Raw genomic sequence first — 288,358 nt, forward strand, 5'->3', positions numbered from 1 at the left:
ACAATAGATAACTCACCTACTTCCAGAGGCATCTCACCCATATCCATTTACAGGAACTAAAATATCTTGATCCAAGCTAATGACAACAACCTACATACTTTGACCCCATATTCGCAGTAATGTCCACCGCACGTGCGACTGTCCATCCCCAACACTTGCTCGACCTCAAGTTACTATGCAGGATTATAAGCACGTGAGACCCACTAATCATCCTACCTCCAGACCCTCCCCCATAACCCACCCCACCTCAACAAACCCATCTACAGAGCTGGCCTCCACCATCTCTCCCGAAGACATAACATCCCCTCCCTCTCACTCTATAGACCACCAATCAAGCCTTATATAGAAACCAGACCTGTTGCCAACAACAACTCCAACCAGAAACCCTCCAACCCCATTGCCAACACTAAATCAAACCAAACCTCCTTCACTCCCTCTCACCACCACCACATGCGCAATACAGGACCAGAGGTGCCAAATTAGGTTTTCCCAAATGGCCTGTAGCCTCACTTGACTCGACGAAGGAAAAAATACTACAATGCCCTCAAAATACCCAATCCAATCCTAACCTTATTAAGGAAGCAACTAGTGACAACTCGACCCTCCCTCTCTCTGACTTATACTCTGCTTGTTCCAGAATACCATGCACACGATGGATCACATCTCAACACCCCCTCTCTCCCCTCTCGGAACCCTATGTCCACAATTGACTTATACGAAAGACTTACTCACTTGGAAAATTATCTCAATAACATAATGCAGGGCCTTAAGATTCTCAAAACTCCTCTGGATCTGGCCCAAAGTCCACATCTCCCCCCCATCTATATTCAGTCACCCCATAAGAAAGGCCAGTATCCAGCATCGATGTAAGCTCACAGTCCCGCTCAATAACCAAGCTCGCAGGCCTAGAAATCTAGCCGTGAGATGTCATTGAGTGATTTCACAAACTTAGCCAAACCTTTCAACCTGATGATAGCCCAAGACAACCTCACCTCAAAGATCCAAGTAATAATTGGAATCGGGAGAGACCTCAACTCCTCAAGAATATTTAGACCACCAACACACTACATTACTGTGAGAAGTTCGCCTGGTATATGCTGTCCACTAATTAAAGTGGGCACCTTGCACCAGTCCAAACAACCCTTATGGTGATTTAAGAGGTCAAAGATAACCTTACAAATCTATCCAAGCTGTAGCAGTGGATAGAAGCCTTCAGGCTTAGTCTTAAAGGAATGTTAAGTAGCTTGTTTTACAAGAATGCAACCTTATAGTATTGGTTAAATGAAAGGAGAACCACACAGTAGTTATAAAAATATGTATTTATTAATATAAGTATCTGTAGTATGACACAGTATCTTCTGCAGGAAGATACTCACAAAGCACATAATACTGTAACACAGAAACAATAGTAAATAGCACTAATACACAGTGGACTCCAGGGAGAGATCAGACCATAAACTAAAACAGTGGCATAAGAACCACGACTCGAGTCAAGATAGTGTCTAGATGTTGTAGAATCGCTGGGACACCAAGGAACCACACAACGTGAGTAAGTAGGGACCTACGGAGGAAGGGTGCAGTGTGGGAACACGACCGTGTGCTCCGTACAATTCTATGGGGAAGTCGCGGTTGAAGTTTTAAAGTTTAAGGACCCTTCAGAGTGGACTTCGATGAAACCCTGTGGAAGTTAGGAGGTTGGAGAGCCACCCCACCCGGGGATACTGTAGTACCAGAGTTACCTATCCCAGGGGAACCGGATGCATAGGTCTGAAGTGGCGTTGTAACCCGCCGTCGATCTCTATGGAGGACTTCAAGGAAGAGCCACTGCTGTAAGGAAGAAAATTGTCAGTTGGAATCCAAAGGTGGATTCTAGTTGAAGAGTACCTGAAAGCAGAAGGGACTGAGTCTGGGTCACTCAGGAGTGACCAGGGGCTCGGTAGACGAAAGCCCACCGTTATCGGGTGCGTCAGGTGTGTTGAGGGGGGTTCTTGACTCTGCAGCAACGTGGACTAGGGGACGTCGAGGACGACTAGGAGCTGGATACGAGCTGTCCCACAAAGGATGTAGAGTGCTGAGGTGTTGGTGTCCGGCGGGAGCACCACGAAGCCTTGACAATGGCAACGCACACAAAAGGTCAAGGAAGGTTACGGTTCGGACCAGCAAGGTTCAGGAGACTCACCAAAGCAAGGGGAGTCAGGGCAGGCCTGGAGCAACCAGGAGAGCCCAAGAAAAGCAAAGTTGACCCTCAAGAGGACTCACAGGCAGGCACAAGAGTCACAAGAGGACCTACAACGATTCCACCAAACAGCAGCCCACGGAGCACTCGGTAAAAGGAGGCCAGAGTTCTTGGTAGGAAATGGTGCCAGAGTTTGGAGCCCAGTGCACTTGCTTGGGAAGCGCCAACAAGCATATGCAACTGCAAATGAACGTGGTGCACAGGTTTACGGGTATTGCAGCCCCCACAAGAGATTCTGTCCTCAAACTTGATAAGAGGGCAGCTCGGACCTCGAGGGATGTAGGAACCCCCCTCCTGTGTTGCTGGAGCCTTAGGAGTCCGTAGGAGCTGAGGAGCAGCAGACCGGTCAGTCATGATGTGGTGCCTGAGAATGCAGGGGAGTGGCTCCTTCACTCCAAGGGAGATATCTTCAGTTGTCCTTGATGCTCCACAGGTCCTGCACGGAGCCTGTATGGTGCACGGGCACAGACGATGCTTCAGACTGAGAGGGAGACAAAGTCGGGTCCAAACAAAGTCCAGCGAAGTGCAGAGTGTCCAGACGGTCGAAGGTCAGTAGTTTCTTGTTCAGAATATTGTCCATGTCGAATCTAGGGTCCTACAGCCAGGTAAACCCTTTTGTACCCACAGGAGAGGGTTGGACAGATTCAGGGGATCCTCCCAGGGGTGGGTCTGGACAGTGGGGAGGTTACTCCCATGTCCTTTGCCCAGTTTCGTGCCAGAGCGTTGGCTCCCAGGACTGGTTTAAACTGGACTATGCACAGGGACATCAAAAGTGCCTCTCATGCAGACTTTCGGTCGTTGGCAAGCGCACCCACCCAGCCCTAATACACTAAATCCTGTCTGGGAGGTGGTCACACCTCCCTGTGACAGGATGCCTATTGTTCTATCTTCCTCTGCTCGTGCTTGGCTCAGCAGCAGGAGGTCAGAAATATGTCTCTGGTCGGCAGCAACCATTTTGTCCTGCCCGGGACTAGAAGGCTGGTACTGGGAACACCAGGGACCCAACAAAGCTCGCTTCTGAGGGGTGGAATCATACCTCCCACACCAGTTACCGTTGTGGAGGTATGATTCCACAATGTCTGACACCAAACACGATAGGGTTACTTTCAGCCGTTTTAGAGTTGGTCATCACACGGTCGCATAATTCCACTCTATATGTCGTAAATGGCTGCTGCACTAACCCGGGAGAATGGGCTCCGTAGGCTGTAGGGGTGTCCGGCTCATGCAGTGGCACCCTCTCACTTAGAACCAAGCACCCTGCCTTCAGGATTGTTAAGGCCAGCTATAGGTGTGACTTATAGGTTTTAAGTGTTGTGCCCCTTAGATATATTAAACCTATATCTTATGTAAGTGGTGCATGCACCATCTTACACAGGCTGCAATGGCAGGACTGTAGTTCCATTTTGCATGGCCTCTTGTGGGTGGCATAATACATGCTTCAGCCCATGGGAGGCCTCTGGGGTACCTATGCCCTGGGTACCACATACTAGGGACTGACAAGGGTACCCCAGTATCCAATCTGGAGTGTACCTAAGTACATAACATATCAGTTTAGGGAGAAAGCAGATAGACTGGGGTTCTGATAAGCAGGATCCCAGTCAGACTAGTCAAAAACAGTGTCACATTTAGTAAAAAGTGGAGGTAACCATAAGAAGCAGATCCTACTTTCCTACAAACACTTTCTCCCTGCCCACGCTAAAAAAACTCAACACCACCAGTAATTTCAACTGCATGCTCGTAAACTGCAGATCAGCTACCAAACATGCAAAAGATTTAGCTGAAGCTATCCTGAACCACAGCATTGACATTGCATTCATCACTGAAACATGACTAAATGACTCCTCGTACCCAATCCCTGACCTTTTATCATCAAGAAAGATAGGGAGGACCGCCTCCGGTGGCTTAGCTATTATTCACAAGAATGGTATACACATGACCGAAACAGATACCTTTTCCTAACCTACATTAGAATACTTCAGATTGAACACAAGGATGAAGACCACCATAACAATGAAATGCCACCTACTCTATCATCCACCAGGAAATGCGCTCCCGTTCTGCGAAAACACCTAACAGAACAAAAAATATTCCTGACTCTCCAATGACAATACATAGTCCTAGGTGACTTCAGTCTTCATTGGAATGACGAGAAAAGCAGAATAATCAAATCCCTTCATGAACTCCTACTCAGCAAAGATCTTACCAACAATGGAAAGGCCAAACACATAGCACAGGTGCAACCCTTGACGCCATCATAGCCCATAACAAAGCAGTAAGCATTAACAGCATCCTTCCAATTAACTGGTCCAATCACAACATAATTCTGTTCCAACTTATTGACATGAAATTCCCCTTATTCGCTCTCAGAAAACTAGCCAATGGGCTTGCAACTTAAGTCAGATTCCTCTGACTGATCTGGAAGATAGTATGATTGCCCTACTTACCCCTCTCCCCCCAACAGACAACCTTACAACAGAGGAACTCACAGTACACTAAAACACAACAACTTCAGCCATCCTTAACCAGTTAGCTCCTTGGAAGCTAAAATAAAAAAACGAAATGCTCCCACGAGATCTTGGTTCAACAAAGACCTGAACTCTGAAAGAAGACAACTCAGAGCTGCTGAAAGACTCTGGAGAACATAACCCACCTGCAACATCTAAGAACGGAACACAGAAATTACAAAAACCACATAATAAAAGAAAAAATCTGCTTTCTTCCGCAGACCCCTAGACTAAGTAAATAAAAAATTGCCCCAAAGAACTGTTCAGCATCATGAAACAAGAAACCTCGAAACCAGCAGGAAATAATCCGCATGCCACTAAAGAATGTTGGGACAATTTCTCAAAATTCTTCAATGACAAACTCATGAAGATTGAACTCTCTCTAGATCACCACACTAGGCCATCCACAGCAATCTCTCCCATCACCAAGGTGGGAATCCACACACCAGTGATCTTCTCGAACTTACAAGGAGCTGCCCCTTTACGTGAGCCCTCATACTGCACTATTATCCCAGAACCCCTCACTCCCTGCACGAGCTTGAAGACATTCTCTCTTCAGTATCTACAAAGAACCCCTCAGCATCTACTCAAACAAGCCAACATCCCATACCACCTCTACACAGACAACACTCAGCTCTACACATCCTCTACACATCCTCCATCCAAAACTGGTTATCACACACCCATCTGAAACTCAATGACGACAAGACAGAAATCATTCTCCTATCCAACAACGGTCAGTCCACCCAGGTCCAAGAATGGCTAAACACTATTGACGCTTTTAATTGGAAGTGGCTAGGTATCACCCTGGACCTGAGCCTAAGCATGAACCCACACATAAATAGTACTGCTAAGAATGCATTCTATAATCTAAAACTCCTACACAAAACCAAATCAAGCCCTTCCTCCCTCCGAATGATCTAAAAATTGCTACCCAAGCAATGAGTCTCTCAAGAATAAACTATGTAAACGCCACCCTCACTGTCACCGCAAAGTCATACTTGGCTTCATTAAGAGCCAATCTAAATTCAGCAGCTTAGATGATTACTGGAGGCAAGAGACACAAACACCTCTCCCCTCCCTTAATAATCCTGCCTGGTCGAAGCCCGTTGCTGCTTCAAAAATGCCTGCCTCACCCACAAAGCCCTCCACACAGGTAAACCAGCCTAACCGGCATCCAAACTCACCTAGGCAGCCCAATTAAGAAATTTAAGAAGCTCCAACACTACTTCTCACCCCACCCAAAAATCATAAGCAAAAAGCAGAGCACTTTCCTTTTTGGACAGTGCTCCTAAAATCTCGAACTCCCTCCCAGTACATATCCAAACAAACCCCTCCTTCATGAGCTTCAAAAGACAATTAAATGATCTTCTCATCAATTGGAACCTTAATCATGAGGGCTTTAACACCTAGCTCTCAACAAGAATCTCTTCCTGTGTAGCATTTGTATTGTTTCTCTCTAGGAAATGCTCTGATCCAACTCTCTACAAGTGTGCCTTGTTTTTTTTTCTTTTTTCTTTTTACTCTATGTTTGCTAATATTGCCATAACCATGTCTGTAAAGTGCTCTGATACCCCATGGGTCAAGCCAGCGCTATATAAAACTCTTTATATCAAAACTAAATAAATAAAATAAAATTGCACAGCAGAAGAAAGTACTGGTGGAGGAAAGAGGTGGGCATGCCAGTAAAGTAACGGAGAGCCGTGCCAAGGGTCTGGCTTAGCTCTAGGAGACTCTACACCAGTGGTCTTCAAGCATTTTAATGTCGCACCTGTTCCCCGGTGAAAAATAAATCATCTGGGACCCCCTTAGAATGTTCCCCAAGTATTCGTTTAAATTAGCACTGTTTAAATATGACTTGACTTATTTAAACATTGCAGTTAACCTATATATTACCTTTTTAAAACTATAATCAAATACCTGATTGCCAAACATACAATTCTGATCAGGCAGGCCTTAGAAGTGTGTAAAAGTAAAACACAGTGTGTTTATTAGAAATGGGTGTGGGGGTTTTGAATAATATTTGGAGTCCCTCCCATTTTGATACATACAGTCAGCTAGGATATAAATGACAAAAGATTAGTGATGACCCATTACAGAGAGATTTACTGCCACTCATTTTTTTAGCTTAAAAGAAAGCACTGTTATCAGCATAATGCTTTTTCTGGCCAGAGCCTGATGCCCCTCTGGGATCACTTGATCCCCTCCCCATGGGGGCCCAGCATCCAATTTGAAGACCCCTGCCCTACACAAATCAAGTCTTGACTAATATAATCAGGTTAGGAAGCTTGCTCTGTATATACTATACAAAAATGAGGTATAGTGTGCACAGAGTCCAGTGGAACCCCAAAGGTAGGCTGAAGTAAAAGTAGATAGCACCTTACTCTCTATTTGTGGTAGTGTGGGCGAGCAGTAAGGCTTTATCAGAGGGTAGTGTTAAGCATTTGTTGTACACACTCAGGCAGCAAATGATGTCACACACTCAAAGACTGAACTCAGACCAATTTGTTTGTATCAAAAATATTATTAAGTTATTTTATTTCTAGAACCAAATCAAGTCTGGTGCAGGTAAGTGGTTTTATACTTTGCAGTAAACAGTACAGTTGAATGCAGTAGTATATACTTGGTTTTGGTCACAGATAAATCACTTGTAATGCAATACTTTAATAAACTGTACATAGGCTTTGTAATTACTTTAGCAGTATTGGTTATATTGCTTTGCAGAATACTTTTCTTACACAGTGTAGTATACCTGGATACTACACTGGGACATTTCCTGAATAAAAGTAAGTAAATGCGATTTTGAACACAATTGTATAGGTTTTCATAGATTTTCCAACTCCACACTTAGAATCTTTTTCACAAGAAAACATATAATGCTATCCTATGGGAGGAAATAGAGTTATCAGTTAACAGGTAAGTACTTTGTTGTGGGAGTTGGTTTTCTGGGGTAAGACTCAGGGGTCCCCCAGGGACAAGGATGCACTCTCAAAGCACCCTCAGCGGCACTAGGGTGGCCGGGTGCAGAGTGCTGAGGCCCAATGTTATCCAATAGGGGTCCTTCGGTTGGTGGCTACTCACGAGCAGGCTACAAGGTTGTGGGAGCAAAGCTGCTGGTGTTAGGCTCAGGGCAAACGGGGATCCGGTTTAGCACCCAAAGTACACCCGCAACAGTGCACGGGCGGCTGGGTGCGGGGTGCTGGTTTGGCGCCGGGAGCCCTGTTGTTTGCAGTGGGGATTCTCTGGTTTCAACAAAGACTGCAGGCTAGGGATGAAAATCTTCTGGAGGTGACCACTGATTGAATAGGTAAGTTGGGATGCCTGGGGGTGCGGGGACACTGTCAGTTGGGCCACCCAAGGCTGTGGGACTTCAGGTACAGGGGTGTCTTTAGGTGTCAGGTTTTCTTACCAGCTCCGGTCATGGTCGTGGGGTCCTCCAGAAAGAGACTGCAGGCGTCGTCAGGATTGTCAAGGCAGGTCAGAGATTACTAGATCTCAGGTCAGGATTGCCTGGGAGACCTCCTTGTGGTGTTGGGCTACTCGAACTCGGGCTGTGGGCGTCAGGTGCAGACTCACGGTTTTTGCTTTTGCCAGAGTCTGTGGGTAAGCAAATCCGGTGCTCACGGGAGACAAAGTCTTTGGGGTGGAAGGCAGAGCAGGTCCTCCGGGTTCTTGAGGCTGCTGGCTGCAGGACACACCTGGATTTTGCTGGAGCAGGTTCGAGGTGGGAACAGGGCGGTAGGGCTGGGGCAAGTCAGTGGGTGTCCTCCTCTTTTTAGTTTAAGCATGGCTCTTTGGTCCTTCTTCTCCTCGTCTTGGTTGGTTCTTGTCGGAGGAGGCAAGGTTCAGGGTTGTCCCTAAATAATAGATTTAGGGGCGTTTACAGGTAGGTAAAGTTTGGGACCAATGGGTCCATTCCTTGGGGTGGGTACACCCCTTATTATGCCACCCTCCAGTGGGAGGGGGGCATATGCCTCACTCTCACTGGCTGGGTCATCCCATCTGCAAGATGGTGGGGACTGAGAGTTGTGCTTCACCTCGCCTCCCCCACCTGAGGGGTGAGGTTGGCAAAGGTGGGCACACCTCCCTTCCTCACGTGTTTTTCCCACTGACTCTCCCGCCCAAAGAGGGGGTCAGAACCGGTGGGGGCCAGTTACTAGAAGCAGCAACAGGCCTGGGAAAGCTCACAAAGGCGGCAAGCCTTTGAAGCTTCCCCTTCATGGACCCTGCCCAACCTGGGGGAGGAGGCTAGGCATCTCGTCCTAGGATATGCATTGTTTCAGACCCCCGAGAGCAGCAGGCTCTCGACCCAGGGGTCCTGAAACATGTCTGGTGGGGGCAGCTGGCCAGCAGCCACACAGCTTGGACACTCGTGTTAGGTCATTTTTCAGGGGGCATCTCTAAGATGCCCTCTGAATGCATTTTTAATTAAATCCCACACTGGCATTAGTGTGGGTTTAATGTGCTGAGAAGTTTGATACCAAACTTCCCAGTTTTCAGTGAAGCCATTGTGGTGCTGTGTAGTTCGTAATGACAAACTCCCAGCACCATATACTCTTAATGGCAGTAATGCACTTACAATGTCTAAGAGTTGCCTTTGACACTGTAGGGGTACAGGGCTCATGCACCTGTACCCTTACCACTGGTATAGTGCACCCAGCTAGAGGGGTGGCTGACCTATGTCAGGGCAGTGGGTTGTAGGCATGGCACACAGGGATGTGTTCAATGTCGACTCTTCACTTTGTTCTGCACCAAAACACGCATCTTGCAAAGGCAGTGTGTGGTGTGAAGGTACGGGCCTTCTAAGGGTGGCACAATAAGTGCTGCAGCCCTTAGAGGCCTTCCCTGTCCACAGCGCCCTTGGTACCTGTGGTACCATTTACAAGGGACTGACCTGTGGCTAAAGAGTGCCAATTGGGTTTTGTTCTTTTTAAAAAAAAATATTTTTATTAGTTTCATTCGTAGTCATGCATACATTGGTAATCAATATTTCTGCAAGCACTTAATACCTCAATACAATAACAGGGGGAAGAAAGTCACTTTTACATAATATCTTCTGCTCGAGCTCTGCTTTGCCTCATTTCAAGTTCCAACGTTGGGGAGATACAGATATTACCACGATATACATTCCATTTGCCCCATTTCTTGTCCCACTTCTTTGAGCATCCCCGAGTTATAAATACTTCCTTTTCTGCTATCATACATTTATCAACTTCCTTTAACCATGCCTGCGTAGTCGGAGAACTTGCAGCCCCCCACCCCTTAGCTATTTCTCTTTTAACAAGGGTGTATCCAAGTGTGGCTAATTGTTGTTGCACCTTTATAAGATCGGTTGCCGCCCATATATTAAGTAGGCCCAACCCTGGTGTAAGAGTCAGTGCTTTACCCAGGGGCGTTTGGATATGAGTTGTGGCCCCCTCCCATATTCGTAGGAGCTGCGGGCATTCCATATCGTATGATAAAAGATAGCCGTTTCGCTGCAGCCCCTGAGACAGAGTGCATCAGCCCTGGCCCCTATCTTTGCCAATGTCACTCCCGTTAAATTTGATCTATGGAGAATCCTGAATTGTATTAGCCGGAAGCGCAGGGTGATGGCCGCCTCTTTAGGGGACATCAGGGCAGCCTGCCAATTCTCATTTTCGATTTGTCCCAGGTCTCCCTCCCATTGCTCTTTTAGCTTGTGTAGTGTGTCAGGTAGGTTGTTACATAGTTTTTTATAGGTCAATTACATGGCTTTGGAGTGTAGTGGCCCATCTAGCAGCCGATCTTCCAACGGTGACGACTCTGGTATCTCTGTGAGGTCCGGCAGGGCTGTGGTGAGGGCGTGCCGAATTTGCATGTATCGAAACTGTTCCTGAAGCTCCTTAAAACTGAGGATTGACCCCTTTTTGATCATGTCTCCGACCACGGAAATCCCGATGGTGTTCCACTTATCAAAGCCGGGTTGATGGCAGAGAGAACCCAACTTCTGGGCACACCATAATGGGGTTGCTTTTGTGAGGACATTTGACCACCCTAGTCGGGAATTAACCTGATGCCAGATAGTTACTGTATGAGAGAGAGGCCCAAGATATCGCCCTTGCTTCACTTTAGAGTACAGCGCTCCCAGGTAACCAGATCGTCCAGTCTGATATCTGTCTAGCATGTATGCAGGATCATTGGGAGAATGGTAGATCCACTGGTTTTTCACCACTAGTTGCGAGGCCCAGTAGTAGAGTCGAAGGTCTGGGAGGGCTATTCCTCCATCATACCTGCCTTTCGTCAATTTTTTGGTGGCAATGCGGGGGGCCGTTCCATCCCAGAGCAGGGTTCTAACCTCACTCTCCACCGCTGAGAAATACGTATCTGGAACTCGATATGGGCAATTTTGGAGAATATATAAGAAGCGGGGAAGTACCAGCATCTTAAACAAGGCAGCACGACCTACCAGAGACGGGGCAAGGATCTCCAATGTTTAACATCTGTTTTGAGCCGGGTCAGTGGGGGGGCTAAATTACGATCATAAAAGAGGGTAGGGTCAGATGTGGCATATATTCCCAGGTACCAAAAGCCCTCCACTGCCACCTCTATCGTGCAATTTAGTGGGAGATGGGGGACCTGCCTCCTGAGTATAAACAGTATAGATTTACTCCAGTTTATTTGATAACCCGAGTATTTCCCAAAGTTCGTGAAGATGTCCAGGACACCGCGAATTGACTTATATGGGGAGGATAGGTACAGCAAGATATCATCGGCGTAAAGGGATATTCGATCTTCCTTACCCTCCGCCCATTTCAGGCCCCTCACCATCACATCCCGATGGATCCAGGCGGCCAGCGGCTCCAGCATCAAAGAAAATATCATTGGGGACAGAGGACAGCCCTGCCCGGTGCCCCTTCGCAATGTGAATGTTCGTGAGGTATAGTTATTAACCCTCACTTGGCCCTGTATATCTGTGTAAAGTAGTTTAACCCAGCCCAAACATTTCGGGCCAAAATCCCATCTTTGTCAAGACTATGAAAAGGTACGGCCATTCTATGGAGTCAAACGCCATAGAGGCATCTAGAGATAGCACTACAGCGTCTTCTTCCAGGAATTCCCTCCGCGCCAGTACATTGCTAAGGCGGCGGATGTTTAGTGCTGTATTCCTCTCCGGCATAAACCCAGACTGGTCAGGATGTACCAACGATGAGATAACCGGAACTAGCCTGGTGGCGAGAATTTTAGCTAGGATCTTAGCTTCCACGTTAATCAATGAAATCGGCCGGTATGAACCGCACTGATCGCCCGGCTTCCCTGGCTTATGGATTACAACTATAGATGCCACTCGTTGGTCACTAGGCAGCGTCCCTTGCTCGTAGCTTTCATTGTACATGGCGCGCAGATGAGGGGCAACGTGAGGGGCAGTTACTTTTAAGAATTCAATGGGGGTCCCATTGGGCCCCATGGCCTTCCCTGAGTGAATTTGCCTTATGACCTTTTGGATCTCTTCATCTGTCAAGTCACCCTCCAGAGCTTCTTTATCAGTCTCAGAGAGAGTTGATATATTGCTATCAGAAAAGAAGTTGGCGAGAATCCTCCGCAGTATATTTAGTGGAGGGAGAGTAGATCTGCTCTAAGTGATCCACAAAAGCCTCCGCTATTTCCTTGGGATGTGTTATAGTTCTACCATTAGACATAGTCAAACTTGACACCCACCTTTCTCCTTGCTCTCTCTTTTCTAGCCAGCCCAGTGTCTTCCCAGCCCTGTATCCCAGTTCATACAGACGGTGCTGCATACTGAGGTGTTTGGCCAGCATATGTTTTCTTATTTTGATCCTATACTCTTCTTGTTTTATTGCGAGGTGATGCAGCGTGTCTTCTGAGGCATGTATTATGAGGTGTCTTATCTTCCTGTTACCTTTCTTTAAAACCAGTGTGTTATATCCTTAGATCAATGCTTTCATGTCCCACCTGTAGAATCTTACTGTGATGACATGTTATAGAATGTTGTAGATCAAATAGTCACAGTTGACTGGGCTGAGCTGCCTGCTGGCTGCTAATGGTGGGGTCTCGTTATGGACTTGATTGAGTCTGTTGTACCATCTTGAATAAAGCTACCCGAAACTCATCACTTGTACCCGACTCAGTCACTACAAGTTTTTGGCGACGATCTTCAAGTGAACCTGCGTTTGTCACCTCATCAAGCACCGCAAGCAACTCTAAGTACAGACTCTACAGTAACTCAAGCTAAGCATCTACCTTCAACTGGCATCCTTGACCCCACCAGTGACCTCCCATCGGTCGCCCACAGCAGTCTGCCAGTTGTTCCTGTGCTTCTGGGGAAGTGCTGCTTCTTGAGCTGCCCATTCACTTTTGGGTGTCTACTCTCCATCATCACTACGCCTCTGTGCTGCGCTTTCAGTGAGGGTAAGCCTGCCATTCAACTGTGTCTGCGTCCTGTGCTGTGCCTTCATTGAGGGTAAGCGTAATCTTGTGTGTTCACCTGCTACATATCTACGTCTGCACACTGTCTGAGGAAGAAGTGTGCCATTATATGTGTGCGACAGCCAAGGTGTCTCTGCTATCTGGATGTCTGTTCCACTTATCAACGTCTATGCTACCTTGGAAGAAGAGTGCTCATGGGATTGCGTTATCTCATGACAGTTCTTCATTTGGCTACACTATCTCTTCAAACTAAGTAATTGAACTGCCTGTCGTTCCAGGCAGTTCCAGTGAAAGTGTACTTTCCCTATTGGTTAGCTCAGCGGTATCCTGTGTGTCTTTCAACAAGAGGAGGTGCTTCGCTGGAGCATAGCTGTTTACGCATTTTCTTGTGCACTTTAAAAACGGTCCCGTGATAGCAATGTCAGCTGTGGTCATGGTTTTTTTTTTTTAAACTGTGGTGAGACCGATCTCTTGTGGAGTCGTGTTGGTGAGGAGTTCTCTACTGGCCTTCCACGTCACCTTTCCACTTGTGAACTTATGGTGTTTAGTTTCTACGTCTACCAGGGAGTGGGGGCAATTTGTTTTGGTGTTTAGGAGGCCGGTGGCGGTTGGCGCTGCACCACGGCTGTTGGGGTGTTTACATTTGAATACAGCACGAGCCCCTCACTGCGTGCACATTCCGAACACGCGCAATCCTACCTCACTGCCATTGCCTCCCTCCTTCCTTTTGTGAAGTATGGGCACTTTTCTATCGATGTGCTGTGGGAGACGTTTCAACGCATGTTTTTGCTGCGTGCCATCCGGCGCGGCACCTTGATGCGTGCCGCCATTTTTGGATTGGCAGATTTGCGCCGTGCTTTTCCTTCTCGTTACCAATCACGTCTCACTTTGGCAATCACGCATTTGTCTGGCATCGCGTGAAGCATCCTACAATCTGTGCCAACCACGAAGACAGTGTTTTCAAATAAGTTATTTCTAGCTTTTTACTTTTCACCATGATCGCGGTTGCAGGATTATTTTGTATTGCATTCCTGTATCGTTTCACCAGTTTGTGCAATTTCAACTCTTCCTTTGGACGGTGAGTTAAACTCTTCGTTTGGTTTCGACACGCTGACCTGTGGAGCTTTTTTTTCTGCTCCTCCTTGTTACCAGCGATGCTTTTTGTCAAGGAAAATGTCTTCTGACCCAAATTAATTTTCTGACAGCCTCCAAGTGTGTCTTTGTATGACGTTTACTTGGTCCGAACACTTCAAGGATTTATTTTTCGTCTGCCTGTTCCAATCTCGGTGACAGGCACACCTGTGACTATTACGTTATACTTAGCTTATGGTGCAGTTTGCTAGCATTCAAATGTTTACTTGTACATGTTCATTGGCACCATATTCTCTCACACAGTCACATGTACGTTGGCAGCAATGTTTTCTCTGTATACATCTGAGTTTTCATGTTGCCATTCCTCCTCCCACTTCTTCCTATGGTCCTTGTACATAGTGATAACATTTTTCACCGATCTTTGTCGCATGTTCTAACACTGCATTGTGTCACATATGTACGGTGACACGTTAAGCATGCTTACATCTCGTCCCTTATGCTAGGGTGTCTTTTGCCTTCTGAAACTCGGGTGAGTAGTCGCTGACCGGCGTGGATCACTGGTCTGCCTTCAACACTATTGTCCATGGACCCTAGGTATACGCCAAGTTGGAAAACGCTGTCAAGAGTCCATTACACTATTTTGTTTTCCCTCTCACAGAGGATCTATGCAAGGGTTCGCCGTCATGAGTCCTTTATGCATGCTTTATGTTCCCCTACACTGGGTTCGCAGTGGGTCTCAGTCCCATTTGCTCGTTGTACATTTGTACACATTTCACATGTGCATTATTCTGTTTCCCTCTCACAGAGGATCAATGCAAGGGTTACAGTTCTTTTTGCATTCATATGGGTTCCTACCCGTTTCACTTGTGCACAATTATCATATGGGTTCCTATCCATATCTGTTCACTTTGTTCACGTCTCACATGTGCACAATGTTAGTCTGCCTTCCTTCTTGGAGCTATGCGAGGGTTTTAGTCCCTTTCGCATTATCATATGGGTCCCTACTCATATCTGTTTTTATCATATGGGTCCCTACCCATATCTGTTTTTTTTTACATATCTCAACCTTCTTAGTTTTCAAGATGTCAATCATTACAAGGACTATTGTTTCTATGGGTCTTTGTCCCATCTGTTACTTCTATAATCCCTTGTCTTTTTAAGGGTTGCTGTTGGGCTATAGTCCTCTCAATCTTATAATATTATTATATTGAATATTATATCTACATTGCTGTCTTTACAATATATTGTTCATTTTGTATTGATGATAGTGTTCCTTTTGGGTGAGGATTATCCTTATACTTTTTCTCATCTTTCTTGTTTTCTTTTCTCTTTTCTGTTCTATTGGTGATGTTTTCTTATGGTGTCTCGTGTGGATTCTGAGCTTTCCTCCGCTTTTCTGTCGTGTTTTCTTGCCCTGTTGGATTTTCATTCTTCAGCCTCCTTACAATCTTATTCTGGCCAGTGGGTGTGTTTTGGGGCAGTCGTTCGTGCTTCCTCTTCACCTCTTCTCTGATTATGTTTTTCTTGCCTTTGCTTTTGTGTATAGAAGGGAGGATGGTTCTTATATTCTTGTTTTCCTCGCTTCTTTGCTTTTCTCATCCCTTTTGGTTGCTCTCTTCTTTCTTTGGTTCGTGGTTCTTATTTCCTTGCTGTTTCTCCTCTTATTCTTTCTTTTTCTCTTGTTGTTCTTTTGTATATTTGGGAGAAAGGGGGATATGTTATGTCCTGAGTTGTTGTTCTTTTGTATATTTGGGAGAAAGGGTGATATGTTATATCCTTTGTTCAATGCTATTCAGCCCTGCCTGTAGAATCTTACTGTGATGACATGTTATAGAATGTTGTGGATCAAATAGTCACAGTTGACTGGGCTGAGCTGCCTGCTGGCTGCTCCTGTTGGGATCTCGTTATGGTCTTGATTGAGTCTGTTGTACCATCTTGAATAAAGCTACCTGAAACTCATCACTTGTACCTGACTCAATCACTACACAGTTCTTAGCTTAGCTCTTAGGGTGGAGCTCATGTTTGCTGAAACACGAGGAGAAAGAGGTGTATTGTTACAAATGCAGAGACCCTGACAGAACAGGTTAGCTCGGAGACTCTGGGCACTTCAGAACTTAAAACTGAAGCACCCAGGTCCAAGGCAATTAGTAACGCTCCCCCTTGTCACAAGGTGGAGGGTCTTGAGGTACCTTTGGCAGGCTGAGGAGGTCATGCTTACAGGGCTTTGAAATCTTCCACACGGCAACGTTTAGCTCAGGCAGTCAGGCGCCTTGGCATTTAGCGCATGTCTAGGTCCTGGCTGCCTGACCTGAACAAGAAGAATGTCTGCCAGGCTGATCTTTGCTCTTCTTGTCTGGAAAAATGTGTGGGGCATGGCCCCTCTGCCCGTATGGACGGGCTGCTACTGCTTTGAACCTGGTGTGAGAACATGTTGCACATGAGAGAAATCTGTGTCAAGATTGGAGCAGTGCTACACATTCCTATTGCACCACATATGATGTTGCTTCTTTATCAACATCTCTTTTATAAGAGAGTTTGTTTCTCCCTTTTTGTGCTGAGGCTGTAACCACTGAGCAGAGAGCAAGGGACTTCTGGGTAAACCTTTGCCTTTCTGCTCATTGTATAAGGTGCAGTTCCTCACTCACTGTCTGTTCTTCATCTATCCCTGTGGATGTGCTGATCTCTTTGGGCATTCTTGCTTCTAAGAACCATTGAAGCCAACTGAAAGTGATTGTCCTATCACCCACACCAGTTCTGGAGGTCGATACCCGTTCCTACCCTGCAGGTCTAGCTTTGCTTCTCTTGGTTGTTTTTTTGAATTCCTGAAGTATACAAGAAAGTGATAGGTGGAAGGCTTGAATTATTCTCAGCCACTAGTGGAGGCACCTCCCAGTCCACCATTATTTTGCACAACATCCCACCTCAGTTTGGACCCAGCCCTATGCAAATCAGTCTTGACCCTGCTTCAATAGGAATGGTCCAGCCCAAACTGCCAGGCCAGGGCCCCTCTCAACTGGAATACAAGTAAATCACAACCAGTTTCGCCCTGTTTGGGGCTCGTGAGTCGGGTGTAGCTTAGATCTGTCGGCACGGTGAGCACAGGCATACCTATCTAAATGTCATGAGGCAGGGCCTTCATTCTGGCACACATGCCACTTACAGACTTGACAGCCCTGGTTGAATTCATCCCCCAAATCCATGCTCAGATTTTGAGCATCTTCCTCCTTCTTTTGCAGGACCAAATGGGTCACATACGCCCCTTCTTCTGATGTTGTGGTGTACTCGCAACCTCGAAGAGACAAGTAACAATTGATCTGAACCTGCTTGTACACAACCCAGACACTTACGGCCTGATTCACAAATGTACAAGTTCGTGCATTAGGATTGTTTGCTATTCACAAAGGGATTTACAAGTAGTATCTTTAGGAGTGCAGAGTCTTCGTACATAAAAAGGTAGGCTAGTGGCTGAGATTAATTCAATCATTCCATTCATCACTTTTTTGTATACTTTAATATGTCGCTCTAAATGAGATGGGTATGCCCAGACATGGGTCCAATGTTCAATGTGTCACTGGAACCAAGCTGTACCAGACTGATGAGCTCAAAATTAGGGTGAAACCAGTCCTGGGTTGCTCGTGTTGTGGTTCATGAAGGACCTGGCTTGGCAGTTCTGGCTAGACTGTTCCGACTGGATCAGGAACAAGACTGATTTGCATGTAGCGGGGTCGATTCTGAGGTGAAATGATGTACAACATAACAATGGATTGGGATGCGGCCGAGTAATTACCAGTGGCTGAGGTTAATTCATGCATTCCATCCATCACTTTTTTGTATAGTTTAGTGTGCCGCCCTAAGTACGACAGGTATGGCAGATGTGGGTCTAGTGCACACTGTGTCACTGGAACCAAGCTGTACCCGGCCGATGAACCCATAACTAGGGCGAACTCTGTCTTGGGTTGCTTGTGTTCCATTTCAGGGAGGATCCATCACTTGTTGTTTGTATACTTTTCGAAGGTCCTGGAGGGTAACATCAGACAAACAACTGTTGACATGTTTTAATATGATAATGCTGGCTATCCAACAGTTACATTTTAGTACGTTAAGTTACTTGTGCTGGGGGTGGCGGGCTAGCCAACCTTTTTTAATTTGAGGCATGCACAGCATATACTATTTTAAGCACTGTCCTAAAGCATGCCTTGACTCCCAATCACACTACTCCATAGTGAATTAAGAAACATATAGAAAAACTTGGTACCCAATAAGCAATGCAGTACTACCTCAAGATCGTGTGAAATCAGTTGCAAAGATAGTGAATGATTGTAACGAGTGGATATTGTAATGCCCAGATTTAATTGAGTGCAGAGAACCTTTCGGGAGTTGTCCCTCGGTTAAAAAATATATGCTTAAAAAAGTATTATCTTATGGAACAAGGTGCGTGAAGATCTCAGAGTCTGGTCCGACATGCCCCTATCTATATATGGCCGCTCGGCCATTTTCAAGATGGTTGCTCTTCCTCGATTGCTGTATCAGTTGCAAAACCATCCATATCCTATATCCTCGGGTTGGTTCCGTCAGGTGAATGCGACTCTGGGCCAGTTTCTCTGGGGCGGGGGGGGTTGTGAGGGTGGCTCTCCGTACTTGCTTTAAATCCACGTATTGCGGGGGACTCGCTACTTCCGACATTCTCTCGTACTATATGGCCTCCCACCTGCTGGTCCTTAATGAATGGTGGTATGGCGACAGGTTGGATCCGGCGTATATCCTTGAGCGCAGCTTAATGGGAGATCATTCACTGCATACACTCCTTTATTCTGTGCCCTTGTGGCGTTCTTTGCCGAGTGTGACACGACTGGTGTTTCAGGTTTGGAGACAGGCGTTGCGGAGGATGGGCTGGTGGAATCGCCTAACTAGAGAGATGCCGCTTTGGCGAAATGGAGGCCTGCCGCAGTTGGCGACCTTGCCCGGCTTCCAGGACTGTGATGCGATTGGGATCTCCACTTTGGGGATGTCATGAGGGGTCCTGTCCTGAAATCCTGCTAAGATTTGCAGAATGACTTTCAAATGCCGCGCACTCAATTTTTTAAATATCTGCAGTTCCGGCATGCTCTCTCTCCCAGCTTGGCGGGTCTGGAGGAGCTGGACGATTTCAGTCCAATAGAGGCGAAAGATTCATGGGGGACTTGCAGGACCATAAGATATCGAAAATATACCAGTCCCTTGTGACACACTGCTCCACATCTCTGCAGCGTCTCCGTGGGGTATGGGAGGAGGATGTGGGCCCACTTGAGGAGGAGGACTGGACGGAGGCCCTGGCCTCCCCACGTGGGGCGGCCATTGCCATGAGCCTTCGACTCATCCAGTTTAAATACCTCCATAGAGTGTATTTTACTAGAGTTAGACTGTACAGGGCTGGTCTGGTGGCATCCCCGAATTGCCTTCGCTGCTTGCATGAAGAAGGGACGCTGCTACATACTATATGGGATTGTTCTGCACTAACTAGGTTCTGGCGGGGTGTACTGGCATGCCTCTCAGAGGTTCTGGGTTGGGACCTCCCTCGGTCTCCTAAACTAGTGCTCCTGCATGTTATGGACGATATAGGGGGAAATGTCTACAAGCGTCACCTGATGCTCCTGGGCTTTACCCTTGCCAAGCGCGACATTGCGAGGGCTTGGAAGGCGACGGCCGCACCCTCCGTGTCAGTGTGGAAGGCAGGGCTGGATTTCTGCATGGGCCTGGAGGCCCCATTTTTGTGGCACGGGGCTGCCCGCGTAAACATTATAAAATCTGGAAACGGTGGGCAGATTACAGGGGATTGGAATTGGAACCCACTCCAGCGTAGTAATTGTGTGGGTGGTAGTCTTTCTCTCCTTTGTTTTGGGGGGGCATGTAACATATGTGTATTGGGCGAAGTGGTGTCTTACGGACATGTTCCATAGCGAGGGTAGAACTGTAGCTCCAAACATACTTGCTGATTTTGCTGGGTTGGCGGTGCGATGGGGTGGGGGGTGTTCTTTGTTCGTTTGTTTAATGGGGTTTCATTTTATATGCATGTTCCTTATGTATTTCTCTTTTGTTATTTCATGAGAAAACTATCAAAGCCAGGATTTTGTTCATTGATGCTACGGAAGCCTCTGGGTTACAGTGCTCCACTTAATGTGTATTTGACAAAAAAAATAAGTATTATCTGTAACTCGCACTTGAGGTTATTCTATAGTATCACTGTGCTTACTTACTCCCACCTTTTAGAGAAACTGTAGCTGCTTGATCAGTGTGCCTATGGGGGGGGGTCAAGAATGGAGGACCTATTGGTTAATCAATTTGTTTATATTAATAACTGAGGGACAGCAGTGGCAAGCGACACAGTCCACCATGTATGCTGTCAAAGAACCACTGATTGGGGGCGTGGCTTGAATGCCGACGAAGATGGCGGCCAGCTGATGCTGCTCTGGTCCGACTGCGAGGGAACGGATTAAAACAAAAGTGACCGATGGAGGGGCTCCACGGAGGGTTTTGATTGAAGATTTGGCCGACGTAACCTTCACTGTGTCCACAGGTGTCTTCATTGTGCCGCGCTAAGCCCGCATTCGTTTTGAACTTTGTTCCGGATATGCGACACGCTTTGTGAGGAGCCCGCAACCACCATTTTGTGCTTTTCGTAACATTTCACCTCATACAGCGGTCAACACTTCAGAGAAATGCCGCGTTTTTCGAAACGCTTCAGTTTTTTAAAAAAGGGCACCTTTATTTCTTAGCCCTAAAATAAATATTCCTTCTATTCTCCGCTTTTCTGTCCGGCTCACTCAAGGAATGGACAGTAACAGCTATTTTTGAATTAACTTCATATAGCAGCTTCTCTCCCTATTGTGGTATTTAGAAAGGAATGTGTGCTACATGGAATGAAACCTGATGTTTTGCTTCAAGTATTCATTTCAGCTTTTAGAAATTTGCTCTGGCATGTTAGTGAATTTTCTAACTGGTTTGTGACTGCCATCTTGTGGTTCTTTCGAGCATTTATCTACAGCTGCAATTTTTCTTCATATAAATGCCGTTTTCTCATGGAAATATTTTATTTTTCATATCTTGGAAGAGAGTGACTGACATCTTGTGATTCTTTCTAGCACTTACCTGCTGCTGTAATTCCTCTTCCCATGAATGCCATTTTTCAAGGAAATGCCTTATTTTTGAATAATTTGGAGGACAATTTCTCCTTCTCTGCTTATTTCATACCAAATCATCTCTGCATTATTCCTTTCACCTTGTGATCTGCAATAACTGTTTTTCACTTTTGCTGGAAGATATTTTATTATTTAGCTACAAATTTTTATACTGTGTTTCTATTTCTGCTGTGCTCATTCCAGTATATCTGCGCTTTCCATTAGAAATTTTCTACATCTTCCTCTACAAATACTTGCCTGCCTTTTTCTCTCATGTCTATGGGGAGAATCAGAGGGGGACGAGGCAACATTTCACACAGCTTGTCTGCCTCCCGTTCAAAATTTACCATGCTGCCTCTCTCTAACCCCTTTTCTGTCCTGCAAGACAATATGGAAGACCCCACGCAAACAAATATGCCTCATTCTTCCGAAGCTTCGTCTACCATGTCCTCTCCTATACCTTTTTCTGGACCGCCTTCCTCACAAGTCAATATTGAGACTGTGCCTAAAGCAAATGCCTCATCGTCACTATCCTCCATTAAAAGAATCAAAAACGATCCTTCTTCCTCTACAAATACTTGCCTGCCTTTTTCTCTCATGTCTATGGGGAGAACCAGAGGGGGACGAGGCAACATTTCACACAGCTTGTCTGCCTCCCGTTCACAATTTACCATGCTGCCTCTCTCCAACCCCTTTTCTGTCCTGCAAGACAATATGGAAGACCCCACGCAAACAAATATGCCTCATTCTTCCGAAGCTTCGTCTACCATGTCCTCTCCTATACCTTTTTCTGGACCGCCTTCCTCACAAGTCAATATTGAGACTGCGCCTAAAGCAAATGCCTCATCGTCACTATCCTCCATTAAAAGAATCAAAAACGATCCTTCTACACCTACTACCTCTCCTCCACCTCCGTCAATAGAACTGCTTCTGGATGAAATACGTGCTCTCAAGCCGTAAATGGAAGAAACGGATACTCGTCTACAAAGTTTGGAGGATAATTGGTGCTCACTTCAAAATAAGCTTACTTCCGTGGAAGGTCAAATCGAGTCGTTGCAGGTCTCTTCACGTCAAATCTCCCCTAGGAATGCTGAAATATTACAACTTCAGAAGCAGGTTGAAAACCTCGAAAACCGAAGTAGACGTAATAATCTACGTATTTATGGCCTATCCGAAGCGTTGGAGGGACCCAACCCTATAGCTTTCTTCCAATCTTTCATTGCACAATTGCTTGATATTCCAGTTTCTCCCCTTTTGAACATACAAAGAGCTCACAGATTAGGTCGTCCTCCCTATGCTTCTTCATCTCAGCTTAAACCAAGAGGTGTCATACTTTATTTCTTGGAATATACTGACTTGTTGAAAGTTTTGCAGGCCGTCAAAATCAAGCGTCGCATCTCCTGGCAAGGTTCACAACTATATTTCTCACAGGATTACGCTAAAACCACTGCAGATAAAAGGAAAAGCTTTCTTGCGATGCGACCAGCACTACGAGATTAAAATGCCAGATTTGGTTTGATACACCCTTGCCTTTGCAAAGTAACTTATAAAAATAAAACAACCACATATGAAGATCCAGCTTTACTTCAACGTTTTCTTGATAAGAGCAGAGAGAAATCTATGGATTTTGCAGGAACATCTTCATCCTGCTAACTTTTTTTTTTTTTCGATGTCAAGTTGTAGCCATGTATTTTTCTTGTTTTCCTTGTACACGATAATTGAATTAAGTTTCTCCTTTTTTTCATATCTTCCATTTCAGATGTTGTTTTTCCCTCTTGTTTTTACCGACCGTTGTTCTTTATCGTCTAAATTATTTCATGTTTTTCCTGAGCACGTTTCTTATCATTTTGAGGTTATGCTTGTAGTTATGTATTTATTTCGTGTTTTCCCTGTTCATGACAAATGAGCTAATTTTCTCTTTTTCTCTTGTCCTTCCTTTTAGGTGTTATCTCCCTCCGGTTGTTATCCTCCATTGTCTAATATTTTCTAGAATATTTCCTTCCTTGTGGTCTCCTCCGGGGATGTTAAGCTGATTTGTCTTTCCGTCCTGTTGCCTCAACTCCCTCCACCCATGTTTGAGTCTTTGGTAGTTTTGATGTTCTTCTCTTACCTTTTTCCTATATTTTCCCATTCTTTCCTTCCTTTTCTTTCTTCCTTGTTCCCCTTTCCTTCTTTCTTTATCTGGTTCTAGCTCAACATCACTCGGTCCTTCTTTTATATCCTATTTCAATCTTTATCTCACTATCATTCTCTTTCTTTCCTTTATATTCCAACTCAAAAACTGATTACCGTTCTTTTCTCTTTAATTATTATGGTTTGTTTATTGCATTTGTATTTATGCTGTATTATTGTAAATGTTCTTTTTTAGTTGATTCATGACTTTACGTGTTATCTCTTGGAACGTTAAAGGTAAAAGGCAAAGGGTACTCTCCCAATTATCTAATCTTAAATCAGATAGTGTTTTCCTACAAGAATCCCACTTAATAGTTTCAGAAGTTCTTAAGCTTAAGAGGCATTGGGTAGGACATGTTTTTGCTTCCCCATGCACTAGTAAATGAAATGGTACCGTAATTCTTATTCATAAAAAACTTAAAGTTTCTTTTCTCTCTCAAGACGTAGATGATGATGGTTGATGGTTACTTATCCAACTCAAAATGAATGATGTACCTATTACTTTATTTAACATATCCGCATCTACAAAGCCAGACAACACTTTCTGGCCACATATCTTCTCTCTTTTGACATCACAAACACCTTTTATTTCTTCGCCAATGCATCAGCAATTCACCAATCTCATTGATCACAGATCCCTTATTGACTCTTGAAGACTTTGCCATCCACAACTCCGTGAATATACTTTTTTCTCCCCCACTCACCTTTCACAATCACGACTAGATTATCTATTTATCTCAAAAGCACTAACTCAATCTATTTTACATGCAAACCTTGGATCCATTTTGATCTCTGATCACGCTCCTGTAATATTAGACCTAGAATTACTCATTATCACTGCTTCTGAGAAGAGATGGCGTTTTCATACTTCATTATTAGCTGATCAAACTTTCACTTCCTCCTTTGAAGATTTCATTATTGAATTTTTTTAACATAATCTACTTTCTGTGTCATCCTTTTTTATTGTTTGGGACTCTTTTAAAGCTTCTGCCTGGATTGTATTATTTCTTATGTTGCTAAAAAGAAACGTCAAAATTCTCATAAAGCGAATGACATTCTTAAATCCATTAAGTTACTTGAATCCCTTTATACATTAATTAATTCTATAGCTGATCTTAATAATCTAATCAAAGAAAAATTAAAGTATAATAAATTATCCACAGAAATTGCTTCTGCCTATCTTCTTAGAGGTAGTGCGCATTACCATGTTGGTCAAAACAAGGCGGGCAAGCTTCTTGCCTCATACCTCAAAATTAAAAAGGACCGCTCCTATATTGACTATGTATTAAACTCTGCCTCTGCCCCAGCCACTAAACATCCTGGGATTTTAGATCAGTTCAAAAAATATTATACTTCTCTGTATACTCCTGAATCTTCTCCAGATCCCCTAGATATACAAAACTATCTTGCTTCCATACAAAAACAATTTACCACAGATGTTAATTTTTCTTCACTGAAATGAAATGAAAATACCAGTATTTTTAAAGCGCACCGCTATCTCCGAAGTGGTGTCCCGGCGCTGGGGGACCTCGGGAAGATTAAGCAAGCTATTGCCCAGAGTCACATGGTGCTGGGCTAACCTCCCTCCAGCACCGGGGATCGAACCATGAACCCCGTAGTCCGGAGTCAGGCACCCTGGCCGCTGCGCCATACCTCTTCCACTCTGGACCAAGATATCTCCATAAAAGATATTTCTCAAGCCCTAAAACTTCTAAATACAGAAAAAGCACCCTGCCCAGATGGATTCCCTGTGGAATTCTATTCCCATTTTTCTAAAGCTCTTCTTCCCTATCTCCTTTCTTTGTTTTCATATTTTATCTCCTCTAATGCCTTCTCCGGCACTTTTCAAGATGCTCTTACTTGCCTAATTCCTAAAGATGGGAAAGACCCTCAGCTCTGTAAAAATGATAGACCAATATCTTTAGTTAACTCTGATTATAAAATATTCGCTAAAATTCTTCCTCTCCGGTTAGACCCTGTCCTACAATCCATTATTTGCAAAGAACAATCTGGCTTTATTAAAGGACGGAATATCTTGGACAATACCCCGACCTTCTTTAATATATTACATAAAGCTAACAAATATCCCCATTCTCTTGCAGAGAAAGCTTTTGACCAAATGGATTGGTCTTTTTTTTTTCATACATTATCCTAGTTCGGTTTTGGTCCCAAATTCATTTCTTATATTTCTTTATTATACACTTTACCCAAAGCTACCGTTTTTACTAATGGTTCGTTCTCTGACTCCTTATTTTACAAAGAGGTGTTCGCCAAGGCTGTCCCCTTTCCCCTCACCTTTTCATTTTAGCTTTAGAACCATTTCTAGCTAAAATCAAACAAAACTCTGAAATACATGGTTTCAAGCGTGATAAACTCCATATTAAAATGAGTGTTTATGCAGATGACATTCTCTTGTTTTCATCTAAACCACAACTCTCTGTTCCAGCCTTTATGGCAGAAGTCAAGGCTTTCTCTTTACTTTGTGGCTACAAACTAAACCACGATAAATGTGAAATTCTGCCCTTGAATATCTTTTGTTTTAAACAAGATTTTCTATCTACTAATTTTTCATGGAATCCCCAACATATTAAATATTTAGGTCTTATGTTTGCTTCCTCTAGTAAGAAAACGCTTTCCCTAAATATGACCTGTCTCTTCTCTACTCTTTCTACTTTTACGGCTAAATGGAATCCTTTATACTTATCCTGGTGGGGCAGACTTGATACCATTAAAATGATGCTGGCTCCCATTATTTTTTACATGATCTCAGCTATCCCTCTCCATCTTCCTGCATACTGTTTAAAAAAATTAATTCTATCCTATCAGTATTTTTATGGAACAAGAAAAAACCATGCATGTCTTTAATTAAGCTAAAACGCCCTAAATCTCAAGGTGGGGTTAATTTTCCAGATTTTCAGCTTTACCATAATGCCTTCCTTCTTAAGCAACTCTCTAAGTCATTAAAGGATTCTGCTCCTAATCCCCCTCCCTTATGGAAGGACTTAGAACATTCCTTTCTATCCCCTTTTTCCCTTGATGAAACCCTCACTTTTACTCATAAATCTCATGTTATATCTTCACCTATACATAATAATATCCATAAACCTTTTAATTCCTTTATGCTATCACACCTCTCAGCTAAGGACCAATTTCTCAATTCATCTATTTGGCATAATACATTTCTTAAAATTAACAATAAACCCATTTTTTGAAGACTTGGCGAGACAGAGGTTTACTTTGGATCATCAGATATACTCAAACGACTCTTTCCTTACCTTCTCCGATGCACAATCACTGTATCAGTTACCAAAATTCCTCCTCTGTCAAATTTAATCTGTTGATCAAACATTTAACAAATTCTATGTCTCTTCTACCATCTTCACCACACTCTTTATTACCTCAACGTAACATTCTTCCCATTTAATTGGCCAAGCTACTGCATCATCCATTTACAAATTCCTTACTACACCTATTGTACACAGATCTAAGACCCACACGGAGCTCCAATGGGAATCTGATTTCCATTTCTCATGACCTACTATTTTTTTGGGATAAATTATGGTTGAAAATTCGCAAGACCGCAAGATCGGCCAGCACTCCTCAAACACTTTTTTTCATATATAATCATCTTCTGTTTACACCACTATCATTACATAAATTTCAACCCACACCCTCTTCAGATTGCTGGTCTAGTAATTCTTCTCACGCAGATTTATTTCATATGCTTTTTTAATGTCCCTATACTCATCAGTTTTGGTTGAAAGTATGGTCTCAAATTAATACCGTTTTCCATACCTGTTTCCCTTTCTCCCCTGAAGCTGTATTTCTAGGCTCATTATCTGATAATTGGCAAACCCTTTCTCATGACATGGACATTGTGGATTGATTGATTTTGCTTTCCAGCAAATAACAAAAAATTGGAAACAATCTACACAACTTTCATTTCAATCTTGGTGGTACAGTGTATGTTATAACCATCGACTAGATCGTGCCTATGTTTCTTCTTTGTCCTTACTCCTGAAAAGAGAACGCATGTGGTCTCCTGTGACTATTTTCTTAGACGTTTCTGCACGTTTTGATGGCTAGTCACACGGTTGAATACCAGTGTGTGGTTGTGTGTGCATGTATGCATACATGCATGGGTCCATGGGTGTCTGTTTGTATGTTGCTGTGTGCATGGTTGCCTGACTGCTCGTTTTCCTTGTGTGCATGCATGTCTGTTCATGTGTTACCCTCTCAGGACATGTTAATGTATATGTGCCACTCTCATGCAGGGAGTGACACGTACATGCACTATACAAGGTCTAACAATTTCGATTTTGTCACCGATTATTTTCATTTCATTTAGTGCTTTTATATAATTTGTACTTGTTTGTGCGTTTCGAAACCTTGTTCACAATACACTTTAGAGATCAAGAATAATACCTCGATTTAAGAGTTCTTTGTTTGATAGCGACAATAGTGTTTGTTTATATTTAACCACACTTTTCTTATTCCATAGTTTATAGTTGTGATTAACCGTAAAGCATCATGAATGAAACCCGATGGGAGTCTTTATTTTTCACCACTTTGCCCGATCTACGAACATTGTGCGCGGTCAAGATCTTATTGAGTCCAGAAATCGAAAAATCGAGTTTAAGGGACGCTCAGATAAAGTTCTGCAGGTAAAATATTGTTACAAATACATCAGATGTGCTCTCACTACTGATTTGTAGGAGCATCGGTTGGCGAAAACTATACTGCTTCTTAGTTTTCTGTAACCAAAAAGATAACATTTCTGCATGGCTGGTGTACCTCTTCAGACAAATGTTTGTTTTGAGATCTTAGTTCACATTGTGGGTGTCTGAAGCCTGTTTTTACCAGTGTTTTTTAAATATAGAAAAAAACAGATTCAGTTCCGCCAAGGGGGGAGATTTCCTCTCATGCTTTTCACTGATGCATTTATCATTGCACTTCCTTTAAAGTGCTTTCATGTCATTGCATTAGGGACTATTTAAATTCAAAAAGAACTATGAATATTCATACATTACATTTTTTGACTGCAGAAAGCAATCAGTTTTATATTTTATTTTTACACTGCCAGTCTTTTTTAAATATTTTTTGTCAGTACGCAAAAACAAGCAAGACCTTTTGACTATAACAGTGCATGTTGACTATAACTTGCTTTAAACGCTAGAATACCTTGGATTTAATTATGGAAAACACATTTGTTTACATATCCATGTAATTTGTTGTTGGAGGATGATTCCAAAATCGAGAATAATATTTGTTGAATACACATGTAATTTGCAATTCAGTAGATTATTCAATATTTTTCCTCACATTTTCCCTCCATTCATGTTATGTTTCAGCCTTAATCTACTTTATACACCTCATCAGGACAAATAACAGGGAAAGCAAGATGGGATAGCCTTAAGCAGTTCAATTCAATCTCTTTAGACTTCGGTGTGATACGATGGGTTTTCCTTTATATTCTCTTGTAATGTGGCATGTAACCCTAATTATGATTATTAGAGGGTGGAGCTGACTGTTGCCAAGGAAGTTTGCGGTTGGACCTGGCCCTTTTTGCAGGGTCGCCCTGCAGATTGTTTTGTGCACTGTTGCTGAACCTGTTTTTGTTGGCATTAGGACTCTGTGCGCTTTTTCCCTGGTAACATGCGCTAAAGTACTTATGCGCCGCGCTTCTTCAAACATTGGACCTAATTGGCATGTATAATTGACTTGTAAGTCCCTAGTAAATGGTACTACAGGTACCCAGAGCCTGTAAATTAAATGCTACTAGTGGGCTGGCCTGCAGCTCTCTTTGTACATCCCTCTAAATTAGCCTTTTAAAACATGTCTCAGGCCTGTCACTGCAGCCTCTGTTGCAGTTTTGGACTGCCATTTTGATAAAAGAAACATTTTGTTAGGCCTACACCTTCCTTTTTTAATACAAATAAGCCTCTCTAAAGTAGACTCCAAAGGCTCTTAGGGCAGGGTATATTATATTTAAAAATTAGGACATTATTTTTTAAGTCAGGCCTCGAAAAATCATAAAAATGTTAGCAGACCTGCAGGACTAGTGACATAAATAATCTACTCGACCTGACTGTAATTCTCTTGACCTGTAAACTGGTTTCAAATTATGTGATTCTGGGCAAATATTTAAATTCACTGAGCCATCGATTTCTTCATTATCACATATGAGAGCACCTTGAAATATGTGAGTTCAACTCTGCTTTTCACAGACATAGGCAGAAATCAACTGCATAAATGCAGGTCCTGGTGGTCAGATCCTGACAAATGGATGGTGGGGAAAATAAGGTTCACACATTAAATTTGGTGGGTCTTGAAGAACACAAGGAGTTACCAAAAACACTTTGTGGGCTATGGGAGAGCTCAACCCCAAATATGTTTCTTACTGGAAAAGCTCAGCTCGCTTCAACATACCCAGAAGCAACAGCCACAGTAAGGGCCCCTTTTTCAAAAGTGAAAATTTCCCCAAAGTCATGGATTCCAGCAGTCTTTACCGGCCACAGCACTGGAAACGCTCTTCCTCCCAAACAACATTTCCCTCCCTATGCCGCTTTCCTTCATCACACCCTGTAGAGAGAAATATTTCCACTCATTTCCTCTCATGTCAGAGGATAACATGAGATAACTGAGAGCGTAATAATTAGTAGATTTATTACAAAGACCAGGTCCAGGTTCACCCCTTTCAACCCAATTTTCCACTACAGGTCTTAAGACTGATTCGCCTGGGCCAGATGGTCGAGGAAGTTCGGTCTCTCTTGCAAAAGAATGTGATCTAGAATATTCCAAAATATCAAACGACCAAGGGCATCAACTTCTGCTACTTTTTGTCATAAAGATTAGACCAAATCTTGAATATTATTTCACATCTGAGATTAAAAAGCAAATGGGTCAAAAGAGATATTCAGTATTCTGGTTCTTATATTTTCCCACAACTATACCCGGGAATCTTACACTGGCTCTAGATCTGCAAGGTGTAATATTCAATTCCCTTTATAAGAAAATCATCGAAAATTTAAAATAGGAAAGTCTCTTAAGCATTGCAAAGTTCTCCCTTTCCATGATGCATCTTCCACGGGCATTCTCTGAAAGCATACTGGTGTTACTAGCTGTTCTTCTAGGGGAAGCATTTTACCCATATTGGTGTAAATGATCGATTAAGGCCCGCTCAGCACAAAAGAAGAACAGTATTTTCAAGCAACTCAAAACAACTACAAAATGTTTGATCTTCAAATCAGCATGAGCGAGTTGATTCTTAAACCTGAACATACTTAGAGTCATATTTAGAGGCAGCAGTTGATGCAAAAAATGCACAAGTGCTTCCGTTATGAAGACAAATTGACTCCTACCCAATACAAATGTCAACTCTTGAAGGCAAGTCACTTTTCAACATTCAGTCAGGCCTTCTCTCCTCTCTGCTTGTTCATGATCCTAAATAGAAGCAAGTAATGGGGAGTAAAGAATGCAAGTGAATAACACATTCCTTCATTACCCTGCATGGCGGTGCAAGTAGCCCATGCTACGTGGATATCCTTTTCAAAATCACCTGTCGCACAAGTCAACATGACCAGTAAGTTAATGGAAGGCCATGGAGGCCAAATAAAGGAAATACCTCTTGGCTCATTCGAAGCTGAGCTCTTCAGAATGCAGGTGTCACATCAACATGACAAAACTGAGGGCAAATCCTTTCTTTGACTGGTCGCCACATCCTTCAGATGGATAACACTACTGTGTTCATCAACTGAACAAAGCTCCAAATCCATAATTTTTCATGGGAAGCACTGGGGATCGAACTGCGCTCTCTAGCAAGGAACATAAGTTAATCTTCCAGAGCAACAGAACTGGAATGAATACAAACTGACTTGGTAACTCATGGAAGAACGTGTATGCTGTAGAAAGAAGCTCTGCCCAGCATCAGGTTCAGGTCATAGTTGTAGAACACCAAACACTGTAGTGAAATGGCTCCCTAATGGATGTGAGAAGAGCACATTGAAGTAATAATCAGATAGGAAAGGCAATGCAACATTACGCATTCAAGTGCACAGCTTTCCTGTTTTTCCAGAGAGGATGCTTTATTTAGCCCTAAAATACCTGGAAACTTCCCAGGAACTGAAAATAACTGGAACCTTAACAAGCAGCTAGTAAAGAAGAAGGTCCTGTATAAGTAATATAACCGGAGTGTGACTAGCGCCCTGAAACCCGAAGAGAAACGAGATAGGAAGAAAACAACAAAGTAGAGGATCACAAACCCAGGTGCAAACTCGTTGAGGGCCTAGCAGGCTTAACAATCAAACAAAAGTGTTTCCAGACATGAAGTTGTTCCTTATGCATATGCTTGTGTTGCCTGTATCTTGTGACCTAGAAGTGGTACAAGTATACACCTTTTGAATGGAGGAGCAGTGTGCTATCTCTCTCTCGTGTACTGTTCTCTACTCACTCTACGTTCCATCACCGAAAGTGGTGAAGTCGGTGGAATATAGGGCCAGATGTAGGTAATCCACAAATACCGAATTCTTAATACCGAATTTTACCTATTCGGTATTAAGAAATCGGTATTTCTTATGTAGGTAATGAATCAGTAAAAAATACAGATTCCTTAATATTCCTTATTACCGAATCGGTAATACCGATTGGGTAATAAGGAATACCTACCCATTCATTCCTATGGGCTTGGAGGCCCCTAAGGGCATGGATGTGTGCCACATGGCACTTAGAAAAAAATTCAAAAGTGAATTTTTAAAGGAATTCGTTAATTACCACCAACTTGAAGTTGGTGGTAATTTACAAATTCTTAAAGCACATAAGCACTCTTTTATGTGCTTTCTACAATGCATTTACCGAATCGGTAAATACCGATTCGGTAAATACAGATTCGGTAAATACCGAATCATCACCTACATTAGGAATGGCTAAACACTGGTCGGTAACCCTGAAATTTACGGAATCCCTTAGGGCATGTATGTGCGCCACATGTGCACACAGGCACATTTCAGGGGTGCAACAGGGTGTCCTTTGGACACCCTGGCACCCTTGAAATACCTCCCGGTATTACCGATTCGGTAATACCGAATCGCTAATACAGAATGGCTTTAGATTCATTCCTATGGGCCTCCAAGCCCATAGGAATGAATGGGTAGGTATTCCTTATTACCGAATCGGTATTACTGATTCGGTAATAAGGAATATTAAGGAATCGGTATTTTTTACCGATTCATTACCTACATAAGAAATATCGATTTCTTAATACCGAATCAGTAAAATTCGGTATTAAGAATTCGGTATTTGTGGATTACCTACATCTGGCCCATAGTTACTTAACTTTGTGCTAGTTCGTGGCCGTTTAGGCCGAGGTGTACCCAGTAACAGCTCTACCTACCTATGAAAATCAGTAGCTAATTCTGTCTTGTGCCACCTTGTTACAAGCCCTCCATTTACAGTCAGCCTTTTTCAGTTGAAAAGGTTAGACTGAAGGTGAAACCCATATTTTTAACCTAAAGTAGTCTCAGAATTTCACCATTCGCTTCTTTCATTCTGTCTAACTCTTCCAGTGATGAGGAAAATCTGCACTGGCTAGACTCCAGGTGTGCACTGAGCTAGTATATCCTTATATCCGTTGATGTTAGAATAGATGACAATCTTTTTTGTATCTTCTAAGGCATCTTTGTGGAAAACATATTTATTGTTTTTTATGGTGGTGCTGTGTGCCTTCACAAGATGATACAGTGCCACTTGGCGCCTTTGACATGCTGTTGTGGGAATAATTTTTGGATCCAGCCTGGTCCCTAGGAAGAAGGTACATGTAAGGAAATATCAGAAAGAACACTAAAAAGAATAAGTTACCAATTTTGACAAATAATTAAACCTATCTAAAAAAACTTCTAACTAAAAAAGTATGTCATTTTCTATTGAAATGTTTTGTCCCAAAATACCATCCTTTCATTTTGATAAGTAGACAGAAATTGCCTTCAAACCTCAGCTTGTCATTTTCTGAAAATGCACAAATATTACCCCAAAACAAATTTTTCAGCACTGGACCTTTAATATATTGAGATGCGTGAATAATTCCCTGTTGTCAAGATAATCCGCTGTAACTATAAATAGCAGTACACAGTGTTACAATGGCCACAAGGCCTCCACAACAGTGTTTGTTTAGTAGCCCACCCACCTAATTTGAAACAACCTGAACTTCAGTCAATGAAGTGGAAGTGCTAAGCCTTTCTACTCCCTCTAGAGGCCGCCATAACTCAGATATCTACTGCACGCCATGTGTGTGGAAGCCCCTGAGAAGAGCTCTTCTCTAACCTTTCACTGATTTTATTCTGATAGGTTTCTGGCCTGTCCTAGAGCTTAGCCAGTCCCCTTCCAGCTTTAGTATACTGTAAGTTGTTTTGGGGTGGTTTTCCAGGAAATCTCAATTTTTATGGACCAGGAAGACCTTACATCTCTCACAAGCTGTCTTGACTGACAGAGAGAAAGAAATCTGTTTTCAAATCCTGCTCTATCTGCAGGGCCGGAATAGGAATCCAAAGCAGCCCTGGTAAATTCTGTCAGACCAGCCCCCGTACAGTGCATAGTGAGTGCAGCGAGTGAGTCTCATCACTACAAGGAGGGTTTGGGGGGTTTCTTCTCCCAAAACAATGTGAGCAAAATGGAGCATTTACAACACATTTTTCATTATATATTCATTTGTATTTGCTTTTAAAGCAGTAAATGTTGACCTTAGAGTGCACCAGGGTGCAACAATCTTTGTTGGAGCCTTTCAATGATTCCCTCACTATCACCCTCCACCAGTGCCCATCATCTCTCCTTAGCCCCTCTCTCAAATGTATTTCATTAGTTTTTTAGCTGCACTCATACAAGTGTAGGATTTTGGAGCACTTTACATCATACACAAATACAGAGACAATGAATCATACGTGTGGGACTACAAGGTGTAGGATTCATGTCATCCATATTGGTAGGCATTTGCTTGATATGGAGAAGCACAAACCCAGGATTCAGAATTTAACACCTTAGTTAGGGTTGGCTTTACTAATAACAATTTATTTCTACCCAAACAAAACACTTTTTTTGCAACAGTAGGATAATGAAAGACTCGGAAAAACATAAAAAGTACTTTCTGATCTGTACCATGTAGTTTGCATGTAGCTCTTTGATGACATTTTTACATCAATGTGCTAGATTATGATTATGATTTATGAACTGCACAGTAACAAAAGGGTCTCTGTGACAAAAGCAGTTTCCCACTAAGCTATGCACATAAAATACTGTTCTGTGATATGCATGGTACACTTCCTTTGTAAGAGGCATATTAACCCTCCGCACTACCTTAGATGAGGCAAAACTGCCACTAGACAAAACACTGATCTCTCTCCAGCTGGTACATTAATCACCAGAGTTAGCTTGACACGTTTATTGTTGCCTGAAAATTATTCGCATTCTGGCCACATATTTTGATGCCCGCTAGGAGCAGCCGTACTCGCTGGCTTGGGACTACATCACCCAGCTTTCCAAGCTGTCCAGGCCACTTCAGGGCAAAGGAGCGACATAAAAACATCAGAGATGTCCTGCAGCGTGGGAGCCTCGCATTCTGGCCACAAACTTAGTTGCGCGCTCGGAGCAGCCATACTCGCTGGGTGGGAATACATTCCATAACTTTCCAAGCTGTCCAGGCCACTTCAGGGCACATAAGCTCCATGAAATCATAGGACCTGGCCTGGCAGTTTGGGCTGGACTGTTCCCATTGGGTACAGGGTCAAGACTGATTTGCGTATGGCTGGGTTCAAACTGGAATGGCAAGGTGAGCAAAAAAACGATGTCTTTAGGCCCAGATCTCTGTACTGGAGTGAATGTTTGACATTGTTCTGCATTCTGTCCATCAATTGTTCTCTTTGCATGAAAACATAGGAGGCATCCCGCAGCATGGAATGCGCCCGGGCACGAGGTCTGACGAGGCTAGACTGGGACTGCTCTCTTTCTCCCATGTATTTTTTGGTAAGCGACTATAGATACAATGGGGAAATGAAAGGCTGTAGGGGGACCCAGGGGACCCTTCTCTTGTCCAACTACAACCATTGAAAGCATGTTGGAAAGAAATCACGTTAACGGAGCGGAGATTATCCTTGGAATGTGGCCTTAATCAAGGAGCTCAACTGATTCATCTTCCACTGACCGAGGATATAACAACACTATGTGTCTCGATAAAATTACGATCTTTCCCTGCCCTAGTGGAACCAGTGCCTAATGGAGCCGATAGCCGAATAGCTCTCCAAAGTCCCATCAGCATTTTGTCTGACCCGGAGCCAGTAGTTAAAAAGAAAATGTTGTGTATTTCCCCTGTAGAAGTCTCTTGGGTCCCTCACCGGCGTGTGCAGGGCACCACACCTCAGACAGGTACCAGCAGATTTACATTCTTGTTGCCGTACTATCAGGACTACACTCATGGCACGACTGCCGGCATACGGTGATGTATATTTTTATTTTTTATTAGCATTTAAAAAGGTATATAAAGTAAAGACAACCATAACAATGTGGTCACAGTACAACAGCATTCTTAATCAAAGGCCCTCCACACCCTCCGCACATCACTGTATTGAGAACACGCATTTACTTCATTTGAGACTGCAACAGGTATTGGGTCAAGTATTTCCAGTAATCTCGTGGTTTCGACTTGGTAGGCAGTTCTTCTTCATATGTTTTTAGTGTATCCTTACAATACGTTAAATCAGCAATCCAGTCTTTAAGTTCTGGTGCCCTCCTGCCATTTCAGCAGAGCGATACTCTCCGCTTGGCCAAAAGTAGGGAAATCACACAAAATTTGCGTTTTTGAGCTTTCACCCCAGGCAGTAGACCCAACAAACATATACGAGCCGTGCAGCCCACCTCACCACCCACCATATCTCCCAGCGTCTGCGTCACCTGCATCCAGTATTCCATGACCACCCCACAAGACCACGCTAAGTGAATAAAATCCACCCCTTCTTGATTGCAGCGGCCACACCTAGAATCCGAGCGTAGCCCATATCTGTGCAATCTGGCAGTCGTGTAATACGTCTGGTGTAGGTACTTGAAGTGGAGTATGCGTAGATTGCCATTAGGCGTCAGCATACCGGTTAGTGTGCAAGCAACAGCCCAGTCGTCCTCCGTTAATGGAACATCTAGACAGCTATTCCATTTCTCCATGGCTTTATGTGTGTTTGCCGCAATGTCGCTTTGTAGTTTAGCATAGAGCGTGGACACCAAGCTTTTTGCCTTTGGTGTGGTAATTATCCACTGCAGAGCGGACAGTACCGGGGGTTCATCCGGGTATGTTGGGTACAGTTTTTTAATAGCATTCTGTATCCTGTGATAATTAAATTGGAACAGTAATGTCTTATTACTAATGAATGTCAGATTGTCAAGCGTTTTGAAACTACCATCTTCATAGAGGTCCCCCAGAGTGTCTATACCGACCTGTCTCAGCAATCCAACCCCCACCTCTTCGTGGGTGACCGAAATCTCTGGATGCCAGTGGAGCCTAAGCGCCGGGGCGTATAACGGCAGTTTATTTGCTTTTCTGGCCATAAGGTGCCAGGCTTTATTTGTGGCATCGATCGTGTTGATGTCATTCTTATGTAATGGAGGCCTACGATGTGTGATAATGGTATCCAGCGGGATCGGCAGAGCATCCCCTTCCTCAATTGCCGTATGTGTGAGGTATGGGACTTTGTGATACCAAAAATGCGCATATTGCGCTTGCGCACCAAGGTAGTACAGCAAAAAGTCAGGAACTCCGAACCCTCCCTGGGAGTATGGCAATGTTAGTGTCTGCAAGTCAACCCTAGCCGTTTTTCCCGCCCAAATTAGCTGGAGGACCAGCGAGGTGATGCGACGAAAAACCTCCGTGGGAGGCGGGATGGGTATGTTATTGAAAAGGTACAATAGTTTAGGCAATATCACCATTTTTACAATGGCAATACGGTCCGCCAGAGACAGCGGCAGCTGAATCCACCTCCGCACTTTCCCTTCCAAAGCATCGATCGCCCTCCCATAGTTTGTCCTAATGACAATTTCTGGGTCACATATCATCGGCATACAGTGGTATGTGCAGCGGCCTTTGTGGAAATTGCAGAGCTGAGTAATGATGTCCCTGCCTAATTTTGCACGCTAGTGGCTCTAGCGCTAGAGCAAACAGTAGTGGGGACAAAGGGCACCCCTGTCTAGTTCCCCTGCGGATATCAATGGGCTCTGAGATATATTTATTCACCCGTACTCGCGCCATCGGTGCATCATACAGCAATTGTATCCATTGGATAAACATGGGCGGGAAGCCCATCCTCCGTAGCACTGTATTTAAATACGGCCATTCCAGCGAATCAAAGGCCTTGGCCGCGTCTAGGAATACCGCCGCGGCCTTAGTCGTGGGTGTCAGGTAGTGTGACAATGCAAAGAGAGTCCGCGTGTTGTGTGCAGTGGATCGCGAGGGGATGAACCCCGATTGATCAGGCAAGATCAATTTAGACATTAAAGGGTTGAGTCGAGCAGCAAGCAATTTGGCCAGTATCTTATTGTCTACATTTATAAGAGACAAGGGTCTGTACGAGTCACAGAGCTCTGGATCTTTCTGCGGTTTGAGCAAGGCCAGTAGGAGCGCCTCACGTAGAGTCGGAGGCAGGCTCTGCTGTTCGTGGGCATTCCCATACATCTCCACCAGGCGAGGTGCCAGCTGATCCACAACGGCCTTGTAAAATTCACATGTAAACCCATCAGGGCCTGGCGCTTTACCATTTGGCAACGTTTTGATCACTTCCGTGACCTCTTCTACCGTGATAGGCAGAGACAGATATTCCCTATGCGTGTCCGACAGCCACGCTATCGCCACGTCTTCTAGATACTCCATTATTGCGGCCGAGTCCGCCGTCGGTCTGGAGGCATACGTTTCACCATATGCAGTCACAAACTCGCTTAAGATTTCTTGCGCGCCAAATCTTTTTTTCCCCTGTTTAGTGCGTACCACATGAATGGTCTGCGGTGCGTGGCCTTCACATATTTTAGCTTCCAGGTGCCTGCCCGATCTACCCCCCTCTCCATAAGCCCTCGCTATCTGCCTTTTCGTCGTGTATTTAATTTCATCTTCCGCATAGTTTTGGTACTCAGACAGTATTGTTCTGATGTCACCCAATACTTTAGTATCTTGTGTTCTCTCATATTCCCCTTCCAGTAGCCGCAGTTTGTTTTCTCTCACCGTTAGCTGGTGCCGTATGTCTTTTAGGATACCGGCGTTCGTGCTTATACAGACGCCGCGGATCGTCGCTTTAAAAGCATCCCACAGTACGCCGGAATCTTTCATAGTAGGGGCATTGTGGTCAAAATATTCTTGTATCGCCTGCCCAATAGCGTCTACATACAGTGTATCTAAGAGGGCTTTTGCGTTAAATCTCCAACTGAAGGGGGGCGGTATATAGCGTGGGAATTCCAGGGATAGGAGCACTGGGTTGTGATCCGACAGTGTCCGTGGCAAATGTCTAACCTCCCGAGTCCATAAGGCAATGTCGCCAGACACTAACCAGTAGTCAATGCGGGACCAACTACTGTGTGCTGCCGATGCGTGCGTGGCCTCCCTCCCCTCAGGATTCCTACGTCTCCAAATATCAATAAGTCCCCTCTCCACCATTATATCCTTCAAGACATGTAACGCCCGTCTATGAGGCTCGGTGGTCGACCCAGATCTGTCTAGGTCGTCATATAGGGCTATATTGAAATCTCCACCCCAGACCACGTGCGTAGCCTGCAGGTCCCTCAGCTTGCCCCATAGGGAATGGTAGAATTACGGATCGTCCACATTCGGCCCATATGTGCTCGCAATGGCCAGTCGCTGCCCCCGCAGTAGACCGGTAACAATCACAAAGCGCCCCATTTCATCTGCCATCGTAGTTTCTATCTTGAACTGCAGTCCCCTTTTAACCAGTATTAACACCCCTCTGGCATAGGATGAGTACATAGAGTGATGCACCGACTCAGCCCACCTTCGCCCTATGCTAGACCCATGCGCCGGCGCACAGTGCGTCTCCTGTAGTAGTGCAATATCTATGTGTAGCCTATCTAAGTATGCTAATGTCTGTCTGATTTTTTTGGGGTTAATAAGCCCCCGCACATTCCACGTCAGCAATTTGAGGCACCCGGCCCCTACCCTTGCGTCCCCCATTTACCAATAGTGCTAGTGAGGCAGATCCAATACAGGCATTCGGTTAGTGCGTTCCAACGAGGATCTGAGTGTCCATGGACCTCGTTGTTCCCTAGTGCAATTTTTCGGATTTCAGCGATGCGTCTCATGCACTGCGACCAACAAACCAACTTTCCAACTCCTTTCCCCCTCCCCCCACCCACTTCAGCATCCCAACCATGCCAGAGACACACCCCATTACAATAGGTTAACAGAAAATAACTGAGTTCGGGGATCACCCGCATCGGGGGATCGCCCAGAGCACACATCTCCATCCAACTAAATGGATGTGGACGGGATTACATTAGGAGTTGGGACCTAGATGTTACCATGTCCGTACAGGTAGCTTACTGTCGTATGACATATCGCACAATGATCAGGGAACCGAGTGGTGCCAACCGCCCCACAGTAGTTCAAATCCGCTTGTCGGTGGGCAACACCTCAATAACATTCCTGCAGCCAACCCCGTGACCCCACATGTATCAGAGGACCCCCGCCAACGAGCTGCTCATTACCCCCAAAATCTGGTCCAGCATCTCCCATTCCCTCAGGCCTAGTAGAGCCAAATTCAGGTCAGCAGTGCCCGCCAATATTGCAGTCTCGAGTTTGTGGTGCGGTGCCCCCTTAGCAATCATCAACAAAACAACAGGCACCAGGTTCATCCGATCTGTACGCACTTTGACGTGCCAGGGCGCAGCAGAGTGTTCGTAAAGACAACATAGTTCGCACCACTCGTACTCACGGTCCACAGCAGCCCCGAAAAGTCCCAAGGTCAATGCAAGGCAGCAATGCACTCCCCCCGAGGCCCTGGGATCTGGCGTAGGTTCGTCACCTTACCAAGTGCAGTCATCTCGGCAGCCTCGCACAACTTGCTTTGCCGCTCTCAGAAGTCCGCTCTTCGTCTGCCGTCTAGTCTGCATCCGGATTCTGATCCGTTCTCTGTCGCTCTTTACGTTTGAGGCCAATAAGTTTGACGAGATCTTGCGCCGCCTTAGGTGTGTGACATATCGTTGCTCGGCCCTCATGCGTCACTCGGAGCCTGGCTGGGTACAGCATTGCATAATCAATCCCAAAGTCGCGCAACTTTTTCTTAACGGGGTTGAATTCCTTCTGCGCCAGCTGGACCGCAACCGTGAAGTCCGGGTAAAATTCCAGCGTATTACCCTGATGTGTTATCTGCCGCTTTTCTCTCGCCCGCTGTAATATGACATCACGGTCTCTATAGTTAAGGACTCTAGCAACTATAGGACGCGGGGGCGCTCCAGGCTTCGGCCGCTGTGCCAGCGATCGGTGCGCTCGCTCAATCAAGAACATCGGGGAGAGGTGTTCCGCGCCAATGACACTGTGGATCAGCTCCTCCACATACGTTTCCATACGTCCAACGGTGGTGGACTCCGGAACCCCCGTGATCCTTACTTTGTTGCGCCGGGACCGCGCTTCCAAATACTCCGCCTTGTTTTTTAGCACATCCAGCAGCTGCTCAACCTCCGCACATTTTTTGGCCGTGGCCTGGGAGACATCTTCCACCGCTCCAATGCGATTTTCCGCCTCCACCAGTCTCTCCCCATGGCCATCCAGCTTCGCCGCCATATTGTCCACTCCTATCGTGATGGTGTCCAGTTTGCCATTTATGTCCTGCAGGCTCTGCTGAATGGCCTGTAACACCCCCTCCATACCCGTGGGCATCGCCTCTCGAGCGTCGAGGGCAGTATCCGATAGTGGTGCGGTGCCCTTCGCCTGCCGTTTGGTCTCAAAAGGGAGCTTAGATTGAGTCTTATCTGGTTTCCCCATGTCCTGTCTTCCCACGTCGGCCACCAGAAAAAAACGGGTTGTAGGTCTCCCAGTGGAGGTGCCGCAGTCTTCCGCCCGCAGTCGCAATAGGCCCCGGTCAATCCACGCGCTGGTCTCCGATGTGTGTGCAGCTCCAGCGCCCTACGTGGAGTCCACGCTCTGTCAGCTGCCTCTCGTCGCACGTGCCTTGATGTCGAGACAGGCACACAGCGCCCTTCAGACCCGTTCACAAGCCTGGGGGCCACACAGCAGGTGTGTAATATAGCGCATAATAGCCAGCATTCTAGGCAACTTCCAGGCACCCCGCATGCCTCCGGGTCGGCGATCTATCACAGAAGCCAGTTTGATGCAGACACGCTCTTTAGGAGGCAGCGTTGTATGCGCCGGGGATCAGACCTTCACCTCCTTCGGTGTGGCATCGGCCGCCGAAACTAGCAGCCCGCGGTTCACACTCGCGGCAGCCTCGCCCTTCCGCCGTCATGCCAGCCAGCCCTCCGGCCCCCGACAGCACAGGGAGTTAGCGCCCCCGGGCCGGCAGGGTCCCAATTGTCGATCAGGCAGTGCTCACCTTCGCCGCGCTCACGGAAGCAGTGGGTGGCAGGGTCAGTCGAGGCGCCAGTGTCGCCATGTACCGATGTAACGGACCGCATCTGACGCTATCTTCATCCGGAGCGGGAGTTCAAATCGGGCTCCGCCGCCATTTCGCGCCTCTCCACTCGTCCGCGCAGGGCCCTCCGGAAAGCACTTAAAACACCAGTGCCATCCCAGCTTCTGGAGTCCGTGGCATTCTCACGCGTCCCAACTCACCAGGGCGGCCCGCATCGCTGATCTCGTCGGCTCTTCGCCACCGTAGCCCTCAGTCACTCCGGGCAGCGCCATCTTGTGTTCCCAGAGCCGCGACCTGAGCCTGATGTTCAGCAGCTCGTCTCCGCACTCACAGCACCGGTAGTCCTTCCTACACTCCAGCCATATGTGGGCGCTCGTGTCCGATTACCAATGCAGTACTTTTCCACGGTTTTTCAGCCCCTTACATGCTCGTTTTTGCCGTTGTTCGTTCCCGTCTGGCGGAGCTGTCTCACAAGGCAGCCATTCCGCTATGCGCCCTCTAGCGCCCCCATACGGGGATGTATATGGTGGTCCCAGGCCACAGCCTTCCTCCTCCTTCATGGCCCTGGTAGGTTCCCCATCCTCTGTGACTGGGCCGGTGCTGACACCCATGGAAGGACGATTGGTGCCAGCCCCCTAGTTTAGTCTGCAGCATGTCTGGTTAGTTGGCCCGCAGGTTCCATGCATGCCCCCGATGGGCTACTGGAGCCTGCACCAGATTCCATGGTGCTGGACTGCCACACTGCCGTAGTTCTATATTTGGTCGCATAGCATATCAGTATTCTGCTTACAGGGCTCCGACTTAGACATCAGTTAACAAGCCAGTTGCGATCACTCTGCCTGATGCTATAAAAATGGTTTAAGCAACTCGGCCTAGCGCCTGACTGCTTGCCCCTGTTTCAGCTCAGATTAATTTCCGCACCTTATGTGTTTGGTGTGCGGCTCTCACCATGCAATCAAGCCTCCTTGGGCTGATATTTGATGGAATATTGGCCTCGCCTGCAGATGCTCGCTAGTGCGTGGCCATCGTGCTGGTGTGCCCTCTTGTGACCCCAAAGGGGCCTTATAATTTGGTGTTAAAATGAAATAAAAACTTAAGTTTAAACACAAAAAAATATTGCAATTCACAAGTTATTGTTAAATGAGTTAACTGTTCAGACATGGTATGTAGTTATTTTAAAGGGAAGCTATTTCATGTCTTCTGTTTCGTCACAGATATCCAAAGATTTTGAAAGATGACACCTGACCTATTAATATTCGTAGTATCATCAATGTCCTCTCGACATCTAGCTAGGTGAATACCACCTAGATGGGCTTAACCACAGAGATGTAGTAAACTGGAAAAATCCAGGGATCCAGATAAATTAAAAATGTTTAGAGGTATACCCAAAATATTGCTCATTTATTAGGTTGGTACCTCTGACTTGGTTAAAAAAAAGTTATTAATGGGTGCCTGCTGAAATTTGTGTTTCATATATCCATTCTCATTTGCCTACATGTTTCAGCCACATATATGCCCATAAGGATCAACGGCCTTCTTCAGGGTTATGAGATCCCTTATCGGTGTGCACTCACTATCATGCAACACACAAGTGGAAGCGTAATGCTCTCCTACGTGGTACTCAAACAAATGTGTCTTCACCCTATATTGGGCTTAGTTAGACATCCCGGGGCATTGGAAGGGGAGGCAATTCCCTTTAGTCAAACATTCGTCAACGGTTATAGGGGGCTAGAAATTTATAGAGTAATCTGAGGAGCAGTAGCTTGGATGATGTTATTAATGACGTCTTATGTTATCAATGATATTCTTTAGCGTGTCATGTAATATGTGAATGCAAAAAGAACAATTGATGGACAGAATGCTGAACAATGTCATACATTCACCACAGTACAGAGATCTGGCCTGAATCCATCGTTTATTTGCTCCCCATACCATTCCAGTTTAGACCCAGCCATATGCAAATCAGTCTTGACCCTGTTCCTCTTGGTAACAGTCCAGCACGAACTGCCAGGCCAGATTCTCTCTGGACTGGAAACAAGCATCCTAGGACCGGTTTCGGGGTATCACCCCATATCATCCAGGCTAGTTTGACTCCAGTGGCATGGAGAGCACAGGACCTACATCACTCATGACATGTTAAATGGCATCATTGATGACAAAACTGATGACATCTCAAATGCAGTGCATGACGGGATCACATTATAGCTGTTTCACTAAACTAAACCATAACTGGCAAATTTCAGCTGTTTTTTCGCTTTTAAACATCAGTCTTCTCTCATTTCAACACCTAACTGTAACAGTAATCACTCAATCAATCATGTTTCAGATTTTTTAAGTAATTGATGCTTTTATGGGTTATGTGATTTTCATGAGTTAATCAGCCTTGTATTTTTGATTATTGATTTTTTTATCCGATCTGACAATAGAGATTGAACTATAGCGTCTCATTATAGTATAGATAAAAACGTTTGTGTGAGAGTAAAGTATTATTGAGTAAAAATGCTGAGGAATCCAAAACGTTAGTGGAAATAATGTACTTTTTTGAATTTTATGATGATTTCAGTAGTGTAGACAGTGACTCAATGTCAGGGCCCGGAGGCGAGGATTATGCCAACACTTTCTTCATCGAATAAACACAGCGATTCTATAAACGCATAAACTACATCTCCCATTGATTCATGAGGAAATTAGAAAAAAAGTCACAGTAACAACTGTCTAATCATGGCTCAGCGTGACCCTTCTCAGCCTCCATCCACCTGTCCTCATCCTCTTTCTTCTTTGCTTCTTTGCTACAGCTGTATTTAAGTCGGGGACCTCGATCCCCACTCTTGATTTTTTTCCCGTATTGTGTATTACATGCTTTATTGTGACTATATTATATTGTATTTGTTATTCTTTTCCTCGTCTTATAAGGTTGCTGCACTGCAGCCGGGGAAATGCTCAGTTGCTACTTTTGCTGCAGTTCATTGTTATTCCGTGGGCCGTGGGAGCCTGCTCATGCAAGTGCTCTGTCTATCCCTGACGCACGATCAGGCAATGCTATGGGCATTTGACACACAGAAAGGGCTGAGCGCTTCTCGAACAAGAGCGTGTGAGTTTCCAGGGTTCACCTGCAGCCAAGTCAGAATACGTAACCTGGTGGGGGGGGGAGTTCTGTAGTGGCTTTCCGTATGGCTCATTTAAACGACCCCTGGAGGCTGTATTGGGCTTATATTTTCAACTGCAGCACTATAAACGCCCCAGGGGTCTGTATTAACATATTAAGTATATGGCAAGGCTGCATTCATTAAGACAGACACCAATCCAGGCTGGATCAATTGGCCAATAAAAACAAGGCAGTTGTGGCATCCTGGAGATGCTTCCTCCCCAGACAGTGTTGCTTGCAACCCCCAAAATTGCCTGCGTTTCCCCCCAACCCATAACACCTCTCTCTATACCTATGCTTTGCTACGGAGCCACTTACCTCCATTTGTTGAGTACAATGGCACAGTACCTACGTCAAGGAAGAGGAAGTAGCCTACTTCCTGGTGTCAGGTGAGTTTTGTAAGACAGTAGATGCCTCGATTCACAGTGCAGTCTCAGATGCGGTAGCACCTTTGGAGAAGAAATTGCTTGAATACGCACAAAAGTGCTTCCAACCCCTCCCATTGAGGGAAGATCTACCTGGGCCTGCGTAAGCCCTCCCCCGTTGTTAGACCTGGATGCTTTTGCTAGACTGAAGAAGGCCTTCATGGGCCATTCTTTAACCCTGAGCCCGAGTGGATTTCCTAGCTTCTGCCATATGACCTTCTCTTCTTCCCCACCTGCCTCACACGGATCCCCAGCAGGATCGGATGGAGAGTTGGATCAAGAACAGCCTTGGAGGCCGCAGAGTAACCCCTTGGAAACAGAACCTCCTGCGAGCAACCCTGAGGGTGCGGAGTCTAACATGCTGAATCCCGGGGCACTCATGCACCCCACCATCACCCCAGATCAGCGGAGTGGGCTCCGGCCGTGAAGCTCGACACGTATGTGGTGGGGAGGCTGAGTAAACTTTCAGATGAGTAAATCCGTAATCTCCTAAGGGCTGAATGCCCCAGACCTTCCTGGAAGGTAAATTTGCAGCTACACCGGAAATAGATCCTAAAATGGCCACATTCTTGGCTAAATATGTGCGAGAGCCGAAGAAGGGCATTGACCGCTTCTGGCGGTCTTGCCAAGATAAGTTGTTAGACTTGACGGGCCATTGACAACAATTCTTGACATGGCAGAGAATGCTAAAACATCGGGCGCTCTTATATCCCTGAGGTACTCTGTAGATCAACCCTAAGTTAGGGGATCTGGCAACCTCTGAGGCGTCCCATGTGTCATATAAACAAGGATTGAGCATCAAGAAATCAATGAATACTGGTAATAAAGTTTCATTGAAATTGAAAAATTGATATACCTTGGTTATTCAACAAGGATTAAGCTGTGCGTCTGGTTCAGGAGTATGATGTCACGCCTAGCATGTGATGTGGCCTCTGAGGCGGGCCAGGTCCTACACAACTGGCTTTTTGGTGAGCCATTCATCAAGGAGCTCGGGAAGTTTGTCTCCATATTTAATTTGCTTGATAAAGCACAGTCCTCAATCAAATGCATCTTTTCCCCCATGGGTTTTCACTGTGGCCGATTGTGGTAGGGGGCGCTCGGCAGACGGCTAGCAAACACAAGCCCCTGGCAGAGGTTAGTCATCAAGAAGAGGCTAGTGGCAGGACCCTGCCCCCTTTAGGGAATTCTACCCCACAAAGAGATATCAGAGCACAGAGGTTCACGAGGCGGTTCACGTGGAGGAGGCTCCTCCACCAACTACCACGGTGAGTCTGCAGTTGATTTCTCACAAGCGCTTGGGGGCAGGTTGACACATTTCGTACAGTTTGGAGGACTCTTGCTACCGACGCTTTGGTCCTGCAAACAGTACTGGGCTTCCACATAGACATCTACTCCTCTTCCTTCCAGCCGTCCCCGCCTCGTCCAGTTGCCTTCTCAGGCAGGGAGGCGGTCCTTATCCACAGGGAAGTTCAGGAACTCCTGGTCAAATGGGCTATCTCCCTAACCTCCCCCCACATTTCAGGGTTCCCCAGCAAAAATTTTCTTGATAGAGAAACGAGATGGTGGGCAACATCCAGTGATAAATCTACGGGAGTGGTTGGTTTACCGCCACTTCAAGATGGAGGGAATCCATCTTGTCAGAGATCTTCCCTTCCCAACGAGAGACTGGTGCACAGGAATCTGAAGGATGCTTATCTGACGGTTCTGGTGTACCTGCCACATCGTTGGTTCCTACAATTCCAATGGGAGTCTCAGACATTCGAATTCAACTCCTTGCGTTTCGGCCTCTCGTAGGCTCCATGGTGCTTCACCTAGGTGCTGAAGCCGGTGGTCGAATTTCAAAGGGCATCTGTGGTCCGCATGATAGTCTATTTAGACGATATACTCATCATGAACCCATGCCCTCAAGCTCTGAAATTGCTCCTGTGGAGTGCTGTGGATCTCCTTCAATCCTTAGGCTTTATCATCAATCGAAAGAAGTCGGCCCTGATCCCATCACAATCTTTGATCTTCCTGAGGTTCCTGATCAACTCGGTGGACTCCACCTTGAGCCTTCCATCCAGGAAAATGGCCAAAATCCGACATGAGGTGCGCGGAACCCTGGCATGACCCTCAACTTCTCTCTAACAGATCGCCAGGGTATTCTGCCTTCTGTTCTCCTAAATACAGGCCATTTTATCGGGTCCCCTTCACTTCCGGGCCTTGAAATGCCTGAAGGTGTACCACCTGCATCTCAGCCTCACTTACTCCCAGCATGTTCCCCTCTCAGAAGAGGCAAAGGAAGCAAGGAGAAGCCGCAGTGGTGCCTCACACATATAGAGGCCTTGAACGGACAGGCCATTTTCAGTTCCCAACTGGACTTAGTAATAGAATCCAATGCCAGTGGCTCAGGTTTGGGATCAAGTTGTGGGGAATTTACCACTGGAGTCGGGTGGTCTGCGTCCAAGCAGGCCCTGCAAATCAATTGCCTAGAGTTGGTGCCAGGCTCTATCATGGTGAGATGTTGGACGAGGGAACATGCCCAGTGCTGTGTACTTATGAAAATGGACAATGTAGAGGCAGTCGGTTACATCAACCATCTGGGAGGTACACGCGCCAGAGCGCTGGCACATCAGGCGAAGAGTTTCTGGAAATTCTGCCTTGAACATCACGTTTCAGTGGTGGTGGAGCATCTCCCAGGCTCGGACAACCAAGTGGCAGATTGGCAATCTCGTCACCTCAAGGATGCGAGTCTGTGGAAACTGTCTCCACAGATGTTTCAGGCTTTGTTGAGTCATTGGGGTCCTTTCATGGTTGCTCTTTTTGCGTTCCAGCTGGACTATGAACTTCTGTGTTTTTTAATTTGGAGACTGGATCCCGAAACAATAGCGACTGATGCCTTTCTCCAAGACCGGTCCTTGAAGATGGGGTATGCCTTCCCGCCACTTGAGATGCTAATGAGGCTCACAGCGCAGACCCGTCAGCAACAAGGTGAGCTGGTGGTTGTAACTCCGATTTGGATGTCGCATGACTGGTTCCCGTTTCTTCACTGAACTTTCTTGGGATTTTCCAATCCATATACCCCACGAACAGTTTCTCCTCAAGGATCCCTCATTGAATCCCCATCCGCTGTTGGCCAGCAGATCCCTCCAGCTCATGGCGAGGAGAATTACAGGGCACGCTGGCAAATCCCAGGGCTTTCGCGCACTGCCTGTTTCTGGCCTGGGTGGATAATACCGTTAAACACACCGCTCGACCTGATCTTGATGGTTAGGCTGGTGTGAGCAGCGGGATATTCAATGCTTTGGGATGTCGACAAGTTATTGAATCTCTTCCACTCCTGGTATAAATATCTTTCTAGGAAGCAGTTGTCTGTGAAGTTGACTACATTAATGTGCTTGGTCTCTTGCCGCTAAGCGTCGGATGTCCGGGCTCTAGACATTACTGGTCGCCAGCAGCGGTCCGTGGAGGGAGTTCCGTGGGGCGGGGGAGGGGCAGGGTGGGGGGTACTAAACACCGGAACATGGATAATTGGAGGTAAGTAAACAATTAAATAAATAAAACGAATGTCGTAGCGTGTGCTGCACTGCATTTTGTGATGCAGCACGCGCTACGACATTCGTTTTATTTATTTAATTGTTTACTTACCTCCAATTATCCATGTTCCGGTGTTTAGTACCCCCCACCCTGCCCCTCCCCCGCCCCGCCTTTCCGCCCCACGGAACTTCCTCCACGGACCGCCGCTGCTGGTCGCACCTTTACCCATGATGGGGTTTCCTTCCCTGGGTCCTGTAGGACGAAGTGCAACTCCGGAATTATCTCATGACCAGTCTTCCCGGGTTTCCCTAAACTATGTGTTGTTTGCTGTGTCAAACAGTATGAGTCAATAACCGAGGAACTCTGGCCCCATGGGGAAAGACAGCTGCTTATTGCCCTTGTAAACCTCATAGAGCTGTCTTCTCCCCTACCATTGTGCGCTGGACCATGCACGAGGCTTGTATTGACACTTAGGTGTTCAAACTCATTCCACCAGAGGGGCTATGGCATCGAAGGCGTTTGCCCATGGGGTTCATTTGGAGAATATTATGAATGCTGAGGAGTGGTCTTCGGATTCGACCTTTAAACGGTTTTACTTCAAAGCAATCTCCTCCATTGTGAACATGAGGGTAGACAAGCTATAGACTGGCATAATCCTCGCCACCTGGTCCTGACATAGAATGGAAAATTTCCTAGCAATCGTAAAGGAAAGTTTCAATTCTATTCAGGACACGGAGACGAGGATTACCCACCCGTTTACTCTGTTAAATTTCACCCACCTGATGATATCGGAGCTCTCTGTTCAGGGTGTAAGTAACAGTTTTTCATCAGTTTCTTAATAATTGTATGAACTGGTCTGCGTTGAACATGCTTGTTTCGTTGCATTTGCTGTGTTAACTGACATTGCATTACTGGCTGGTTCACCTGAAGTCCTGGTTTAAATGTTGTTTATGGGTTCTTGCAGGATCGGAGTCGTCCAAACAGGAGTAGGAGGTTCCGCAGTCAGCTTTGGTCACAGGAAAAAAGACCGCAAGGAGAGACAGACGGAAGTTGAGCAGGGCCACACTGGGCCATGATTGGACAGTTGTTACTGCAACTTTTTTTTTCATTTCCTCATGAATGATGGAAATGTAGTTTATGTGTTTATGGAACGGCTGATTTTTAATAAATTAATAAAGTGTAGGCATAATCCTCACTGTCATGTCCTTAATAGAACTGAAACTTTCCTTTACGATTGCTAGGACATTTTTCATCCTAAGACAGTTACTTTTGCTTAATGATGTCTCTGTAAAATAGTCCAATTACATCATTGGCACATGCATAATAAATAAATTGTAATTGAAAGGTTACTAGATGTTATGCTGCTAAATAGGGTACCCAAAGATCCCTCACCAAAGGTTGGTTAATTATTAATGGATCTCTTTAGAAGTATACAACACCGGAAAACCTGTTTCCGTGATTCAGTTACTCTTTCATACAATAAAGTTTATTTCCACAGGTACTTGTTATTTCGATATCAGGATGTTGTGACATCACCTGTCCCAGATGAGTTGAACCAAATATTTCTAATAACGTCGGTAAGAACAATTATCTTTTAACACATTCTAAGAGCGATGCATATTTGTGAAGCTGTTCCTTGTGTTGAAGATTACTTTTAGGACATGCTTTCTTTCACTCTCAACTGTTTGTCGCCTTCTGTAAAGGTACAAAAGTGTTCTAAAGTCCATTATGCACTTCACACTTGTTGGACTTGGCCCTTTTTGCATGGTCATCCCTGAACTATTTGCCTCCCTCCTGTATTGTTTCTGATCTTTTTTTGTAGGTTTTAGGACTCTGGGCACTTTGCCACTGCTGATCAGTGTCAAAGTGCAAGTGCTCCGTGTATAAAGTGTTATGGTAATTGGTTGTCCATAATTGGTATGTTTGCCTTACTAGTAAAGTCCCTAGTAAAGTGCACTATGTGTGCCAGGGCTGATAATGCAAATTCTACTAGTAGGCCTGCAGCACTAATTGTGCCACCCACACAAGTAGCCCTAAAGAGAGAACTCAGGCCTGCCACTGCAGTGCCTGTGTGCAGTTTGTTAAACTGCCATGTTGTCCTGACAAGTGCACCCACTTGCCAGACCTTACCCGTCCCTTTTTATGCACATCAGACACCCCATTGGTAGGCCCAAGGTGCCCCTGGGCAGGGTGCAGTGTATGTGAAAGTTTGGACATGTACTGAGGTGTGTACCATGTCCTGACAGTGAAATACTCTCCATTTCGTTTTTCACTGTTACAAGGCCATCGTGCCCATAGGACAGAATGGGGAAGGCTGTGTAATATGTTTCCAGCCTGTCTTCCCATAGGCTTAAGATGGAGAGGGGAAGTTTAGTGTGCCTGAACTCACAATTTAATAACTCATCTTTTTGTGAAGACGGTTTTTGCATTGTGTGTTTAGAAACCACTCTTGTAGAAGTGGCTGTTTTTTTGTGTTCTAACATTTCTGTGTGTCTCTGCCTGGTTGTGGATTGACTGTCTGGATTTGAATGTAATCGGCTCTGGGGAATGGCCTGACCCAGGGGAGGAGGTGAGACAACAACAGACTGACCTACATCTGGATTGTAGGGGGGAGTAGCCCCTGGAGGTGAAGAGGCCTGGGCATTTAGGGGTGTAACTATGAGAGTTGAAACCCCTGAACGTTGGAATGGAACTGATCAAGACTGAAAAGGATTGAAACTATTTTGTGGTCAAGGGGAACTTCTGCCAAGGAAGAAACAGCTGAAGAGACTGAAGGAAAGGACTGATCCCTGCTGTGTGTTCTGGGACTGACCTGCAGTTTGCAGATTTATCCAAGGAGAGGCTAAGGGACTTTGCTGTGTGCTGTGTCCCCCTGCTTGAAAGGACTTTGCTGTGTCCTGAAGTAACTTGTCCCCAAGCGCCTGAGGAGAGCTGCCTCCCTGTTGTGGAAACTCAGGAAGATAAAAGATTCCAAGGGTGTCTCAGTGACGCTGTGTGCGTGTGCTTTTTGCAGCCTGAGACCCTCGTAAGAAGTGCCCTGTGATCGTGGGCACCTGGAGTACAAGTGAGTCTCAGTGACTCTGTTTGCGTTTGCTTCGTACAGCCTGAGACCTTCGTGAGGATTGTCCTGTGAATGTGGGCACCCAGAATCCAAGTGAGTCTCAGCGACGCTGTGTGCGTGTGCTTTGTGCAGCCTGAGACCTTCATCAGGATTGTCCTGTGATCGTGTGCACCCGGAGTCCAAGTGAGTCTCAGCGACGCTGTGTGCGTGTGCTTTGTGAAGCCTGTGACGGTGTGTATCGGAGCAGTCGTGTTCTCTGAGTTGATGGACAGCTGGACCAGAAGTGCTGTGATCGTCATTGCCATCGGCCCGGACCGGCATCCCCAGAGGAGCTGTGAGGATTCACCGCCGCCGGCCTGAGCCTGCCTTTGCCAAGGAGAGACCTCGAACCATCACGTCGGGGGTCCGTGTTCCACTGCCCAAGATCAACTAAGTTGCATCGGAGGCCCAAGCCGCGAGGAGAGGAGCGTGAGAACGTACCCCCCAGGTAACGCTCAGTGAGCGTGCATGTGTCGCGCCTGTGGCGGGGTGCGGGCTACGAGAGAAACGCTCTTGGCCTTTCCCAAGTTCGTATCGCGGCCCGTACTTGCCGAGGAGTGGCAGTACCGGGGCCGGAGTGTGGAGCTGCACTTTGTTTTCCACCATACCCGTGTTGGGGGCATACTTTGGCAGTAGCTGTCCGCGAGTCAGTAAGAGTGACATAGAGACCGTCCAAAGCACCGCGATCGGTGCTGGAGTACATTATTGTTTGCATTAGGAACTGCTTGACTGTTGCATTTCGCATTGCATTATTTTTGCATTAAGAACTGCCTTATAGTTGCATTACGCATTGCATTATTTTTGCATTACGAACTGCCTCATTGTTACATTACGCATTGCATTATTTTTGCACAACGAACTGCCTGATTGTTGCATTGTTGCATTACGAATTGCATCATTTTCGCATTACAAACTGCCTGATTGTTGCATAACGAACTGCATTATTTTTACATTACGACGTGCCTGATTCTTGCATTACAAACTGCATAGCATTGCATTAGGACTGCATTGGATCATCGAGAATTGCTCATTAATACTGCAAGAACCTACAAGGGCTTGCTGGCCTAATAGCCGTCAAGGTGAAAAATTACAAATACGCATATGTTGGATTTTTATTGTGTGGTCTCATCGTATATATTTTTTTATAAACATGTAATTGTTTTTATGAAACTCATGTGGAGTCCATTTGTGGTGTCATCACTGGGTTACTGAGAGCGTGCTTGCAAATACTTTACACATTTGCCTTGGAGATAAGCCTGGCTGCTCGTGCCAAGCTACCAAAGGGGTGAGCAGGGGCTATCTGAGAAGGTGTCCTTCCTTTCCCTGACTTAGAAGAAAGGGTCTCTATTTGGACTAAGGTACCTACCTCAGCCAACTAGAGACCCCCCCAGTTCTAACAACACTGCTTTCTTCTTTTTATGCTTTCTAGTAAGAACTCAAACCTGCACAGTAGTACTCCCTAATGTATATTATTTTCAAATTTCTTTGGCTGCTCAGGAGGATTAAAGGATTTATGAAACGTATTTGCCTAAAATGGACTCTAACAAAACCTGAATCCTCTGTCATAGACATCTTGTGAATATTTAGTCTTTCTGAGCCACTCCTGAGGAAAGGCCTCCAGTCTTCATTATTACTCGGACTCTACATTCAGGGCCTGATTCACAATGGTAAACATACACTTTTGTGTAAGTTTACTACTTTTAGGTAGTCACAAACTACATGCGGAGAACTCTGCGCATGTAAGTATATGGAGTGCGGATTCTTAAAACTCTGCACATAGTTTGTGAATACCTTAAAGTAGTAAATTATTACAAAAGTGTAAATTTAACTTTGTGAATCAAGCCCTCAGCTTTCCTCAAGCCCTGAGACTGATTGTGTCTAGATTTAGACACTGCCCTTGGACGGGGATCTGGTTTCCACATGCTGATTGCTTGCTACTCCACTCACTCAGAGATGCTGGCCTGGGTAAACAGATGAACGTGCACTATTATGATCAATAATCTAAAGCACCTCACTGAAAGCAAGGCAGGCTCAAAAACTAAGGTAATCTCTCTGTACCTGGATATTTATTCTCTTCTCCCTCCCCGCGGGCACTCTACAATATATCACAACTAGGGTTTACATAGATCAGAGGAACTTGGAGTTGTGTTTTTAAGCCACCACGCTTCTTTTTCAGGCAACAGAATGAGCATAAACATTTAACGAACCAAAATGCTGAAAACATGAACGTCAATTTTTTCAATTTTATTTATTATGATTTGGCACTCCGAAGAGGGCCACATAAACAAAATACACAAATACGAATACATATTCCCAAAAAATAAAAATTGCAGCACTCTCTGCTGAGAAAGACAGACTAGGACACAGACCTCCACATTTCATCAATAAATAGCTAAAAAACCTTTAAAAAAGTTAAAAATGTTGAATCAAAACATTTCATTAGGAGGGGTAAATAAAGCCTGCAGAAAAGAGTTCATATCCAGGATACCCAATTGCAAACATGTAGATCTTAACCATTTTAAACGAAGAGGACGCAATACCGGACATATAAACAATACATGATTACGATCCTGTGCAGACATATTACATAAGTTACATAAAGGGGAGGACCCATACCATTTTGCTAAAAGAGTGTTAAGTGGCAATAGATCCTGCCTCAAGAGGAACCAAAATCTCCGAATACCATGAGGTAAATTCCAAATAACATAAGGTTGGACAAACTTCCTTAGGTATGAATTAGTCAGATGCACACCTCCCTTCTTAGCTTCCATGGACTTCCTGTCCAACATAAAACAAAGAGTCCAGGAAGCCTGTTTCAGAAGAGATTTTAGCTGGGAGGGAGAGATAACAAAAATAGAGCTCTCATCTAATTCAAGAAGAGCTACAGCCTTTCTGAAGTTTTTAACAATTTGAGAGTACTCTTTAAAACTTCCCAACAATTCCCCCCTGAGAAGGGATCTCAGAGTCCCCTTTTCACCTCTGGCGAGGCAGGCAACCCATCGTACTAAAGCAACTAGGCCCTGCACCCAACAGCTGCGAAGACCAAACTCAAGTCTGCACGAGGCTACAGTACAAGCAGAATTAAGAGAGGTTATAGACCTTAATAATTTTCCTTCAACCGTCTGTAGAAAACCCCAATGCTTTAAATCGACCACTTCTATTCCATACAAAAGAGTTGATGGAATTTTTGCCCTATAAACCTCAAGAAAACAAGCAAAGTGTCTTCTCCCTGTAGCGGAATAAAGAGCACTCAAACTTTTACCTTGGGACAGGGCTTTACGAGAATTGTTATCGATATGAGGTTTCTCACTCAGGTTTGCAGAAATTATTTTTCCTAAAAAGGTATATGTTTTAACCACCTCCAATTTCTGACCACCGACAGACCAGCCAAAGTTCTCAGATTTGGATTTTTTCCTCCCTGTAATGCACATAATTTTACTTTTTGTGGCATTTATCCTCATGAAGTGGGACTCTGCAAAATGATGTAAAGCCTGCAGACGATTAGCTAAGCCTTTAGGAGTTAAATCTAGGATAAGAATATCGTCTGCATATAAAAGGCAGGAAATAGAAGAGCTCCCCACTACCGGGGCTATGCCAACACAAGATGTAAGCAAAGCTGGAAGCTCAGCAATATACAGGGAGAACAATAGTGGTGCCAGAAGACAACCCTGTTTTAATCCATTAATAGATGGTATGGCCCGTGATAAGCCCCTTTCTCCACCCTGAAGGACTCGACACCAAGTGTCAGTATGTAAGGCTCGGACTAGATCTAATAGAGGTGGGGGCATACCCAAAGTTGCTAACTTTCTCCACAGCAAAAGACGATCTACTTTGTCGAATGCTGTGGAGAAATCAATAAAAGCTGCATACACTCCTCCTCCCTGAACTCTTACATATTTATCCAAAATAACCTGTAGTGCTGTAAGGTTATCCAAAGTGCCATGCTCCTTACGGAAACCGGTTTGTTCGAGGGGTAATATCTGATTCACCTCAACCCACTCAGTAATTAGGGATAGGAGACATTTGGAAAAAACTTTTCCAATAGCATCAAGAAGGGCTATCTGGCGATAGTTCATTGGCTTATCCCTATCGCCTTTCTTGAATAAAGGAACCAAAATGCTCCCTTTCCAGGAAGAAGGCACAGTTTTACTAAGGAAGGACGCTCTAAATAAAGGAAAGAGTATCTTGCTCCATAGAACAGGGTTTAACTTCAATATTGAAATAGGAAGTTCATCAGGGCCCATTGCTCCAGAGGAACGCATATCTATAATAGCTCTTTCAATGGTTTTCTCTGAGGGAACTTCAATGGGAAATTCAACGTCTCCAATGGCGCTAATGGGTCGCTCACTTTCCAGAACTACACCATTCCCGGCATAAAGGTTGGAAATAAAGGAGATCCATGACGATTCAGCAATAGGAATAGGGAGAGGCCTAACTCTGACTCCACAACCTTCACCAATAAGGGAGCAAAAATTGTCTGACTTTGCCATGGGAGACAGCCTCCCGTAGACTTAGGGCGGGGTGCGGGCTACGAGAGAAACGCTCTTGGCCTTTCCCAAGTTCGTATCGCGGCCCGTACTTGCCGAGGAGTGGCAGTACCGGGGCCGGAGTGTGGAGCTGCACTTTGTTTTCCACCATACCCGTGTTGGGGGCATACTTTGGCAGTAGCTGACCGCGAGTCAGTAAGAGTGACATAGAGACCGTCCAAAGCACCGCGATCGGTGCTGGAGTACATTATTGTTTGCATTAGGAACTGCTTGACTGTTGCATTTCGCATTGCATTATTTTTGCATTAAGAACTTCCTGATAGTTGCATTACGCATTGCATTATTTTTGCATTACGAACTGCCTGATTGTTACATTACGCATTGCATTATTTTTGCACAACGAACTGCCTGATTGTTGCATTGTTGCATTACGAATTGCATCATTTTCGCATTACAAACTGCCTGATTGTTGCATAACGAACTGCATTATTTTTACATTACGACGTGCCTGATTCTTGCATTACAAACTGCATAGCATTGCATTAGGACTGCATTGGATCATCGAGAATTGCTCATTAATACTGCAAGAACCTACAAGGGCTTGCTGGCCTAATAGCCGTCAAGGTGAAAAATTACAAATACGCATATGTTGGATTTTTATTGTGTGGTCTCATCGTATATATTTTTTTATAAACATGTAATTGTTTTTATGAAACTCATGTGGAGTCCATTTGTGGTGTCATCACTGGGTTACTGAGAGCGTGCTTGCAAATACTTTACACATTTGCCTTGGAGATAAGCCTGGCTGCTCGTGCCAAGCTACCAAAGGGGTGAGCAGGGGCTATCTGAGAAGGTGTCCTTCCTTTCCCTGACTTAGAAGAAAGGGTCTCTATTTGGACTAAGGTACCTACCTCAGCCAACTAGAGACCCCCCCAGTTCTAACAACACTAACGCTCTTGGCCCTTCCCAAGTTCGTATCGCGGCCCGTACTTGCCGAGGAGTGGCAGTACCGGGGCCGGAGTGTGGAGCTGCACTTTGTTTTCCACCATACCCGTGTTGGGGGCATACTTTGGCAGTAGCTGACCGCGAGTCAGTAAGAGTGACATAGAGACCGTCCAAAGCACCGCGATCGGTGCTGGAGTACATTATTGTTTGCATTAGGAACTGCTTGACTGTTGCATTTCGCATTGCATTATTTTTGCATTAAGAACTGCCTGATAGTTGCATTACGCATTGCATTATTTTTGCATTACGAACTGCCTGATTGTTACATTACGCATTGCATTATTTTTGCACAACGAACTGCCTGATTGTTGCATTGTTGCATTACGAATTGCATCATTTTCGCATTACAAACTGCCTGATTGTTGCATAACGAACTGCATTATTTTTACATTACGACGTGCCTGATTCTTGCATTACAAACTGCATAGCATTGCATTAGGACTGCATTGGATCATCGAGAATTGCTCATTAATACTGCAAGAACCTACAAGGGCTTGCTGGCCTAATAGCCGTCAAGGTGAAAAATTACAAATACGCATATGTTGGATTTTTATTGTGTGGTCTCATCGTATATATTTTTTTATAAACATGTAATTGTTTTTATGAAACTCATGTGGAGTCCATTTGTGGTGTCATCACTGGGTTACTGAGAGCGTGCTTGCAAATACTTTACACATTTGCCTTGGAGATAAGCCTGGCTGCTCGTGCCAAGCTACCAAAGGGGTGAGCAGGGGCTATCTGAGAAGGTGTCCTTCCTTTCCCTGACTTAGAAGAAAGGGTCTCTATTTGGACTAAGGTACCTACCTCAGCCAACTAGAGACCCCCCCAGTTCTAACAACACTGCTTTCTTCTTTTTATGCTTTCTAGTAAGAACTCAAACCTGCACAGTAGTACTCCCTAATGTATATTATTTTCAAATTTCTTTGGCTGCTCAGGAGGATTAAAGGATTTATGAAACGTATTTGCCTAAAATGGACTCTAACAAAACCTGAATCCTCTGTCATAGACATCTTGTGAATATTTAGTCTTTCTGAGCCACTCCTGAGGAAAGGCCTCCAGTCTTCATTATTACTCGGACTCTACATTCAGGGCCTGATTCACAATGGTAAACATACACTTTTGTGTAAGTTTACTACTTTTAGGTAGTCACAAACTACATGCGGAGAACTCTGCGCATGTAAGTATATGGAGTGCGGATTCTTAAAACTCTGCACATAGTTTGTGAATACCTTAAAGTAGTAAATTATTACAAAAGTGTAAATTTAACTTTGTGAATCAAGCCCTCAGCTTTCCTCAAGCCCTGAGACTGATTGTGTCTAGATTTAGACACTGCCCTTGGACGGGGATCTGGTTTCCACATGTTGATTGCTTGCTACTCCACTCACTCAGAGATGCTGGCCTGGGTAAACAGATGAACGTGCACTATTATGATCAATAATCTAAAGCACCTCACTGAAAGCAAGGCAGGCCCAAAAACTAAGGTAATCTCTCTGTACCTGGATATTTATTCTCTTCTCCCTCCCCGCGGGCACTCCAATATATCACAACTAGGGTTTACATAGATCAGAGGAACTTGGAGTTGTGTTTTTAAGCCACCACGCTTCTTTTTCAGGCAACAGAATGAGCATAAACATTTAACGAACCAAAATGCTGAAAACATGAACGTCAATTTTTTCAATTTTATTTATTATGATTTGGCACTCCGAAGAGGGCCACATAAACAAAATACACAAATACGAATACATATTCCCAAAAAATAAAAATTGCAGCACTCTCTGCTGAGAAAGACAGACTAGGACACAGACCTCCACATTTCATCAATAAATAGCTAAAAAACCTTTAAAAAAGTTAAAAATGTTGAATCAAAACATTTCATTAGGAGGGGTAAATAAAGCCTGCAGAAAAGAGTTCATATCCAGGATACCCAATTGCAAACATGTAGATCTTAACCATTTTAAACGAAGAGGACGCAATACCGGACATATAAACAATACATGATTACGATCCTGTGCAGACATATTACATAAGTTACATAAAGGGGAGGACCCATACCATTTTGCTAAAAGAGTGTTAAGTGGCAATAGATCCTGCCTCAAGAGGAACCAAAATCTCCGAATACCATGAGGTAAATTCCAAATAACATAAGGTTGGACAAACTTCCTTAGATATGAATTAGTCAGATGCACACCTCCCTTCTTAGCTTCCATGGACTTCCTGTCCAACATAAAACAAAGAGTCCAGGAAGCCTGTTTCAGAAGAGATTTTAGCTGGGAGGGAGAGATAACAAAAATAGAGCTCTCATCTAATTCAAGAAGAGCTACAGCCTTTCTGAAGTTTTTAACAATTTGAGAGTACTCTTTAAAACTTCCCAACAATTCCCCCCTGAGAAGGGATCTCAGAGTCCCCTTTTCACCTCTGGCGAGGCAGGCAACCCATCGTACTAAAGCAACTAGGCCCTGCACCCAACAGCTGCGAAGACCAAACTCAAGTCTGCACGAGGCTACAGTACAAGCAGAATTAAGAGAGGTTATAGACCTTAATAATTTTCCTTCAACCGTCTGTAGAAAACCCCAATGCTTTAAATCGACCACTTCTATTCCATACAAAAGAGTTGATGGAATTTTTGCCCTATAAACCTCAAGAAAACAAGCAAAGTGTCTTCTCCCTGTAGCGGAATAAAGAGCACTCAAACTTTTACCTTGGGACAGGGCTTTACGAGAATTGTTATCGATATGAGGTTTCTCACTCAGGTTTGCAGAAATTATTTTTCCTAAAAAGGTATATGTTTTAACCACCTCCAATTTCTGACCACCGACAGACCAGCCAAAGTTCTCAGATTTGGATTTTTTCCTCCCTGTAATGCACATAATTTTACTTTTTGTGGCATTTATCCTCATGAAGTGGGACTCTGCAAAATGATGTAAAGCCTGCAGACGATTAGCTAAGCCTTTAGGAGTTAAATCTAGGATAAGAATATCGTCTGCATATAAAAGGCAGGAAATAGAAGAGCTCCCCACTACCGGGGCTATGCCAACACAAGATGTAAGCAAAGCTGGAAGCTCAGCAATATACAGGGAGAACAATAGTGGTGCCAGAAGACAACCCTGTTTTAATCCATTAATAGATGGTATGGCCCGTGATAAGCCCCTTTCTCCACCCTGAAGGACTCGACACCAAGTGTCAGTATGTAAGGCTCGGACTAGATCTAATAGAGGTGGGGGCATACCCAAAGTTGCTAACTTTCTCCACAGCAAAAGACGATCTACTTTGTCGAATGCTGTGGAGAAATCAATAAAAGCTGCATACACTCCTCCTCCCTGAACTCTTACATATTTATCCAAAATAACCTGTAGTGCTGTAAGGTTATCCAAAGTGCCATGCTCCTTACGGAAACTGGTTTGTTCGAGGGGTAATATCTGATTCACCTCAACCCACTCAGTAATTAGGGATAGGAGACATTTGGAAAAAACTTTTCCAATAGCATCAAGAAGGGCTATCTGGCGATAGTTCATTGGCTTATCCCTATCGCCTTTCTTGAATAAAGGAACCAAAATGCTCCCTTTCCAGGAAGAAGGCACAGTTTTACTAAGGAAGGACGCTCTAAATAAAGGAAAGAGTATCTTGCTCCATAGAACAGGGTTTAACTTCAATATTGAAATAGGAAGTTCATCAGGGCCCATTGCTCCAGAGGAACGCATATCTATAATAGCTCTTTCAATGGTTTTCTCTGAGGGAACTTCAATGGGAAATTCAACGTCTCCAATGGCGCTAATGGGTCGCTCACTTTCCAGAACTACACCATTCCCGGCATAAAGGTTGGAAATAAAGGAGATCCATGACGATTCAGCAATAGGAATAGGGAGAGGCCTAACTCTGACTCCACAACCTTCACCAATAAGGGAGCAAAAATTGTCTGACTTTGCCATGGGAGACAGCCTCCTGTAGACTTAGGGCGGGGTGCGGGCTACGAGAGAAACGCTCTTGGCCTTTCCCAAGTTCGTATCGCGGCCCGTACTTGCCGAGGAGTGGCAGTACCGGGGCCGGAGTGTGGAGCTGCACTTTGTTTTCCACCATACCCGTGTTGGGGGCATACTTTGGCAGTAGCTGACCGCGAGTCAGTAAGAGTGACATAGAGACCGTCCAAAGCACCGCGATCGGTGCTGGAGTACATTATTGTTTGCATTAGGAACTGCTTGACTGTTGCATTTCGCATTGCATTATTTTTGCATTAAGAACTTCCTGATAGTTGCATTACGCATTGCATTATTTTTGCATTACGAACTGCCTGATTGTTACATTACGCATTGCATTAGTTTTGCACAACGAACTGCCTGATTGTTGCATTGTTGCATTACGAATTGCATCATTTTCGCATTACAAACTGCCTGATTGTTGCATAACGAACTGCATTATTTTTACATTACGACGTGCCTGATTCTTGCATTACAAACTGCATAGCATTGCATTAGGACTGCATTGGATCATCGAGAATTGCTCATTAATACTGCAAGAACCTACAAGGGCTTGCTGGCCTAATAGCCGTCAAGGTGAAAAATTACAAATACGCATATGTTGGATTTTTATTGTGTGGTCTCATCGTATATATTTTTTTATAAACATGTAATTGTTTTTATGAAACTCATGTGGAGTCCATTTGTGGTGTCATCACTGGGTTACTGAGAGCGTGCTTGCAAATACTTTACACATTTGCCTTGGAGATAAGCCTGGCTGCTCGTGCCAAGCTACCAAAGGGGTGAGCAGGGGCTATCTGAGAAGGTGTCCTTCCTTTCCCTGACTTAGAAGAAAGGGTCTCTATTTGGACTAAGGTACCTACCTCAGCCAACTAGAGACCCCCCCCAGTTCTAACAACACTAACGCTCTTGGCCCTTCCCAAGTTCGTATCGCGGCCCGTACTTGCCGAGGAGTGGCAGTACCGGGGCCGGAGTGTGGAGCTGCACTTTGTTTTCCACCATACCCGTGTTGGGGGCATACTTTGGCAGTAGCTGACCGCGAGTCAGTAAGAGTGACATAGAGACCGTCCAAAGCACCGCGATCGGTGCTGGAGTACATTATTGTTTGCATTAGGAACTGCTTGACTGTTGCATTTCGCATTGCATTATTTTTGCATTAAGAACTGCCTGATAGTTGCATTACGCATTGCATTATTTTTGCATTACGAACTGCCTGATTGTTACATTACGCATTGCATTATTTTTGCACAACGAACTGCCTGATTGTTGCATTGTTGCATTACGAATTGCATCATTTTCGCATTACAAACTGCCTGATTGTTGCATAACGAACTGCATTATTTTTACATTACGACGTGCCTGATTCTTGCATTACAAACTGCATAGCATTGCATCAGGACTGCATTGGATCATCGAGAATTGCTCATTAATACTGCAAGAACCTACAAGGGCTTGCTGGCCTAATAGCCGTCAAGGTGAAAAATTACAAATACGCATATGTTGGATTTTTATTGTGTGGTCTCATCGTATATATTTTTTTATAAACATGTAATTGTTTTTATGAAACTCATGTGGAGTCCATTTGTGGTGTCATCACTGGGTTACTGAGAGCGTGCTTGCAAATACTTTACACATTTGCCTTGGAGATAAGCCTGGCTGCTCGTGCCAAGCTACCAAAGGGGTGAGCAGGGGCTATCTGAGAAGGTGTCCTTCCTTTCCCTGACTTAGAAGAAAGGGTCTCTATTTGGACTAAGGTACCTACCTCAGCCAACTAGAGACCCCCCCAGTTCTAACAACACTGCTTTCTTCTTTTTATGCTTTCTAGTAAGAACTCAAACCTGCACAGTAGTACTCCCTAATGTATATTATTTTCAAATTTCTTTGGCTGCTCAGGAGGATTAAAGGATTTATGAAACGTATTTGCCTAAAATGGACTCTAACAAAACCTGAATCCTCTGTCATAGACATCTTGTGAATATTTAGTCTTTCTGAGCCACTCCTGAGGAAAGGCCTCCAGTCTTCATTATTACTCGGACTCTACATTCAGGGCCTGATTCACAATGGTAAACATACACTTTTGTGTAAGTTTACTACTTTTAGGTAGTCACAAACTACATGCGGAGAACTCTGCGCATGTAAGTATATGGAGTGCGGATTCTTAAAACTCTGCACATAGTTTGTGAATACCTTAAAGTAGTAAATTATTACAAAAGTGTAAATTTAACTTTGTGAATCAAGCCCTCAGCTTTCCTCAAGCCCTGAGACTGATTGTGTCTAGATTTAGACACTGCCCTTGGACGGGGATCTGGTTTCCACATGCTGATTGCTTGCTACTCCACTCACTCAGAGATGCTGGCCTGGGTAAACAGATGAACGTGCACTATTATGATCAATAATCTAAAGCACCTCACTGAAAGCAAGGCAGGCCCAAAAACTAAGGTAATCTCTCTGTACCTGGATATTTATTCTCTTCTCCCTCCCCGCGGGCACTCTACAATATATCACAACTAGGGTTTACATAGATCAGAGGAACTTGGAGTTGTGTTTTTAAGCCACCACGCTTCTTTTTCAGGCAACACAATGAGCATAAACATTTAACGAACCAAAATGCTGAAAACATGAACGTCAATTTTTTCAATTTTATTTATTATGATTTGGCACTCCGAAGAGGGCCACATAAACAAAATACACAAATACGAATACATATTCCCAAAAAATAAAAATTGCAGCACTCTCTGCTGAGAAAGACAGACTAGGACACAGACCTCCACATTTCATCAATAAATAGCTAAAAAACCTTTAAAAAAGTTAAAAATGTTGAATCAAAACATTTCATTAGGAGGGGTAAATAAAGCCTGCAGAAAAGAGTTCATATCCAGGATACCCAATTGCAAACATGTAGATCTTAACCATTTTAAACGAAGAGGACGCAATACCGGACATATAAACAATACATGATTACGATCCTGTGCAGACATATTACATAAGTTACATAAAGGGGAGGACCCATACCATTTTGCTAAAAGAGTGTTAAGTGGCAATAGATCCTGCCTCAAGAGGAACCAAAATCTCCGAATACCATGAGGTAAATTCCAAATAACATAAGGTTGGACAAACTTCCTTAGATATGAATTAGTCAGATGCACACCTCCCTTCTTAGCTTCCATGGACTTCCTGTCCAACATAAAACAAAGAGTCCAGGAAGCCTGTTTCAGAAGAGATTTTAGCTGGGAGGGAGAGATAACAAAAATAGAGCTCTCATCTAATTCAAGAAGAGCTACAGCCTTTCTGAAGTTTTTAACAATTTGAGAGTACTCTTTAAAACTTCCCAACAATTCCCCCCTGAGAAGGGATCTCAGAGTCCCCTTTTCACCTCTGGCGAGGCAGGCAACCCATCGTACTAAAGCAACTAGGCCCTGCACCCAACAGCTGCGAAGACCAAACTCAAGTCTGCACGAGGCTACAGTACAAGCAGAATTAAGAGAGGTTATAGACCTTAATAATTTTCCTTCAACCGTCTGTAGAAAACCCCAATGCTTTAAATCGACCACTTCTATTCCATACAAAAGAGTTGATGGAATTTTTGCCCTATAAACCTCAAGAAAACAAGCAAAGTGTCTTCTCCCTGTAGCGGAATAAAGAGCACTCAAACTTTTACCTTGGGACAGGGCTTTACGAGAATTGTTATCGATATGAGGTTTCTCACTCAGGTTTGCAGAAATTATTTTTCCTAAAAAGGTATATGTTTTAACCACCTCCAATTTCTGACCACCGACAGACCAGCCAAAGTTCTCAGATTTGGATTTTTTCCTCCCTGTAATGCACATAATTTTACTTTTTGTGGCATTTATCCTCATGAAGTGGGACTCTGCAAAATGATGTAAAGCCTGCAGACGATTAGCTAAGCCTTTAGGAGTTAAATCTAGGATAAGAATATCGTCTGCATATAAAAGGCAGGAAATAGAAGAGCTCCCCACTACCGGGGCTATGCCAACACAAGATGTAAGCAAAGCTGGAAGCTCAGCAATATACAGGGAGAACAATAGTGGTGCCAGAAGACAACCCTGTTTTAATCCATTAATAGATGGTATGGCCCGTGATAAGCCCCTTTCTCCACCCTGAAGGACTCGACACCAAGTGTCAGTATGTAAGGCTCGGACTAGATCTAATAGAGGTGGGGGCATACCCAAAGTTGCTAACTTTCTCCACAGCAAAAGACGATCTACTTTGTCGAATGCTGTGGAGAAATCAATAAAAGCTGCATACACTCCTCCTCCCTGAACTCTTACATATTTATCCAAAATAACCTGTAGTGCTGTAAGGTTATCCAAAGTGCCATGCTCCTTACGGAAACCGGTTTGTTCGAGGGGTAATATCTGATTCACCTCAACCCACTCAGTAATTAGGGATAGGAGACATTTGGAAAAAACTTTTCCAATAGCATCAAGAAGGGCTATCTGGCGATAGTTCATTGGCTTATCCCTATCGCCTTTCTTGAATAAAGGAACCAAAATGCTCCCTTTCCAGGAAGAAGGCACAGTTTTACTAAGGAAGGACGCTCTAAATAAAGGAAAGAGTATCTTGCTCCATAGAACAGGGTTTAACTTCAATATTGAAATAGGAAGTTCATCAGGGCCCATTGCTCCAGAGGAACGCATATCTATAATAGCTCTTTCAATGGTTTTCTCTGAGGGAACTTCAATGGGAAATTCAACGTCTCCAATGGCGCTAATGGGTCGCTCACTTTCCAGAACTACACCATTCCCGGCATAAAGGTTGGAAATAAAGGAGATCCATGACGATTCAGCAATAGGAATAGGGAGAGGCCTAACTCTGACTCCACAACCTTCACCAATAAGGGAGCAAAAATTGTCTGACTTTGCCATGGGAGACAGCCTCCCGTAGACTTAGGGCGGGGTGCGGGCTACGAGAGAAACGCTCTTGGCCTTTCCCAAGTTCGTATCGCGGCCCGTACTTGCCGAGGAGTGGCAGTACCGGGGCCGGAGTGTGGAGCTGCACTTTGTTTTCCACCATACCCGTGTTGGGGGCATACTTTGGCAGTAGCTGACCGCGAGTCAGTAAGAGTGACATAGAGACCGTCCAAAGCACCGCGATCGGTGCTGGAGTACATTATTGTTTGCATTAGGAACTGCTTGACTGTTGCATTTCGCATTGCATTATTTTTGCATTAAGAACTTCCTGATAGTTGCATTACGCATTGCATTATTTTTGCATTACGAACTGCCTGATTGTTACATTACGCATTGCATTAGTTTTGCACAACGAACTGCCTGATTGTTGCATTGTTGCATTACGAATTGCATCATTTTCGCATTACAAACTGCCTGATTGTTGCATAACGAACTGCATTATTTTTACATTACGACGTGCCTGATTCTTGCATTAAAAACTGCATAGCATTGCATTAGGACTGCATTGGATCATCGAGAATTGCTCATTAATACTGCAAGAACCTACAAGGGCTTGCTGGCCTAATAGCCGTCAAGGTGAAAAATTACAAATACGCATATGTTGGATTTTTATTGTGTGGTCTCATCGTATATATTTTTTTATAAACATGTAATTGTTTTTATGAAACTCATGTGGAGTCCATTTGTGGTGTCATCACTGGGTTACTGAGAGCGTGCTTGCAAATACTTTACACATTTGCCTTGGAGATAAGCCTGGCTGCTCGTGCCAAGCTACCAAAGGGGTGAGCAGGGGCTATCTGAGAAGGTGTCCTTCCTTTCCCTGACTTAGAAGAAAGGGTCTCTATTTGGACTAAGGTACCTACCTCAGCCAACTAGAGACCCCCCCCAGTTCTAACAACACTAACGCTCTTGGCCCTTCCCAAGTTCGTATCGCGGCCCGTACTTGCCGAGGAGTGGCAGTACCGGGGCCGGAGTGTGGAGCTGCACTTTGTTTTCCACCATACCCGTGTTGGGGGCATACTTTGGCAGTAGCTGACCGCGAGTCAGTAAGAGTGACATAGAGACCGTCCAAAGCACCGCGATCGGTGCTGGAGTACATTATTGTTTGCATTAGGAACTGCTTGACTGTTGCATTTCGCATTGCATTATTTTTGCATTAAGAACTGCCTGATAGTTGCATTACGCATTGCATTATTTTTGCATTACGAACTGCCTGATTGTTACATTACGCATTGCATTATTTTTGCACAACGAACTGCCTGATTGTTGCATTGTTGCATTACGAATTGCATCATTTTCGCATTACAAACTGCCTGATTGTTGCATAACGAACTGCATTATTTTTACATTACGACGTGCCTGATTCTTGCATTACAAACTGCATAGCATTGCATTAGGACTGCATTGGATCATCGAGAATTGCTCATTAATACTGCAAGAACCTACAAGGGCTTGCTGGCCTAATAGCCGTCAAGGTGAAAAATTACAAATACGCATATGTTGGATTTTTATTGTGTGGTCTCATCGTATATATTTTTTTATAAACATGTAATTGTTTTTATGAAACTCATGTGGAGTCCATTTGTGGTGTCATCACTGGGTTACTGAGAGCGTGCTTGCAAATACTTTACACATTTGCCTTGGAGATAAGCCTGGCTGCTCGTGCCAAGCTACCAAAGGGGTGAGCAGGGGCTATCTGAGAAGGTGTCCTTCCTTTCCCTGACTTAGAAGAAAGGGTCTCTATTTGGACTAAGGTACCTACCTCAGCCAACTAGAGACCCCCCCAGTTCTAACAACACTGCTTTCTTCTTTTTATGCTTTCTAGTAAGAACTCAAACCTGCACAGTAGTACTCCCTAATGTATATTATTTTCAAATTTCTTTGGCTGCTCAGGAGGATTAAAGGATTTATGAAACGTATTTGCCTAAAATGGACTCTAACAAAACCTGAATCCTCTGTCATAGACATCTTGTGAATATTTAGTCTTTCTGAGCCACTCCTGAGGAAAGGCCTCCAGTCTTCATTATTACTCGGACTCTACATTCAGGGCCTGATTCACAATGGTAAACATACACTTTTGTGTAAGTTTACTACTTTTAGGTAGTCACAAACTACATGCGGAGAACTCTGCGCATGTAAGTATATGGAGTGCGGATTCTTAAAACTCTGCACATAGTTTGTGAATACCTTAAAGTAGTAAATTATTACAAAAGTGTAAATTTAACTTTGTGAATCAAGCCCTCAGCTTTCCTCAAGCCCTGAGACTGATTGTGTCTAGATTTAGACACTGCCCTTGGACGGGGATCTGGTTTCCACATGCTGATTGCTTGCTACTCCACTCACTCAGAGATGCTGGCCTGGGTAAACAGATGAACGTGCACTATTATGATCAATAATCTAAAGCACCTCACTGAAAGCAAGGCAGGCTCAAAAACTAAGGTAATCTCTCTGTACCTGGATATTTATTCTCTTCTCCCTCCCCGCGGGCACTCTACAATAAATCACAACTAGGGTTTACATAGATCAGAGGAACTTGGAGTTGTGTTTTTAAGCCACCACGCTTCTTTTTCAGGCAACAGAATGAGCATAAACATTTAACGAACCAAAATGCTGAAAACATGAACGTGATAATTTCAAAAGTACAAAAGAGTAATAGCTGCAGTAAATGAGCAAAACTGGGCGAGGCAATGTTAGCAAATTAATTTAAAGAGAGGCAGAAAAAAATGGTTTGGATGGGTAGCAAAGAAAATAGATCCGACTCTTGAGAAGTGCCCCCAGGAGTAAAAGGAGCACATTCAGCTAACTGGACAAACACGTCTATCATCTGGCTTGAAAAGCAAACGTTTTGGGGGAGGGGGAGGCAATAAGCAGATGATAGTTAATAGAAATGAGTTGCAAACTAACAACTGGAAAATAGTGAAATAGAGTTTTGAGGCTTCCATTCGTGGCCAAAGCAGGTAACTCGGTTTTCTGTTTAGTTTCCAAGGGCCAGATGTATCAATCCAATTTGTATTCACAAATGGCCTGATTCGTTTGCAAATGCAGAAAGGCATTTGGTATGTATTAATCTAAAATTGCGATTAGGTAACAAATTACTGATCGTTATTTGGGATTACAAATACATACTGATTCGGTACTTGGAAGGAATGTTTTAGGGCATCCCTTCCAAATACTGAATTTGAATGGTATGTATTAATGTTTTATGTCCTAATTTCGATCGCAAAACATTCATGCTTTACAGACTACAGAAGTGTTGTGGTAATGCATTCGCAAACAGGAAGGGGGCCTTAATGGACCCCTTCCCCTATGTGCATGTACAAAAATGTTTGTTTAAGAGGGGAAGTGGCCCATAAGACCATTGCCTCTACTTAAACGAACAAAAGAAAATAAGGAAACTTTTGTTTTTAAAATGGTCCTGTTTCCTTTAAGGGAAACGGATTGCTTGTAAAAAAAGCCTTCTTGTAGGAAGATGGCTCTTAATATGATATATCAGTGCCGATGATGCAGTTTTGTTATCTCAATCCGCAAATGGACTCCAACTGTTGATCAATAGCTTTTTTACCTATATGGAACAAAAGGACTTATACCTAAAACTGGGAAAAACCTTTGTTATGGTGTGCAGGAGGAGGAAGGTGAAGAAAAAATCCCATCATGTGAGTGGCCACAAATTTGAAGAGGTTCACAACTTCTCTTATCTTGGTGTGCTTTTTTCTAGCTCTAGCCTCTGGGGATCTCGTATAGATTTAGCTAACCTTAGATTTAAATGGAAAATAGAGGCTCTGTTCAGATTTGCTACTAAAATTGGAAATAAACCAATTTGTGAGACGCTGTACCTGTACAGGAGTAAATACATCCCCACTGCTACATATGAGGCAACCCTATGGGGTCTGGCAGGGCACTTGATTCTGAAAAAAACGGGAAAACTCTTTTCTGTGTAGACTTTTGGCAGTCCCTCATTCTGTAGCACCCTATATCACCACATAGAATTGGGTATAACTTTTCCTGATGACACCTTAGACCAATGTGCCTTAGTAGGGTGGCACAACATTTGACGCAAGACTGGTACTAAATTTACAATGGATTTAATTAATGATTGCCTCGCACTATGCCACTATGGCAAGATACCCTGGTTGGCATATGTTAACAGACTACTTAAGAAAATTGATGAGAATGCTTCTTTTGAATGTCTCGTTATTGTCTTACAGTACAGTAAGAGAGAACAAAGAGATGGAAAAACAAACAATATGTCGATATCTGGAAGGGCCATTATTCCAAGATTTGCCTACTTACCTTAGAAAGATAACTGATGTACAGAAGAGATTTTACCTTATTAGATTTCAAATGAACCTTTTACATCAACTTGTTGCATTCCCAAAAAGAGATGTGTGGCTCATAAACTTGCCAAAGTGCCCATGCGATGGGAAAGCTACCCAATCTACAATGCATTTTATCCTCTTCTGTAAGTTTTACTGTGATATCCGAAACGTTTTATACGACCACTTATTTTATCAGAGAGGTTTTTATTTCAGAAGGAAGCCTACACATTTTTGTGTAAACTCGAGTCAGATAACATCTGTCATGCTATCTCAATTTTTATTACTCGTGCTATCATCATAAGAAAGTCACTTACTGCATATGATAGCTTGGCCTATGAAATTGATTAAGTATATCTGTACAAGAATCGTGCTTAAACTCAGTTTTAAACCAGAGATTTATTTCTTTTTTGCATACTTATGCCTTTTATGACATTTTTATTTTTCATATTTTAAAAGAAAGAGAGAAAATGAAATTGATTGTGTGGTTTATTGTAACAATTGGTACCCATCCCATTTTATATCTGGTCTTATATTATGTATGGAAATTATTTCAGGGACCGTTTGAAATTTTATATTTTGTCTAATTTAAACTTATATTCAGTTTTTTCTCTTCTATCTGTCTTTTATGGATTTTAATAGTTCGAATAAAGATTTATTTGATTGGTTGATATATCAAAATGAATGATATATCAAAATGAGATATATTGTGTAAAGAGTCCAGGGATTCTCTCATGAATGGACAAGGGCTTGCTCTAGCAATCCCATGATGCTCTTCTAGAGGGTAGTGTGGTCGAGCAGCCTTAGGCTTATAAGAGGGGAGTGTTAGACATCTGCAAATACACACAATAGTCAATAAATGATGCACACGACTCAATAAGGAGATCCACACCAATTTATAAGAATAACACGTATCTTTATATATATTTAGGCACCAGAATCAATACGATCAGGTAAGTACTTTTTTCAATAGAAATATCTTTGCTTTTAAAAAGTCAACAGTGCATTTTTCAGAAGCTGCAATGTTATCCTATGGGAGGAAAAACAAGTATGGCATTTAGGTACATTACAGCGACTTACAAGACCATTCTCCAGCACTTAGGGTGAGTGGAGGGCAAGGTCCAAGGCAACACCAGTCAGACACCACCAGCGGCACTAGGGCGGCCGGGTGTAGGGTTGCAAAACAGCGTTTGGTGCCCAGTGGAAGTTAATGGGGATCGGTCGTCACAAAAAAAGCTGCTGGCTTGGACTGGGAGGCCAGTCGGGCTGAACCAACAGGGTGGCTCAGGCCTCACGAGGCTTGGGGATGTGGGGACACTATCGGTTCTCTTCTCCATGGGCCAGAGGCATCAGGTTTTCCTTACCGGGAGCAGTTGCGGTAGAGGGGCCTGCGAACAAAGGCAACAGGCATCATCGAGGAGTCCACAGTGGGGAAACCCAAGGTGGTCTTTGAGTCTGGAGGGTCTGAGGACCACGTTGGTACAGTTGGCCCACTTCAGCTCATGCTAGGTGGCTTGGGTGTAGTGGTGCTATCCGCCGTCAGGTTTCTGCAGTCTTGGAGCCTCATAGCTCAGTCTTTGGGGCCTGCAGGATGCAGGGAAACAGATACGCTGTCTCACAGGAGTTCTTGGTTCCTGGGTGAAGTACTGGATGGTGTCCGAGGCTTTGGAGACACAGCAGCTGCAGGACAAGTCGTATTTTGATGCAATAGTTGAAGTCAGCAGGCATGCCAGCAGGGTTGGTGCCAAGTCAGTTGCTGGATCTTCTGTTCTTGCTCATTGCGAGTCTTCACGATTGTCTTCTTCTGTCAGGTCGGCAGAATCTGATTCTCTGGTGCCAGGGGCTTCCATAAATACTGAATTTAGGGGCATCAGGGGAGTGTAGGGTAGTAGCCAATGGGCTACTTACCCTTTGGATCACTACGCCCCCTATGTGACAACTTACTGTGGGAAATGGGCAAAACCCTGTCCCAGAATTCCTAAGTTTGCCATCTTGAAGATGGCCAACTCTGAAAAGTAGTGCCCACTTCAGGTTGCCCACCTGAGGGTGGTGCTAGCCTGAGGGTGGGCACACCTCCCTGACTAGCTAATTTTCCTGCCTGTCCAGGTGCCAAAGAGCTGTGAACAAATTGGGTTGGATTCCTTTCTTGTGAGGAAAGCCAGACTTGCATTTCAAAACCAGTGGCTTCTTTGAAATTCCCCTGCCTTGGAATGCTAATCAGCAGGTCATCCTGTGGGAGGTGGTGTGAACACCCTCTTCCTGAGCAGGCTTTGTTTCTGACTCACTGAGAGCAAAGGCCCTCGCCCTTGGATGTCAGGAACTCGTCTCCGGTCGCAGGTTGGCAAAAACAATACCGTCAATACACCAGAGAGCTGGTAGGTTTTCAGGGGCCACCTCTAAGGTGCCCTCTGGGTGCATGTATTAATAAACCCAGCACTGGCATCAGTGTGAGTTTATTAATACAAGATGTTTGATACCAAGCATCCTTATTTGCACTGAAGCCATAATGTAGCTGGGGAACTCATTTTCACCAGTGTCCAGCACATGTACTCAAAAATGGCTTTCCTGTTCACATGTACTGGCAGCATTGGGATTGACCAGCACAGGGGCGTATATGCTCATGCAGTTATGCCCTCACAGATAGTGTAGTGCACCCAGCCTCAGAACTGTAAGGCCTGAAGTATGGGTGACTTACTTGTAGTCCATACAGTGTCTGTGCCATGTCGTGTTTTCACTTTTGCCTGCACTAAGACAGGCAGCTTACAGAGGCAGTCTGTATGTGTTTGGTGAGGGGTCCTTTAGGGTGGTACAATTCGTGCTGCAGCCGTTAATGACCCTCTTTGGCCTCTTTGCCCTACTTACCAGGAGTACCACTTACTAGGGACTTACAGGGAGTGCCAAAGGTATTGTTAATTGGGTACAATTGTACAGTTTTGGGAAAGAGATCTGGCACTGGGGTCCTGGTTAGCAGGGACTCAGTGCACTTCCAGTCGAAATCATGTAAATTACCAGACAAAAGTGGGGGTGACCATGTCAAAAAGGGGCAGTTTTCTACATTTCTTAATAAAAAAGCAACCACAGACATGGTGGTGCTGGCCACTATCCCTGGGATGACTGACTGGGATTCCTAGTGCATTGCAAAATGCGACCTTCCTCATTAATATTCATGAGATAGGTTGATTTGCAATCCACCAGGAATTGCTATTTTAAAAATAATCAAAGAAACAAAAGAGCTGCCAATGCTGCCCATTATTTGGCACATATTCTCATTGAAAGTGTAATCATTGAAAAATTAAACACTGGTGACTACTTTTTCTGTCAGATTTAATCTTGAATGACTTGAATTGTAAAAAACACGTAACACTACATTGTACCACAAACCAAAAGACTCATCTTAAAGTGATGTACATAATTTTTTTGTATACACAATTGACTTTTTTTGAAAAAGACACGACAAACAAACTTTTTATACAAACCACACATTAAATATGTCAATCATACCCATTCATACCCATCCTATCTGGACAAACCAAAATATTTCATAATAAATTGTAGAGGCCATCAACACTAAATAAGTGTCATTCACAAAGAACTCTGTTTTGATTTGGTTCCGATATGGACTTGTGGTGTCTTGGCAGTGTGTGGACCCAACTGAGGGCGGGAGGTTGAAGATTCTGTTAACTTGAAACGTAGCGTTTGGTCGAGCGACCGGTGTTTTTATTTTCTTGGCATTAACTTTTCACTTCGGTTGCAATGGTTTTCGGCGTGTCGTATTACTCGCTGCCTTTGCCGCTCAGTTGGGTCCACACACTGCCAAGACACCACAAGTCCATATCGGAACCAATTCCGTTTTTTCATTTTGACTGCAGTGGTGCAGTCGCACATTGGTCCTGATGAGGATCTCTTCACGAAAAAGGGATCTGAAACGCGTCGACCTTTAGTCTGAGGCCAATCCTCAAGTTAAATCAAAACAGAGTTCTTTGTGAATGACACTTATTTAGTGTTGATGGCCTCTACAATTTATTATGAAATATTTTGGTTTGTCCAGATAGGATGGGTATGAATGGGTATGATTGACATATTTAATGTGTGGTTTGTATAAAAAGTTTGTTTGTCGTGTCTTTTTCAAAAAAAGTCAATTGTGATTACACTTTCAATGAGAATATGTGCCAAATAATGGGCAGCATTGGCAGCTCTTTTGTTTCTTTGATATTACCAGGCTAAGCCTTGCTGCTACTATAGCCAAGACCCTAGATTGTTTTTTCATTTTAAAAATAATGTCATACATTAGGAATTGTGATTTCCAAATTGTGATTCAGTAAGAATCACAATTTGGAAATCGCAATTCTAATGTTGATGCATTTGGCCGTAAGTTCTTTGATCTGAATGCTGAAGGATTAGACGTTGTATGTGAAGGTTAAACTGTGCTTCTTTTAAGTAAGACTTGAAAGACCAAGAAATAATCCTCAGTTTATGTATGAAATATTTTTGGGGAGTAGGTAATCTGCCAAATGTGCATATTCCCTTGTCTGGACCCAAGGAAAATAAAATAAATAATGGGGAAACTAAGTAAATCAGAATAAAGAGAGCTTTATTGCCATAGTTGTGTTTTCAAATTAAGAGTGCCTACATTCAATAGCAGACTATGTATATATAGTGCAGTAATAATTGGCACCACGTGGCTCAGTGGCAACATCATTCAGCTCCGGAAGTGAGAATTAAGCCACATCTAAGTATCACAAATGCATCCTGATGTCAGTTGCTTACTTTCCGCACCTTCAAACGTAGACCTCTTTTTTCTTCACTTTGTGAAGTGAATTTTCCTTCAAAATGTTTCCCATGTGAAAAGAAAACTGTCACCCTCTAAGACTACAGGGTTTAAGCCTTGATGGGACTTTGGCAAGCAGATGTTTGTGACAGATCCCCATGGGGTGTGTCTCTGGTGTTTGGGTTCAGCATACACCTCCAAGGCCTGCGACAACTGCGTCCAGATGAACCCAAAGGCCATACATGAATGCAAGGTGAAACTGTACATGGCAAAGCACTGCAAAACTCCAGGCAGGTCACACTCCAGGCCAAAGTGACACACCTGTTGCGCTGCGCTGCCAAAGCTGCTCCCACAGCCGCAGTGCTCATCTTTGAGGTCAAAGTCTTCAGGTACGCCGAAGTAAAAAACGTATGAAGTCCATGCAGGACTAAACCCCATCCTGCCACCCTCCGGAAAATTCGATTTTGTCTTTTGTCCTACTGCCCTGAATTCCTGGGTCTGTTGGTGATGTTGCAGCAAGTTGAAGCCTTTTGATGAGACCATGCTGCACCTCTTTGGCACAATGCAGACACCCTTTGGCATGCCTTCGGGTCCCAAGTATCCACAAGGACCCCCAGTCAGGTTACCACCAGTGCCTCTGCCCTCTCCAATCTGTAGCCCTTGAACCTGCTTCCAGTTCCACACTGGCATCGGTGTTGACTTTGGGTTCGGTGTCAAGATCTGCGCCGGTCACAAAGATGTCGACGCCAGCCCTGATGGAGGAAGAACTGCAAACCATTGTGGTCTCTGACTCTGAGTGGAATTAATTTCTACCTCGAGAGAAGCCGTGTCTAAATCCTGATTTGCCATTGTCAATCAAGCAACACTTTATTTCGCATTTAAAATCAAATGCATAAAAAGTACAAACACGAAATAATAAACATTTCAATAAATTAACATCAAAGACATACATTCTTAAAATAATTTCCTTAAAAACCTGATAGCAGCATATTTCATCTAAATAATTCATTTATGTTATTTCACCATGAGGTCTAATTTTCCTGAGTTTGTTATACGTGGATTAAAATTTAGTCATATGTTCGCTAAACTGCTGGTTTTTAAGGCTGCACATAAAAAATGAGGCCATACAGTGTTTCCAGTTCTATCATAGCAGTCAATGCGATGATGTAATTACGCAAGCTAAATTTCTGCAAGAGTGGAATAATACATCGTTTTCTCTCCTTTTCATAAAAACGACAGAAAAATAATATATGTACAATTGATTGTTTTGAACAAAAATCACACAGGCAACGTTCCAATTGAGTCAGAGAGAAGACATTTGCAGAATAGCCCAACATAAGTGTTATATAAGCGAAATCTCGTTAGAATATAACAATGGTGGTTATTACCCACAAAGGAGAGATATGACAATACTGCAAAGACGGTCTGTTAGTGTATGCAATTACTGTGGCTTTATCTTTATTTTTAATCTATCTTTCATGTGCACATTTTTCTAGGAAAGATGTAGTTAGCTTTGCCTTCAAGAAGGTTTCACACTGTGCAGGTTCAGCATACAAGACCCATAACCCCAATGATTCAAGAGTGCTCTTTATATAGTATAAGCATGACATTTTAGATCCATGATCCAATTTCATAATGTCATTTAGGATGCATTGATTTGTTTGTACCACCTTCCGTTTCCATATTGATAACCAGAGCAACAAAGGGGCCAGTTTGATTGTATCCGTAATCTAGGGTAGGCCTAGTTCTTAATGAGTAATCACATTTGTGCAAGCCTTTGGAACGGACAATAACCTCTTGGCAAACCCATCCTCTATTTTTTGGAGGTTGTCAACATTGACTTTGCCCCATATAGCCGCCCGTACTTTGCCATTGAGATGGTTTTTGCCAGATAGATTTTAACAATCTCTGGTATTGGTTTGTTACCCAAATTCGTCGCAAACCTAAAAATTACAGCTATACTTTTGTTCATCTGAGTAGGCCTTGAATTCACTATCATGTTCCAGTTTAAGTTAGTGTCAAAGGCAATGCCCAAATATGAAAAATTGTCTACTATGTCAAACATTTCTATCTTCAATGGCATAAGTTCCTTTCTTTTTATTTTTCCCAACACACATTATTAAGGACTTCGTTCTGTTGACGTGTAGGTCAAGATTTTTCATAAAAGACACATAATTAATAATACAATTTTTTAGGGCTAAAGGTGTTCTTGCCAGAAGAACTGCATAATCTGCGTAGAGCAAAATGGGTAATGGGGTAACACTAACTTTCAGAGTGTCTATTACCTTATCTACGAGGTGGTCATTTAATTTATTAGTAGCACACAGCCCTGTCTTACACCATTTGTCATGCTAAAAGGTCTGGTACATTCACCTTGCATACCATGGCGAACCTTGACAGTATCACATGCATACAACTCTCGGATAAAACAGATTATTGGTGCCTCCACCCCCATTTTCTCCATAATGTGCCACACTTGCTATGGCTGACACAATCAAAAGCGGATGAGAGATGCATAAATGCCGTGTAGAGATTCTCTTGCTTGGCCTGTGAGTACTTTGCTACTAAATGGGCCAAGTTCAGACATTAGTCCACCATCCCTCTGACTTTCCTGAACCCATAATGTACAGCCGCAAGGATCCCCTTCTTAGCTACCCAGTCTTCCATTCTGTTTAGTAATAGACGACCCATTATCTTTGCCGTGCTGTCAATTAGCGCTATCGGACGATAATTTGCAGGATCAGAGCCATCTTCTTTTTTATAGATCGGTACAATAGACTGTTTCCAGGACAGAGGAGGGCCCGTAATGCCAATAGTATTGAACACTGCCATGAGAAAGGAGACACAGAAGTCTCTGTTATTTAAAAATATGTCAACAAGGACCCCATCTGGGCCTGATGCCTTTAGCGACGATGCTTGTGCCAGTGCAAGTTCTACCTCGTCCATAGTAAAGTCTAAAGGCGGGGTAGCTCTTGGGCTGTCCTCTAGTCCATCGCTACAATTTTTATGATGCCTTTGGAAGAAGTGGTTAATCCACGTGTTTTCATCTATAAAAACATCTGTGAAAGGGCCACCTTCCTCCTGTAAGAATGGAAGGTTGACAAACTCCCAGAATGCTTTGGAGTCATTAACATTAGCCGCTATCCTTAATTTCTCCCAAGCTTCAGATCTCAGTTCTTTTTTTTCGCTTTACTATAGATCTTTTATAAATTCCTCTCAGATTTTGTATTTGTAGTTTGTCCCTTGGTTTTGATTTTAGTGCATTATGAAGATTTACAGAGGCTTTTGAGCAGATTTTATCAAACCATCTGTTGTGTTGCTGGCTCGCTACGCTACTCGAACGAGTTAATTGTATCTTAATACCCTCTAAAATCGTTGTAAATGCTTTCACCACTTGAGGTTTATTTATTAAGAGATTTAAACAGGACAGGATCTCGTTAAAATTCGTCTGAATTACTCAAGTGAAAAGGAGGTTTGCATCGATTTTGCTCCGCTTTAGAGAGTAGCCATTTCGTCTGGCTAAAGTGGGCTTCGGGGTTATAGTACTGTTTTTATTTATACAGGGATCTTTTCATGGTAGCATTATGGAGCTATTAGTATGGTCAGTGTGTTCCGTTATCTTGATATCTATTTCCACTGAATTATTCTCATGGCTACTGGATGTTAATACGTAGTCTATCGCCGAGGTGACCTCCCCCCTATAAAAAGTCGGGATTATTTGACCGTTAATATGGGTTCTCTTGTGTCCTGATCTCCAGCTGCCAAACCATTAGTAGGTTATTTAAGGCATTGCCGTAAGCGGTATGCGAAAAATTATCTTTTGATTCCTCATGTTTTATCATATGCTGGCATAGTTTATAATCTTCCTTCATACATTAAGATATATTAAAATCACCTGCCCATATAAAATAAACTGGTTTTGTTTGAAAATAGTCTTGGATATACAGGTCCACAAACCTCCTTTTACGCGCCCTTTAGTAGATGAAAACTATGAAAACATTGATAACCATTTATAAAAATTGGCTCCACTTCCCATGTCTCTTGAAGGCATAGAATTTGATGGCTTGAGACTGTTTTATACCACTCATTATTATCTTTCCTATTCTTGTAACCAGCTATGTTCCAGGAAAGCAGAGTATGATAGATATTGTTTGTTCTTGTCTTTTTTGTTAACTCTTTGCTAGGTGTCAGGTCCTGAGAACTACGGTAGCTATGGTATAGGGTTGGACACTCACAACCGGCCTTTCCTCGATTGCAAGTGAAGTTACCGTTACAGGGTTATACAGGGGTACTTCATACCTTTTACGATCTTCGTCATCATGACCAGTATGAGGTGGTACAACTGAGGATAGTCAGTCACAGGTATTGAGGTCTGTTAAAGGTGCATAATTATTGGAAGTGAGTTTGGTTCAATTCTCCCTGCTTAGTGGGCAATTCCCCCTGTTATACTTCTGTAAAGGGCCTCTAGAAATGAAGGGTCTGTGTATATAAAATGGCTTATAGAAGAATCTCAATGGGACAGCATAAATCTGTGAGCTCCATGTTCCTGCTGTAGGAAGCTGAGCTAGTAATTCTCCTACAACATATATATTATCAAAATTCAATACCACACAATCCCCCTCAATACATTTCTCAGAGGTGCCTACCCAGGATATTCGTCTTGCCATGATTAAATGATCATATATAGATGATGGGAGTCTTGCAGTCTTGGTTAACTAATGCCTGGACAATTGAATAGTTGTTTCTTGTTGTTATATTGTAAGTGATGGAACATTAACCAATACCAACACGTTGGGACATGCAGCTGGTGGTAGATTTAAAAATTCTGAATAAGTGTACCCCTCTTTGTTCGCTTTCCTTGTATTAAGCCTATTGGGCAAGGAGCTATCCTCTACGGGAGACAGCATCCTCTCCCTTAATGTTCCCAGGTAGCCTATTTCCTTCATCTCCACCCCCATCATGCTCCCGGCTCTCGGAGTATTCCCCTGTCTGGAAATGAGTGATCTAGTTGCCTCCACTGGTTTAGTTATCGCCCCTGTATTTAGCTCTCCTGTCGAATGCAAAATGTTGCTATGCGCAAAGCCAATTGATAGAACTGAGATTTCATCTATATTTAAACATGGCCCAGCCCTTGCCACATTATCACCCACCAAAGTTTTTAACATTCTTTCAATTGTGGTTAAGCGTGACAGAATAGGCTGTAACAAGGCTGTTAATTTCTCCCCCATAATGTCCTCAAGTGGATGCTGCATAGTTGAAATCGTTGGAACTGACCCATTTGACTGTTCTATACACTCTGTAATGGTTAGACTTGAAATCGACTTCCTTGTTTCTTTTGCTTTTTTGGGTGTACTAAGTTTTTGGGGCCCTCTTTTACTCTTTGGTTATGGCTTAACCTTTGAAATAACAGGGGGATCTGCACTGTGACATGGTGTTGCTGGTGGAATCAGTGCTAATTGTTCTAAGTGTTCTGCACCAGGACCCCCAGCCCCTGAGGCCCTATTTATCACTGCATCATTCTGACCTTTCACGAGCTCTGTTATCATGTCACCTCTTCCCAGCTACAGTCTTTTTTCAGTCAATGCAATTTGGTTTTCAATAGCTGTTGTGGCTTTCAGTAGAAAATAGTCTAACGTTGCAATAGGGCCCCCTCTTGCATTGATGTAGTTACCTTTTTCTTCCCCATGCCGGCCTCCAGGATTTTCTTAGTCCGGATGTTCGAGGGGAGGGCCCAGCCTCTTCCAGGCAATGACGGGCGTGGACGGGCCCGCTCTTGGCCCGGGCTTTGCCCGGTTGCTTCCCGTGCTGCAGGACGTCCAGAGCCATTTAAAGCGCCTCCGGGCGCAAACAGGAAATTGCGTTGGCAGTGCTCTACTGCAGAGGGTCCTGGGATTTGAATTCCCTGGTAGTTTTAGTCCTGCTCTCCCGCGCTGCGGGGCGCCCAGAGCCCTTTTATGCGCCTACGGGCATAAACAGGAAACCGTGTTGGCGGTGCTCGACCGCAAAGGGTGCCGGGATTTGAAGTCCCCGGTGTCCGGTAGTTTTAGTGCCATTGTCAATACTCAACCCCTCAGACACTATTCCTTTTTCTCGCAGTCATACACAGACAATAAAACTGCTTTTTAGCTTGGACTCCAATTGGAGCCAGCCATATCAGGATGACCATGGAGAGGATGGTGAAAAGTCCCCCCCATATGTGGAAGACAATTGATACAGTCTCCAGGACTGTCACTACCGCATGTATATATATTTTGTATTCTATGTTTATTGTTCTCTTATCTAATGTTCTTATGTTGCTTCCTGTTCCTTTGTACAGTTTCTGTAAAGTGCTCTGTCACCCTAATGGGTCATGTTCGCGCTATATAAAACTCCAAATAAATGAATAAACTACGGAAGGGAGTGCATCTTTTGCCACTGTGTTTTGGAGGGCTGCCGAGGTCCTTAACCTCCACATCTCCACTATGTAGGTGAAAAGAAATGTCCACAAAGAGGGAAAGCACCTCCCAAACCGCTTCTGCCCTTCAATGAGGTCCTCACATACACTCCTTGGGCACTTGATCGAAACCGTGCTATGGCCTGCAGGTCATTCGACAGAGCGCCCATCGCCATAGAGCGGCTCCAGGTGCCCGTGACTTTTTAACTCAGCATCCGACCCCTGAGAGTTTGGTGGTGCAGGTGTCCACCAGCAGAGTCAACCAGAACACCTTTCTGACCTTGGGACATGTTTCATAAGATTTACAGGCTTCTTTGGCCCAAATCATTTATATGGCCAGGATGTTGTCTTGGGCCTGGACACCGCTGACTGTCTAGAAGCATAATGTGGTTTGGTGTTCAAGCACTAAAGATGGATGAGAACCACAGGCTTCTCAAGAGTTGTCCAGGCTTCCCTAATGGACATGCCTTTCGACGATATCCCCTGTTTAGTGAGAAGGCAGACTCAACCCTGGCGCATTTTAATGAGAGTTGAACTACAGCATGCTCCTTGGGTCTTTTGGCACCAGTCTGGCACTCCCCCCAACATTTTCATCCTTTTTGAAGCTATGCCAGGGGCTTGGCATATTAACATTGTCAGGCCCTGCTGCTCCCACAGCAGGCCTCTGCCTCCCAGCCTTTCAAGGCCAGGGCTTCAAGCCCATCAGACAACGACCTGGCCATCAGGGGCAGTCCCCACCCCTCTGGCAACAAACCCTTCAAACCTCTTTAGTGCGCCATTCCTGGCACACATCCCCCCGGTGGGAGGCAGGATCAGCCACTTCCTGTCTGGGTGTCAGAGCATTACATTTGAGAGGTGGCTCCTCCAAATTTTCTAATGGGGTTTTGCCCTGCCATTCTTTTTTTGTCTCACCACAAAAACCTCTGAATTGACCTATATTGCTTTAAATGTGGTCAAAGAGTGGCTCAAAAACTACCACAACCCCAATGTAACTGTCATCCAGCACATTTGATCACAAAGATGTACATTTTTATTTAGTTTTTTTCTTTATACTATTTGCTATTTTTTGAATTATTATTATCATTGTACAGGTTTTTAAAAGAGACAAATATATCATTGCCTCCACATAAATATATATATATACACAAACGTTAAATGTAACCAGCAATTGCAATTCATCCCTAGAATCGTAGGTTTGAGCTTTAAATTGTTTCATATGTCCCTATATACAGACTAGGTAGTCACCCTAGCATTTCTAAATCAGCATATATTAACTAAGAAACACAAATCAATACATGAATAAACAACCCCACAATCACCGTCCAAAAAACACTCTCACCATTCAGGCTTACTCATTCACACTTACTCCCATACTTAAAAAGAGATTCAAACATAGGGGAAATCCAATAACACTCTAGTAGTAACAGACTCAGCAGTTGGGAAAGATGTGAATCACACCCATCAGATGCCTCTGGTTTGTCTGTCTCTAATGGAACTCTCCACATATGTAGTGATGGTCAACGTGCGTTTCGGTGGATCTGCATTTAAACCACCTTCCTCAGGACCAAGAAAGAATAAAAGGAATTTCAAATGTGGTGGCCGGGGGTTATCTTTTACCAGCGAGCGCTATATTCCTATTCACAATGAATCAAGAGTTCATTCAATGATGACACAGTGCCACCTGGGGCAAAGCATCAAATCTCCCATAACATCGAATGTGACATTAGTCGTCATAAGATCCTTTCATCGGGCTCCCCACAAGAATGCTTCTGATGGTGATTATATTGTTGTGATGTCTATCATATGGTATTTAGACATCTGTCATACTGAGTATAGCGCAGTCCCGTATCAAGAAACAAATCTTCCGCCTGGCTACCGCTGGCGATTTCAGCAGTTCAATTGGGTTTTGCCCTGCCATTCTTTTTTTGTCTCACCATACCTACCACCTACATTAGAGCAGCTCTTGGAAACCCATCTGTCCATTTTGTTTAAGGAGGTGCAGGCTGTTTTAGCTAGAGGAGCCATAGAAAGGGTTTTGTCCTCGGAAGTAGGGACTGGATGCTATTTCTGCTTCTTCCTTTTGCCGAAGTAAGGGAGGCCTTCGTCCTATCTTAAATCTTTGCCTTCTCAATGCCTTTGTGCGCAAGGACAACTTCAAAATGCTCACGCTTGCCCAGGTTCTGTTTGCACTGGATTCCAGAAATTAGTTGGTGGCATTTGAACTGAAGGAAGCCTATTTTCACAGGCTCATAGGTGCTACCTGTGGTTTAAGGTGGGCCACAAGCATTTTCAGTTTGACGTGCTCCCTTTCTGCCTCACTTGTACCCCTTGGTTGTTCACAACGGTGATGGTGGTGGTCACTGCTCATTTTCAGAGATTGGGGTTACGAGTTGTTCCTTACAGCGATGACTGGCTGTTGAAGGTGTGCTCTCCACAGTCAGTTGCAGACCATGGCCGCTCCCCTCAGGACAATCCGTAGGTCCCAGCCTGCAAGACAAAACTCATGATGAGAAGGTGTGTCCTGCGCACATCAAAGGACAGAGAGAGAGTGAAGGGGAGAGAGAGGAAGAGAGGGGGAGAGAGAGAGAGAGAAGAGAGGGGGGAGAGAGAGAAGAAAAGAGAGGGAGGGAAAGAGAGAGAGAAGAGAGAGAGAGAGAGAGAGAGAAGAGAGGGGGAGAGAGAGAAGAAGAGAGGGGGAGAGAGAGAAGAAGATAGGGAGAGAGAGAGACAGTGCTGCCCCTGCGCACCCAGGCCACACTGCTCACCTGCTGCCACTGGTGTGTCTCCAACCACGTGCATGTATGTATCGCAGTTCACCTGGTCTCACATCCGAGTCAGAGCCTTTAGCTGAAACATGACTGGCACAGTACACACACCTGCACAAGACAACAGCGCCTGCCCGCCCATGCACACCCAGGCAGAGGCACCCCAACCTCTCCCGCCGACCATCGGAGCATGCCCGCCCATGCACACCCAGGCCTCACTGCTCACCGTCCGCCACCGAGAGGTCCCACCACGTGCCGCTGCAAGCCACAAGCCCAGGCCCGCGGACATGGCACCTTCCACACCATGCAGCCACGCTCCGCAGCTCACCAGGTCTCACGTTTGCTGCTGGGTCTTGATTACTCCATGGCAGAGGACATACCAGTGCACCCGGCACCATCGCAGATTGCACACCCGCTCAGCCCAATGGGTGCCACTAACTCTGGGATCCCGGAAGCGACGCCACGTGGCGGTAGACCTGCACTGCCCGCTGGCTCTGGCCTACACTGCGGTCCAGCAGAGCACACAAAACCTGAGCTGTCCGGACCGCCGGGACGGGGCATCATCGCAGGCTGCACACCCGCTCAGCAGCTTAAGGTGCCACTGACTCAGTGCACCCAAAGTCACCGCCCGTGGCGGGGTGCCTGTGCCGGCCGCAATGCTCCGAGTGCCACTAACCCAGCAAAGCCCCAGTCAGCGCCACGTGGTGGCAGGCCTGTGCCGGCCTCAAGGCCTCGGTGCCACTAACCCTGTGCAAGCCCAGTCAGCGCCACGTGGGGGTAGTCCTGTGTCGTGCGCCAGGACTCAGATGCCACCAACCCTGTGCGCAACAACTCATGGGCCCTTTATGAATGAGAAGCGTGGAGCGGCCGTCATCCAGTAACCACCGGAAGAGGGGAATGTGACGTTGTCGGCCCCTTATGTTGGCGGAGTCACATGGCCAGTGACGCCTGTACCGGATGGGTGTGGTGTGTGTGCAAACCTGCCCTCAGGGAGTGGCTGTGACATGCTGATGACTAGACCAGTGACCTGCACACCACCAGCAAGTACGCCTGCGACGGGTAGCAATGATGGCCCCCCCCTCAGTTCGTCATCGGAGTGGTCTGGCCTGCCGTACGCCGGACCAGCACAGGGCTTGCCACAATGACTCGTGGGCTCGGGGCGTTAACCAGTCCATGTCCGGACAAGGAAGGGACTGATGCGTGTATCCATGTTGTAGTGTTCACGGGATCAGGTACACAAAATGCAATGGTGCACCCTCTGACTCGTATCCCACAGGATGAACATCATTGACGCGAGGGAAGGCAATGTCCCCACATTCATCCACACATCCATACCTGAATGATGTAAGACATGACACAGCAGTGCGTCACTGGATGTTTATTTGCACATCCAGTGCAGTTATGCAGCTGGAGCGTTACAGGGCAATGCCGAGCACACTACACAATATGGGCCCGTGGAGGGCCAGCCAGAGTCCATCCGAGGATGACATGTACTGCGGAAGAGGAAGGGTACAGTCCGCAGTCTGTCCGCCGTGTCATTGGTCGTTGAACAGGATGCAGCAGTCCATGTTTCTGTCCAAGGTGAGTGCATCGGAGTGTATCGGGGGTCAGTGCAAGGTCATCTGGCCATGTGCAGCACCAAACAGACACAGGCCAGGTGGCAGAAATCAATGCTAGTGCTTCCTGATCACAAACCTTTCCACGTCCTCGTCCACGGATGTGTGCCCTGCACCCCCTGTGAGTGTTGCAGTCCCGGCTGCGGCACTGAGTGCCGCTGACACATCAGGGGCCTGGGTGGATACGTCTGCTGCACTGTCAGGCACTGACACACCAGGGGGCGGGGATATGGATGGTGTGGGGGCAGCAGCATTCATCAGCGCCATGCCTTGTGGCGGCAATGCCATGGTGGAGGTCTGCAGGGCATGATGGATCCCAGCTACATTCCGATGATGTGCAGCGGTGGCTGCCATCCTTTCCGCCTCCATACGCACCATGTCCTCCATGAGCCTCTGCATGTGTGCCAGCTCATGGCTGGTATCTCTGGGGCCACTCTGAGGGGACATCTGTTCTACTCTCTGCGTCATAACTCCAGCGATGTCAGTCAGGGCTCGTTGGAGACCATGGGGCGGACATAGTCACACAAGGATGGCGTCCAGTTTGGCAACCATGAGTTCGAACCCCACCCGCACCTGCTCAGCCGCCTCCCTCTGGCCCTCCAGCACACGGCGTTGGAAGGCCATTTGTTGTTTCTGGAGGACTTGGGAGGGTTCTGGGGCTGTGGGTGCTTCCTGCTGGGTGGTTTAAGTGGTGGGTGGGGTCTCCTCGATGTAGCTGGGCTGCCCTGATACTGGAGGTGAGTCGCGGATGAGGTCAATGATGTCTAGGAGGGCTTGTGCGTCGATGCTGGTGTTGTCCTCCTCGTCATCAGTGAAGAGTGGCTGGGTTTGCTCTGCAGGAGGTGTTGACAATGCCCCTGCGATGTGAAGGGGAGATGGTGTATTACAATGTGTCCACATGTATGTAGCCGCATGGTACAGGTTGACATTCTGACAGCATGGCATTGGATATTGTGACAGTCTGTGGGTCTGGGCGATGTGCCAGGGTCATTGTGGGTGTGTACTGTGCCCTGCTTGATTGTGCATGTGTGCCATCGTGGCCATCTCCACCCGCCCCCAGTACCTGGTGGTCACTCACCCTGTTGCGGTTGTGTTGTGTCCTGTCGAGCAGTGTCCGTTCCCCCGACTCCAGCCACAGTATCCACACGGATGACTGTTGACACCAGCTCCTCCATGTCATCCAGCACGAGGTGTGGCGCTGGGCCCCCACCTTCGGTCTGCGTTGCTGCCTACTGGTTGGCGGAGAGTTTCTCCTTGGTCTTCCGCTTGATGTCATTCCATCGCCTCTTGACCTCGTCCATTGTCCGCTTGTGCTCTCTGATGGCATTCACCTTGTCCACGATGTCCCGCCATATTCCAGTTTTGGTGCCCAATGACACATTGGAGGTGACGAAGAGTTGTTGATGGTGTTCCATCACCTCCGTGACTATGATCCTGTTTGCCTGCAGACTGAACTTTGTCTTCCTCGTCTTCTTGTCCTTGCCCTTCCCTGTCCCCGATGTCCCGGGCTGGTCTACTGGGGTGTTTGTGGTGTTGCACTCGTCCTCTGCGCTTGCTCCGGCTGCCTCCATGGTGCTTGGGTGTAGGTCAGTTTGGGTATGGGTGTTTTTTCTACTTTTATGGTGATTTTTTCAGCCTGCCAAGTGTGCGTTGCAGGCCTGGTGCTGCTTATCGCTGATTTCCTCATCGCGCTTTGGCCCATCGCATATTTTTTGGTGCTGTGGTTTGTGGTTTTATCTCCGTGGTGGTGGTTGTATCGCGGACATTGTCCGCGGTGTTGGTGGACTATCGCATAGTACCGCCTTGTTGTGAATTCCACGTTGACACAGGGTTATTTTCCCGCGATGGGCTGCGATATTGAAAGTTGCGTTACGCTACTCTTGCCGTAGATATCACACGTTCTTGTGAATATACCCCTGTGTGTCCGTGCCTTCAGTAGTAGGCTGTGGCTGCAAATCTGTTTTTTTTAGCTTCACACTTGCCACATCTGACTATGTTTGCACATACGTACTTTTGTAAATAGGTTTTCTTATTTCTAAAGAGCCGACTTAGGTGGGTAGCAAAGAAGCACTATACCGATGGCAAGCCTTTGTGGTGGTACAGGGAGGGGAGGCAAGAGGAAGGAGGTAGAACTAGTGGAAGAGGTAAGAAGCCATCATGTTATCATGGCTATTCCCTTAAGTTAATTACAGTTTGTATTTATTGATTACCTTAACTTCAGCTTTTTCTAGATAACAATTGATGATGCTTTCTGAGGGCGAGACATTTTGCATTTGAAAAGAGATCCACTTACCTCTCTTGAAAGGTGGTGTCATCACCTTAGGGGAAGTATTTGTTCAGTGCAGAGACAGATATAAGGGTGTGTGTTAGACCTGGCCCTTTTGACAGGTTTATCCCCAAAGATTTTGCCTCCTATTTTTCTGACCCTGTTTTCGTTGGCTATAGGATTCTGAGAACTTTATCACTGCTGATCAGTTCTAAAGTGCATATGCTCCCTGTATAAATTGTGATATGATTGGTTATGCATGATTGGCATATTTGATTTGGTGGGTAGTCACTAGTAGAGTGCACGGTGTGTGCCAGGGCCTGTAAGTCAAATGCTACTAGTGGGCGTGCAGCACTGGTTGTGCCACCTACATAAGTAGCCCTGTAAATGTGTCTTAAAACTGCCACTGCTGTGTCTGCATGCGCAGCTGTAAACTGCCATGTTACCCTGGCAAGTGCACCGATCTCCCAGGCCCAAACCTTCCCTTTCCTTGCATGTAAGGCACCCCTAAGGTAGGCCTAAGGTACCCCCTGGGCCGTGTGCAGTGTTTGTGAAAGGTATGACATGTACTGGTGTGTGTGACATGTCCTGAGTATTTCGTTTTTCTCTATTGAAAGGCTATCTGTCCCATAGGCTAACATTAAAAGTTGCTTTGTAACATTTTGCAAATATAATTTTTCATAGGGACAAGATAGAAAATTGGAGATTAGGGTCTCTGAACTCAGAATTTATTAACTGACCTTTTGGTAAAGGCTGAATAAACCTGGTCTACATTTAGTGGGAGGAGTATCGCTTGCGCTTGCACCTGAATAGGCTGTGTCTCCTTTTCACAATGCTGTCTCCGCCCCCCCTGTGGTCATGCTGAGCCAGAGAGGACAGAACTGGTTTGGGCTGGGTTCAGAGACCCTTACAGCGAAGGTAACAATAACAAAATGGGGTATAGGTATTGCACCTAACACCCCAGGACTTTAGATTACTTTAGGGAACAAGAGGACCCTGCCAAGAAGAAGAGCGGAAGGACTGTGTGAGGAGCGCTGCCTTTTCTGAGTGAGGGGTGGGTTGGACTGCAGTTGCTGCTTCTGTCTGGTGGAGGGAAATGACTAACTCTTTTTGCCCTGCTGGGGCATCCTTCTTAGGTAGTAAAGCTCCAAGGGCTTATGTATGCATGCCTCTTGTTTTGGAAGACTCAGGGATATAAAAGTCTTCCCTGTGCTTTTACTTTGCTGGAGCTTCTTGTGCTTACTGGAAGTTCCATTGTGCTTTTACTTTTCTAAGAATTACCTGGGGGCTTTATTTGCTGGAAAGCCTCCTTGTGCTGTATTCGCTGGAAAAGCTCCTGTGCGCTTTCCTGAGGGGAAGTTCCATTGTGCTTCCCTTGCTAGTCCAACCTTTTGTTGGTGCTTAGCTTGCTGTTATATCTCTGGGCTGAGCCCACACCCGCTGTGTTCCAAGCCAAGGTCAGGGGAGATCTCCAATTACAGGTGCAGCCACTCGTAAGCAGAACCAGCGCAAAGGAGATCCTAGGGCATTGCTAAGCTTCCAACACGGCAGCTCGGAATCCCCGGAACCGCCAGGCCATGCCCCCGGAAGCTGCAGAGGTCTCGCAGCCCCAGGCGCACCGGATAGACATGCCTCCATCACCCCCAAGCGAAGGGAAGGAGTCTCATGGGGCCGTACTGGGTCCACCACACTGAAAGAGAGCCATGTGAGTGTCTCTGTCCTGTTTGGTGCACCGTTGAGGGGCGTGTTGCTCTTTTATCATCACGGCCGCAGAGGGTGAATGATCCTCTTCAGAGGTCGCAGAACTTTGGGGGGGATTAAGCCCCTGCCAGAGTTCACAGCTGCGCCGCATGACCGTGGGGCATTGGTTTTCCTTACCCGTATTTAATGTGAGGTGTGGGCCGCGGCTCCATGGTCCACGTTGGGGGGCATTGTTTTGACTTAGCCGCCTTCGATGTGAAACACGGGCCGGCGGCTCAATTATCCCCCCTCAGCGCCTGCACACTGGGACGGTGTGCTTGGGGTTTGTAGCACGAAGGTGTTAAACACAACTTGATGCTTCTGGCATTTTCCTCCCCTATCATTAGTACATAGACCATTGTGATTCATGCTATAAACAACAGTGCACTGGAAGTGATGTTATGTTTGCTTAGTTGGCAGTTACATTGTGAACAAAGTGAGGGTGGCCTAATATGTTTTGCCAATACTACAAAGTGATTTCTAATCTATGCATTATTATGGCATTTGCCTTATGGCCAAGTGATTTATGACCTATGTAATCACTATTGCCTAGTTGGCATGGTGATTATTGATTTATGTGACTGTGGTCTAAATATGTTTGATATCTAATAGAAAGGATATTTTTAATTAACCTTGTGTGGAATCTCTTTTTATGGTGTGCCTTGTGAGTCACTGGTGTGTGTGTGTTGTACAAACGCTTTACACACTGTCTCTGGGATAAGCCTGACTGCTTCGCCAAGCTACTAAGGGGGTGAGCAGGGGTTATCTTTAGTGTGTAACTCCCTTACCCTGACTAGAGTGGTGAGTTTTGCCTGTGTTAGGTGCATATCCTAGCCAAGCAGATACCCCATTTCTAACAGTATGATACAAGTACTTTGCAGTTTTCACGTCATTAGTCTTTTCAACGCAGGTAAATACATTAGCAATCTTCACGTCACAGGTAGGTTTTCAGTATTTTACTTGGCATGTATTTACTTTTTTATTTTTTTATTGTTCAAAGGCATCTGTTTTAGCATTATGTATGTGTTAATGTATATATATTTATATAGTATATATTCACTCATAGCACCAAAGGTTGAGTTGACTTTATAGTTAGACATATTAATAAGATCTTAGCTTATGTTAAAAAAAAACTAACACTTCATTGAACAAAGTAAGGGTTAAAGTGACGTTGTAGTTAGGTATTGAAATAACACAAAAACAAATGTCTGAAAACAAAAAAAAAACACTGATATCCACCAGCTCTATTTTACTGAGGTGACTATAACTTGCACCTCGCCATGCACTCCTTATGACCTTACATATAACATCAAAATGTTAAATTACATCATTGATGACATCAGTACTTACATCATGAAATCATTGTGACACTACACCCAAACTCCTGCATGCACCCAAACCCATGCTGCGCACATCGTTTGACCTGGCCCGGCATTCAGTTTGCCGCAGGGCCTAACCAGGAATCATGAGGTACCACTCACAAAAGTCACTTTCATGGTACCACAGGACCATGCAAGCTTCACTTACAGAAACCTGTGCGCTCCCGCTGTACTATGCAGGCCCTGCAGGAGTCCTGCAGCACCACATGGGTGGGCTGCGCTTGGTCCTGTGAGAGTACTACAATACACACAGCACAAAATAATGGTTTTTTCTTTTTGAACCTTGAGGGAGGTCCCTCTTAGACCCTCCCACCCACAAGTGCCAGGGTTCAGGGTATCCCTGCCCTGCCCTCTTACATGTTTTTAAAAAACAACTTCAGGACATGAGGACCGAGGTCCCATGTCTTGTAATGGTGTCCACAGCATTTTGCTTAAAGTTGTGGCCAGCCAATCAGATTGCTCTACTCCCCGGGACCAGTTCTGGTCTAGTGGCACCAAAAAGGTGAATGGGAGAAAATGCTCTCTCGGGCAGTCAAAGATTCTTATTGTTTTCATTTACAGTCTTGGAGGACTACTGCAAGATCTCTTGTCCTGATATCACTATTATCTTAACCACTTCATGACCACCCTGGGCACCTCTTTAAATGCAAATTTCTCAAAACCGGCAGACTGGATTTACACTAAATAATGAAAAGTACTATTTCCGAGTAAAGTTCCAACTTTCTGCCAATTTGATTAACATGGGAAGGAATTCTCCCTGTCCTCCTCATCAGAACTGACAGATTTAAGTTTCTGTAGCCACAATAATAGCCTAATCTCTCTATATGTGAGAGTTTAAGAGGAAAAGGTTAGACATAGTTTGTAGTACTTTACCTTGTGGGCATGATGAAGATAGTAGATACATTCCTACTGTCTTTAGTGTGCAATCTCTCCTTGCTGCTCAGACTTTTTTTTTTTTTTTTAATATTTTATTAATTTTCAACACACCCAAACCCCCGCTTATAGGGCACAGTGTCAGTGGGAGGCATTTCCCTTGGTACATTGCCAAATTATACGTTATTGACCATTTGAGTAGCGTCCTCATCTCAATCCATGCTACAGATAACTACCCATCACCCTCATTTCTTGTTGGTATTAACATCAGTATATACATTCGACTCCATCTCAATAAGTCAAAGCTCTCAAACGTGGTGCCCCCCACATGCTCTTACCCCTCCCTCCCCCTACCCCCTAACCCCATCCACTGGTGTGCTCCAAGTATTTTACCTAGAATAATCAGTCCTCATCCTCGTGCTAGGGTGTGCGGACCTCTGATCGTATTAAGGTCGCGCTCCCATTCTCGTTGGCTCCGTTCCTGCTCCTTCTCCCCTGTAGCCCACCCAAATCTATCTATGCTCTGTGTGCTCCTTCATTGTCCCCAGATGCCTCCAGGGAATCTGTATCCGATTCCGGCTCTGGGAGCTTCAGCTGAGTAACCAATGCTTCCCATGCCCCTGCCGTTTCCATCGCTTTTTCATTATTCGCTCTCCTGGCCTGTTGCAACCGAGCCATACTCTCACTAGCCGCCCAGTTTATGAACTCCGCCCTCCATCTCGCTACTCTAGGGCCCTGCTTCGACTTCCACTGCCTTGTCAGCTCCCGTTTGGCTAATAAGAGCCCCAGGTCAATGAACTTAATCGTGATCTTAGTTTGCGCCGTGTGCGGAAACCAGTGCAGTATGCATGCCCCCATATCGGGCTCTATCTACCTATCCGTCACCCTACCCAAGACCTCAACCACCTCCTCCCAGTACGTTCCAAGCTGCGGGCAGCTCTACAGCATATGTTGTAGGTCCGCCGCCTTCCTGTTGCACCATGGACAGCATGCTGAGTCCACTTGAAAATATTTATTTCTCTTCCAGGGGATCCTCATCAATAGTCATAAGCATTAGAATATTCCCGCCCATGTGCGGGATCCCGGAAACAGTATATTATATGTGCCCCACATATATATATCCATACATATATACCTATATGTATACACAAGCAATTGCAGCCCATAAACCCTAGAGCTGAACCATGCTGTAAGTAATTTCCACTACACATAAGAAAATAGCATTATAAACATGAGAAACAACATTATAAATTGTTTGGAAACTGTTTTAATGCTTAGAAAACAGCAGAAATTCTTAGAAAACACTGAAAGCATAGGAAGCTCCCAGGCTGCATTGCAAATACCCAGTCTAAAAAGACTGAAAAGCTAACTCATAGCTGCATAGCAAAAAACTGACACCGTGCCTTTAAGGCACACCTGACCCCCACCTTCCCATCATGCCTCAGGGGTGGCAGTTAGGTCAGTTGTTCTTTCCGGCTCCTTCTGGAAGGATCCTGGCAACAGAGCTCCACTTTTTTCTGAGTTTGTCAGAAAATATTGTCTATTTTTCAACTGTTTTTTCCCTTACTTCGACGTTTTACATCTAAGTCAGTAAGAGGCTGTCTTTTTTAGGCAGTTTTGGGCATTTTTTCCAACTTAAAATGCCTTCTCTTTTCGATCCTTGCCCTGCTTGTGGCAAGAAGAAGGCCAGGACTGACTCTCATAGGGTCTGTATCCTGTGTCTACCGGAAGATCATGATTCCAAGACATGTACTCACTGCCAGAGCCTGTCCAAAAGAACTTTGAAGGACAGAGAGCGAATTCGCATTTATGGCCTGGCACAACCATCCAGAGGCCGATCTCCGGTGAGGAAGGGCTCCAAGAGGCCTAGAGATTCATCTAGGAGCAAGTCCTCTCGTCCTTCCGCCTCAGCGTCGGGCTCGGCGTGGAGGAAAGATGTTCCGGTAGGTCGTGTTTCCAAGAAGAGACTTTCGACAGCGGGCTCGCCGTCGAGAGCAGGTACGTCGTCGACGTCGAAGTCCAGACCGCCATCGTCAACTCGGCGACGATCGGCGTCGAGATCTAGAGCCTCTCCGCCGTCGTCAACCCGGCGACGTTCGGCGTCGAGAGACACCACCCCTCCGCCGTCGTCAACCCGGCGACGATCGGCGTCGAGGAGCAGGGAACCTCCGCCGTCATCAACCAGGCGACGATCGGCGTCGAGGAGCAGAGAACCTCCGCCGTCGCCAACCCAGCGGCGATCGGCGTCGAGGAGCAGGGAACCTCCGCCGTCGTCATCTCGACGACGATCGGCGTCGAGGAGCATGGACCCTCCGCCGTCGTCAACCAGGCGATGACCGGCGTCGAGGAGTGTCACCCCTCCGCCGTCGAGGGCACGATCCCCTCCGTCGTCGAGGCTCCATCAGCGTTCGACGTCGAGACAGCAGGATCCTCCGCCGTCGTCATCCAAGCGGCGTTCGGCATCGAGGTTGGCATCCGCGTCAACGTCGAGAGTGGCAGCATCTCCGCCGGTGTCCCCGCGGCGTTCGGCGACGATGGAGAGAGGGCCTCCGTCGTCGGCTTCACATCGCCGTTCGACGTCGAGGCGGCATTCTTCGCCCACTGAACATGACTCCCGGCGAGAAAGGAGACGACGCCACGGATCGACGTCAAGACCACGCTCGACGTCGAGACAGGCCTCGGACAGGTCGGTGGTCCTGGTGACAGAGTCGGCGTCGCGCCATTCCTCCTCTCACTCAGGGGCATCTCCACGACCGGCAATTCCACGAGAGCCTGCAGGCCAACCCCGTAGGTCTTCCCCTCAGACTCAAGGGACCATTAATCTGTCGCCCAGGTGGCTGCTGCCAGCACGTCATTGGCAGGACTCAGGGGCTACAAGGAGGCTGCGGGAATACGTCAGTCCAGTGCATGACTCTCCGCTGCAACGGCTGGTGGCGGCTGTGGACAGAGCTAGCCCCCCCAGGCCAACACGTCAGAAGTCTCCAGACGACAGGCGACGCAGATCGCGCTCCCCCAGACGGGAGGGGCGTTCATCTGGATCACGGGCTCGTGATCATCGCCGAAAGCGGAGGACTCCATCATCGTCCTCTTCCTCGTCCAGCAGGTCCTCCATCAGGGACTATTCACCCACGCTATCGGGCAGCCCAGTGTCCAGGGTCTCGCCCATTGACGACATCAACACCTACCAGGAGGTGTTGCAGCGGGGAGCGCAGAAGCTGGGGATTGAGATGTCTGTCCCCCAAGTCACCACGTCGGTGATTTTTGAAACACTTCACCAGAAGTCTGCCTCTCGTCCACTGCTGCCTTTGGTCCCAGGAATCATGGAACCAGTCATGGACACCTTTCTCACCCCGGCGACCGTCAAAGTGGTTCCGGCTCGTATCCTCAAAAAATACAAGCCAGCTACCTCTGACCCCGTCTTTGTGAAGATGGACCCGCCTGCGGACTCCGTCATAGTGGCAGCTGCAAGAAAGGGTCAGACGGCGTCGGCCTCCTCTTCCGTTCCTCCAGATAAGGAGAGCAGAACCCAGGACTCCTAGGGACGCAGGGCCTGCTCTTCCGCGGCGGCATCCCTCAAAATCTCCAGCGCGGCGGCGCTTCTGGGCAGATACGATAGGGCTCTCTGGGACTCGATGGAGCGATTCAAGTCCAAGCTCCCCAAGGAGGACCAAAAGGACTTTGAGGAGATTGTTACTGAAGGGGCTCTGGTGGCTAATCAGTCGATTAGCACAGCGGCGGATGGTGCGCTACTCTCAGCCCACTCTTACACACACGGCGTGTGCGCCAGGAGGTCGTCCTGGTTGCGGCTGACAGGGCTCAAGCCAGACGCACAGCAACGGATTTTAAACCTCCCGTTCTCTGGCACCTCCCTCTTCGGCACTCACACGGATGAGGAGATGGGGCGCATGAAAACTGAGCTAGACACCCTCAAAGCTGTGGGCTTGGAGAAGAAAAAGGAATTCAAGCGCCGTTTTCGACCCACCCAACGCAAGGGGCCTCAACAGAGGGTTCAAACCCCTCAGTGGTCTCAGAGTAAACCCCAAGGAAAATCGCAGTTTCGAGGCGGAAAGTCCGGCAGGGTTAGAGGTGGACACCAGCAACAGTCCTCCACTACCACAAGAGGAGGAAAGTCATGAGCTGTGGCTTCCTCTACGACCGTTGCCCACTCCAGTGGGAGGAAGTGCGTCACAACATCTAGCAGAGTGGGACAGAATCACAAAAGATCGCTGGGTGCTGAATATACTGCGACATGGATATGCGCTACGTTTTCGAGCGCGTCCCAGAGACATCCCGCCAAAAAGGTCCCGTCCTCACCACTTAAAACTACTCCAACAGGAGGTGAGGGCCCTTCTGCAAAAACAGGCCATAGAAAAAGTTCCTCCTTCGCAGGTCGGAAAAGGAGTGTACTCCCGGTACTTCCTTGTGCCCAAAAAAGATCAAGAGCACAAGTTTCCGCCGATTCTGGACCTTCGTCTCCTAAACAAAGTCATCGTCAAGGAGAAGTTCCGTATGTTGGCGCTTCACCAAATATGTCCACATCTGCAAGTCGGAGATTTGATGTGTTCGGTGGACCTCCAAGATGCGTACTTTCACATTGCAATAGCGAAACATCACCGCAGGTACCTGCGGTTTGTGGTTGGAAACAAGCATTATCAGTACAAAGTCCTTCCATTCGGACTCAAGTCGGCTCCGCGAGTCTTCACCAAATGTATGGCAGTGGTGGCGGCCTGCCTACACAAGCAGGGTCTCTTCGTCTACCCGTACCTAGACGACTGGTTGCTGAAGGCTCCATCCCAGCAGCAGGTGAAGAAAGACTTCCAAATCTGTCTGAGACAGTTGCACGCTCTCGGCCTTCACGTCAACATGGCAAAGTCCGTGCAGCAGCCCACTCAGTCCATCCACTACCTTGGCTCCGTTCTGGACACAAGCGTGGGAAGAGCGTATCCTTCGGGGGAGAGACTGTCTTCAATGAAGAGGAAATGCAGGCTTATGCAGCAGATGCAGAGGCTGTCAGCCCGGCAGGTAGCATCTCTGCTGGGATCCATGGCGTCCTGCATTTTTCTCATTCCCAACGCCAGACTGCGAATGAGACCTTTGCAGCAAGCCCTGGAGGACCAATGGGATCAGTCCACAGGCCGTTGGGGAGATCGAATCTCTCTCTCCCAGGTGGCGAAATCCTCCCTAGCATGGTGGACTCGGCAGGACAATCTGTTGGTGGGAGTCCCGTTTCACCACCCACGTCCGGTGCAATCGGTGGTGACAGATGCATCGCTGCAAGGCTGGGGGGCCCACATGGGGTGCCTCCAAATACAAGGTCGGTGGTCTGCAAAAGAACAGGGCTACCACATAAATATGCTAGAGCTTCGGGCAGTCCACCTTGCTCTAAAGGCGTTCCTCCCAGCAATCAAGGCCGACTCAGTCCTGGTGCAGACCGACAACACCACGACCATGTTTTACCTGAACAAACAGGGCGGGACTCGGTCACGCCCCCTCTCCCTGGAGGCGCAGGCGATCTGGCACTGGCTGCTGGCCCGGAACCTCTCGGTAGTGGCAGTGCACCTTCCAGGGGAGTTGAATATCAAGGCAGACGCACTCAGCAGGCACTTCGAAGATCAGCCCGACTGGGTGCTGCACGACAACGTGGTGGCAGACCTGTTCCGTTGTTGGGGTCGTCCAGACATCGATCTGTTTGCAGACGACGAAAATTCAAAATGCCACGCCTTCGCGTCCAGATTCCACCATCCAGGGACCAGGGGGAATGCTCTTTTGATGGATTGGTCCGGGACATTTGCCTACGCCTTTCCGCCCCTGCCTCTGATTCCGAAGGTGGTATCCAAGCTGCTCAGATCCGACATGAAGATGATCCTCATAGCTCCGGACTGGCCGCGCCAGTGGTGGTACCCGGACCTTCTCCATCTCTCTGTGCGACCTCACAGGCGACTGCCTTGCAGGCCGGACCTGCTGTCCAAGATGGGCGGGAGGATTCTGCATCCCAACCTCCCTTCACTGAACTTAACAGCATGGCTCCTGAGGTCCTGCAATACGGACATTTAGGTCTACCACCGGACTGCATGCATATTCTCAAGGAAGCGAAGCGACCCTCCACGAGAGCGTCTTATGCGTTTAAGTGGAAGAGGTTCTTCATTTGGTGTAGGGAGAATCACCTTGATCCTACAAAGGGGCAGGAGGATGTCATCCTTCCGTACCTCCTTCACTTAGCTAGATCAGGCTTGAAATATGCATCCATCAGGGTCCATTTGTCTGCCATTACAGCTTACAGGAGGTCTCCCAGTCAACCTTCCTTTTTCCAGATGCAGGTGGTCAAGGACTTCTTGCAGGGGTTGAAAAAAGTTTACCCCCCTGTTCGAAACCCTTCTCCTCCGTGGGAGTTGAACTTAGTGTTATCCAAGTTGATGGGCCCACCTTTTGAGCCGATCCACAAAGCTTCTTTACAGCATCTGTCGTGGAAGGCCGCTTTTCTGGTGGCCATTACATCGGCACGCAGAGTAAGCGAAATCCAGGCGCTGTGTACTAAAGAGCCGTACACAGTTTTTCACCAGCACAAAGTGGTCTTAAGGGCACATCCATCTTTTCTCCCTAAGGTAGTGTCTGATTTTCATATTAATCAGTCCATTTCTCTGCCATCCTTCTTCCCGAATCCAGCGACCCCGGCTGAGCGGTCGCTCCACTCCTTAGACCTCAAGAGGGTACTTAAATTCTACCTGGCAAGTACCAGGGGCATTAGGAAGACGGATCAGCTGTTTGTCAACTATGGCGCCATGAGAACAGGCTTCCCAGCAGCTAAACGATCCATTTCCAGATGGATTGTTTCCTGCATTACTCTAGCCTACCAGCTGGCGAAAAGGCCCTTACCTTTGGCCCCTAAGGCTCATTCTACTAGGGGGAAAGCGGCCACAGTAGCTTTCTTGCATGACGTTCCAATGGCAGAGATCTGCAAGGCGGCCACTTGGAAATCGGTTCACACCTTTACCAAGCACTACTGCCTCGAATCCGATTCCAGGGCGGATGCCCAAGTAGGCCAAGCTTCCTTGAGGAACCTGTTTGGGTAGCCGGGTCTATCTAAGCATACTGTTCCTTCTCTGTTTTTTTCTTTCCTTTGCCCGCAGGGGGATGAGGTGAGGCTCGCTATTCTATTCTAATGCTTATGACTATTGATGAGGATCCCCTGGAAGAGAAGGATTAGTTACTTACCTGTAATCCTAGTTCTCTTCCAGGGGTATCCTCATCAAAGTCATAAGCAGCCCTCCCGCCTCCCCGGGCAAAGGTGTGATAGTTTTCAGAGGTTATTATTTCTTTGTGCCATGACTTTTCAGTCTCCGCAAAGAACAACTGACCTAACTGCCACCCCTGAGGCATGATGGGAAGGTGGGGGTCAGGTGTGCCTTAAAGGCACGGTGTCAGTTTTTTGCTATGCAGCTTTGAGTTAGCTTTTCAGTCTTTTTAGACTGGGTATTTGTAATGCAGCCTGGGAGCTTCCTATGCTTTCAGTGTTTTCTAAGAATTTCTGCTGTTTTCTAAGCATTAAAACAGTTTCCAAACAATTTATAATGTTGTTTCTCATGTTTATAATGCTATTTTCTTATGTGTAGTGGAAATTACTTACAGCATGGTTCAGCTCTAGGGCTTATGGGCTGCAATTGCTTGTGTATACATTACCTACTGGCGGTCGCCAGTAGGTAGTTATAGTTAGGACCACGTTTCCATAGGAAAACCTCAACATTCTATTTTGAATAACTTTGGCGCCGGTCGACGAATCCTCGCGAATTTCTCAAAATAGGTGGGGCGCTACGCTCCGCTCCTACCCTGAAAGTCTCGGGGGGATCCGTCAAGCGGGGGCTGAGATAAAAGGGGGGTCCCAAAACGCGTTTTTCCCATGCATTTTTCCATAGGACCTTTAGAACGAGCTACAGCCCGAACGGCTGAACAGAATTACTCAAAATTTGGCAGAGAGGTAGTCCCTAGGTCAAGGAAGTGCCTTTTGTAGGTTTGGTGTAAATCTGTTCAGTAGATTCTGAGAAAATAGCCTTTAAATCAATATATATATCTGAGCCCGCTTACGGTACGCTTACCGTACGCTTACGGTAAGCGTACGGTGGCGTGCGCGAGCGCGATTCTGATTGGCTCTTAGATCTTAGTAAACATTCGAATCGGCCGAAACCAGGAAGCGGCGGCCGCCATTTTGTGTATTTCACTCTGAAAAAAAAGAGTGAAAACAAGGAAAGGGGGCAATGAGGAGAGTTACAGACCCCCTAACATTTGTAAGGGGGTCAAAGAAGGACAGAAAAGTACAAAAAAAACATTTATTGATTTTTAAAAAAATCACGGGGTACGCGTACGGTAAGCTTACGGTAAGCGTACGGAAAAAAAAAAAAAACACTATCCACACTTACCCCACCCCCTGTGCTTTTGGTGGCCGAAGTCCACCTAATGTCCAGGGCTTATTAATAGGTAAAAAAAACGATATTTTGGCAACATGAAATTATAAAATCGAAATAAAAAAAACACTATCCACATTGACCCCACCCCCTGTGCTTTTGGTGGCCGAAGGCCACCAAATGTACAGGGCTTATTAAAGTTGATAAAAACCGTGCACGGAACGAACTGCGTTAAGTGGGCGCGCACGCCTCGAATGGCGTAAAGTAACTTAGCATTTAAAAAACCGTACAAATTCACTGAAAAAACCATAGGTTTCACACACGTTATAGTTAGGAATTAGCATTTAAAAAACCTTGCAAATTCACTGAAAAAACCATAGGTTTCACACATGTTATAGTTAGCGGAAATTTTACTGATAAAAAACCAATGAAATTGCCCCGTTATAGTTAGTGCTGGCAACTATAACTCACGCGACCGCAATCTTCTGCTGATGACATATGTGTCTTTATGAAAAAAAAATATTTGTAATATATGTATAGCTAAAAATGTATGGAAGAAGACATGGGCAAATAAGTGTCTAAATACAGTATTAGCATCAGCAGAGGATTGCGGTCGCGTGAGTTATAGTTGCTAGCACTAACTATAACGGGGCAATTTCATTGGTTTTTTATCAGTAAAATTTCCGCTAACTATAACATGTGTGAAACCTATGGTTTTTTCAGTGAATATAGGTATATATGTATGGATATATATATGTGGGGCATATATAATATACTGTTTCCGGGATCCCGCACATGGGCGGGAATATTCTAATGCTTATGACTTTGATGAGGATACCCCTGGAAGAGAACTAGGATTACAGGTAAGTAACTAATCCTTATCTGCTCTGGGGTTAAATATGCCCTATGTATAATGTAAAAATGGATAAGTTGGAACCTGGCGTTCCGCGTACCTTTCCATGCCCTTTCCACTATTTTAGCCCAGGTCGTCTCAGGGATATCCTTCCCCAGATCCGCCTCCCATTTTTCACGCAACTGAGTCAGTGGCTGCAATCCCTCCGTCACCAACCGTCTACCCAGACATGTTACTGCCTTTATCATCCCCGCTGCCATTACCACATATTGACAAGTCAGAGATGTCTGTGGCTCCGAGAGCCCTTCACCCCAGTGTTTCTAAATCGCAGAGACCAGTGCGGCATGCAGCAAAAAGGCACCCCTAGGCAAACCATACCTATCCTGTAATGCTTGAAAAGGCAAGAGGGCCCCCTCCTCATATAGGTCCCAAATCATTTGCAGGACCATCTCCTCCCATTCTGCTAGCGTCGACCAATCTCCGCCATGCGGTAAGGCTGTGCACATGCCCAGGGGAATCTCCGGTGCGTATGGGCAAGTATTCCCGCCCCTACGCTTGCACCTATTCCAACACGCTCTTAATGTTTTCTCCTCAGTCCTCAATGATTCCACTCGCAGTCGCTGACCGAGCACTATAAACGATAACACATGCCTCGGAAGCCAGCGGTCCTCTGAGCCATCCGGTCCCCTAAATTCCCTAGCCACCGCCTGCGTGAGCCACTGCAACTGGGCCGCTAAATAATACACCTCGAAGTCCGGGACTGCCCGCCCTCCTTCCGCTCTAGGCCTCATCATCGTAGCCAGTGCTACTCGCCGCCTGCCACCCCCCCCACAGAAATCCACCTACCATGGCTCTAAGTGTCTTAAACACCCCACCCGGGATCCAAATCGGCAGCGTCCTGAAATAATATAAGAGTCTAGGCAATGCCACCATTTTCAGTAGTGCTACTCTACCCGCCACTGATAGCGGCAAGGTACTCCAAAATGCCATGTTCCCTTTGACCCCTTGCACTGCTCTATACACATTGCCCTCCAATAGATCCGCCTGCTCATGGTAGATGTTAGTCCCCAAGTATTGCAGGCAACAGGGCTCCCACCTTATTCTCTCCAGTCTAGTAGGGGGGTCCATCGCCCGGGCTGCCGGAAACAAGCAAGTCTTCTCCCAATTCACGCACAGCCCCGATACCTCCCCAAATCTCCGCAACAGTTCCATCGCTCCCTTAAGCTCCTCGTCAGGACTGGCCAAAAACATTAGCAAATCATCAGCGTAAAGCGAAATGTAATGCACCTCTCCACGCATCTCCAGCCCAGCATAATGCCTCCCTGTTGTAGCTCGCATCGCCAGTGGTTCAATCGCCAGCGCAAACAGGAGCGGCGACAACGAGCAGCCCTGACGCGTTCCTCTTCCCACAGAGCAGGGCGGTGACACCATCCCCCCCGTTCGTACTCTGGCCGTCGCAGAGTCATACAGTATTCGGGCCCACCTCACAAATGCCTCGCCCAAACCCATCTTGCGCATCACCTGAAAGAGATACGGCCACTCCAGGCTGTCGAACGCCTTTTCTATGTCCACTGATAGAATCAAGGCAGTCGAAGTCGGATCCTGGTATTCCTCCATTATTCGCAACAGTCGTCTCACATTAATAGCCGTGTTGCGTTTAGGTATAAAACCCGATTGATCCCGATGCACCAACCGCGACATATGTGGGAGTAGACGGAATGCCAGGATCCTGCTCAGGATTTTGTAGTCGTCGTCAACATTGAAAGCGGACGGTAAGCCTTCATATCCGTGGCTTCCCTCCCAGGTTTCAAGAGGGGGATGATAATAGCCTCCCTAGTCGTCTCAGGCAGCATCCCTACTTTATGCGCTTCCTTATAAACCACCAGTAAGCGCGGAGCCAGACATTCAACGTACTTGGCATAAAATTCTATGGGGATGCCATCCACCCCAGGCGTCTTGTTACGGGCCATGTGCTTGATCGCGCTCTTGATCTCTCCCACTGTAATCTCACTGTCCAGCTCGTCTCCCTGCTCCTTACTCAAGCTCGGCAGAGCCACCTCCTCGAGATGCTCCCCTATACCATCAGCACCCCTAGTCAGTTGAGTACTGTAGAGCTCAGCGTAATATTCCAAGAACAATCTGTTTATCCCCGTCTGCGTTTTCACCACCTCCCCTGTGGGAGATGTCAATCCCAATATCATCACTCCCCTGGGCACCGGGTTAGCCAACCATGCCAACAACGCGCTCGATTTGTCTCCCTCCGCATGCATCCGTGCTCTATAATTCTTATAGTCATAGGAGCGCAGTTTCTCCACCTGTATCGCCACTGCCTCTCTAGCCTCCAACACCTCAGTCTGCGCCCCGGGCCGCCCTGGTCGGTCTCTCTCCGCTTCCCGCAATCAACGTTCCACTTTCTCCAGGTCGGCCAATAATGTTTGCCTTACTCCCACCACCTTACTAATGCAGATGCCCCTAACCACCACCTTAAACGCATCCCATTCAATTGCCGCCGATGTCGCCGTCCCCTCATTCTTTTCAAAGTATTGTGCAATACCCGCCCCCAGCTCCTCGCTAAAAACCGGGTCCTCCAACGCCTCCGGTCTGAGCCGCCATGTCGGTATAGGTGACCTCTCTCAATTCCATCGTATCCGCACCAATAGCGGGTTATGGTCCGAGATTGTTCTCGCTAAATACTCGCTCCCTATTACCTTGGCGTGAACATCAGGGGTACCTAATATTGCGTCCAATCGCACATGCAGGTCATGGAGGCCAGAATAATAAGAGTAATCCCTCTCCTCCGCATGCTGGGCACGCCAAATGTCGACCAGTCCCCAATTAGCTTGCCATGCTCTCCTCGCCTTGGAGATCTTATGTACTGGGGCACTAGGAAGCGGAGGCTGGGATCTATCCCTATCCACATCTTCTATGGAATTAAAATCTCCCCCCAGTATTACCGCACCAGTTAAATAAGGCGCCAGGCTCCCTGACAATCTCTCAAAAAAAGGAGGGTTGGCCAACATTGGGGGCACACACGCTGCACAGGGCCACTTCTACTCCATTTAGCCTCCCCATCACCGCTACAAACCGTCCCTCTGGGTCAATCAAGTGCTGCGTTGGCTGAAAAGGGATACCCGCTCTGACCCACACCAGGGCGCCCCTGGCAAAGGCCGAGTAAGTTGTGTAAAATAATTGCCCCCTCCACCTCTTCTTCAATGCCGCTCCCTCAGATCGGTTGAGATGCGTTTCCTGTAGGAGCGCCACCTGCACCCCCGTCTCACTAGGTAGGCATGCACTTTGTGGCGCCTGTGCATTGTGTGAAGCCCCCGCACATTCCATGTAATACATTTCAAATCATGTATCGACCCCATTTGTCCAACAATCCCCCCCCTGCACACATCCTCCTTCTAAGAGCACACCGGTGTCCCTAACTTGCCCCAACCGCGGCACAACCCCTCCCCAACTCCCTCTCCCCAGAACAGGCGCTACAACATTAGAACCCATCCAAACTACTGCTCAACTGCTCCCTCAATACCCTTAGGGAGCTACAGCCACACAAACTTACGGGAGGTATGCCCTTAGCTTCCGAGATTCGGACACCTAATAGGCCTCCAACCTGCGCCCAACCCCCGTAATAACGAACCAGCCCACAAAGGAACCTCACATCAACACCTCTTCTTCCCCGAATTTTACACAGCCCCCACATTGCCCCCAGGCCGGAACAAGCAGGTCCCCGCCAACTCAGCCCCCATCCAACCTCCTCCCAATCTTCCCCCATTGATTGATTTACTGCCCTTCCCATGTCCGGCCAGGGCCTACATCACCCATCCACTAGCTCATCCGCCGTCCCGGCTGTCACATGAGGCATTTTCAAGCTTCCGGCATCCAATTGTTCATCGTCCTCTTCCGCGGACCCTCCTTCCGAGTCCGTTTTTGCTGGGGGCGACCCCCCTTCCACTTGAGAGATAGCCGAGACAGCCTGCAATGCGGCCGCTCTCTCCCTGTCCGTCTGAGTCTCTGTCGGCTTCTGAGCCGCTGGTTGACGTCGCCGGTTACGCCTCAGTCTGCGCGGGCGAGGCCCCTCCACTCCTCCCTCCCCTCCACTCCCTGCTTCTCCTATACCCGCTTTATACCTCTCCAGCCAGTCCCAGGTCTCTTCTGGGCTGTCCTGGAAGGACATCTTGCCAGCCACTGTGATCTTCAAACGTGCCGGAAACATCAGAGAGTATTCGATACCCTCATCCCGAAGTGCTATTTTAACTGCCACAAACGACATTCTGCGGCGCTGAACCTCAAGCGTATAATCCGGGAAAAATGTCACCCTACTATTGTCCACTGTATATGGGCCCGCCGACCTTGCCTTATGCAATAGGAGATCCCTGTCCTTGTAATGAAGCAGCCTGGCCACCACTGGCCTTTGCGGCCTCCCGGGTGCCAAGGGCCTGGCAGGCACTCTGTGTGCCCTCTCCAGCGTAAAGAATGACGACAATCCTTCCGGTGCGACAGTCCCTTTTAGCCACTCCTCCAGATATTCCACCATGCTGGAACCTTCCACCCCTTCAGGTAACCCCACCACCCGGATGTTATTCCTCCAAATTTCTCCCTTCGGCATCCTCTGCCTGCCTCTCCAGAGTCCGCAGCCTACTTTGAAAATCTGTCATCGTCGCAGCCATCGACTTTTGAGCTGGTTCCAGGACTCCTATGGCCGTCTCCGCTTGTTGCACCCTGTCGGCAAGTTTGGTGTGGTCTGCTCGGAGCAACCCCAAGCCCTGCGTCACATGCGCAATGTCCAGCTGCAGGGCCTCCCTGGTGTCTGTTATGGCCTTTAGTATTTGATCGACCTGTTGCTGGAGCAACCCCTCCAGATGCTGCTGTTGACCCTCTCGCATCTCCCGAGTGGTGGCGTCCTCTTCCCGTTCCGCGGGCACTCCCGCCTGCTTCCCTCGTGCTTTCCCCATGCTCCCTCAGATCGCTAGCCCCGCAAATCCTCCAGGTGGTCGTCTATGCGTCGCGGCCTCTCGGCGGATCCCCGCTTAGCGGCCCCTCCTTAAGTGGGTTAGCCGTCCTTTCAGCACTCTTCGCGCTCTTCCCCTTCTCTCGTCTCCACCTTTCTAGATGCCGGTGGCCCTGGTTTCCGGATCCAGTTCTACCCCGCCTGGGCCCCTCACCTGGTTCCACAGCCGCTGCCCCCTGTGTCCAGCCGTCTCCTCCCTACCGATCCCCCTCGGGCGGGCACCTCTCCAGCCAGTTCCAGCCACCTGTGGCAGCTCTGTCGTTGTCTCCACCCTAGAGCTTGGGGCTGTCTTCCCAATGCCCACAAGTACCTCCGCCTCTGGGGCCTCCACAGTCCAGCTAATCAATCAGGAGGAACGCGGCCCCTCCCACGTCGCTCACTGACCTCTGGGGGCCCAAGCTATCCCCAGCTGCGCCGGCCTGTTCCCGCCGGTTGCCTTTAGGCCTCCAGTGCCGCCCTCAGGGATAGAAAGATGAGGTGGAGGGGGTGGGCGCCGCCGCTCCCCTCACTCCGCTGCCATCCGTGAGTCTGCACCACCTACCCCCACACTTCGCGGTCTCTGCAGCCACAGCGCTCTCCTCAAGTTCCGCTCACAGCGGCAGCCCCCTCATCAGCTTGAATGCTTCGCAAGTCGCTCCCGCCGCCATCTTGCGTCCCCGCAGCCTCCCCAATCCAGCCAATCAATCCGGAGAAGCGCGGCCCCCTCCGCGTCGCTCGGTATCCTCTGGGGGCCCAAACGCCCCCATCTGCGCCGACTTGATCCCACCGGTTGTCAGCATGCCACCCGTGCCGCTCTCAGGCTAGTAAGATGGGGGGGCGGGGGCCCCGTCACTCCCCTCACTCAGCTGCCAGCAGTGCTCCAGCACAACCTACCCGCACACTGCGCTATCTCCGAAGCCGCACTGCCCTCCGCAGGTTCCACTCACATCGGCAGCTTGACTGCATCGCTAATCGCTTCCACCGCCATTTTGCGGCCTCGCCGCCTCCAATGTCGTTCGTGCCCCAGGCGCTCGGCCATCCGATGTCCCCAGTTTGCCTGGGCAAGGTCATTAGGGCTTCCACTGGGGGATTCTTTCCTCGTCGGTGGCCCCTGCCCGTCCTCTCAGGCTGCGCCGCTGCTGCACCCCGTCAGATCTTTGAGCCCTCACGCCGCCATCTTGGGTCTGCTTCCCCCGGCTCAATCGTCTCTCGGCGGCGCCCCCGTCTACTCCGCTTCCATACCCGCTGTTCCTGGGTGCGAGTGCGTCGGGCCCCGCTCTCCTTCCCCCCGGGGGCTCGGGGGGCTCATTTATTGTTCCCGATCAGGATAAAAGCCGGAGTCGGGCGCGTAGCTCTTCAATCACGTGTCTGTTCCCATCCGCCTTGTGGCCACGCCCCCTTTTCTGCTGCTCTGACATATAGGTGCCAGGGTCAGGGAAATGAAACAGGAAATATAATCTTGGATGATCCAAAAAGAAGTAATAGCTGAAAAAACTGAGAACAGCTCAGTTAGATTCCCTTCACACGACGTGCGGTAGAACATGTGAGGGACTCAGCCTCTCTAGGGAGTGTTCTAGAAGGTGCTTTTCCTGTTTGGCTGAAGTTTGGTTCTTTTTTTTAAAAGGGCATAAATAGGCTATTGAAGTGAGTGTTAATTGCCATCATAGTGTATGATAATGATACATACTGCTTTATTATTGTACCGTGGGACTCCCACTTTGAAGACGGGGAATGATTCAACCATGTGAAACTATGAAAGACACCAATACTGGAGCGTTACAGTTACAGGTAAGTAACTTATTTTCGTAGTGTACAGAGATGGGTGGAGTTCAGGGGAAATAAGGAGTTTTTAATAGTTCATGGTTGGATAGTGTTTAGGGGTGGTAAGGGTTTTTAGGGGTTTTTGTAGGTACTAAGGGGTTTTTAGGGTTCAGGAAAGGGTAGAGTTTAGGTGTGGTAAGATATTTTAAAGATGCAGGGATGAATAATATACAATTAAATTATATGAAATACAATTTGTAGAAGGATATTACTTCAATTTTTATTTATGAAATAAAAAAATTAACCATTTCGCTGCTAGGCCTCCATACCCCCTGTGCTAAGCCTTTTTTTGGCTATTTGGGGTAGTTTGCGCTTAGACCCCTGTAACTTTTTGTCCACATAAGGTATCCACGCCAAATTCGTGTCCTGTTCTTCCAACATCATGGGCATTTTAAAGGTACGCAGGGTTTGTTGATTTCACTGGAGGGGACCCAGAAATTAGCCAAAATACAGCAAAATTTTGGTTTTGTTTGGAAAAATGGGAAAAAGGTGCTGCAGAAGATAGCGTCTATTTTTTACCCTGCAAGTGGTATCAACAAAGGATTTGTGGTGCTGAAATCACCATCTTCCCAGCTTTCAGGAATAGACAGACATTTGTCAGAAAACCCACATTTTTTACACAGTGTTAGCATTTTACTTGATATTGTTTGTGCTTTCAGCCTCCTTCCAGTTAGTGGTAGAAATTGGTATGAAAGCAATAATGGATCATAGAAAGCTCTACATTTCCGAAAAGTAGACAAAATTCTGAATTTATCACGATGTCATTTGTGTAGATCCTTCAAGGTTTTAACAGTTGAAAAAAAAGAAAAAAAAAGAGTTGACAAAAAAAGCCATTTGTGCCAATGTTTTCACCTGTAACTTTTTCTAAAAATGACAGATGTTTGAAAGCAATATACCGTTACATCTGCTGGATGCTTCTGGTTGTGGGGATATACAGGACTTGTAGGTTTACCAAGAACCCGAGGAACCCACTGCCAATAACTGAGCAGCGTCTTGCAATGGTTTTTCCTTTTGTACCTGGTATATAGCAATTCATTTGGTAAAATATAAAGAGTGAAAAATAGGTATCAAGATCACTTATGTATTTAGCGAAATCGGAACGAAATATAGAGTTTAGAAGCAGTAGCTATTTGCACATCTCCGAAATTGTGGGTACCCATACTAACATGTGAATTATAGGACATTTTTCAAAGTGGTTTCTTTTTTACACATTGTCTTTTATTTGGAAGGCACAAATGCGTACGATGTTAATAGTTTATATAACAGTTGCTCTACAATTCTGTGTTCCCCTAAGTCTCCCGATAAAAATGGTACCTCACTTGTATGTGTAGGCCTTGTGCCCGCGACAGGAAACGGGCCAAAACGCAACGTGGACACACCACATTTTTACTGTGAAAACATCTTTTTTTTGCAAAGTGCCTAGCTGTGGATTTTTAACCCTAGCTCAGCCGGCACCTAGGGAAGCATAGCAAACCTATATATTTTTGAAAACTAGACACCTACAGAAATCTAGGATGAGGTGACTTGAGTGGCTCTCACCAGGTCATGTTACCCAGAATCCCTTGCAAACTTCGAACTTTGAAAAAAAAAACACATCTTCCTTACATTTCTGTGATGGAAAGTTCTGGAATCTACGTGGATCCACAAAATTCAACCAACCCCCCAAAACGCAAAATGGACACACCACATTTTTACAGTGAAAACTGACAGTTTTATTTCAAAGTCCCTAGCTGTGGATTTTGAACCCTAGCTCTGCTGGCACCTAGGGAAACCTAGCAAACCTATACATTTTTTAAAACTGGACTCCCAGGGGAATCCAAGAGGGGATGACTTGTGTGAGTCACACCAGGTTCTGTTACTGAGAATCCCTTGCATACCTCAAACTTTGTAAAAAAAAACATTTCCCCATATTTCTGTGATGGAAAGTTCTTGAAACTGCGTGGGTCAAGAAACTTTCACCCACCCAGCATTCTCCAAAGAATCCTGATACACATGGTACCTCGCTTGTGCGGGTAGGCCTAGTGCCCCCGGCAGGAAACAGGCCAAAAAGCAATGTTGAAACACCACATTTTTACATTGAAAACTAACACTTTTTTGCAAAGTGCCTAGCTGTGGATTTTGAATCCTAGCTCAGCCGGCACCTAGGGAAACCTAGCAAACCAATACATTTCTGAAAACTAGACACCCAGGGTAATCCAGGAGGGGGTGACCTGTGTGGCTCTCACCAGGTTCTGTTACCTAGAATCCCTTGCAAACCTCAAACTTTGTTTAAAAAAAACACATTTTTCTCACATTTATGTAATGGAAAGTTATGGAATCTGCGTGGATCCACAAACTTCCACCCACCCCGAATGTTCCAAGTCTCCCGATAAAAATGGTACCTCACTTGTGTGGGTGGGCCAAGTGACTGCAGCAGGGAAGGGCCCAAAACGTATTGTGGAGACATCAAAATTGCCTATGGCAAAACAACCTGGTTTTGCAAAGGAGCTGACATGGGTTTTTGGCCCCGCGCGTGGCGGCCATCTAGGGGAACCTACCAGACTCAGATATCTTTGAAAACTATACACCCAGGGGAGTTCATGGAGGTATGGCTTGTATGGACCCCCTAACGTTTTTCACCCAGAATCCCCTGCAAACCTAAAATTTAGCTGAAAAAATCAAATTGTTCTCAAATTTCTGTGTGGGAAAGTTGTAGGATCACCGGGCTGACACAAATTTCCTACCACCCAGTGTTCCCCCAGGTATCCCAATAAAAATGGTACCTTACTCGTGTGGTTGGGTCAGGTACCCACGAAAGGCAAGTTCCCAAAACGTATTGTGGAGACATCAAAATTACCTATCACAAAACATCCTGGTATTGAAAGGGGAGTGGCACCTGGGTTTTTGGCTCCAGGCTAGGCGGCCATCTAGGGAAACCTACCAAACCCACATTTCTGAAAACTAGACACCCTGGGGAGTCGGCTGAGGTATTGCTTGCGTGGATCCCCCAACGTTTCCTTACCCAGTATCCGCTGCAAACCTCAAATTTAGCTTAAAAAAATCTAATTTTTCTCAAATTTCTGTGTGAGAAAGACAGAAAAGACAAGTAATTCTGCACAACCATCTATTCCTCAATCACACATACATATTGGTTTGATTTGGCACAAGGGTGAGTGATGGTTAAGTATATACAATTTTATTAACAATAGATTTCACAAAAATGAAATGCACTGTTAATAATTGAAAGGACAAGAAACTGAACCATTGACTCACAGCTTGTGAGTTGTAAAACCACAACAAGGTACCAGCCTCTTTACAGGCCATTCATACACCTTTCATATGTGTGACACATACAAAACATTTACACCGCCAGCCGTTGGCCCATCACATTACAACACACAGCAGAGAGCGCCATTCAAGGGACCATCACTTTCACACACCCACATGCCTGACACAGTAACCACACCGGCTGGCGGATTGTGTGGACTGGCATTTGGCTACCAGTGTGTGTAGTGACCACAAGCCAGTCACTTCTCACACATCGTCGGCCAAGCGCCAGTCCACGCACACCGCCTTGGTGCAAAAGAAAATGTGATGTAAAGACCCTCCCAATTTATTGGCCTCGATGTAATGACTCCCAAAGTAAAAACTTATGAAGTAAGGACCTACATTCTATGTAATATCCTGACAGACTACAGTAAAGCATTTCCTTGTTTTGCCTTTTTTTTAAAATCTTTTTTAAATCTTTTGTGAGAATCGCTTAGCATTTTTGTATTTTTAATGCTAGAATTTGAATTATAATTCAGATATTGTTCAATTAAGTAGATTGCATGCTCAATTCTGTGAAATCTTTTTGTGGGTGGTAGATATTTAAGAACTTGTGAACTCCACTGCTTGTGTTACAATGTGATTTAGATATGCGATGGATCAGTGTTGTTTTGTTTTTATTACTTGATGGCTAACTGACCTTAATAAACCGTATAAATTAAAACCAATTATCAAAAGACATGATCAAGTTATCAGGTGAGTGATTAGCATTTGTGTTGGAGAGTGGAATGATGAGAGGTGATGCCTAAGGAATGGTGGTTGAAAGAGGTATTTTGATATTTTCTAATTATTTAGTAACGTGTGCTTAACACTGAACATGTTGCATATAAAACGAAAGATGCAAAAAGAACAATTGATGAACAGAATGCAGAACAATGTCATACATTCACCCCACTACAGAGATCTGGGCCTAAATCCATTGTTTTGTTTTCTCCCCATGCAATTCCAATTTGAACCCAGCCATACGCAAATCTTTCTTGACTCTGCATCCAATGGGAACAGTCCAGCCCGAACTGCCAGTCCAGGTCCTCCCTGGACTGGAAACAAGCATCCTAGGACCAGTTTCGGGGTTTCACCCCTCATTAGCCAGGATACCTTGACTCAAGTGGCATGGAGAGCACGGGACCCACGTCTGGGCATACCCGTCCCACTCGGTGTGACAAATGCAAAAAGAACAGTTGATGAACAGAATGCAGAACAATGTCATACATTCACCTCAGTACAGAGATCTGGGCCTAAATCCATCGCTTTCTTGCCCTAAGTGCGCTGGATATGCCCATACGTGGGTCCCAGGCTCACTGTGACACAGGATTCAAGCTAGCCTGGCTGATGAGAGGTGATGCCCCAAAACTGGTCCCAGGATGCTTGTTTTCTGTCCAGGGAGGGCCTGGCTTGGCAGTTCGGTCTGGACTGTTCCCATGAGGTACAGGGGTGAAGACTGATTTGCATATGGCTGGGTCTAAACTGGGGTTGCATGGTGAGCAAAAGAACAATGGATTTAACCCAGATCTAATGACTGAGGGTGAATGTTAGATTTGCTCTGCATTCCGTCCATCATCTGTGTGCCTTTTGCTTTCTCCTCCTAAGTGCACAGGGTATGCCCAGACGTGGGTCCGAGGCTCACTGTGCCACAGGATTCAAGCTAGCCTGGCTGATGAGAGGTGATGCCCCAAAACTGGTCCCAGGATGCCTGTTTTCGGTCGAGGGAGGGCCTGGCTTAGCAGTTCAGTCTGGACTGTTCCCATGAGGCACAGGGTCAAGACTGATTTGCATATGGCTGAGTCTAAACTAGGGTGGCATGGTGAGCAAAAGAACGATGGATTTAACCCAGTTGGGGGTGAATGTTTGATTTGCTCTGCATTCCGTCCATCTGTGTGTCTTTTGCTAAAAAACGAAAGATGCAGCACCTTGCAAACTGATTCTTTTTGTGTATGGCCAAACCAGGATCAAATTGAATCTAATCTCATCTTGGATTTAATCGCAGCCATAATGTATGTTTTCATTTATCCAGTATTGGGGTATCTTTCATAGATTCACATGCCCGAATCATTCCCCGTCGTCGTAGTGGGAGTCCCACGGTACATAAATAACAAAGTAGTAAGTAGTAAATAGTACCTTTCCAAAGGCTATTATGGTAGCAACCATATACTCTATAGCCTATTAGTCTCCTTTTAGAAAAAGGACCAAACTGAAAACCAAGCCAATCAGCAACCAGCACCCTCTATAACCTTCCCAAGAGAGGCTGAGTCCCTCAGTTTTCTTCAGTTTTTCAGATAAGTCTCTTTTAGATTTCTTTAAGAAGAATGTCTGATAAAAAAGGGTTATTTAGAGCATGTAAATCCTGTGGGAAGAAGAGGGTGCATGTGGACGATGCGCACAAGGATTGTATTTATTGTCTATCCCAGCCATGAGACAAAACAATGTAAGATTTGCGGCACCTTCTCAACCAAGACCTTGAGGGGTAGAGAAGGAAGACTTCTAATATGGCTAAAAAAGAAGCAGTCTGCTTCTTCTGATGTGGATAGCGACACGTCTTCTATGTCACTCAAGAGGCCCAGGTCGCCTGAGGGTCAGCCTGAAGAGAGAAGGAAACATTCTAAAGTCTCTCATGTAGCCAAGGAATCTCTTAAAAAGGAGAAACAGCCCAAGGTCTCCTCAGAGATTAGATCCCCTCAGACTCCAGGAACGTCAAAGAAAGAAACCAGAGTCTTCTAGCCATTCTAAAGGTAAACTGGCCACAAGTCTTCTTTGCCGTCAAGTTCACCGTCGACGCCGGTGTCTACTTCGACGACGACTACTGTGACTCTCTCGTCATCGAAATCGTCGACGGCGTTAACCACATCGACGGCAAGTGTAAAAGGTTCCATACCGTCTATGCTACCTTTATCGTCGACGACTACACCGTCGACGAGAGTGAAGACCTCATCGTCGACGAGCCTGTCAGCGAAGCCTCCGTCTACGAAGACATCGACGATGACACCACCGTCGACGACGAGACAGCCAATGACGAAGCCGTCGACGACGGTACCATCGTCGACAACGACAATACCACCGTCGTCGACTGAAAATGTTCCATTGATGGCAATCCCACCGGCTGTGACAGTACCGTCGACTATCACTGGTTTACCGTCGACGATGAGAATTTCTCCGTCGACGATGACACTAACCTAAAAAAATCCAGTTTATTATGCAGGTTCGTCATCCCCGTTCCAGCAATCTGCGCAAACTCAATTCAGGACACCAAAAATGTCACCGCTACCTCCCAGCCATCTTTTGGATGTCGAGAATTCGGATGAGGACGAAGGCCAGTTTCGAGTGGCACGTAGTCCTTCTGAACTGAACGTTAAATATCAGGAGGAGGATGATGAATATGAGGATGATGAGCAGTATTACCAGCATTATCCAGCCCCTCCTGTTCAGTACCAACAATATAAATATTTTGAGCAGCCTATGCAGCAGCCTGCGCAATTTCCTCCGGCGTTAATTTGAGACCTTCAGAACATGTTGGCAGATTATAAGAGAAGGTTTCCTCCTCATGAGGATGTTGTCGTAGCTCCTCCACCTCCACAGGTAGCTCCTCAAACACCGCTGCCGCCACCTCCTGTCACTCCTGGGATTGCAAAGGAACAAAGAGGGGAGTAGAGAGGTACCACTCAGCGAGTGGTGGAGGTGGATACTTCCTCCCAATCAAGCGTACATAAACATAGGGATCCACCCACAGGAATTGTATGTCAGGGACCTCCAGCTTACACAAAATGTATCCCACAGTCGTGGAGAATACACATCAGTTGTTTAAATACCCCTCACACACCAAAAGGGCCCTTGGTGTCATGCTTCATCATAGGGGTCTTCCCGCCCCTCTACGGGACGGGGCGTGCTATGACCTACGTTTGCGTGGGAGCACTGTTATTACTGAGACAGCTATGTGTGATGCAAGGGTGTGAGAGGAAGGGTCAGGAGTGGATGGAAAGTGAGTTAAAAAATACCTGGCTCTCTGGTCTAAGGAAAATATATTCTGCCGTTTGAGCTGGTATTAGTAAAAAGGTGAGGGGGAGGAGGGTGTATGCCTCAATGAGCTATGCCTCCTAGTGGTGTCGACATGTTTCGAAGCTTCCCCATGCTTCTTCGTCAGGACCGTAAGGATCCCTTCCTGCAACTCACTGTGATGTGTGAAAACGAAGAATAGTGAAAGAAATAATGAAAAACGGAAGTAAATAACCTCCACAAAGTAGTAATGCCTCAATTGGTCTTATATACTCCTATTAACCTAAAAGGAACAAAACATAAGGGGAGGTAAAAAAACATTAATCACGTGGGAAGATGTTCAATCCATCGTGTAAGAACAGTGATCTGAAAAGGAAGTGAAAAATAATTGTCTCTTAACGCTATCCATAACGTTATCACGTGATCTGTGGTGAAGGCACTGTGTGACGAATGGACACAAAACATAAGACATAACATACGGAAAACATAAAGCACACGCTCTATTCAGAATGGAACTATGTTCCTGCAATCCCGCAATAATCAAGGGGTTTAACCATGCCAGTAAAACATATCAAAGACATAACATACTTGCTGTAAAGAGATAAATAACCTCATGAGCTAATCGACCGAGTGGTGGGAGTGCCAAATAGGCTACCTGTATGATGAAAGAAAAGGGAGAGGAAAATGTGGCCCGTTGGTCATACAAATGATACTACCAGGAGTAACACTACCTATACCAGCTGGCTGTGCCGTACTTACGTCTCCATGGATCAATGTCCTGCCAGATAAACCACCCCGGTGGGCTCCGTCGATGGAACTAAGCTGGAGGGGACGGGGTTTAAATACCTACATCAATACTAATAAGCGCGCCAAAAAGGGAGTCGACATTTGCGAGGAGACCCGCAGGCTCTGCGTATGAAGACCCGGAACCGGAAGTAGACCGGTCGGGTCACAGTAGTGGACTTGCGGAACCCAAAGTGAAGGTCCCCACGGGGAAGGGTGTCTGATCCGTATGCCTGCACGTAAAGATAGTAAAAAAAGGGGGAAAGATGTAAAAACATACCCAAAAAAACAATTGTTAGAGCGTCAACTTTAAAAAATATATGTATTTGGGAGGCTAAAGGCAAAGTAACGTCAACTTAGGAGGGTTATTAACCCAAGACCCGATATCTAGGTGATCATGCCGTAACGACAGCGGTAGTGAGCATAATGTGAAATGGCTCAAAAACAGGGAGGCAGGTAATGGCTAGAACGTGCCTCATTGGAAAAGCGGAGGGGCCGCTAAAAAAGGGGGGCTCATCGCATATATAAGCAGGAGTAACCTGGTAAGGTGCTAAATATGCATAAAGGTTAAAAAACCCAGAGGGGACAGACCGACCTCACAATAGTGATGGAGAGGAAGGACTAGCTGAACCCGGTAGGGTGCTAGATATGCATAGTGGTAAGAAAACACCAAGGGAGCGAATAGACATACAGGCCCACCTCCTATGATATGGAAAAGGAAACATGGGCTCAGACCAAAAAACTCATTATTGCTAATTAATCAGTCTATACTCAGAATGTTCACACCTGGAACTGGTTCCATGGTATATCATCATTTAATCCATGAATGTGGGTCCCCAAGCGAAACACCCAATGCTGTTCTTTTTCAAGGAGACCATGTTCGCTGCCCAGTTGTTCAACCACTGTCCACTTTAGATCATCAACACCATGTCCACTGGAGATATAGTGGCTCGACATTTTGGTAGTGCTCCTCCCACATCTGACATTGCTACGATGTTCGCCAATACGTGTCTTGATTGGTCTAGTGGTCATCCCCACATATTCAAGACCACATGGGCAGGTGATTAAGTAGACCACATTTTTGCTATTGCAGTTAGTGAAGCTTCTCTGATCCCACTCATCGCCATTACGGAATTTGATGTGCTTGCTTCTTTTCGTGAGGTGACATGTACTGCAATTGCCACAGGGGTAATGACCCTGTACTGGAGGTAACAAACCTTCACTTCTGGGCCGGGATGTGTTCTTAGGTCTGGTGTGAACAAGCATGTCTCTAAGATTCCGACCCCTCTTGTGTGCGAACATTGGTTTAGTGATGTTCAAGCCACAGCTGTTGAGAAGACGCCAATGTTTATTCACTATCTTCGTGATTTTATTAGAGTGTGTGTTATAAGTGGTAACACAGATAGGCCTCTGATCGATCTGGGTGACCACTTTATCTTCCAAGAGGGCTTCCCTGTTGTTATTCCTTGCTCTCTTGAGGGCTACATCAATGACTTTCTCAGGGTAGTTCCGCTTGATCAGTTTTAGACGTAGTTCGGATGCTTGTTTTTTGAACTCCATTACTTCCGTACAGTTTCTCCGAAGACGGAGGAATTGACCATATGGTAAGTTCACCCTTAGGTGGCGAGGGTGGAAACTGTCGAACAGGAGTAAACAGTTCTTTGCTGTTGCTTTGAAATGAGTAGTGGTTTTTAGTCTCCCCTGTTCCGGGTAGATATTAAGATCCAGGAATACCAAGTTGTGAACCGATACAGTATGCGTAAATTTCAGAAATGTGTTCTGTTGATTAAGCCACAGCATAAATGCCTCAGTTGAGTCTGTGTCACCTTCCCAAATGACCAGGACATCGTCTATATACCTTTTCCAGACTTTGATATGGGGGAGGAAAGGGTTCGTCGTGTGCAAGATCCTGTTTGTTTCCAGATGGTGTACGTAGAGACCTGCTAGACTAGGAGCGAAGGTACTCCCCATGCTGGTACCGTGTCGTTGTTCATATATATCATCAGCATACATGAAGAAGTTGCGAGTGAGTGCCAATGATACACACTCCATCACTAAATTGCGTGGTGTCTGATATTCCCATGGAGCAGAAAACAGTACCTCCTCTATAATGAGCAGTGTCTCGTTATGAGGGAGGCTAGTATAAAGGCTCTCCACATCAAGACCCATCAGCAAATTCTTAGTGGGGTCAAAATCAATGTCCTGCAGCACTTGCAGGACATTCTTGGTATCTCGCAGATAGGTGCAAGAATTTGATTACAATTACACCCCACAACCTTTTTTAGGGGCACGCCAGGGACCACGAAGGGCCCGGAACAGAGGGGGGTACAACGTCCATTGGTCCGCACCAGAGACCGAGACCCCTCGAGTTTCAACCAGGAGCATGACCAACAACATGCCCCCCCAACCGTCAACGAGTCGGAAATAAACCTAGTGGTCAATCTCACTGATTTGGCCCTTACACCGATTCAGAGCAAGGTCCTTGAGAGAGGACTGGGCTTTGTACCCACCAATCGGTTTGACAAATGTAAGATCCTCACTGAAGTCAATGAGTTTATTCGCAAATTGAAGTTGAAGGTGTTTTTTAACGATCTACCCACCGCTGAGACGATGAGTAAGGACACAGGTCTCCGCAATAAATCCACTTTTGTACCCCCCAACTCCACACTACCGGTGGAAATCCTGGCTTTTGAAAAAGCCGTGATGGGTGAAATACAGGGTATCTCGACAGTGAACAACAACATCTTCCAGAACACATCAAGGGAGGAAAAGGAGGCTATACATGAATTATCCATGAACCAGGATATTACTATCAAACCCGCAGACAAGGGAGGAGCCATTGTGTTACAAACTACAGTAAACTATGATATTGAATGTAGGAAACTCCTAGACGACCGCAGAAATTATGGCATCCTACAGGAAGATCCTACTGAGTCGATTAGGATCAGAATTGTCACGATGGTGGAGGAAGCATTAGCTAATGATTGGATCTCTAAGAAGGAGGCTGAATTCCTGGTCAATACCAATCCTAGGATTCCTTACTTCTATACTATACCTAAAATCCACAAGAACCTGTCCTCCCCCCCTGGTAGACCCATTGTCTCTGGCGTGAACTCCATCTTAGAACCACTTTCCAGGTTCGCGGACGCGTTCCTTCGACCCCTGGTTCAAGGCACCAGCACCTATCTGCGAGATACCAAGAATGTCCTGCAAGTGCTGCAGGACATTGATTTTGACCCCACTAAGAATTTGCTGATGGGTCTTGATGTGGAGAGCCTTTATACTAGCCTCCCTCATAACGAGACACTGCTCATTATAGAGGAGGTACTGTTTTCTGCTCCATGGGAATATCAGACACCACGCAATTTAGTGATGGAGTGTGTATCATTGGCACTCACTCGCAACTTCTTCATGTATGCTGATGATATATATGAACAACGACACGGTACCAGCATGGGGAGTACCTTCGCTCCTAGTCTAGCAGGTCTCTACGTACACCATCTGGAAACAAACAGGATCTTGCACACGACGAACCCTTTCCTCCCCCATATCAAAGTCTGGAAAAGGTATATAGACGATGTCCTGGTCATTTGGGAAGGTGACACAGACTCAACTGAGGCATTTATGCTGTGGCTTAATCAACAGAACACATTTCTGAAATTTACGCATACTGTATTGGTTCACAACTTGGTATTCCTGGATCTTAATATCTACCCGGAACAGGGGAGACTAAAAACCACTACTCATTTCAAAGCAACAGCAAAGAACTGTTTACTCCTGTTCGACAGTTTCCACCCTCGCCACCTAAGGGTGAACTTACCATATGGTCAATTCCTCCGTCTTCAGAGAAACTGTACGAAAGTAATGGAGTTCAAAAAACAAGCATCCGAACTACGTCTAAAACTGATCAAGCGGAACTACCCTGAGAAAGTCATTGATGTAGCCCTCAAGAGAGCAAGGAATAACAACAGGGAAGCCCTCTTGGAAGATAAAGTGGTCACCCAGATCGATCAGAGGCCTATCTGTGTTACCACTTATAACACACACTCTAATAAAATCACGAAGATAGTGAATAAACATTGGCGTCTTCTCAACAGCTGTGGCTTGAACATCACTAAACCAATGTTCGCACACAAGAGGGGTCGGAATCTTAGAGACATGCTTGTTCACACCAGACCTAAGAACACATCCCGGCCCAGAAGTGAAGGTTTGTTACCTCCAGTACAGGGTCATTACCCCTGTGGCAATTGCAGTACATGTCACCTCACGAAAAGGAGCAAGCACATCAAATTCCGTAATGGCGATGAGTGGGATCAGAGAAGCTTCACTAACTGCAATAGCAAAAATGTGGTCTACTTAATCACCTGCCCATGTGGTCTTGAATATGTGGGGATGACCACTAGACCAATCAAGACACGTATTGGCGAACATCGTAGCAATGTCAGATGTGGGAGGAGCACTACCAAAATGTCGAGCCACTATATCTCCAGTGGACATGGTGTTGATAATCTAAAGTGGACAGTGGTTGAACAACTGGGCAGCGAACATGGTCTCCTTGAAAAAGAACAGCGTTGGGTGTTTCGCTTGGGGACCCACATTCATGGATTAAATGATGATGTACCATGGAACCAGTTCCAGGTGTGAACATTCTGAGTATAGACTGATTAATTAGCAGTAATGAGTTTTTTGGTCTGAGCCCATGTTTCCTTTTCCATATCATAGGAGGTGGGCCTGTATGTCTATTCGCTCCCTTGGTGTTTTCTTACCACCATGCATATCTAGCACCCTACCGGGTTCAGCTAGTCCTTCCTCTCCATCACTATTGTGAGGTCGGTCTGTCCCCTCTGGGTTTTTTAACCTTTATGCATATTTAGCACCTTACCAGGTTACTCCTGCTTATATTTGCGATGAGCCCCCCTTTTTTAGCGGCCCCTCCGCTTTTCCAATGAGGCACGTCCTAGCCATTACCTGCCTCCCTGTTTTTGAGCCATTTCACATTATGCTCACTACCGCTGTCGTTACGGCATGATCACCTAGATATCGGGTCTTGGGTTAATAACCCTCCTAAGTTGACGTTATTTTGCCTTTAGCCTCCCAAATACATATATTTTTTAAAGTTGACGCTCTAACAATAGTTTTTTTGCGTATGTTTTTACATCTTTCCCCCTTTTTTAATATCTTTAAGTGCAGGCATACGGATCAGACACCCTTCCCCATGGGGACCTTCACTTTGGGTTCCGCAAGTCCATTACTGTGGCCCGACCAGTCTACTTCCGGTTCCGGGTCTTCATACGCAGAGCCTGCGGGTCTCCTCGCAAATGTCGACTCCCTTTTTGGCGCGCTTATTAGTATTGATGTAGGTATTTAAACCCCGTCCCCTCCAGCTCAGTTCCATCGACGGAGCCGACCGGGGTGGTTTATCTGGCAGGACATTGATCCATGGAGACGTAAGTACGGCACAGCCGGCTGGTATAGGTAGTGTTACTCCTGGTAGTATCATTTGTATGACCAACGGGCCACATTTTCCTCTCCCTTTTCTTTCATCATACAGGTAGCCTATTTGGCACTCCCACCACTCGGTCGATTAGCTCATGAGGTTATTTATCTCTTTACAGCAAGTATGTTATGTCTTTGATATGTTTTACTGGCATGGTTAAACCCCTTGATTATTGCGGGAGTGCAGGAACATAGTTCCATTCTGAATAGAGCGTGTGCTTTATGTTTTCCGTATGTTATGTCTTATGTTTTGTGTCCATTCGTCACACAGTGCCTTCACCACAGATCACGTGATAACGTTATGGATAGCGTTAAGAGACAATTATTTTTCACTTCCTTTTCAGATCACTGTTCTTACACGATGGATTGAACATCTTCCCACGTGATTAATGTTTTTTTACCTCCCCTTATGTTTTGTTCCTTTTAGGTTAATAGGAGTATATAAGACCAATTGAGGCATAACTACTTTGTGGAGGTTATTTACTTCCGTTTTTCATTATTTCTTTCACTATTCTTCGTTTTCACACATCACAGTGAGTTGCAGGAAGGGATCCTTACGGTCCTGACGAAGAAGCATGGGGAAGCTTCGAAACCTGTCGACACCACTAGGAGGCATAGCTCATTGAGGCATACACCCTCCTCCCCCTCACCTTTTTACTAATACCAGCTCAAACGGCAGAACAAATTTTCCTTAGACCAGAGAGCCAGGTATTTTTTAACTCACTTTCCATCCACTCCTGACCCTTCCTCTCACACCCTTGCATCACACATAGCTGTCTCAGTAATAACAGTGCTCCCACGCAAACGTAGGTCGTAGCACGCCCCGTCCCGTAGAGGGGCGGGAAGACCCCTATGATGAAGCATGACACCAAGGGCCCTTTTGGTGTGTGAGGGGTATTTAAACAACTGATGTGTATTCTCCACGACTCTGGGATACATTTTGTGTAAGAGGGAGGTCCCTGACATACAATTCCTGTGGGTGGATCCCTATGTTTATGTACTCCTGGGATGGCACCATGTCCCATGACTCCTCTTCCTCCCAGAGAAGACCCTACTACATCTGAGGATGAGCAGGAAGAAGGAGAGATACCAGACCCTCCTCCACCAGCTGATAACTGGGATGACTACATAGCACCAACGCCATTCCCACCGCCTCATCATCCTTCGGACTCACCCCCGGAGGATATCGGAGGATTCCATAATATTATGGACAGAGCCGCTAACAGATTTAATCTTCCAACAATTGTGCATCAATTGGACTGTTTGCTCTATGATTGTAAGGACCAGGTAAGAAAGACTGTCAGATCAATACCCATCATTTATCATATTTGGCAAGAAGGAATCAAGGTCATGAAGGCACCAGCTTCCGTGGTTCCTGTGCTGCCAAGGTTGGATACAAAATATAGAGCCCCGGAGGGCTCTCCCGCATGTCTAACAAGTCATCCCAAACTTGACTCAGTGATCTCTCAGAGACGATCAAAAAATCCATCTACGCCTATCATTTCTCCACCAGATAAGGAGGGTCGATGCCTTGATTCAATTGGAAAAAGATTTTCATCAATGGCGGCAGTCTCAGATAGGGCGACTAACGCTTTGGCCATTTTAGCCCATTATGAAAGGCAAATGTGGCCCGACATAGGTACGATGAAGAATGTCATTCCGGAAGATAGCAAAGAAGAGTTTCTTAAAATACTCACGGAAGGAGAAAGAGCAGCATCATAAATAATTGACATTGCTATGGACACTGCCACAACTGGTTTCCTGTAGTTAGCTGGTGCTGCCGTTTTAAGATGACAAGGGTGGTTAAAAGCAACAAATTTCTGCCCGGAAGTTCATACCGAGATCTTGGATATGGCCTATGATGTTGACAGCCTATTTGGCAGCCATACTGATGAGGCTCTTACCGCCATTAAAAAAATACTGATACTGCTAAGGCGCTTGGAACCCTGCCGTACCGCAAGGTGCCCTTTTGAGGAGCCCGAGGTAGGGGCTTCTCCAATTATAGGGGGACTTACCAGCGTTCCCCGTCCTATCAGACCTACCAGCCGCAATATCGACAGGGATATCAGCAGCAATCCTACCGCCAAGCAAATACAGCTGGTTTCTCCAGGCAAGGCTCCAAACTAAAGCCAGTATCTCAAGGCCGTGACACCGGACACAAGCAGTGATTGCAGCAGGGTACCAGCTGCTTTTCCTTTCCCCCCGAATGGTGCGACAATCTCCGATCATATCGACCAGTGGCGAGACATCACTTCAGACAAGTGGGTCCTGGATCTCATCTCTTATCGCCACACATTGGAATTCATCCAAAAACCTCCCAATACCCCTCCCAGGGGATCGCACCCCCCTCACCTTCACTTACTCAAAAAAGAAGTATGTGTCATGCTTCAGAAAGGGACAATAGAAAAGGTCCCTTTTTCCCAGAGGAGGAAAGGCTTCTACTCCCACTTCTTCCTCATTCGCAAAAAGTCAGGAGAGTGGAGGCCTATCCTAGACCTCAGAAAATTGAACACATTTCTAAAGAGTCAAACATTCAGGATGGTTACGCTTTCAGACATCCTACGACGCCTCAACAGTGGCGATTTCGTGAATTCATTGGATCACGAGGATGCATACTTTCATGTCCCTATTCATCCGAAACACAGGAAATTCCTAAGATTCACAGTGGCTGGTACCCACTATCAATTCCAAGTCCTTCTATTCGGCCTCAAATCAGCCCCACGGACATTCACAAAATTCCTAGCTCCAGTGGCAGCAGCCTTGAGAAGCAATGGTCATCAGGTATTCCCTTACCTCGATGACTGGCTGCTAAAGGCGCCATCTTCTCGCCTAGTGAAAAATGCAACAGACGATTGCCTCACTCTTTTTCACAAACTGGGTCTCTCAGTCAATTATCAGAAATCTTCAATTTTCCCGAACCGGATAACAACATTTCTGGGTGCCAAGCTGGACACCATCCAGAACAGAGCTTTCCTGTCCGAGGAAAGGCAACAAAGGTTACGAGCATTAGCACTGAAACAGTACAGAAAAAAAGTGCGTTACTGTGAGAGTGTACAAATCTCTACTGGGAATGCTCTCTTCCGCAATAGATCTCGTGCCAATGACTCGATTGCACATGAGGCCTCTTCAAGAGGAACTGCAACGTCAATGGATTCAAACCACAGGTTCCTTCGACAACGTAATCAACGTCACTTCTCGGATGAAAGAGGCCCTACGGTGGTGGACTCAGACTTCGCATCTGTCCCATGGCCAGTCTTTTCTTCCAGTCATCCCAGATTACATAGTAACAACAGATGCTTCTATTGAAGGCTGGGGAGGACACTTACAGGACCTGCAAGTGCAAGGGACGTGGTCCTTTGCTCAGCGGCAGAAATCAATTTTCCGATCTCTTCAGGCTTTCCTTCCTCGAATACAAGGGTCGTCGGTGTTGATCCGGACGGACAACACCACAAGCATGTTTTATATCAACAAACAAGGAAGAACAAAATCTCTAACTCTGTCACAGGACGTGCAGCAGCTGTGGAACTGGATGACGATCCACCACATTTCCCTGACAGCAGAACATGTCCCGGGTCTCCGGAATACCTTGGCGGATACCTTGAGCAGAACGAGCAACAGCTGTCACGAATGGGAGCTGAAACAAGCACAGCTGGACAAGATATTTGCAATCTGGAGGAAGCCAGCACTGGACCTATTTGCGACCCAGCTCAACTCCAAATGCCGATTCATCGCAAGCAGATTCCCTTACCCAAACTCACGGGGGAATGCTATTTTGATGCGCTGGTCAGGGATCTATGCATACCCATTTCCCCCCCATTCCTCTGATACCCAGGGTCCTCACGAAGATGAACTGGGAACACTGACGCATTCTGCTGATAGCCCCCAGGTGGCCCAAACAGCACTGGTACACGGAACTCCTCCTTCTGTCGAAATCCCAGCCCATCCGTCTATTGCCGACACCAATGCTGTTGACAAAGAACAAGGACCAAGTGCGTCACCCGGAGCCATCTTCTCTGCAACTGCATGCTTGGCTCCTGAATTCTTTGAATTTAGAAATGTGAACATTGCGCAAGACTGTAAGGAAATTATTGGCAAGTCTAGAGCTGAAAGCACCAATAAGACTTACAGGCTTAAGTGGAAACGTTTCTGTGTATGGTGCAAACAAAAGGAGATAGATCCCTTTCTCTGTGCTCCAGAAGAAGTCCTGCCTTATTTGCTTTCTTTAGCAAAGTCTGGTCTTGCACACTCGTCGGTTAGAGTTCACCTGGCAGCTATATCAAGATACAGATGATCGCCACATACTCCACCTTTATGGTCATCAAGAGTCGTAAAGCAATATATGAAAGGACCGTTAGAGCTTTCCCACCCATCAAAGCTCCACCTCTGAATGGCAGCTTAATATGGTGTTGTCTCAGTTGCTAATACAACCCTTCGAGCCCATTCACAAGGCACAATTGAAGTATTTGACCTGGAAAGTCACCCTTCTTCTGGCACTCACTTCGACAAGAAGGGTTAGTGAAATACAGGCCTTTACCTTATCCCATCCGTTCTTGAGCTTTACTGATCAAATGGTCATTCTGAGGACAAACCCTGAGTTCATCCCTAAAGTTCCTACGCAATTCCTTTTGAATGAGCCAGTCATTCTGAGGACTTTCTTCCCTAAACCTTCCACGCCTGCGGAAAGAGCACTACACACTCTAGACCAAAAGAGATGTCTTATCAAGAACTGTGAGAGCGCACTGCACTAGAGCAATTTCAGCATCAACTGCTCTATTTGCAGGAGTGGCACTTGAAAAAATCTGCAGAGCTGCGACGTGGAAATCGACGCACACGTCTGCGCAGCATTACTGCCTGGAATCATCACAACGTGCTGACACATCGTTGGGACAGGCAGTGTTAAGGAACCTATTTTCTTAAGGTAAGCTTCATTCAGGAGAGGTTTTATTAGTTGATGTCTTCGATGCAGTCTATGTCTCTTGAATGTATCTATGCATAATTGTTTTTTTCTACTTTGCTTGTTAATACTGCAAGTATTCTATGCACTGTTTCATGTTCAAATCTTTGATCATTGGATTGATATTGCATGTAAGATTATTATGGCACTGTGTGTGGTTGGATGGGGTGTGTGTAACTCTATGCATAGATGTGTGAATGGTTGATTGACTAGGTGTATAGGTTTAAGAGTGCATGTGGAAACAGTTGTTTGGGTGACTGAGTGTATTTATTTGTGTGTTGGTGAGCGAATATATGTTTTAGTTGTACATCTTCAACAAAGTAAAAAAATAAAAGGCATTGTATGTGAGAGTTGGTGTATATAAATAAGTATGTGTAAGAGTCAGTGATTGTGAGAGTAACTATATGAATGAGTGTATAATTGTGATGGTGCTTTTTTAACATATTAACGATGAGTTACTATGTGTTTGAATAAATGAGGTGTTGTCGGATAATTGTGTAAGTGAGTAAATTTAAGTACGATACATTTTTTTCATGAGTGAGTAGGATGACTGCATAACCGTCTAAGATGACTGCTGATGTGTCAATGTCTATATATGTGTATAAGTGCATTTGATAGTGTTCTATTAATTAATGACTGCATGTATAGATGATTCTGTTGTTGAATGGGTAGTTGTGTGTGTAGACTTAGGAATCAGTGAGTGGGTATGTAGTAACTGGTATTGGTGTGTCAATGGTTTCAAATATGGTACACTATTTTACAGTCAGTGATGAAAGCTTATACTAGTGTATGATGAGGTGTATCAGATTGTCAAGGGGATGATGTCATCAGTGATGTCATTTGAGATGTCATCAGTGATGTCATCAGTGATGTCACTGACCATGTCATGAATTATGCAATATGTGACATCATCAGCAGTGCATTGCGGGCGCGTGAGTTATAGTTAGCAGAACTAACTATAACGGAGGAATTTCTATGGTTTTGTATGAGTGAAATGGGCAGCTAACTATAACACCCCTGAAACCTATGTTTTTTTCTGTGAATTTCTAAGGTTTTTTAAATGCTAATTTCTAACTATAACGTCTCTGAAACCTATGTTTTTTTTCAGTGAATTTCAAAGGTTTTTTAAATGCTAACTTTTAAGTGTGATAGTAGTTATATAAAAAATTTTGTACGGATTTTCTACAGTTTTTTAACTGTTTATTTATAAATATTTTATTCATTAAATAACATTATATATTTTTCTGAAAATTGCAAAAAAAAAATTTTTTTAATTAAAACTGAAATATTGATTAATTTTCTTGTTTTCATTTTTTATTTTAATATATTTATATTATTTTCTTTAAAAAAAATTCCAATTTTTTTCGGAGTCGCGCACTCAAAGTGTACACATCACGGTGGGTGCACGCATTCTAGCCGCCATTTTAGAACAGTCATGAAGGATCCGCGTATGGTGTGCGACGGCTGCGTGTTTTTCAGTTACATCATATACATTTAATATCACGTGATATGCGCAATTGGTATGCGACCAGTCTGCGACTCCTGCTCCCGCGCATTTGCGACACATGCGCATTACGGGCGAGATGTTTGCGCGGTTGCGGGTCCCGTGTGACATCATATACGTGCTGGGGCGACTCCCGCAAAAAAAATTATGTTCCAAAATGATATGTATGTGTCTTTAACATACATATTAAGGCAAGAGATTATGTAAGATATTCATCAAAATAATATATTTGTACTTATAATAAACTTATATTATTTTTAAATATATTTTCGCGAAGTCGGTGCGTGCATCGTGAGTGCAGAAAACCAGGTCAGCAGAGCTGCTGTAGAGCCAGAGAACCATGTCAGCAGAGCTGCTCTAGAGCCTAAGAACTAGGTCAGCAGAGCTGCTCTAGAGCCAGAGAACCAGGTCAGCAGAGCTGCTGTAGAGCCAGAGAAACCAGGTAAGCAGGGCTGCTTTAGAGGGAGAGAACCAGGTCAGCAGAGCTGCTTTAGAGCCAGAGAACCAGGCCAGCAGAGCTGCTTTAGAGCCAGCGAACCAGGTTAGCAGAGCTGCTTTAGAGCGAGAGAACCAGGTCAGCAGAGCTACTCTAGAGCCAGAGAACCAAATCAGCAGAGCTGCTTTAGAGCCATAGAACCAGGTCAGTAGAGCTGCTCTAGAGCCTAAGAACCAGGTCAACAGAGCTGCTCTAGAGCCAGAGAAACCAGGTCAGTAGAGCTGCTTTAGAGGAGAGAACCAGGTCAGCAGAGCTGCTCTAGAGCCAGAGAACCATGTCAGCAGAACTGCTTCAGAGCCATAGAACTGGGTCAGCGGAGCTGCTTTAGAACCAGAGAACCAGGTCAGCAAAGCTGTTGTAGAGCCTGAGAACTAGATCAGCACAGCTGCTCTGTAGCATAAGAACTAGGTCAGCAGAGCTGCTCTAGAGCCAGAGAACCAGGTCAGCAGACCTGCTGTAGAACCAGAGACACCAGGTCAGCAGAGCTGCTTTAGAGAGAGAGAACCAGGTCAGCAGAGCTGCTTTAGAGCCAGAGAACCAGGTCAGCAGAGCTGCTCTAGCTGACACTGACTGACTGACACTGACTGACTGACACTGACTGACACAGATTGACTGACACTGACTGACACTGACTGACTGACACTGACTGACTGACTGACACTGACTGACACTGATTGACACTGACTGACACTGATTGACTGACACTGACTGACTGACACTGATTGACTGACACTGACTGACACTGATTGACTGACACTGACTGACTGACTGACACTGACTGACACTGACTGACTACTCTCTACTACTCTACTACTGACTCTCTGCTACTCTACTACTCACTCTCTACTACTCACTCGCTACTACTCTCTACTACTCACTCTCTACTACTCACTCTCTACTACTCACGCTCTACTACTCTCTACTACTCAATGTCTAATACTACTCTCTCTACTACTCACTCTCTACTACTCTCTACTATTCACTCTCTACTACTCACTCTCTACTACTCACTCTACTACTTTCTACTACTCTCTACTACTCTACTACTCACTCTCTACTACTCTCTACTACTCACTCGCTACTACTCTCTACTACTCACTCTCTACTACACTCTCTACTACTCTCTCTCTACTACTCTCTACTACTACTCTACTATTCACTCTCTACTACTCAGTCTCTACTACTCACTCTACTACTCTCTGCTGCTCTCTACCACTCACTCTCTACTACTCTACTACTCTCTCACTACTACTCACTCTCTACTACTCTCTCTCTACTACTCTCTACTACTCTCTCTCTACTATTCACTCTCTACTACTCACTCTCTACTACTCGCTCTCTACTACTCACTCTCCACTGCTCACTCTCTACTACTTGCTCTCTACTACTCTCTACTACTCACTCTCTACTACTCACTCTCTACTACTCTCTACTACTCTCTCTGCTAATCACTCTCTACTACTCATTCTCTACTACTCTCTACTACTTGCTCTACTACTCACTCTCTACTATTCTCTACTACTCACTCTACTACTCTCTCCTACTCTCTACCACTCACTCTCTACTACTCTACTACTCACTCTCGACTACTCTCTCTCTACTACTCACTCTCTACTACTCACTCTACTACTCTCTACTACTCACTCTCTACTACTCTCTACTACTCACTCTGTACTACTCACTCTCTACTACTCGCTCTCAACTACTCTCTACTACTCACTCTACTACTCACTCTCTACTACTCTACTACTCTCTCTACTTCTCACTCTCTACTACTCTCTCTCTACTACTCACGCTCTACTACTCTCTACTACTCACTCTCTACTATACACTCTCTACTACTTGCTCTCTGCTACTCGCTCTCTACTACTCTCTAGTACTCACTCTACTACTCACTCTCTACTACTCTTTACTACTCACTCTCTACTACTCCTCTACTCTCTACTACTCACTCTCTACTACTCACTCTCTACTACTCTACTACTCTCTACTACTCTCTCTCTACTACTCACTCTCTACTACTCTCTACTACTCACTCTCTACTACTCTCTCTCTACTACTCTCTACTACTAACTCTCTACTACTCTCTACTACTCACTCTCTACTACTCTCTCTCTACTACTCTCTACTACCCACTCTGCTACTCACTCTCTACTACTCTCTAATACTCTCTCTCTGCTACTCACTCTCTACTACTCACTCTACTACTCTCTACTACTCACTCTATACTACTCTCTACTACTCACTCTACTACTCACTCTCTACTACTCTCTACTACTCACTCTCTAATACTCACTCTCTACTACTCACTCTCTACTACTCACTCTACTACTCTCTACTACTCACTCTCTGATACTTTCTCTACTACTCTCTACTACTCTCTTCTACTCACTCTCTCATCTCTATTACTCGCTCTCTACTCTCTACCTCTCTACCTCTCTCCCTCTCTCTCTACTACTCTCTACCTCTACCTCTCTACCTCTACACCTCTACCTATACACCTCTACCTCTCTACCTCTCTGTACATGCACACATATGCACATATATATATGCATATATATGCATATGCCTTTATTACCTACTGGCAGTCGCCAGTAGGTAGTTATAGTTAGGACCTATTTTCCATAGGAAATCCGCAACAATCTATTTGGAATAATGTTGGCGTCGATTGATGAATCTTCGTGAAAGTTTCCAAACTTTTGGCCAGCTCCGGTCCGCTCCTATCCTGAAAATGTCACAGTGATTCGTCAAGCGGGGGCCGAGAAAAAAGGGGGGTCCCAAAAGACGTTTTCCCCATGCATTTTCCCATAGGACCTGTTGAAGCAGCTACAGCCCGAAGTGCTGAACGGAATTACACCAAATTTGGCAAAGAGGTAGTCCTCAGTTCAGACTCATGCCTTTTGCTTGAATGGTGTAAATCCGTTCAGTAGTTCCTGAGAAAATCAAAAGTAAAATCACATATATATCTGGGCGGAGCCTAACCACACATCTCATCGTGAGATCTGATTGGCTGTCAGCACTTCATCCAAGAAGTGTTGGCAGCCATCTTGGGACCAATATACATGATAGCACCTCATTAAAAAGCATTGCAGTTAATAGAAGGTTTTAAGACTTTAGTTACATTATAAATCATTTGTTGATGGTACCATTCTCATTTTAGGAATTGTGGTGTGTTCTAAGGTGATTTTACCATGTGAAAAAGCCTTCTGCTGTGATATCATGAATCATGTTTGAGAGAAAACTATTTTCTCATGCTTTTCCCACAGAGGTTTGGAAGGTGCTCTATAAGCTAAACTGAGAGCATATGTTCTGTAAATTCACATTATCTTTCTCAGTCATGTGAGAATGAAGTCTGACATTCTCAGTAAAACATGTACATCCAACAAGGGCAGAGACCGTCAGTTGATTCCTTTGTGTTCTACTGCAGCTTCCCAGAGTGTTCTAAAGAACAACTAGAGCGCTAACAGTCCTACTTATGACAAACGTATGGCACACCTGAAGCCATCTTGGTTGGAATAAAGTGGTAACTCTTAAAACATTTAATTTAAAAAGGAACAAAATGAGGGGGTTCATTTTGCCATAGAAAGTATGATTAGTGCTGCAGAAAGAAAATTTTGAGTGACTTCTCAAATCCTCTTCTATTTCATTAAAAAATTCTGACATGCAGACTGAAACATGCACTTTCAATACCATCAGCAGACTTCCCTGGTGAGCAGTAGTTTTACTACAGTGATCTAATGAGCAACTAGAGTGCTAACATTCAGAATGTATGGCAAATGTGTGACACATCTGAATGCCTTCTTGATGGAACCAAAATAAAAAACTGAAAGTATTTCCTACTAAGGAGACTGTAGTAAATGAGGAAATTAGGAAACATCATAACAAATAAGTCTCCCAAAATGGCCACCAGAGACAAAAGAGCCCAAATGTAGCCCAAATATCACCCAGATGTAGCCCAAGTATAGCCCAATGACAGAATGTCCCAGAGTGTTCTAACGAACAACTAGAGCGCTAACAGCCTTACTTATGACAAAAGTATGGCACACCTGAAGCCATATTGATTGGAATAAAGTGGTAACACTTAAAACATTTAATTTACAAAGGAACAAAATGAGGGGGTTCATTTTGCCATAGAAATTATGATTAGTTCTGCAGAAAGAAAGATTAGGGCACATTTTGACTTCTCAAATCCTCTTCTATTTCATAAACAAATTCTGACATGCAGACTGAAACATGCACTTTGAATACCAGCAGCAGACTTCCCTGGTGAGCAGTAGTTTTACTACTGTGATCTAATGAGCAACTAGAGTGCTAACATTCAGAATTTATGGCAAATGTGTGACATATCTGAATACCTTCTTGATGGAATCAAAGTAAAAAACTGAAAGCATTTCCTACTGAGGAGACTGCAGTAAATGAGGAAATTAGGAAACTTCATAACAAATAAATCTCCCAAGATGGCCACCAGAGACAAAAGAGCCCAAATGTAGCTCAAATATCACCCAGATGTAGCCCAAGTATAGTCAAATGACAGAATGTCCCAGAGTGTTCTTAAGAACAACTAGAGCGCTTACTGTCTTACTTATGACAAAAGTATGGCACACCTGAAGCCATCTTGATTGGAATAAACTGGTAACACTTAAAACATTTAATTTAAAAAGGAACACAATGAGGGGGTTCATTTTGCCATAGAAATTATGATTAGTGCTGAAGAAAGAAACATTAGGGCACATTTTGAGTGACTTCTCAAATCCTCTTCTATTTCATTAAAATATTCTGATATGCAGACTGAAACATGTACTTTTAATACCAGCAGCAGACTTCCGTGGTGAGCAGTAGCTTTACTACAGTGATCTAATGAGTAACTAGAGTGCTAACATTCAGAATTTATGGCAAATGTGTGACATATCTGAATACCTTCTTGATGGAATCAAAGTAAAAAACTGAAAGCATTTCCTACTGAGGAGACTGCAGTAAATGAGGAAATTAGGAAACTTCATAACAAATAAATCTCCCAAGATGGCCACCAGAGACAAAAGAGCCCAAATGCAGCACAAATACAACCCAGATGTAGCCCACATGTAGCCCAATGACAGAAGTGTGCAAAACACTTATTTGTTGTGTATTTGCAGTTTTATATAGTGCAGACTTGTCAGGTATTGGAGTGCTTTACATGAGCATTGTTTACATCACACAAGATCAAATTCATTTTGGTTGTAGACATGGAGAGATCAAGTGATTTGACCAGAATCACAGAATGTTGAGCTGAAGCAGAAACTCCAACCTCGTTCCCCAGTTGCAAAGTCTGCAGCTCTGGAAGTAACACCACATCCTCTCCCCTAGGTGCAACATTTAATCAAGTGGTCAACTGGATAAAAAAACATAAAGATTGCAAATAATTTAAAAGTTCTTTGTCGCTATTTGAAAACTCAGAAAATGTGTCCTCATTTTAGTTTTTTAGAGCACTAACCATAATTTTGATGCAAATAAGACCCTCTCATATATGTAATTTCTAAAGGAAATACTCTAGGTATTACAGTTTTGATTACATCAAGATGACGTCAGGCGTTCCACACTTTTGCAATAAATATAGAATGTTAGCAATCTAGTTGTTCATTGGGATACTGTTGAGAGGCAGAGGCCAGGGGCACGGACTCTAAAATTTGAAGGAAGGTAGGAGAGTGCAGAGGCAACAATATGACCACACTGGGCAGGCAGGAAGGGCAGTGGCAGCACAACAGACAATGGAGGGCAGTGGAAAGGGGGGCAGGGGCAACAAACCAACAATACAGGACTGGCAAAAGAGGCTGTGGCAATATAATAGACCATTGTGGGCAGAAGGAAGAGGCAGTGGTAGTACAACCATACATGCCAACAGACCCGTTTCAGCCAGGAAACGTCCAATGTTTTTAAGCTCAAATGGGCTTTATTTGATCTGTCTCCTGTCTACAATCTCCTCTTTTTCAATCTAACTCAAAGGGGAAAATCAATACCCCAGTTTTTTTTCAAAATCTCCCTCTTACCAAGTTCAAAATGTTCGAAAGTATGGTACATTGGATCATGGTAGGCAGGAGGAGTTGGGGTAGGGACATGGACTCGGATAACAGAGGACAGGAGGGACATGGAGAGGTGAACCAAACTGACCCTACAGGGCAGGCATCAGGGTTTGCAGCAGCACGATACACCACACAGCCTATGCGGGACGGGAGTGCAGCACAACAATCCATATAAAGCAATAGGGAGGGGACAGGACCATGCACATGGACAACAGAGAACAGAGGGGAAAGAGGCAATGGTAGCTAGCTGACCATAATGGACAGACAGGAGAGAAAGCTGCAGCATAACAGACCATAAAGGGCAGGAGGGACGGATCAGGGTCATTACAATGGAACAGACAAGCCAGGAGGGAGGGAATAGGGGTCTGCACATGGAAACAGAGGGCTGGGGGCAAGGGGGCAGGGCAGGAGCAGCAAGATGACCATGGAGGTCAGGCAGGATGGGCACTAGAAACAAGACACACCATGGAGAGCAACAATGAGACTATGATGGCATAAACACAGACCATGGAGGGAAGGTGGGAGGGGTCAGGGGCAGCTAGCTGACCACACAGGGAAGGTGGGAGGGGCCATGGCAGCACAGAAGACCATGCATGGCAAGCGGGAGGGTTAGTGGCAGCACAATGGCTGTGATGGGCAAGAAGGAGGGTGCAGGGGCATGCACAAAGGACCATGGAGGATAGAGGGGAGGGTCAGGACCTGGGCACAGACAAGAGAGTTCAGGGGAAGGGGCCTCACAACAGACTGCACGGGGCAGGCAGGAGGAGCAGTTGCAGCACAACAGACCAGGGAGGGCAGAAGGGTGTGGCAGTAAAATGGACCATGGAGGACAGTAGGAAGGGGATAGGGGCATGGCATGTGGACAGGCAGGGTGGAGGTGGCAGGGACAGGTTACATTCATCTGACAATGTTAGGCAGGTGGGAGGGTAGTGGCAGCTTAACAGAACACTCAGAGTAGATAGGAGTGGCAGGTCCATGGAACATGGTGGGCAAAAAGGATGGAGCAGGGGCATGCACAAAGACATCGGAGGGCAGGGGGAAGGAGAATAGGGGCAGCAAGCTAAGCACAGAGGCTAAGCAGGAGGTCAATGATAGGCCATAGAATTGGGCAATGGAGGGCAGGAGGAGTGGACTGGTACATAATGCTAAATGGAGGGCAGTGGCAGCACATCAGACCATGCATGGCAGGAGGGAGGAGGCTAGTCCATGGATTCAGACAACAGAGGATAGGGAGGAGGTGGATGGGGCAGCAAGCTAACTGTTCAGAGAAGGTGGGTATTCGGAACTTTATTGTTTTTAAAATGTGTGTCTGTGCGAACTACTTAAAATATGAACAAGTATGCAGCATAATCTCACTTTTATTCAGGAAGAAGAGGACGTTTGTGACTGTGACTCCGGGCTCACTTGGCAGAAACACCCCCTGACCCTCCACCCCCCATCGCAAAATGTAATGCCCGAGAACAGGGTAGGTGGACGCAGTGTTATATAGAACATAGTCCTGAGAGCACGATTGAAAATGAAAACTAGATATAGTATATGGTATAAACTATGCACCAAAAAGTGTGATATAAGATGAACCGGGGCATGAAATATAATATGCAATACATTGTGCGCAATTACAGATTCATTGGAGAGCGCGAGATAGCACAGGCACTAGCGCGTGCTATGCGATATGCGCCTTGGAGTGTAATATGCACAGGGCAGTGTTGTGTAACCTAACTAGTCTCTAAAGTTGTAATATAAAATATGTGCTGGGGAGTGTAATGTTGCATATGCACTGTGACAAAGATATGGATCCCAGATTGTAATATGTATGGGATAGCGCTGTGCGTTATAACATAGGCATCGAGGAAGGCACGTTAGATGGGGCAATATAACCCGTGCGAAGGCAAGTGTGGCATGACATATTCACGGGGTGGTGTTACAGTGCACATGGGCTAAAGAGTTTCATAGCATACGCACTAGCTGGTGGAATACAACACAGAGGTGTGAGGCACTCGGCGGGCACTGGTGGATGTAACACAGCATTGGGCTCAGCCCGGAGCACGCTGTGACTCTCAAGTGAGGTTCGTCTCCTTTCCAGAGAGTAAAATAAAAAGTATTACACATCCGGCGGTGGATGTGTATTTTATTAACCGTGAGGGGGGTTTCTTGCATAGTTTGCTCGAATTTTTGTCGAATTCCCTTTGAATGGCTTGGTGTGCGTGTATATTAAGTGTGCCCGTCAATAGCTACCCATGTTTGTATAAATAAACGACAAGGGTGTCTACTTGGAGAGTACCCACCGGCGGGGGCGCCGGGATTGGGCACGGTAGGGCGTCAGACACATCAGAGCTTCACTAGTGGTGTAAATACATTCCATGTGGATTCATTCTATGCATAGTCACCTTTTAATGAATATCACGCAAATCGTCATGGTGATAGGTACATACGGTTTGTCCAGCATGTCCTAGGTGTTTCTATAAATATATATTTGTAAAAAATAATAGAAAACAAAGGCCGGCCCCGGGGGATGGGGTCCCCGGGCCATAAGTGGCCTGAGGAGGGGGGCAACGCAGCCCCCTCCTAAAGAATAAAAAAAAAAAAGGCCATGACCCAAGGGTTGGGGTCCCCGTGGTCGATTAAGGCCTTGGGAGGGCCAAATTTATTTTTTTCAACGAAAAAAATTAGGGTGCAGGCCCTGGGGAATGGGGTCCCCAGGGCCAGTAAATTCGAAAAAGAAGGGGGGCCACAGAGCCCTCCTTCTTAAAAAAATAAAATAAATAAAAGACCGGCATCGCGCCGGAGGCCACGCCCTCTCCTTGCAGCACTCTGCAAACGCGCCCCCTGGCCAGTTGTAAGTTGGGGAATTAATTCCCCTTCAATACTGAGAGTCCCTGAGGGCCAACTAGCCCAACAGGTATCTCCAGTATGCGCCAGGGAGCTGCGTTGCAGACAGTGTTCTGAGGCCACACCCCTTTTTACACCTCTATGCAACACAGCTCTGTGGCGCTTACTGGAGGTACCTAGTGGGCTAGTTTGACCCTAGGGACCCTTAGGATTCAAGGGGACTTAATCTCTCAACTTAGAACGGCCACAGGGCACGTTTACACAGTGGTGAAGGGAGGGAACGGGGCCTGAGGTGACGTGTGCAAACACGCCCTGTGGCGCATTTTAAGTTGGGGAAATAATTCCCTTTCAATCCTGAGGGACCCTGGGGGCCAACTAGCCCACCAGGTGCTTCCAGTAAGCGCCACTGCTCTGCATTGCAGAGAGGTGGTGCAGGCCGTGCCCCTTTTTACACCTCTCTGCAATGGCGCTTACTGGACGTACCTAGTGGGCTATTTTGCCCCTAGGGATCCTCAGGATTCAAGGGGACTTAATCTCCCAACTTATTATTATTATTATGTTTCTTATATAGCACCTGAATCGACCCCCGAAGGGGTATCTCCGTGCTTGCCTTGGGAACCCGTCCTGGCTTTTCCCTGTGAGATAGCCCCTACAGGGCATCCCCAAGGTGAAAGCCAGGCATCCCGCCGCGGGGGGCCGTTGTGGAGATTAAGCAAGCTTAATGCCCAGAGTTGCAGAGTGTGAACTAATGATTAGGTCAGGCACCGAAGCGAGAATTATCGAGTCCATGGACATTTTGAGCTCAAGACCCTGCCGCGTCGGGAATTGAACCCTGGTCCCGGGTCTGACCTCTGCTTCAGGGTCTGCCTGCTCTAACCAGTGAACCACACTTCTCCACTTAAAAAACCGCCACAGGGCGTGTTTACACAGTGGGGAAGGGAGGGGACGGGGCCTGAGGTGACGTGTGCAAACTCGCCCTATGGCGCGTTTTAAGTTGGGGAAATAATTCCCCTTCAATCCTGAGGGCCCCTGGGGGCTAACTAGCCCACCAAGTGCTTCCAGTAAGCGCCACTGCGCTGCGTTGCAGAGAGGTGGTCTAGGCCGTGCCCCTTTTTACATCTCTCTGCAACGCAGCTCTGTGGCCCTTACTGGAGATACCTAGTGGTCTAGTTGGACCCTAGGGACCCTCAGGATTCAAGGGGACTTAATCTCCCAACTTAAAACGGCCACAGGGCTTGTTTACACAGTGGGGAAGTGAGGGGACGGGGCCTGAGGTTACGTGTGCAAACACGCCCTGTGGCGCGTTTTAAGAGGTAGTTTTAATCCCCTGCCCTATTATATACTAGGGGCTTACAGAGGAGGTCATGCTGATCACAGGAGGACCCCAACGCATAGTGTTCCCTAGTGTATGTAGGTGTTTTCACTGTATTCTGAGTGTCTTTTAACATAGCACTGGCTCTAGGACTGGTTAGTCAAACTCAGTTACCACCAGTATCCGTCTGAAAAAGTTGAGGGTACAGGATGATTTTGCAACAAGGCTTCTTTCTGCTCTTCTGTTTGTTCTTTCTGCACGTTATCCTTCTTCCTGCACTTTTTTCATCTTTGAGGACTTCTGTTGCTTCTTTCTGCATTTCTTTTTTTTCTTTCTGTGCGTTTTTTCTTCTTTCTTCACATGTCCTATCTCTGTAGGCATAGTTAGAAATTAGCATTTAAAACACCTTTGAAATTCACTGAAAAAACCAAAGGTTTCAGGCACGTTATAGTTAGGAATTAGCATTTAAAAAACCTTAGAAATTCACTGAAAGAACCATAGGTTTCAGGGGCGTTATAGTTAGCTGGACTTTTCACTCGTACAAAACCATTGAAATTCCCCCGTTATAGTTAGTTCAGCTAACTATAACTCGCGCGCCCGCAATGCACTGCTGATTACGTCACATATTACATCACTCATTACATGGTCAGTAACATCACTCTGGGATTTCTGTCATTGGGCTATACTTGGGCTACATCTCGGTGATATTTGTGCTACATTTGGGCTCTTTTGTCTCTGGTGGCCATCTTGGGAGACTTGTTATGAAGTTTCCTAATTTCCTCATTTACAACAGTCTCCTCAGTAGGAAATACTTTCAGGTTTTTTACTTTCATTCCATCAAGAAGGCATTCAGATGTGTCACACATTTGCCATAAATTCGGAATGCTAGCACTCTAGTTGCTTATTAGATCACTGTAGTAAAGCTACTGCTCACCAGGGAAGTCTTCTGCTGGTATTGAAAGTGCATGTTTCAGTCTGCATGTCAGAATTCTTTAATGAAATAGAAGAGGATTTGAGAAGTCACTCAAAATGTGCCCTAATTTTTCTTTCTGCAGCATTAATCATACATTCTATGGCAAAATGAACCCCCTCATTTTGTTCCTTTTTAAATTAAATGTTTTAAGAGTTACCACTTTATTCCAATCAAGATGGCTTCAGGTGTGCCATACGTTTATCATAAGTAGGAGTGTTAGCGCTCTAGTTGTTCTTTGGAACACTCTGGGAAGCTGCAGTAGAACACAAAGGAATCAACTGACAGTCTCTGCCCTTGTTGGATGTACATGTTTTACTGAGAATGTCAGACTTCATTCTCACATGACTAAGAAAGATAATGTGAATTTACCGAAAATATGCTCTCAGTTTAGCTTATAGATTACCTTCCAAGCCTCTGTGGGAAAAGCATGTGAAAATAGTTTTCTCTCAAACATGATTCATGATATCCCAGCAGAAGGCTTTTTCACATGGTAAAATCACCTTAGAACATACCACAATTCCTAAAATGAATATGGTACCATCAACAAATGATTTATAATGTAACTGAAGTCTTAAAACCTTCTTTTAACTGCAATGCTTTTTAATGAGGTGCTATCATGTATATTGGTCCCAAGATGGCTGCCAACACTTCTTGGATGAAGTGCTGACAGTCAATCAGATCTCACGATGAGATGTGTGGCTAGGCTCCGCCCAGATATATATGTGATTTTACTTTTGATTTTCTCAGGAACTACTGAACGGATTTACACCATTTAAGCAAAATGCACGACTTTGAACCAAGGTCTACCTTTCTGCCAAATTTGGTGTAATTCCGTTCAGCAGTTCGGGCTGTAGCTGCGTCAACAGGTCCTATGGGAAATTGCATGGGGAAATGCGTTTTGGGACCCCCGTTTTTTCTCAGCCCCTGCTTGACGAATCACCACAAAACTTTAAGGATAGGAGCAGACCGGAGCTGGCCAAAAGTTTGGAAAATTTCGCGAAGATTCGTCAACCGGGAATAGAATGTTGCGGATTTCCTATGGAAAATAGGTCCTAACTATAACTACCTACTGGCGACCGCCAGTAGGTAATATATATATATATATATATATATATATTCACTGAAAAAACCATAGGTTTCAGGCACGTTATAGTTAGGAATTAGCATTTAAAAAACCTTAGAAATTCACTGAAAAAAACCATAGGTTTCAGGGGCGTTATAGTTAGCTGGACTTTTCACTCGTACAAAACCATTGAAATTCCCCCGTTATAGTTAGTTCAGCTAACTATAACTCGCGCGCCCGCAATGCACTGCTGATGACGTCACATATTACATCACTCATGACATGGTCAGTGACATCACTCATGACATCACTGATGACATCTCAAATGACATCACTGATGACATCATCCAGTGAATGTGTGTTTTTCTGAAAATTACATATGTTTATATATGTATATCTCAAGGTCGATGGAAGAATAAATGGGTATATAAGTGTCTAAATGGATGATTTGTTTTTGAAAAATTGATTGTATAACTGACTGATTAAGTGTATCTTAGTGTATACATGGCTTAGTGAGTAATGTTTAAATATGTAAATATCTGTATCAGTCTCTCACTTTGTGTATAAGTGGCTTCATGGGTTGGTGAGTAGCTACATGAGTGTCTATATAGGTTATTAGTTGGTTTTTTGAGTATCAGTATGAGTGTCTGAGTGTCTGTATGGTTCGGTGGGGGGTATTATGTAGTGGATAGGTGCATGAATGAGTGACTCACTGTTTGTATGTGTTGAAGACAGCATGTGTGCAGGACTGTTTTGGTGGATGAGTGTGTGCATGGGTGTGTTAGTGAGTGTATGACTGTCTCAATAGTGTCTTTATGAGTAACTACATATGTTTTAAACTAGTATATGTGACTATTGGTGTATATAAGTGAGTATATGTGAGAGTGAGAGATTGAAAGAGTTCCTGTATGAATAAGTATGTGTTTCTATAAGTGCTTGTTTAAAAGACTAAGTATGTGTAAGTTTCTGTAGAAGTAAGTGTGGTGGTGTGTGTATAACTGTATATGCAAGGAAATGGATGTTTGATTCTTTATTAGCATGAGCGACTATGTGTGTGAGTAACTCTATGGATGAGTGGCGTTGTGTAACAGGATGTATAGGTGTATGAGTACATATGATGAGGGAGTACATGTATGAGTGACTGTATAGGACTGTTGGTGAATGAGTGGATGTGTATGTGGATCTTAGAATTACTGAATAGGTTGTTGGAACTGATATTGGTATGTCCATTGTTTTGAAAATTTTAGTTTCTATTTTTGAATGTGTGTATCAAAGGTTATATTAGGGGGAGAGGAGGTCTGCCACTCTATCACAAGAATTATGTCATCAGTGATGTCATTTGAGATGTCATCAGTGATGTCATGAGTGATGTAACTGACCTTGTCATGAGTGATGTAATATGTGACGTCATCAGCAGTGCATTGCGGGCGCGCAAGTTATAGTTAGCTGAACTAACTATAACGGGGGAATTTCAATGGTTTTGTACGAGTGAAAAGTCCAGCTAACTATAACGCCCCTGAAACCTATGTTTTTTTCAGTGAATTTCTAAGGTTTTTTAAATGCTAATTCCTAACTATAACGTCCCTGAAACCTATGGTTTTTTCAGTGAATTTCAAAGGTTTTTTAAATGCTAATTTCTAACTATGCCTACAGAGATAGGACATGTGAAGAAAGAAGAAAAAACGCACAGAAAGAAAAAAAAGAAATGCAGAAAGAAGCAACAGAATTCCTCAAAGACGAAGAAAAGTGCAGGAAGAAGGATAACGTGCAGAAAGAACAAACAGAAGAGCAGAAAGAAGCCTTGTTGCAAAATCATCCTGTACCCTCAACTTTTTCAGACGGATACTGGTGGTAACTGAGTCTGACTAACCAGTCCTAGAGCCAGTGCTATGTTAAAAGACACTCAGAATACAGTGAAAACACCTACATACACTAGGGAACACTATGCGTTGGGGTCCCCCTGTGATCAGCATGACCTCCTCTGTAAGCCCCTAGTATATAATGGGGCAGGGGATTAAAAACTACCTCTTAAAACGCACCACAGGGCATGTTTGCACACGTCACCTCAGGCCCCGTCCCCTCACTTCCCCACTGTGTAAACACGCCCTGTGGCCGTTTTAAGTTGGGAGATTAAGTCCCCTAGAATCCTGAGGGTCCCTAGGGTCCAACTAGACCATTAGGTACCTCCAGTAAGCGCCACAGAGCTGCGTTGCAGAGAGATGTAAAAAGGGGCACGGACTAGACCACCGCTCTGCAACGCAGCGCAGTGGCGCTTACTGGAAGCACCTGGTGGGCTAGTTGGCCCCCAGGGTCCCTCAGGATTGAAGGGGAATTATTTCCCCAACTTAAAACACGCCATAGGGCGTGTTTGCACACGTCACCTCAGGCCCCGTCCCCTCCCTTCCCCACTGTGTAAACACGCCCTGTGGCCGTTTTTTAAGTTGGGAGATTAAGTCCCCTTGAATCCTGAGGATCCCTAGGGGCAAAATAGCCCACTAGGTACGTCCAGTAAGCGCCATTGCAGAGAGCTGTAAAAAGGGGCACGGCCTGCACCACCTCTCTGCAACGCAGAGCAGTGGTGGTTACTGGAAGCACCTGGTGGGCTAGTTGGCCCCCAGGGTCCCTCAGAATTGAAAGGGAATTATTTCCCCAATTTAAAACGCGCCACAAAGCGTGTTTGCACACGTCACCTCAGGCCCCGTCCCCTCCCTTCACCACTGTGTAAACGCGCCCTGTGGCCGTTCTGAGTTGAGAGATTAAGTCCCCTTGAATCCTAAGGGTCCCTAGGGACAAACTAGCCCACTAGGTACCTTCAGTAAGCGCCACAGAGCTGCGTTGCATAGAGGTGTAAAAAGGGGCGTGGCCTCAGAACATCTGTCTGCAACGCAGCTCCCTGGCGCATACTGGAGATACCTGTTGGACCAGTTGGCCCTCAGGGACCCTCAGTATTGAAGGGGAATTATTTCCCCAACTTACAACTGGCCAGGGGGCGCGTTTGCAGAGTGCTGCAAGGACGGGGTGTGACCTCCAGCGCGATGCCGGTCTTATATTTATTTTATTTTTTTAAGAAGGAGGGCTCTGTGGCCCCCCTTTTTTTTTTAATTTACTGGCCCTGGGGACCCCACCCCCCAGGGCCTGCACCCTAAGTTTTTTTTGTTGAAAAAAATAAATTTGGCCCTCCCAAGGCCTTAATCGGCCCCGGGGACCCCAACCCCCGGGTCATGGTCTTTTTTAAAAAAATTCTTTAGGAGGGGGCTGCGTTGCTCCCCTCCTCAGGCCACTTATGGCCCCGGGGACCCCATCCCCCGGTGCCAGCCTTTGTTTTGTATTATTTAAAAAAATATATATATTTATAGAAGCACCTAGGACATGCTGGACAAACCGTATGTACCTATCACGATGACGATTTGCGTGATATTCATTAAAAGGCGACTATGCATAGACTGAATCCACATGGAATGTATTTACACCGCTAGTGAACCTCTGACGTGTCTGACGCCCTACCGTGCCTAATCCCGGCGCCCCCGCCGGTGGGTACTCTCCAAGTAGACACCCTTGTCGTTTATTTATACAAACATGGGTAGCTATTGACGGGCACATTTAATATACACGCACACCAAGCCATTCAAAGGGGATTCGACAAAAATTCGACCAAACTATGCAAGAAACCCCCCTCACGGTTAATAAAACACACATCCACCGCCGGATGTGTAATACTTTTTATTTTACTCTCTGGAAAGGAGACAAACCCCACTTGAGAGTCACAGCGTGCTCCTAGCTGAGCCCAATGCTGTGTTACACCCACCAGTGCCCGCCGAGTGCCTCACACCTCTGTGTTGTATTCCACCAGCTAGTGCGTATGCTATGACACTCTCTAGCCCATGTGCACTATAACACCACCCCGTGAATATGTCATGCCACACTTGCCTTCGCACGGGTTATATTGCCCCATCTAACGGGCCTTCCTCGATGCCTATGTTATAACGCACAGCGCTATGCCATACATATTACAATCTGGGATCCATATCTTTGTCACAGTGCATATGCAACGTTACACTCCCCAGCACATATTTTATATTACAACTTTAGAGACTAGTTAGGTTACACAACACTGCCCTGCGCATATTACACTCCAAGGCGCATATCGCATAGCACGAGCTAGTGCCTGTGCTATCTCTCGCTCTCCAATGAATCTGTCATTGCGCACAATGTATTGCATAATAGATTTCACGCCCCGGTTCATCTTATATCACACTTTTTGGTGCATGGTTTATACCATATACTATATCTAGTTTTCATTTTCAATTGTGCTCTTAGGACTATGTTCTATATAACACTGCGTCTACCTACCCTTTTCACGGGCATTACATTTTGCGATAGGGGGTGGAGGGTCAGGGGGTGTTTCTGCCAAGTGAGCCCGGAGTCACAGTCACAAACGTCCTCTTCTTCCTGAATAAAAGTGAGATTATGCTGCATACTTGTTCATATTTTAAGTAGTTCGCACAGACACACATTTTTAAAAACAATAAAGTTCCTAATACCCACCTTCTCTGAACAGTTAGCTTGCTGCCCCATCCACCTCCTCCCTTTCCTCTGTTGTCTGAATCCATGGACTAGCCTCCTCCCTCCTGCCATGCATGGTCTGATGTGCTGCCACTGCCCTCCATTTAGCATGATGTACCAGTTCACTCCTCCTGCCCTCCATTGCCCAATTCTATGGCCCATCATTGACCTCCTGCTTAGCCTCTGTGCTTAGCTTGCTGCCCCTATTCTCCTTCCCCCTGCCCTCCGATGTCTTTGTGCATTCCCCTGCTCCATCCTTTTTGCCCACCATGTTCCATGGACCTGCCACTCCTATCTACTCTGAGTGTTCTGTTGAGCTGCCACTCCCCTCCCACCTGCCTAGCATTGTCAGATGACTGTAACCTGTCCCTGCCACCTCCACCCTGCCTGTCCACATGCCATGCCCCTATCCCCTTCCTCCTGTCCTCCATGGTCCATTTTACTACCACACCCTTCTGCCCTCCCTGCTCTGTTGGGCTGCAACTGCTCATCCTGCCTGCCCCGCGCGGTCTGTTGTGAGGCCCCTTCCCTTCTATCCTCCATGGTCCTTTGTGCATGCCCCTGCACCCTCCTTCTTGCCTATCATAGCCATTGTGCTGCCACTAACCCTCCCGCTTGCCATGCATGGTCTTCTCTGCTGCCACTGCCCCTCCCACCTTCCCTGTGTGGTCAGCTAGCTGCCCCGACCCCCTCCCACCTTCCCTCCATGGTCTGTGTGTATGCCATCATAGTCTCACTATTGCTCTCCATGGTGTGTCTTGTTTCTAGTGCCCATCCTGCCTGACCTCCATGGTCATCTTGCTGCTCCTGCCCTGCCCCCTTGCCCCCAGCCCTCTGTTTCCATGTGCAGACCCCTATTCCCTCCCTCCTGGCTTGTCTGTTCCATTGTAATGCCCCTGATCCGTCCCTCTTGCCCTTTATGGTCTGTTATGCTGCAGCTTTCTCTCCTGTCTGTCCATTATGGTCAGCTAGCTACCATTGCCTCTTTCCCCTCTGTTCTCTGTTGTCCATGTGCATGGTCCTGTCCCCTCCCTATTGCTTTCTATGGATTGTTGTGCTGCACTCCCGTCCCGCATGCGCTGTGTGGTGTATTGTGCTGCTGCAAACCCTGATGGCTGCCTTGTAGGGTCAGTTTGGTGCATCTCTCCATGTCCCGCCTGTCCTCTGTTATCCGAGTCCATGTCCCTACCCCAATTCCTCCTGCCTACCATGATCCAATGTACCATACTTGCGAACATTTTGAACTTGGTAAGAGGGAGATTTTGAAACAAAACTGGGGTATTGATTTTCCCCTTTGAGTTACATTGAAAACGAGGAGATTGTAGACAGGAGACAGATCAAATAAAGCCCATTTGAGCATAAAAACATTGGACGTTTCCTGGCTGAAACGGGTCTGTTGGCATGTATGGTTGTACTACCACTGCCTCTTCCTTCTGCCCACAATGGTCTATTATATTGCCACAGCCTCTCTTGCCAGTCCTGTTTTGTTGGTTTGTTTCCCCTGCCCCCCTTTCCACTGCCCTCCATAGTCTGTTGTGCTGCCACTGCCCTTCCTGCCTGCCCAGTGTGGTCAAATTGTTGCCTCTGCACTCTCCTACCTTCCTTCAATTTTCAGAGTCCGTGCCCCTGGCCTCTGCCTCTCAACAGTATCCCAATGAACAACTAGATTGCTAACATTCTATATTTATTACAAAAGTGTGGAACGCCTGACGTCATCTTGATGTAATCAAAACTGTAATGCCTAGAGTATTTCCTTTAGAAATTACATATATGAGAGGGTCTTATTTGCATCAAAATTATGGTTAGTGCTCTAAAAAACTAAAATGAGGACATATTTTCTGAGTTGTCAAATAGCGACAAAGAACCTTTAAATTATTTGTAATCTTTATGTTTTTTTATCCAGTTGACCACTTGATTAAATGTTGCACCTAGGGGAGAGGATGTGGTGTTACTTCCAGAGCTGCAACTGGGGAACCAGGTTGGAAATTCTGCTTCAGCTCAACATTCTGTGATTCTGGTCAAATCACTTAATCTCCCCATGTCTACAACCAAATGAATTTGATCTTTTGTGATGTAACCAATGCTCATGTAAAGCACTCCAATAACTGACAAGTCTGCACTATATAAAACTGCAAATATACAAAAAATTATTGTTTCACACACTTCTGTCGTTGGGCTACATGTGGGCTACATCTGGGTGATATGTGTGCTGCATTTGGGCACTTTTGTCTCTGGTGGCCATCTTGGGAGATTTATTTGTTATGAAGTTTCCTAATTTCCTCATTTACTGCAGTCTCCTCAGTAGGAAATGCTTTCAGTTTTTAACTTTGATTCCATCAAGAAGGTATTCAGATATGTCACACATTTGCCATAAATTCTGAATGTTAGCACTCTAGTTGCTCATTAGATCACTGTAGTAAAGCTACTGCTCACCACGGAAGTCTGCTGCTGGTAATAAAAGTGCATGTTTCAGTCTGCATATCAGAATTTTTTAATGTAATATAAGAGTATTTGAGAAGTCACTCAAAATGTGCCCTAATTTTTCTTTCTTCAGCACTAATCGTAATTTCTATGGCAAAATGAACCCCCTCATTGTGTTCCTTTTTAAATTAAATGTTTTAAGTGTTACCAGTTTTTTCCAATCAAGATGGCTTCAGGTGTGCCATACTTTTGTCATAGATAAGACAGTAAGCGCTCTAGTTGTTCTTAAGAACACTTGGACATTCTGTCATTGGGCTATACTTGGGCTACATCTGGGTGATATTTGGGCTACATTTGGGCTCTTTTGTATCTGGTGGCCATCTTGGGAGATTTATTTGTTATGAAGTTTCCTAATTTCCTGATTTACTGCAGTCTCCTCAGTGGGAATACTTTCAGTTTTTTATTTTGGTTCCATCAAGAAGGCATTCAGATGTGTCACACATTTGCCATACATTCTGAATGTTAGCACTCAAGTTGCTCATTACATCACTACTGCTCACCAGGGAAGTCTGCTGCTGGTATTCAAAGTGCATGTTTCAGTCTGCATGTCAGAATTTGTTTATGAAATAGAAGAGGATTTGAGAAGCCAAACTGTGCCCTAATTTTTCTTTCTGCAGAACTAATCATAATTTCTATGGCAAAATGAACCCCCTCATTTTGTTCCTTTGTAAATTAAATGTTTTAAGTGTTACCACTTTATTCCAATCAAGATGGCTTCAGGTGTGCCATACTTTTGTCATAAGTAAGACTGTTAGTGCTCTAGTTGTTCGTTAGAACACTCTGGGACATTTTGTCATTGGGCTATACTTGGGCTACATCTGGGTGATATTTGGGCTACATTTGGGCTCTTTTGTCTCTGGTGGCCATCTTGGGAGATTTATTTGTTATGAAGTTTCTTAATTTCCTCATTTACTGCAGTCTCCTCAGTAGGAAATACTTTCAGTTTTTTACTTTGGTTCCATCAAGAAGGCATTCAGATGTGTCACACATTTGCCATAAATTCTGAATGTTAGCACTCTAGTTGCTCATTAGATCACTGTAGTAAAGCTACTGCTCACCAGGGAAGTCTGCTGCTGGTATTCAAAGTGCATGTTTCAGTCTGCATGTCAGAATTTTTTTATGAAATATAAGAGGATTTGAGAAGTCAAAATGTGCCCTCATTTTTCTTTCTGCAGCACTAATCATAATTTCTATGGCAAAATGAACCCCCTTATTTTGTTCCTTTGTAAATTAAATGTTTTAAGTGTTACCACTTTATTCCATTCAAGATGTCTTCAGGTGTGCCATACTTTTGTCATAAGTAAGACTGTTAGCGCTCTAGTTGTTCGTTAGAACACTCTGAGACATTCTGTCATTGGGCTATACTTGGGCTACATTTGGGTGATATTTGGGCTTCATTTGGGCTCTTTTGTCTCTGGTGGCCATTTTGGGAGACTTATTTGTTATGATGTATCCTAATTTCCTCATTTACTGCAGTCTCCTCAGTAGGAAATACTTTCAGTTTTTTACTTTGATTCCATCAAGAAGGCATTCAGATGTGTCACAAATTTGCCATAAATTCAGAATGTTAGCACTCTAGTTGCTTATTAGAGCATTGTAGTAAAGCTACTGCTCACCAGGGAAGTCTGCTGCTGGTATTGAAAGTGCATGTTTCAGTCTGCATGTCAGAATTTTTTAATGAAATAGAAGAGGATTTGAGAAGTCACTCAAAATGTGCCCTAATGTTTCTTTCTGCAGCACTAATCATACTTTCTATGGCAAAATGAACCCCCTCATTTTGTTCCTTTTTAAATTAAATGTTTTAAGAGTTACCACTTTATTCCAACCAAGATGGCTTCAGGTGTGCCATTCGTTTGTCATAAGTAGGACTGTTAGCGCTCTAGTTGTTCTTTAGAACACTCTGGGAAGCTGCAGTAGAACACAAAAGAATCAACTGACAGTCTCTGCCCTTGTTGGATGTACATATTTTACTGAGAATGTCAGACTTAATTCTCTCATGACTGAGAAAGATAATGTGAATTTACAGAACATATGCTCTCAGTTTAGCTTATAGATCACCTTCCAAACCTCTGTGAGTAAAGAATGAGAAAACAGTTTTCTCTCAAACATGATTCATGATATCACAGCAGAAGGCTTTTTCACATGGTAAAATCCCTTAGAACACGCCACAATTCCTAAAATGAGTATGGTACCATCAACAAATGATTTATAATGTAACTAAAGTCTTAAAACCTTCTATTAACTGCAATGCTTTTTAATGAGGTGCTATCATGTATATTGGTCCCAAGATGGCTGCCAACACTTCTTGGATGAAGTGCTGACCGCCAATCAGATCTCACGATGAGATTTGTGGTTAGGCTCCGCCCAGATATATATGTGATTTTACTTTTGATTTTCTCAGGAACTACTGAACGGATTTACACCATTTAAGCAAAAGGCACGAGTCTGAACTGAGGACTACCTCTTTGCCAAATTTGGTGTAATTCTGTTCAGCACTTCGGGCTGTAGCTGCGTCAACAGGTCCCATGGAAAAATGCATGGGCAAAACGCGTTATGGGACCCCCCTTTTTTCTCGGCCCCCGATGAACAAATCACCGTGAAATTTTCAGAATAGGAGCGGACCGGAGCTGGCCAAAAGTTTGGAAAATTTTGCAAAGATTCATCAATCGACGCCGTTATTCCAAATAGAATGTTGCGGATTTCCTATGGAAAATAGGTCCTAACTATAACTACCTACTGGCAACTGCCAGTAGGTAATATATATATATATATATATATATATATATGTATATATGTATATATATACATATATATATATATATATATATATATATAATCTACTGGCGGTCGCCAGTAGATAGTTATAGTTAGGACCGTGTTTCCATAGGAAATCTGAAAATTCTATTTGGAATAACTTTGGCGCCGGTTGACGAATCCTCGCGAATTTTTCTAAACTAATGGGGCGCTACGCTCCGCTCCTACCCTAAAAGTCTCGGGGGGATTCGTCAAGCGGGGGCTGAGAAAAAAGGGGGGTCCCAAAACGCGTTTTCCCCATGCATTTTCCCATAGGACCTTTAGTCCGAGCTACAGCCCGAACGGCTGAACAGAATTATGTGAAATTTGGCAGAGAGGTAGCCCTCAGGTCAGGGATGTGCCTTTTGAAGGTCTCGTGTAAATCTGTTCAGTATTTCCTGAGAAAATAGCATTTAAATCAATATATATATCTGTGGGCGCGCTCCGAGCGCTAACGGTAAGCTTACCGTGCGCGTACGGTGCCGTGCGCGAGCGCGATTCTGATTGGTTGTTAGATCAAAGTAAACATTCGAATCGGTCGAAACCAGGAAGTATCGGCCGCCATTTTCTGTCTCTCGCACTGAAAAACAAAGGTTGATAACATGAAAAGGGGGCAACGAAGAGAGTTGCAGACCCCCTAGCGTTCGTCAGGGGGTTCACGAAGGACCAAAATGTATGAAAAATAAATTTAATAATTTTAAAAAAAAATCGCGGAGTGCGCGTACGGTAAGCTTACCGTACGCGTTCGGTAAAAAAAAATAAAATAAAAAAAAATAATTAACAATCACATTTAATATATAAATCTAAGGACCCCCAAGGGAGAAAAAAACAATTGATATTTTGTAAAAAATGGCGAGGCGTGCACGGTACGAAATGCGCAACGTGGGCGCACGGTGCGCGAAGCGCACCGAGTGCCCACAGCGCGCGCACGGTGCGTGAAGCGCACGGTGCGCGCAAAAATTAAAAATAAATACATAACTTAGCATTTAAAAAACCGTACAAATTCACTGAAAAAACCATAGGTTTCACACACGTTATAGTTAGGAATTAGCATTTAAAAAACCTTGCAAATTCACTTAAAAAACCCATAGGTTTCACACAAGTTATAGTTAGCTGTACATTTCACTCGTAAAAAAACCAATGAAATTCCACGTTATAGTTAGATCAGGTAACTATAACTTGCGCGACCGCAATGCACAATGTGTCATTTCAGATGTCATCATTGATGTCATGAGTGATGTCACTGACCATGTCATAAGTGATGTAATATGTGACGTCATCAGCAGTGCATTGCGGGGGCTAACTATAACGTGGAATTTCATTGGTTTTTTACGAGTGAAATGTACAGCTAACTATAACTTGTGTGAAACCTATGCTTTTTTAAGTGAATATATATATATATATATATCCACAAGAAAGCTGCACCACTGTTGAGGCACCACACACGTTCGTCTTAAAACCTTATTTATTCGGCCCGAAACATGTTTGGTTACCTGTGCTGTGTGAAGGCGAATCTGGTTTCCCTGCAACTTGCCGAATAAATAAGGTTTTAAGACGAACGTGTGTGGTGCCTCAACAGTGGTGCAGCTTTCTTGTGGATATATAGCGGCCTTGCCCAGGTCGCGAGGCACCCCGCCGCGGACAAGCGGCTCCTAATGCGCTGGAAGTTAATAGCGCTTGATGGAACGGCGTTGCCATTTTCGACGAGTATGATAGCAGGGACCCAGCCTCGCCTCGCTCAACGAACTACTATAGTTTTAAAAACATTGAGAATTACAGCGGCATTACAATATGGATATTCAAATACAGCAAACTACAAAGACCAGAATGCCCTAGCAAGGCACGCCCAGTGGGCGGGACTATATTTGAATCGCCGCACAAACGGCGCGAGACTCTGCTGCTGTGGCTCTCTTGTGATACCAGTGAACAAGGGCGGATGAGCCCGAAACATGTTTGGTTACCTGTGCTGTGTGAAGGCGAATCTGGTTTCCCTGCAACTTGCCGAATAAATAAGGTTTTAAGACGAACGTGTGTGGTGCCTCAACAGTGGTGCAGCTTTCTTGTGGATATATAGCGGCCTTGCCCAGGTCGCGAGGCACCCCGCCGCGGACGAGCGGCTCCTAATGCGCTGGAAGTTAATAGCGCTTGATGGAACGGCGTTGCCATTTTCGACGAGTATGATAGCAGGGACCCAGCCTCGCCTCGCTCAACGAACTACTATAGTTTTAAAAACATTGAGAATTACAGCGGCATTACAATATGGATATTCAAATACAGCAAACTACAAAGACCAGAATGCCCTAGCAAGGCACGCCCAGTGGGCGGGACTATATTTGAATTGCCGCACAAACGGCGCAAGACTCTGCTGCTGTGGCTCTCTTGTGATACCAGTGAACAAGGGCGGATGAGCCCGAAACATGTTTGGTTACCTGTGCTGTGTGAAGGCGAATCTGGTTTCCCTGCAACTTGCCGAATAAATAAGGTTTTAAGACGAACGTGTGTGGTGCCTCAACAGTGGTGCAGCTTTCTTGTGGATATATAGCGGCCTTGCCCAGGTCACGAGGCACCCCGCCGCGGACGAGCGGCTCCTAATGCGCTGGAAGTTAATAGCGCTTGATGGAACGGCGTTGCCATTTTCGACGAGTATGATAGCAGGGACCCAGCCTCGCCTCGCTCAACGAACTACTATAGTTTTAAAAACATTGAGAATTACAGCGGCATTACAATATGGATATTCAAATACAGCAAACTACAAAGACCAGAATGCCCTAGCAAGGCACGCCCAGTGGGCGGGACTATATTTGAATCGCCGCACAAATGGCGCAAGACTCTGCTGCTGTGGCTCTCTTGTGATACCAGTGAACAAGGGCGGATGAGCCCGAAACATGTTTGGTTACCTGTGCTGTGTGAAGGCGAATCTGGTTTCCCTGCAACTTGCCGAATAAATAAGGTTTTAAGACGAACGTGTGTGGTGCCTCAACAGTGGTGCAGCTTTCTTGTGGATATATAGCGGCCTTGCCCAGGTCGCGAGGCACCCCGCCGCGGACGAGCGGCTCCTAATGCGCTGGAAGTTAATAGCGCTTGATGGAACGGCGTTGCCATTTTCGACGAGTATGATAGCAGGGACCCAGCCTCGCCTCGCTCAACGAACTACTATAGTTTTAAAAACATTGAGAATTACAGCGGCATTACAATATGGATATTCAAATACAGCAAACTACAAAGCCCAGAATGCCCTAGCAAGGCACGCCCAGTGGGCGGGACTATATTTGAATCGCCGCACAAACGGCGCGAGACTCTGCTGCTGTGGCTCTCTTGTGATACCAGTGAACAAGGGCGGATGAGCCCGAAACATGTTTGGTTACCTGTGCTGTGTGAAGGCGAATCTGGTTTCCCTGCAACTTGCCGAATAAATAAGGTTTTAAGACAAACGTGTGTGGTGCCTCAACAGTGGTGCAGCTTTCTTGTGGATATATAGCGGCCTTGCCCAGGTCGCGAGGCACCCCGCTGCGGACGAGCGGCTCCTAATGCGCTGGAAGTTAATAGCGCTTGATGGAACGGCGTTGCCATTTTCGACGAGTATGATAGCAGGGACCCAGCCTCGCCTCGCTCAACGAACTACTATAGTTTTAAAAACATTGAGAATTACAGCGGCACTACAATATGGATATTCAAATACAGCAAACTACAAAGACCAGAATGCCCTAGCAACGCACGCCCAGTGGGCGGGACTATATTTGAATCGCCGCACAAACGGCGCGAGACTCTGCTGCTGTGGCTCTCTTGTGATACCAGTGAACAAGGGCGGATGAGCCCGAAACATGTTTGGTTACCTGTGCTGTGTGAAGGCGAATCTGGTTTCCCTGCAACTTGCCGAATAAATAAGGTTTTAAGACGAACGTGTGTGGTGCCTCAACAGTGGTGCAGCTTTCTTGTGGATATATATATATATATATATATATATATTCACTGAAAAAACCATAGGTTTCACACACGTTATAGTTAGGAATTAGCATTTAAAAAACCTGCAAATTCACTGAAAAAACCATAGATTTCACACATGTTATAGTTAGCTGGACATTTCACTCGTACAAAACCATTGAAATTCCCCCGTTATAGTTAGTTCAGCTAACTATAACTCGCGCGACCGCAATCCACTGCTGATGACGTCACATATTACATCACTCATGGCATGGTCAGTGACATCACTCATGACATCTCAAATGACATCACTGATGACATTACTGATGACATCATCCTTGTGTAAGAGTGGCAGACCTCCTCTTATCCTAATATAAACTTTGATACACACATTGAAAAATACAAACTAAAGTTTTGAAAACTATAGAGATACCAATACCAGTTAGAACAACCTATTCAGTAATTCCAAAATCTATATACGCATCCACTCATTCATCAACACTTCTATATAGTCACTCATACATGTACTCAGTCATCATATGTACTCATACACCTATACATCCTGTTACACACCTACACTCATACATAGACTTACTCACATACATACTCACACATGCAAATAAACATCCATTTACTTGCATATACAGCTATACACACACCACTACACGTACTTCTACAGAAACGTACACTTACTTACTCTCTTAAACAATCACTTATAGAAACACATACTTATTTATACAGGAACTCTTCCAATCTGTCACTCTCATATATCCTCACTTATATACATCAATACTCACATATACTAGTTTAAAACATATGGACTTACTCATAAAGACACTATTGAGACAGTAATTCACTCTCTTACTCACCCATACACACACTCATCCACCCATACTGTCCTGCTCACATACTGTCTTCAAAACACATACAAACAGTGAGTCACTCATTCATGCATCTATACGCTAAGTAACATCCCCCACTGAACCATACAGACACTTATACTGATACTCTAAAAACGAACTAATAACCCATATACACACTCATGTAGCTACTCACCAACCCATGCAGCCACTTATACACAAAGTGAGACACTGATACAGATATTTAAATATTTAAACATTACTCACTAATACTTGTATTCACTAAGATACTGTTAATAAGTCAGTTATACAATTAATTTTACAAAAAACCCCCATCCATTTAGACACTTATTTACCCATTTATTCTTCCATTAACCTTTAGATATACATATGTAAAAAATATTTATTTTTCAGAAAGACACATATTCACTGGATGATGTCATCAGTGATGTCATTTTAGATGTCATCAGTGATGTCATCAGTGATATCACTGACCATGTCATGAGTGATGTAATATGTGACGTCATCAGCAGTGGATTGCGGTCGCGCGAGTTATAGCTTGCTGAACTAACTATAACGGGGGAATTTCAATGGTTTTGTACGAGTGAAATGTCCAGCTAACTATAACATGTGTGAAACCTATGGTTTTTTCAGTGAATTTGCAAGGTTTTTTAAATGCTAATTCTTAACTATAACGTGTGTGAAACCTATGGTTTTTTCAGTGAATTTGCAAGGTTTTTTAAATGCTAATTCCTAACTATAACGTGTTGAAACCTATGGTTTTTTCAGTGAATTTGCAAGGTTTTTTAAATGCTAATTCCTAACTATAACGTGTGTGAAACCTATGGTTTTTTAAGTGAATTTGCAAGGTTTTTAAATGCTAATTTCTAACTATAACGTGTGTGAAACCTATGGTTTTTTTAGTGAATTTGTAAGGTTTTTTAAATGCTAATTTATCTATGTATTATTATATTTTTTATATATTTATTTTACAATAAACTACCTATGTATATAGTTATAGATTGACTGTATCCTGTAATATGGAATGGCTCAGCTCTTTTTTTTTAATTTGGATAAAGTTGAACAGCATAGTTAATATCTTCTATAAACTTATAAACAGTTTAAAATGTTTTTTTTTCTTTTATGGATTTTTCACGGTGCGCGCACCGGTAATTTTTTTTATTTAAGGAAATGTTTTTTTGGGATTTACGAGGTCCTTTAGGGACCCCCTGAGAAGGTCTAGGGGGTCTGGCAGTGTCTTCCCTGCCTCCTTTTCATGTTTTAGAAATTGGGTTAAAAGTAATTCATTTCTGATCCGTGCGTGCACCGTGCGCGCACGGTGCGCGCATACCTGCGAGCACCGTGCGCGCACGGCAAGTCATGTGATTACGAAACAACACTTTTCATTGGTTCATAGTAGTTTCTGTTCCAGAATCTGAGGAAAATCAAAATTAAAAGACCGCTCCCGGCTCTGTCCCCTCACAAACTTCCCTTTCTCATTGTGCTCTAAAACAATTCTATACAGCATCCATTTTGGACACAGCATCCATTTTAAGAATTCATGTCAGCTTGCCCAGGGTCAGCCAGTTCAAGTATCTCCTCATACTGCAGCTGGTTTTCAGACAGTAACCTTCACGCATTTTTGTGGTTAAGCCGATTCTAAAAAAATGGGCCCACCATCTTCCTCTTTTCTAAGAAAAGGAAGTTTATCTCGTATCTCTTCAAGGCCGGCTGGCCACGGGCCCACTGGGGCCTCGCAGAATGTCACGTAACTCAGTTCTCTCCAAGGTTGTCTGCCATGACTCGCTCACCACATCCTTATCTTTCAGTCACACAAGCCCCCTCTCCCTCTGACAGCATCCACCCGAGTTGCTTTCTTGAAAAATGTGCTGATCTGTGTGTTTTTGCATATACGTCTTGAGCAATGCTAACTTGTAACGTTTTTTTTCCTTTGACGCAACCAGGAGGGCCCCTCCCCATGAGTTGAAAGTGTACTGTGATATGTATAAAAACTGTACTCTGTGAATAAACCCTCAGACCACTCCTGATCCTTGCATGGTGATGGTGTTTGTTCTCCATTAACCCGGGTTACTGAATAAAGGCCAATTTTTTACTCTTTCACCACGGACTCCTCAGTTCATTATTTCATTTATATTGATAATTTATAGAAATTCAGACCTGGTAATTAATTTATTTACCACATTTAATGGCGCCCGAATAGGGACATCCCCCCCTTCCCCACGCGCCGGAGATCTAGGTCCGGTCTTTGTCCCTTCCACACCCTCGACGGACTCTTACGTGCACAAGAGGCGGGGTATTCCTGCTGACTCCCTCGCGGCGAGGAGGAGACAGACTGAGACTGAACATCCACACGAGGCGGTGAGGAAGGCGGAGGGGTGTTCCAGCCCAGAGCCCGACCAGTGAACTTGTCGAGTCCGAGGTTTCCAGAGTCCCGTTATTCCTCATTCCACTGCGCAGCGCTTCAGTCCGATGACCAGGTCTTCAAGTTTCTGCTTCTCGGTGAGTACTACTGGGAATGTATAAATACGGGTTCTGTGATAGAACACGGTAAAGTTGCACTGGCTACCCAGTGTATAAAGATATCAAGTATATTGTTTTTGTGATTCGATATTTACAAGGCTTAGACAAGATATTTTAAAAATGCCTTTATTTTCCAAATTACGAGGATTAAGTACCAAGAAAAAGTTATTAGAACAGGCCGTTCCGGTCCCACCTAGAGACACACCTGGACATTTCATGTATACTAAACATGGTATTGAAGGGGTAATGTTTTTGGACCTGTGGTCAGATTATACAAAACATCTAGAACCCAGACTTAGATGGCCCCCTACAGGTACGTGGGACATGGAGTGTATTATGGCAGTAAAAGAACAGTTGTGGAAAAAGAAAGTAAGGCCTTCACAAGAAAAAGCAATTGAATTGTGGCGCAAGGAAGCGCATAGGAGGGACCAGAAGGAACAGACGAAGGCTGAAAAAGGGAGGAAAATGTCAGAACAGGTTAAAGAAAAGAAATTACAGGAAGAGGGAGAGAGAGTTATTACTGAACAAAGAGAAAGAGAAAAAAATGCACTTATTGAGGGAATTTATCCCGTTCTGCCTACTGAAACAACTGGAGAGGAGATGTCCATCCAAGAGCATATGGCGAAGGTAAAAATAACTCCTTCAGAGGATTTCGTGTCCTCTTACTTAATAGAAAGTCCATCGCCTTACGTGGTGCAACCGCAAGCCCTGCAACGAATATCACCAGCATCGATGGGTGGCCAAGAGGCCACCGCTCCTCCCCTAGACGATGTTAAAGACGGGGCAGAGGATAAAAGTGATATCCCGCCTTTGGAATGCCCTTATGATGAATGCCCCGGGGAGGGTAGAATGGCCATAATATCTCATAGATTGAGACAGGCCCTGGACACGCTCCAGAATCTCCCCAACAGCAAATCCCAATTGGACGCAGTTCACGATTTCGTCCGAACGGGTAAAAATGAACAGGCCTTGTTAACAATGATAACAGGTAGAAAGGTCGCGCCCAAACAGACCATATTACAGTTTACAGTGACCTGTTTCTTAAGGATATTGAACTGCAGTAATCGCGAGGCGCCCAACCATTTGTTGGACCTAAGTAACTCACTTGAACGGTCCAAGTTCACTAAACACGAACAGATAGAAAAATTACTAGTACAATTGATATCGGGAATCCATACCATCCATCAGGATTGGGACAGACAGGAAAACGTCTTGGAAGAGACGAGTGGTGAGGAAGAAGATGGAGGGAAAACTCTTGTCATGGGACTAGCCCGTAGCCATCGCCGTCACGGATTCCCTCCCCTTCCCCCTCATGTCTCAAATGAGTACAAAAATACTAGAACGGATACCATTTCCACTAAGCTGTTCCAGTGCACTGTCCAGTCATTGGAGCACTGGCTCGAGGACGACCCGCCTTTCACCCCACATGAAAAAGAAATAGCCCGATCAGCCACTGATTGGATTGCCCAGCACCAACTTTATGACCCTGATATGGTAGGACAGATCTTCCTCTCCCTCCCCCTGTCTGATCAAAGAATAGCAGGTATGTTCATGTTACAGCATTTGGCAACACTATATGAAAAAACATGTCCCCCACCTAAGAAAATATATCATTTACTGCGTGACTGCGCAGACGGGTTTTGGTCCACAAGGGATGAAGAATTCATTTCTAAAGTTCTGGATCTAAGGCAACGTTATGTACAGTTCGAAACTGAAATGTCCGGTATAGGTACCTATAATAAGGGACAATTTCCCCTGAGAGAGGTACACCCAAGGCTGCGTGATGACGGTGAGTACGAGCGGGTGCATGTATACACCCCTCTTACCAAGTTAGAGATATTAGAAATGAAGAAGATAGTCCCACCACACGAAAAAGACCCTGCAGGATTCCATAAAGAAATAAGGGACATTCTGAGTCTAGGGAATTATACTTTTAAGGATATAAAGATATTACTGAAGGTTCTCCTTCCTGAGGGGATATACGTAAAGTTGATGGAAAAAGATTGGAACTTAGATGGGGGAGCAGTTATAAATTGGACGGCGCTGAGAAATGAGGAACAGGCCCGCAAACCAGGGGATGGGTTGGGAGAATTAATACGTGCATTCCCCGATGCCCTTATGCAAGTATTACCTAAATTGCTAACAACAAAGAAAGAGGATTGGGATGCGATATCAGCGTGTAAACAAAAGTTAGATGAAGAAATAGGAGATTATTTTGTAAGATTACAGAAATGTTTCGCCATTAATAGCGGCCTCTCCTCAGGCAGTGATGGTTACCAACGTCTCTTCGTAGCAAAATTGGTAGAAAATGCCCTTCCCCCAATAAAGAACAGACTTCAGAAAGTTAAGAGTACTTGGCAAGCAAATAATTCCCAACAGATGCTACAAATGCTACAGTATCACCACAATAGAATTAAGGAGGAAGAGGAACAAGATAAAAGGCGCGTGAAGGACACCAAAATGAAAGCCTTGGTAGCCCAGACAACAACTGTATCACATGCGGGGAAAAATAGCAAATCCACTGAAAAAGGGTCATTTAATTATTGCAAAAAACCTGGCCACTTTGTCAGGGAGTGTCCCGTATTAAAACACAATATAGCAACAGGAAAAACACAAGCCCGTATTTATGCCCCACGGAACACTGAGGCCGCAGCTCCTGCGGCGCAGGCCAGACCCCCCCCTACTAACGCCCCCGCACAAACTCAAATGTACCAGCGTAATGATGAAATATACCCCGAATATCCTGAATACTCGTGAAAGGGCCTAGAGAGAGAAAAAGACTTGCCCCTGCTTCCTGTCACGGTGGACCAACGTGGCCCCTATGTACAAGCACACATTCTGGGGCAAGACAGAAAATTCCTCCTTGACACAGGGGCCAGTAGGACAACAATAAACCATGATGAGGTCCCAGGAATACCTCTCTCCGGCTCACATAGTATTTCCTTGGGTTTTTCGGGAAAAACAGTAATAAATAAGGTTTCACAAAATGTTTCCATAGGAGTAGGTCCCCTAACACGTACTACAGATCTAGTGTTAACAAAGACCTGCCCCGAAAATCTATTAGGCATTAAGACACTGAAAGAACTGGGTGCCGTGATATGTTGCTCCCCAGAAGGTGTCAGGTTATACCTGCGAGATTTCAAGGGCCATTTCCTGGAAAAGGAACTGGATGCCAGACTTAAAGTCATTCCGCCAATGTTGTGGGCAACCAGCCCCACAGACGTAGGCTGTATGGACATCACGCCTCACAAAATTACACTAAAGGAAGGTGTGGTTTTGCCACGAATCAGACAGTATAAAATACCACCTCAGGCTGAGCGAGCATTACTGCAAATAATAAATGACTTGATTGAACACAAGGTAGTAATAGAGACAGATTCCAATACTTGCAACTCGCCTGTTCTTCCAGTTCTTAAACGAACAGACCCAACTGCCGAACCTGTATATCGTTTGGTAGTGGACCTGCGAGAATTAAACAAATGTGTTGTGCCACAATACCCTGTGGTACCTGACATAACATCACTTTTGACAGCAATAGACCCCAAAGCTGTTTTTTTCACTGTCATAGATCTGAAAAATGCTTTCTTCAGTATTCCCATTCACGAGGATAGCCAATATCTTTTTGGATTCTCGTTAAATGGGCGGAGCTTCAGATTTACGAGAGCTCCACAGGGCTTTACAGAAAGTCCCAGTATCTATAGTCAAGCCCTGAAGAGGCAGCTGGACAGCATCCAGATGCCTGAAAATACCACGCTCATCCAATATGTTGACGACATCCTGGTTACAGGCCAGTCAGAAACAGAGTGCGAGAAAGCCTCCCTCCAGGTTTTACTGTTTCTTGCAGACAAGGGACACAAAGTATCTCCCTCTAAATTACAGTTCTGTGCACAGCAAGTGGCCTACCTTGGGCACTTGCTGTCCAAGAATGGTAGACAACTTACACAGGAACGAATACAGTCAATTGCCACTATTCCACGTCCAACAACACAGAAAGAAGTACGTGCCTTCATTGGCTTAACATCATATTGTAGGCAGTGGATTCCTCAGTATGCTCATTTGGCCAAACCTTTGATACAACTGACCACTTTGGAGGCCGGTTTATCGGCATCTTTGCCATGGACAACTGATCATACAGAGGCCTTTGATCAACTAAAGCAAGCACTGTGCCAGGCCCCAGTCCTGGCCACTCCAGATTACACCAAATCCTTCACACTGTTTGTAACAGAACGAGGTGGCACAGCACTGTCAGTGCTCACACAGGACCAAGCAGGAAGGAATAGACCCTGTGCCTACTTTTCAAGTACATTAGACCCAGTAGCACAGGCCCTACCTGCCTGCCTGAAATCTGTAGCTGCTACAGCTTTAGCCATCAGACAAAGTGATGCCATTGTCCTAGGACACCCCCTGACAGTACTTGTACCACACGCAATGGAACTCCTACTCAACAGAACACAAACACAGCATCTTACAGTAGCCCGATTAACGGGATATGAGCTGACATTATTCCAGCCACACATAGAGATAAGGAGGTGTAACACATTAAATCCTGCTACCTTGCTACCTAATGCCACAAATGATGAAGATGCACACGACTGTATTAGAATGATAGAGATTGTCACCAAACCCAGACAGGACTTGACTGATGTCCCGCTATCAGATGTTGATGTTACTCTCTTTGTGGATGGGTCATGCATGCGGACTAGTACAGGAGAGTTAACGGCAGCTTATGCCATAACCACTGATAGCAGAGTCATAGAAACAAACAGAATAGACACCCTTTCAGCCCAAGCTGCAGAATTAATAGCGCTCACACAGGCTTGTAGGTGGGCGAAAAATTTGAAAGTAAACATTTACACAGATTCGCAGTATGCCTTTGGGGTCATTTACAGTTTTGGGACTCTATGGAAAGAAAGAGGTTTTCTGACCTCCCATGGAGCCAAGATACAACATGGACCTTTAATACAGGACCTGTTGGATGTCATACACCTGCCAGCGGCAATAGCAATATTGAAATGCAAAGCCCACACCAAAGTTACAGATGATGTTTCCAAAGGAAATGATCTTGCAGATCAAACTGCCAAACACACGGCCCAGACAGCAGCCATTTCCCACACAATTCAACAGAATACAGTTCTGGTAGTAAGAGACCCCTCCAAAGATGTCATAGACATACAGGCCCACGCCACCCCAGAGGAAAAGAAAAAATGGACTGAAGCGGGAGGGACAGAGACTGAACAGGGGTGGGTAACAAGAGACAAAAGAGTGTGGTTCCTACCTGATTCAATGGTGCCCATAATCATAGAAACTACACATAGCCCAGCACACCTCGGTGAGAAAGGAATGTTAGACAGCTTACGACCATTATGGCACAACAAAAACTTGCGAGCTGCTGCAAAACACAAAGTTAGAACGTGTATGATATGTTGTCAGTTCAACCCAGGGAAAGGGGTGTCTGTAGAACAAGGTGGATTTCACCCTCCTGAACATGCTTTTGAGGTCCTACAAATGGATTACATACAAATGGATAGATGTAGGGGACAGAAATACGTGCTAGTGGTTGTATGTGCCTTGACTAGGTGGACAGAAGCCTATGCCGTACCAGACTACACAGCAGAAACAACAGCGAAACAGCTGGTCAGGGAATTTTTCCCCAGGTATGGGTTGCCCCGAATAATTTACTCTGACAATGGACAGCCTTTTTCTTCTAAATTGATGGAACAAGTGTCCCTATTGCTAGGATATACTTGGAAGTTCCATTGTGTCAGGCACACACAAGCAGCAGGTTTAGTTGAAAGACACAATCAGACACTGAAGACAAAAATAGCCAAAGTATGTGCGGAAAAGGGTGTAGATTGGGTCACAGCCATGCCGGTAACCCTTTTCTACATGAGAATGGTAGCACATTCAAGGACCGGTCTATCTCCTTATGATGTAGTCTATGGCAGACCTCCTAACATGTGGGGCACACCTAGACCTAAGTCTATCACGGATACTGACAGTAATATGTTGACAGATTATCTTGCCGCCATGATGTCTGCACTACGCTCTTGTCGTTCACAGGTGGCGGCTGCCTTTCCAGATCACACCAATCCCGAAGAGCATGCGATAAAGCCGGGGGACTGGGTCCTGGTCCGAAATTTTGATAGGACATCGCCTTTGGAGCCCAGGTGGAAGCAGCCCAAATTGGTCCTCCTTACTACGCGGACAGCAGTAAAGGTTGAAGGAAGGAAAGGATGGTTTATGCCAGCCATTGTAAAAAGTACTTTGGGGATCCTGAGAACATTGTTCAAAAGAAAGATAACACAAACTATTCACCCCCTCTTTTGGATCCGACCCCCCAACAAACTTACAGTTCTAAATTACGGTCTGCCAAAGTAGCTCAAGTTTGATCAATTAAGTCCAGATTGGTACAGACTAACTGGTGAAGCGGTCAGACAATGACTACTGCGGTAGGACAGACTGCGTGGGGGCCGACTAAAAAGGCAATAATGAAAAATAAGTACTGCAAAATGTTACGTAGCAGATGTATAATGACTTTGATAGTTTTGTTTTTGATATGTGCTATATTGACATGTGTGGGGTGGATATTACCTGTTGCTTTTCCTTCCAAGACACCATCACCACACCAACAAGGACATGTCAATACAACTACAGAACACACGTACCTCGCTTTACCGCCCCATGAGCAGAGTCACAGGCTGGCCTTACAGAATAATACCTTTAAACAGATGTTACATCATACACATCAGGTCAGCAACACCACAAACTGTTGGGTCTGTGGTCGCCTTCCGGCACACCAGAGTAAAGGCGGAATGCCCCTTTCTCCTTTACCTTTCTCCTATAATGGAACATGTCAGGCCTGGTTTACCCTACTGGGAGACATAAATATTTCCTTAACCTGTCCTGGGGATGGTAAAACGTGCAAAAACGGGTGGCCATGGGGAGATTTGAACAAAGTCTTGAATAAGGCCTGTTACCCCAATGATGACGGCGATCCGCAAACAAGAGGGTCCACATTAGAACAAGAAGAATACCAAAGAGATAAGAGGATTAAGACATACCCATTCCGAATGCTAAACATAAGGTCCAAAGGGAATAATGGCCCTCCCTCTATATTGGTAACACCAACTAAAGGCCATCTGTGTATCAGGCATAATGGGTCCCTAAAATTAGGACACAGTGATTGCTCCACAATACTAGATTTTGAGGATTGGAGTAAGTCCTCTGCCTTAGCCTCCCGACACACTTATTTTGTATGTGGCTCCACGGCCTATTTTCGATTACCACAAGGGTGGGATGGCACGTGTTAAATCGCGTTCCTCCTTCCACCAGTTTTCATAGCCCCACCTTCATACCATAGGGACCTCCAGCTATATCAGCACAAGCGAAGAAAAAGAGCAATTGATACCTCAGGGGTTGATCAGACCGAAACTGCTTGGGAACAATATACTGATTTTAATAGGGGATTCTTCTTTTTCATAGGCCCTGTACAAAATAGTAAATTAATACGTAGGCTTACCAGGACTCTGGAGGCTGTCATCAATCAGACCATATCTGCCCTTGGAAACTTGACTGAGGAGCAGACAGCCATAAGGATGGTAACTTTGCAAAATCGTCTTGTTCTTGACGTCATACTGGCTGACCGGGGTGGAGCATGCAGATTGAAAGGTTCTTCCTGCTGTGTATATATACCTGATAACTCGCCGTCAGTTTATGCAGCAATTTCCAAATTGCACAAAATGGCTTCAGACTTACACCAAGAACCTGGCTCATGGACACTAATGGGATGGTTGTGGGGCATAATGTCAGCATGGGGCTGGAAGGTGCTTTCTGGACTAGGTCTCGTGTTGATGGTGATTTTGTCCTACTGTCTCTGTGTCCAATGTGGCCCCGCTTTATGCGGTCTCTGTGCCACATGCCTGGTGCCTAAGCCAATTAATAGAGCGAGAGAAAATGAGAAAATTATGTTGCAGGCCCATGTGGACGGCCTCATGGCTATGGATGTAATCTGAAAGAAAGGGATAAGTTTAGCTTGGGGACAAGGAGGGAATGAGGAAAATCAAAATTAAAAGACCGCTCCCGGCTCTGTCCCCTCACAAACTTCCCTTTCTCATTGTGCTCTAAAACAATTCTATACAGCATCCATTTTGGACACAGCATCCATTTTAAGAATTCATGTCAGCTTGCCCAGGGTCAGCCAGTTCAAGTATCTCCTCATACTGCAGCTGGTTTTCAGACAGTAACCTTCACGCATTTTTGTGGTTAAGCCGATTCTAAAAAAATGGGCCCACCATCTTCCTCTTTTCTAAGAAAAGCAAATTTATCTCGTATCTCTTCAAGGCCGGCTGGCCACGGGCCCACTGGGGCCTCGCAGAATGTCACGTAACTCAGTTCTCTCCAAGGTTGTCTGCCATGACTCGCTCACCACATCCTTATCTTTCAGTCACACAAGCCCCCTCTCCCTCTGACAGCATCCACCCGAGTTGCTTTCTTGAAAAATGTGCTGATCTGTGTGTTTTTGCATATACGTCTTGAGCAATGCTAACTTGTAACGTTTTTTTTCCTTTGACGCAACCAGGAGGGCCCCTCCCCATGAGTTGAAAGTGTACTGTGATATGTATAAAAACTGTACTCTGTGAATAAACCCTCAGACCACTCCTGATCCTTGCATGGTGATGGTGTTTGTTCTCCATTAACCCGGGTTACTGAATAAAGGCCCATTTTTTACTCTTTCACCACGGACTCCTCAGTTCATTATTTCATTTATATTGATAATTTATAGAAATTCAGACCTGGTAATTAATTTATTTACCACAAATCTTCAAACACCACACCCACTCCCCTCACTATTTCTTCTTATTTCCTGGGACAAGGAGCTGAACAGCTACTCGAGTAAAATCTTGCTTGAAAATGGCAGAACAGCAGTCTACTTCAGGGAGTGAGGAGGAGACCTTTGTGGTACCACCAAGGAAGAGCAAACAAAAACACTCTTTCATCTGGAAATACTTCACCTTTCCAGAGGGCCAAAAGAAGGTCAATGCGCCGAAGGTGACATGCACTATTTGTGGAAGTGTCTTATCCAGAGGAGATCCCAGCAAGAAATACTCCTTTAGTATTTATTCAATGCTGAGACACTTCAAGACAGTGCATCCTGTACCTTATGCTCGAGAAACAACTAGAGCCCTAAGGGACAACCCTCCACCTGCTCAGCTGAGCACATCATCTGCGGCCGCAGATTCTCCGTGCACCAGGCCACTGGACATCCGCCCACTTTTCCAGAAGGTGCACATACATTGTAATGTGTGCAATGCTGTTCTTTGCTACGGTGAGAGCAGTATTAACTTGATTGAAAACAAAATACAGCAGCACACATGCTCCAGCCCATAATTTTTTTCATTTATTGTTTTTGTTCTTGTTGAACAATTTTTCATTACCAGTTTTTTTTGGTGCTCTAAAAAAATAAAAAAAAATACAAAATTGTTAAAAAACTAAAAAAAAATTACAAAACAAAAAAGACCAAAAAAACAGTTCTTTTCAGAACTCACTTCACTTCTCCAAGAAGAGCTATATTCCTAATATACTGTGCTGTAATTTTATTGAATGAATGTGTCGTGTATACATGAATGATTGAAATGACTGAGTGAAGAGGAGGAAAGGACAGACAGAATGAGTGAGAAAAGGAAAGTATGATCAGTCATGAAAGGGAAGTGAAAGACTGACTGCAACAAAAGGACTAAGGGTAGAGGATACTGGTAAGAAGAGTGAATGAGTTAGGGAATGGCAGTGAGTAATGGAGAGTGATGGGGGGAGTGAGAAAAGGGGAGTAAGGGACGGAGATAGGAAAAGGGAGTAACAGATGAAGCGGATGAAGTACAGCAGGGTAAAGGGATTGAAAGTAAGAGAATTGGAGTGATGGTGAGATAAGGGGTATGAGGATTAGAAAAGGGGGCAAGGGAAAGTGAGAGATGGGAAGTGAGGGGATGGAGGGATTTAGGAAACTGGAGTGAGAGAAAGGGAGTCAGGATTTCAATGAGCAAAGGAGAGTGAGGGAGAGTGAAGGAAAGAATGTGAAAAGATGAAGGGGTGTGAGATACAGACAGGAGGAAGTGAAGTAGGAGAATAGGAGTGACTATGAGTAAAGGATAGTGACAGTTAGGGAAGGTGAGGGAAGGAGAATGACGGAAAAGGTTAAAAAATTAACATAGATGGAAAATGAGTGATGGAGAGAGGAGGAGTGGTAGAAACAGAGATGTTAAGGAAATTAAGGGTAAGACAGACAAAGGGAGAGAGACAGAAACAGAGACAGAGAGCAAGGAACTGAGAAGGAGTAAGGCAGTTAGAATGACTGAGACATATGGAGACAGGGAGAGAAACATGGTTGAAAAAATAGTGATGGAGGCAGTAAACCTAGGGGAGTAGTAGAGTAGGAGGGAGGGAGTTACGAAAGAGCAGTAAAGGAAGAAGAGAGAGGGAAGGGGAATGAGAAAAGCAGAGTGAGGAGAAGTGAAGAAAAGGGAGCATGAAAGTGAAGGGGTGAGAAATACAGATATTTTAAACTTACCTGACCAACAAAATAACTTAATTAGAAATAAATGTTTTTTTTTAATTACAAGAAAAATGGATTCAATTTCCTAAATTTTCTTTCTAGATCTGAAAAAAAAGAAAAACTGTAGTAATATTTAACAATACATTTTAGAATACAGTACACATATTTTCATATTTAACAAAGTATTTTTTTGCCCTTTTTTTGCTGTTTTCAGAATATATTGAATTTCACTGAAAATAGTGATATCAATTGTATTCATCACTTAACAGCGGGCAAAAAAATAAACAATCTGAAAGATTGTTTAAAAAAGCCCTGAATCTATCCTCAGTAAAACATACCTTGATAGAAATGTAACATATATATTAAAAATATCTTCTAAGAACAATAACTATTTGCAATAAATAACGTCTGTAAATCTTGTTGCTTAAGCACATACACCAAAATAATATCTGTCAAAGAAGTCCACAATAGAAACATTTACCCTCCCATGAGGCCAAATGGTAATTTTTAAATCCTTTTTAGGTGAAATATCCAATGGTAATCCTACAAAATCGAAATAATGGTTTCTTCAGATGCTGCAATTTTTATCTAAAAGTTTGGTTTTAGAAAGATTAAGTAGGAATTTGGTAATTCTGCAGCCAAACATTGCTTGAAAATCAATTGAGAATCATTACACAGTGTCCAGCCTTTTTCACATTTTAGATAAACTGTGTAATGACCAGAAGTTATAGAAGGTCCATCATGAAAATTATTGCAACTGCAACAAAAGTCTTTCCTGATATTGATAATAGATTTCCTACAAACTTCTTTATTAAAGTGTCCAATTTTGTTCCATCAGCTCTACAACGTTGCATCATTAAAATTATATTCTGTCCATATTTCTTTAAAAAATAACGTTGATAACATTTCTGATTTACATTGAGAACATTCCATGTTGTGATTTGCATCTTTAACTAATTTACTAAAAGTCACTGATTTACTCTCTGGTAATGTTAAATGTATGAACCTTTCAGAATCAACATTAGTGCTGCATGTGTTCATACAGTTTTCACAACAATGTTCCCATTTATAAGAGAGACCAAACATATTTTCTATTTCTACCCCTTCATCTTCCAGTACCATAAGCATATACATTAAGAATTCCTGTGCATCTTGCTGGACATTTTCTGTAAACTGTGTACATCCAGAACATACATCTAAAAGATTTCTAACATCAGAAGCACTTTCTATTTTAGTTTTATCATTACTCAACTTCTCATAAAGGAAACTCAGCAGAGAACAAAATCTTTTTTCATGATTTAGTATTATCTGCTCTTGCAAACTTTCAAGATAAAATACAACATTCAGCACTACATTCGCGTAGCAGTTGACACCAGAGCTATTTTCAAAATGACAACCAACAACCTCTTCAACATTGTCCTTTTTCTTTTTGCTTGCAATCACATCACTCTCCTTTTGTTTTCTCTTCTGTACATCCTCATTACAGATATTCTCAATTCTCCTTTTCCGACAAACAACACGTTTTTCAAACACAGGATACTGACCTAAATGAGGAGCATAGCTTCTTCTTAATCTATTATACTCCTTTACACAATTTGCATCAGCACTAACTTTTGAGTCATCAAAGTCTATCATGAATAAACCAGATATTTTTTTCACTCGTGACAAAGCAACATATGCCATACCTTCTTTAAACACACTAGATCCAATGTTTACAAAAGCACTATCTACAGTTAATCCTTGAGATTTGTGAATAGTTACAGCATATGCTAGAGAAAACGGAAACTGCTTCCTACGTACATATAAGTCTTTCACAAGCAAAAAACGAACTGAACAACGACTAATGTCTTTAACCTCTTCAATGTGATCAAATTTTATTTGTAAAAATTCAATTCCATCTTTTTTCTGGTAATTAACAAAACCCACAACTTTACCCATAGCTCCATTCACTAAACCTTTTTCTAAATTCAAATTACGTCTTAAAATTACTCGACAGTTCATACATACATAAAGATTCTTTTCTAAACCAGCTGTTTTTAATATGTTTTTCTCTAGAGAATCCAATTTAGTTTTCAATTTGCCTGTCAATATAATAGTTATTCCTTCATGCTGTATTTTATCCACGGCTTCCATTTTCATTATCTCTTCATTTTCCAATTTCAAAAGTTCTTCATTGAATATAGAGCATTCATGTAGTGTTGGCATTAAGCAGATTACAGTATTTTTTTCTGCAATTTTCTTGTATATTTTCTCTGGAACTATTTGTTCTGTTGGAAACAAATTACATAGCAATCGACTCTGTAAAGCTTTTCTGCCATGTTCTGTGAGTAGTCCAATTCTGATATCTTTGAGAATACTTGCATAATCATCATCATTTGCTTGCCGCATATTGGTAATGAGTTCTTTGTACTCAAAGTATGACCAAATATTCACATTACCTATACTTCCTAATGACTTTTTCGTGTCTTCATGTGCAAGAGTATTAAATACTGGTTGTCCTTTAACTGGAGTGAGCTGCAGTAGATCCCCAAAAACTATAACATGTTTTCCTCCAAATAACACGTCAAAGTCTGTCTTTAGAATTTGCTGCATTCTTAAATGCACAAAGGCAAGCATTAAGTTTGATACCATGCTTACCTCATCAATAATGAGAACTTTCATTTTCTTCAACACTCTTGAAACTTCAAAACATGCTTCTCCTGTTAGCTTGTGGTATTCTATTTTGTTCTCATGCTCTGCTGGTAACATTAGCAAACGATGTAAGGTAATTCCTTTTATGTTATATGCTGCTAACCCAGTTGGAGCAGTAACAACACAAGACAAAGTTGAATCACTTTTTTTCTGTAGGTAGCTTCTAATTACTTTAATTAAGAAACTTTTTCCAGTTCCAGCTTGTCCACTCACATACATTCTGATTGGTTCAAATGATGTGCATGAGCACTCTTTATTTTCATGTAGTAATCCATGATCAATTTGTTTTGTGACTTCTTCATAAATTTGTTGTTGTTCATCATTCAGTTGTTGTTCCAAATTTGGTAAGTCTATTAAATCTTCCTGAGCTTGATTCATAGCTGTTTCCACTTCAGTCATGGCTATTGCAGCTTCATTTTCTATGATTGGTTGTCCTAGGGGATCTTGACTGAGCGTACCAGAACTTTGAGTGTCTTGAGAACTGTCTCTAGCTACTTCAGCTGCAATTGTAGCTTCTTGTTCAATTTCTTCATTTAACATTTGTACATAATTTGTGAAAGTACTGCATTCTATGCTATCTTTACATGCATTAAAGGAATCTTCATAGCTCTGAAAATCTCCAAGTGATTCATCCTCTGAACGCCATGGTTTAAACAGCTGTAAAAGTGCTAAGTAGTAAAATTCCTTTTTGTCAGTAGTGTCGCAACTCAGCTTCCTGTGATTAATCAAACTTCCTTTTGTTTGTTTCACCAAACATCCTTCCTCACCAATGACTTTATATTTTCCATTGTTGATGTCTTCTGTGGCATTCCGTGTAAAAATGTAGTTCTGCAGCACTTCATAGAGACACATGTTCTCAAGATGATGACTTCTTTTTGGGTAATATGTGTCCAACATATTTGTTTTCAAAATGTCTGTACTTTATGGTTCGTTCTCTGCTAAATATTCAATTTCTCGAATAGATTTCAGTACCCGATTTCGCATTCCTGCAAGGCCTAAACTTACCCAAATTATTCTTCTGGATTTGGAGTACAGACTTGCAGATGATAACCTATCTGAGCATTCGTATGACCCAATTTCTCGATGCAATAACATCTTTAAACTGAAACTGTATAGCTTTTTACTGACAGTCTTCTTGTGAGAAATCTCTTCCCACATTTCTTTCAATTCCGTTTTCTCAGATTTAGTGATGTAAGATGTGACATACCGAGCAACAGCAATAGAATTGTCAGCTACATACTGAATATCCATGTTAGCATTCCACATGGATAAAATGACTGGGTTGTAGTCATTTATATATATTTTGACTCTTCTTTTCTTCTTAGGTTGTAGGTATTTTTCGGAGATTTTCTTGTAATGGTATGTCGCACAGCCAACATAAAGACTGTTTACTTTTGAAAGAACAGGTCGTGGAAATCCAAATCGACATTTTGTGTAGAATTTATCTTTACTCTTGTACTTTCATCGACAGTATTTTCCACACCGATGACTTTGGAAACGTAAAACTTGCTCTTTTAAGTTTTTTTCTTCTGTGCTTTTAGGTATAGCACATGTTGCATATTCTTCAATGAAAGATAAAACTGCATCATCAGAATCTGTTCCAAATTTTGGGGCATCCTTGATCCACAACAGCATATGAATATGAGATGCACCTCTTGCTTGGTACTCTTTTCTCCAAAAGAAATCCACAACTTCTCCAAGAGGGGATTTTTTTTATTGCAGATGAAGGACATCATAGCCTCAAATCTATGATTGAAATATCTGCAAACATTAACAGGATCCAATGAGCACAATTCTCCTGCTGTCTTGTATTAGATGTTTTCAATATTTGAATTTGCCTCTCGAAGAAAATCCAGTAAATCATCACAAGCGTACTCAGCACAGCTTAGGGTAAGGAACCATGTAGGAGTTCCTAAATTCCGTAACATACATTTCAATTCTCCATGGCGTCGGTACCAATATTCATTAGTTCCACGCTGACAAGCCATCAGATTAATCAATTGAGATTCCAAATGATCATCTCGCTGTTGCACTTTGTTCATAAAATCCTTTGCAGACACATTATGTAGATGTACGCCAGTTTTTAAAATGTGATTTACTGCATAAGATAGTGCAGACAAGTCACTTTCAAATAAAAGATGGAACAAATAAGGAATACTTTGACAAAATCTTGGATCCTCTGCATATAATCTTGTAGTCCGATACTCAGAAGCAGTAATCTGTACTGGACGTTCATCCTATCGTCCACCTTTTCCTGTTGGAAACAGCTGGGGAAAACAACGAGCTTCAAAGCTCTCCTCCCATACACTCACGGGAGTTCCTTTTGCTTTTTTCATCTGAAACAGATCAATAGTGTTTCCCATAACTTCTTTAGAATGAAGAGGATGTATGCTGAAATGTTCATAAATTTCTTCTTCTTTTGACTTATCCACTTTCTCAATTTGCCCAGTTGGTATTCCTGTGTCTGCTAGTAAAACTTCTTCATCTTCATCCATATAAATTGATTCATAGTACTTATTATTTCTTTTCAAATATAAATTTGCTCTTTGTACTTTTCATACATCTACTAGCTCCTGCCAAATTTTCTTATTCTTTGTAGGTACACCATTAACCAGAATAACTAATGGTTCCGTTTCCAAACTATCTGCATCAATTGTTTCAATATTTTTTTTCAAATCTAATGGCAAATAGACAACTCTTCCTTTTAAACCTCTTTGTAAATCTGAAGGAGGTAATTTACCTGTTTTGGGCACCATACGAACTATAGTCTGAAACGGATGGACACATTGAATGAGTATAGACTCATACATATTTAAATCACTAAGTTCTGCAGGAATATCAACCAATTCTAAATTATTATGTACAGCTCTAGCTGGCATTTTATTTTCTTCTAACTTGTTATAACAGTATTTACAAATACGCTGATCTTCACCGAAATCAAAACAATTTCCCAGAAACAAATATGTAGCAAAATCCTTCCACTCATAATTATTTTCTTTTTCACTTTTTTTATAGAGATCAACATTCCTTGTTTGAGTTTTATAATGGCTTCTCCGGCAACAAATACAAGTAATATTTGGTCTTTCATTAGAGATGATAGTAAATTTTGTCATTTGATCTTCAACATTTTTACTAACAGTGTGTTCTACATTCTCTTCCACATTTTCTGCAATAACTGTGTCATTTCCTGCACTTTCTTGTTCTGGACCAAAGTAACAAAACTGAATATCATCAGTAACCTTCTCTACATCCGATACAGATCCACACAACAGAGCACTATTCAACTCATTTAACTTTAGTGCTGGACTTTTAGCAAAATACAATCTTCTCACAAACTTTCTCATTTCAGTATGATGTACTGCCAGCATCCTAAAATGGTGAAAAACACTTTGACAAACTTTCCTAGAAAGACAAGCCAGAGAATGTCCTTGCAAACCAGTATTCTTTCTCACTCTGCATGGATCTAGTCTTTGAAGCACCTTAATCTTCTGTTTAACACTTTTTTTTACTATATTCTCTTAAAAAGTCACGTAATTTATCAATAGATTCTTGTCGTACAGTACAAATACTACTACAATTCCAAGTGTACACTGGGGCTTTAGGATGTTTTCCCCATAACCTCATCAGCTAACACTTCTTCCTCATTTCTTGGAACCATTTTCTCCTTTTCCATTACACAACCATCTTTAACTTCATAACTTCGACCACTGGTGTCAACTGCATGCAGCAAACTATTACTTTGAAGATAACTCTCTTCATTAAAAAATGGTTCAGTACTTGAACTATGCTTCCATTCTCCTGAGAACACATTACAAAAGTTATTTTTTTTCATTACTCTTTTCCTTTTGCTTTTTGACTTCATTACATTGACTATTTTATCTAATGTACGGATCCTGTTCAAAATTAAAATGAATAGTTTTCTTTTTAATTCCAAAGCCTTTGCAAAAATTGATTCAATATGTTTCTTTTTCTTATAAAATATTGCTTTCTTCCTATATTTTTTCACATCCTTTAGCAAATTGAACACCACTCTTCTCTGAAACATTTTTTTACGAATGTTTTGAAATTCTGTTTTTCTTTTTAAGTCATTCTTTCTTGCTTCTGATTGTACATTAGCATTTAGTATTTTCTTTCTATTGTCTTGTTGTTTTCTTCTTGAAACACTATTTGCAGTGGATATACTTTGTACATTTTTTCTATGTTTGAGGATATTTTAAAAAAAATCCTTAGTCTGCTTACCAGAAGACCTTTTCTTTTTTCCAACATGAGGTTCTTCAACTAATTTCTGTTGTCCAGTTGTCTTCAAATATAGATGTTTTTGCTGTTCTTTTCTCTTTCTTGATTTTATAGGCATGTTTAATTTATTTCAGTGTTGTTCAGCAATACCTAAAGGAAACTAAAAAAAACATACCTTTATGTAATTTAAATATATTACTATATTTGTTTTGAGCTTTTCAAATCATATGCTAACCATCACCGTTCACGAAAACAAGCTGCCCCTTTCCTACAAGTGCAAGTCTTACAGAACAAGAGCAACACAAATTAAATCTCTGACAACAATTCCTGTGTGCACACAGACTCATGGTGTGATTCTAGGCAGAAAACGATATTTGATTGGCAATTTCAAAGCACATTTACTACTGTGGTAGAGCAAGTGATAATTACTGTAACAGCCTGACACATTTTAAATATAGTTTAGAGAGGCAGAAAAGAGCACATGTCCTAACAGCTACTTGAGACCATGAGCATGTGGAACCTGGGTGAGTGATTAGACTAGAGCAAAGGAAATGAGCCTTGGTGATGTTGAATGTGTTAGCGTTACACACTGCTATCTGAAATACCACACAGTGCTGAATAGTAAGCATGGGAGTGCAGGAGAAACAGCTGCCTGTGTGCTAAGAGTGTGTTTCTGGAGACTGTGTATTGTCAGGTGCAAGAGAGATCTGCATGGACGCTTGCACAACTGCATGAAGACTGCACAGATGTATGTAAGATCACCTGTGGTAAGGGTTAATTGGAGTTTTGAACATGTAGGAACTACCTCACCCATTGCAGGAGTGGAAGGAAAATCTACCCTGTTCTTTTCAAATGTGTTAGCATTTGCCTCTCATCTGTGAGATAGTGATTTGTGCTGAATGCTAACCATCACAGTTCAAGAAAACAAGCTGCCCCTTTAGTACGAGTGCAAGTCTTAGAGAACAAGAGCAACACAAATTAAATCTCTGACAACAATTCCTGTGTGCACACCGACTCATGGTGTGATTCTAGGCAGAAAACTATATTTGATTGGCAATTTCAAAGCACATTTACTACTGTGGTAGAGCAAGTGATAATTACTGTAACAGCCTGACACATTTTCCTTATAGTTTAGAGAGGCAGAAAAGAGCACATGTCCTAACGGCTACTTGAGACCATGAGCATGTGGAACCTGGGTGAGTGATTACACTAGAGCAAAGGAAATGAGCCTTGGTGATGTTGAATGTTTTAGCGTTACACACTGCTATCTGAAATACCACACAGTGCTGAATAGTAAGCATGGGAGTGCAGGAGAAACAGCTGCCTTTGTGCTAAGAGTATGTTTCTGGAGACTGTGTATTGTCAGGTGCAAGAGAGATCTGCATGGACGCTTGCACAACTGCATGAAGACTGCAGAGATGTATGTAAGATCACCTGTGGTAAGGGTTAATTGGAGTTTTGAACATGTAGGAACTACCTCACCCATTGCAGGAGTGGAAGGAAAATCTACCCTGTTCTTTTCAAATGTGTTAACATTTGCCTCTCATCTGTGAGATAGTGATTTGTGCTGAATGCTAACCACCACAGTTCAAGAAAACAAGCTGCCCCTTTCCTACAAGTGCAAGTCTTACAAAACAAGAGCAACACGAGTTAAATCTCTGACAACAATTCCTGTGTGCACACAGACTCATGGTGTGATTCTAGGCAGAAAACGAAATTTGATTGGCAATTTCAAAGCACATTTACTACTGCGGTAGAGCAAGTGATAATTACTGTAACAGCCTGACACATTTTTCTTATAGTTTAGAGAGGCAGAAAAGAGCACATGTCCTAACAGCTACTTGAGACCATGAGCATGTGGAACCTGGGTGAGTGATTAGACTAGAGCAAAGAAAATGAGCCTTGGTGATGTTGAATGTGTTAGCGTTACACACTGCTATCTGAAATACCACACAGTGCTGAATAGTAAGCATGGGAGTGCAGGAGAAGCAGCTGCCTGTGTGCTAAGAATGTGTTTCTGGAGACTCCTCTCACCAGAACCACTAAATGGCAAAATTTCCCTCTCTTTTTTCACATATATACATGTTAACTTTTCAAATGATGCCTACCCCCAACATGACTTCTCTACCATAGCAACAGATCATGGAACACTGGTGTGAGCAGAGAGGTCAGAAGTTCAGCACACAATGTTTCTAATCCAAAGAGCAAGAGTGCTTGACTTTTCAAACCTAACAGCATATCCAAAGTAATCTTCTGTGGGAACACATTTTTCTGAACCAATACAAAACATGCTTTTAAAAATTTAAACATACAGCCTAGTTTTTAGTGTTGAATGGTCTGAAACAGCCAATGAGTTCTTTTTATTAAAAAAAAAAGTATGTAAGCCTCCATTTTACAACTATCTTTCTTTTCATATTGCCATTCTACTGAAAGACACCTTCTGAGTGCATCCAGATCTCCTTGAAAGATGTTCACAGTGTGGATTGTAGGTCATAGCTATGTCTACTGGAGTGAAAAGTATGCAGAAAAAAGAGGTATTGTGAAAGAACTTGCTTTGCCAAATGTAGACATTAAATGGATTGGTCAGAGAGGGTTAAAGTGGCACCAATTAATGCCTTTGGTGAAATCCTTTCTACATCTCCCACAGCCTGACCTTATAATTGTGCACTGTGGTGGAAATGACCTAAGCACTTTAACTGGGGTAGGTCTGGAAATGCTTGTTAAGGACACCTTTGTGCAATTGATGTCACTTTTTCCACAAACTACCTTTGTATATTCTAATATATGCCAAAGGCAAAAGTGGAACTGGTCCAACCAATATTGTCCGCAGTTTGAGAAAGCAAAAAAGCACGTCAATAAGTCTGTTTCTGCTTTCCTCAGAGACTATGGTATGGGTTCTATATACCACAACAACTTGCGTTACAACATGCAAGGCATTTATAGAGGAGACGGTGTTCATTTCACAGATGAAGGGAACAGAGTCTTCCTCTTGAACTTTAGACTCTGCATCGGTACTTACTTGTAGGTACAAAAAAACACTCAATGAACACAACGGGTCTTTTTAGAGCCAACCAACATCTAAACACTTAAACTTGATTTTTGATTCTATTTTTTTTATGAATTTTTTTGCCACCGTGCGCGCACCGTGCGCGCACCGCGCACTATTTACAAATTAATATATTTTTTTTGGGACCTTAGGGGTCTGTCATGGTCCCCCTGAGAAGGCCTAGGGGGTCAGGGACTCTTTACCCTGCCCCCTTTTCACGTTCTCCACTTGTGTTTTTAGCTCTCTTCTGCCTCTAAAACTCAAAATGGCGGCGTTGGGGTGCGCGCACCGTGTGCGCACCCCACGATTTTTTGAAAAAAGATTTTTAAAAAATTTCACCCTTCGGGGTCCTTCAGGGACCCCCTGACAAAGGCTAGGGGGTCAGGAACTCTCTACTCTGCCCCCTTTTCACGTTCTCCACCTTTCTTTTTCACTGTCACACACAAAATGGCGTCCGACACTTCCTGATTTCGACCGATTCGAATGTTGACTGACATCTAACCACCAATCAGAATTACACTCGCGGACATTTGGTGCGCGCCCCGTGCGCGCATATAGATATTTATGTACTTTTAACTGCAATTTTCTCAGGAACTACTGAACAGATTGACACCATATATGCAAAAGGCACATGGAGAGAATGGTGTGTCATGACATTCTCTAACCTAACAACGAACATCAAGAAAGCCATTAATTCTAATTGGCACATCCTCAACACTGGGAACTTGACATTGGATCGCCCGATTTTTGCATTAAAACGTAGTAGCAACTTAAAAGACTTGATGGTCCATACCAGACCTAAGAACTTTAACTGTCAAAATAGACAAACTACTTTGTGGAATATGGAGCCAGTGATGGGACACTTCCCATGTGGATCTTGTTCAGTTTGTCCGTTTACTAGACATGTGACAGAGGTTGATATTCAGTCAGAAAGACCATGAAGACTAAATAAACACACTAATTGTAATTCAAGCGGGGTTATCTATATGATCATATGCCCCTGCTCTTTGATCTATATTGGTATGACCTCAAGGAAAGTGCGTCAAAGGATTATAGAACATCGTAGCACTTTTCGATGTAAAAAAGCCAATACATGCATGACTAAGCATTACTTGGAACAGGGTCATACTGAGAATGATCTACAATGGGTGGTCATTGATAAACCCAACTACGACGTCAATATGGGCCCTTTGGAAACCATATTATTTCGTCGTGAACAACGCTGGGTGTTCCGTACTAAAAGCCATATTAGTGGCCTGAACGAAGATATCCCATGGGGATCTTTGTAATCTTACTTGGGTCCACCAGTCTCTAACATTTCTATGGAGACGATATGTTGACCTGGCAATGATAAGTGTTGATTCTAGCTATACATGAGTTTGCCCCACTTATTTTGTTCATGTTATTACTGTTTCACTTCTAATAGATCGCCTTCACTCTACCAACTAATAAGCAATCGTCATCTCTTTTTACATTTATAGAGAATATATTTATGCTCTACAGAATTCGTTCACACCATCTAAACATTTATTTTGAGTCCGTTTTTGTTTACTTATATTGAGCGCTTTCACGGCACTCGATATACTACATTTCCCAAGTTTCCCGTGACCCGGAAGTGAGAACATGCACTTCCGGGTTGCGCCTCGACATCACGGGGACCTGGGTTACGTGTTAAAAGGAGTCCGACACATTTGGTCTGTCCCTTTGGAGTGTTGCCATGCCAAGATAGGACACCGTGTATCGACAGGTAAATGGGGTGGTGGCTGCTTTTATCTCGTTATACCTCGATTCAGGCTATGAAGTTTCGCTTGCTGGTACTTCAGGCACAGCTTATGACTTGCGGAGCTGGTTTGTTTTGGTGATTTCTACGCGTGTCTCTCTTGGTCTAAGCTAATTTTATACATATGAGACACTCGCGGTTTAGGACCCGTATATGTTGATGATGCCTTACATCTTCGGTCCTTGTATTTTATTTGAAAATAAATCCGTCTTTATTGAGGAGACGGGTTACATTGGCCCCTTATCAGGCAGAAATGACACCATGCTGTCTATCCATATACAACATCTTTAGGATGATTCAGACATGTTGGCACTCTGTTAGGGTGGTCTGACGAGAAATGTGACCTGTCTTTTCTTACGCTGATTCTATTGATTTTATCCTCAGAAAACGGTGATCTGAGGGCACACTCCCCTTAAGGAAGAGGTAAACTAATATTACCCCTTAGGTGAGTGTTGTTTTTCTGTTATTGTTTTGTTCTGTTTAGTGAGATGTGCATTAAAGTGCACATTCCTTCGTTTTCGAATCCACGTGTGAATTGTGATGCTCACGTGTGTGGTGTTTGGTGCAGGAAACATGTAATGGTTTCAATATTAATTATGTTACGTATATATGTTTTTTGTAGACATCGGACCCGACTGAAGCTGGTGCCTTTGTCCAAGAATTACCATATTTAATTAAGTATGGTTTTGTACGTCTATTTTATTGAGCTTATACACAGAGTGACAACATCATAGGTCCTGATGAATGCCGCGAATTTATGTTCAAACTGGCAGAAACATGTTGACCATTGATAAATAGGATATTCTTTCAGTCCTTTATCACATGCTTTTACTTTAGCCCATGGGGACTATTATTAAACTTTTTTTGTCACCCAGGAGCTAATTTTAATGCACCTTTTTGTTTTGTACTGTGCACTCTGTCCCTTACTCTCATTGCCTAAATTGGTAACTCTGTAAAAACACCTCACGCTCCTCTCATTTTTTGTGGAGAGTTGTAGCCCACACTGTCTACCTTACGGTGGCAGTGTGCAAGAGGGGACCCAATGATGAAGCATGTCACCTCTGGGTGAGTGAGGGTACTCGTCTTTATAAATTAAGACTTTTCAATCAATCAATCAATCAATCATGAAATTTGTATAGCGCGCTACTCACCCGGAGGGTCTCAAGGCGCTTGGGGGAGGGGGTCTGCTACTGCTCGAAAAGCCAGGTCTTGAGTTGCTTCCTGAAGGAGAAGTGGTCTTGGTTCTGACGGAGGTGGATGGGGAGGGAGTTCCACGTCTTGGCTGCCAGGTAGGAGAAGGATCTTCCTCCCATGGTGGGTCTTCGGATGTGTGGAACGGCGGCGAGGGCGTGGCTGGTCGATCGTAGCTGGCGGGTGGGAGTGTAGAATGTCAGGCGGTCGTTGAGGTACCTGGGGCCCAGGTCGTGGAGAGCCTTGTGTGCGTGGGTGAGGAGTCGGAACGTGATTCTCTTGTTGACGGGGAGCCAGTGCAGGTCTCTCAGGTGTCCGGAGATGTGGCTGTGGCGGGGGATGTCCAGGATGAGTCGTGCGGAGGCGTTCTGGATGCGTTGGAGTCTTTTCTGTAGTTTGGCTGTGGTTCCAGTGTAGAGGGTGTTTCCATAGTCCAGTCGGCTGGTGACGAGTGCCTGGGTGACCGTCTTCCTGGTTTCGGTGGGAATCCAGCGGAAGATCTTTCGGAGCATGCGTAGGATGTTGAAACATGATGATGAGACGGCGTTGACTTGTCTGGTCATCGAGAGGGAGGAGTCCAGAATGAAGCCCAGGTTGCGTGCGTGGTCCGTTGGTTTGGGTGCGTTGCCCAGGGCCGGGGGCCACCAGGAGTCGTTCCAGGCAGAGGGTGATGATCCAAGGATGAGGACTTCCGTCTTGTCTGAGTTCAGTTTCAGGAGGCTGTTCGTCATCCACTCGGCTACGTCTTTCATCCCTTCATGTAGGTTGGTTCTGGCGGTGGCTGGGTCGTTGGTGAGGGAGAGGATCAGCTGGGTGTCGTCGGCGTAGGAGATGATGTTGAGGTTGTGTTGGCGTGCGATGGCCGCAAGGGGGCTCATGTAGATGTTGAAGAGGGTAGGGCTGAGTGATGATCCTTGTGGAACGCCGCAGATGACTTCGGTAGCCTTGGATCTGAACGGGGGAGGCGGACTCTCTGGGTTCTTCCTGCGAGGAACAAGATGATCCATTCTAGCGCCTTTCCTTGGATTCCGATGTTGCTGAGGCGCTGCATTAGGGTGCGGTGGCAGACAGTGTCGAATGCTGCGGAGAGGTCGAGAAGGATGAGGGCCGCTGTTTCCCCGTTGTCGAGCAGGGCTCGGATGTCGTCAGTGGCTGCGATGAGGGCGGTCTTGGTGCTGTGGTTGGCTCGGAAGCCAGATTGTGAGTGGTCGAGGGATCCGTTCGTCTCGAGGAAGGCGGCAAGCTGTCTGTTGACGGTCTTCTCGATGACTTTGGCGGGAAAAGGGAGGAGCGAGATGGGGCGGTAGTTCTTGAGGTCGGTGGGGTCTGCGGATGGTTTCTTCAGGAGGGCGCTGAGTTCCGCATGCTTCCAGCTCTCCGGGAAGGTGGCGGTGTTGAGGGAGCAGTTGATGACGTCTCGGAGTTGGGGTGCGATGACAGAGTCGGCCTTGTTGAAAAGGTGATGGGGGCATGGGTCAGTAGGTGATCCGGAGTGGATGGTGTTCATCGTGTGGATGGTGTCTTCGGTGCTGACCGGGGTCCAGGCGCGGAGGGTGTTGGTGGGGGGCGTCGGTACGGTGGTTGGGTGCGTGGTCTGCGCGCCGAAGCTGTTGTGTATGTCGGCGATCTTGCTGTGGAAGAATGAGGCGAGTGAGTCGCAGAGTTCTTGCGAGGGGGGGATGTTGTTGGTTCCGGCGCTGGGGTTGGAGAGCTCCTTGAATGCTGTCTTCTTGGTGGTGTGGATCAGCTGGTGGTGTTTGCGGGTGGCGTGCTTGAGGGCAGTCATGTTGTCTGAAGTCGGATCTTTGCGCCAGGCGTTCGCGAGGGCTCGGCAGTTCTTCTTGGAGTTCTTGAGATCGTCGTTGAACCTGGGAGCTTTCTTGGGCCTGCTGGGATGGCTTTTCAGGGGTGCGAGGTTGTCAGCGCAGTTGGTGATCCACTGTGTGAGGTTGTTGGCTGCTTGGTTGGGGTCCGTTGAGCTGGCGGGAGGATTCTGGTTCAGGGAAGTGGTGAGCTGGTCGGTGGTGGTCTTGTTTCAGCTCCTGCGGGGGACCTGTTGTGGGTGGTGGTGGGCCGTGGTCCTTCTGAAGCTGAAGTGGACGCAGCTGTGGTCTGTCCAGTGGAGTCCGGTGGAGTGGCTGAAGGAGATTCTATTTCTTGTCTTCCTGCTAATAGACACAGTAGTGACCTCTCTAGGTCAATAGCATTCTAATCTATGAAAGATACCAATACAGGATAACTGTAGTTACAGGTAAGCAACTTGTTTCTTCACCTCTCATCGCACATAATAAAATGTGCACTATCGAAATGCTCTGTGTTGACATGCTGTTCTCGAAGAACTCTGATGGAAGTTTCCCTTACTGATGTAACAATTCAAGGTTCTTCCTGCCTGCTCTCTGTAGGCTCATTCTTTAATAAGCTTGTCATTGTTTTGTCTGTAACTAGATTTGTATAATCACATACGTTAACATTAGGCTAAAATGGGTCCTATTAATATGCATGCAGGGCATTGTGTAAAAACGGTGCTATGTACTGCTGTGATTAATCCTTTTTTATGTTTTTTTGGATCTTGCAACATTTAATTCATTTTATGATCACTGTGTCATTTCTGATGTATACTTTTCTATATAAGACCTCACAATTGGCGGTGATTCAGTCTAGTTTGCCCCAAGTCTTTGAAAGCCGACCGTAGGACTTAGGAATATTTTTACCCTGAGGCTTGACTTCCTGTCGGACTTTTTGTTGCATGTGATTGAGCCTTATGCTAATTCCCTATATTGCTCTACCATGCATTTTGACAATTATGTGTGCCTTCTGTACCATATGCTAATTATTTATTAAATTTTCATGGTTTCTAACTTTACTGGTCTGAAGACTTCTTGAGTCTAGGGACTTATTTTATGAACTAAGCTGATTTATTTGCTGTCTGTCTAATCTCAGTAGGAACATATTGTCTCATAAATTCTTGAGGACAACACAGTTCCCAATCTTGCGCTGGCACTTTATCGTGGCCTAACTTTACTGATGCTGCTCTTAGCTGACTGATTGAATCTATCTTTGCTGACAACCTTATGTTAAGCCTATATTTTTGTCCTTTGCTAATGATCTTATCTGCCGAAACCATCTTGGACTGTCTGGTTTGCAACCAGATTTACCCCATTTTACTTTTTAACCTATGTCTATGGACTTGTCGTAAGTAGACTTTAATTCTGATGCCTTTTGCTTTAGTTTAGAACTTTTTGAATGCTGTTAAGAAGAAACAAACCATCCTTCTGCCTCTCAATGTCGTTAGGAATCTGTAACTTTGAGAACTATCCTCTTCTGGATTAGAAACTTTGACTAAATATGTGGTTTTATACCATTTGTTGTAAGATTCTTGACTTGAAATGCTCAAAAGAATACTTATATGTATTGATTTTTGATCACTAATACAATAACCAAATTATCTAAATTTGCCTTGCCTGAGTCTGTTATTAAGTCCTGATGTTCTCTCTTTAAACTGAGCTGCCATCGCAGTTTTTGATTTCTATAGCATGGTATTGAGAATGGTGTTTTTGAATCTGACTTCAAATTTATGAATTGGCTGCCAATTAATGGCCATCATTGGGTGGCCAGCGTGGTTTTGTATACCCTAATTCCCACCCCTCACTATCGGTTGAGAAAGATCCTTCAGAGGCCCATCGGCTCTGTGGTACAGTGCAGTGATGCTAGTTGACTAATCGTAAAGGGCCCAGTATGGATAGAGTAGTGAGTGATGTCTGGATACAGAAAAAAAACTCTTCTGCTGGATCAACTGTGTACAGTTTGTTACATAGAGAACACGAAAACATTAAAGTTCATAGAAATATTGCTCTACACAGGCAAAATCATAAAAAAAAAATTTTTCACTTCCATGAGGATGTCAGACTAGTTAGGTGTAACACCATGCTAGACTAAATTTCTCAGATCCCTACATTGGCTACCTATCAGATGAGATCTACTTAAAGACGTCATTCATTGTACATAAATCTGACCATGGTCAGGTCCCTCACTGCCTTATGGAAATTTCTATGGTTTTATTGTGACCTCTGGGCTGATATACATTTTGTGGTGTGTAAGTCCTTTGTTTAACAATCTATCTTTGACTTGTTCTGAGATTCGAGAGTCATCTCGTTGTCAGACAGAAATTGTAAGTGGTCTCACAAATGAGGTCAGCAAGGCTAGCCAACATAAGCTCTTTTGTCCACAACACCCTCTGTTATGGAACTCTTAGTTCTTTTTCCCTGCTACAGGACTGTGACTACCAGACTACAAAACAATATGAGCTCAAAAGACGCCACTGAATAAAGATCTGACCAGAGAGCTCAGTTTGTCCCTTGACATGTGCACTCGCCCACCCTGTCCCTATTGTTCTTTGGATTCTGGTACTAGAATTTTTGCTATTTATTTTTCTTGTTGTAAACACAAGACTATGAATGCCAGATTGCAAAGCAGCGTGGGTTTGAAAGGTACCACTGGCAAAGAACACATTATGGATCTCAGTAGCCTCTGTCCTCCATAAATAGGTCATTTTACCCTTCATTTTAGCAATATCTTTCTCCCCATAGGCTCAGCAGGTCTCTCCATTTTTTTTAGGAGCACAGGTTCTCTTCTCGCAAGCCCAAGAGGTCTTCTCATTTCATCTCCTAGCATTTTCCCTCTATTGGTTTCTCCTTCCAGGCTAAATATTCCCAGAGTGAGTCAGGCGAGACAGCCCAGCTTATACATGTTTAGGGCTGGTGGTGCTAATAACAGGAGCTACCCTAGGTACTGGAACCAAAAATTGCTGGTGGAGGGATTACTTTGTTTGTATCCAGTACAAAAGGAAGGATTGTTAGGCATGCATTATAGCAGACATTCTCTTTCACTGAAAAGTTCTTGAATCAGCTGGCTGGTTTGTAATGAGAAATTTCAGAAAAGTCACTAACCCGGTTGCTATTAATATCTCAGTGCACAATTAAAATAAAAATCTAAAAAAAGAAATTAAGTAAACTGCCCATGTGGCTGGAGCCAAAGTGGCCTCAACTTGAAATAAAATATAGTAGAAGTCACTTTTGCATTCTGTTGAAACGTTTTAATGTTGTTTTTTTTGATTTACAAAAGTGAAAAGAAAAACATTTTAAAGTGTACATTGTAAATTAGGAGTTATGATCTGATGAGAATACCACTGCTAAAAAACATAATTACTTTTACAGGTTACTAATCTTTCTTTCCTGATTTTAGAGAAGATTTAATTAGCTTGTTATTCAGTGCTGACATTAAAAAAATGTAAAAATACTCCTCTGTTGTTCTAGTTCCAGTTCTGCTTTTGCCTAAACATCTGAGTAGTAAAGATTTCTATTTTCTTGTTTGTGTAGATTCCATTTTATAAAGCAGGCAAAATTCAAGCTGATGTGGTGAAGCATGGATCTAAGGTAAGCCTTTGCTCTGTTAAATGTTTTTGCGCAAATCTGTTTCTTTCCTATTGCATTGCAAACATGTTCCCTATGTCTCTAACAAACTACGTTTATATTTCCTGTATGGATAACTTACTCCATTAAAGATTACTTCATATTCTGATCTTAACCAAGCATTGAGCGTTTTCAATGTAGACATTTGAAATTAGGGATACAGCTCTGAGGGCTTTACATTCAAAACATTTTTGACTCGGAAATTCGTATGCAACTGCTAAAATGTTGTATCTGTATGCTCAAAGTTTAAAATCACAAGCATTTCTTATTTTAATGCTACAAACAAAATGTTTATCGCTTTGCATTTTTGCTATGTCAACATTTTCAGAATTTTTATACCAAAATATGAAAAATGACCACTCCTTAAATATGCAGGTTGTGCTTAATAGTGAGTTGTGCTTAATAGTGAGTGTGTAATAACTGACAATGTAGCATCGTATCCAGTCAGTACCCATGATTCCTAATTGTTCTCCCATTGGGTCTGTGCACCCGTTTGCCTACAGGACAGATAGTTTTCTTTTGGGTAAGCAATACAGTATAGTTTTGCATCTATGTATACACCTTCATCATTTCTAACATATGTTCAGGGTTTCTTATAATGTTTAATGTACTTTTAGGTGACAGTACATATGTTCTTCGCCCATGGATTATGACACTCTACCCACATCCTCATTCAGCCAGGCAGTGTAGATATAATATAGCACACCGACAGACCAGGTCCATTACAGAAAGGACATTTGAACTCCTAAAAGGACACTTTAGATACCTACATAAGAGTGGGGGAGCATTGCAGTATGCACCAGGCGTTTCTTCTAAAATCGTTGCATGTTCTTTGTTGCAAAATGTTGAAACATAAAGATGCCTTCCTATACAGATGTTAGGGGACAATAGTGATGATGAAGACATACCTTCCCCTCGTGCACTACATCAAGATGTAGATGTCAACAGAGCAATTAATGAAAGGAATCTTAGTACACAAATCACAGACAACTACTTTTTGAATAACTTTATTTTATTGATTTCAGGCAGTCAAAATTACACTTAATAGAACCCACAAACGCCCTTTTGTATCCCGTCGGATCCCTCACCTTCCTTAAATCCTGATCTACAATCTCAGCGTAACAGAAGCTGATAACGAACGCCAGTTTGAGATGAGTGTCCAACAGCGGTGCCTGAGGTTGTAGTCTCTTCCGGTAGGCGATATGCAGGTCTTCATAAAAACAAGAACCGTCAACTATCCCCCCCTCCCACCACCCATACCCCAACTCCCCCTCCCACCCTCCCCGGAACCGGTGTGTCATGTTAAAAGCCAGTGCGCAGAATGGGAATGGAGATGCACTACCCCCTAAGAGGTTTCTCTTGGCTGCGGCGGGTCGGTGAGTCTAAGTAAGCGGAGGTATTTGGGACACGTGACTTCATTAAGTTCGAGTGTCAGCAGCGATAGTATGGGGCGCCAGATAGTATGGAAGGAGGCTGACGAGTGTGTGGGATTAGCATGTATTCGTTCCATACCAAGGATGTACCACAGTTTAAGTAACCACCCCGTATGTGTTGGGCGAGTCTGTGTGCCCCATAAGGACAAAATGTGTTGAACTGCTGCGCCCATAGCTAGTCCCATCTGTTTCCCACGCTTGGATTTCAATGGAAAGGTAAGTGCATTGGACAGCCCCAGGAGTGTATAAGCAGGAAAGCGGGGTATTTCCGTTTCAAAGTGGGTGTCCATGTCGTTTAGAACTGCCGTCCAGTACCCTGTCACCTCCCTGCAGTCCCAGAGTATGTGTGTTAGTGTGCCTTCCTCGTCGCAGCCCCTCCAGCAGGTTGGGCTATGATCTGGGTCGGCTTTGTGCAATCGGGCCGGAGTCAGGTACCAGTAGATGGCTACCTTGACCGCTGCCTTTTGGCTTGCTGTGTTCCTGGCAGCGTGGTTCTCCCTATAATAAACCTGTTGCCATTCTTTTAGGGAGAGACTTCTGCCAAGTTCTATCTCCCATCGTCGCTGCCCAGCCGAGCGCCCCGTAGGAGCCGGAGGTCGCAACATTTGATAGAGTTCGGAGATTAGTTTGCAGTCCGAGTGTTTGGATAGGAGCCATTTCTCGTAGGCCGTAAGCTTTCTACTGACTAGGGGGCGCGTTTTAGGCTGTAGTAACCAATGACGGAGTTGGAAGTATTGGAACCGCTTGGGGTCCTTAATATCGTGCCAGTGAGGTAGGTCGGTGTACTTGAGGAACCCATTAAGGTCAAATAAATGTCCTGCAGACCTGCAGGTCGAGGCCCGCCATTGCGGGAACGCTCGCACTTCAAGCCCTGGTGGGAATTCGTAGTTATCAAACAGGGGTGTGAGGGGCGAGGGAAAGGAGGTGAGCCCTCGTTTAGTCGCCACAGTGTCCCATACTTGCATTACAGAGCGGGTAATGGGAGATTTGTTTAGGTATGCTGATCTGTCTGAACGTTTCAGGAATAGTATTTTCCAAAGAGATAGACGTGCAATCGCCCTGTCCTGAAAGAGCCATCTCTTTTCTGACTCAGGTCTGCTCCATTCCACGAGATAGCGAAGCTGTGTTGCCGTATAATTGCTCAGTAAGTTGGGAATCCCGAGTCCTCTCTCATTCGGGGGATGGTAGGATAGATCTCTATGAATCCGCGGCCTTTTCCCAGCCCATATAAAGTGTTGTATCTTGTGTTGCAGTTTGGAAATGTAACCCACGGGGGCCCCACTGGTATCGTCTGAAAGATATATAGTATTTTAGGCAAAATGGACATCTTTACCGCTGCGATGCGGCCTAACAGCGACAGGGGGTGTGTCTGCCACCGGCGTAGATCCTGCATGATTTGGGAGGTGAGGTTGGCATAGTTCCGCGTGATTGTATGTTCAGTGGAGGGGGCCAGGATTATCCCCAAGTAGGGGATCTCGGTTTGGGGTCGTAATCCCCCAAACTCTTGAAAAACGCTTGCCGGTGCGGTCTCGTTTAAACCCAGGGAAGAAGCATTGATTTCCCCATTTTGATGTTAAAACCTGAAATGTTTCAGAATTCTTTCAACTCTCATAGAAAAGTCAGGACAGATCGTTGGAGATTATCGAGAGTTGCTAAGATGTCATCCGCATATAAGCTAATAGTGTGTTGTTCCCCGCCAAAGGGGATACTGGAGATTTCCGGGTTGTCTCTTATCCTCTGCACCAGAGGCTCGATGTAGAGCGCAAATAGTAGGGGTGAGAGAGGGCACCCCTGTTTCGTGCCTCGCCTGATGTCAAATGGCCGCGAGCTGATCCCATTCAGGCGTTTAGTCGCTCTGGGTTGGTCATAACAACTTGCTACCCAAGCCCGGAAACGGTCCCCTATACCAAAGTGCGCTAATGTTTTGTCCAGAAACTCCCAATCCACTCTGTCAAAAGCTTTTTCAGCGTCGACTGAGAGTAGTAGGGCGTCTAATCCCATATAGTGGGCTTTGTCTATTAGGTGTAGTATCCTTTTGGTGTTGTCACTGCTTTGCCTATTGGGTATGAAACCCGATTGATCGGGTTCAATAATGCCAGGTAGAAGCGGGCCCAATCTGGCTGCTAGGACGCCCGTAAAGAGCTTCAGGCCCAGGTTAAGTAGGGAGATTGGCCGATATGCAGCGCAATGAGTGGCATCTTTCCAGGGCTTGGGGATGACAACTATGTCTGCCTCCAGCATATCCGCAGGGATGGAGCCCAGGCCCTGAAAGGAGCTGAACAGGTGTGTTAAGATCGGAGCTAGGAGTTGGCAAAAAGTTTTATAAAAACCGGCTGAGAAGCCGTCTGGCCCCAGTGATTTCAGGGGTTTGAGACGGGAAATCGCACTGATTACTTCCTCCACCCTGATAGGCGCATCAAACGCTGTGGCCCCCGATGCATTGATGGCTGTTGTCGCCGCCTGTCTGATATATGCCTCTCCGACACTGTCAATTTGTGGGTCCTTGCTATATAGTCATAAGTAGAAGTCCCGTAGGACAATCTGCTCATCGCTTTCGACCTTCTCACCAGTTGAAGTGTGGAGGGCAGCAATTTTTGAGCGTTGAGTCCGGGCCCGGAGCTTGCTCGCGAGGAGCCTCCCTGTTTTATCCCCGCCTACGTAGTATGAGTGTTTGAGCCGCAGGGCGGCCTATTCCGCTCTGTCTAAGTCAAGACTCGCTAGCTGCGCCCTGGCCGCCTTCAATTGCCGCCACATTCTCGTGGCCCCAGTCCGACTGTGCACTCTCTCCAGCTCTGCCACTTTGGCCGCTAGTGATTCCCGTTTTTCTTTGCGAGTTCTATTGTAGGCCGCGGAGATCGCTATCATTTCCCCCTCACCACCGCTTTAAGAGCTCCCCACACTGCCGTCAAAGGTGTGTCAGCGTTATCGTTAGTTGTTAGATAGTCAGTAATGCGTTTATGTATCTGTTGAGATATGTCAGGCCGTTGTAAGAGGGACTCGCGAAGTCGCCACCTTCCTTTGGGTCTGCGCAGGGGATGTATGTCAAGAGTCACTGTCACAGCATCATGATCGGACAAAGCTGCTGGGATGATATTGGCGGTTTGGACCAAGGCGTTGAGTTCGGATGACCCGATAAAGTGATCCAGTCGGGTATATGTGTGGTGTACATGTGAACAGAAAGAGTATTGTGTGCTCTGAGGATGAGCCGCCCTCCAGAGATCTATCAGCCCCCTGCTCTGCAGCCAGTCTCTCCCTGCCCTCGATATTGCCCCAGTAGAACCATGGCGATGTCCTGACCTGTCTTTTCCCAGATCTATGACTAGGTTAAGATCTCCGCCTATTAAAATCCATCTATCTTGGTGGCAAAGGACTTCTGATAGGGAGTCCTTAAGAAAGGACTCCTGTCCGGAGTTGGGGGCGTAGAGGGATCCTATTATGACGGGGGAGTTCCCACCCACAGCCTGTAAGCCAGCAACCGACCTTTTATCTCTGCTATCTTGTCACCAATTCTTCCTTGAAAGTGCCGTGCCAATAATATAGCCACCCCTCCTTTTTTATCAGCCGTGGAGGAGTAGAATTGATGAGGGAATGTCCAGGATCTCATTCTATGCCAGTCTTTGGACAATAAATGTGTGTCTTGCAAAAGGCATATTGAGGCCCCGGAGTTCTCTAAGTAGTTCAGTATCGCATGTCTCTTAATGGGATTATTCAACCCCTTCACATTAAGGGTTAAAACTTGGGTCGTATGGGTCGGCATAGTTTCTCTATGAATACATGTCAGCTTGGCAACAGGCGATCGTGTCGAGGAGAAGCATTCTTAGCCTCTGCGCCATGCTAGCCCCCCGCCTTGGACTTGGCCGTACCCCATGCTCTCCCCATGTCTGCACACCGGTTCCACTCCCTTCCCTTCCCCAGAAACCCCCAGCCCCCCCTCCATGTCCCCCCCCACCCTAACCCCAACAAAACATTCCCCTTCACCCAACAATGTCCAACGTTCAATGCCTCCAGTTCTGGCTACGGGCATAAAAAAAGAGCAGGGTATTCGTGTAACCCAGGCGACCCGGGCTCCACGCCTGCCGCCCCCCCCAGCCAGCTATAGTGCGGTTGGTGTTGAAGTCCCCATGGTCAGATTAGAGAGGTTCTGGCGTTGATGTGTCACGCAAGACTGCTGCTAGGGCCGAAGCTCTTTCCTGGGTCATGGTGTCGCGGTCTGGTTTCGTGTCAACCGTGGGCGAGCATCTTCTGCCCACTTTTTGCCACTCTCCCCCTGATGATTTTTCCGAGGGTCCAGGGGAAGACTCAGGACTACGCTGTGTAAGGCCCAATAGGTCGCATGTCTCCTGGAGGGAGTGGAGTTGATGCTGTCTGCCATTCCATTTAAAAATCAAACAAAAGGGGTGGCCCCAGGAGTAAGGCACTTCGTTGGTCTTTAGGAAAGTCGTCACTTCTTTGAACACTTTTCGTTTTTGTAAGGTGATGGAGGCTAAGTCCTGGTATAGGGCTATGGAGTGTCCCTGATAGGTGACAGGGTGTTTTAGTTGAGCTTCCCATAGTATGCGCTCCTTCAGGGGAAAATCTGGTAGGAAGGCCAAGATGTCTGGCGGGGGGCCCGTGCTTTCCTTCCAAGACCGACTCTGTGGGCGCGGTCGATGCGGATCTCGAAATCTGGGCCGACGCCCAATATCTCCCTGAAGAGGCCTTGGCGATATCCGGCCACGTCTGCTCCTTCGTCTTTGAGTGGGACCCCTCGTATGCGGATGTTATTGCGTCGGGATCTGTTTTCGAGGTCCTCGCCATGCGCTTGTAGGGCCCCTTGTTGATCCCTAAGACGGAGGACTTCCTGTTGTAGTTGCTCCACTTCTGCAGTTTTAGAGAGTTCACCATTTTCTATGGCCGCTACTCATTCTCCCAACTCGCCCACGTCCCGGCATATTTCTCTCACCTCCCCTGCCACTTCCTGTTTGAGTGTTTGAAAGTCTTCACGGAGAGTATTAAAAAGAGTTTCCAGGAATGCTCGGGTGATGGGTATTTCTCCGTCGTCCTGTCCCATTGGCGGCCTTGAGGTGGGGGGGTGAGGCTTCCCTTGTCACCTGTTGCGGAGCCCTTTACAAGCATGTCCCTCAGAGTACGGTCACATTTTTTCCTCATGTTGGCCATGATGACACCACTCGATGTGTATTCTAGGCTGTCGCTTGTAGGCCTTAGAAGTGATTCAGTGCTCCCACCAGCCGGTGCACTCCTCCCAAAGCCTCTGGTGATATGTGCTGGGTCGGTACCTGGAGCCTGTGTAAGTCACCGCCAAGGTTGGGCGGGCGTGGTGTGGGCGCAGTTAAGTAGATCCACAGGTCAGCTGTGCCGGAAGATCGGGGTAGGGGCCAAGGATGGACCCTGCAGGGACCGCAACGGAAGTTTCGCTTCTGGAAGTGTCACTCGGGGGCTGGCGCTAGCAAGAACTCTGACATGGGCCCCTCTGTTCTGAGCGGGTTGCCAGGCGAACGAATGGAGCAGAGAGGACACGTGGCAGGATGGTCGTTCCCCTCCCGATCAAGTGGGCCCCGCCGAGTGGGCCTACTAAGTCCGCCTGTATGTCTCTGACTACCTCTCGGTGGCTGTGGTGTCACTACAGAGAGCCCGTTGTAGCTGGATCGTGGGGTGAGCGTCGCAGCAGCTCTAAGGCCCAATCGGCACCCCCTGTACTGGAGCAGCGCAGAGAAGAGCCCAGTCAGCACGGGCCCCCCCGCCCTATCAGCGACGTCGCTCCGCGGTGCCAAGGTGATCCCCAATTCTCAATGTGTCGCTTCTAGGCCCGGAGCTGTGTCCCGTGCGGCCTGTATCGGGCTCCTCCTGTCCTGTGGCTCCCCGGAGGACAACTATGCTAGGACAGCAGGAGGCACTGTCCTGGAAAGGCCCTGAGTAGCGCTCTCAAGTCTCCTGCAGGTCGGGCCTGGGACGCGCTGTGCACGGAGTCTATCACATACCCCCCGCTGTTGGCTTCACTTACATGTCGCTGGGGGCCGATGCTCTCCGGTATCAGGCGTGTACCGGGCTTCTCCTGCCCGAAGATGCAGGGTGCGGCAGCTCCCCACTTCTTGCCGGCAAGGGTTACCGGAGCCCCGGTGAAGTTTCGGTGATCGTCGTTAAGGTCTCGCCGTGGATCTTCTGTCATCCACTGAGCCTCCCCCGGCGGTTGCCGTTTATGCCTCTGCTCCACCAAGCACTCGCTTCAAGCGCCTCCAGTCCTGATGTGTGCAGTCGGGGCCCGGCGGAGTCGCGGCTAGGCCTCAAAGCAGCACCCTCTATTTTCGCACCACTGAGCCAGCCACTGGTCCGCTGAGCGCGATCCTCTTGGAAGGTGATCGCTCTCCCTCTCACGTCGCGGGCGACACTCACTTCCCGTTAGTAGAGTGTTGCAGAGGTCTGCAGCCAGGACCGTGTCGCTCACTCGATTCACCAGCCGGGCGAGGGTGACTGTCCCCGTCCTCAATGATTCACCGCCTGGGCGCCATTTTCTCCTGGAAGCGCCGGATCGCCTGCAAGGTCAGTGCTGGGGTGATTCGCGGGTTTAATGGCTCGCCAAACCTCCTCTTCTGGTGTCACTGTGTCCCCACGTGCAGTACTGCTAATTGCAGCGTCGTTTTGGGGACTTTGTGTGGGAGAGAACTAGGGGCGAAGAGCCGCGGCGGGGAGCCTCCGGAGACTACACCTGTTCAGGTCGCCATATGGGCCATCCCCCAGACAACTACTTTTTAAGTAATTTGTTTATTATTGACAGTTTAAGCCTGCCACAAAGTATCATTTTTTAATTCTAAACAATATTTATCTCTGCTTGTTTCACAAGGCATTGAAGAACAAAGTTATGGCTTCCTTTAAAGTAAAATTTTGCAAATGAAAATGTTGCATTAAATAAATCTTGTACAGTTATTTTTTTAGTTGACAGTGTATAAATGAAACCAATAGGTAATACAGCAGTTATAGCTTTACTGCTTTGCACTTTTCCTTTTCAATTCCTTAAATCTGTCACTGGATATTGGTGTATTAATTGCATGTACATCTGGGGTTTGTCTAGAACTGTGTCTTAGAGTACCCTGCTCTTGCACCCACACTCTGCTGTGGCTTGATGCATCTTCACTTTCTTCAAGTACACCTCCCTCAACACTTCTTGCATGAGTTTTTTCCATTTCATTAGGCACATTAATATTGTTTTCTAGGCCTTTAGCAAACTCTCCACTAAAATGTCCTAATTCTGCATGTAAATTCAGTGACCTTCGAGATAGAAGACTTGTAGCGGTAGCAAGGCCAAAGCCTTGCAGTCTGTTAGTTAACTGTTTATGCTGACATTGGCCATCACATCTATCATTAGTGTGGATACGTCCTCTGTTAATGCACTGATTACAGTACATATAGCCTCATGTGACTCAGGAAAGTGTATGAAACTAGATGTTATGGCTTTGTCAATGTCACTTAATTTTGTCCTAAATGAATGCAATTCCCTCAGTTGCTGTTTTTGTAATTGCTGCATAGATTTCTCAATGTTTTGAAATGCTCAAGCAGCTTGTAATTCTGCTCCCAAATTAAGAGACATCTCTGACCTTGGCCTTATATTGCTTTGCGATTTCACAACAATCTACTTCGCATAAAGTGTCTTCTTGGAGAAGTAATATTTCTAATTATCTTTCGTCCTTGGACATATTGGGGATCTTATATGTCCATGGGGTTCATGTGTCATTTCTGATGGTTGTTCTCCTTGTAAATTGCTTCTGAGATGTACAGAAGATGCTTCACCCATCTCTTTATCATCAACATTTTCAACATTGCCATCTTCATTTTCAAAACTCTCTGGTGCAGCAATGTTTTCTAGTGAGAAATAACATATATATTTTTTTGGTGTGGTGAAAATTATATTTTATGGTTTCACATGTGTATAGTAAAACTGTATGAGCTATAATGCATTGTTGTGCTTCCAAAAATACACAGATCCACATATTTTGAGAGTTTTTTTTATTGTTGTACTTTTTAAAGGATTAGACTTAGTAGACAATTGAAAAGGGTTTGTGTATTACCCCAATGTACCCCAATCTAGGCCTAGGTAGCTACAAGACATTTTACTTACATTTGTCCTACCTTGCTCTGAATAACGGTTCTAGCACTGACCTTTTACCCAGTTATGTGTTGAATAAATGTTGTTCGGTTTCCTTGCAACTAGCCTCCTTTATTATATATATGAGGATTCTTAGAAAAGTCCCCTGCACATGACGTACATAAGAGCATAAACATACTTTGTGCAAAAGTCATGGTCATCCTAATCCTAGAGCGAAAGAACTCTTTTGCATGATTGCAGGTATTGATTTAGGCTCATTTACATAATCGTACTCACAACACATCGATTGTGTAAGGAACCCAGATGCTATTTAATGGTATAAAAGAACCATGCCTACCCTAGATAGACAGAAGAGAAGCTTCCATGCTGACACAAGACGCTGAGGTCCCCGCATGTAGAAGCTCCAGCACGCAGCGGTCTGACATCCCTTGCGGCTGTCCAACTCGAGACCAAGACAGGGTCCTACATTCTCTCCCATCAGGTAATGGGGTAGCTCTTTGCTAGGGGATTCTTGGCTTTACACCCACATATACGCTAGGTACACTTAGATAGGGTTTGCATCATAGGAGTATTCCTGATTACTGTCATGTCTATATGCCTACATATATTCACTGTTTTAGCATCATTGTAGAGTTCTACCTTTTATTTACTTTGTTAGTGCTTGTAATCTTATACATCTGTTTCTGTCAAATGATTGTCTCTGCAAACATGTTTTATACTAGAATGACGCTGGTTCAATAAATGCTTATTGAAAAACTACCCCACCGTTTATTCTGTGTATCTCTCTGAGACTAAGTGAGCATGACTGACTTAGCGAAAAGTACTGTTCTGTTTCCACAAAGGACCAAGGGTTGTCATGTTCGATAGTTGGCAGAAACTATACGCTCCTTGGTAAGGGGGCTTATGGTGGCACTGTGAGCTAGCTGGTCTAAAGGCTAACAAATCCTTTGGGGTTGTCTGGAATCAGTCTGGACACCAATCCCTTAGTTTATGTTGTCTAAATGCGCAGATCCTATATAGATTTGTAGGAACTACACAGCAGGTCTATTTGTTACAAATGATTGCTTTAACATTGCATTATGGGACTTGTATCTCATTTTGTGAATATTGGTAATGACTGCTTGAAAAGATAATTTACATCTACATTTACGTTCAAAATATGTGTTTCACAAAATAAATAATAATCTTGAGGCAACAATGGTTCTAATTGGTATCGTTTAGCAACATAATTTTTTATTAAGAACGGCTAAATAGCCTATGAGCTTAGCAGCATATCAAATGATTCACACAATAACACCGTACTTATGAATACAAATATTAACTCTGCAGACAATATACAACAAACACAAGGGTTCAATTACAAAACACTACACAGTGCAATGTGTCCCTAGTGCCAAAGCCAAACAAATACAGCAATCCAAACTTAGACAAAGGCTAATGTGTCAGTAATAAACAACTCAAAAGGTTATCTAGATATTCCATATTACAGTGGGAAGACTTCCTTGTCTCCTTGTCTCCTTGTTACTAGGATGTGTCAATGACCTTTTGACTCTCTAGCTAAACTACTAGGGTCTTATCAGGACTAGGGATTAAGGGGAATTCCTGGAAAAACAAATATGAATAATAGGTAAGTAAGGTGTCTGAAGTGATGCCGCTTACTAGGATATATGTAAGATAGGGCGTTATCTGATAGTCCCTGAAAATCGGGGCTAAAGAGCACCCAGGCATGCAGAGTAGCAACTGTGGGAATGAAAAAGGTAAGTGCTCACTTGGGGCATGGCCCTGTATTGACAAAATGTTAGGATAAGCAGAATTACTGCATGAAGATAACGATAAATCATATCAGGAGCCCAGTGGTTATAATGCTCCTTTTAACTCACTCCTTGGAGTAAACGCCTTTGTACGGACAAGACACAGCCGGCTAGAAGGAAGAGCGCTGTGTGCTGAACCAATCTTAGTACATTTAAACATGGAAAATCACCACTTTCTGATTTCAAACATCTTAAATTTAAGTCTTCACCCTATTTTTATGGTAAGGTTTGTATATTACCACTATTCAGATAATAAGGCCCCTCTTTATACAGAGGAAATATAGCTAAAGTGATAAGTGGACTATCTTTAATTTTAAATACCATCCTTTCTATTACAGACCCAAAGCTAATTTTACTTTGTAAATTAGAAAAAAGCCAAGACAGAACATGTCGGCACAGATTTACCTGCACATATGCTTACAGAATATTTAAAAATGGAGATAATCACATTAGGCCTGACAGTGAGGATTGTTCCTGGTATTTTTAGAGGGGATAAAAAATTCAGAGGTGGTTTTAGCAACATTGCCACAACCTGTTTCCACCACTGGATGGTGCTAAGTATTGAGACAGCACTTGATCACACCAGGGAAGAAATAAAAATCATTGAGGAGTTAGAGGGAGAATTCCACGGGCCTGACACCCTCTTAGAAGCCAAAGCAGCACTTGATAATCCGAATAAAACCATTGCTGAATTTCGTATCATTGAACTAAAAGAGAAAACAGACAAGGTGACAAAAGATATAAAGAATTTTCAAAAGAACAAACCTACCATTACTTAAAAGTCAATTTCTACACAAACAACCCGACTTTCAATAAAGACAGTACCTAGGGAAGATTTAAAAATCAGAGAAACGTCATGTTTCAGATACATTAGTATAGTCAGATGATTCTGACCCTCAGGAGGGCACCAGCTGCAGTGTGAGCCTCGTACAACAGACCTTTTATATAGAGGGCAGCAAAAAGGAAAAGAAACCAGAGGCAAACAATGGCAGACTCTGGGGTACCATTACACCACAAGAAAGTACTACAGATAGGGACCACAGGGTCCTTAAATAATGCTGTGAGTGATAACATTTCCCCGAGGCTAGCCTAAGCCCTCCCAATCACTAAATACCCATTTTAACTTGTCAGAACATCTGCTATCATCAGCAGAAATCTCGCTCCTTATCAAAGGCCTTTCATTTTTACTACAGAAAGGACAGAATTGTTTCTTTACAAACTGAAATGCAAAATTTTTGCAAAGTTCACCTCAAATTCTTTTTTGCCAATAGGGAAGACACCACCTCTACTTCGGTTTCAGAGTTGAGACCACCCTCCTCATTTATTTCCCCATCAAATATAGGGATGCCCCCGGATGTTTTTACATTTGAAAAGTTAATACTTAGATATTTACAGCTGCTCGAAGAGGAGAGAACATTCATATCCTTCAACATAACATTAGCAGAAAGGCGGACACTACAGAACCTGAAAAAAGTCACTACTATTGTTGTGAAGCCCGCTGATACAGGGGGTGGTATAATAATCCAAGCTGTGGATGACTATGTTTGCTCCTAATCTAGCAAATATTTTTGTTGACTCTTTTGAACATCAATATGTCCTGACGGACACAATCCTTTCACACCTGCCATAACATTTTGGAAACGTTGCATTGATGATGTTTTCGTTATTTGAGAAGATTCCACAGTTAAGCTGGAGGAATTTGTAAGGTATCTCAATCACAGTTTAGCCTACAGTTCACATGCCATTGGGATAATGCAAATCTGTTTCTTAGACCATCTAATTAAAAATGAGGAAGGGCACTTAATTTCATCTCTTTACAGGAAACCTACTGGTAGGAACACCCATCCATCTTATGAAAACTTTCACCCATGGTTCCTTAGATACAGTCTCCATTATGGTCAATTTTTGAGACTAAGACAAAATTGTACCCATTAAGCAAACTACTTTAGTGAAGCTTACATACTGAGAGAGAGAGAGATTACTTGAAAGGGGCTACCCATGCACAATTGTACAAGCTGCACTAAAAAGAGGCTGGTTTAGCCATATAGAGGATCTCCTAAAGACCAATGAAAAAAAAGAAAGACCTTGATAGATTGACATGGGTTCCCACTTCCTGTCCTCATTCCTATAAGATTACAGCCTCCATCAGAAGACATTGGCAAATCCTACAGAGCATTGACCCTTCTTGAGATATACCACTATTTTGTTTTAAAAGTAAAAGAGGTAAAAGCATTTGAGGCCAATTAGTTCACTCAGTAGGTCCTATATTAGCTAGGATCAACACCCTGAACAGTTTGTGGGGTTGTCCTACATTGAAAGGGCAATATAAATGTGGGAACTGTGTCGTGTGTCAATATACTTCTAACACAAAAGATGTTGAGCATGACTCTTTTAATGTAGTATTAAAGACTTTTCAAACTATAACTCAACAAATGTGTAATGTAATGTAAAGGGCATTTGTATAGTGCTTTGTTACTCCAAGGAGTGTCTTGGTGCTCTGCACCTGAAGTGTTGACTGGCTAAGAGACCTAACCATTACTCTTGATTAAAAACCCATGTTTTCAGTTTCTTCCAAAACTGGAAGGTGGCTGAAATGATCCGCAACTCCAGGGAGAGTTTGTTCCATGCTGATGGTCCTAAGAATGAGAAGGACCTGCTACCTGTGTGGGCTGCCGGATCCTTGGGAGTTTGGCCAGAAAAAGGTTAGCTGAACGAAGGCACCTAGATGGAGCATAGAAGCAGATCCTTGCTCTGATGTACCCAGTGCCAGTCTGATGGAGGGCCCTATGTACCAGTAGTAGGGTCTTAAAAAGGATCCTCTTCCTAATAGGGAGCCAATGCAATGCCCTTAGATGTGGAGACCAGTGTTCTCAGTGGTAGGCGGACAAGAGTACGAGTTGCTGCATTTTGAACCACCTGAAATTTATTGGTCAGACAGTCCGGAAGGCCATAGTACAGTGCATTACCGTAGTCAAGCCTAGATGTTATTAAGGCCTGTACTACCTGTTTCCGAGCCGAGAAAGAGAGAAAGTGCGGAAACTTTCTTAACACAAGCAGCAGACCAAAGCAGGTCCCCACCACTGCATTAACCTGAGGTAGAAAAGAGAGACCGCCATCAAACTTAATGCCTAGATTCTTAACAGAGGTATCTTGACGTAATGGAGGAGCATCACCTGCCAGCAGTGCTGCCAAGGCTCATGTGACTTCACACCAAAGAAGAGTAGCTCAGTCTTCAGCATTACAATTGAGCTGGTGGTGCATCAGCCATTTAAAATCTGCTGTCAGGCAGGCTCTAATCTTTTCACCAGGGAACACTTCATCCCTGCCCCAGGAAAACAGTATCTGGGTGTCATCCGCATAGGAGATTACTTTTGCTTCAAGAGCCTCAGCTAATAGAGCAAATGGAGTAAGATAAATATTGAATAGAGTAGGGCTCATAGCCGAGCCCTCTGGCACTCCCACTTGCAAATCACACGACCCAGGCACAAAAAGGAGGACACCAGACCTCTTACCTCGTCCCTCTAGAAACAAAGCGAGCCAGCCCCACGCTGAGCCACTAATTCCAATAGCTTGAAGATGTGGGGTACCGTGTCAAAGGTCGCTGAGTGATCTAACATAATCAGCACTACCCTGCCCCGTCATATAAAGTACCCCTGATGTAATCTGCCGCCTCCACTAGCACAGTCTCTGTACTGAAACTGGGGCGGAAGCCAGACTGGCTTGTATGTAAAAAAAAAAGTTTGCCTTCAAGGTACTGGTAAAGATTTTGGTCTACGTGCTTCTCCAGAACTTTTAGAAAGTGCTGGAAGCAGTGAGATAGGAATTTAGTTGGATGGTTTGCCAGGGTCAGTCTGGAGTTTCTTCAGCAGAGGCAAAAGTTTTGCCTGCTTCCAGTTTTGCATTCCATACGTGCCAAGCGTGCACGTGGATGCAGGAAGCCGGTCAGAATCTATTTTATGGAGAGCACCTTACAGATGTGGCCTGCTCTGTCAGTGAACTCTGGGCGCGAGACACCGGAGGTAAGTTTCTCCACCATACAAATGATTAGGTTTTGTCCATAGCATAAGGAGCTGGATTATTGAAATTGTCCTTGTCTTTTTCACACAGAAACCATGGGGACAATTTAACTCCAGATTGCTGACATTTACAGACAGACAAAGGCCGCTGACCCTGTCTGTTGCATCAGTTATGTGCGCACCATTGTTGGCATAAGACGCTTTCATCACTCTCTGAGCGCGTGACGCCGGAGGTCAGTGTTTTTACATCCCTAGCCCAATTGTCACATGGTGGTGGGTGGATATAGCATGATTTTTATCTTATATTTCTTCTTTCATTGTGCACATGTGCCCCGGCTCTCCATTATTGCAATTTACCCGATCATGCAACAGAGATTTTGAGACACAAGGGTTTCCAGGTAGGACCCTGGCTAATATACTTTAATTATTTTGATAATTATAATTTGATTATAACTAACAGGTCCTTATGATTTATGGCAGGTGTAAGTTTTCTCCACCTCCAACATTTGCGAAGTCACGGTTAGCCCGGCGGGCTCCGGATCATTGAATCTAGTAATTGCCTATGCAGGTTAAAAACGGTCAAAAAGTCAAGCTGCTTCATTAGTCTCTTTAGAGGGTGAGCTCGTATTTATGCCTTCAGCTTCTTCTTATCGTTTTGCACACACTGATCTCTAAAAAATACCTATTTTTCTTCATGAACAGGCAATACACAACTGTTCCTTTTTCCTGATGAAGACCCCACTGTGATGTCATTCATACACACACATCTTTAGGGGTTGAAACGTCGACGTTCACAATTAAGCGTTGTTGCCCAACTAGACCCATGCAACTAAGGAGATGAATTATAGGTCTTGCTAGGGCTTCTGTCACCGTTTATACAATGCTATGAAATGGAAAATTGATTTTCATGTAATATGTTTGTTATGTAAAGTTTGTATTGTTGAAACGTGTACAAAAACCACTTCAGTCACTTTCTTCCCTTTTTTTCACCATTGTAGACAATCACTTGTTTGTTGTGTATATTGGATATGTGTCCTGTCATGTAATTTTCTAAAAATACATTATTTTTTCAATATACTAACATTTTTCAAGTCAATTGTCTATTTGTTTGCAATATCAGTGTTATGCTCTTTTGAATCATTAACTGCAGTCCCACCCGTGGGGGGACTAAGAATGAAATGTATTGATGTGGCAGAACCACTGTTCACATAACGTACCTATCCCCAGGTTCTGCATGCTACTGGGTTACCCCATTGAGATTATCAATCATGCTTCCAGGGCCGAGGCACTATTGCTGATGACAGAGAAGAATTGAAAAGTTTATTGACCAAAGGATTAATGATGCCTGCCCCTAATACCAACATGCTAGGGGGGGCAATAATCGGACAGAGAGCTGGACTCCAGGCTGTAGATCGCTGAGAGAGATCCTTCCAAGGAGATGGGATCAAATCTATCAAGAGTCACAGTAGGGGTATGCTTTAAGCTAGGCTGCATATTGCCCCCATAGTCTCTTCCAACTGCATAGAAGGGAGAAGACTCGCTTGGATATTCACAATCTTAGTCTGGAAACAGTGAGCCAGTTGTTCACACCACTCCGCTGTGGGATCAGGATGCCTAACGCATAAAGGTTTTCACAATTTAAGATTTCCCTAGACCTGTTACCAGCACTTGCAATTCTGATTCCCAAGTTTGCTTTTTTTACAATTTTGATCTTTTTGTGATATTTTTTTAAGGCATCCTTATACGTTGCTTTAGCAGTCAGATTATATGATTGCCTTCACTGTCTTTCGAGATACTTACACTCTTTCTTGACCTCTTTGAGGGAGTCTGTGTACCAGCTTGGCACGAGACACGCAACAGTTCAGGCGCTAGCTCAAAGGTAATAGAGCTAATCCAGCTTTCTAGAAGGCTGACATCAGTAACAACATCACCCGAGAGAAAGGGCATTCTCTCCTCCATTGCTCTGATAAAAGCCTCTGACTGAATTTTATGAAAGGCTCTCGACACACAAGACATTGACCCACCCAGTGATTGAGTCCTTCCTACAGATGCCCACCTAAGTTTAATCAAATGGTGGTCGGACCAACTTGCGGAATGGGAGTATCAACTTCCAATGTTACATTAGAGAATATCTGGTCTAACACATGACTAGCTTGGTGCGTGGGATTGAACACAAATTGGGACAGTTCCATAGAAGAGATACTCTAATGTAGAGAGACCACCTCCTCCTCCCCTTTATTATCCATATGGAGATTAAAATCTCCAAAAAGAATAAAATGGGTGTACCTCAAGGCCAGATGAGTCAGAGCATTATACAAGGAGTTAAGAAAAGGGCCTGCCGGGCTTGGGGGTCTATAAACTAAGGCCCCAGACAAGGGTTGATGTGGTGAGAGGGTGAGGCAAAAGCCAAGTGCCTCCGCATCTTCCAGACCCACTATCGGAACTGGTACACAGTCAAAATTGTTTCTATAGGTCATGGCAACACCCATCCTCTACCACTCTAGCAGTCTTATTTTAATATTTTATAGCCCTTTTTAATTGCCGAGATGGTTACTGGGCTAGAAGATTCAGATAGCCAGGCTTCAGTCACAAAAAGCACATACGGCGTTTCCTCGCATAAGAAATCACAGATGTTGTCAACATGTTTTGGCAGGGACCAGGCATTAATAAAGGCAGCAGAAAATCATACTAGTCTCAGCCCTAGGAGACAAGGTATGTTTACTGCAAACGTATGTGAGATTAACATTAAAACCACACTGTGCACAGAAATGATCAGTTGGGGCAATAGGTTCTAGGAACATAGATGAACAATGCCGAATGGGGGCTGGACTAACTAATTGCTCAGGGCTATAGCATAGCCGCAATTTACCTTCTCGGACGTCCTGAGCATAGTGGATGGTGCTGGCTGCTTCATGCATGCTGATGGGTGCAGACAGGCTTGCCTTTGGCAATCTTCGGCACGACAATGGCACGTCCACGCCGCATGCTGCTTTAAGTACATAGAAGCTAATTTGCCATAGTGCATGAGCCTCTAGCCGCATGGATTAGGCAAGACCTTACGATATGGTGGCTGAGATGGACCGGGGACTGGGAGGATCGTATTTCGCTTTACGCGGATGATATTTTATTATATTTAACATCGCCAGCACGATCCATCAATTGTCTCTTAGGTATTTGTACGACCTATGGCAGGGTGTCAGGCTACACCATCAACTGGGAAATATCGCTACTCTATGTCCTACATGGTCCCCCACCGCGGCTACCGAGTGGGTGCACACTTCAAATAGTCATGGACGGATTTAAGTACCTGGGGATATTTGTAACACATGACCATGCACGATTCACTGAAAGAAATCTCACCCAACCCCTGACAAGATTAATAAAAGACATTAAATATTGGCGCACGCTACCTTTGACGCTCCTGGGAAGAGCTGCCCTCTTTAAAATGATGGCACTCCCCAGGTTTCTATACGCGTTACAGAACACACCGTTCCCTGTCCCCTCTACATACTTCACAGCGGTCAATGCAGAGGAGACGGCGTTGCTCTGGGTTGGGAAAACGCCCCGTATAGCGCTGCATAAACTGACTAGAAGCTGGTACGATGGCGGGATCGCTCTTCCCGATATCAATGTGTACTATTGGGCTTCCCAGCTTGTGGCTATCAATCAATGGCTTCATGTCCCCCAGGAGGACCCAGCATACCGGTTAGACTGACACCTTCTAGCCCCATCTGGGATCATGGGTGCCCTATATAATAAAAAGAAACAGTACAATATTACAGGTCCAACGCTACACACGATACACATTTGGTTCGAGGTGCAACGAACACTAGGCTGGGCAGGGGTGGTCACACAAGCGATGCCGTTATGGGATACAAAGCAACTTGGGATGCTGGGCAATACTAAAGTCTTTTGCAGTTGGGACTTAATAGGCATATCAAAAGTTAGGGATCTGTGGCAGAGGGGAGGAGTGGTTACCTTTGCCCATCTACAGGCAACTTATGGCCTAGCCCTGACAGAACTATTTCGATACTTGCAGATCAGACACGTGCTTCAGTCCCTGCTGCCACCAGATACAAGACCCGAAGAATCCTCCCCGTTGGAGGATAGGCTCTTAACGGACCACCTACATAAAAAGGCAATCTCACTGACCTACCGGAAAATAGTCAATAATCGCACGGACCCCAGAGTGACACCGAAGGCCACGTGGGAAAGTGAGTTGGGTGACATAGATGAGGCTGGCGGGAGGCACTCGCGTCCCCCAGAGAGGCTGCCATTCCATCAAGACTTAGGTTAGTACAATTAAAAATATTACACCGCACGTACTACACTAGGACACTCCTGTATAAGATACATCGTGCAGACACACCGCTCTGTCTCGGACACTGTGGGGAGGCGGGCACGTTCTACCATACTATTTGGCTATGTCCCAAGATAGTGTACTACTGGAAGGCGGTGATGCTGACATTCTCCCAGGTCACACATGTTACCATGCTGCCAGACCCGAGATGCTGCCTGCTCAATATCTGGGAGCCGACGGATTTAAATGCGATTGCTCAAGACTGGGTAACTTTAAGCATGACGGTAGCAAAAAGAAACATTGCACAACGCTGGGGATCCAGGGTCAGTCCCACTCTCAATCAATGTTGCAAAAGACATGGACATGGCGATAATGGCGGAAAAGTCAGTGTATATCCATCGAGGGTGTCTGAACAAATGGGGGAAGGTCTGAGGAAGTTGGAACACCTATCGGGGCAATATATGTGATCCTCCCCCACTGGACGAATCAGAATCTGATACTAGTGTATAAACAATAGATGATGAATGGTTCATTAATATCAGTGTTACTAAGAAGCACATGAGCGCAGGGGGATGGAACTGGGAGGTTTGTACTGTGAGACACGAAAGACTGAACATATATATAACATTGGATTTGTGTCTGTATGCCATGCAAAGTACACTGTCATTGGAATATTTTGCAAAATGTTTAATACAAATGTTTTTAAAAAAAAGTACATAGAAGCTAGAGCTCGCACTAACCGAAACGGAGGCTCTAGCTGTCGCTAGCAAGGAAAAATGGCCGGAGTATTACTTAAAGTGCAAAAGTTTATTTAGCTACCCCCTCCTCCCTTAAAGTTAGCCCTTATGCAGTTCATGCAATTGTGCAACAAAGTAAATCAGTTCGATTTTCACAGATTGAAAAAAAACAATAAAATCACCTAAAACAGTTAAGACCTTAAGTGCCCCACCTTTAGTACAGCCGCATCTGCACCATGAGTTGCTTTAAGTACATTTGGCCCCCAGGAATCTATAGCACGCACTAACCAAAATGGCAGCTCTAGCTGTCCAGAAAAAGGAAAAATGTGGTCTGCTGTATCTGGTGCTCTTGTCCCTTAATTTACATTGGACAAACGACCCAACACATCAAAGTTTGGTTTGGACAGAAACGTAGCAGGATCCGCTGTGAGGTTACCACAGTCCCCTTGTTATCACACTATAGAGATCAACAACATATAGCGGATGACAGCAGAGAGCAAGTGCTGGAAGTAGCAAGAATAGCTGCGAGAGGAGGAGACCTATCCCTTGTCCTACAGTGATGTGAAGGTAAAGGGATCAATAAGTGTGAATCCAATGCAAAATGACTAAACTCACTTGAACAATGGGAGGGTGTTGTTTTCCGACTTCATGAATAATGCTTTTCCGTAAGAGCCTTTTGGACCCTGCATTTTGAATTTTATGAATGTCTATAAGAATGTGTTATTGTGAAAATCTTCTAATCTTTGACCTATATTGTTTGGTATATATGAATACTATGAACTTTAATCTGAGGTGCACTGTGATTTTGAACACTATAATCATTTATATGTTTGCTGTGATTATCCTGGCATTCGTTGTGTCTAACACTGCTCCATCTCTAAGTGTGCATGTACCTTATTAACTATCCCCCCCCCGTTTCATGGAACTGTACTTTGCATTGTTTATTAGTTCCTTATTCTATTCACAATAATTGATTTTTATTTTCATTATTCATATTTCATAGATTCGAACAACAGATCGATAATCGCAGATAATTTGAATTAGTCCCTATAAGCCATATATGAGCCTCCATACCATCTGTAGTGTAGGAGGCTTTAAAAGCATTCCACGTCCTATCCTTGTTCTCGTGTCAACCTTCAAAACGCATCCCGATGAGCCCCCTCATGCTTACATTGACACCAATGGTGGTATTTGCCACCCTCCGTGGTTTCGGAGCATTATCTCCTCCCGAGGCCTTGTAAGTACAAGGTTTTCAGTTGCCAATTGGGGTTAGCTTATTTTTGAACTCCTTAGGAAATCATTGAACTGCCTTTATGAGCTTTTCTGATCAGTGACTTGATAAGTCACTGATCCCCCTCAATGATTCAATGATTCCATTTTCTATCCCCAAAGTTCAATAATTACTTATTATGGGTTTACTGAAACATCTCTTCAGGAAGCCACGGATAAGTGAGAAAACAGCTCCAGTATCTTTCTTCAGCTCTGCAACTGTTTTTCCTGCTTGTCTCAGATGCCTCACAATACAATTTTGCTCTTTGGAATCAGTTTCCTTTCTCCTTTCTCTTCACAGTCTTAAATACGACGTTTAGACAGACCCTCGCTCCGGATGTGAGTCAGGGAATATGATAAATGCATGACTGCGGAAAAAGAGGTGTCCAAAGTAAGAGGGTGCCCGAAAAAATGGGATAAAAAGTGGGGCAAGTGGAATGCTCATCAAGGAGATCTATGTGTGTCCCCCACAACAGAACTTGAATTGCAACGTACAGAACGGAGACGTCACACTGCACCCTGATTGCAAGGACTATATTAAATGAATGACTGCTATGTATGACGAAATATGCCAAATATCTCTTTATCATAAACGTGATTTGTTATTGTTCAAATTCAATAAAAATATATATTTTTTAAAGAAATACGACGTTTAGCTCCTCCTAACTCGAAAAACAAGATTTTACTTATTTCCTTTTAGTCACAAAAGTAACTCTTCATAGGCTACTTACTATCACTCCCTTTCGTAGCTTACTTCCTCTATTAATATAATCATTCTCCTTGAGGGCTTACTATATCGAGAACATGGCAGTTCCAGTACATACCATACTGTACTTGGAACAACCCTCCATGAATATCTGGCCATATCATTCATTTTAAAAGTACTTTTTGGGGGATGAGGTCATTTTCGCATGTGCAAAGACAAGAACATAATCATTTTGCTCACGTCAATGGCCTCTTTTAGATTAGCATTTTCATTCCTATATCCATGATGGTGTTGCTGGAATGTGAATTTACCTTGAGAACACAAAAGAAAAAAGGCGTTTGGCAAAACAGGAACAGTTGGTTTAATTAAATGCTGCGGCTGGGAAACAGTCACAGAAACGGGTCTGAGGAGTGTCTTAATATGCATTCGTTCGGAGTGCCATTATATGCAGTCTTTAAAGCATCATAAAACAATTTAGATCTTATTTTAGAAAAAGGAATGTGGGCCTAGTCATGGAGCTGTAAATCAGGCCACCTGATAGTGAATGCTGGTCAGGTGGGTCTCGATCTTACCTGAACATGATGAGGGCCAGTGAGTGAAGTGTCCAGATGTCCGGCATGAGTAGCGTGTGATCACTGCATGTACTGTGTGTGCTGTGTTCTGATTGACTGAGTGTTTCTAACTTCATGTGGCATCTAACTTTATGGTGTTTTGGGAGTGCATGTAACCCTCCGGCCATATGTGCTTTATTGGGGCCAACCTCCTGGGACCATTGTGGTTTTGCTGCCTATCTGTGGGACTTACCAGTGTTTTTCCTGTTCGCGCATTTGTCTGGCTGGTTACGTGCCACCCCACCTGCCATCTGTCAATCAGTAGCCTCAAGCCTAGGTTGCAGTGCCAGCCTGTCCACGTATTTCTTACTCAGGGTTGATGGAGAGTTCATTTCGAGAGATTTCGACAACAGTGATTCGCTGTTTTTGAACACACACGTATCGTTGAATATATTGTAATCAACAATAAAAATGGTATTAGGTACCCGTTTATCTCAGTCAGGTATGCAATGAGTTCAGCAAGGAAACTCTTCAAAACAGACACCGCTCAAATGATGTAACACTTCTATTAATGCAGATAACTGTCTCGGATCCATCAAACTTCCTCTATTTCTGCACATTAATTAAGACTAAAGACCAGATAGTACCTTTCAATCGGTTAGCCTAATTCTCGTCCTTGCATGAATGTTTTGGCCAAATTTAATCCTTTTCTCTTTCCAGGCCATACAACCTTATTCCATGTTTTATGACTTTCAGGACACACAATCTTCCTTTTTTACCAGATCATACCGTCCAGGTCTAGTGCTCACTCAAGCCATGCTCAGATTGTACTCAGCGAAACACCCTTCATTTTGTAAAAATGTGTACCTGTTTTTGCAAACAGGCAATCATACTAAGGGGCATATTTACAAAAAATGTTGTTGTGAAGAGATGCGCCAGAATCAGCAGAGCCATGCTCTAACATTTTTAAAATGCAAGGATGCACCGTGTTCACAAGAATATGGCGCACCTCTGTGTTTCTCCTAGCGCTGGCGCACAAAATCTGCCTAGTGCCAGCCATGTGGCAAGGGTACCTGTACTGCAAGGGCGATTGTTTATATGCAGGAAGCCTGCACATAAACAATCATTCATGGCGATTTGCTCTTTCTTTGTTTGCTGCAGAATGCAGCCCACATGGAAAGAGCAAAAAATGAGGAGAAATTAATGATTTCTCCTCGTATTGCCATTCTATCGCCTGGTAATCCATGGTGCTGTTTTTGGTGCTGCCTCAGCCTTGTAAATGTGGGACAGCTTCAAAAAGCAGTGGGTGTTGCGGTGGAACACCCACAGCAACACCCATTGCACGCCACTTTGCCGCAGAGGACTGCAGTAGAAAGGAGCATATTTACAAAGTGGTGATAAGCCACGTTAAGTGGTTGGCGCCAGCTTATAGATATGGGGAATGGCGCCAAGCTACTGGAGCGTCAAAAAAAGTGACGCTCAGGTGGCGATTGGGGCTTGTAAATATGCCCCTGAGTTCCTTACAGAGTGATCAGAGGACGGTCAAAAACAATACATTTAGCAAAACTCGACACTGTGCATGATTCTATGCTGACATGTCAGCAGCTATATTTAATCTGCTGGTTTCTAAGTATCCTTTGCACATTGGGGCAGTCCTGTTCAAAGCATACATTAAATCTAGACTTCACTGTTCAATTATTCATTACTAAGTACTTGAGAACGCTCTTTCGTCAAGATTATAAATCATTCTGAAAGTAATGCTTTCAGGCTCAATGCATTCATGAATAAGATAATCGTACACACTACATTCATTTGTAACATATTCTGTTACATGAATATATAGACTTTATTATGCACCTTTGTGTCCTCCCACTGAACTGTGTACCTGGAAAAGAGACAAATGTTAGAGGCTTCACCTCAAACCTTGCAAGGCCCCACTGCCAACAATCCTTCGAATTATTTCTCTCAGTATGCAACAATGGAATGTGGGTGTATGTGTTTTTTGTTAAATGTGCTATATTGATGTGATAATCAACTTTGCTAAATAATTATTGAATAATTGTGTACTTTGCAAGTTTCTTTTCCATCATCTGACACAATAAAAACAAGTGCATTGTGCAGATATCACGTGAGAAGAACATACAAGTGTATTGATCAGCTAATTGTACACTAGGTAATTTCAGCTCTATAATAAAATGTGGATAGCCTTTTCACATTTTATAAGACTCATCCCAGTAAAAGGAACAAAAGGCGCAGTGCACTTTCTTGTTACTCCTTTAGCAACATTAAGACTGATGTCCTAGGAAAAGGACATTTTTTCCGCAGTATAGAGAAAGTAAAGCAAGACAGACACTCATGCAGAATGAGGAGTTCAGTGTAGCAAACCAAAGGAAAAAATAAGCTTCTGAAAAAGGAAACATACATCACCAAAGTTATTTGCATGCATGACACCAGTACCCTCTTCACACAGTACACTGATTTTACAGGTTATCGGCTTATGAAGATCTTCTTGTATGCTCTGTATGCCACTGTTCAATATCCATTTTCTGTAGAGGTCCGTCTTGTGGTCATTTGATATGATGTATGGTCAAGTTAGAAGAGGATCCACAGTTAAGACCAGCTGGATCTGTGCCAAGTATGCTTAAAAATTAAAGGCATAATTTTTACAGGTGCTGGTTAGTTTGACATCTCTACTGTGTATTATTCCCTCGTAGTCTTTCACCTGGTGGTATCTACTTCCTACTTTGATGAAGAAGGTGGGCATCCTTTCTGCCAATTTCAAAAATGCCATGTGTTAAGCACCTTCAGATTGACTGCTGGTAGTCAGCCAGTGCAGTCCTTGCACAGACTTCACAAACTGCCCATGACGTACAGTTAGACTCATAATTTCACAAGACTGTGGAATACTGAAACAGTTTCTGTTTCCTCCTACATTTTCACCTTTTTAGCCCACTTTTGGCAACAGAATCCTTAAAAAATGGCAGAATTGGCACTGGGATTCGTTTCAGCATTCTTCAGATTTAGAGTAAAAAAAAATACCCACCCCTACATGTAACTTCACATCTCACAGTACTCACTTTTACGTTTAAAAAACATAATGGGCCAGATTCCGAAGCTTTTTTCAGCGCGTAAACGGCCCGATTCGTGACCTGTAAAAAGCATTTTTCAATGTACAAAGCCCTATTTGCGAATCGGTAAGATATTACCAAATCGCAAATTGGGTTTGCGAGTCGCTATTAGGAAGGGGCGTACCAAGAGCGTCCCTTCCTAATAGCAAGTCGCACTGGTATGTGGGAATGTTTTGTGACTGGGAATACGGACGCAAAGCATTCACAGTTACTACCAACTTCAAGTTGGTGATAGCTCCTTTGCAGACATGAAGAGGTCCCCAAGGGACCCCTTCCCCTTTGTGAATGTGGTTACCAACTTTTTTTAAGAGGAGGCACTGGTCCCACGGACCACTGCCTCCTCTTATAAAATGAAAAGGAATTATGTTATATGTATATTCCCTGGGCATTTTCTGATGTATCACTGTAACCACTTAATGGTCACTTGATTCTTGTAATACTACAAGTACACTGTCTTGTGCTGAACTGTTAATAAAAAGAAGTATGAAAAAAAAAAATGAAAAGGAAACTTTTCATTTTACTTTCCCGGAATGCATTGAAAAAAAATAAAAAATGCTTTATTTAAAAAGCAGTCACAGACATGGTGGTCTGCTGACCCTAGCAGGCCACCATCCCTGTGAGTAGCTAGCCATTTCCAATAGGTTGCTAATTGTGACCTACTTCATGAGTATTCACGAGGTAGGTAATTTGCGACTCACTGGGAATCGCAGAAAGTGTTTACATGCTGTTTTGTGACTTTCTAATTGTGAATCTCAAGAATTTGCAATTACGGAATCACAAAACAGTTTCTTATTACATCTGGCCCATAGGACCAGATGCACAAAGCATTATACTGGTCGCAAACGGCCACCGGTAAACTGCCTTTTGCCTTGTACCAACCCTATTTTGCGAGTTAGTAACCTATTACCGACTCGCAAAGTGGGGTTTGCTAGTCGCTATTAGGAAGGGGCTTGTTATGAGCGTCCCTTCCTAATAGCGAATTGCACTGGTATGTAGGAATGTTTTGCCACCGGGAATAGGGTTACAAAACATTTGCAGTTACCACCAACTTTAAGCAGGTGGTAAACCATTTGCAAACGGGAAGGACCCCTTCGACTCTGTTATTGTATGTAAAAACGTTTTTTAAGCGCAGGCAGTGGTCCCACGGACCACTGCCTGCTCTTAATAAATGAAAAGAAAACTTTTCATCTTTCATTTTGTAATGCATACCGTTTTTCTTTAAGGGAAACGGGCTGCTTTCTAAAAAAAAAGATTGCTTTATTTAAAAGCAATTACAGACATGGTGTCTGCTGGCCTCAGCATCCCTGTGGATTTTGAGATTCCTAATGGGTTGCAAACTGCTACCTTCCTCATTAATATTTGTGAGTTAGGTCATTTTCCGATCCACTGGGAATCCCAGAAAGTGTTCAAGACACTTTCTTACATTCCGGTTTGCAATTTCCTAATTGCGAACCACAAGGATTCGCAATTAGAGAATTGCAAAATGGTTTCTTAGTGCAGCTGGCCCAGAATTTTGTGATAATGTGCAAAATAAATATTTTCATACTAGCAATATTAGTGTTATTACTTTTTACGGGTGCAGTTATAGCTAGTGCACATTGTACAACTGATGCAGTTTTGTTCTACAAGATGGATGTGTAATTCATAGACCAGCCAGTTACAAGGAGTTAGCTTCACTCTACATTAAACAGTACCATTTCTGCCCGCATCCACCAGGTAAAGTGGCACGATGTAGTCTTTCAATGTAGGAATTTTTTTTAAAGCATCTATAACCCACTTTCTTCACCAGCGAATCTTCATTAAAGTCATAGGCAATGAATAGTCTTACCATTCACGTGATGAAAGAGCACTTTTAAAAAAAACAAATCAATATATCATAATTTCTGTGTAAGTTTTTAAGGTGTGTATTTACAGGCTATATTGACCAACTTTTCCAGAAAATAATCCATATTCCTGGAAAGATAGGCACAGCCCCTAAAATACTGATGAAAAAAATATTTAAAAAACCTTTTTAAAGAAAAAATGAAAGTAGATGTAGAGAGATAGGCTACAGCCTCTAAAGGCTTGAAGTATATTTCTCCAATATCCCACCATGCCTTGTCCGTGACTGTTAGCTCCGTTTTTTTCCAGGTCAACTAGCAAAGACCCCAGAACTCTGAGCATGTTCTTTTTGGCTATTTGTCTCAACGAGAATCTTTAAACACCTTCTGATATTTACACTAAACACTATTGATCAACACTGATGTTTTTCTTTGGTTTTAAACTATTTTCTGACAGAAAACGTTGTTACAAAAATGCTTGCACTCTTTGTGAAGTGACCTTCCTGTGGTAAAAAAGACCCCCACTGATCCACATGCCTTTGTATTGTAAGCCTGCCAAAATCACATTAGGATGAGAAGGGTAGGCACTGTCTGACCTTTTCCAGGAGGACTCTGAAGGAGAGGGAAGGAATCAGACTCCAGGGCCAGGAAGTGAGGTGACATCTGGAAACTGTGTCAGAAAGGTCAGAAGGATCAACGAAGTGAGCTTACTCTACCTTACGTGTATGTTATCTACATGAGATATGCTTAATATCCGACCACTCACACAGAGAGAAATGCAGGAAGAGGACTCACCATGTCAAACAATGCCATTCTTAGTTGATGTGGAGGACTATGATATCGAGAACAGTCACAATCGTGGCCAGTATTCCATCGAGAGCTGGTATGCCATTGATATACTACTTGATGTCAAAGAAATTGAGCATATTGATTTCCAAAGACTACTCATTGTTGAAATAATTTAATGTTGAATGACTATTCTGAAGCTAATCATAACCCATTTCATCTTTCATCTTAGTGACTCAAGAAACTAAAGACCTACTATATTCCAGGAACATCTCAGTCAGAGTATTCAAGCACTTATTTGTCTACCAGAGAAATCCCTTCTCCATTGTTGGAAATCTACAATTGACCTTCTTCCAGGCCATCTCACCTGACTTCACCGTTCTAGTCGCCTGCTACTATGCTGGTACCACCAAAGACTGTGGCTGCTGCACCACAGCTGACCATAGTAGAACAGCCCGAATTTATTCTTTTTTATGCTTCAATTTACACATGCATAGGGGAATGCATCTACTGATAAGTGCACTCCTGTTTCTGGATCCAGTCTTACTCCAAGACATACACCCTCTTCACAGAGATATTGTTGTATGTCAGCAAAGCACAATTTCAGTTGAAGACACCACTATCTACATTCTAGGGTTTAGGCACTCTGGAAGCGTTTTTGTACTTTGTATACACATACAAGATTTGTCTGGTGTCAGAAAGTATTCTTCAATACTCACAGAGTGACCACCTCCTTGTGTCTCTCTTATGGGCAATATGAATGTCTCCATGGCATTCTTGCAAGGTGTGCATTGAAGCTCTGTATCTCAGTGTCAGCCCCACCAAATTTGGCATCTGGTATGTTCGAGACACTTCACTATTGAAGTTTCATAAAACCTATGTTAGTTTTGGTTCCAACCCTTAAGTGAGCTACACAATTTTTCTTCACCTCCTATGATCAAAACGGTTGCTTCAACCCTGTAGAAGAATTAAAGCAAGTCACTGTTTTAAGAGCAGATACACTGCTGCATTTTGTGATGGAAGTCTACAGCTCTTTATTCCAGAGTACCACATAACATAGAGAGCAAAAGATTGAACTCAGCACTTAGTATAGTTTACAGCATGTGAGCCGAATTTCTGATTTGCCAAGTGTATGCGTGCTTTTTTGGAGATATAGTTGATCGCTTTAGGATTTCCTGCAACAGTTTATGGGAGACCTGCTCAAAGACTCACGGACAGATTTCTAGGAAATTATAATTGAAGGCATGATGGACTCAAATCATCTCACTCTCAGCAGACTTTGCCAGTGTAGGTTCTCATGGTTTTTGCCATGGTCTTTCCATAAGGAGGTCTTTCAGGCTTCGTCTTACAGGCTTAAAGCCAGACGACCAACAGCACGCACTCAGCCTGCCGGCCCCCAACTTGCATCTTTTTCAGGAAACACCTTGTTCGGCATTCTCTCTGCTGAAGAGATGCAGCGGATGAAGATGGAGATAATGAAGGAGTAGGAGACATGTAGGGTTACGGCCCTAGAAATGGAAGTGTAAAGAAATAAGGTTACAGATACCATGAGAGATGTTGCTTCCAAAAGATGGTTCAAACCCATTGGTGGCCACAGTACCAACCTGAGCAAAATGCAGATACGGCTGATGAAATGACTATTTTGCACACAGTATCCTACTTTTCCATTACAATCAAACTGATCCAAATGTCTCTGACAAAAATGATAAAATATTGGCAGAAGGGACTTGCTTAAAGTAGCAGTAGTGCCAGTTGTTTAGCCTTTATAACCTACAGCCGCTCTGTCCACATTGTCTGTTTTCTTTCACTTTTTCTTTAAAAAAAGGTCGGGTCATTCTTTTATTCATTCCTTGAATATAGCAGTTTGTAAGAAAATAAACTGAAATGGCCAATTTATCCTGCATAAAGGCTTTTCCACAGAAAAGGTTTTACACTTAGATATACATTTTTAAATATACTCCGGCATCCCACACGTGGGCAAGACTATTCAGTGCCTATGACTGCTCTGTAATGAAGAGTAGGGAGACATCCATTACAACGCGGTCTTTACACCACAATACGTTTACAATGTGGTCATTACAACGCAAGTTGTTGCAACGACTTGCGCTGGATGGCCCTCTACACTAAGGGATAGTATGATGTACTATTCCAACATCTTCCCTACTGTTGCACACACTGGAGTTGGAATAGTAAATCATACTATTGCTAAGTCCAGCGCCTTTAGCGCAAGTCATTGTAACGACTTGCGTTGTAGGGACCACGTTGTAAACGTATCGCGGTGTAAAGACCGCGTTATAACATCATACATTCGAAGAGTCTCTTGGAGGAGAGCTAGGACTGCAAGCAAGTAACTTTACTTGTCCCAGGCTTCATACCACTTACCACTACAAAACAGTTTTGCCTAGTGGGCCTATATTTACCAGCTTAAAAGAAGCATGTTACTTATGATTAAACATGGATGCTGAGATTGTATGAAATAACAAATCTTAACTGTTGCAGTTTCAAACAGTATGCCCATTGCGGGGGTCTGCACTGATAGCTGTTTCACCTGATGCTATCTCAGAGGCATATAAATAGCCAGAAAGGTAATGAAACTTAGGAGCATAGCTACAAGAAAATGCTGGTGTGCTGTGTTACGCCAAATTTGGCACCACCGCGCTCTGGCATTTTCAAAACGCAGGAATGTGCCATATTTACAAAAATACACGCATCCCTGTGTTTCCCCTAGTGCAAGCGCTAAAAAAGTTGCCTAGCTCCAGCACAGGCACCCTGCTGCCATGTTGCAAGCGTGCTTGCGCTGCTGGGGTGATTGTTTATGTGCAGGAAGAGGCACCTTCCTGCACATAAACAATCAATAATTGTAATTTGCTCTTTCTATGTGTGCTGCAGAATGCAGCACACATAATAAGAGCAAAAATCAAGGAAAAAACAAGGAAAAGTTAATAATTTCTCCTCATATAGCAATTCTAAGACCAGGTTTTTGGCACTGCCCCAGCCTTGTAAATCTGGGGCAGCGTAAAAAAGCAATGGGTTTTGCGGTGGAATTCCCTCACCAACACCCATTGCCCACCCTATGCCGTAGTTACTGCGGCGGAAAGGGGCATATATATAAGGTAATATTATGTCACGTTAAGTGGCTTACCGCCACCTTGTAAATATGGGGAATGGCGCAAAAAAGTGAAGCTCCGGTGGCAAATAGGGCTTGTAAATATGCCCCTTAGTATCATTTGCTCTTTAATTGCCATCATACAGCCAACTATGATGCAACTGACTAACACCAGTGTTAGAAGTATATAGAATAAGATGCATACAATTATAGCTCGTATTTTTTGTTATGGGAGTGAAAACATTTGCTTGCAAGGGCCAATGACTGAATGTTTGTGGAGCGGTTGGACTTTCATAAAGAAAAGTACTCACCTATTGTTGATAATTGCCTTGTACCACAGCATGAATGTCTCATTAATTTAGCACTTATTCATTCTAGATTTTGCTGTACATGTTGTCTTCTAATGTATAATTTATTTGCTATTGGCATGATGTACAATAAAACCAATTAGAAGCAAACGCATGATTGGGAACATTAGAGCATGGTATTTGAATTAGTCTTCGCATTGTTTTTGTGTTTTATTAGATGGAGCCTCCTTTGAGAGTAACCCCAGCCTTGTTGCAGACCTGCCTCTCATACACACTTACAGCTCGGCTTGCCCCTACTTGGAACAAAGCTGGCCATCTTCTGATCCAAGGTAATGTTTATAGATGGGTCTGGATTTGAAAATTTCAAGTAAAATGAAGTTGCAAACTTTGATGGATCTATTAAATGAGATGGATTCTGTTTATTTCTCTTAACAGAATATCTTTAACGCTAACTAACATTTGATTGATAAAAGCATATTTTGGTGAATGTGGTGCTGAAAGCAGGTGGTAGAGGTGTTCTTACAATACCCTTTGTTTATTGAGAAGCTGTAATTACTAGTGTTCCTTTACTGTGAATACATGTTTTTAACCTACATGACCAATTATTCAGTTTAGGATGTGGCATTGCTGTAGAAATGGCAAAAGATTGTCCCTTTCTATCTTGTCGTGGATAGCACTGGGCTAATCCCATGCTGAAAAACTTTGAGAGAAAAACAGACATTTGAAGTGAGCAAATTCAGAGTGTTGCTAGTGTTATAGGGTGCTCTATACAGGAGCTGCTGTCCACCTAAACTTGGGAACTACCCAGAGTTCTCTCCTCTTTTTTTGCAAAATTCATGCAGCACTCCATGCGTAAAAGGGTATTGTTTTGACTTATACTGGGTGCTCCCTTGTGTCTGGATAAAGCTAAACCTCTCTGAAGAGCTATAATGATAACAAAACAGGTGTCAGGGGTTGCTTTAATTAATTTCAGGTTGGCTCATATACTATTTTACCAACCCAAAGCTGTAATACTGTGCCTAAAGTGGTAAAGGGATTTTATCATTTTACAGCTTGGTGTGGGTGGCACTGTGGTAGCCCTGTGCTTAAAGACTTTGCAGTAGAAATGGCAAAAGACTTTGTCCTTTTCTATTACGGCGTGGATGGCACTGTGCTAATCCTATACTTGAAAACTTTGATACAAAAGCAGACGTTTGAAGTGAGCAAATTCAAAGTGTCACTGGTGTTGCATGGTGCTCTATACATGAGCTGCTCTCCATTAAAACTTCGGACCTACCCAAAGTTCTCTGCTCCTTATACATATATATATATATATATATATATAATATATATTACCTACTGGCGGTCGCCAGTAGGTAGTTATAGTTAGGACCACGTTTCCATAGGAAATCCGCAACATTCTATTTTGAATAACTTTGGCGCCGGTCGACGAATCCTCGCGAATTTTTCAAAATAGGTGGGGCGCTACGCTCCGCTCCTACCCTGAAAGTCTCGGGGGGATTCGTCAAGCGGGGGCTGAGATAAAAGGGGGGTCCCAAAACGCATTTTTCTCATGCATTTTTCCATAGGACCTTTAGACAGGGCTACAGCCCGAACGGCTGAACAGAATTTTATGAAATTTGGCAGAGAGGTAGTCCCCAGGTCAAGGAAGTGCCTTTTGTAGGTTTGGTGTAAATCTGTTCAGTAGATTCTGAGAAAATAGCCTTTAAATCAATATATATATCTGAGCCAGCTTACGGTGCGCTTACGGTACGCTTACCGTACGCGTACGGTGGCGTGCGCGAGCGCGATTCTGATTGGCTCTTAGATCTTAGTAAACATTCGAATCGGTCGAAACCAGGAAGCGGCGGCCGCCATTTTCTCTCTCGCACTGAGAGTGTTTTTTCAAATATAAAGCACAAGAACATGTAAAGGGGCTGTTTAGACAGCTCCCACACACATAGCCATGTTGAGGGAGGCCCCAAAGATCCCCCAAGTGCAAAAACGGAATTTTTATTTTTTCGCTAATTTCGCAGATTACGCTTACCGTACGCGTACGGTAAAAAATTATTTTAAAAAATCAAATATCCACAATCTCCCCACCCCGTGTGCAATTGGTGGCCGACGTCCACCAATTGTGCATGGCTTATTACAGCTGAGATAAACTATAATATTTTAAAAAAAAATAATAAAAAAAAAAATTATCCACACTCTCTCCACCCCGTGTGCAAATGGTTCCCGAAGGGCACCATTTGTGCATGGCTTATAAAAATTACGAAAAATTAAAATATTACCTTTCAAAACGAAGTGCATCATATGTCCTCCATGTGCGCACGGTGCGCGAAGCGCATCGTGCGTACATGGCCCATCTAGCGTAACGTGGGCACACGGTGCGCGTAGCGCACCGCGTGCCCACCGTGCGTGCACGGCACTAACTGCGTAAAGTGGTGCGTGCTTACTGTGCGCCCACGGTGCGCGAAGCGCACCGTGCGCGCACGGAACGAACTGCGTTAAGTGGGCGCGCACGCCACGAATGGCGTAAAGTAACTTAGCATTTAAAAAACCGTACAAATTCACTGAAAAAACCATAGGTTTCACACACGTTATAGTTAGGAATTAGCATTTAAAAAACCTTGCTAATTCACTGAAAAAACCATAGGTTTCACACATGTTATAGTTAGCTGGACATTTTACTGATAAAAAACCAATGAAATTCCCCCGTTATAGTTACTGTAGGCAACTATAACTCACGCGACCGTAATCCTCTGCTGATGACATATGTGTCTTTATGAAAAAAAAAGATTTGTAATATATGTATAGCTAAAATTTAATGGAAGAAGACATGGGCAAATAAGTGTCTAAATACAGTATTAGCATCAGCAGAGGATTACGGTCGCGTGAGTTATAGTTGCCTACAGTAACTATAACGGGGGAATTTCATTGGTTTTTTATCAGTAAAATGTCCAGCTAACTATAACATGTGTGAAACCTATGGTTTTTTCAGTGAATATATATATATATATATATATATATATATATCATAGGTTTCAGGGGCGTTATAGTTAGCTGGACATTTCCCTCCTACAAAACCCTAGAAATTCCCCCGTTATAGTTAGTTCAACTAACTATAACTTGCGCCCCCGCAATGTACTGCTGATGATGTCACATATTACATCACTCATGACATGGTCAGTGACATCACTGATGACATCACTGATGACATCTGAAATGACATCACTGATGATGATGTATCAAAGGTTATAGTAGGGTGTGAGGAGGTGCATCAGATTATCACGTGGATGATCTCATCAGTGATGTCACTGACTATGTCATGAATGATGTAATATGTGACGTCATCAGGAGTTCATTGCGGGGTCGTGAGTTATAGTTAGCTCAACTAACTATAACGGCCGAATTTCTCTGGTATTGTACGAGTGAAATATCCAACTAACTATAATGTCCCTGAAACCTGTTTTTTTTAATTGAATTTCTAAGGTTTTTTAAATGCTAATTTCTAACTATAATGTTTTTAAAACCTATGTTTTTTCCGTGAATTTCAAAGGTTTTATAAATGCTAATTTGTAACTACAATGTCCCTGAAACCTATATTGTTTTTAAGTGAATTTTAAAAAGACGTGCATACTTTTTGTAGTGAAAAACTAACTGTAACAGTAGTCTGTTATAAGTTACATTTAACAATGTTTAAAACTTAATTAGCACTAATTAACATATAAGTGTGGAAAACGTGTGACGCAGCAGCTATGATACCTGACTTCGAACAACAGCGTTCAAAGTTCGCTTCCCGGCTCCGGTGGCAAGTTAGCCCACCACTATGTCACTGTGGACAATACATTGATTAATCTTCCCGACGCCCCGAGCGCCGGGACACCTCTCTGGAGGTAGCTGTACGCTTTACAAATGTTGGCATTTTTTTAATTTAAAGCCATAGTGATGAGAAATATTGGCACGTATTATTTTTTTCTATTCTGAAACTTTACCGCTTCACATTTTGTAACTTTTCCTAACACGTGCACAAGTTAAACAGTGAAAACGTGAGCACGTGTCAACTGTAAAACATGACATCTAAATGGGCGGAGCCGCATGTTCCTTCCACAGACTACTCAACCAAAAAGTATATAGACCACACCTGTTGATCCATTAGTTTTGTTTTTGCGAGTTATTTACGCGTGTCTATTCTGTGATGCAGGTTCCATTTTCTAGCGTCGGATTCTTCTTTTGTGACAACAAAACATATTACGGAGTTGTAAGTTGTTTGATTATGGCATAGTAGATATTTATAATACGTTGCAATTTGTGAATATTTGAAGATTTGTATTTAGAAAAAAGTGTTATTGGTCGTTTTTGCCATTTATATGTAACGTCAGCAGCTTGTATTCAGAAACAGACAGAATAGAGGAAACACTGTTCCTTTTCTGGCTCCTTTGAGCTCATATAGTGTGACTTTGGATATTATAATATTGACACTATACTTGACCTCAGAGGTGTTGATGACCCGTGGGCGCAAATACTAAAGATTTATAAGTAACGTCAGCAGCTTCTGGTTCTTACTCTGTTTCCCCCCTGGGATCATGTAGTGTGAGTATGTATATTGTAATATTCACAGTCATTATGATCTCATAGGAGTTTATGATCCATCGGCGCGAAGACGAAAGATTTTGAAGTCCCAGAGAAAAGAAGCTTTGAACATATTCACCGCTAGAAATTATTTTGTTATTGATCTTGTTTTGAGCTTAAGAGAGCACTCAACGGTGTTCAAACCTATGCTAATGAGGCCCGCAATTTCCGAGTTCCTACCTACCAAGGGAGTTAAAAGAAGCTTGAAATAATCACAGGGGCATGGAGCCTACTATAGGTTATGTACTTACTCACCCTGTTCAGGACCACAACGACCATCATGCTATTAGGCATTCATTGTGAGCCACGCCCACTGAGGGCAGTTCATTTCAATAAATGGAGAAGTGAATTACAAGGTGAGCTGTCTGTGCCTCTGTGAAGCAATCCATGAGTAAGAGGCGTGCTGGCCTCGAAATGCGTTGGAAATGGCAATATTAATGGAATAGGAAAGCGAGCTGCAGTGGGGCAAATACTACCGGAAGGTTTGAACACTGTTGAGTGCTCTCTTAAGCTCGAGGGCTTTGGTTTGAAAAATTTGAACGCGGCTGCCCTTGGCCGGAGAAGAGATGCACCATTTCTTGTAAAGACAGAAAGGCTTGGAGGGGAACGGTTTCTCTCCGTGAAAGCACGATGTTCAATATGCTAATGAGGCCCGCAATTTCCGAGTTCCTACCTACAAAGGGAGTTAAAAGAAGCTTGAAATAATCACAGGGGCATGGAGCCTACTATAGGTTATGTACTTACTCACCCTGTTCAGGACCACAACGACCATCATGCTATTAGGCATTCATTGTGAGCCACGCCCACTGAGGGCAGTTCATTTCAATAAATGGAGAAGTGAATTACAAGGTGAGCTGTCTGTGCCTCTGTGAAGCAATCCATGAGTAAGAGGCGTGCTGGCCTCGAAACGCGTCGGAAATGGCAATATTAATGGAATAGGAAAGCGAGCTGCAGTGGGGCAAATACTACCGGAAGGTTTGAACACCGCTGAGTGCTCTCTTAAGCTCGAGGGCTTTGGTTTGAAAAATTTGAACGCGGCTGCCCTTGGCCGGAGAAGAGATGCACCATTTCTTGTAAAGACAGAAAGGCTTGGAGGGGAACGGTTTCTCGCCGTGAAAGCACAATGTTCAATATGCTAATGAGGCCCGCAATTTCCGAGTTCCTACCTACCAAGGGAGTTAAAAGAAGCTTGAAATAATCACAGGGGCATGGAGCCTACTATAGGTTATGTACTTACTCACCCTGTTCAGGACCACAACGACAATCATGCTATTAGGCATTCATTGTGAGCCACGTCCACTGAGGGCAGTTCATTTCAATAAATGGAGAAGTGAATTACAAGGTGAGCTGTCTGTGCCTCTGTGAAGCAATCCATGAGTAAGAGGCGTTCTGGCCTCGAAACGCGTCGGAAATGGCAATAATAATGGAATAGGAAAGCGAGCTGCAGTGGGGCAAATACTACCGGAAGGTTTGAACACCGTTGAGTGCTCTCTTAAGCTCGAGGGCTTTGGTTTGAAAAATTTGAACACGGCTGCCCTTGGCCGGAGAAGAGATGCACCATTTCTTGTAAAGACAGAAAGGCTTGGAGGGGAACGGTTTCTCTCCGTGAAAGCACGATGTTCGATATGCTAATGTGGCCCGCAATTTCCGAGTTCCTACCTACCAAGGGAGTTAAAAGAAGCTTGAAATAATCACAGAGGCATGGAGCCTACTATAGGTTATGTACTTACTCACCCTGTTCAGGACCACAATGACCATCATGCTATTAGGCATTCATTGTGAGCCACGCCCACTGAGGGCAGTTCATTTCAATAAATGGAGAAGTGAATTACAAGGTGAGCTGTCTGTGCCTCTGTGAAGCAATCCATGAGTAAGAGGCGTGCTGGCCTCAAAACGCGTTGGAAATGTCAATATTAATGGAATAGGAAAGCGAGCTGCAGTAGGGCAAATACTACCGGAAGGTTTGAACACCGTTGAGTGCTCTCTTAAGCTCGAGGGCTTTGGTGTGAAATATATATATATATATATATATATCACTGAGCAAAAGTGTCCATTTGGCAGTGGGAGCTCCTTAATCAGCTGGTGCCCGCGTCGAGACCAGGACAGGGTCTCGTGCAAAATTTTTCTCAAAGAAGTACACGGCACACCTCTTGATGAAATTAGATTTGTTTATTCAGTTCGTGACTGTCTCCTACGCGTTTCGAACCGTAGTTCCTGATCACGGTAGAGTGTAATTCTAGTCCTTTTTTAATTTCCACTTATATACACTGTGAATTTCAATAGTGCATTATGGGTTTCGTAGTTTATACAAACATTTGTTTTTTTGTTTTTTTCATTTATACAATCAACTTTATTGTTTTTTTGTTTGTTTTGTTGTTGTTCTATATTTTAAGTTTAAGCGCTATGCACCTTTTCACCTGTGTGGCGAGTTTACGCATCAGAAAACACAGTAATTAGGATGAAATTTCATCCTGTAACCTTCATGTGCTCATAGGGCCTGGTCGCTAAGTAGCGTGCATCCCATGTGGTAATTTAACCAATGTGTTCTATAAAGTTGCACATGGTGTAAGTTTGAACTGAGTGTTTCACAGAGTAGATGGCTGAGTGCCCACTACTGTGTTTCTGATTGCTCATTTCGCCAGTCAGATGAAAAGTGTACGAACATCAACCTTTCCTGTTTGGTAGTTGTTATCTTTCTTCACATCATTCGGTTGTATTTGTGTGCTTCTGTTGCAAAAGTTTATTGGGTAAGAGTTCACTTTGAAAAACAGATTCGTCAAGTTCTCAATTTTTATCTTTTTCCTGTCTTCAGTCAACATCAGAGGTGGACATACATCTCCTCATCTCCGTTGAGACCCAGTGGTTGTTTTGTTTTGAATCTCATAATCATGCTGGATTCTAGGCGACGTAGTTTTTGCACTCTGTTCCCTCCACGTTCATTTATTGGAACTGTTATTAATCCTGAATATTTAATATTGAGCCAGGTTTTGTCCTTGTGCATGGCCATGTGTTTCGCGATAGCATATGTGTTGTCCTTGTTTTGTATCGCTCGGATATGTTCTAGTATCCTTTTCTTCAGGGGACAGATCGTGCTGCCTATATATTGTTTTCCACAATCACATTGGAGAATGTATACCACATGTGTGGATTCACATGTGATGGTTTCCCTTATTTCAAAGTTTTTGCCCATTGGATCACATAAGTTCTTTAAATTTTTACCGATTTTACATGCCTTGCAGGATGTACATTTGGTGAACCCTTTCGATCTCTTTTGTAGCCAAGTTTCTGGTTTCTTTATTTCAAAGTGGCTTCTGATCAGATGGTCATTGAGATTTGGCGCTCTCCTGTACGATATCAGGGGTCGTTCGCCGATAGAGTTTCCTATGTCTGGATCTTTTTTGAGTACATTCCAGTATTTAGTTATTTTCTTTTGAATTTCATAGCTTTCTTTGCTATAGGTGAGTATAAGCCGTGGTGGATCATTATTTGATGTTGTGATACTCTTTTGGCTGTCTAAATTGTTCTCCGTGTCTGTACTGTTCTCTTCATTACTCCTTCGTGCTGTTTTGGGTAGTAGTATGTCCGCTCTGGTTTTTTGTCTTGCTTTCATTTCGCCACATCTTATATCTGCATATTTATATCCACGTTGCTTGAAGCGTTCTTTTGTTTCTTCAAACTTGGCTTCCATTTCCTGTTCTTCCGAGCAGTTTCTTTTCATACGCAACAATTCGCCGTATGGTATGCTTTTTTTTAATGCTTGGGGGTGGAAGCTTTGACCATGGAGTAGACTATTTGTCGCTGTTTTTTTGCGGTAGACTGTGCTGTGCAGTTGGTTGTCCTTGACGTATATTTTTGTGTCCAGGAATTCGACTTCTTTTGGGCTTATGTTGTAAGTAAATTTTAATCCTACATCATTTTCATTAAGCTCCTCAAAAAAGTCTTGAAATTGTTTCTCAGTTCCTCTCCACAAAATGAATAAATCGTCAATAAATCGTAGCCAAAGGGCTACGTTTGACATGTAATGGTCGTTTTCCTCTCTCCAAGCTATGTTCTTCTCCCACCATCCCATCATGAGATTCGCATAGCTTGGAGAGAAAGAAACTCCCATGGCGGTACCACAGCACTGGGCATAGATTTTTTTGTTAAATAGCATTCAGGCCCCTTTGATGATCAATTGAGGTGTAAAGTGACACCACATCGATGGTTGCCAGTAGGTAGGTAGGTTGCCATTCTGTATTCATGAGTATTCGCAGAAAGTCCCCAGTGTCCTTTATGTAGGAACTCAGAGTTGTTACAAGGGGTGCCAAATAGAAGTCTACATAAATTGATATGTTTTCGTACAGGCTTCCACAACTGGAGATAATTGGACGACCTGGTGGCTTGTTGAGTGTTTTGTGCACCTTTGGGAGGAAATAAATGGTTGGCATGATTGGGTGTTCAACCATTAAGAATCCTTTTTCATTTTCAGTTAGGAGGCCTTTTTCTTGCCACACGTTTAGTTTTCTTTGTAGATCTGATATCATTGAAGCAGTTGGATCCTTTGTCAGGAGTTTGTAATTTTTTGTTTGATTTAGTTGACGAAGTGCTTCTTCTATATAGTGTTGTTTATCAAGCACTATGATGTTTCCGCCCTTGTCGGCCGGTTTAATTTCGATTTCATTATTGTTCTTCAGAGATTGTATGGCCTCTCGTTCCTTTTTTGTTAAGTTCTCCGTTTTTTTCTTTGAGTCAACATTTGGAATGGTATCTATTTCTGCTAGAATCAGATCATAAAAGATATCAATTTTGTTCCCTGGATGTAACGCTGGGCAAAATTTGGATTTTTTCTTGAATGTGGTTGGTATGCGTCTGTTTAATTGTAGCCCCATTTCCCCCAGGATTTGGGTGTCTGTGAGTTCAGAAGCATCGGTCTCATTTGCTAATTCGTAAGCTAATCGCAGATGTGGTGCATCAGAAATGCTGTAGATTTCTGGATTTGCGGGGTCAGATGTTCGGATTTGATCTAAGTTCGCTTTGGGCGAGTGTCTGGCAAAGTACTTTTTTAGTTTTAGTTTCCTTACATATTTATATATGTCTATTTTCGTTTCCAGGGGGTCCTGATGTTTCTCTGGGCAGAATGATAAACCTTTGTTTAGAAGTGTTGTTTCCGATTGAGATAAGGTATATCTGGATATATATCTGGATAGGTTGATGACCAGATTAGGGATTGTATAATCCTTGCATTTTATTTTCTGACCACCGCGCGGTTCCTTAGGTTGTATCTTCCGCTTGGGCCGCTTGCTTCTTCTTGTTTTCCTTGATCTCTTGAGTGAGAGAATCCCCTTCCCCTGTCTGTGCCTCTGTGAAGCAATCCATGAGTAAGAGGCGTGCTGGCCTCAAAACGCGTTGGAAATGTCAATATTAATGGAATAGGAAAGCGAGCTGCAGTAGGGCAAATACTACCGGAAGGTTTGAACACCGTTGAGTGCTCTCTTAAGCTCGAGGGCTTTGGTGTGAAATATATATATATATATATATATATATATCACACACTAACATCGTGGTGAGAGGAGGGGCGAGAGATCACCTGATGGGGAGTGACCAACGGTATTTAGACCTGCTCGTTTGGCCCCCGGTAAGAAGAAGCAGCTATCGAAACCGGCACTGAAGAAGCTATTATGCGAAACGCGTCTGCCCCAGCGTTTCATGGCTCCTGCTTTCCTGTGCAAAAATAATAAACAGCTGATTTTGCCTTCCAATCCCCGGAGCAGAGTTGTCGCTTTTTTCCTACCTGGGAGAGAAGTTCTGGTGTTTGTATTTAACGTCAGCAACAGGCGCTGACTGTGACAACTGCCCTCTCGGTCTGGTGCTTTGCGCTAAAGCCTGTGAACTTTGGTATTGCATTAAACTGCATTCGCAACGCCCCCCAACCTTGGGAGAGAGGAGGCAACACGGGTTGCCTGAAAAGGGGACACAGGAAGGCTTCACCATTCTGGGTACCTGTGGCGGAGCTGGGACCCTTTGCCAACTCGTTGGGACCCTACTTATGGTCAGGATATGCCCCGTCACTGTATGGGCTACCTCTGAGGACTCCTAGCCCCAGCATGCATCTGCCTGGTTGGGTGTAGCACAGGACACACTAACATCGTGGTGAGAGGAGGGGCGAGAGATCACCTGATGGGGAGTGACCAACGGTATTTAGACCTGCTCGTTTGGCCCCCGGTAAGAAGAAGCAGCCATCGAAACCGGCACTGAAGAAGCTATTATGCGAAACGCGTCTGCCCCAGCGTTTCATGGCTCCTGCTTTCCTGTGCAAAAATAATAAACAGCTGATTTTGCCTTCCAATCCCCGGAGCAGAGTTGTCGCTTTTTTCCTACCTGGGAGAGAAGTTCTGGTGTTTATATATATATATATATATATATATTGCTTCAATCGCTGCTATCGCAGTTCTCCCTCCAAAGGTGTCGGTGCCTGCTACGGCGGCAGCCGCCGTTATCATTTTAGTCCGCCGACCTCTCCTCCAGTACTCCGGGGAGAAAGACAAGCGGCACACCAGGGATATCTGCACAATTTTTTAATGTGCACCAAGACGATGCATTAGCCTTTATCGAGTAAATTACTGATGCCAAATTCCCTTAGAAATACACCTCTAAGTTCGTGAAAAGCAACAACATACTACATTTGTCTTTCAAAAACGAAATAAAGTTAGTTCAATACATTGATTCAATTAAACTTATAATAACAAAGTATCGCCATCTTGGATGTAAAACTGTACATAATAAATTCATTATTATAATATAAATCGTTATATACATATATACAATGATAATTGTTAATGCAACTCGCATTGTCAATAAAGTTTCAACTCATATGTGTTGTGTGGTAGCTCGCACTAAAACAAGAGGGGGAGAGTTTTCTGCAACCCAAATGGAACGCAGCACATGACATCTGGAGCTTATACTTGACTTCGACATCTACCATTATGCCCCACAGTGTCGCAACTCATATATATTGATGTTCAATGATTGGACAGGTGGTTGTAGATTTTTAGTGTTACGAGAGCATAGATATGCTGCTCGATTCACTGCACATACCAATGTTGGAATTTTAACACATATTCATAAACATATATTTTGATTTGCATATCTTTCGTTCATCGTCTTCCTCTACAATCCAGGATACAACTTTATGCATTCAAAGTGCCATTTATTACAGGTAATCCCTCTCACATATTTTTCACTTTCACTATTAAATTTAAGCTCCAGTATAGGCCAAATCCCAGAAATAACACCAAGTAATCATGAAGGAGCTGAGATCAGTGAGGCATTGGGGAATTGTGGCAATTGATAAGGTACATTACTAGAAACAAAATGACATTTTTAAGCAAGGGGGTTAAATAATACAAAATGACAATGTGATGATAAGGTACATTACCTGTAATCAATGGCACTTTGAATGCATAAAGTTGTATCCTGGATTGTAGAGGAAGACAATGTGACCAAGACCACGGACGTGGTCGAAACACGTCTTCCTTGTCTGCAATCTGAATAAACTTACCTGCTGAAATTGATCGTGTGGGCTCGAGCAATCTGTTCCGCCGGATTTCGATTCCTTGGAAATATATATATATATTACCTGCTGTCAGTCGCCAGTAGGTAGTTATAGTTAGGACCTAGTTTCCATAGGAAAAGCGTTTTTTGATGTGCTTATAACTTTGGCATGGTTTGATGAATTTTTACGAAATGTTCCCCAAAAATTCTTTTTTCAGATCAGCTCCTATCTTGAAAGTTTGATGGTGATTTGTCAAGGGGGTCTGAGAAAAAAGGGGGGTCCCAAAATGTGTTTTCTCCATGCAATTTCCATTGGAAACTTTATACAAGGCTACAGGTCAAACTGCTGAACGGAATTCCGCCACATTTGGCAGGGAGAAAGGACTTCGTCTAGAAAGCACGCTTTATTTTAAATGGGGTAAATTCGTTCAGTAGTTTTTGTGAAATATCAAATTTTACAGATAGCGATATTTGAGAATTCTGACATCTGATTGGCTGAGGCGTTACGAGAACAAGCTTGCGGCTCATTGGCTGTGAACGGTTGAAACTAGGAAGTGTTGGCAGCCATTTTGTGACTCAGTTGAAAGGAGTAGGGGAAAAAAAGAGAAAAATTGTATAAGAGGGTATAGTGTGAACACTGTGGACTTAGTTTAAGCAGTCTGTACGGTGCAGAGGCAGGGAGTTTGAATGTTGCGTAGGAACATCACGTATGCAGAACAACGGTGCGCGGTATTGCGGCAAGGTTGCGTAGGCTCTGGAAAGCCCGTCAGGAAAACAATGCGCCGTATTGTGGCAAGCAGTGTGTAGGGTGCACACACAGGTAGTGTGAAAGTTGCGTAGGCCGTGGAAATCACGTCCGCAAAACAACGATGCGCAGTATTGCGGCAAGGTTCAGTAGGCTGTGGAAATCATATCGGAAAACAACAATGCACCGTACTGCGGCCTTCCTTTAATATAATGCGCTGTAGTGTTCACTTTTATCATGGATTTTTTTTTTTTTGTTTAAACATTTTTTTATTGTTTTCTTACCAACATACCAATCCAATTCCCACAAAAGCCCCAGCAACTCACCAGAGAATATTACATATGACATTTCAACCATTTATGCATTGGAGAAGTTACCCTTCCCGCTGGGGCCCCCCCCTCCCCTCCCACTCCCTCCCACTTTTATCATGGATAGTGTCACTTTGTTAGAGGAAATTTAATATTATGTGGGAGGGCGTGTTCTGTCTTTACTTGGTTGAGGTGTTCCAACAACGAGTTTAATGTTCATTGGCTGCGAACCATTTCAAGTAGAAGTGTTGCCAGCCATTCCCTCCTCCTCCGCGGAGTAGCAAGGTCATCTGATTGGCTCACATGTTCCAAGCAGGACCTTCCACATCTTAATGTTCGTTGGCTGCGAACCATTGAAAGTAGAAGTGTTGCCAGCCATTCCCTCCCCCTCTGCGGAGTAGCAGGGACATCTGATTGGCTGACGTGTTCCAAGCAGGAACTTCCCAAGCTTAATGTTCATTGGCTGTAAACCATTGAAAGTAGAAGTGTTGCCAGCGATTCCCTCCCCCTCCGCGGAGTATCAGGTACATCTGACTGGATAAAGTGTTCCTAGCAGGACCTTCCCAAGCTTAATGTTCATTGGCTGTGAAACATTAAAAGTAGAAGTGTTGGCAGCCATTCCCTCCCCCTCTGCGGAACACCATGGACATTTTATTGACTAAAGTGTTCAGAGTACAAGTTTGCTCGTTATTGGCTGGGAACGGTTCCCTGTTGTCAGCCATTTTGTGACGCACTTCAAAGGAGTACAGGGAAAAAAAAGTAGTAGGGGGAGGGTAGGAACAGTATTAACTCTGTACAGCGTTCACAAGGTGGTGGACAGGGACTGTGAAGGTAATAATTGTTTTTTATATATTTTAAGGGCCATTAATATAATTTGTGTGGGGCCTACAAATCACAACGGGAAAATAACAGAGTGTGTTGCGGTCTTCTTTTTATTAAGTCAGCAGGTGGGATACTTCACAGGAGCACTATTTACTTATAATGTGGTGTTTACTTTTTTGACAGGGAGTGCTACATCTTTGGAGCAAATATTATAATATGGAGGAGGGGGTTGCAAAAACAAAGCACGCTGTTGCGGTCTTCATTTAAATAAGGTTCTGAGTAGGCTACTTCTCGGGAGCAATGTTTACTTATAATGTATAGTTATAGTGCGGTGCTTACTTCTGTTGCGGTAAGTGCTACTTCCTTGCAGCAAAATAGTAGGTGTGGTTGCGCTGCAAAAATTTCAGTCTAGGTTTGAAACAGTTTTTATCAAGCAATCACAAATATACTTTCTTAGGAAAGTGTAGCTATATATATCAGAGGGGTGACAAACAAAAACGCAATTCATAAAATATCCCTAAAGCGTGGCCACACCCTCCCTTTTTTTGTCGCCTATAGTTTGTAAAAGTGTTGCCCCATATTCTTGTTAATATAAGAGGGCATCTGTTACTTTTAGATAAAGTAGAGAAGAAGTGCTACAGGAAAAACTCCCGCACAACATCATCTCACGTCACAACAACAATAACAAGTAAAAAACAGTTAAACACGAATGACGTCATTTTACATAGACATGTACGCTTCATCAAAACATTAAATGAAGCACTATGTATACAATTTTTTTTCAGGAACTTTTATAAAACATTAGCAGTGTTATAAAGTGTGAGGTAGTAAGTTATCAACGGAAATAACTGTAGTATATGTTGTTAATTTCTCGCACAGATGGATCGCCAACCCCTTTGAACTACAATAAAGTCACAGTATTAAAATGTACAGGGTGAGTTTATAGTATTCCACAGGAGAACAAGAATAAGGACCACAACAAAAAAATCTAACTTTTTGCAATTTCTATTCTGTAGAAATCGGGAAAGTTCTGTCGTAGTGCTTAGATGTCGCTCACTGCTCCGCTAACAGATCACATACTCCTTTAAGAACATATAGGATAGTAGTATAATATACACTACTATTCCTATATATTCTATAGAGAGAAGGAGAATAGGAACCACAACAGAGAAAAAGAGAAATACCAAAATATCATTCACAAATGTAGGGTTTATCAAAGGCATTCAGTAAGAAAGTATCTATGCAAACAATCTTTTTTTAAACTGCAATTTCGAAAAATATTCTCACTAAAAATATCTGATCATGTAAGTTATAAAGGTCAGTAAGCTGTATTTCAGATGGTTTACTCCTGGTGCCGACAAATCTCCAACTCCTGTTGTCTGAAAATATGACACTGTACTACAATATACAGAGCGTCACTGATGCCAGACAAAAGGAAAAGGAAAATAAAGTCATGAACACAAAACAAGATCAATAACAAAATAATTTCTAGCGGTGAATATGTTCAAAGCTTCTTTTCTCTGGGACTTCAAAATCTTTCGTCTTCGCGCAGATGGATCATAAACTCCTATGAGATCATAATGACTGTGAATATTACAATATACATACTCACACTACATGATCCCAGGGGGGAAACAGAGTAAGAACCAGAAGCTGCTGACGTTACTTATAAATCTTTAGTCTTTGCGCCCACGGGTCATCAACACCTCTGAGGTCAAGTATAGTGTCAATATTATAATATCCAAAGTCACACTATATGAGCTCAAAGGAGCCAGAAAAGGAACAGTGTTTCCTCTATTGTGTCTGTTTCTGAATACGAGCTGCTGACGTTACATATAAATGGCAAAAACGACCAATAACACTTTTTTCTAAATACAAATCTTCAAATATTCACAAATTGCAACGTATTATAAATATCTACTATGCCATAATCAAACAACTTACAACTCCGTAATATGTTTTGTTGTCTCAAAAGAAGAATCCGACGCTAGAAAATGGAACCTGCATCACAGAATAGACACGCGTAAATAACTCGCAAAAACAAAACTAATGGATCAACAGGTGTGGTCTATATACTTTTTGGTTGAGTAGTCTGTGGAAGGAACATGCGGCTCCGCCCATTTAGATGTCACGTTTTACAGTTGACACGTGCTCACGTTTTCACTGTTTAACTTGTGCACGTGTTGGGAAAAGTTACAAAATGTGTCGCGAAGGAAGAGTCTTGACTCACCGGTCAGCAGGGTACAGCAGGAACGATGCGTTGCTAAGAGACCCTCTCCCCACAGGGGTGACACCCCTGCGTGCTCATAAAACACCACATGTATGTCACCCTTCTAGGGGGAAGGGAAAAAAGGGAGAAAAGAACCAAAACGAAATAATCTACTGCTGGCAGGCTCAGGCACGGGAGGTCCTTGCTAGATACTCAATCTCTGGTAAGGTCCACCCCAAGAAGCCCTGCAGGTGGGACAGAAGCACATAACACATCAGACGCGCTCTCTGCACCTAACCCCCCTTCTCTTAACTCCCCTCCCCGCTATACACTTACTTCGGCCAGTCCTTGCTTTTCCCTTTGGTCTGCAGGTTTAAGAAACACACGTCTTAGTTCAGTACTAAACTGTAGGAATGTTAATAGTACTTATCTGCGGGAGTTTCCGATGCAGTGAGGGAATACGGAATCTTCCTTGGTTACCTCACCAGGAAGTCTTGGTAATGAATCTCGGCATGCCCATCTACCGGCGTATCCCGGGTGTCCTTGGGGAGTCGGCTCGGTAGGGAAGCACGTTCCCGAGAGGGTAGAGAGGAAGGGAACAGAGAGCCGCGCTCTCGCGGTAAGCGGGGGGGGGTGTGCGGTCGTCACCGCGATGAAAAGGGGGAGTAGCGGTTTGTCCTCGGGTAGTGAAAAATCCTCGAACCTGGTAACGCGTAGAGCGCTTCTCCACCAGGTAGGCGAGTGTGTACCTCGCACCCGCCCTTCACGCCGGGAATGGGAGCAGCGCTCACCACAGAGGGGCTCGAGGGTAGACAGCTCCTTGCCGCGCTCTGGAAGGGCGGCAGTGGTGAACACGGGCCGAACGCCCGCGAAGAATCCGGGAAGTGGAGAGGTCCGCTCAGATGCCGAACTTCTCGCTCCGTAGTAATGTGGCCAGTCAAAGGGATCTCCGTCTGAGACCCGGAAGTACTCAAAGTGACAAGCCCCGCGTTACCGGTAGGCGGAGCTTATAAAGGCCCGCGCGACTCACCCGAGGAGTCTGGGAAGTGTAGTTCTAGTCTCTTAGTCGGTCTTAAGCCTACGCTGCGCCCCAGCTACCTCCTCCGTCCCTGCACCCTGACAGTACCCCCTCCCCAGGTCCGGCGTCTCGACGGCCTGCCTGGTTTCAGGGGGTGACGGGAATGAAACTGCCGCAATAACAAGGGGCAGTGGAGATTGGACTTGGGTTCCCATGACCGCTCCTCTGGGCCGTACCCTTTCCAGTCCACTAAATAGTATACCCGTCCCCTGATGACTTTAGAATCTAGGATACACTGCACTTCGTACTCCTCTTCTCCTTCTACCTCGATGACAGAGGGGCGGACCGGGACCCGTGTGTCTGGGTGACAGGGTTTGAGTAAGGAGACATGGAAAACTGGGTGAATTCGCCACTGGGGTGGCAGTGTGAGTTTCATTGCGACAGGGTTAATGATTTTGGCAATCAGATAGGGGCCCAGGTATTTTGGCTGTAAGCGGGTGTTGCCCTTGAGTCTTAAATGTTTGGTACTGAGCCACACTCGGTCTCCAACCTGATATTCCGGTTCAGGGTTTCTCTTTTTGTCTGCCTGTTTCTTGTCTCGCTCTTGAGCCTCTTTCAACTGGATTGTGGCTGCGTCTAAGGTCTGTTTGAGGTGTGCATGGTGTTCTTGTATAGAAGGGTGCGAGGAGGTTCCGGGCTGAGCGAAAGGCAACATGTTGGGATGTAACCCTTGGAGACAGTAAAACGGGGAACATCCTAAGGAGGAATGGGTAGTGTTATTGTATGCAAACTCGGCGGACCACAGTAAGCTGCTCCATTCATCCTGATGTTGAAGAGTGAAGCACCGAAGATACTGCTCTAGTGTTTGGTTAAGCCTCTCCGTTTTCCCATCAGTCTGGGGATGATAGCTGGAAGAGAGACGGGCATCGATCTTCATACAGTCACACAGGTGCCTCCAAAATTTTGATGTAAATTGGGTTCCCCTGTCGGTGATAAGGACGGAGGGTACTCCGTGCAATTTCACAATGTTTTGTAGGAAGACCATGGCTGTAGTGCTGGAGTTTGGTAATTTGGTGAGAGCCAAGAAGTGCCCCATCTTGGTTAAATGGTCGATCACCACTAGAATGGTGTCATACCCCTGACTAATGGGCATCTCTACTATAAAATCCATTGATACAGTGTGCCATGGTGTTGGTGGAGTGGGTATAGGTCGTAGCAATCCACTGGGTCTTTGGTGTTGCGCTTTAGCTTGTGAACAGATGGAGCATCGGGCCACATACGCGGCTACATCCTTTCGTAATGATGCCCACCAAAAATATCTGGCTAGAGTCAGTTCTGTTTTCTGTGTTCCCGGATGTCCCCCCAAGGGGGAGTCGTGGATCCACTGCAACGCCTGTTGTTGGAGGTTCTCGGTAGGCAACAGGATTTTGTTTTCATGGAACAGGTATCCCTCCTTCATATGTCGTTGGTGGGGGGCTTCTTGGATCCAGGTATGGGAATCGACTGAGGCGGAGTGTTCCTTTAGTTCGGTACAGAAGTCGTGGGACAACAGTATTGCCACGGTCTCTAGTGGAAAGGACGCCCTTTGCATGATCACGGGAGGTTCTTCGTCTTCTTGGGGGGCCAGGGATTCTGCCACCGGGGGTCGCGACAAGGCGTCTGCCTTTCCGTTCTGGGGGCCGGGCCGGTACTTGATCACGAAATCAAAGTCCGCAAAAAATAGCGACCATCTGAGTTGTCGAGGTGTCAGGGCTCGGGCACTTTTCAGAAAGAGTAGGTTTCGATGGTCCGTGTATATTTCCACGGTGTGTCTGGCTCCCAACAGATGATGACGCCACTCTTCGCAGGCTCTTTTAATGGCTAACAGCTCTTTGTCCGAAATAGTATAGTTGATTTTGCACGGAGTCAGCTTCTTTGAATAGAACGCGACGGGATGGAGTTGTCCGGTTCCTGGGTGACGTTGTGACAAAACACCTCCTATGGCGTAATACGAGGCATCCGTTTCAAGAATGAATGGTAGCGAGGCGTCCGGATGTCGCAATACCGGGGCGCTGACAAAGCGTTGTTTGAGCTCTTGAAAGGCCTTTTCTGCTAAAGGAGACCAGTGGAATGCCGCCCCTTTTTTCAAAAGAAGAGTCATGGGCTGAATGATTTTCGAGAAGTCCTGAATAAAGCGCCGATAAAAGTTGGCAAACCCCAAGAAGCTTTGCAGGGCCTTTACACAAGACGGCGACATCCATTCCCGAATGGCCAAGGTCTTCTTAGTATCCATACAGAGTCCTTTAGGGCCTATGACATACCCCAGGAACTCCACTTCTGGGGAATGAAACAGGCATTTTTCGAGTTTCGCATAGAGAGAATGTTGTTGGAGTCTCTCCAGTACCGCAGAAACATGGGTAACATGGTCCGTCAAGGAGGTGGAATACACTAAAATATCATCAACGTAGACGATGCAGAAGACGTCCAACAGGCCCCTCAGCACCTCGTCCATAAAATACTGGAAGGCGGCGGGGGCGTTACAGAGACCAAATGGCATCACCCGATATTCATATAGGCCAAATTTGGTTCTGAAGGCCGTCTTCCATTCATCCCCCCGCCGCACTCGAACCAAATGATATGCTCCCCGAAGGTCCAATTTCGTGAACACTGTAGCCCCTTTCAATTGATCCAACAGGACCGGGATCAGGGGGAGAGGATATCTGTTCTTCTTTGTGATGCGGTTGAGGGCTCTATAATCGATACACGCGCTCAATCCTCCCTCACGCTTGGGTATAAAAAAAAGAGGAGAAGACGCTGGGGAGGTAGAATGTCTTATAAAGCCATTGGCCATGAGGGTTTTGAAATATTGCTGCAGATATTCCGTTTCGGCTTCTGTAAGGGCGTATATGCGACTACAGGGAATGCTGGCTCCCGGTTCAATGTCAATGACACAATCATATTCCCGATGAGGCGGGAGGGTGTTCGCCTCTTGTTCACTGAACACCTTTTGGTATTTGAGGTATACGTTGGGTAGGGTTGTCGTACAATTCACGCTGGCGGGTACCTCACTGTTGGCCAGAAACCCCGCGGGGTTGATTGTGAGTGGCGGGGATGGTCCCGTTACTCGGGTACAATGCTCCTTACAATAAGGAGAGTTCAACGTAACCGTCCGAGCGGTCCACTGTATTAAGGGGTCGTGGAGCGTGAGCCAAGGCATGCCTAATATCAGGGTAAACTGGGGTGCGTCAATGAAATCAAAGCGGATGGCTTCTTGGTGGTGGGCTCCGATTCTCATCTGAATTGCAGGAGTATGATATCGTATGGGCCCTGATGTTAGTTCAGACCCGTCCACCGCCTTGACCATCTCAGGTATTTTCTTCTTCACCCCTTGTAGACCTATGGCTCTTGCATACGTTTGGTCAATAAAGTTGCCTGTTGCTCCGGAGTCCAGCAACGCATGCACCGATCTCAGGCCGACATCAGGAACGTCCAAGGTCACATAAATGTTGATATGGGCAACAGCGTTCTGGACGGTGTTGACCGCCGCGTGGCAGACCTCCTTCTCCTGGGGCCACAAACAAGGGGTCTGAATCGTGTTTGGGCCTTCTAGTTTTCCGGTGATTCGGGGGAGTAGGCCATCGCCGGCACTTTCTGTTCTCCCTTGCTGTCTCGAGACGGAAGTCGTACTCTTGCTTTGCATTCCTTGATGAAATGACCAGGCTTCCCACAATAGAGACAGAGCCGTTGCTTCCTTCTTTTCTCTCTTTCGTCCGGGGTAAGGGGTCCTCTGATCCCTCCTATTTGCATGGGTTCGCTTCCGTCTGTGCCAAGGGTAGTACTCTCGTTGGGAATGCGGGCGCGGGGCGTTGAGAATCGAATCTCTGGGCGCTGTTTATCCCCCTTTCTATCTAGGAGTCGATGATCGAGCTGTACCGTGAGATTGATTAGCTCGTCACATTCGGAGGGTAAATGTATTACCTGGGCCAAAACATCCTTCAGCTCACTTCTCAATCCTTGGTAATACAGGGATGCCCGTTTTTCCATAGGCCAGTCTGTTTCGGACACAAGTCTGTTAAATGTCGTTATATATGTCAGCAAGTCTTGACTTCCTTGCTTCAAGGTGAGTAATTCTCTGTCCAAGGTAAGGAGATGCGCCTTCCTATCAAATAGTTTACGCATCTCGTCACAGAAGGTGTCGAAATCTCTCAGGATCGGGTTGTTTCTTTCAATGAGGGGAAAGGACCAACTAGCAGCATTCCCACCCAGATAGGACATGACGAATGCGGTCTTGGTTTGATCATTATGGAAGACCTCGGGTTTGCATAGAAAGTGTAATTTGCACTGCCCCAGGAAAATGCCGAATTTCTTTGGGTCGCCATAATATCGTTCGGGAGGTGCCAGAGGCAGGTATGGGGGATGGAGGACCTGGACCGTTGAAGAACTAGCACTCCCTCCTGTCGCTCCTCCTCCCATCCCTTGTTGAGTGGGTGGTGGTAGTGTCCACGGTTTGATGTATTGGGACCCTCGCTTATCACTAACCCCCTGACGAGATATCCCTGCGACCTCTCTCCTCATTGTGCTCATCTCATTGCGGAGGTCTAGATTCTCTCCGCGAAAGGCGTCTACTTCCAGCCGTAAGGCTGTTAACGTTTCTAACACCGAACTAAGTACGGTGTTAGTATCCATCGTTCGGGCTGTACTTAAACGTGGGCTTGTCACTCTGTCGCGAAGGAAGAGTCTTGACTCACCGGTCAGCAGGGTACAGCAGGAACGATGCGTTGCTAAGAGACCCTCTCCCCACAGGGGTGACACCCCTGCATGCTCATAAAACACCACATGTATGTCACCCTTCTAGGGGGAAGGGAAAAAAGGGAGAAAAGAACCAAAACGAAATAATCTACTGCTGGCAGGCTCAGGCACGGGAGGTCCTTGCTAGATACTCAATCTCTGGTAAGGTCCACCCCAAGAAGCCCTGCAGGTGGGACAGAAGCACATAACACATCAGACGCGCTCTCTGCACCTAACCCCCCTTCTCTTAACTCCCCTCCCCGCTATACACTTACTTCGGCCAGTCCTTGCTTTTCCCTTTGGTCTGCAGGTTTAAGAAACACACGTCTTAGTTCAGTACTAAACTGTAGGAATGTTAATAGTACTTATCTGCGGGAGTTTCCGATGCAGTGAGGGAATACGGAATCTTCCTTGGTTACCTCACCAGGAAGTCTTGGTAATGAATCTCGGCATGCCCATCTACCGGCGTATCCCGGGTGTCCTTGGGGAGTCGGCTCGGTAGGGAAGCACGTTCCCGAGAGGGTAGAGAGGAAGGGAACAGAGAGCCGCGCTCTCGCGGTAAGCGGGGGGGGTGTGCGGTCGTCACCGTGATGAAAAGGGGGAGTAGCGGTTTGTCCTCGGGTAGTGAAAAATCCTAGAACCTGGTAACGCGTAGAGCGCGTCTCCACCAGGTAGGCGAGTGTGTACCTCGCACCCGCCCTTCATGCCGGGAATGGGAGCAGCGCTCACCACAGAGGGGCTCGAGGGTAGACAGCTCCTTGCCGCGCTCTGGAAGGGCGGCAGTGGTGAACACGGGCCGAACGCCCGCGAAGAATCCGGGAAGTGGAGAGGTCCGCTCAGATGCCGAACTTCTCGCTCCGTAGTAATGTGGCCAGTCAAAGGGATCTCCGTCTGAGACCCGGAAGTACTCAAAGTGACAAGCCCCGCGTTACCGGTAGGCGGAGCTTATAAAGGCCCCGCGCGACTCACCCGAGGAGTCTGGGAAGTGTAGTTCTAGTCTCTTAGTCGGTCTTAAGCCTACGCTGCGCCTCAGCTACCTCCTCCGTCCCTGCACCCTGACAAAATGTGAAGCGGTAAAGTTTCAGAATAGAAAAAAATAATACGTGCCAATATTTCTCATCACTATGGCTTTAAATTAAAAAAATGCCAACATTTGTAAAGCGTACAGCTACCTTCAGAGAGGTGTCCCGGCGCTCGGGGCGTCGGGAAGATTAATCAATGTATTGTCCACAGTGACATAGTGGTGGGCTAACTTGCCACCGGAGCCGGGAAGCGAACTTTGAACGCTGTTGTTCGAAGTCAGGTATCATAGCTGCTGCGTCACACGTTTTCCACACTTATATGTTAATTAGTGCTAATTAAGTTTTAAACATTGTTAAATGTAACTTATAACAGACTACTGTTACAGTTAGTTTTTCACTACAAAAAGTATGCACGTCTTTTTAAAATTCACTTAAAAACAATATAGGTTTCAGGGACATTGTAGTTACAAATTAGCATTTATAAAACCTTTGAAATTCACTGAAAAAACATAGGTTTTAAAAACATTATAGTTAGAAATTAGCATTTAAAAAACCTTAGAAATTCAGTGAAAAAAATATAGGTTTCAGGGACGTTATAGTTAGTTGGACATTTTACTCATATAAAACCAGAGAAATTCGCCCGTTATAGTTAATTGAGCTAAGTATAACTTGCACCCCCGCAATGCACTGGTGATGATGTCACATATTACATCACTCATGACATGCTCAGTGACATCACTGATGACATCACTGATAACATCTCACATGACATCACTGATGACATCACTGATGACATCATCCACAGACTGTGTGTTTCTAAAACGTTTAAGAATGTTTTATGTTTATATGCTAATGTATAATCAAGAATGATTTGTTGTATTAGAACCTGTTTATGTGCAAAAGTGGCTTTATGCGTGGGTGGGTGTGTGACTTCTTGCATGGATGAGTGACTGAGTAATTCTATGCATGTACGCATTTATGAGTGTATGAGCTAAGGACTGTATTGGTGACTGAACGTATGTATAGCTTTGTTGATAAATGCAACAATGTGTTACTGATATATGTGTAAGTAATTGCATATGTAAAAGGCAGTATTTTACAGAATTAGAGTATATAAGTGAGTATATGTGACAGCAAGTGATTGTGACAGTGTGTCCATGGATAAAGTATGTGGTTATGTCAATAATTGTTAATTGTTAAACACAGTACATATGTGTATGAATAAGTAATGTGCTGTGTATAACTGTGTAAAAAAAGTAAATGACATTTGAAAGTGAATTTCTAAGGTTTTGTAAATGCTAATTTCTAACTATAACATTTTTAAAACCTATGGTTTTTTTCAGTGTATATATATATATATATATATATATATAAACAAAGGTTAAAAATAATTTATACTCAGCAAAACTATATTCATTTTTTTCCTTTCTTTCTTTAATTATTATAAAGAAGGCGCGCACCCTACGCGATTCTACTTGATGGGTGCGTGCACCTTGCTAGCGCGCATATTAGAAGTCGCGACTTCGGCGTAGTTTGAAAAGTATGAAATATCATTAAAGAAATTATCAATAAAAGTTTTGGTTAAAGTGTTGCACTAATTTAATTTAGAAAACTATTTATAAACTATTTTTTTCAGTGTACTATTAACGATATGAAATTTCACCACAGCACGACATATGCGCGTACGGAGCGCAACCTCTCCCTGCACGTATTTCCGGGATCGCTCCGGGGTCGCGACTTCAGCGTATTTTCAAAGTTTGGAATATTACTATTGAAAGTTATAATATCATATTGAAATACATTATTTTACTAATATCTCTTTTTAAATATTGTATAAACATTTATTTATAGTTAATAATTATGTATACAATATTTTACGGGTGCGTGATGTGTAAGCGACGGATGCGCGCACCCTACGTGACTTCGTGTCAGAAGGAAAAGAAAGAATCTGATTGGTTTAAATCATTTTCTTTCTGTAAGAGGGATGATCCATCCTTGTGGTATTCCTCTTATTATTTGTCTATCTTGGAGATAAGACCTGCTTCTTCTTAGTCTGTTCTTTTTTCAAATTTTGTGTGTTTGTTGATTTTTATCCAAAACTATGGCTTCTAATGAGCAACCCATCGACCAACTGGATTTGGAGGAGTAAGAAATTATTGAACCAGTGAAGAAAAGGAAGGAGAGCATTTTGTGGGCCTTCTTCTAAGTACCAGAGGGCGAGAAGAACGTGAACGCCTGTAAGGTCACTTGTACGATCTGCAAATGCATTTGTTCCAGAGGGTCTGAAAAGAAATATTCATGCGGAACCAGCAGTATGAAGAAACAACTGGAGACTCTGCACCGGGTTCACCTGGCTAGAGAGGAGAGGAGGAGAGAACTTAGTGGGGTGGCACAACTAGAATCAAATGCCCCTTCTACCTCTTACCACAAGTTCCTCCAGTGCCAAGGCCCCACATCATCCCTGAACTTTTTGAAGAGGCGATCAGCTGCAAGAAGTGCGACACCAAACTCTCCATTGCAGAGCAATGCATCGATGTTGTTACAACTGCCATAAAAGCACATAAATGTTAATTCTTTATTATAATGTGCTTTTCTTGTTTGCTGTTTTTAATTTTGTTCTGTTATAAAAAAAAATAAAAACACACTTAAAAATACCCAAACAATTAAAATTGTTCCAAAAAAAACCCCAGTTCTTACGGAACCACATCTATTGGTTAAAAAAAGAAAAATTACCTGAGTGATTGCATGAGAGCAAGGACACTGTGTGGGTGATTGGAGAAGTGCAAGGGTACTGTGTGGTTATTTTATGAATGTTTGGGTAGTGGCGGCATGATTGAATGAGTGTATGGATAATGGCTGGATGACTGAAGGAGTGCATTAGTAATGCATGGGTGATTGGAGTAGTGTATAAGTAGTGCCTGGGTGATTGCGTGAGTGCATGGGTAGTGCATGGGTGATTGGAGTAGTGTATAAGTAGTGCCTGGTTGATTGCATGAATGCATGGGTAGTGGCTGGGTGATTTTATAAGTGCTTGGGTAGTGACAGAGTGATTACATGAGTGCTTGGGTACTAACTGGGTGACTGCACAATTACACGGTTACTGCATGGGATATTGCATGAGTGCATGGGTAAGGCTTCTGTTATTGCATGAGTACATGGATAGTGCTTGGGTGATTGGAAGAGTGCATGTGTAGTGCCTGTGTGATTTTATAACTGCGTGGGTAGTGGCGGCGTGATTTCATGAGTGCTTGGATACTAACTGGGTGATTGGAGAATTGCATGGGTACTGCATGTCTGATTGCATGAGTACATGGGTAGTGTTTGGGTGATTGGAAGAGTATATGGGTAGTGCCTGGGTGATTGCACGAGTGCCTGGGTAGTGCCTGGTTGATTGGAGCACTGCATGGCTACTGCCTGGGTAATAGAAGGAGTGAATAAGTAGTGTCTGTGTGATTTGATAAGTTCGTGGTTAATGCCTGGGTGATTGCATGAGTGCAGAGGTAATGTATGGGTGATTGGAATCATTCATGGGTAATGCTTGGGTGATTGCATGAGTGCATGTGCAGTGCCTGGGTGATTGGAGAAGTGTATGGCTACTGGGTGGGTAATTGAAGGAGTGAATGAGTAGTGTCTGGATAATTAGAGGAGTACACGGGTAGTGCATGGGTGATTGGAGCAGTGCATGGGTAGTGCCTGGATTATTGCATAAGTCCTTGAGTGGTGCCTGGGTGATGGCAGGAGTACATGTGTAGTGCCTGCATGATTTTCTAAGTGCCTGGGTATTGCTTGGTTGATTTTACAAGTGCATACTTAATGCCTGGGTAATTACATGAGTTTATAGGTAATGTCTGGATGATTGCTTCAATACATGGTTAGTGCCTGGGTCATTGCATGAGTAAATGAGTAGTGCCTGGATGATTAGAAGACTGCAAGGATAGTGTATGGTGATTTTATAAGTGCTTGGGTATTGGCAGTCTGATTGGGTAAGTACATGATACTAGCTAGGTGATTGTAGGAGTGCATGGGATACTGCACGGGTGATTACAGCAGTGCATGGGTAGTACCTGGATTATTGCATAAGTGCATGAATAGTGTCTGGGTGATAGCAGGAGTACATGTGTAGTGCCTGCATGATTTTCTAAATCCATGGGTATTGCTTGGTTGATTTTACAAGTGCATGCTTAATGCCTGGGTAATTACATGAGTTTATAGGTAATGTGTGGATGATTGCTTCAATATACATGGTTAGTGCCTGGGTCATTGTATGAGTACATGAGTAGTGCCTGGATGATTACAAAACTGCAAGGATAGTGTATGGTGATTTTATAAGTGCTTGGGTATTGGCAGTTGATTGGGTAAGTACATGGTACTAGCTAGGTGATTGTGGAGAAGTGTGGCTCAATGATTAGAGCGGCAGACCCTGATGCAGAGGTCTAGCCCGGGACCAGGGTTCAATTCCCCGCCTCGGCGGGTCTTGGGCTCAAAAAAAATTCCACGGACCTGATAATTCTTGCCTCGGTGCCTATTCCACTCATAGAGTCCCACTCTGCAACTCTGGGCAATAGCTTGCTTAATCTCCACAACGGCCCCCACAACGCTAAGGATGCCTGGCCTCCACCTTGGGGGTGCCCAGGAGTGGATGTCTCACAGGGAAAGCCAGGATGGGTTCCACAGCGGTATTCGTACAAGCGCCTTGAGACCCTTGCGGGTGAGTAGTGCGCTATACAAGTACCAAATTTACATTTTATTTACATTTACATTGTAGGAGTGTATGGGGTACTGCACGGGTGATTACAGCAGTGCATGGGTAGTACCTGGACTAGGGCTGGGTGATAGCAGGAGTACATGTGTGGTACCTGCATGATTTTCTAAGTGCATAGGTATTGCTTGGTTGATGTTACAAGTGCATGCTTAATGCCTAGGTAGTTACATGAGTTTATAAGTTATGTCTGGATGATTGCTTGAATACATGTTTATTGCCTGAGTCACTTCATGAGTACATAACTACTGCCTGGATGATTAAAGGGCCACGAAGATAGTGCATAGTGATTTTATAAGTGCTTAGGTATCAGCATAGTGATTAGGTAAGTACAGGGTACTGGCTGGGTGATTGTAGGAGTGCATGGGTAGTGCCTGGGCGATTGGAGCTCTGCATGGCTACTGCCGGGGTAATAGAATGAGTGAATATGTAGTGTCTGTGTGATTTGATAAGTTAATGCTTAATACCTGGGTGATTGCATGAATGCAGTGGTAATGTATTGATGATTGGAAACATTCATGAGAAATGCTAGAGTATTTGCATGAGTGTATGGGTAATGCTTGGGTGATTGCATGAGTGCATGTGTAGTGCCTGGGTGATTCGAGAAGTGCATGGCTACTGGGTGGGTAATTGAAGGAGTGAATGAGTAGTATCTGTATAATTAGAGGAGTGCACGGGTAGTGTATGGGTGATTGGAGCAGTGCATTGGTAGTGACTGGATTATTGCATAGGTGCATGAGTGGTGCCTGGGTGATAGCAGGAGTACATGTGTAGTGCCTTCATGATTTTCTAAGTGCATGGGTATTGCTAGGTTAATTGTATAAGTGCATGCTGCCTGGGTAATTACATGAGTTTATAGGTAATGTCTGGATGATTGCTTCAATACATGGTTAGTGCCTGGGTCATTGCATGAGTACATGGGTAGTGCCTGGATGATTACAAGACTGCAAGGATAGTGTATGGTGATTTTATAAGTGCTTGGGTATTGGCAGTCTGATTGGGTAAGTACATGGTACTAGCTAGGTGATTTTAGGAGTGCATGGGGTACTGCACGGGTGATTACAGCAGTGCATGGGTAGTACATGGATGAATGCATAAGAGCATGAGTAGTGCCTGGGTGATAGCAGGAGTACATGTGTAGTGCCTGCATGTTTTTCTAAGTGCATGGGTATTGCTTGGCTGATTTTACAAGTGCATGCTTAATGTCTGGGTAATTACATGAGTTTATAGGTAATGTGTGGATGATTGCTTGAATACATGGTTATTGCCTGGGTCATTGCATGAGTACATAACTACTGCCCGGATGATTAAAGGGTCCAAGGATAGTGCATTTTTAAAAGTGCTTATGTATCAGCATAGTGATTGGGTAAGTACATGGTACTGGCTGAGTGATTTTAGGAGTGCATAGGTGATTGGAACTATACATGGGTGGTGCCTGAGTTATTGCATAAGTGGATAAGTAGTACCTGGGTGATTGGAGGAGTACATAGGTAGTGCCTGGGTGATTTTTTAAGTGCATGAGTATTGCTTGGGTGATTGCATGCATACATTATTAGTGCTCAGGTGATTTTATAAGTGGAGCAGAAATATCTGCATAGTTGAAGGACTGCATAGGTAATAGATGTGTTATTACAACATTCTACAAGTAATGTGTGGGTGATTTTAGAGCTGTATGAGTACTACTACATTGAATAAAGGTGTATATTGGTAATGCATAGGTGATTTTGAAAGTACAGAGGTTATATTTCAGAGATTGAATAAGAGCATGGGTTTTGATAAAGTAGTTTGATGAATGAGATAATTCAGTTCAAAAAAATAAATGCAATAAAAGTGACTGTAAATATTAATTCATAACATTATGCTTATTACATTACTATATCTTACCTTCTTTATTGAAGTAGATATGAAACTCATTGAAACAATTTTGCAGTTGTTTTATTATAATCAAAATGTAAAATATTTTGAAACTTTAGATTTACTTCCTGTAAAAGAGAAGAAAAAATATTGTTATTCCATATAATATTATAGTTTGAAAAACACAACATCATTTTAGAATTACATACCATATTCAGTTTGCCTTTTTTGCTCTTTTCAGATTCTATTGAATTTCACTATACACAGTGATTTCAATCTTTATCATCATGTATCAGCGGGCAAAAAAATACAATCAATAAGATTGTTAAAAAAAAAAAACAAATCTGTGTCAAAATATTTATAACAAAATCAACTATCTGTTTATATTTTCAACATAAACACTCTCATTAACATTGTATACAATACAAAGATCAAATATATGAACTGCTTCTTTCAAAAACAATTTTCTAAATGCAATATCAAAAAACAGAAACGAAAATTCAAACAGAAATTGTTGACATCTTCCCAATAAGCCGAATGATGTTTCCGAAATCATTTGCATTGAAAACATTCAAAATAAACTAATTAATTGAACTTTACATCTTCTCAATAGGCCGAACTATGTTTACTTTGGTAAATATCACATATGAATTTGTTAATTCATTAGGCAACCGACATTTGAATTCCAAGTGGGCATTATTACAATGTGTCCATCCTTTATTGCATTTTAAATACACAGTATCGTGTCCAGATGTTGTAGAAGGCCCATCGTGGAAAATAATAGCCACTGCTTTAAAAGTTCTTCCTGAAATTGACAGTTGACTTGCCACAAAAAATTTTGTTTTGGTTTCCAATTTTCTTCTATCTGCTCTACAACATTGTAGCATTAAAATCCCATATTGTCCAAATCTTTTCTATAAATAATGTTGATAACATTTCAGCTTTACAGTGAGTACATTGCATATTTTGATTAGCTGATTTTACTAATTTGTTAAAAGACACTGTTTTGCAATCTGGTATTGTCAAATATATTAATCGTTCAGTCTATGTTTCAGTGGTAGAAGAAAATGAACAGTCTTCACATTTATGATCCTATCTGTAACATAGTCGAAACAGGTTTTCAATTTAGATTCCTTCACCTTCCAATACTGCAAGCATAAACATAAGAAATTCTTGAGCATCTTGCTGTACAATAAGTGTAAATTGTGAAGAACCAGAACATATATCCAGAAGATGCCGAATGCCAGAAACAATTTGGATTTTAGTTTTATCGGTTGTCAATTTTTCAAAAATATAATGCAACAAAGAACACAATCTTTTTTCTCGATTCTCCATAATTTGATGAAGATTTTCTCGAAAAAATACGATGTTCACAATTACATTAGCATAGCAGTTGATACCTGAATTATTTTCTAACTGATATCCTATAATATCATCAACAGTGTCCATTTTCATTTTCTTTGGATCCTCAACATTCTCTTGATTCTTTTTCTTTTTTCAAACCTCACTACAGTGTTTCTCATATGGTCATTTTAGACATATTACACGCTTTTCATATACAGGATATTCACCTAAGTTGCGAGCATACAGTCTTCTTAACCGATTATACTCTCTTACACAATTTGCATCTGCACTTATCTTTCTCTCATCAAAATCAATCAAATACAATCCAGAAAATATTCTTACTCGAGACAATGCAACATATGCCATGCCCTCTTTAAACACTGTACTTCCAATGTTTACCAAAGCACTGTCTACACTTCAACTATGAGATTTATGAATGGTCACCGCATAAGCTAAAGAAAGAGGAAACTGTTTTCTATGAACATACATGTCTTTTAACAAGCAAAAAACGAACACCACAATGTCCAATCTGTTTTACATTTTTAAACTGATGAAATTTAATATTCAAAAATTCAATTCCATCTCTATTTGGATAATTAACAAAATCAACAACTTTCCCCATTGCCCCATTTACTAAACCTATTTCCACATCCAGATTACGCCATCAAATTACCTGACAGTTTTCACATACATATAAATTCTTTTCCAAACCAGCAGTCTTAGATATAGATTTTTCCAAAGAATCCAATTTTGATTTGAATTTTTCTGACAAAATAATAGTAATTCCTTCATGTTCTATTTTATCAATGGCTTCCATTTTCATTATTTGTTGTTTTTCCAGCTTCAAAAGTTCTTAATTGAATGTAGAAGACTCTTGCAGTGTTGGCATTAGGCAAATTATAGATTTATTTTCTCCAATTTTTTCTGTATATTATTTGCGGAGCAACATTTTCATCTGGAAACATGTTTGTAAGTAGCCAACTTTGCAAAGCTTTTTTACCATGTTTTGTCAATACACCAATTCTTATATCTTTAAAGAATGCTTCCATAATGTTCATTACTTGCTTGTCTCATATTCTTAATAAGTTTTTTATATTGAAAATGAGACCAAATGTTGACATTTCTAATACTTCCCAAAGATTTTCTGGTATCTTCATGCACAAGTGTTTTAAAAACTGATTGCTCTTTTACAGGAGTAAGTTGCAGTAAGTCGCCAAATACAATCACATGTTTTCCTCCAAATAAAACATCATAATCTGTTTTCAAAATCTGTTGCATTCTTAAATGTAAAAAGGCAAGCATTAAGTTTGAGACCATGCTCACCTCATCAATGATGAGAAGTTTCATTTTCTTTAGTACTCTTGAAACTTCAAAACAAGTTTCTCCAGATAGCTTGTGATATTCCAACTTGTTTTCATGTTCAACTGGTAGCATCAGTAAACGATGTAACGTAATCCCTTTAATGTTGTGTGCTGCTAACCCAGTTGGAGCGGTTACAACACAAGATAAATGGGATTCAGTGGTTTTCTGTAGATAACTGGTCAAAACTTTAATTAAGAAACGTTTTCCTGTACCAGCTTGACCACTGATATACATTTGAATAGGTTTAAATGATGTGCAGTTGCATTCTTTTTTTCATGAATTAAACAATGGTCCATCTGTTGTGTAACTTGTTGATATATTTCTTTCTGTTCAATATTTAGTTGTTCTGCCAAGTTTTCCAACTCCATAATTCCTGTTGAGCTTGATGCATTGCCGTTTCTACATCACTCATGGTGATTGCTGCTTCATTTTCAAGAATTGGTTCTCCTAGTGGATCTTGACTCAGTGGAGCAGAACTTTGACTATCTTGAGAACTGTCTCTAGAAATTTCAGCTGCGATAGTAGCTTCTCGTTCAGTCTCTTCATTCAAAATTTGTAGATAATTTGGATAAACTGTGCATTCAATGCTATCTTTACATGCATTAAAAGAATCTTCATAGCACTGAAAATCTCCAAGTAATTCCATTTCAGTATGCCAAGGTTTGAACAGTTGCAGAAGTGCAAAGTAGAAAAATTCCCATTTATCTGGAGTATCGCAACTGTGTTTCCTGTTATTAATGAGATTTCCTTTGGTATTTTCACCAAACATCCATCACATCCAATGACTGCATATTTGTCTTCATTTATATTTTCTATAATATTTCTCTTGAAGCTGTAATATTGCAGTACTTCATAGAGACATATGTTATCAAGATGTGGACTTCTTTTAGGATAGTATGTATCCAACATGTTTGTTTTAACAATATCTGTACTTTCCAGTTCAATTAATGCTAAGTATTCAATTTCTTGTACAGATTTCAAAACTCCATTTCGTGTTGCAGCAAGACCTAGACTTACCCAAATGATTCCTCTTGACTTTGAATATAAACAAGCAGATGTAAACCAATCCGAACATTCGTAGGATCTAATCTCTTGATGGGAAAACATCTTCAAACTAAAGCTGTACATTTTGTTACTAAGAGTCTTCTCTTGTGCAATTTCTTCCCACATTTCTTTCAACTCAGTCTTTTCCGATTTTGTTATGTATGACGTAACATAGTGAGCAACAGCAATCGAATTATCTGCAACATACTGGATATCCATATTTGTATTCCACATCGTCAAAATTACTGGATTGTAATTATTAATTTACTTTGAATGTTCAATTCTTTTTATATTGTAAGTATTTTTTTGAGTTTTTCCGAGTTATAGTATGCCTCATTGCTGACATGAAACTGTTGACTCTTCCTTTGGAAATTACTGGACGTGGGAATCCAAAACGACATTTTGTATAAACGTTTTCCTTTGACTTGTATTTCCATCGACATTATTTCCCACATTGTCTTAAGGTGTTCTCTTCTCCTGTTTTTGGAATACCAAATGTAACATAGTCTTCAATGAAAGATAAAACAGTCTCATCAGAATCAATTCCAAATTTAGATGCATCCTTGCTCCATAAAAGCATATGTATATGAGGAGCACCTCTAGCTTGGTACTCCTTTCTCCAAAAGAAATTAATAACTTCTCCAAGAGGTGGGTTCTTTTTTGTCGCAGATAAAAGACATCATAGCTTGAAACCATGTAGGGGTTCCTAAGTTCCTTGACATACTTTTAAGTTCTCCATGATGATGATACCAATACTCTTTAGAACCACGTTGACACGCCATCAAATTAATCAATTGAGATTCTAAATGATCGTTCTCTGTTGTACTTTGTCCATAAATTCCTTTGCAGAAACATGTTGAAGATGAAGTCCTGTGTTTAATATGTGGTTCACTGCATATGAAAATCCAGACAAGTCACTTTCAAACAAAAGATGAAATATATATGGATACATTGTCAAAATTTTGGATCTTCTGAGTACAATCTTGCTGTACGATAGTCTGAAGCTGGAATCTGAACGGGTCGTTCATCATACCATCCATCTTTTCCAGTGGGGAAGAGTTGTGAAAAACAACGGGCTTCTAAACTTCTTTCCCAAACACTCCTAGGAGTTCCCTCTGCTTTCCTCATTTGGAATAATTCAATAGTATTTCCAATCACTTCTTTTGAATGTAAAGAATGTACACTATAATGTTCATAAATTTCTTCACTCCTGGAGATGTCCACTTTTTCAATTTGGCCACTTGAAATTTCGCTATCATCTCCTAAAACTATTTTTTCTTCTTCCACATATACATTTTTGTAATAAAGAATGTTTTTTTATGAGATATAACGTAACCTTTTGAACTTTGGAGACATTTACTAACTCTTGCCATATTTTCCTACTCTTTGTTGGAACACCATTAATTAGAATAACTACAGGTTCAGTTTCCTCTCTACACCAATAGTTTCAATATTTTCTTTAAATCTAAAGGTAAATACACAACGTTTAAGCCTCTTTGTAAATCTGATGGAGGCAGCTTATCTGTTTTAGGCTCCATACGAACAATAGCCTGAAATGGGTGCACAGATTGAATCAGAATGGACTCAATCGCATTTAAATCTACCTGTTCTGCAGGAATAGCTACCAACTCTAGGTTATTATGTACAGCTCTAGCTGGCATTTTGTTCTCTTCTAATTTGTTGTAACAATATTTACTAATACATTGATCAATAACCAACTCAAAAGAACCTTCAACAAACAAATAAGTACTAAATTCCTCCCACTTATCATTGTTTTCTTTTTCACTTTTTAAATACAGATCAACATTCCTAGTTTGATTTCTATAGTGAGTAGGTCGACAACAAATACAAACATAGTTTGGTTTTTCACAACAAATTACCTTAAACTTTGTAATTTCTTCTACAAACTTCTCAGTAGTACTATCTTCCACCTCCTCTTCAACACCTACACTTATCAAACTCTCACTTTGTGTACACTCTTCTCCAGTACTGAAGAAACGAAACTCAATATCATCACAAACTTTTTTTACATCCGATACTGCCCCATGCAAAAGAGCAGTGTTTATTTCACTTAAAAATAATGCAAGACTTTTTACATAGTACAATGTTCTTACTAACTTCCGCATTGCAGAGTGATGTACTGCTAACATTTTCGAATTATGAAAAATACTTTGACACACTTTTCTAGAAAGACAAGCCAGAGAATGACCTTGCAAACCAGTATTTTTTCTCACTTTACAAGGATCTCGTCCTTGCAACATCTTAATCTTTTGTTTAATACTTTTTTAGTATGCTCTCGTAAGAAATTTCGTAAAATATCAATAGACTCCTGTTGTATACTACAAATACTACTACAATCCCATGTATACACTGGTGCTTGAGAACGTCCCCCTTGAACTTCTTCAGCTATCACTCCTTCCACATTTCTAGGAACCATCTTTTCTTTTTCAATTGCACAACCGTTCTTCACTTCATAAGCACGACCACTGGTATCAACTGCTTGAACTAATGTATTGTTTTGAAATAGCTCTCTTCATTGAAAAAAGGTTCTGAACTAGAACTGTGCTTCCATTCACCCAAATGTTTTTTTACAAAAGTTAGTTCTGTTAATTAGTCTTTTCCTTTTACTTTTGTCCTTCATAGAATGCATTGGTTTATCTAATGTTCGTATTCTCTTTAAAACTAAAATGAACAATCTTCTTTTCAATTCAAAAGCCTTTTTGACTATACTTTCAATCTGTTTTTTCTTTTTATAAAATGCAGATCATCTTTTATATTTCTTGCCATCTTTCAATATATTTTGTAGTACTCTACTTATATACATATGTTTACTTATATCATGATATTGTTTCATCCTTCTTTCAACATAGATTGTTTTATCAGAATGTGATTTGCCATTAATTTGTCGTTTTTCATTTCATTCTTCTTCATTCTAGAACTATTCTTTCTATTTTCTGCATTTTGAAAACCCTTTCCAGTCCTTGAATGTCTTTTAATAAATTATTTTGTTCTCTTACCGCAAGACTTTTTCTTTTTTGCCACATGTTGTAGTTCATCTAATTCCTGCTTTTGTCTTTTCTTTAAATAGTACTGTTTCTTTTCTTGTTTTCTCTTTTCCGTTATTTTTGTCATGGTAAATTTTTCTTAATAATAATGAAGAATATCTGTAAAAAAATGTTTTTTTAAAATAATTTAATATTATTTAAATAGTTATATAGAAATATTTTATCTATTACTTCTATTAAAAAAGCTACAAACAAATGCATATATGGTTTTCTGAATATGGTCACAATTACACATGAGCTGCAAAATAAATGAAGAGGGGCACAGAAAAAACAAATACAGCAGTAATGTTTGAATGATTAGAGCACTAAATATCAAGTGCATGCATCATTGTAAGACTGCATGACAACTACTTTGGTGTTTTTATAATTACATAAGAGGGGTGCAGAAATTTGCAAAAGAGATGGTGAAAGAAGCAACAGTAGCGTAAAAGAAGCAGCAGAGGTGAAAAAGAGGCAAATGAGGTACAGAAAGAGGCAAGAGAACTGCACAAAGAGGCAAGAAAGTTGCAGAAACAGGCAAAAAAGGGAACAAAAAGAGGGAACAGGTGGGCACACTGAAGCAAGAGAGGTGCAGAAAGAGGGAAGAAGGGTGGAGAAAAAGGGAAGAGGGATGGAGAAATTTAAAACAAAGGTGCAGGAAGAAGACAAAGCAGTGCAGAAAGATCCAACATAGGTTTACAAAGAGGAAAGAGGGCTACATAAAAAATACAAGTGAAGTGCACAACAAAGCAAAAGAGGTGCAAAAAGAACCAACAGAACTGTAAAAAGAGACAACAGGAGCGGAGAAAGGGGTAGGTGATGTGCAGAATGAGGCAAGAGGGTTATAGAAAGAGGCAGATGGGGTGCAGAAAGAGGAACAGAACTGCAGAAAGAAATAACAGCGGTTGTAATAGACGCACAAAGGGTGCAGAAACGGACAAAACAGGTGAACAAACAAGGAACAGAGGTACAGAAAGAGGCAAAAGTGGTGCAGAAACAGGAAAGAGAGGTGTAGAAAGAGGTAAGAGAGTCCCACAAACAGGGAACACTGGTGCTGAAACAGTTATAGGGGTGTGGAAAGAAGCAAGTGAGGTGCAGAAAGAGGAAAGAAAGGTGCAGAAAGAGGCAACAGAGTTACGGAAAGAGGCAAGTAAAGTACAGAAGGAGACAAAAGAACTGCAGAAAGAGGCAATAGAGGTGCAGAAACAGGTAAGTGAGGTACAGAAAGTAAAAGAGGTTTGCAGAATGAGAGAAGAGAAGTGCAGGAAAAGAAAAAAACGTGAACAAAGAAGTAATAGAAATGCAGAAAGAGGCAACAGAGATGTAGAGAAAAGCATCAGTTGCTTGCACACAATTAGTACCAATTTAACACCCACATTTAGCAACAATAGATGACCATTCTATGCTTGCAATGGGCCTAACATCACTCTGTAACACTTGCTACTGCATTTTTGTTAACGTTTGACCATTTGAGTTAGAAACAAGGCTTTTTTTTGTTCAAATATGCAGATTAATGTATGATTATGCAAAAGTTGGTGCAGCCAAATACTCGTACAATTCCAGTGGGCCTGCTCATACCTGTGACCAGTAGAGGCTCGTGGAGGGAGTGCCGGGGGCGGTGGGGCAGGGTGGGGGAGGGGCAGGTTGGGGGGTAGTAAACTCCGGCTCACGGCTGACCAGAGTAATGTAAATAAATAAATAAAACTAATTTCATTCTGCTCTGCAACGTATTTGGCGTGCCAGCGCGCGCAATGAAATTCGTTGTATTTATTTATTTATTTACATTACTCCGGTCAGCCGTGAGCCAGAGTTTACTACCCCCACCTTGTCCCTCCCCCACCCCGCTGCCCCGCGGCACTCCCTCCACGAGCCGCTGCTGCCTGTGACTAGGCTCATAAGTGCTCCTCAGTGATTCTCTCCATATTTTTTAAATCACACATACATATGTGTCTACCTTTACAAATCATGATATGTTAAAGAAATATATATACAATATTTCTGAAATATAGTTAAAACCTAGAAACTGAGACATGTACTAGATCTGCCTGAGTGATTCCAAAACTCCGTAGGTAGTGCTTGGGTGATTGTATGAGAGCAAGGGTAGTCACTGGATAATTGCAGTTGAAGATGGATAGTGACTAGCTAATTGCATGAGTGCAAACATACACATTGACTGCATGGATAAGTGTATAAATAGCACCTGAAGGGATCGATGAGTCATTGAGTACTTCCTAGGTGAATAGATGAATGCAAGAGAAGGCCATTGGTGATTCTACGACTGCAAGGGTAGTGTGTAGGTTATTACATGATTGCATAGGTACAGCCTGCATGATTGCATGACTGTAGGGAAAGTACATAACTAGACCCTGGATAATGACATGCTTGCAAGGCTAATTTCTGGAGGATTAGTGAAGTACATAGCAAGTGAGTGGATGATTTTATAAGTTCATGAGTACCGGCTGGATGTCTAGTGAACTATTAAGATGCTGCCTGACCGATTACAGGTGTGCAAAGGTAGTGACTGGGTGATTTTAAAACTACATAAGTACTGATTGACTGATTACATAAGTACAAGAAAAGTGTGTATGTGATTGAAAGAGTACAAAGGGATTAAAGGAGTACATGGGTAACACCTCGGCGATTGCATAACTGCAGGGATACTATCTGGGGATTTACATGACTACATAACAAGTGACTAGGTGATTTTATAAGTGCATGGATAGTTCTTGGATAATTGCAGGGCTACTGAGGTAGAGCCTGAGTAAATAAAATGCTCCAAAAGTAGAGCCTGGATGATTTCATAACAGCATAACTACTGGCTGAGTGATTACAAGAGTAGAGAGATATTGCCTGCGTGATTGAAGAAGTGCAATAGTAGTCCCTGGGTGATTATATAACTACATGAGTTATACCTTAGCGATTGCATAACTGCATAGATAGTGCCTAAATGATTGCATCAGTGCAACAGCAATGGCTGAGTGATTACAGCACTGGATAGTAGTGCCTGCATCATTGTAAGACTGCATGGTGAGTACTTGGGTGTTTTTATACGTGCATGACAGTTGGGCCTAGCCAAATATAAAGCAGCACATGATTACATGACTCAACTATAATTGTACCCATACTGATAAAGCACACATACATATATGTCTACCTTTCCAAATCATCATGATATGTTAAAGAAATATATATACAATATTTCTGAAATATAGTAAAACCTAGAAACTGAGACATGTACTAGATCTGCCTGAGGGATTCCAAAACTCTGTAGGTCGTGCTTGGGTGATTGTATGAGGGCAAGGGTAGTCACTGGATAATTGCAGGAGAAGATGGATAGTGACTAGCTAATTGCATGAGTGCAAACATACACATTGACTGCATGGATAATTATTATTATTAACACTTATAGAGCGCGCGGCTACTTCCAACGGAAGTGTCCCGGCGCTAGCATCCTATTTGAGGGGGGGAGAGCCAGGAGGAACGCTATCTTTAGGGCAACCCAAAAAGCCATGTCTTCAGGGCCTTCCTAAAAGGCAATTCCGCATCTAACTGTCTCAAATCATTAGGCATTGTATTCCATAACGTCGCTTTTTTGACGGAAAAGGCACGGCCACCCGTCCTTGCCTTCCTAAAGCGAGGGGTGACCAAAAGATTACAACTGTTAGATCTGAGCGTTCTTACTTGATGGTATTTCTGGAGCCTCCGCTTCAGATAGTGAGGACCTACCCCTCTTATTGCTCTATGAGCCAATACAAGAGCTTTAAACTGAACTCTTCTCCTCACTGGGAGCCAATGTAGGCTGCGTAAATGGGGGGTAATGTGATATCGCAGTGGCACATTTCTGATCAGCCTGGCTGCTGCATTTTGAATACGCTGTAGTCTCCTCATCAGGTACTCAGGGAGATCAATATAAAGGCTATTAGCGTAGTCAAGTTGGGAGGTAATTAGGACATAAACCACTGACTTCCTGCAGTCCATAGGCAGGAAGTGAAGAAATCTACGCAAAGCCTTAAGTCTCCAAAAGCACTGAGAGGAGACATGCGTAATTTGTTCCTTACCTGTGAGTTGGGAATCAAACCTGAAACCCAAATTCCTCGCCGAGGACACAGGTAGCGGGGGCGGTTTTAGCTCAGCTGGCCACCATAGCTCGGTGCATGGAGGAATTGGTTGATTAAAAAATAAGACCTCCGTCTTATCAGTGTTTAACTTTAAGCAGCTATCCGTCATCCAGGAAGAAATATTTAAAAGACACTGTCTAAAATTGGCAAAGGCTGTCTCGCTTTGTTCTTTAAAAGAGAAGACAAGTTGAGTGTTATCTGCATACGAGACAACGTGCACTCCCCATTTTTCTACAATTGCCGCTAGGGGTGCCAAGTAGACATTAAAAAGTTTAGGTCTTAAAGCGGAACCCTGTGGGACCCCATGAGGCATAGGACTAGAACTGGAGACATAGGGATGTAGAAATACCTGTTGCGACCTTCCTTCAAGAAATGAATGAAACCATCGTAACACAGTCCCTGTAACTCCTAAATGATGTAGTCTATTCAGGAGGATCTTATGGGAAACTGTGTCAAAGGCTGCGGACAAATCCAGCAGCACCAACATTGCACAGCTCCCTAGATCTAGAGTTTCACGAATTGGCTCTGCCACCTCTAGAAGGGCTGTATCTGTATTATATCCTGTCCTAAACCCAGACTGGGAATCATGGAGATGGTTATTAGATTCTAAGAAGTCTGAAAGTTGTCTCTGAACTTCTTTTTCTAGGATTTTTGCTGGAGCCAGCAGGAGAGAGATAGGTCTAAATTTTTTTGGCTCTGCTGGATCGGCATCCGCTTTCTTAAGGATCGGCCGGACAAAGACTTATTTCCAACTAGATGGAAAGATCCCAGTCTCCAAAGAGGTGTTCCAAATTGAATTCAAGATATCATTAAGCCTAGGTGCTAGTAGCTTAAAGAATCTGGCAGGACAGGGGTCAAGGGGAGAGTCTGATTTGACTTTCATTAGTTCCTTCAGTGACACCTCCCTCTCAAAAGGACGAAAAGTTGACCATTTATCTGATGTGTCAAAAATTGCCGCATCAGGCTTTCCTGATACAGGAAAAGCAGAATAAATGGTTAAAATGTTATTGTGGAAAAAAGCAGCTAGTTCCTCACAGAGAGCCACCGATGGAGAAATCGTGCTTTTTAAGGCCTGAGGTTTCATAAAGCCCTCTACTATCTTAAAAATCTCTCTGGGGGAGTTGTCGGAGTCCATAATCTGTTTTGCCACATAGTCCCTAATGGTCCTGCGCTTCAAGGTGTGGAATTTCCTCAGTGCTGCCTTATATTCACACTTAGCTGAGGGTTCGTAATTTCTTCTCCAAACACGCTCAAGTCTCTTACATCGACTTTTTTCCCTACGAAGCTCCATATTAAACCAAGGTGCTGAAGATTTACTCCTAGACAATTTGACTGATCTGATAGGGGCCAATTTGTCAAGGGCTGAGTTAATCCATGCATTAAAAAGAGGAGCATCAAGAGTGGGATCACCGGACAATTCGGGGGAGGTATTATGTAATTCACCACCCATAGATTCGGGCGCAACCTTCCTCCAGTTCCTTCTGTTCTCTGTGATAGACCTGCTGTGGCTGTCACAGACCTTCCAAGTCAGCCTAAATGTGACCAACATGTGGTCCGACCAGGTCACAGGTAGGGGCTCCTCCACCTGAATAACCGGGTCATTAGTGAAGAGGAGATCTAAAATATGACCAGCTGCATGAGTTGGATATAATACTCTTTGAATCAAGTTTAAACTTTTTAGGGTATCTCCTAATTGAGTAGCTAAAGGGCAACTTACATTGTCCATATGGACATTGAAATCACCAAGAACGGTGAAATTAGAGTACCGCAAAGAGAGGTTCGCAATGCAATCAAACAGTATAGGCCAATAAGTGGCCACGGTGTTAGAGGGTCCATAGACGAAGAGCCCTGCCATAGAGGAGTTGATGGAAAATTTAATATGAAAAGACATGGCCTCTATGGGCCCAATGCCCTCAATTTTCCTATGAGAAATTTCCCAACCTTCCCTCAAAATTATGGCCAGGCCACCACCAAGCCTATTGTCCGCCCTATTGACCTTAACTATTCTATAGCCCATGGGGATGGATAAACAAATATCAGGGGTTGAGCTCTCTCTCAGCCAGGTTTCCATCACAAATAGCAGATTCCAGTCGTAGGTTTTTAACAAAAGCCAGATATCCGCCGCAGTTTAGGGAGGGACCTGCAATTGATCAGGCCGGCCTTAATCTGTTGTCCGAGTCTGGAACTACAGAGAGGACCAGAAAGGGGCATTTCCTCAAGAATGCCAGAGCTTATGTTTTCCTTCCAGGAAGCCCTATTGAAGTTGAACTTGCAAGACCCACACTGGAACTCGTTGTGCCCTCTTCCTTCTGCCTTAACCTTATCTGGTTCAAAACGTGTAGGCTCTGAACAATCTGGCTGTGAAAGTGCAGACAGCTGCTCTCTTGTCCACACCCTTCTCACCTGGGGGGAGCTGCAGGCAGCATGGCTGGCACTGAGCGCGACCCGAGCGCGGACGGGCGCAGACGGGCTTGCCTTAGGCACGCCAGCGGCGCACCCGCTGCGCGCTCGTGCCAGCCTCTTTCTTTTGTACTGCCCCTGCTCTTGCGTGATTGGCCCGCTGCCCGCTGCCCGCCTTCCTTCGATGGTGGCCAAAAGTGTCAGTACGCATGTGCAAACGCGCAGACACTGAACAGCACCAATACAATTAAAAAAACGAGCTTCCCACCAAAAAATAGCAGCACTAATAACAACTGGGTGTCTTTCCCATAAAGATTACCCCGAAAGTAGTAGCAGCCCTGAGATTCAATCAGTAAAAAGTGCAAATGTGCAAATTAGCGAGTTAAAATTTACAATACCGCGTCTCTCCCGGCTCACACCTCAGGAGGATGCAGTTAGGCGCACTTGCGTCAGCCTCTTTCTTTTGTACTGCCCCTGCTCTTGCGTGATTGGCCCGCTGCCCGCCTTCCTTCGATGGCGGACAAAAGTGTCAGCGCGCATGTGCAAACGCGCAGACACTGAACAGCACCAATACAATTAAAAAACGAGCTTCCCACCAAAAAATAGCAGCACTAATAACAACTGGGTGTCTTTCCCATAAAGATTACCCCGAAAGTAGTAGCAGCCCTGAGATTCAATCAGTAAAAAGTGCAAATGTGCAAATTAGCGAGTTAAAATTTACAATACCGCGTCTCTCCCGGCTCACACCTCAGGAGGATGCAGTTAGGCGCGCTCGCGCCAGCCTCTTTCTTTTGTACTGCCCCTGCTCTTGCGTGATTGGCCCGCTGCCCGCCTTCCTTCGATGGCGGACAAATGTGTCAGCGCGCATGTGCAAACGCGCAGACACTGAACAGCACCAATACAATTAAAAAACGAGCTTCCCACCAAAAAATAGCAGCACTAATAACAACTGGGTGTCTTTCCCATAAAGATTACCCCGAAAGTAGTAGCAGCCCTGAGATTCAATCAGTAAAAAGTGCAAATGTGCAAATTAGCGAGTTAAAATTTACAATACCGCGTCTCTCCCGGCTCACACCTCAGGAGGATGCAGTTAGCAGTGGATAAGTGTATAAATAGCACCTGAAGGGATTGATGAGTTATTGAGTTCTGCCTAGGTGACTAGATGAATGCAAGAGAAGGCCATGGGTGATTCTACGACTGCAAGGGTAGTGTGTAGGTTTTTACATGACTGCATAGGTACAGCCTGCATGATTGCATGACTGTAGGGAAAGTACATAACTAGACCCTGGATAATGACATGCTTGTAAGGCTAATTTCGGGAGGATTAGTGAAGTACCTAGCAAGTGAGTGGATGATTTTATAAGTTCATGAGTACCGGCTGGATGTCTAGTGAACTATTAAGATGCTGCCTGACCGATTACAGGAGTGCAAAGGCAGTTACTGGGTGATTTTAAAACTACATGACTACTGATTGACTGATTACATAAGTACAAGAAAAGTGCGTATGTGATTGAAAGAGTACAAAGGGATTAAAGGAGTACATGGGTAACACCTCGGCGATTGCATAACTGCGGGGATAATATCTGGGGATTTACATGACTACATAACAAGTGACTGAGTGATTTTATAAGCGCATGGGTACTTCTTGGATAATTGCAGGACTACTGAGGTGGAGCCTGAGTAAATAAAAGACTCCAAAAGTAGTGCCTGGATGATTTCATAACAGCATAACTACTGGCTGAGTGATTACAAGAGTAGAAAGATAGTGCCAACATGATTGAAGGAGTGCAATAGTAGTGCCTGGGTGATTCTATAACTACATGAGTTATACCTTAGTGATTGCATAACTGTATATATAGTGCCTAAATGATTGCATCAGTGCAACAGCAATGGCTGAGTGATTACAGCACTGCATATGTAGTGCCTGTATCATTTTAAGACTGCATGGCGAGTACTTGGGTGTTTTTGTAAGTGCATGACAGTTGGGCCTAGTCAAATATAAAGCAGCACACTATTACATTACTCAACTATAGGTATCCCCATATTGTTAAAAGCACACATACATATGTGTCTACCTTTCCAAATCATCATGATATGTAAAAGAAATATATATACAATATTTCTGAAATATAGTAAAACCTAGAAATTTAGACATGTACTGGATCTCCCTTAGTGATTCCAAAACTCTGTAGGTAGTGCTTGGGTGATTGTATGAGAGCAAGAGTAGTCACTGGATAATTGCAGGAGAAGGTGGATAGTGACTAGCTAATTGCATGAGTGCAAACATACACATTGACTGCATGGATAAGTGTATAAATAGCACCTGAAGGGATCGATGAGTCATTGAGTACTGCCTAGGGGAATAGATGAATGCAAGAGAAGGCCATGGTTGATTCTACGACTGTGTAGGTTATTACCTGACTGCATAGGTACAGCCTGCATGATTGCATGACTGTATGGAAAGTACATAACTAGACCCTGGATAATGACATGCTTGCAAGGCTAATTTCTGGAGAATTACTGAAGTACATAGCAAGTGAGCGCATGATTTTATAAGTTCATGAGTACCAGCTGGATGCCTAGTGAACTATTAAGATGCTGCCTTACCGATTACAGGAGTGCAAAGATAGTGACTGGGTGATTTTAAAACTACATGTGTACTAATTGACTGATAAGTACAAGAAAAGTGCATATGTGATTGAAAGAGTACAAAGGGATTAAAGGAGTACATGGAAAACACCTTGGCAACTGCATGACTGCAGAGATAATGTATGGAGATTTACATGACTACATAGCAAGTGACTGGGTGATTTTATAAGTAGAAGTTGACTCCTTGAGTGATTGCAGGACTACTGAGGTAGAGCCTGAGTAAATAAAAGACTCCAAAAATAGTGCCTGTTGATTTCATAACAGCATGACTACTGGCTGAGTGATTACAAGTGTAGAAAGGTAGTGTCTCTGTAATTGAATGAGTTCAACAGTAGTGCCTGGGTGATTCTATAACTACACGAGTTATACCTTAGTGATTGCATAACTGCATAGATAGTGCCTAAATGATTGCATTAGGGCAACAGCAATGGCTGAGTGATTACAACACTGCATATGTAGTAGCTGCATCATTGTAAGACTGCATGGCGAGTACTTGTGTATTAGGCCTAGCCAAATATAAAGCAACAGACTATTACATGACTCATCTATAAGTCTCTCCATATTGTTAAACACACGCATACTTATATCTGTACGTCTTCAAATCATCATAATATCCAAAACAAACATTTATACAATATTTCTGGAATATAGTGAAACCTAGAAACTGAAGCATATAATATCTCTGCTTCAGTGATTGCAAAACTCCATGGGTAATGTTTGGTGATTGTATGAGTGCAAAGGAAGTCACTGGATAATTGCAGAAGAAGACGTAAAGAGATTGGCTACTTGCATAAGTGCTCACATAAACATTGAGTGGAGAGATAAGTGTATAAATACAATCTGAAGGCATAGATTAGTCATTACGTATTACCTAGTTGAATAGCTAAGTGCAACATGCCTGCAAGGGTAATATCTTGTGGATTACGTTTGAGCTACCTCTTCACCATTCTTTCTAAACTTATGCGGCATCATTCACCTATACCTTTCTACAGACTAGAAAAAAGAAGCCTAATTAACAACACCTTATATGAGCATCTTTCAAACCACACTTTTAGGCTACATTATCACCTTTCAATCTAAAATTATGCGCCATCATTCAAATATACCATTGTACAGACTAGAAAAAAGAAGCCTAATTAACAACACCTTATATGAGCATCTTTCAAACCACACTTTTAGGCTAAATTTTCACCTTTCTATCTAAAATTATGGGCCATCATTCAACTATAGCTTAGTACAGACTAGAAAAAAGAAGTCTAAATAATACTACATTATCCTTCAAAGCACACTTTTGTGATACATCTTCACCATTCTATCTAAATTTATTTGGCGTCAATTAACTATACCTATGTACCGAATAGAAAAAAGAACCCTAATTAATAACACCTTATATGAACATCTTTGTGCTTCATCTTCACCAAACTATCTAAAATTATGCGGAATCATTCAACTATACCTTTGTAGAGACTAGAAAAAAGAAGCCTAATTAATAACACCTTACAAGAACATCAGTAATCCATCATGCAAAATAGACATATTACTATACAGGTTATTTTTTAAACAACATTTAAGTACAATAAAACAAACTACAATACACATCTCTACATTTAATAATATATTTCCAACAACAAAGTTTTTGAATAAAGTTAAAAGTTTAAAAATAAACCTCACAAATGTATAACTCACCTCGCAAATAGATTTGTTAAATTTAAAATATCACAAGCTCTTACAGGATTTTCTTTTGCACACAAATAATATTATGCACCAGACTCAGCAAGCTAAAACCAGTAATGGCAAAGTTTCCCTCTCTTTCTCCACACAAATACATATAAGTAACAAATCACATTGCTTCCTAGATTTTTTCAAATTGTAAATCACATTTCTATTGGTTACACATATTAACGCTTACCAACTGACTTCTAAAGGTGCAAAACTGTTTCTACATTTTTTGGGAAGTCGCGGCTCCATCGGGCACCACCGCAATGGAGTCGCGAATTCACATGGGAGTTCAAAAAGATATAACAAATACATTTTACACTTTTTTGTAATAACACACCACTTCTAAAGATAGTACTGACTTGGGAAATATCATTGTAATAACATTTTACTAATATATAAAATAAAATTTCACATTTTAAATCCACCATTAAATTTCAAGCCTTCCCCCATTCTGCTTAATGCCAGCTTCCATAGTAACAGTTTATGGAACACTCAAGTTAACTTACAGGTCACAAGTTCACCATATTTTCAAGTTCACCTCACAATGTTGCAAATGCAAACAGCAGGTGTGGTTGACTTTGCAAAATATGATCTTATCCTTTCTATTGTACCTTTCAAACATTTTTTACTAACTAATAGGAAACATGATTTTTTTTAAAGTAAAATGCACCCTATTTTTGAATCTAAAATGTTCTTAAACAGCCAATCAACTCTCTACTTTTAAAAAAACAGCATCTTGTCCTCCATTTTACATACCTCTCATTCTACCAACTGACTACCTGAGCTACAGACATTTTTTTATTACTTACAGACATTCCTTCAAGATGCTTACAGTGTGGATTGTTGGGCACAGCTATGTTTTCTGGTGCAAAAGGTATGCTGAACGCAGATGTATTGACAAAGACCTAGCTTTACAAAATGTAGATATTACATGGATTTTACAGAGAGGATTAAAGTGGCACCAATTGATGCCTTTAATTAAAGCTTTTTTGCATCTCCAATCCCCTGACCTCATGTTTGTGCACTGTGGTGCCAATGACCTAGGCACATTGACTGGGATAGGTTTGGAAATGCTAATGAAGGACACCATTGCACAATTGATGTTGCTTTTACCTCAAACTGTCTTTGTTTACTCCAACATATGCCAAAGACAGAAATGGAAGTGGTGAAATCAATTTTGTCCACGGACTGAGAAAGCTAGAAAAAATATAAATAAAGCTGTTTCTGCTTACCTCAGAGACCATTGGATGAGCTCCATATATAACAACAATCTACGTTTTGATATGGATGACATCTACAGGAGTGATGGAGTACATTTCACAGATTAGGGAAACAGAATCTTTGTCAACAACCTAAAGCTCTGCATCGGCACTTACATGTAGCTACAATACAACAAAGTCACAATGAAAACAAGGGCTCTTTTTAGAGCCACCCTATAACATAATACTGATTATAATATTTTTTTAATACATACTTTAAAAAAACAAATTCGGATTCATGCACCCAGCGCGAATTCACAAAACAAAAGCACAAACTCAATGTACTACAACACACTTTTCAACTTTAAATATTAATTTTTAATTTTATATATTTTTAACAACTCTATCAAAAACTTTACAAACACAACACTTCCTTCTATATTATATACCACTTAATTATTTATTTAAGGTGAAGTTGAGAATCCATCGCGATTACACCGGGGGCCTTGCTGAGCGCCGCGCTTGAGTTGCGACTCCAAACTTGATCGAAAAAAATGCGATCCCTTTCCATTATTTCGTATTCGCCCCGGGGACCCCATCCCCCGGGGCATGGCCTCTTGTTTTTAAATAAAAATTAAATAGGGGAGAGTGGGCGCACGTCCCACCTCCCCAGGCAGATTTCGGCCCCGGGGACCCCACCCCCCCGGGGCCCGGCCATTTATTTTTTATAAATAAAGAGGAGGGGCGCTGAGTGGCCCCTCTCCCAGGCCACTTCTGGCCCCGGGGACCCCATCCCCCGGGTCCGGCCTTTCCGTGTTTTTAATTGCTAATATTTTTTGTAATCCTAATTAAAGGGGAGAGGGGCCATGTGGCTCCCCTCCAAGGCCACTTCTGGTCCCAGGGACCCTATCCCCCGGGGCCTGGCCTCTCCGTTGGGGACCGTGGGGGGAGCCCCATTGCCCCCACGGTCCCCAGCCGGCTGCCCACCTCCTGCGGGAGCCAGCATTGCTTTTGCACTAGGGGAGCCATGCTCCCGCGCTGTCATAGCAAACAGCAATATCCTGGGGGTGGGCACCCCAGGACACTGCAGGAGCTGGCCCTAGGGGTTGGCGGTCCCCAGGGCCATCTAGGTCTCCAGGAAGGGGGCCGTGTGGCCCCCCTCCCAATGTTTGCAAAGCCCCGGGGAGGTGGTTGTCCCCGGGGGTCCGTAACTGACCCCCGTATTTACATATAGAGTGCCCCGGGGAGGTGGTGGTCCCTGGGGCAGTGTGGGGGAGCTCGAGCCTCTCCCCACACAATTATTTATTGCAGCCCTGGGGAGGTGGCGGTCACCGGGTTTGGGGGGGGGCTGCAAGGCCCTGCCCTTATTTACATGAAGCCCCGGGGAGGTGGCGGTCCCAGGGGCTGTGGGGGCCCCCGCAATATAATTTCAAATGCCCCCAAGACCTGGCCCACCCGGGGGCCTAAATACAACAAAGCGTGGGAGCCCGCGCTTCGTTTTATTAAAAATGTTGTCGTCCAGATTCGGGGACCCAGCGCGACTTCTGCCGTTTAAAAACAGCAGGCCTAGGGGGTCAGGATGTTTCTACCCTGCCTCCTTTTCTTGTTTTTTAATGTTTTTTTCACTGTTTTCTTGTGACTCGGTAACCGAGTCACAAGATGGCTACCAACACTTCTTGGTTTGGAGTGTTGGCAGCCAATTAGAAGTCAGCTCGTGCTCAGGAGGAGTCGCGACTCCTCGATGCTCAGATATCGAAACTTCTCTTTTTCTAATTTCTCAGGAACTACTGAACGGATTTACACCATTAAAAAAAAGGGGCGCTTTCTGAACCAAGACCTACCTTTTTTTGCCAAATTTGGTGTAATTCCGTACTGCAGTTCGGGCTGCAGCTTTGTCAAAGTTCTTATGGAAATTAACATGGGGAAAATGCGTTTTGGGACCCCCTTTTTTCTCGGCCCCCAAGACAAGACAGGAGCTGACCTGAGCACCCCATTAGTTTTGAAAAATTTGCGAAGATTCGTTAACCAGCGCCAAAGATATTGGTGAAAGAAAAAACGCTTTTTTAATAGAAAAGAGGTCCTAACTATAACTACCTACTGGAGACCGCAAGTAGGTAATATACACACATATATATACACACATATATATATATATACACACGTATATACACACACACATATATATATGGCCGTGGCAAGGAGCACCATTTCGAGATTCAGAAAGGCTGCTGGGGAACGATTTCCTACAGGTCAGCACGGACTTCCAGCACATAATGCAGCTCGTGTTGTTGATCCCCACCCTACTACAGGGAATATAATTAATGTTGAAACTTTGATGATGCATCGAACTTACTAAAAGGAAAAAGTTAAATCTTATTAAACCCTTGGACATTGTATTTTTCAGAACAACATGTCCCATCAGGCAATTCGGCTGTAAAATCGAGCCGCGCCCACTATGAGCGATGATGTAACCTAATAAAATGAATAAATCAAGGGAAATGAGCCGTCCTTGCCTCATTAGCAACAGCCCATGAAGATGCGGCAGAGCGCCATGAAACGCGTTGGCAGGAGAAGCAGTAGGGAAACAAAAGACGAGCTGACTTGCAAATACAGACTGGATGGTCAGAGCTGGGTCGTGTGCCCTCTCATTCCTTCAGGGCAATTGTTGAATCGTTTTTTTGCACGGCTACCCTGGCCGTGGAGAGGAGCACCGTTTCGAGATTCAGAAAGGCTGCTGTGGAATGATTCCCTACAGGTCAGCACGGACTTCCAGTACATAATGCAGCTCGTGTTGTTGATCCCCACCCTACTACAGGGAATATAATAAATGTTGCAGCTGTGATGATGCATTGAACTTACTAAAAGGAAAAAGTTTCATCTCATTCCCTTGGACATGGTATTTTTCAGAACAACATGTCCCATCAGGCAATTTGGCATTAAAATCGAGCCGCGCCCACTATGAGCGATGATGTAACCTAATGAAATGAATAAATCAAGGGAAATGAACCGTCCTTGCCTCATTAGCAACAGCCCATGAAAGAAGCGGCAGAGCGCTGTGAAACGCGTTGGCAGGAGAAGGACCAGCTTAAAGTATCTAGCAACAGGGTATGATTGGTCCTTGTGTTTGATGGCACGTATGTGTTGCAGGGTACGTTGATGTACTTTTAAGATGGTACTTCCTAAATACAAGCCAAGACTGCAGTTGTTTCGATCCGGGGGTGTTGTTGACTAAATCATTCCTCATGGATCTAGCCTTCCGGAAAGTTAATAAGGGTCTTTTCTGGATTTTGGGGCCTAATATATGGTCACTGCAAATCAGGTGCCAATGCTTTTGAAAGATAGCACGGATCTCTTGATGTTGGTTACTGTAGCTCGTGATGAATCTTATGGGTTGACCTGAATCTGTCTGTTTGTGTGTATGTTTATCTTCTGTGAAAATGAGCTTTGCTCTGGGACTCTGATTGGCTCTAGCCCTTGCTGCATCCAACATTGTTTTGCTATCCCCTCTTCTCAAGGACCTCTCTGTTAGTTCTGTTGTGCATTTTTAAAGTGTTCTTCCTCACTGCAGTTTCTCCGCATCCGGAGATTCTCTGCAATGGGTATGCTATTTTTCAAGTTTGTTGGTTTGAAACTGCGGTCCTGCAGCACTGTGTACCCAGGCGTACTTTTCCTAGATGTCTTGGTTTGCAGAGTCTTATCTACCACATAGATAAGACTCTGCAAACCAAGACATTTAGGAAAAGTACAGCTGGGTACACAGTGCTGCATGCCCTCAGTTTCCACCCAACAAAGTTGAAAAATCAGATCGAGGAACTCAAACTCTTTCTCACTTATGTATGAGGTAGATTGGAGATTAAGCTCATTGTCATTCAATCTCTCCACAAAACTCGTGGTAGACGCTTTGTCTCCACGCCATATGATGAATAGATTGTCTATATAGGTGACCATAGGATCACATTCCCAGACATTTCAGTGACAAATTTCTTAGCGAGCACCTGCTCCTCTCCCCAGCCCATATGCAAATTTGCATAGCTGGGGGCGAAGCAGGTGCCCATAGCAGTTCCCCTCATCTGCTGCTAAAGATCAGATCCAAACATAAAGATGTTGTTGCATAGACACCACTTAAGCATATCCAACAACATTCCTGTGTGCGTGTATAATGTTATTGGCTGGGAGCTTTGGAACTGTTGTACTGCCCTTATTCCATCTTGATGTGGGATACTAGTATATAGGGATGTCACGTCAAGTGTGATCATGATGTAATCCCTTTGCCATCCTATATTATAGATCTTCTTCAGAAAATCTCCAGTGTCCCTGGTGTATGACTTCAGCTTTTTAACTGGGATCTGTAGAAAATAATCCAGATACTTGGAGGTGTTTTCGAAGAGGCTTCCTATGGCCGAAATGATGGGTCGGCCAGGGGGTGTATCGATGTTTTTATTCAATTTCGGTACCAAGTAGAGAACCGGCGTAACTAAATTCTCTTCTTTTAGGAATTTAAATTCTGCCGGCTCCTTCTGAGACGGCTGTAGGGAGTGCTCGCAGCCGATAGGTGGAGGGAAGATGGCGGATAGCTTCCGCCGCTGAGGATGTCTCCTCCCACTTCTCCCTTGAGAGCCCACGTCGGATGCTCTCGCTACCCTTCTGGACGCCCGGCTGTAGATTACTGAATGTCACAGTAAAGAAGAAGCTTATGGACCTAACAGAAGTAAAGGAGTAAAGAAGAAACTTTTGGACTAAACAGAGAGGGGGTAAAAGTTAGAAGATGAGCTTAATCAAGGTACGGCTGCCGTTGCACTGACCTACACGCCGCTCCTGCTCCTAGCTCTCTTCTTATCTTTTCGCTGATGTGCCGCGTTGCCGAGATCAGCTGCGCGGTGTTTGGAGTCCGCGCAGCGAGTTGGTTCACGTTCGGAGCTCCTTCTGTGGCCCCACTGCTATCATCTCCTCGACGCTCATTCAGTGTGCTTAGTGGTTGTGTACGCGGTCGGGCAGAGTGCAGTTGCCAACCCAGGTGTCTGCTCGTATCCTGCGGAGGAGTGTGTCCGCATCTGAGAGCAGTGGCGCCTTCAAGAACGACCCGCCGTGGACGGGCGGGGGCTCCAGAAAAGACGGCAGCGGATGTTTCCAGTCTAGCAGGAGGAACGAAAACGACCAGGTTAGATGAGCCACCTCCCTGCCTGGGGGCTGATTCTGGGGTTGAGCTTGAGGTGAACTGTGTAAAGAAACGGGACGTGATACTGTCCAACCCCCAGGTGGGTAAACCCATGCTGAAGCTTCTGCGATCTGGAAAAGTAACGGCTCTACTTCGCTCATGCGGTACGGATAAGGAAGTAACCACTGACCAAATGGCTGATGTTCTAAATGCTGCAGTTAAAGAGCTGACAACAAATTCCTTTTCCTCCTCTGGAGAGCCAGCGAGTGGTACTGGTAGCGGTAATTTTACGGCAAACCTGGAAATTTCTACACTGGCAGATATGAGTTTGCAAACTCCATCTAACATAGCTTGCTCCCAAGAATGTATAGAAACATCCCCCCTTATGGAAACTAGTGGAAATCTATTAACTTCATCTGCGCAAATTAATACTGAACCGGCTCAGGTGCAGCTGCAGCCACTGTCTGGCTTTGAGTGTGAGAGCTCTGTGTTACTATGCGATGGAGTCCGCCACGGGGGCATCTCGAACAGTTCGAACAGTTTGAGTGATAATTCTGCTTGTGGTAAGGGGGAGGTTACTGGGGGCTGCATTAAGGAGCCGGAACCCGTCTCATACAGTGCCGCCCAGATCCAAGTTTCTTTGAGCTCTACTCAATATATAGATAACCAGGAGGCACTTCATGACAATAAAAATCCTACTTCAGAGAGATGGAAGACTCAGAAGGGAAAAATCCACAAACAGGCCAGGTCTGGGAAAGGCAGGAGAGGTCGAGGGGGCTCGGGTGGGGCCAATACTAAGGCTCACCTATCGGAAGCATTGGAACGGTTGAAGGGAGGTACAAATACTACAAAATCGAGTTCAGAGCTGAGTCCCTTGCGAAAGTGGGTCTCTACAAAGGGAGAAGTTAGATCAATCGTTTCTAGATTATCTAACTCAGGACTATCTGGTCCCTCTACTGCCTCAGCTGTCACTACTACTTCGACCCTGAATGACCAGCCAGACTCTGTAAATTTACTAGTTGACGTCCATAAGGGCCCGCAAGCTACTGAACTAACTAGTGCACCTATCGATAGGGTGCCGGTATCAGATGGTCTCCAGAATAGCTCTCCGAATCTGCTGGGATTAGAATCCACCTTCGAGGTTGAAACGGCTCTATTAGCAGGGACCGGCCAATTAATTTCATCTAAGGACTCATTATGCATAGGGGTTACAGGGATGGAGAACTACCCTGATTGCCATCGTCAGGATAAAAATCAGGAGGATGAGCCATCCATGTTCGGAATTATGCAGGCACTCAAAATTCAGAGAGCAGAGGCTCAACAATATTATAATCAGGCCAGGGCCGATAGTATCGAAATTAAAAAATCGATGGCCGAGGTTACCTCTAAGGTTTCTCATCTAATGTCTGAGGTTTCTGAACTTCAAAACAGGGTGGCCGCGGTAGAAGAGGATAATTCCTTAACTATGAAACAAGTCAGCATTAATGAGTCACAGCTAGCCGGCGTCCAATCTAAAATTGAAGACCTGAAAAATCGACAGAGGCGTCCAAATCTGAGGGTCTTTGGTGTTCCGGAGGGCAATGAGGGATCCGACCCCCGGGCATTTATTGTTGACCTTTTTCAAAAGGCATTTCCAGACTTGGACGATTGGGACATGGATTCTCAAGTTCAAAGAGCGCATAGGCTGCCACCCTTCCCTCCACGTGATACCCAAGCTAAAAGAAATTTTGCTAGACCTATATTGTTTTTTTTGGGTAACTTTTTGTTACGACAGGCTATTTTTTTTAAAGCACGTCCCACAGCTCCTGTAAAAGTGGGTTCTTTTTCAATTTTTGTGCGCTCTGATTTTTCAAAGCTCACTATGGAAAGGCGGTGGCTTCTTCGTCAACTTATTGATACTTTTAAAGCTGTATGCTCGCAGGTTATGCTACAGGAACCTGCCCGTTTGAAAATTGTTAAAGATGGTCATACCTATTTCTTCTTTAATGAGATAGAAGCAAGAAAAGCTCTCGGTAAATGGCAGCCTGCAGCAAAAGCCTGATCTTTAAAAATTCTTTGTGGTTACTCTGTGATAATGTGTCCAGGTTTATGGGGGATCCCTCTCTTATTTATTTCTTATTACCCTATTTTTTTTTTTTTTTTTTCTTCTTTCTCCTGTTGAGTATTTTGGCATTTTACTACTGTTATTGAAGCTTAGAACTTACCTTCGTTGGCAAGCTCATAGGCTATTGATTGGTTTGGGCGGACTGGGGGTGGTGGGAGAGATGGGTTCTTGTGGGATGTGGGGGTGAGGCGTTCTCTTTTTGCTGTCATTTAGGACAGCTAAGTAGGGGGTTGATTCCCTTCCATGGATACTGGGTGGGGTTGGTTTTGGTTAGGGTAGGAACAGTTAGGAGGGTTGTTGGGGGGAGGTGGGGGTTAAAGGGTCACGTCACATTTGAAAATGTTATGAAATTTTGTTTGCAAATTCTATATGTCAATTTATGCGTAGATGGATATGGTACACGTAGACTTATATTGAATTTACATTATGTCAAGCATTAAATTTATGTCTTGGAATGTTTGTGGGCTGAACCAAGCCAATAAAAGACGCCTTGTTTCGGAAGAGCTGAAGGTTTTTAAGCCAGACATCGTGGGCCTTGTGGAAACGCATGTGGCTTTTAAAGATAGAAGCTATCTGAAACAGCTAGGATACGAGCTAATTATCTGTACGTCACAGTCGGTCTCTATTAGGGGGGTAGCATTGTTGAAGGCTAAACATTCTATGGTTAAAACTATACGTACTCTGGCTGACTCTAAGGGAAGCTGGGCGATAGCTCACCTTTCTGTACGTAATCATAATATGACAATCTGTACGATCTACGGCCCGAATATCGACTGTCCTGATATTTTTTCCCATCTTAGTTCGGAATTATTAGACTGGCCAGGTGATCTTATAGTGATGGGCGATATGAACTGCATATTAGATAGGGAAATTGACACTACAAATTTAAAAGCGAGGAGCAGAATGGTTCAGGTGAGGGCAGCAATTCAAGATCTGTTATATCTTCATCAATTGGAAGATGCCTGGAGGATCTTACATCCCTTACTTCCAGGTTTTAATTTCTTTTCGCATCCACACAAACACTACTCTCGTTTAGATATGATTTTTGTTAAATATAATCTGTTGGAGAATTCTAGTATGATGGTATGCCCCAAGATCACCCCGGATCATAATCCGGTTATGCTTACCTTGACTATTGGCTTTGATAAAGGCATTCAAACTAGGGAATTTTCGTATCCGAAGCACCTTCTTAATAATGCAGATTACATTATATATATGCGAGAATCTCTTAAGGAATATTTAACTAATAACCTATATTCCACATCGCTCGCACTAGTCTGGGATTGTCTAAAGGCATATGTAAGGGGGGCTACCCTACAGTATATTGTTAAACAAAACCGGCCTTATTTTAGTCAGTTGGAAAAGGACCATGCGAAATATATGGAGTTAGAGCAGCAACACGCCCAATCCATTGTTTTAAAAGATACTGAAGAACATCGAATATATTTACAGATTGTTGACATCAGAGCAAAGCTAGGTAGAAGGCTTAAAGATAAAATAGCTAGTAATTTTTTTTAATATAAAACCCGGCAGTATGAGTACGGTGAGCAGATTGGACGAGTATTGGCCCATCGGCTTGCTGATCAAAGGGCCTGGGTTTACATAAAAAAAATTATTGGGGTAAATGGTGATGTCTTTTCAAAACCGCAAGATATCTTGGAGCAGTTTAGGCTTTTCTATACGGATTTGTATAACGAAGTGAGTAACGGCAACGCTCAACAAGCTACGGCGTATATACAAGAGAGCGGGCTACCTCCATTAGATCAGTTTCAGACCCTGAGTTTGGAAAGAGATGCCGATTTAGCGGAGCTTGACCTTGCAATGGGAGCTCTCCCCGTGGGTAAGGCAGTGGGGGAAGATACCTTACCACTCGAATTTTACAAAACATTTAGGGATTTATTAACCCCAATTCTTCTTGAGTTGGTCAATGAGATACTTAGGGGAGGCGACTCCCCCCCCTCCTGGAACAAAACAAACATCATCGTCTTCCCAAAAAAAGGCAAGCCACCTGATAATCTCGGTTCGTATAGACCGATTTCTCTAATTAACTCAGATGCCAAAATTTTTTCCAAACTTTTGGCATCTCGTTTAGGTCCCCTGATGCATCTGATGGTATCTGAGGAGCAACACGGTTTTATTCCTGGCAGGGATACCACTGCACATATCAACACTGCTATAGCAGCATTTGATATCGCTAAGCAGCTGGAACAGCAAATCGGAATGATTATGTTAGATGCCGAGAAGGCCTTCGACCGGTTGGCCTGGGACTCCTTGTGGTGCACAATGGGCTCTTTTGGCCTCGGTCGGGGGTTTATCTCGGCTGTTCAGAAACTTTATTGTAAACCCACTGCCACAATCAAGTATAATGGTCTTGCTTCGTCTGCTCTTAGCATCTCTCGTGGTACGCGACAGGGATGTCCACTTTCTCCCTTATTATTTGCGTTATACATAGAGCCTTTTATTAAACATCTGCTCCATAACATGTCTATTATACCGGTTTTCTTTAATGATATTTCCCTGAAAGTCACTGCATATGCAGACGACATTGCTGTCTTCTCTACGAAGCCAGTGGCAGCCTTCACAGCGATAACCCAAGAGGCGCAGCGTTTTGGGTCCTTTTCCGGATACAAACTTAATTTGAATAAGACTCAGTCTATTCTCAACTTTACACCGATTGCAGCTCCATCTTCGTTAGGTATTACAGCCTCGGCTGTGTATTTGGGGGTGTGTTTGAGTGCCTATATCAACGATATATTTGATTTAAATTACACACCGTTGTTGAAAAAGGTTACCAATGATCTTCGAAGGTGGCATAGGCTCCCACTGACCATTATCGGGAGATGCAACGTAATTAAGATGACACATTTGCTACTATAAATTCTTTGTGTATTTGTGTGGATTTATATGTATATGTCACAGACCTTTTTATATATTTAAAATTTTATTTGTATAATATGCTCTGGAAATTTTAACTCTATGTAACTGTATAGTATACTTTTATGATTTTTAAATAATCGAATAAAGTGTTTTTGACTTGACTAATTAAGATGAGTATACTTCCTAAATTTTTATATTTTTTTCGAGCCATCCCCCTAAGAATTCCAATGACCTTTTTTAAACGCTTGGATAGTGTTGTTGGAAGTTTTATTTGGAGCTTTCGGAGAGCGAGAAGGGCGATTAGATACATTAAGCTGTCCTTTAGGCAAGGCGGCTTTAAACTTCCAGATTTTAGAACTTACTTTTGGGCTGCTTTTGTCAGCCGGATCCAATCTTTAAATATGGGACCTGCTGTTAGGAAACCCTGGCTCTCGTATCAGCTAGCATATGGCTTAAACACTGGATTCTTACTACACCATATGTCAGACCCAAACTACTACAAAAGAGTCCGATTTAAGACTATTCGACATATTTTTCATATTTGGCAGGATATATGTAAAAAGTTTAACTTCTCAATGTGGCATGAATTTACTTACCTCTGGGGTAACCCGAGGCTCCCTGACATTTTCTCGGATTCAGCTGCGCGAGCTTGGCAACAACAGGGAATTACGCTCCTGGGGCTTCTATATGATAAGCATGGCTTTAAGCCTTTTCAATCATTGATAGTGGAGTATGGGGTTACCTATAATTCTTTCTTTAAGTATTTACAAATTAGGGATTTCTTTATGCGGGGAGAAGGTTTATTGGCTCTCTCCCCTACAACGGAGGCTCTTCGGGTGATCTTTAAGAATTGTAATCGAGGTCTCATAGGGAGAGCGTATCGCTGCTTTATCGAGACGGTTGATGGTGATGTTAATCAGGCCACAGCTAAATTGAATATCATGTTTGATACAGAGGTGACTCCCGAAGAGGTTTCAGATTCTTTGGCCAGAATTAATTCCTCTGTAACCTCAATTAATTTAAAACTGCAACATCACCGTATTTTATTTATGTTGTATTATACCCCCGAAGCCACCTGATAATCTGGGTTCGTATAGACCGATTTCTCTAATTAACTCAGATGCCAAAAAATTTTCCAAACTTTTGGCATCTCGTTTAGGTCCCCTGATGCATCTGATGGTATCTGAGGAGCAACACGGTTTTATTCCTGGCAGGGATACCACTGCACATATCAACACTGCTATAGCAGCATTTGATATCGCTAAGCAGCTGGAACAGCAAATCGGAATGATTATGTTAGATGCCGAGAAGGCCTTCGACCGGTTGGCCTGGGACTCCTTGTGGTGCACAATGGGCTCTTTTGGCCTCGGTCGGGGGTTTATCTCGGCTGTTCAGAAACTTTATTGTAAACCCACTGCCACAATCAAGTATAATGGTCTTGCTTCGTCTGCTCTTAGCATCTCTCGTGGTACGCGACAGGGATGTCCACTTTCTCCCTTATTATTTGCGTTATACATAGAGCCTTTTATTAAACATCTGCTCCATAACATGTCTAATATACCGGTTTTCTTTAATGATATTTCCCTGAAAGTCACTGCATATGCAGACGACATTGCTGTCTTCTCTACGAAGCCAGTGGCAGCCTTCACAGCGATAACCCAAGAGGCGCAGCGTTTTGGGTCCTTTTCCGGATACAAACTTAATTTGAATAAGACTCAGTCTATTCTCAACTTTACACCGATTGCAGCTCCATCTTCGTTAGGTATTACAGCCTCGGCTGTGTATTTGGGGGTGTGTTTGAGTGCCTATATCAACGATATATTTGATTTAAATTACACACCGTTGTTGAAAAAGGTTACCAATGATCTTCGAAGGTGGCATAGGCTCCCACTGACCATTATCGGGAGATGCAACATAATTAAGATGACACATTTGCTACTATAAATTCTTTGTGTATTTGTGTGGATTTATATGTATATGTCACAGACCTTTTTATATATTTAAAATTTTATTTGTATAATATTCTCTGGAAATTTTAACTCTATGTAACTGTATAGTATACTTTTATGATTTTTAAATAATCGAATAAAGTGTTTTTGACTTGACTAATTAAGATGAGTATACTTCCTAAATTTTTATATTTTTTTCGAGCCATCCCCCTAAGAATTCCAATGACCTTTTTTAAACGCTTGGATAGTGTTGTTGGAAGTTTTATTTGGAGCTTTCGGAGAGCGAGAAGGGCGATTAGATAAATTAAGCTGTCCTTTAGGCAAGGCGGCTTTAAACTTCCAGATTTTAGAACTTACTTTTGGGCTGCTTTTGTCAGCCGGATCCAATCTTTAAATATGGGACCTCACGTTAGGAAACCCTGGCTCTCGTATCAGCTAGCATATGGCTTAAACACTGGATTCTTACTACACCATATGTCAGACCCAAACTACTACAAAAGAGTCCGATTTAAGACTATTCGGCATATTTTTCATATTTGGCAGGATATATGTAAAAAGTTTAACTTCTCAATGTGGCATGAATTTACTTACCTCTGGGGTAACCCGAGGCTCCCTGACATTTTCTCGGATTCAGCTGCGCGAGCTTGGCAACAACAGGGAATTACGCTCCTGGGGCATCTATATGATAAGCATGGCTTTAAGCCTTTTCAATCATTGATAGTGGAGTATGGGGTTACCTATAATTCTTTCTTTAAGTATTTACAAATTAGGGATTTCTTTATGCGGGGAGAAGGTTTATTGGCTCTCTCCCCTACAACGGAGGCTCTTCGGGTGATCTTTAAGAATTGTAATCGAGGTCTCATAGGGAGAGCGTATCGCTGCTTTATGGAGACGGTTGATGGTGATGTTAATCAGGCCACAGCTAAATTGAATATCATGTTTGATACAGAGGTGACTCCCGAAGAGGTTTCAGATTCTTTGGCCAGAATTAATTCCTCTGTAACCTCAATTAATTTAAAACTGCAACATCACCGTATTTTATTTATGTTGCATTATACCCCCGAAGCCACCTGATAATCTGGGTTCGTATAGACCGATTTCTCTAATTAACTCAGATGCCAAAAATTTTTCCAAACTTTTGGCATCTCGTTTAGGTCCCCTGATGCGTCTGATGGTATCTGAGGAGCAACACGGTTTTATTCCTGGCAGGGATACCACTGCACATATCAACACTGCTATAGCAGCATTTGATATCGCTAAGCAGCTGGAACAGCAAATCGGAATGATTATGTTAGATGCCTAGAAGGCCTTCGACCGGTTGGCCTGGGACTCCTTGTGGTGCACAGTGGGCTCTTTTGGCCTCGGTCGGGGGTTTATCTCGGCTGTTCAGAAACTTTATTGTAAACCCACTGCCACAATCAAGTATAATGGTCTTGCTTCGTCTGCTCTTAGCATCTCTCGTGGTACGCGACAGGGATGTCCACTTTCTCCCTTATTATTTGCGTTATACATAGAGCCTTTTATTAAACATCTGCTCCATAACATGTCTATTATACCGGTTTTCTTTAATGATATTTCCCTGAAAGTCACTGCATATGCAGACGACATTGCTGTCTTCTCTACGAAGCCAGTGGCAGCCTTCACAGCGATAACCCAAGAGGCGCAGCGTTTTGGGTCCTTTTCCGGATACAAACTTAATTTGAATAAGACTCAGTCTATTCTCAACTTTACACCGATTGCAGCTCCATCTTCGTTAGGTATTACAGCCTCGGCTGTGTATTTGGGGGTGTGTTTGAGTGCCTATATCAACGATATATTTGATTTAAATTACACACCGTTGTTGAAAAAGGTTACCAATGATCTTCGAAGGTGGCATAGGTTCCCACTGACCATTATCGGGAGATGCAACGTAATTAAGATGACACATTCGCTACTATAAATTCTTTGTGTATTTGTGTGGATTTATATGTATATGTCACAGACCTTTTTATATATTTATAATTTTATTTGTATAATATGCTCTGGAAATTTTAACTCTATGTAACTGTATAGTATACTTTTATGATTTTTAAATAATCGAATAAAGTGTTTTTGACTTGACTAATTAAGATGAGTATACTTCCTAAATTTTTATATTTTTTTCGAGCCATCCCCCTAAGAATTCCAATGACCTTTTTTAAACGCTTGGATAGTGTTGTTGGAAGTTTTATTTGGAGCTTTCGGAGAGCGAGAAGGGCGATTAGATACATTAAGCTGTCCTTTAGGCAAGGCGGCTTTAAACTTCCAGATTTTAGAACTTACTTTTGGGCTGCTTTTGTCAGCCGGATCCAATCTTTAAATATGGGACCTGCCGTTAGGAAACCCTGGCTCTCGTATCAGCTAGCATATGGCTTAAACACTGGATTCTTACTACACCATATGTCAGACCCAAACTACTACAAAAGAGTCCGATTTAAGACTATTCGGCATATTTTTCATATTTGGCAGGATATATGTAAAAAGTTTAACTTCTCAATGTGGCATGAATTTACTTACCTCTGGGGTAACCCGAGGCTCCCTGACATTTTCTCGGATTCAGCTGCGCGAGCTTGGCAACAACAGGGAATTACGCTCCTGGGGCATCTATATGATAAGCATGGCTTTAAGCCTTTTCAATCATTGATAGTGGAGTATGGGGTTACCTATAATTCTTTCTTTAAGTATTTACAAATTAGGGATTTCTTTATGCGGGGAGAAGGTTTATTGGCTCTCTCCCCTACAACGGAGGCTCTTCGGGTGATTTTTAAGAATTGTAATCGAGGTCTCATAGGGAGAGCGTATCGCTGCTTTATCGAGACGGTTGATGGTGATGTTAATCAGGCCACAGCTAAATTGAATATCATGTTTGATACAGAGGTGACTCCCGAAGAGGTTTCAGATTCTTTGGCCAGAATTAATTCCTCTGTAACCTCAATTAATTTAAAACTGCAACATCACCGTATTTTATTTATGTTGTATTATACCCCCGAAGTTATTTCTAAATGGGCCGTGTCACATAATTCAATTAAGTCTTATTGTCCCAAGTGCAATGAATTTGCCGCAGACCTACGACATATGTTTGTTATATGTCCTAAGCTAGCTGATTTTTGGCATAAGCTGGCACATGAGTTGAGTAAGTTAATCGGTAAAGTAACGGTGTTATCAGAGAAAGAAATTTTATTAGGGTCAGTACTTGACACAGGTAACGTCTCAAACTCTTTAGTGTCAGTTTTTATTGCATGTGCCCGCCTGACCATCGCCAAGGTATGGATAGAAAAATTTAGTCCCACTATTATCGAATTTTGGTTGCTATTAAGGGGGGTTTACGGGATGGAATTGGCACTGGCAAAAGCAAGGGGATTGAGATCTTTGGTTAAATTTGGAAGGCTTTGGTCTAGCATCGAGTGGGGCTAATAATATGTTTACTGAAATTCTGTATTATTTGTTATATTTGTTTTTGTGTTAGTGCTTATATCCATCTGTTTCTACTGCTATTGGTTTTTTTTAATGTCTTTAGTATAATGGATATGTATGAATTTTTCTTTATCTTTATTTGTGTTTGTAACCATTAAAGTAAAATATGAAATAAAAAAAAAAAGGAATTTAAATTCTGCCTGTGAGATAAGTCCCACTGCTCTCCAATGATTTAATCTGAGTAAAAGTTAGTAGATATCTCCTGCAAGGTGTTTTGCTGATTTTGGCATAGCACAGGTGTCACTGAGTTGGCTTAGTGCCTCTGTCTGATACATGGCTAGGGGCCTTAGGACTACATTATCCCCCTTGTCGTACCACAATATCAGAACAGGAATGTAGCTTTGTAATCAAACTCAAGTAGTTTATTTTTGATGGGTCCGATGTTTCGCCCATCTCAAAATGTGTATACAATTTTTTAGGTCCTAAACTAACAAATCAGAGAATGTGTCAATAGAGTCCTTTGGGACCATAGGTAGGAAAAATTACTTAGGTTTAAACGTTATCTCTGACAAATTCACCTAACTGTAACATTGGTATAAGCTTTGTTGTTTTCAGTGAATTACTAAGATTTTTTTTGTAAAAAAAAACAAATGTTTTTATTACACCTAACTATGTTACTTTAAATTTTGTTTATATATATATTCACAGAAAAAAACATAGGTTTCAGGGGTTTTACAGTTAGCTGGCCATTTACAAAACCATAGAAATTCCTCCGTTATAGTTAGTTCTGCTAACTATAACTCACGCGCCCGCAATGCACTGCTGATTATGTCACATATTGCATCATTCATGACATGGTCAGAGATATCACTGATGGCATCACTGATAACATCTCAAATGATATCACTGATGACATCATCCAGTGAATGTGGTTTAGTTTGAAATTTAAATATGTATTATATATATACCAATCTGTATGGAAGATTGAGTGGATATATAACTGTCTGGATGGAGGATTTAGTAGCTGTCTGACTGTTTAGGTGAGTAATTAAAAGTGTCTCACTTAATACATGGATTAGTAACTAAACTATGTGAATGTGTGAATCACTGTCTCTTTCATTGTATAACATGCGTCATCAGTTGGCCACTAACTACATGAGTGTGTATATTAGTTATTGATTAGTTGGGTGAGTATTTGTATGGGACACTGAGTTTGTGTGTGGTAGGTTGGGGTGTGTGTAACTCTATGCATAGATGTGTGAATGGTTGATTGACTAGGTGTATAGGTTTAACAGTGCATGTGGAAACAGTTGTTTGGGTGACTGAGTGTATTTATTTGTGTGTTGGTGAGCGAATATATCTTTTAGTTGTACATATTCAACAAAGTAGAAAAATAAAAGGCATTGTATGTGAGAGTTGGTGTATATAAATAAGTATGTGTAAGAGTCAGTGATTGTGAGAGTAACTATATGAATGAGTGTATAATTGTAATGGTGATTTTTTAACATATTAACTATGAGTTACTATGTGTTTGAATAAATGAGGTGTTGGATAATTGTGTGAGTAAATGTAAGTGTGATTAATTTTTTTCATGAGTGAGTAGGATGACTGCATAACCGACTAAGATGACTGCTGATGTGTCAATGTCTATATATGTGTATAAGTGCATTTGCTAGTGTTCTATTAATTAGTGACTGCATGTATAAACGATTCTGTTGTTGAATGGGGAGTTGTGTGTGTAGACTTAGGAATCAGTGAGTGGGTATGTTGTAACTGGTATTGGTGTGTCAATGGTCTCAAATATGGTACTCTGTATTTTACAGTGAGTGATGAAAGGTTATACTAGTGTAAGATGAGGTTTATCAGATTGTCACGTGGATGATGTCATCAGTGATGTCATCAGTGATGTCATTTGAGATGTCGTCAGTGATGTCATCAGTGATGTCACTGACCATGTCATGAATGATGCAATATGGGACATAATCAGCAGTGCATTGCTATGCCATTGCCATTTCTATGGTTTTGTACGAGTGAAATGGCCAGCTAACTATAACACCTCTGAAACCTCTGTTTTTTTCTGTGAATTTCTAAGGTTTTTTAAATGCTAATTTCTAACTATAACGTCTCGGAAGCCTATGGTTTTTTCAGTGAATTTCAAAGCTTTTTTAAATGCTAATTTCTACCCATAACGTCTCTGAAACCTATGTTTTTTTCAGTGAATTTCAAAGGTTTTTTAAATGCTAATTTTTAAGTGTGATAGTAGTTATACCTATTTTTTTGTACTGATTTTCTACAGTTTTTTAACTGTTTATTTATGAATATTTTATTCATTAAATAACATTATATATTTTTCTGAAAATTGCCCAATTGTGTTTTTTATAAAAAACACTCAAACTGAAATATTGATAAATGTTTTTGTTTTCATTTTTTATTTTAATATATTTATATTATTTTCTTTAAAAAAAAAAAAAAATTCCTGAAGTCGCGCACTCAAAGCGTACACATCACGGTGGGTGCGCGGATTCTAGCCGTCATTTTAGAAAAGTTGTGAAGGATCCGCGTACGGTGTGCGACGGCTGCGTGTTTTTCAGTTACATCATATACATTTAGGTGCCGATTCCGAGCCTGTAAAACCCTGGTACGAACCGTCGTACTGAGCGTTTTCTCCATCCGACTCGTACCCGGGAAAACCACCTTACAAACCCGCAAGTACGATTCGTACAGAAATACTATTTCCGTACGATTCGTACAAAACACCGACCGGCAAAAATATACCCACAATTCCGATCCGGGACACCGCGTACGTGACGTCCGGACAGAGTCAGGCAGCGTTTTACGAACCAGCAAGTACGATTCGTGCCTACGTCACTCTTCGCACGTAGCATTTTTTACGGGAGCCAAAAACTGCTGGGAAATTGAGGACGACGCAAGGAAGGAGCACCTGTACGCGACGGACAGCCATGGACCCCATCCTACGTGTCATCCCGGCCCTCATAGCCTACGACCTGGTGCACAGGAACTGACGCAGACGCCGCAGAAGGTCAGAACAACACCCAGGGGCAAAGGTGGGGGGCAGGGGCAGGAAACATAACCCCCACCCAAGGCAAAATGTATACATGCCCTGTACATACCGTACCTCCAGGGACTGGTCACTCGGGGGGGGGCGTGTCCACCAAGGCCTGCGTCCCACCACAACGGAAGTGGACGTGGACGCCTCCCGTCACCACAACAATTGTGGTACGCACCGTACCCACGCCTTCCCCTACGTCACCCCAACATTGGGGGTACGGCCCATACCCAGGCCTGAAGAGCGTGGGTATGGGTCGCACCACGCGTACCCCTACGTCACCCCAACAATGGTGGTACGGCCCGTACCAAGGCCTGAAGAACATGGGTACGGGTCGCACCACGCGTACCCCTACGTCACCCCAACAAAGGTGGTACGGCCCGTACCCAGGCCTGAAGAGCGTGGGTACGGGCCATACCACCATTGTTGGTGTGACATAGGGGTACGCGTGGTACGACCCGTACCCACGCTCTGTAGGCCTGGGTACGGGCCGTACCCCTACGGCACCCCAACAATGGTGGTACGGCCCGTACCCAGGCCTGAAGAGCGTGGGTACGGGTCGCACCACGCGTACCCCTACGTCACACCAACAATGGTGGTACGACCCGTACCCACACTCTTCAGGCCTGGTTACGGGCCGTACCACCATTGTTGGGGTGACGTAGGGGTACGCGTGGTACGACCCGTTCCCACGCTCTGTAGGCCTGGGTGCAGGCTGTACCCCTACGGCACCCCAACAATGGTGGTACGGCCCGTACCCAGGCCTGAAGAGCGTGGGTACGGGTCGCACCACGCGTACCCCTACGTCACACCAACAATGGTGGTACGGCCCGTACCCACGCTCTTCAGGCCTGGGTACGGGCCGTACCACCATTGTTGGGGTGACGTAGGGGTACGCGTGGTGCGACCCGTACCCACGCTCTGTAGGCCTGGGTATGGGCCGTACCCCTACGGCACCCCAACAATGGTGGTGCGGCCCGTACCCAGGCCTGAAGAGCGTGGGTACGGGTCGCACCACGCGTACCCCTACATCACACCAACAATGGTGGTACGGCCCGTACCCATGCTCTTCAGGCCTGGGTATGGGCCGTACCACCATTGTTGGGGTGACGTAGGGGAACCAGCATTGTTGGGGTGATGTAGAGGTACGCGTGGTGCGACCCGTACCCACGCTCTTCAGGCCTGGGTACGGGCCGTACCACCATTGTTGTGGTGACGTAGGGGTACGCGTGGTGCGACCCGTACCCACGCTCTGTAGGCCTGGGTACGGGCCGTACCCCTACGGCACCCCAACAATAGTGGTACGGCCCGTACCCAGGGCTTCAGAGCGTGTGGGC

General features: G+C 44.0%; 1 protein-coding gene across 1 annotated transcript; it reads left to right on the top strand.

Moving 5' to 3' along the window:
- Positions 1-28,082: 28,082 nt before the first annotated feature.
- Positions 28,083-220,356, top strand: C5_2H18orf63 (chromosome 5_2 C18orf63 homolog). The gene is made up of 5 exons (XM_085606293.1): positions 28,083-28,228; positions 50,760-50,838; positions 187,749-187,805; positions 220,128-220,239; positions 220,346-220,356. Exons 1-5 carry the CDS (start codon positions 28,095-28,097, stop codon positions 220,354-220,356), a joined length of 393 nt encoding a protein of 130 aa, XP_085462419.1. The 5' UTR covers positions 28,083-28,094.
- Positions 220,357-288,358: the final 68,002 nt, after the last annotated feature.

The sequence above is a fragment of the Triturus cristatus genome, chromosome 5_2 (genome assembly GCF_964204655.1).
Source record: "Triturus cristatus chromosome 5_2, aTriCri1.1, whole genome shotgun sequence".
Taxonomy (NCBI): domain Eukaryota; kingdom Metazoa; phylum Chordata; class Amphibia; order Caudata; family Salamandridae; genus Triturus; species Triturus cristatus.

What these genes read in the sequence shown, in the direction of transcription:
- C5_2H18orf63 (XM_085606293.1), top strand. Translation starts at nt 28,095, where the DNA reads ATGAATGAAACCCGATGGGAGTCTTTATTTTTCACCACTTTGCCCGAT. An exon ending in AAATATTTCTAATAACGTCG is followed by an intron (nt 50,839 to 187,748) that starts GTAAGAACAATT and finishes TTGTTTGTGTAG; the next exon opens with ATTCCATTTTATAAAGCAGG. An exon ending in TGGTGAAGCATGGATCTAAG is followed by an intron (nt 187,806 to 220,127) that starts GTAAGCCTTTGC and finishes GTGTTTTATTAG; the next exon opens with ATGGAGCCTCCTTTGAGAGT.